At 39.6% G+C, this 263,165-nt stretch overlaps 2 protein-coding genes, 1 long non-coding RNA gene and 1 pseudogene across 14 annotated transcripts; 2 read left to right on the top strand and 2 right to left on the bottom strand.

The window, feature by feature from the left end:
- The first annotated feature begins 48,906 nt into the window (after positions 1 to 48,906).
- LOC143670142 (nucleosome assembly protein 1-like 4 pseudogene) lies at positions 48,907 to 50,202 on the top strand (annotated as a pseudogene).
- Positions 50,203 to 60,971: 10,769 nt separating this feature from the next.
- LOC143671620 (uncharacterized) lies at positions 60,972 to 70,262 on the bottom strand. The gene is made up of 3 exons (XR_013169615.1): positions 70,118 to 70,262; positions 68,130 to 68,278; positions 60,972 to 61,078 (listed from the first exon to the last, which is right to left on the bottom strand). It is a non-coding gene; the product is annotated as an uncharacterized LOC143671620 (long non-coding RNA).
- A 43,831-nt stretch (positions 70,263 to 114,093) lies between these two features.
- FHL1 (four and a half LIM domains 1) lies at positions 114,094 to 173,489 on the top strand. 5 transcript variants are annotated; one of them, XM_077144771.1, is made up of 8 exons: positions 114,094 to 114,212; positions 133,610 to 133,689; positions 168,534 to 168,715; positions 169,171 to 169,345; positions 169,996 to 170,165; positions 170,537 to 170,723; positions 171,344 to 171,543; positions 171,919 to 173,489. In XM_077144771.1, the coding sequence occupies exons 3-8, from the start codon at positions 168,560 to 168,562 to the stop codon at positions 172,000 to 172,002; spliced, it is 972 nt and encodes a 323-aa protein (XP_077000886.1). In that variant the 5' UTR covers positions 114,094 to 114,212; positions 133,610 to 133,689; positions 168,534 to 168,559; the 3' UTR covers positions 172,003 to 173,489. The 5 variants fall into 5 exon arrangements, with proteins under 5 accessions (XP_077000886.1, XP_077000885.1, XP_077000890.1 ...); XM_077144770.1 differs by lacking the exons at positions 114,094 to 114,212; positions 133,610 to 133,689 and adding an exon at positions 160,677 to 160,808; XM_077144772.1 differs by lacking the exons at positions 114,094 to 114,212; positions 133,610 to 133,689 and adding an exon at positions 165,503 to 165,623.
- A 5,371-nt stretch (positions 173,490 to 178,860) lies between these two features.
- On the bottom strand, positions 178,861 to 261,037 carry MAP7D3 (MAP7 domain containing 3). Of its 8 annotated transcripts, XM_077144767.1 has the most exons (21): positions 260,931 to 261,030; positions 249,317 to 249,351; positions 248,951 to 249,123; positions 228,562 to 228,660; positions 228,387 to 228,470; positions 226,644 to 226,807; positions 223,000 to 223,114; positions 222,280 to 222,381; positions 212,381 to 212,482; positions 209,601 to 209,726; positions 202,431 to 203,170; positions 201,728 to 201,858; positions 201,215 to 201,465; positions 199,402 to 199,537; positions 198,005 to 198,140; positions 196,709 to 196,813; positions 190,876 to 190,929; positions 188,020 to 188,119; positions 186,751 to 186,943; positions 179,655 to 179,935; positions 178,861 to 179,024 (listed from the first exon to the last, which is right to left on the bottom strand). In XM_077144767.1, exons 3-20 carry the CDS (start codon positions 248,985 to 248,987, stop codon positions 179,665 to 179,667), a joined length of 2,946 nt encoding a protein of 981 aa, XP_077000882.1. In that variant the 5' UTR covers positions 248,988 to 249,123; positions 249,317 to 249,351; positions 260,931 to 261,030; the 3' UTR covers positions 178,861 to 179,024; positions 179,655 to 179,664. The 8 variants fall into 8 exon arrangements, with proteins under 8 accessions (XP_077000882.1, XP_077000881.1, XP_077000876.1 ...); XM_077144766.1 differs by lacking the exon at positions 249,317 to 249,351 and having other exon boundaries at positions 260,931 to 261,037; XM_077144761.1 differs by lacking the exons at positions 248,951 to 249,123; positions 249,317 to 249,351; positions 260,931 to 261,030 and adding an exon at positions 235,006 to 235,126.
- Between the last annotated feature and the right edge of the window lie 2,128 nt (positions 261,038 to 263,165).

The raw sequence follows: 263,165 nt of genomic DNA, 5'->3' as shown, positions 1-263,165 counted from the left end.
CGAAGTTACTTCAGTTAAGGTGTGGCCCAGCTCAATTAGGATGGGTCTTAATCCTATTACTGGATGCCTTTCAGAGTAGGCGACAGAGAGAAGGCCACAGGGAGCAGACAAAAACTGGGGATGAATGGAACCCACAAGAAATAGAAGACACCATGTGCATTGATATGTGATGGAAAAGCCAAGGTACCCCCAAAGATTTCTGACCTGTCAGAAGATGTTGATTCTTGGAGGAAGCAAGTCTTCTAACTTCTGAAACTGTGAACCAATAAATTCCTATTGTTAAGTAAACCCATTTTTTCATATTTGTTTTAGCTAAAACAGTGCCCAAAGGAAAGCTGAAGGCCTCAAACCAGTCACCAGAGGTGCTGCAGAGAAAGGATGCTGCTCAAGCCATATTTACTATACCACAAGCTTCTTCATTACCACATATGTCCTTTATTCATACATTGATCTGGTTCCATCGGGCCCCATTGGGTAGGAATTAGGCCTTCTGTTTTATGTGCAGCACCACACAGGGACTACTCTCTTTGACCAGAAGACAGGAAACACATTTAATCATCTCCAACAATATATGAAATAGAAAGTGAGTGGGATTTTTGGGTGTTTGATTTTATATTTTGAGCTTAGTATCTGTTCTGTTAGTGCTTAATAACCAGGTGGCATGAATCCTCCAAGAGTCAAGTCCCACAGGACTTCCATCAATCAGACCACATTTGAAGGAACTTGTGCTCTGTTCATAAAAAGTCTGGCATCACTGGTCCTTGATTGCTGTCCAAACTGGCATGGCTCTCCACCAAAGAGAGGGTTGGGGGAGGGATTTGAGCTCTTTAGCTTGCAGTTTTAAAAAAAGAAAGGGAGTGGCGTCCGAAATGTTTGTTTAAAACTCAGAACCTCAATTTTGAGCAAGGGAAGAGGTAGATTGGCAATGGCTGCATTTAGGTTCACTTCTTAGTATTCACAGGCGTGAAAAGCTCTATTTAGTAGGTTGGACATATTCCTGTGGGCAGATCTTCTTGAGATGGAATGATGAGCTCTGTTCTTGCTGTTGGTGTGACAGGGGTAGGGATTGGGGGGGGGGTTGGGGTAGAACGATGGCAGTTAGAGGCAGGGCAGTGATGGAATGCAGGTACTTTTTTGCCAATATTTCTCTTCTCTGCCCTCCAGAAAAGCTGAGACTATTCAAAAGTGTCATTAGACATCTTGGCAGCTCAGTCCTGTCCTGGGCCCTGGCACTAGCCAGTGGTATACTGGTTTTCATGAGTGTTCATGTGACATCTGTGTCCTGGGCCTTATCTGTCACTGATCAACCTGTCTCCACTACCCACGAAAAGTTCTGAGAAGTCTCCTGTTTTACTTTGTTAAAGCTGCTGGAATGCAATATACGAGAAGTAGGTTGGCTTTTATAAAGGGGATTTATTAAGTTACAAGCTTATAGTTCTAAGGCCATAAAAATGTTCAACTAACGCATCCAGAGAAAGATACCTTGACTTAAGAAAGGCTGATCTGAGAAGGCATGTGGCTGGTGTCTCTGGTCCTTTGGCTACTGGTTTCAAACAGCTTCTTTGGGAGGCATTTGTTTTCTGCATCCCCAGACGACTCTGCCTGTGTCAGCTCTGAGCTTTTTCCAAAAATGGGTCCTTCTTAAGAGACTCTAGTAAGTGACTGATCTTGAATGGGAAGAGACACCTTTCCATGGAAACCACTTAATCAAAAGGTCCTACCCACAGTTGGATGGGTCAAATCTCCATGGAAACAACTTGATCAAAAAGATCCCATCCACAATTAGGTAAGTCACATCTCCATGGAAACAACCTAATCAAAAAGTCACACCCTAAACAATATTGAATCAAGGTTAAAGAACATGGCGTTTCTGGGGTACACAATAGTTGCAAACTGGCACACCCCCCTTTGCCAGCCCCTCCCTTCAGCTGCCTTGGAGGGCTGCTTATTCTTCTTCCCATATCAAGGGTCTGCCCCATTCATAGATTAGTAAAAACAGCTCTACCCAGTAGTGTTCCCCTTCCATGAGTGCCACTGGCAATTCATGCTGAAAGAATGAAGGCCACAGCCCTTAAGAAAGAATTGATGACCCATCTAAGGCTCCAGCTGAGGCTTCACTTGTTCCTCACTTATTTTACCATTTCCATTTGAGGTCTGCTGCTCTTCTCTGAAGGTAAGATTAGATTGACCCATTCATTCATTCATTCAAGTCATCCAACATGTATTTATTGAACACTGACCATGTGCCAAGCCTTCACCTAAGTGCTGTGTTATAATGGGGCAACACTAGACAAGGTCTCTGTTCTCATAGAGTGTACATTCCCACTGGGCTAAAGATATAAGATAAACAAACAAACAACAACAACAACAAAACACCAGAAATGCGACAATTATCCAGTGCAGAGAGTGAAAGTTGGGTGATGTGAGTGACTGGGCAGATAGCTCAAATAGCTGAGATCTGAAGGATGAGTGGCCAAATTTTTAAAGAGGGTAAGGGACGTCCCGAGTTTAAGGATGAACTGGCACAAAGGATCTCCTGTGAGCAAAACACTAGAGATTCGGAGGAGAACAAAAGAAAAGAGATGCCTGCCCTCTAGAGCTTATAATCTAGATGGGGAGACAGCTAGGCAGTTACATTGCAATGAGATTAACACCATGGCAGGAGTATACTGAGAACTCTGGAAACACTGAGCAAGGGCCGCAAAGGCTGAGCATTACAGAAGGCTTCCTGGAGGAAGTAGCACTTAAGCTGAGGCATGAAGGATGATGTTTCAGTGTGCTAAAGCTGCTGGAATGCAATATACTAGAAATGGACTGGCTTTCAACAATGGAAATTTATTAACTTACAATTTACAGTTCTTAGGCTGTGAAAATGCCCGACTCAAGGCATCAACAGGACAATACCTGGACTGTGAAGAAAAGCTGCTAGCACCTGAAACACCTCTGTCACATGGGAAGGCACATGGCTGGCATCTGCTGGTCCTTTGCTTCTGGGCTTCATTGTTTTCAGCTTCTGGTTTCAGTGGCCTTCTCTCTAAGCTTCTTTGTGTCCTCTCTTAGCTTTCTCCAGGGCTTTTCTCTAAGCTCTCTGGGCTTTTTCTGTCTTTTATCCTCTCAAAAAGGACTCCAGTAAAAAGGATTAAGACCCACCTTGAATTGGGTGGCTCACATCTCAATTGAAATAACCTAATCAAAAAGTCCCACCTACAATAGGTCTGCGTACACAGGAATGGATCAGAAAACATGGCCTTTTCTGGGGTACATAACAGCTTCAAACCAACACAGATGGGTAGAAGTTAACCAAGTCAATAGGGTGAAAGTGAAGTGGGAAGAAGAGTGCTCCCTTCCAAGCAGAGGGTACAACCTATGGGAACTGCCAGTATGCACAGTGCATAAGCATATTGGAAAGTACCAAGAGAAGTTCAGAGTTGGAGGGAAAGGGATCATGGGAGGCAAGATTGGAGGGGTAAGCATGGACATGTTATGGTTTGGGGATTCCGATTTTGACAGCAATAAAGGAACTATTAGTGGTAAGTAGGGGAGATACACAATCCAATTTATGTTTTGAAAAGATCATTGTTCTGGCAGTGGTGGAGAAAGGGACTATAAAGATGCAAGATTGAAGGCATGAATATTGTTAGAAGATGAGTATAGTCTTCTGGGTGAGAGATGATGTTGGTGTGGAACAGGGTAGTAAGTGCAGATGAAGAGAAGTAGATAGAATCATGAAATATTTATGATATACTGAAAGGACTTGGTGAGGGATTGGTATATGGGAGTGAGTAAAGAAGAAGGAGGTGTCAATGATGCCTTCTAGGTTTGGGGCCTGAGCAACTGGATATATGCTGGTACCATTTAAAGACATGAGGGAGAAACAAGGGTATGTCAGCTTGAAAGGCTGTACATACCCTAGAAAAGCCATGTTTTAATCCTAATCCCATTTGGTAACTGCATCCATTTCTTCTAATCCCTATTCAATACTGCACGTTTAAAATTTTCATTGGATTATCTCCATAGAGATGTGACTCCCTCAAGAGTGGGTGTTAAACTGGATTAGGTGGAGATGTATCTCCACCCATTCCAGGTGGGTCTTGATCACTTTACTGGAATCCTATAAAAGAGGAAACATTTTGAAGAAAAAGGGAGATTCAGAGAGAGCAGAGAAGAATAACAGAGCCATGAGAAAGCCACAACAGAGAGCACCACAGTAACACGAAGCAAAGAGTCCACCAGCCAGTGACTTTTGGAGATGAAGAAGGAAAATGCCTCCCGGGGAGCTAGAGAGGAATCTAGCAGATGATGCTGTGTTCACCATGTGCCCTTCCAGCCAAGAGAGAAACCCTGACCATGTTTGCCATGTGCCTTTCCACTTGAGACAGAAACCTTGAACTTCATTGGCCTTCTTGAACCAAGGCATCTCTCCCTGAATACCTTAGATTGGACATTTATATAGAGTCGCTTTAATTGGGACATTTTCTTGGCCTTAGAACTTTAAACTAGTAAATTACCCCTTTTAAAAGCCATTCCATTTCTGATATATTGCATTCCAGTAGCTAGCAAGCTAGAACAGAGGGGTAAAGGATTTGGTGAGGGAATGGAGGCAAGATGAAGAGCTCCTTCCTGCATCTTTTGAGTCTATGGAGATGTCCAGTAGGCAGGTGAAAATACAGATGTCTGAATACTGGAGAAAGTTCTGGCCTAGAAAGAGCTCTCTCTCAGTAGATAGGTGGGAGTTGTGAGAGTTGAGGCCATGAGAATGGAGATGTAATGCCAAAGGAAACAGGCAGAAACAGTGAAGGGGAGAAAAGGAGAAGACCAAGGACTGAGCCTAGAGGCCCTTATCACCACAGTTAGAGGTTGAGTACAAAAGGAGTAGCCAGTGAGATAGGAGAAAACCCAAGGGTGCATCTTGGAAGAGAATAAAGTATTTCAGGGAGGAGGGAGAGATCAGTATGTCTAATGCAACTGCTGAGTACTGAGACAGAGACAATGGAATGACTGTTGAATTTGGTACAGGAGATTATCTGTGTCCTTGACAATAGTTGCTTGAGCAAAGACGAGGGGTTATGGAAGCCTGGCTGGAGCCAGGGGAGATAAGAATGGGAGGCAACAAGATAGAGAGAGAGCCCTAAGGAACTCCAATTTTTGCAGTCCAAGATCGTACTGCTTTTCCACTGCTGCAGGGTTTTTTTGTTTGTTTGTTTTATTTGTTTTGCTAAGAACTGAGATGAAATAAATCCTCATTGGGTTGTGCAAGGCAGGCCACTCAGTGGGCATCTTAGTTTGCCTGGCTGCAATGACAAATACTACATACTGGTTGACTTTGCAACAGGAATTTATTGTCTTATGATTTCAGAGGTTGGACATCCCAAAACAGGCATCAGCAAGACGATACTTTTTTCTCTTAAGTCTGTAGCACTCTGGTGCTGGCTTGCTGCAATTTTGGGGGTTCCTTGGCTTGCATCTCTGCCTCCTGTTACATGGGGATCTCTGCCTTATGTCTGCTCTTCCAAGTTCCACTAACTACAGGCTTCTGGCTCCTCTCTCTGTGGCTTTCTCTCTATAAGACTTCCAGTAATATGAATAAAGGCCTACTCTGATTTAGGTGGGCCATATCTAAATAGGATCTTACAAGACCTTATTCACAAATGAGTCCACACCTTAACTGATAATACATCTTCAAAGGATCCTATGTACAAATGAGTTCGTACCTTGGGAACACAGACTAAGATTAAGAACATGGTTTTGTTGGGGTATATAATTCAACCTACCATAGGTGAGTTCTGTGTTCATTCAACATGTAACCCCTAACCCTTTCCTGAAAGAAAGAAAACACTTTATTTAAACTGAACCAGGCCCTCTGCACTTCACAAAATCCTGCCCTCTTCACAGAGCCTCTCATCAACAGGCTCACACTTTCCTAAATAATTTCAGTTCATCCAACATTTCATAGTTCTCATAAAGGGTCTTCCTTTAAGCTAAGGACACAACACACATGTGATAAAACTCTTTCATACTTTTTTTTTCTATCTTTTTTTTTAACTGCATGCACTGTTTTACTACATCCACTGTTATGGGTTCTGAAAATGGAGCATTGTAGACGGTTTATGTTCTTATAAACATAAACTTATGCAGTTTATGTTCTAGATCTAGTAGAAGAAGTGGACAGCAAGGAAGAAAACATGTGAAAGAAAGAAAACAAACACGATATATTCAGATAGTGATGAGTGCCTTAAAGAAAATAAAATAGGGTAATAGGATGAACAATGAATGGAAGGGGGGGGCTTCTTTAACCAGGATGGTCAGAGAAGATCCCACTGAAGGGGAGATGTGGACTCTCTGTAGAGCTGCACTGGTCTCTTTCTTCCCAATAGCAGCAATAGCTGCTGCCATCACAACCATAACGTCTTTTGCTAATGCCACCATCATTTCTTCAACACAAATGAACAAGATCCTTTCACCTCTGGCTCCTCAGTTCCTTGATTTCCCTCCAGTGATCTTGTCCTCTTCCACCTCAGTCACTCACTTCCATGATCATACCCTGTTCTAGTTTGCTAGCTGCCAGAATGCAATATACCAGAAACGGAATGGCTTTTTAAAAGGGGAATTTAATAGGTTGCTAGTTTATAGTTCTCTGGCTGAGAAAATGTCCCAGTTAAAGCAAGTCTATAGAAATGTCCAATCTAAGGCATCCAGAGAAAGATACCTTGATTCAAGAAGGCCAATGAAGTTCAGGGTTTCTCTCTCAAGTGGAAAGGCACACGGCGAACATAGTCAGAGTTTCTCTCTCATCTGGAAAGGCACATGGTGAACACGGTCAGGGTTCTTCTCTCATCTGGAAGGGCATGTGTTGGTCTGAATCTGTGCTAGACCCCAGAAAAGCCATGCCCTTTGATCCTCATTCAATATTGCTGGGTGGGAGCATTTTGATTGTTTCCATGAAGATGTGACTCACTCAATTGTGGGTGATAACTTTTGATTAGATGATTTCCATGGAGGTGTGTCTCCACCCACTGAAGGTGGAGTTACTTGCTGGAATCCTTTAAAAGAGGAAACATTTTGGAGAGAGTCCCTTTTTTGGTAAAGCCACGTGAAAGCCAGAAGACACCACCATGTTCACCATGTGCCCTTCCAGCTGAGAGAGAAATGCTGAACGTCATCGGCCTTCTGGAACCAAGGTATCTTTCCCTGGATACCTTAGATTGGACCTTTCTATAGACTTGTTTTAATTGGGACATTTTCTCAGCCTTAGAACTGTAAACTAGCAACTTATTAAATTCCCCTTGTTAAAAGCCATTCCGTTCCTGGTATATTGCATTCCGGCAGCTAGCAAACTAGAACAGGGCACATGGCAAACATGGCATCTTCTGCTAGCTTCTTCTCCTGGCTTTCTGTTTCATGAAGCTCCCCAGGAGCCATTTTCCTTCTTCATCTCCAAAGGTCACTGGCTGGTGGACTCTGCTTCTCGTGGTGCTGCAGCATTCTCTGCTTTCTCTGAATCTCTTTTCTCCAAAATGTTTCCTCTTTTATAGGACTTCAGAAACTAATCAAGACCCACCCAAATGGGTGAAAACATGTTGTCACCTAATCCAGTTTAACAACCACTCTTGATTTGGTCATATCTCCAGGGAGATGATCTGATTACATACAGTATTGAATAGGGATTATTCTGCCTTTATGAAATGGGATTTTGATTAAAATATGGTTTTTCTAGGGTCCATACAGCCTTTCAAACCAGTACGTACCTTACATCTGGTTTGACCCATATTTCTACCAAAAGTTTCAATCGCTCATTAATTTTGATATTAAGCATTCCAGTCTTGGACTAGCATCTCCCGTATATTTAGTTCACTCCCACTTGTGACTCCAACAATCTTTTGACTCCATGGGACTTGCAATCCATTGATTCTACCGCTTTTTCTCTGTCCCTTACTCCTTTAATGTCCTCTCTCCCCTCCTTACTGAGCTGACATTCAATGCTAAATCCTTGTATACCCTTGTTTTAGTTTGCTAGATGTTGGAATGCAATGTACCAGAAACAAAATTGCTTTTAAAAAGGGGAATTCAATAAGTTGCTAGTTTACAGTTCTAAGGCTGAGGAAATGTCCCAATTAAAACAAGGCTATAAAAATGTCCAAATTAAGGCATCCATGGAAAGATACCTTGGTTCAAGAAGGCTGATGAAGTTCAAGGTCTCTCTCTCCACTGAAAAGGCATTTGGTGAACATGGTGATGTCTACTAGCTTCCTCTCCAGGCCTCTTGCTTCATGAAGCTCCCCAGGGGTGTTCTCCCTTTTCATCTCCAAAGGTCGCCGGCTGGTGGACTCTGTAGGACCCTTGTCCTTCTGTCATGGTTCTGTGGCTCTCTCCAAAATATCTCTTCTTTTATAGGATTCCAGTAAATTAATCAAGACCCACATAGAGTGGGTGGAGACATGTCTCTATCTAATCAAGTTTAATACCTACAATTGATTGAGTCACATCTCCATGGAGATAACACAATCAAGTTTCCAATCTATAGTATTGAATAGGGATTAGAAGAAACCATTGCTTCCACAAGATTGATTAGGATTAAAACATAGCTTTTCTAGTGTACATAGATCCATTCAAATCAGCACATTCCACCCTCTGGACCTTAAAATAACATGTTTTTTCCATATACAAAATACATTCATTCAAAAAAACATACATTCATTCCATAACAATATCAGAGAACCTTAAACTATTCCAATAACATTACAAACGCAATACAAGGTTAAAACCAGTACCAAGTCAGTTACAGGCATGGTCTGTCCTAAAGCAAGGTTCTCCTGTAGCTCTGGACCTGTAAAAATTCAAAACAAATTATTTGCTACCAATATACAAAGGAGGAACAGTCATAGGATATATATACCCATTTCCATAGGAGGAAATTGGAAGGAACCCAGGGGTCACTGGACCCAAGCGGTTTTGAAAACCTGCAGTGCAAAGGCCATTAGTTTCAAAGTCTGAAAGTCATTTATTTTCAGGGATTTAGAAAGCACAGTCCTACCCTTTCCAAGTGCCCATGCAGTGGCTTGCCTCTCTTTGAATGCAACCTTGGGAGACACTGGAGAGACCATCTTTTTCTCTACTCCACCCTCTCCAAACATCGGGGCTGCACCTGGGCTCTCTGCCATTTCCAGGGCACATGCTCAATCTCTCCATGTGGTAGCAGCCAGGCCTTCCCCAATCCCCAAGGAATGTGCTCCACCCTCTTCAAGGCCTGATGGGGCACAACTCTTCCACTGCAATGATGTAGAAGGCACACCCTCTGCCTTTGGGGCAAAGTCACCCTCTCCAAGTACTTGGGTGGGTCTGCTCTCCTGGTCCGAGGCTTCTTGACTTCAGACTCCAGCCTCAATGGTTTTGCCTCTGAAGTTATTTTTCCTCCAATGTGTCCCATCTCTGTTGCTCTCAGTTCTGACTGGCAGTTGTTCTCTTTATATGGATCCTACAATACTCTTATTGGCTTTCTATGCACTGGGGTCAGATCATGCCCATCAGATCAGGAGTTTCCACAAATCCTTCCTGGATAATTCCATGTCCAATCCTGGCTTTCTCTGGAATGGCTGACTGTTTCCACTTGGTCAAATCCTCATGTGGGGCACTATCCTCTGGGGTCTCCCTTCCTGGAAGCCCAGAATTTTCCAGAATATCAATTTCTGGCTTCTTTGTACCGAAGAGTTCAGTTCTCAGCTTATCTCTTTCCTGTTGCATTTCACTATAAGCTGTGAGGAGAAACCAGGCTGCACTTTGCACATTCAATTTGGAAATCTCTAAATCTGCTAAGTACCCAAGTACATGGCTTTTAAAATCTGCCTTCCAGCCAAAGCCACTAGTCAATTTTGCCAGATTCTCTGCCATTTTAAAACAAGTATTGCCTTCCTTCCAGTTTACAATAACATATGCCTCATCTCTGTCCAAAGCCCTATAAGGAATTTAGAGTCCACATTTCTACCAACAGTTTCTTCAAAGCACACTAGGCCTTCTCTATCAAGCTCCTCACAACTCTGCCAGAATCTTCCCCTTATCCATTAAAAAAACCCTCCCAACATGTTTGGTGTTTGCAAACTGCAGCAGCACCCCACTTCCCCGGTACCAAAATCTGTTCCAGTTTGTTAACTGCCAGAATGCAGCACACCAGAAATGGAATTGCTTTTAAAAAGCAGAATTCAGTAAGTTCCTAGTTCATAGTTCTAAAACTGAGAATTGTCCCAATTATAGCAAGGCTTTAAAAATGTCCAAATTAATGGAGTCACTTCTCCATGGAGATAACCTGATCAAGTTTCCAATCTACAGTACTGAATAGGGATTAGGAGAAACTGTTGCTCCCACAAGATTGATTGGGATTGAAACATGGCTTTTCTAGGGTACATAAATCTTTTCAAACAGGCACAACCCTGTATACTCAAATCTCGCCTATCCTCCAACTTCCTGCCCTTCTGAGATCTTTACACTAGCTTGGTAAAACCCCAAATCTAGTTAGTTCAACTCTCTCTGCACTGCACCTGCAGCCAAACTGTAGCTGGAAGAAAATAAAACACCATGATGACTGTTCTCACTTTAAATTCATGACCACTAACCACAAGTGGCTCCTTAGAGTTGCCTGGCAGTCAAACTATTTCCTTAGGCTTTCACTGTACAGCTGCCCTTGAAGACTATGTTACATCTACTTCTCTTCCCTCAAACTTCCAACACCTCCTCCCCCATCTTCCCTCTCAGCAGTTGGTCTTATTTTCTATTTCATTGAGAGAATAGAAGTGATCAGAAGATTGAGACAACTTCCCAAAGCTCCCACAACCAAATATATTACAATGGAAGAAATGTCTGGCTCCTATGTAAGGATGACTTTTCCACTTGTTCACTAGAGTCTCACCCCCCCCATTTGCTCAAGGACATGGCTATAACAGCTTTCCCCTCTCTTTTCTTTTTATTTATTTATTTATTTATTTATTTATTTTACATGGGCAGGCACTGGGAATCGAACCCGGGTCCTCTGGCGTAGCAGGCAAGCATTCTTGCCTGCTGAGCCGCCGTGGCCCACCCCCCACCTCTCTTCTGAATCTTTCATTTTTCCTGCTCTACTAGATCATTCCCATCCGTGAACAAACATGTTTCTTGACCCCACTTCTTTCCCTGGAAACTGCTCCATTTTGCTCTTTCCTTTTACAGTAAAACTCCTTAAAACAGTTATTTATACTCATTTCCTCCAGATTCTTTCCTCCCATTCTTCCTCTCTCAATATCTCTCTACTGCTCACTCTCATTAATGTATCATTTATGACAAAGATGCAGAATAATGGTCAGCAAGGACAGCAAAGAATTCTGGAGGGCAGTGGAAATGGAAACTTTACACAGTTAAGACCAAAAGAGTCCTCCCTTGAGCAGTGGATAAATTCCAGGGTCCAAGAGGAGTAGAAAAATATCAGAATAAAACATCCTGTCTTGAGAAGTCCTTAGAAGTATAATTTTACAAAACTTATGACTTTCTAAGATGTATAATAAGAATTCTAGTTGTACCAGAAAAAAATTTCTAAACACCATGGGTACTAGTATAAGGCAATATATTTAGACTGTTCTATTAAATAGAGATAGATAGATAGATAGATAGATAGATAGATAGATAGATAGATAGATGATAGAATGATATGTAAATGTGGCAAATGGTAAGAGTTGGTGGATCTGGGTGTCTCGATGGGGTGTATGTTGGAGTTCTCTGTATGAGTTTGTTTTACTTTTGCAACAGTCCTGTAAAGTTTGAAAAAGTTTCTACCGTTACTTTTGTTTGTTTGTTTATGTACCTTGGGGTTTTGTAAGAAAATTTTTAAGTGTAGAAGACTACAGAAAATAATATCACAGATACCAATTGTTTTAGTTTGTAAGCTTCTGGAATGCAGTATACCAGAAATGGAATGGCTTTTTTAAAAAAAAGGAATTTATTAAGTTGTGAGCTTTCAGTTCTAAGGCTGAGAAAATGTAAAAATTAGGGCTAGGCTATAAAAATGTCCAAACTAAGGCAATCCAGGGAAAGATACCTTGGCTCAAGAAGGCCAATGACATTCCAGGATTTCTCTCTGATATGGCTAATTTTTATTATGGAGAATTTCAAACATATATAAAGTAGAAATAATAGTGTTATCTACCCCATATACTGATTAACCAACTTCCACAATTGTCATGGCCAATGATTTTTTTATCCATTTTCCTCATCCATTCCCCTCCAAAACTATTTTGAAGCACATCTCATACATTATACCATTTTAACCATGCCATAATTCAGTATCTCTAAAATATAAGGACTCTTTTAAAAAACATAATACCAAAACAAAGCATGCAAATATAAGAATCATTGGTGTCCCTGAAGGAGAAGAGAGGAGTAAAGGGCTAGGAAGAGTAGTTGAGGATATAATGGGGTAAAACTTCCCAACATTCATAAGGGACATAAATATGCAAGCCAAAGAATCCCAACAAACCCCAAACACAATAAATCCAAATAGGCCTTCCCCAAGACACATACGAATCAGTCTGTCACATGTTGAAGAGGAGCAGAAAATCCTGAAAGTGGCAAGAAAAAAACAATCTACTACATACAACAGAAACCAAATAAGACTGAGTTCAGACAACTCAACTAGCACCCTGGAGGTGAGAAAGCAGTGGTATGTGTTCTAGTTTGCTAGCTTCCAGAATGCAACACACCAGAGATGGATTGGCTTTTAATAAAAGGGGGTTTATTTTGTTAGTTCTTCAGAGGCAAGGCAGCTAACTTTCCACTGAGGTTCTTTCTTATGTGGAAGGCACAGGATGGTCTCTGCTGATGTTCTCTCCAGGCCCCTGGGTTCCAACAACTTTCCCCGGGGTGACTTCTTTCTGCATCTCCAAAGGCCTGGGCTGAGCTGCAAGTGCTGAGATGAGGAATGCTGAGCTGCTAGGCTGTGCTACTTTGCGCTCTCTCATTTAAGCACCAGCCAATTAAGTCAAACGTCACTCATTGCAGCAGACACGCCTCCTAGCCAACTGCAGATGTAATTAGCAACAGATGAGGTTCAGGTACCATTGGCTTATGTCCGCAGCAACAAGACTAGGTATGTTCACCTGGCCAAGTTGACAACTGAATCTAACTAACACAGTATGATATGTTCAAGGTCTTGAAAGAGAAAGACTTCCAGCCAAGAATTCTGTATCCAGCCAAATTGAGGGAGTGATTGAAGTTTTCACACACATTAAATTCCTGAAACAATTTATCAACAAGAGACCAGCCCTACAAGAAATACCAAAAGGAGTTCTGCCAGCTGAAAAAAAAAAAGACAGGAGAAGGAGGTCTGGAGGAGGGCACAGAATTGAAAAGTACCATTAAGGGAAATTTAAATAATACAAAGAAAAAGAAGGAAAAGAATATATAGATCTGACAAATAAAATAAAAAGATAAGATGGTGGAATCAAGAAACGCCTTTTCCATAATAACTTTGAATGTTAATAGACTAAACTTACCAATTAAAAGATACAGATTGGCAGAATGGATTAAGAAACATAATTCATCTGTATGCTGCTTACAAGAGACTCATCTTAGACACAAGGATACAAACAGATGGAAAATGAAAGGATGGAAAAAGATTTTCCATGCAAGTTGCAACCAAAAGAAAGCAGGAGTAGCTATACTAATATCAGACAAAATAGACTTTAAATGTAAAGACATCATAACAAACAAAGGACACTATATACTAATTAAAGGGCCAATTCACCAAGAAGATATAATAATCACAAATGTTTATGCTCTGAATCAAGGAATTCCAAAGTACATGAGACAGACATGGGCAAAACTGAAGGGAGTGATAGATGTTTCAACGATAATAGTAGGAGACTTCAATACACCACTCTCCTTTATAGATAGAACAACCAGACAAAAGATCAATCAGGTCTCTTCTCAAGTAAATAGAGAAGTTAAATAACTTGATAAATGAATTAGACCTAACAAACATATATAGGTCATTGCACCCAAAAGTACAAGGATATACATCCTTCTGTAGCGCTCATGGAACATTCTCCAGGATAGACCATATACTGGGACACAAAACAGGTTTCTACAAATTTTAAAATATTGAAATTATTTAAAGCATTTTCTCTGATCACAATGGGATGAAGCTGGATCTCAATAAACACCAAAGAATGAGAACATTCAAAAATATATGGAGATTAAATAACACACTCTTAAACAATGAGTGACTCAAAGAAGAAATTGCTAAAGAAATCAGGAGCTATCTGGAGACAAATGAAAATGAGAATACAACTGATCAGAACTTATGGGATGTGGCAAAGGCTGTGCTGAGATGGAATTGTATTGCCCTAAATACCTATATTAAAAAACAAGAAAGAGCAAATGTCGAGGACTTAACAGCATACCTGGAGGAACTCGAGAAAGAATAGGAAACTAGCCCCAAAGCAAATAGAAGAAGAGAAATAACAAAGATTAAAGCAGAGACAAATGAATGGGAGGACAAAATAGCAAAATAGAAAGAATCAGTAAAACCGAAAGTTGATTCTTTGAGAAACAATAAAATTGATGGGCCACTAGTAAGACTGACAAAGAAAAAAAGAGAGAGGATGCAAATAAGCAAAATCAGAAATGAGAAGGGGTGCATTGCCACAGACCCTGAAGAAATAAAATAAAACATAAGAGGATACTATGCACAACTAACACCAACAAATTAGACAACTTATATGAAACGGACAAATTCCTGGAGACACACAAACTAGCTACAGTGACTCAGGAAGAAACAGAAGATCTCAACAAACAAATCTCAAGTAAAGAGAGTTAATCAGTCATCAGAAATCTTCCTACAAAGAAAAGCCCAGGGCCAGCTGCCTTCACAGGGGAATTTTTTCAAACATTCCATTAAAAAAAAAAAAAACTAACACCAATCCTGCTCAAATTTTTCCAGAAAATTGAGGAAAAAGGAACTCTACCTAACTCATTTTATGACGCTAATATCATTTTGCTACTAAAACCAGGTAAAGATGCTATAAGAAAGGAAATCTACAGGCCAATCTCCCTAATGAACATAGATGCAAAAATTCTCAATGAAATATTAACAAATCGACTCCAACAACACAGTGAAAGAATTATACACCATGACCAAGTGGGTTCATACCAGGACTACAAGGATGGTTCAACACAGAAAACAGCACATTAACAAATCTAAAGGGAAAAATCATATGGTCATCTCAATCGATGCTGAAAAAACATTTGACAAAATTCAGCATCCTTTTCTCATAAAAAAAACACTCCAAAACATAGGAATCAAAGGTAACTACCTCAATATGATAAAGGGAATATATGAAAAACCGATAGCCAGCATCACACTCAATGGAGAGAGACTGAAAGCTTTCCCCCTAAATTGGGAATGAGACAAGGATGGCCACTGTCACCACTATTATTCAACATTGTGCTAGAAGCTCTAGCTAGAGCAATCAGGCAGGACAAAGAAATAAAAGGCATCCAAATTGGAAAGGAAGAAGTAAAAACTGTCATTATTTGCAGATGATATGATATTATACTTTGAAGATCCTGAGAAATCTACAGCAAAGTTACTTTTGCTAATAAACAAATTTAGCAAGGTGGCAGGATATAAAATTAATGTGCAAAAATCAGTAACATTTCTAGACACAAGCAATGACCTAGCTGAGGAGTCAATTAAGGGAAAAATTCCATTCAAAAGAGCAACTTAAAAGAATTCAGTACTTAGGAATGAACTTAAGTAGGGATTTAAAGGACTTGTACACAGAAAACTACATAACATTGCTAAAGAAATCAAAGGAGATCTAAATAGGTGGAAAGATATTCCCTGTTCATGGATAGGAAGGCTAAATATAGTTAAGATGTCAATTCTACCCAAATTAATCTACAGATTCAACACAGTGCCAATCAAAATTCCAACAACTTACTTTGAAGATTGGGAAAGAGCTAATTACCAAGTTCATCTGGAAGGGAAGGAGAACTCAAATAGCTAAAAGCATCCTCAAAAAGGAGGACAAAGTGGGAGAATGAATACCCCCTGACTTTAAAACCTATTACAAAGTCACAGTGGTCAAAACAGCATGGTACTGGCACAAAAATAGAAGCACTGACCAATGGAATAGGAATTGAGAGAGCATAAAAAGACCATCAAATCTATAGTCAACTGATTTTGACAAGGCCTCCAAATCCTCTGAACTGGGACAAAATAGTCTTTTCAATAATTGGGCATAGAAGAACTGGATATCAATAGCCAAGAGAATGAAAGAAGACCCCTATCTTACGCCCTATACAAAATTTAACTCAAAGTGGATCAAACACCTAAATATAAGAACTACCAACATAAAGTTTCTAGAAGAAAATGTAAGGAAGCATCTTCAAGACCTAGTAATAGGAGGTAGCTTCCTAAACTTTACACCCAAAGCACAAGCAACAGAAGAAAAAATAGATAAATGGGAAGTCCTCAAAATCAAATGCTTCTGCACCTCAAAAGACTTCGTCAAAAAGCTGAAGAGGCAGCCAACTCAATGGGAGAAAATATTTGGAAATCACATAGGGAAAGGTTTGACTTCTAGTATATACAAAGAAATCATACAACTCAACAACAAAAGAACAAACAACCCAATTATAATATGGGCTAAAGATATGAACAGCATTTTTCTGAAGAGCAAATACAGATGGCTCAATTGCATCTGAAGAGATGCTCATTTTCACTGGCTATAAGGGAAATGCAGATCAAGACTACAATGAGATGCCACCTCACACCTATAAGAATAGCTGCTATTAAACAAACAGGAAACTATAAATGTTGGAGAGGATGTGGAGAAACTGGGACACTTATGCACTGCTGGTGGAAATGCATAATGGTGCAGTCACAATGGAAGACTGTTTGGTGATTCCTTAGGAAACTAAATATCAAGTTGCCCTATGACCCAGCAATAGCACTACTTGGTATATACCCAGAAGAGCTGAAAGCAATGACACAAACAGACATTTGCACACTGATGTTCATAGTAGCATTATTCAAGATCGCCAAAAGATGGAGACAAACCCAATGCCCATCAAGAGATGAGTGGGTCAACAAAATGTGGTATATACATACGATGGAATATTATGCAGCAGTAAGACAAAATGATGTCCTGAAGCACATGACAAGATGGATGAGCCTTGAGACATAATGCTGACTGAAATTAGTCAGACACAAAAGGATAGATATTGTATGATTCCACTTTTATGACCAGCATAAAGATATAATCAGACTCTTACAATTCAGAATATAGGGGACTTACAGAGACAAAGAAGCTAGAGATGGTGAACTGTTAGCTAATGAAGTTGAACTCCAATGTAAGGGAATAGATAGGAGTGAGGTGGCTCTGTAGTGGGTCTATAAATGATATTACCATATTGATGATGAACAAGATTGAAAGGGGTTGTATAGACCTATGTGTCCCACTGATTAACACTAGAAATATGAATTAGTTCTTGCAAGAATTACTTCAAAGATATGATTCTTGTATAAAGAGTGTTTAAGTCCAGGATACAGGGGGGGAAACTGCTATTGTATGTGTGGTAGTTAGATTCAGTTGTCAACTTGGCCAAGTGAAAGTACCTAGTTCTGTTGCTGTGGACATGAGCTAACGGTACGTGAACCTCATTTGTTGCTCATTACATCTGCAGTCGGCTAAGAGGCATGCCTGCTGTAATGAATGATGTTTGATTTAATTTGCTGGTGCTTAAATGAGAAAGCTCAATGTAGTACAGCCAAGCAGCTCAGCATACCTCATCTCAGCTCTCACAGCTCAGCCCTCGCAGCTCAGCTAAGGACTTTGGAGATGCAGAAAGGAATTACCCCAGGGAAAGTTGTTGGAACCCAGAGGCCTGGAGAGAAGGCCAGCAGAGATCACCGTGTGCCTTCCTTCATAAGAAAGGACCTCAGTTGAAAGTTAGCTGCTTTTCCTCTGAAGAACCAATGAAATAAATTTCCTTTTATTAAAAGCCAATCCATCTCTGGTGTGTTGCATTTTGGCAGCTAGCAAACTAGAACAGCATGCTAGGAGCTATGTTCAAAAGGAAACCATCAGCACTACCACAGCAACAGTAGATGTAAATAATGGGGGGAGAGGGACAAGATTTAAGAGTAGGTTTAGATTTCCTATTTGGTGAGGTTGTGTTTACTGGTTTTCTTCCTCCTGGGAACAACAAAATTATCTAAAATTGAGATTGTTGATAGACTGTGGACTTTGGGCCCTATACATGATGCACTGACAGAGAAACAGATTGGTGAATGATGGTGTATACTTATGAACAATGGTTATGCTTCTACAAAAAGGAACAAAATCATGAGGCATGCAACTATGTGAATGAACATGTGGGACATTTGGTGGGACAAAATAAGCCAGAAAGAAAAGAACAAGAATGGTATGGTCACCTTTAGAAAATGCTTATAAGGAAACAGGGGCCTAGATTGTAAGCTTTTAGAGCAGACAAATTAAATCTGGAGTGGTGATTATTATTTCTGGATTTTGAGAGACTGTTATATATATATATAAAACCTGATAGTTAGAGGTAAGAACCTAGCTTAACAGGGTGGGGTTAAAGTGATTCAGAACACAGGGGTAAGGAAGACAGTGTCTATATTTTAGAGCCACACATACTCTTTGAGATCAATGGAAGAAAGATTTATTTGGTCTGAAACTGAAATTTTCTGTAGTCCATAATATAATTCGACCTATGTGTATAGCTATATATTTGAACAATTGAAACACAGGGAGCACAGAATAAGAAAGAGGTCCTTTAATCCTGTATAGATTATTATAATGCCTAGAAACATTCTAGAGTATATTAAGCAGATAATCAAAAATTATTGGCAAAGTCCACTGAGGAATGGGAGGGAAATATGGAACTATTAAACCTTACCATCAGAGAATCTCCTGATACTGTGTCAAACTTTAAGGACACCAAATTAATAGGCCACGCCCTCGATCAAAAGGCTTACTCTTGTGAAGCTTATGTAGGTATCAGAGAAGATTACACTACCTGTAGGTATGCCTAAAAGTTACCTCTGGAGGACTTCTTTTGTTGCTCAGACATGGCCTCATTCTCTCTAAGCCCAACTCTGCAGGAGAAGTCATTGCCCTCTCCCCTAGGCGGGACATGACATTAGAGATGAAAATCTCCCTGGCAACATGGGAGATGACTCCCAAGGATGAGCCTCCCTGGCACCGTGGCATTAACAATGCCATCCTGACCAAAAGGGGGAAAAAGTGTAACAAACAAGGTATCAGTGGCTGAGAGAGTTCAAATAGGGTTGAGAGGCTACTCTGGAGGCTATTCTTACACAAGGTTCAGTTAGATATTGCTACCTATCATAGTTTGCCAAACCCCAACTACAACCATTCCTGTCAATCCTAAAGAACACCTAGGGCAATATATAAGATTCTGCAAGGTTTCTAAGCACTAGAGTAACTTTCCAGAAACCTACAACCTCCAGATGGGTCCCCGGTCCAAATAAGTCCTGAAACCTAGCCCAGCCTCTCTAGAATATCAGATAGTTCCTTCTCCCTACCCCATATTAGTGGCAGACCCTTCCAATATGGAAAATTTCAGAATTGCCATAGCCCAAACACCCCTAAAGGTGATGGTGGAGTTATACAGAGAAGATAGGATTTTACAAATGAACATGAATGCTGAATCATCAAATTGATATCTCTTTTAGTCTCCAGTATTTTAGAGCAGCTAGAAGTAAAAAACTGAACTTGTGAAATTGTAACCCATGTCAAAGTCTGAAATATGTTCTACAGCTAATTGTGGTGTTGTGCTTTGAAATTTATGGCTTTTTTGTATATGTTATTTTTCACAAAAAAAATAGAAGAAAAAAAACCAAAACATAATACCATTATTACACCTAAAAATTAATAATAAGTCCTTAATATCTAGACAGTGTTCAAATTTCCAGCTTTCTCATAATATCATTACTCTTTTCAATGTTTGACTGAATTAAGATCCAATTGAATTCAGCATATTGTAATTGATTGATATGCCTCTCTTAATCTGTAGGTTCTCTCTCCTTATCTTTTTTCCCTTAAAATGTATTTATTGGAAAAAACATATCATTTATCCTCCAGAATTTCCCAACCACCTGGAGTGGTAAGTAATCCTTGTAGTGTCATTTACCATATTCCTCCGTCCCCTGTATTACCTATCTCCTGTATTGGTAGTTGAATCTGAAAGCCTGATCAGATTTGAGTTTGCTTTTTTTATTTTTTTGGCAAGACCGCTTCATAGGTGGCGTTGTGTACTTCCATTAGGTAGCACATAATTGCGATAATGTTTCTTTGTGTGATCATAGAAATTGTTGATGCTCAATGCATAAATGCATTAGGGGTTGCAAAGTAGTGATATAAGAATCCTCTTGTTTCATCTCATTAGCTGAAATGCTTCTATAAATAGAAATGGTTTTGTCTTAGTTTCCCAGATGCTAAACCCCAACCATACAATGGTTTGGCGTAAACAATGGGAATTTACTGACCCATGGTTTTGAGGCTTGGAGAAGTCAAAATTGAGGCATCGGTTGTGCAATGCCTTCTACCCAAAGATTGATATTGTGGGGCTGGTTGCCTACGATCCTTGCGTCCTTGGCTTTTCTGTCACATGACAATGCTCAGGGCAATATCTTCTCCTTTCTCTTCCAGGTTCCATTGACTTTCAGCTACTGCTTATTCACATGGATTTCTCTTTATAAAGCTCCAAGTGATAGGATTAATGCTTAACCTAATTCATTGGGCCCTAATTTAAAATAACATCTTTAAAAGGTCCTATTTACAATGGGTTCACACCTCTGGCAATGAATTAAGACTAAGTACATTATTTCTTTCTGGGGTACATAATTCAACCTACCCTACATCCCCTCATCTAATATATGATTTTTTAGTGGTAAGTTCCTATAGAAAGGCAGGAGAGAGGCTTAATTCTTTTTATGTACCAGGTTTTAAAATAATGAGTTGGTAACCTAGCATCCTCCAACAGTGACCAATTTTCCCCCATTTTCATTTCAGGCTTTCACCCCCAACATTCTCCCTAAATGGCCCTTGTTAAAGTCATCAGTGATCTTCATGATGCTAAATCCAATGATATATCCTCCATCCTCAACTTGAAGTCTCAGCAGTACTTGGAACAGTTGATCACTCCTTCCTGTTGAAACATTGTTTTTCACTTTCCATCCAGAAAATCCACTCTTCTAATATTCTTCCCCTCTCACTGACCACTCCTTCCCAATTTCCTTTGTTGATTTCTCCTCTTTTCCTTGACATTATAAAATATATACATATAGTTCGCATACTTTAAAATGTCAAGTGTAAACTTCAGGTAATTTTAGTATATTCATGGAGTTGTGCAACCATCATCAGAATCTAATTTCAGAACATTTTCATCACCCCAAGTAACCCCATACCCATTAATAGTCACTTCCCACCACCACCCTCTCCCTCTACCCTGGAAACCACAAATCTACTTTCTGTCTCTATGGATTTCCCTATTGTTCTCCCTGACTTACTAATATTGGAGTTCTCCACGTCTCAATTTCTTTTCCTCTTTATCCTTTATACTCACTCCTTCGTGATCTCACCCTGTTCTGTAGATTTATATACAAACCATACACTGATAACACCAACCCGAACCTGTCCCCTGAACTCTAGACTTAAATATCCAACTGCCTACTCAACTTATCCATGAGGATTTATAATAGGCATCTAAAACTTTAGGTGTTCAAAACTCACCTGCTGGTCCCCTAAAACCTGCTCTGCCCTGCCTTTAGAGTCTTCACCTCAGTTGGTGGCAACCCCATCCTTCCAGTTGCACAAGCTCTAAAACTGAGAGTCTATCTCCCATACCCTACAGTATCTGGTCATGTCTCATGACCTCCAATGCCATTAACCCTTCCAAGCCACTGTCATCTCACCTTGTTTTTCAATGATCTCCCTGCTACCACTCTTGTCCCTTCCATAGCTTGTTTTCAACTTAGCAGAAAGTGATTTTTTTTTTTTTTTTTTTTTGGTGCATGGGCCAGGAATTGAACCTGGGTCTGCCACATGGCAGGCAAGCATTCTACCACTGAACCACCCATACACCCCCAGAGAGTCATTTTTTAAAAGCTAAGTCAGGGAATGATGATGCTAGTTAAAACAATAGCAGTTACATGTAAGGCACTTGCTAAATTCCAGGCACTAGAAGGCTTTATGTGATCTGGCCCCCATTACTTCTCTGACCTTATTTCCTACTATTCTCCCTGTTGCTGGTACCACTCTACACTGGCCTTCCTGCTATTCCTTGAACGTCTGAAGCATACTTCTACTTCAAAGCTTTTGAGTTGCTATTTCCCCCACCTGAAACTCTTTTCCCTTAGATCCCCTCCTGGCTCATGTCTCACTCATTCACTGCATCCAGGTCTTTTTGCTCACAGATAACCACCCTATCTAAAATTGCAATCTCACACTCAACCCCAGAACTCCCTACTCTTCCTTCCTGGTGTATTCGTCTCCATAGAAATGAACACTTTCTGACAAACTACATGCTATACTTCTTTATTTGGTTTGTTGTTCCCACTCAGGAGGATATAAGATAAGCAGAGAAATTTTGGTTACTTTATTTATTGCTCTTATTCCCAGCACCTAGAACAGTGTTTGGTAGACAGATGTTCAATAAATATTTGTTAAATGATTGAATAATATTACCAGGTCACACTTCATATCATGGTATTACTTATCATAACAATCCTATGAAGTCTTATTATTCCTGTTTTCCAGATGAGGAAACTGGATGTACTGGTGTGAAACTATTATGTACTCCAGAAAAGCCCATGTTCTTTTAATCTGACCTTGTAAGGGTAGACCTGTTGTTGGGTGGGACCTTTTGATTAGGTTGTTTCCATGGAGATGTGACCCTGCCCATTCAATGTGGGTCTCAATCCACTTACTGGAGTCTTATAAGAGGGGGACCGTTCAGAGAAAATACAAAGGCTTGGAGAGTGGACACAGAGGGCAAAGAGATGAAACCAAGAGACATAGATGTTTGGAGATGCAGAAGGAGCTGAGAGAGCCGTTTGAGGCCGGAAGCCAGGAAAGGAGGACAGCAACCTCACCATGTGCTTTCCCACATCACGGAGAAATCCTGGATGTGATCAGCCTTTCTGGAAAGAAGGTATCCTGTTGTTGGTGCCTTAATTTGGACACTATCATGGCCTTAGAATTGAAACTTGTAACTTAATAAATCCCCTTGATAAAACCCAATCATTTCTGGGATATTACATTCCAGCTTTAGCAAACCAGAACACTGAAGATTAAGTGAATTGCCCAAACTCACAAAGCTGGTAAGTGCTAGAACTCCAAATCAAGCTTCTGCAGGGTCAGTTTTGCTGCTCATGCCTTGCCTTCAGTTTCCTTGCCTCAAGAGTATTATTTTATGGTTATGTCCAGATTCTCAATGCAAACAGGCAAATGGGACCAAAACAATGACATTTGCATTTTAGAAGTTGTCCAAAAGTAGGCTGTGATTTGTGGAGTGATTTTTCTTTACTGTTTTCTTTACTGTTTTTGCATTTTTGGAGGAATAGTTACAAAAGACAAACTTGGTCGTGCTCAAGCTCCAGAGTTAAGGGAACTGACATATGCATCAGTGAAAAAGAACGATGTGATGTGAGTAAGAGAAGAATTATTTTCTGAAGTGAAAAATTGTGTTTGGCAGAGGCAATTTATCATGTCATATAGTCACTGAAATTATCTCCTTGTTGCCTTCCAACTGATCTGAAGCTTTGCTTCAGTGGATTCCTTAAGGTTAAACACATTGAATATGCTTGGTTTTGGCTTTTTTTGTTTACGTAACTTTTGTGCCACTTCAGTAAGACAAAGCATTTTTCCCTTTATTTAAAATTTTTTTTATCATATAGCTGTACATTTGTCATCACAAATGGCTTTTATTCTTTTTTGTGAAAAATAGCATATATACAAAAAAGCAGTAAATCTCAAAGTAAATCGCAACAATTAGTTGTAGAACAGATTTCAGGGTTTGGTATGGGTTAAAATTCCACGATTCTAAGTTTTTACTTCTAGCTGCTCTAAGATACTGGAGACAAAAAGAGATATCAATTTAATGATTCAGCATTCATGCGCATTTGTTATACCTTGCCTTCTCTGTATATCTCCACCATCAGCTTTGATCTTTCTCCCACTCTTTAGGGATATTTGGGCTATGCCCAGTCTAACTTGTTATGTTGAAAGGGGCTGTCAATAATATGGGATGGGGGATGAAACTAGTTGATGTTCTGGAGAAGCTGGCCCCTCTGCATTTCAGGACTTATCTGGTCCGGGGATTCATCTGGAGGTTGTAGTTTTCTGGAATGTTACCCTACTGCATGGAGCCTTTGTAGAACCTTATATATTGCCCTAGGTGTTCTTTAGGATTGGCAGGAATGGTTTTGGTTGGGGGCTGGCAAGTTATGACCGGTAGCAATGTCTAACTGAAGCATGCGTAAGACTGACCTCCAGAGTAGCCTCTCAACTCTATTTGAACTCTCTCCGCCACTGATACCTTATTTGTTACACTTCTAAGACAAAGGGTTTTAATAACTTTACATATTCTATAGATAGGTACAGTCTTTTTGTGACAATATTTTTTATTTTAATATTTTTATTTTAAAAACTTAACACACAAACATATATTCTTAACATAAAAACATGCCATACATGGTGTACAATCGATGGTTCACAATATCATCACTTAGTTGTATATTCATCACCAAGATCATTTTTGAACATTTGCATCACTCCAGCAAAAGAAATACAAAGAAAAAGGAAAAAACTCATACATACCATACCCCTCACCCCTCCCTCTCATTGGCTACTAGTGTTTTCATCTACCCAATTTATTTTACCCTTTGTCCCCCCTATAACTTATTTATTTATTTTAATCCACATTGTTTAGTCATCTGTCCACATCCTGGATAAAAGGATCATCAGACACAAGGGATTCACTATCACATAGTTATATTGTAAAAGCTATAAAGTTATACAGTCTTCTTCAAGAATCTAGGCTACTGGAGCACAGTGCAACAGTTTCAGGTACTTCCTTCTACCCACTCCAATACAGCATAAACTGAAAAGGCATATCTATCTAATGCATAAGAATATCCTCCAGGATAACCTCTCCACTCTGTTTGAAATCTCTCAGCCACTGAAACTTTATTTTGTCTCATTTCTCTCTTCCCCCTTTTGGTCAAGAAGTCTTTCTCGATCTCTTGATGCCAGGTCCTGGCTTATCCCAGGCTTTCTGTCCCCTGTTGCCAGGAAAATTTCCACCCCGGGAGTCATGTCCCATGTAGTGGGGGAAGGCGGTGAGTTGTGACAATATTTTTGCAGCCATATAATAAGGTTAGTATTGCATTCTGAACAGGGTCAGATTGCCCAAAACAAGACGACATAACCCTTAATATTTGAATGATAAAACTAAACACAGTTAAAGCAAAAACACTTTTATTGTGAATATAAATATTTCATGGGCTTCAGTTTTGGTGGGGCAAGGGTTATGAAGCTTAGGAAGATTTTTTAAAAAGCTGATAATAAGGTGCTTTTTACAGTGCCTGTGAAAGGCAAGATTTTTAAATGAGTGGCCCAACAAATAGACTGGAAAGTATAGGTAGCATTTGCAACTGGTCTCTCTCTCTCTCTGTCTCACTCTCTCTCTCTCTCTCTCTCTCTCTCTCTCTCTCTCTCTCTCTCTCTCTCAGATATAACCATTGCTGTTCTTCATTTAACAAAGGCTCTCAGGGAAGTTGCAACAAACTTACCTTCCAATTCTGGTCCATTTCTAGTTTAAAATGCTTATTTCTTTGCCTTCACAGGCATCTCCACTGACCACTTTTCATATCGCAAATGGATACTAATGGTTGAACCCATAGGTATTAGCATGTTATTTTTTTCAATACCTTTAAGATTACAACTTCCTCCCCTTGGTGGAATTCTTTGCTCCTTCATATCTGGAATAGAATCAAGTAGGAGTCCTCTTATCACTATTTAGCCTATGGACATTCAGTGACTGCTTAAACTCTTTTATTTTTTTAATTTTTTAAAAAAATACCAACATATAAACAAGAACATATTTTCCATATGATCATTCCATTCTTGGTATATAATCAATTACTCACAATATCATCACATAGTTGTGTATTCATCATCATGATCATTTCTTAGGACATTTGTATCAATTCAGAAAAAGAAATAAAAAAGGAAAAAGAAAAAACTCATACATACCATACCCCTTACCCCTCCCTCTCATTGACTGCTAGTATTTCCATCTACTCAATATATTTTAGCATTCGTTTCTCCTATTATTCCACACCCCTTACCACTCCCTTTCATTGATCACTAGCATTTCAATCTACTAAATTTATTTTAATATTTGTTCCCCCTATTATTTATTTTTATTCCATATGTTCTACTCGTCTTTTGACAAGGTAGGTAAAAGGAGCATCAGACACAAGGTTTTCACAATCACACAGTCACATTGTGAAGCTATATCATTATACAATCATCTTCAAGAAATATGTGACTGCATAAACTCTTGACGCAAAGGCCAGCTCTCTTCCTTATGCATGGCCTGGGGCATTAGAAGGTTCTTTCTTAATACAGAATCCAAATCTGCTTCACCATCACGTCTACCTGTAGGTCTTAGCTCTAGCCTCTGGAGTGAACAGATAAGGCTACTCCCTCTTCCATGTGCCAGCCCTTCCAGTATTAAAGTAAAACAAACTTCCATGTCCCTCCTTAGCTTTTTCTCTGAAGCTCTTGCCTATATGGCAAGGTTACTTTTTTTATTACCACCTTACCCCTCAGCCTGTGGATGCTCTTAAATTTGTCAACAACTTTTGAAGAGTGCTGCATCTGTTCTCTGAACCTAAGTCCAGTCACAAAGAAAGCAAGTCCATTAGACTTTCTGTCATCATCAAATAATTTTTTCTTGATTAGATATGTATTTCCAAGGCTTTATCTTCTCTTCCTATTTTTGTGCTTTCTACAACCCCATTCTGTCTTATGTGATAGAATTAGATTCTAAGAGATGTGAAAATGATGGGCTGGAACCAACAAGGTGAAACACAACAGACACTTTTCACCTGTTAAAGCAGCTTAAATTACATGCACTGTTAAAATTTCTATGTCACATGGTTGACTCATGCAGAGTTTGTAGTCAACTAAAGACCTCAAATCTTTCTCCATTCTGCCAAATCAGGTTTTTCTTCATGTTCTACTTTAAAATGGTTAGACATTAAAGTTCATCTTGTCAATTTCAATCCATCCTTCCAGCCTGTCTGTATCCTTTCATTGCATTTAAAAATTTTACATTTAGATACAACACATAAAGTACACAGGTCTTAAATGTACAGCTATATATATACGTGTGTGTGCATGCACGAATGTATATAATACTGTAACCACCATCCAGATCAAGAAACAGAATATTACAGCACTTTTGAAGACTCCTGTATTAGTTGGGGTTCTCTAGAGAAACAGAATCAACAGGGAACACTTACAAATATAAAATTTATAACAGTGTCTCACGTGACTGCGGGAACCCAGAGTCCAAAATCTACAGGGCAGGCTGTGAAGCCAACGATTCCGATGGAGGGTCTGGACGAACTCCACAGAAGAGGCTCACCAGCCAAAGCAGGAAGAGACTGTCTCTTCTGAATCTTCCTTAAACGGCTTCCAGTGATCAGATTAAGCATCGCTCATTGCAGAAGATACTCCCCTTTGGCTGATTACAAATGGAATCAGCTGTGAATGCAGCTGAAGTGATCATGATCTAATTCCATGAAATGTCCTCATTGCAACAGACAGGCCAGCACTTGCCCAACCAGACAAACAGGTACCACCACTTGGCCAAGTTGACTCATGAACCTGACCATGACAACTCCTTCATGTCCCTTTCCAGTTGGTAACTCCAAGGTAACCATTATCATTATTTCTAATGTTGTAGATTAGTTTTGTTTATTTTTGAACTTCATATAAATGGAATCATGCAGGATGTACTTTTTCATCACTGGCTTTTGTTTGCTCATCATTATGTCTGTAAGACTTATCCATACTATTGCAGATATCAGTGGTTTGTTCTTTTATATTGCTTACTAGTATTTCATTGAATTGCAAGTACAACAATTCATTGAGCCATTTTCTTATTGATGTATATTTGGGTTGTTTTCAATTTCAGGATAATATAAACATTTCTGTCAAGAACATACTTATATGTGTATTTTTGTGTATACAGAACATACTTATGTGTGTATTATATGTGTATATTTGTGTATACACCTGGAAGGACACTTCCTGGGTCATTGAGTATATTTAGCTTCAGTTTTAAAAAGCGATAGTGCAGCTAGAAGGAAAAATCTGAGAGGAACGCAAGGTGGCCCATGACAAACTCTGGGATCTGTCCTGTAACTACTTGTTGAAGAGTGCATTGAAAGCTATTGCTTTTTTTATTTCCTTGCTTTGTATGTATGTTATATTATACAATAAAAGAGTTTTAAAAAAGTGATAGTGACAATTTACATTCCATGCTAGGCAGTTTTATATGTCAACTTATCTAGGCTACAGTCCCCAGTTATTCAATCAAATACTAATATAGTATTTGTTGCTGTGAAGGTATTTTGTAAATGTGACTAGAATAAAACATCAGTTGATTTTAAATAAGGGAAATTACTCTAAATAATTCTGGGAGGGCCTAACATAATGAGTTGAAAGGCCTTAAGAGTAAAATCGAGGCTTCCCTGGAGAAGAGGAAATTCTGCCTGTGGACAGCAATTTCAGCTCATGCCCAAGAATTCCAGCCTGTCCTTCCTGGCTGCCTACTCTTCAGATTTTGGACTTGCCTAGCTAGCCGTACAATCATGTAAACCAATTTCTTGCAATAAATCTCCTACTGGTTATTCTTCTCTGGTTGAACACTGACAAACAAATTTTGTTACCAGGAGTAAGGTGCTGCAGAAACAAACATATAATATGTAGTTGTGGGTTGGAACTGGATAATGGGTATAAGGCAGGAAGATTTTTGAGGAGATTGATAGAAAAACCATGAATTGCCTTGAATGGGACTGTTGATAAAAATATTGATGTTATGGCAGGGGAAGCTTTATTTCCTTGTTGACCTCATACATCTAAATAATATGATTATTAATGTCATTCAGGGAAATCCAGAATTACATTGATAACTTTGGGCTGGGATATGCTACCAACATACAATTTTTTTCTCACAGTTGAGGAGTGATGACTGAATATATTATGAGTGGAAAAAATTAGACGTGATCACTTTGCCAGTTTATCTGAAACTTTTCAATTATGATACCCAATTTGAATGACTAGCTGTATTTCACGCAAGATAATTACCAGTAGTGGAAATAAATAGTATAGCAATGAAAAAAAAAAGATTCTCTTTTCTGCTGCTCTCATGTGTTATATCCCAGTGGCCTAAGCTCTCTACTTTTAAAGAGTTAAATTTTGTATTGTGTGTACAGTACGGCTTTCAGGAGAAAGGAACCCTCCTTGATGTCTGGAAAGGCACTACATGTGTTTGGTAGCTTTATAGCCTCTGGTTATTGGCTGCAGCTTTGTTCTTTGAGAGTCCTACAGTCCCACTTTATCCTATGGGTGCTCAGGACACCTTTGAAATGGAATGATGGACACAGCAAAGTTCATATCTTTGTGTGAGATGTTTAAATCACAGACAGAGTTTAGGAAACATATAGCTTAAAGGAAGAAAGCACTTTATTAGAAATGCCCAATTTTTTCAAACTGAATAAAATCTACATGTGAAAACTTCAAAAAAAAATATTGATGTTAAGGATGCTCCCAGCTAAGCCTCAGGAGAAAGTAAAGGAGCATGATAGGGAAGGCATGTATCATCGTAGAAAAAATATACACCATCAGAAACAAAATGTTGGTAGGCCATTTTACCCTCCCCATTTTTCAAAGATAAATAAAAATGGAATTCTAAAGCACAATTAAGTAATCCATAAGAAGGCAGAAAAAGAGACACAGAGGTAAAACAAGTAATAAAATGGCAAACTTAGTTATTAACGTATCACTAATTATATTAAATGTAAATGGTCTTATACCAATTAAAAGAAGGAGGGTGGCAGAGTGAATTAAAAAGCATGACCCAACTATATGCTCTGTACAAGAAACATACTTCAAACATAATTACATAGCTAAACTGAAAATAAAAGGACAAGAAAAGACATATCATGCAATCATTAATAAGAAAAATGCTAGAGTGGCTGTATTAATATCATAGAAAGTAGACTTCAGACCAAAACCAAAATTTACCAGGGAAAACAGAGAAATTGCGTGATGATAAAAGGATCAATTCCCCAAGAAGACATAGTGATACTACAGGTGTATTTCTCAAACAACAGAACTTCAAAATACATGAACAAAACTGATACAACTGAAAAGTAGAAAATCAACAATTATAGTTGGGGATTCCAACACCCCACTCTCAGCACTGATAAAACAATCAGACAGAAAACCAGCAAGCTATAGAAGAACTCAACAACCCCATCAACTAACAGACTGTAATCAACATTTATAGAACACTCTACCCAACGAAAGCAGAATACACATATTTTTCAAGTGCCCTAGGAATATTCACCAAGATAGACTATATCCCTAGCCATAAAATAAACCTCAAAAATTTTTAAAGAATTGAAATTATTCAGTACGGTCTTTGACCACATGGAATCAAACTAGAAACCAACAACAGAAAGATAACAGGAAATTCCAAACACTTGGAAACTAAACAACATACTTGTAAATAATTCATGGGTGAAAGAGTGAGTCTCAAGGGAAGTGAAATAATACATTGAACTGGGTGAAAATGAAAGTACAACATATCAACATTTGAGGGACACAGGGTGGGCCATGGTGACTCAGTAGGCAGAGTTCTCGCCTGCCATACCGGAGACCCGGGTTCGAGTCCTGGTGACTGCCCATGGAGAAAAAAAAAAATTGAGGGACACAGCTGAAGCAGTGCTGAAGAAATTTATAGCACTAAATCCATATATTAGAAAACAGGGAAAGACTCAGATCAATAATAAAAGCTCCTAGTTCAAGAAACTAGAAAAAGGAGTCAAAGAAACCCTAAGTAAGCATAGAGTAGGAAACAATAAAGAACAGAAATCATTGGAATTAAAAATAGGAAAACAATAGAGAAAAGCAACAAAAACAGAGAGCTAGTTCTATGAAAAGATTGATAAACTTGACAAATCTCTAGCAAGACTGACAAAGAAAAAAAGAGTGAAGATGCCAATCACCAATAGAAATGAAGAAGACCCCGTAGACATCAAAACGGTAATAAGGGAACACTTCAAAGAATTCTACATAAATTTTACCTAGATGAAATGGATTGATTCCTCAAAAACCACAACCACCACGTCTTAGCCAATATGAAGTAGATAATTTTAATAACAATTAAGAAAATTGAATTAATAATTTTAAAGCATCCAAAAAAGAAATGCCCAGGCCTAGATGCCTTTGCAGGAGAATTCTACCAAATGTTTAAAGAAGAATTAACATCTATTCTACACACTCTCTTCCAGAAAAATAGAATACTTTCTGATTTGTTTTAAGAAGGTAATACTTGCTAGCTGATACCTGATACTCAAACCAGACAGACAGTACACGTGTCTCTGTGTGTGTGCACACACACACTATGAAACAATGCTACTTATGATAGACACAGAAATCTTTTGCAAACTATTAGTAAATTTAATCCAATAATGTATGAAAAGAATCATACAACACGAGTAAGTGTGATTTAATCAGCAAGGCTGATTCAACATTTGAAAATCAATCAGAGTAATTCACCATATCAATAATCTAAAGAAGAAAAATCACATGATCAGATCAATTGACACAGTAAATGTATTTGACAAAATCCAACACTCATTCATGGTAAAAACTCTCAGAAAAATAGGAAGAGGGTAAATTCCTCAACTTGATAACAATCATCTACAACAACCCACAGCTAACATCATCATTAAATGGCTAAAGACTGAATGCTCTCCTTTAAGATTGGGAAAAAGGCAAGGATGTCCACTGTCACCACTCTTATTCAGTATAGTACTGGAAGGGCTAGTCAACACATCCTTCCAGTCAAACACATCAAAGACATCCAACACATCAAAGCAGGAAAAAAAGAAATAAAATACACAGAGATCAGAAAAGAAGAAATAGAACTGACTTGTTTGCCTTCACTAATGACTTTGCAATAAAGGCATTTAATCCTTGATTTGGTATGACCAACAAACCTAACTAGCTATATTGATCCACATTAAGCCATTGCCTCTCATTTTTATCTTAACATGAATTCCTTTTCCATGTTAGATCAGATATGGAGTAGGATCCATAGGCAACAAAGAGAAGGATTGGGAATTTTGATTAGGAGGAGCAAGGGTATATGGGGCCACAGAAATGGGAAAAGTCTGGATTATGAGCCTATCAGGGCACTGGGGGAACAATAGCAGCCCAGGGATAGGGTGGGAAGAATGCTTGGCAGGGAGTCAGCAGAGCTCATTTTTCATCTCAGCTCTGTCAGTTGGGTGAATTACTTGACTTCACTGAGTCTCGATTTTATCATCTGTCATTAACATGGTCAAATATCACAGATGCCCTGTGGGCTGAATAAAGCCAGCAGATATGTTTTGTTTGGATCGCTCAGGGTTAGGAAAGTTTTTATTTCAACACCTTTAGGCAAGATATGCACTCTGCAGATCAACATGGGCCACAGGCCTGCTCTGTTCCTCCCACAGGCTATTTAACTCATTTAAGCTTAACTGCCAGCTCCTGAAGGCATTTTGGTTTTGGAAGACCGTGGCTCCTCCACTCTGTTTCCTGAAGAGAAGCTCAACCCTAGTATTCTACAGCGATTTTCTTTGCAGAGTAAACTTAAGTCTACCCTAGCAGACTGGTAAAGTGGAAGGTGCCTGGGACTAGGAGTGAGAAGGCCTGCCTCTGACACACACAGCTCTGCCATGTCAAGCAAGTCAACTAACTTCCCTGACTTGGTTTGCATAATTTTTCTTTAATTTTTTTATTGATAAAACTTAATGTGCAAACATACAAACATTCTTAGCATACAAATATTCCATATATAGTATAAGATCAATGGCTCACAAAATCATCACATAGTTGTGTATTCATCACCATGATCATTTTTTGGGACATATGCATCACTCCAGAAAAAGAAATAAAAAAGAAAAAACTCATACATACATATCCCTTGTTCTAGTTTGCTAGCTGCCAGAATGCAATATACCAGAAATGGAATGGCTTTTAAAAAGGGGAATTTAATAAGTTGTTTGTTTATAGTTCAAAGGCCGAGAAAATGTCCCAATTAAAACAAGTCTACAGAACTATCCAATCTAAGGCATCCAGCGAAAGATACCTTGATTCAAGAAGGTTGATGAAGTTCAGGGTTTCTCTCTCAAGTGAGGAGGCACATGGTGAACACGGCATCATCTCCTGTCTCCTGGCTTCCTGTTTCATGAAGCTCCTCTGGAGACGTTTTTCTTTCTTCATCTCCAAAGGTTGCTGGCTGGTAGACTCTGCTTCTTGTGGCTATGTCATTCTGCTCTCTCAGAATCTCTTGCTTTTGTCAAAATGTTTCCTCTTTGATAGGATTCCAGTAAACAAATCAAGACCCTCCTGGAATGGGTGGAGACACGTCTCCACCTAATCCAGTTTAACAACCACTCTTGATTGAGTCAAATCTCCAGGGTGATAATCTAATTAAAGTTTCAAGCATACAGTACTGAATAGAGATTAGAAGAAATGGTGGCTTTACAAAATGGGATTAGGATTAAAACATGCCTTTTTGGGGGTGCACACATCCTTTTAAACTGGCACACCCTTTGCCCCTCCCTCTCACTGACTATTAGTGTTTCCATCTACCCAATTTATTGTAACCTTTGTTCCCCCTATTATTCGTTTATCTTTTATCCATATTTTTTACTCATCTGTCCATATCCTAGATAAGAGAAGCCTCAGACACAAGGCTTTCACAATCACACAGTCACATTGTAAAAGCTATATCATTATACAATCATCTTCAAGAAGCATGGCTATTGGAACACAGCTCCACAGTTTCAGGTACTTCCCTCTAGCCACTGACACTTTATTTTGTCTCATTTCTCTTTCCCCTTTTGGTCAAGAAGGTTTTCTTAATTCCTTGATGTCAGGTCTCAGCTCATCCTAGGATCTCTGTCCCACGTTGCCAGGGAGATTTACACCCCCTGGGAGTCATGTCCCACATAAGGGAGAGGCCAGTGAGTTCATTTATAATGTCAGCTTAGAGAGAGAGGCCACATCTGGGCAACAAAAGAGATTATCTGGGAGTGACGCTTAGGCTTAATTTTCAGTAGGATTAGCCTATCCATTGCCAGAATAAATTTCATAGGGGCGAACCCCATGAATGAGGGCTTGGCCTATTGATTTGGTTGTCCCCAGTGCTTGTGAGAATATCAGAAATTCTCCAAATGGGGAAGTTGAATATTTACCCCTTCTCACCATTCCCCTCAGGGGGCTACCATTGATAAATCTTTTGAACACCACTTGTTTTAGTTTGTTAAAGCTGAAAATTTTCAATATACCAGAAATGGGCTGGCTTTTACAATGGGTATTTATTGACTTAAAAGCTTACAGTTCTGAGACCTTGAAAACATCCAAATGAAGGCATATTTATTAACTTAAAAGTTTACAGTTCTGAGACCTTGAAAATATGCAAATGAAGGCATCAACATGTGATGCTTTCTCCCTGAAGACAAGCTACTAGTGATCAAGGGTTCCTCTGCCGGTTTCATTGCTTTCAGGTTGTGGCTGCCTCTCTCTGAGCTTCTCTGGCTTTTCTATCTCTGCTTCTCTCAATTTCATATCTTATAAAGGACCCCAGTAAGATGCTGAAGACACCTGGGGCATGCCTCAAGTGAGATAATCTAATCAAAGTGTCTCAGGGGTCGTGCAATGGTAGCTCAGTGGCAGAATGCTTGCCTGCCATGCCAGGGATCCAGGTCTGATTCCCGGTGCCTGCCCATGTGAAAAAAAAAAAGGTCCCACAGAAGTGGATTCGCTTTAAGAACATGATCTTCTCTGGAGTATATGCAGCTTCAAGTCATCACATCGCCCCAATGGCTGTCTGGAATAAGAGACAATAACACAATTGTCTGAATACAAACTTGTTAAATATACTCTATAATAACTCAGTGCAAGGATTTACACATACCTAGTTTGACTTTGTTTTCCATGTCTACTTGGCTGGATCTGAGGCATTTGGGAGGGACTAGGATTGGAGAGAAACGTTGGGACCTGAATGCAGCTGGAATGATCATGATAAGACTAAATCTCTCAATTTCATGTCCCCAATTATCACTTCTTATTCAGAATGTGGGTTCATTAGAGTCCAAGTCCTATCTTGGGCGCTGTGGCATTAAGTTCTTGGTATTTCTTAAACTTCTAAGTTTTAAGCTGTATACCTTGGACTCTTCTACCATTCGTGCTCTGAAAATGTTTCATCTCACCCAAAGCAGCTTTGACATTATTCAATACTGTTGGGCTTTTTTAAAAAAAAACTATGGGGATACATCATGTGCAGCAGAAATGGCAAAAGCTTTGTAGTCAGACAGATATGGGTCCTAGTCCTTCCTGTACCACCTATTAGCAAATTGTTAAGTTGTAGTCATTGCTTCTGTACAACTATGTTAACACCATCTCCCTTGCAGGGTTATTGTGGGCACTAGAGATAATGAGCCTTCAGTGCCTGACACCACCAAGGGGGTGCAAAACAACACCAGCTCTTGAGACTCACTAAATGGTGGGTGTTGAACAGAAGAGAAGCTCCCTATCTTCCTGGGTTTATTTTTGAAGGCAGTCGTGCCCCAAGGCTCAGCAACACCTCCCACCCCTCTCCTTGCTCCCATTGTTCCAGCCATTCTGGCTTCCATGCTGTTCCTCTCCCTTGTTCAGCACACCCCGCTCTCACAGCGTTTGCACTCGCTGGTCCCTCTGTCTGGAACACTCTCCAGTTATTGGTATGGCTTATTTCCTTACTTCATTCAGATCTCTGCCAAAATGGACCATCTTATCCAAGAGGGCCTTCCTCTCACCCTAAACAGCACATCTCCCTATTCCTCTCTATCATCTTTCCCTCCTTTATTTTCATTTGAAGCCTTTATCAACACATGGCATATGTATGTAATGCATTATGGGTCATCCTCCATTAGCAAGTAAGCTCCAAATGAGCAGGGACTTTGTCTGTTTTGTTCCCTGTGCCTAGAGCAATAGGTGATCAATAAACTTTGTTGAATGATGAGTTCACAGTCTAGCTGAAGAGAAAAGTAAACATTCGATTACAGTATAGTGTGATCAGGGCTATGATGTGTTAATATGGGGGTATTATGGGGCCTGTAGTCTGGGTGGGAATGGAGTAAGGTAAGAATTACTAAGGAAGGCTTCTTGGAGAAAGTCATATCTGAATTGAATCTTGCAGAATGAAAAAGCATTTCAAGGCTTAGATGATGGGGAGATAAAAGTGTTGGAGGGGATGGTGCAACGGAGGCTCAGTGGGCAGAGTTCTCCCCTGCCATGCTGGAGACTCAGGCTCGATTCCCGGTGCCTGCGCATGAGAAAAAAAAAGTGTTGGAGGATCATAGACCAAAGATTTCAGAAATTTCAGTTTGTTCAGTGTGACAGAAAAGAACAAAGGAAAGAAGAGAAGAAGGAGGGAGGGAAAGGAGGGGGCGGGAAGGAAATAGAAGGTGAAAAAGACCAGAACAGGGGTTTACAATTAAGCACCAAGGAATGCTCAGGTACACAATTAAAATGCTCAGTGTGTTAAATGGACATTTGCACACCAATGTTTATAGCAGCATTATTTACAATTGCCAAGATATAGAAACAGCCCAAATGTCCATCGACAGACAAGCGGCTAAACAAACTGTGCTTTATACATACGATGGAATATTATGCAGCTGTAAGACAGAATAAAGTTATGAAGCATGTAACAACATGGATGGACCTTAAGGACATTATGCTGAGTGAGATGAGCCAGAAACAAAAGGACAAATACTGTATGGTCTCACTGATATGAACTGACATTAGTGAATAAACTTGGAGAATTTCAGTTAAGAACAGAAGTCATGAGGAGAAAGAAATAGGGTAGATACTGGGTCATTGGAGCTGGAGGGATACAGATTGTGCAACAGGACTGATTGTAAAAATTCAGAAATGGATGGCACAATAGATAACGTTAGAACACTGAATGAAGCTGAATGTGAGAATGATAGAACGAGGAGGGCTGGGGGCACAAATGAAATCAGAAAGAAAGATAGACAATAAAGACTGAGATGGTATAATCTAGGAATGCCTAGAGTGTATAACGAGAGTGACTAAATGTACAAATTTTAAAATGTTTTGCATGAGGAAGAACAAAGGAATGTCAATAATGCAGGGTCTTGAAAATAGATGGTAATTAATATTTTAAAACTTTAACTTACGTGTGAGAATAAAGCAAAAAATGTTTATTTGGTACCAAATTTATATTTTGACTAGTGCACTTCCTAATATAACTTATGTGGACAGCTTAACTGAATGCCAAAATACTTGGAACCTTGATTAGGGCATGAGATTCTTAGGTTTGCCCACAGTAATGCTCTGATAAATCCCAGGGTGATTTAAACTGAACAAAAAAATATTTGCAAAGTCCCCTTGGGGAAATGGTGAGAAAAGGAGAAAATTCATCTTCCCCAAGTGGAGAATTCTTCGTATTCTCACAGGCAGTGGAGAAAACCAAAGCAATAGGCTGAGCTCTCAATCTTGGGGGTTGTTCGTAAGAAACTTAACCCCGCAAAGGATAGGTCAAGCCTACTTAAATTTAGGCCCAAGAGTCACCCCCAAGAGAACCTCTTCTGTTGCTCAGATGTGGCCTCTTTCTCTCAGCCAACAGGGCAAGCAAACTCACCGCCCTCCCCCTCTCTATGTGGGACATGACTCCCAGGGGTGTGGACCTTCCTGGCAACGTGGGACAGAAATCCTAGGATGAGTGCGACTCAAGATCAAGGGATTGAGAAAACTTTCTTGACCAAAAGGGGGAAGAGTGAAATGAGACAAAATAAAGTGTCAATGGCTGAGAGATTCCAAACAGAGTCAAAAAGTTATCCTGGAGGTTATTCTTACACATTAGATAAATATCACCTGCTTAGTTAAGGTGTAATGGAGAGGCTGGAGGAAATTGCCTGAAAATGTAGAGCTGTGTTCCAGTAGCCATGTTTCTTGATGATGATTGTATAATGATATAGCTTTGGCAATGTGACTGTGTGATTGTGAAAATCTTCTGTCTGATGCTCCTTTTATCTACCTTATCGACAGATGAGTAGAACATATGGAATAAAAGTAAATAATAGGGGAAACAAATTTTAAAATAAATTTGGCAGATTGAAATGCTAGTGATCAATGAGAGGGAGGGGTAAGGGGCATGGTATATATGAGTTGTTTTCTGTTTTCTTTTTATTTCTTTATCTGAATTGATGCAAATGTTCTAAGAAATGATCATGATTATGAATAGACAGCTATGTGATGATTTTTTGAGTTACTGATTATATAACAAGAATGGAATGATCATATGGTAAGAATGTTTCTGTTTGTATGTGGTTATGTTTCATAAAATAAAAAATGATTATAGTGAAGAATACACAACTATGTCATGATATCGTGACCCGTTGATTGTATACCATGTATGGACTGTGTGTTAGTGAGGATTTGTCAATAAAAATATTTTTTTTAAATGCATATGTTCAAATTCGTGGTAGCAATATTTCCAGGGTCCAGTGGAAACACACAGGGAAGAGGTTCTCTCTGTGTGAAGGGGACAAGAGCTGTGGAGGAAAAGGAAAGGCTTAGGAAAGAGCCCTGCAAGGCTGGTAGAGGCCTGATAGAAGAAGCAATGACACACCTTCACTCCAGCCCTCCCACAGGGACGTGCTCTTCCACAGCTCTGTATTTTTGCAGGTCTTGTCATTGCTTCTTTTTTTTTTTTTAACATTTTTCTATTGTGAAAAAATAATAAATACACCAAAAAGCAATAAATTTCCATATATTTTAAACAAGTAGTTATACAACAGATTTTGAAGTTTGGTATGGGTTACAGTTCCACGATTTTTCATTTTTTCTTCTAGCTGCTTCAAGACACATACAAGACACTGGGGACCAACAGAAATATCAATATAATGATTCAGCAGTCATATTCATGTTAAATCCTATCTTTATGCTCTTCCTCCTTTTTTATTTTTTGTGAAAAATAACATATATGCAGAAAAGCAATAAATTTCAAAGCACTCATCCACACTTGTTAAACCCTACGTTTTCTGCATAACTCCACTGTGGTCATGGGTCTGAATTTTATTCTAAGAACAGGAATAAAATTATAAAGTCACTGTGGGGTGTGGGTGGAGGATGTTTCTAAATCAATCATTTCTATCTTTTCTATGAAGAATTGATTGAAAGTGAGATCAAGCCTGAAGGCAGAGAAACCACGTAGAAGATTGCTAGAAGTATCAGGTAAGAGATGAGATGGAGGCCTGGACCAGCGGTGTGTGTATCACCTGGGAGCTTGCTAAGATATGCCAAATCACAGGCCCTACCACACAACTGCTGAATAAGAAACTGCATTATAATAATGATTTAATATGGTGATTCATGACCATATTAAAGTTTAAGTGTTGTCCAAGACTAAAGTGGGGGAGCAGAAGGAGGGTAAGGAGAGATGTTAAGGAAAGACTGATTAGATTTAGCATCAAATTTAGTAATCCTTTAAAAAATGACCCAATTTATCCATCTGCTACAGGTCCATTTTGTTGGAATTAGAGCGCCAACTGTTCACTCACTCTCCTGGGCTAGGTTCACCCAGCAGCTGAGAAGCTGGCCTTCTTTTTGAGTATGAAGCCCTCTGTAGACAGAAAGTTGATTTCTTTTCAGGAGCCCCAGCAGATGGTGTCTCACGTGGCTCAAAATCAATAAGATGTAAAATAAAACAGTGTAGGATAACGGCACATAGTTTTTGTTTTTGCCAAAGCAGATTTAGACTCCAGCTGTTTCAATTATTTCTTTAAGTCTCTTCAAAGACTACAGTTGACTTTCATTTAAAAGCACTAGAGGGGAGGGAGGAATTGAATTACCTTGAGAAGTTTTGCAAAGTGAAACTTGATCTCTTCATTCTAGTTGCAAAGGACAAATGGTACCCTCGCTCTCATTGTGGATACACATCTTAAAACCAAAACAGGAGTTTGTGGGTTTCCATAACTCCTGTTTAAAATATGTAGAATGGTGGGTGGGTTGATTTGTCGCATCATTACATACCAGAGGATCCAGAGAAGAATCTCTCCCCGTCAATAATAATTCCCATATGCCAGTTTTAGAAGGATACTGACTTCATCCATGAGTCAATATGTTTATTCCTATTAGATTGAAATGACAGTTACTTCAGCTGCTGATCCCTTGTTTCCTTGCCCTTTGAAAACTCCAGGGAAAGCTGTCAACTGAAGGAAAAGAGCTCTTGCCATTAGACCATGGCAGACACAGTGGAAAAGCATGGGGGCTTCTTACTGAGTGATTTAATGTTGGGGGGAAAGACATCAGACACTTATTCAGCAGATGTTTGTTGAATGCTTACCAAGTTCAAGACATTGTGCTGAAAGAGTTTTTCATTGCAAGCAATAGAAAGCAACTCTGGTTGACCGGAGGAGAAAAGGAATTTACTGGAAGGAATAAGGTAGCAAACTGAATTTTGGGGAGGGCCAGTGAATCAGGCTTGGGAAACAACCAGAGACTGAGTCCAGATTAAACTTACCCACAGAAACAGACTGATTAGGGGCCTCTGCCACCCCTCTGGGTGCTGAATGCTGACACTGGCCCCGCCAGCACTACTCATGGATACCATGCTTGTAAACACTGCCAGTGAACACGTGATGCCATAGCTGCCACCATCAGAATGAATTCTAAACTGACCCTTGCTTTTTTGCAACACTGGCTCCAGATTCAAAGTCCTGGACAGAAGTTCTAGATAGGGTGAGCCTAGGTCACACACCCTTGCCTGGGTTGCCAACAGTCATGGAAAGTGAGGGTCTGGCCTTTTCAATTTCCTCAGTGGAAGACAAGCCCTACCTCCCACTATGGCTCACACAATGGGAGATTCTCCATCATACCCTCTCCCTAAGTGATCTCACCAGCCCCTGGATTTAAATATATGACATAAAATAATGGCTCCCAAATTTCTACCTCTAGCCAAACATCTTTACTGAGCTCCAGACTCATGTCTACATGCCTATATGACATCTCTACTTAGATGTCTAATACACAACTCAAAGTTATCACAGCTGACAGCATATTGTCTATTCCCCCATTTCTAACTCTATAAGCCTTCATCTCCCTCAGACTTTCCTCCCTCAGTGAACAGAATCATGAATCTCTCAAGCCCAGATCCTAGGAATTGTGCTCAATTCCTCTCTTTCCCTCATGCCACACATCCAATCCATAGGAAGGAACGTCCTGTGACTTCTACCTCCAAAATGTATCTCAAATCTGGCCTCTTCTTACCACCTCCAACACAACCACCATAGACCAAGGCATCAGCATCTTATTGCTCACAGCTGCTACCTGTGCCATTCAGGGCACGAGCTGGAAACAGATGGCACACTCAAAGAATTTAACTAAAGAAAGTTCAATGGCAAGACTACTTACGAAGATGTGAGTAAGGTTATGGAAATAATCAAAAGAGGGTGAAGCACCAGGACCAGGAACAAACCACAAGAATGGTAGCTGTAGAAACACAGTGAGGGCCAGGTTGAGGAAGGAAGGAGGGAGGGGGAATGGTAAAGTGTACCTGACTTCTCTCTCTCATCCCACTTTCTGATCTCCTACTGAAGTCTCGCATTGGCTAAGCTCAGCCAGAAACCAGCACACAGAGGGGCCTAGGAGATGCTATCTATAGGGGTCAGTCTTCAGGGGTGAAGAAGGACAGAGGCTGTAACACAGTCAGAGGTAAGGGACGTAAGGGGAATAACCAACACACCTTCTGACTGGTCCTCACCCCCCAAATCTATTCTCCTTAGAAAAACCATTAAAATGTAAATCAAGTCATACCTATAATGACTTGATTCATGCCTTGAAACTCCTCCAATGGCTTCTCATTATACTCCTAACAAAATCCAAGCTCCCCATCATGGCCTATAATGGCCCTAAGTGATCTGGTGCTGGGTTATTTTGCTGATATCATTTCCTACCACTTTTCCTTTCCTGCTAAGTTTCAGGCACATCCCAGCTCATTCCTATCTTAGATTCCTTGCATTTGTTATTTCCTCGGTCTGGAACAGTGTTCCCTCAGCTAACTGCATGGCTTGCTGATTACCTTATCTAAAATTGTTCCTCGTCCAGCCACTGTCACTGAACTTATTTTATTTTCTTCATGGTGTCAAAGAATGTTGAGACTGTCACTCAATATCTACTTTCCCATTGAGATGCCTATTTAATCATCCAAGAAGTGATGTCAATTAAGTAGCTGTATATATGAAATCTTTATGTTGGTGTTGTTTTAAGCTTTTTTTAATATTTGAAATGGGTTTTAATTTATATACAATAAAAATTCATACATTTTTAGCATGGTGCAATGGTGGCTCAGTGGCAGAGTTCTATTTTTTTTTTTTGTATATTCATCACCATGATCATTTCTTAGAACATTTGCATCGATTCAGAAAAAGAAATAAAAAGAAAAAAAAATCATACATACCATACCCCTTACCCCTCCCTCTCATTGGTTGCTAATATTTCCATCTACCCAATATATTTTAGCCTTTGTTTCCCCTATTTTTTTCTATACCCCTTACCACTCCCTTTCATTGATCATTAGCATTTCAATCTACTAAATTTATTTTAACATTCATTCCCCCTATTATTTATTTATTTTTAATCCATGTGTTTTACTCATCTGTCCATACCATAGATAAGAGGAGCATCAGACACAAGGTTTTCACAATCACACAGTCACACTGCAACACTATATCATTTTACAATCATCTTCAAGAAACATGGCTACTGGAACACAGCTCTACATTTTCAGGCACTTCCCTCCAGCCTCTACAATATACCTTAACTAAAAAGGTGATATCTATATAATGCATAAGAATAACATCCAGGATAATCTCTCGACTCTGTTTGACATTTCTTAGCCACTGACACTTTATTTTGTCTCATTTGTCTCTTCCCTCTTTCGGTCAAGAAGATTTTCTCAATCCCTTGATGCTGAGTCCCAGCTCATTCTAGGATTTCTGTCCCACGTTGCCAGGAAGGTTTACACCCCTGGGAGTCATGTCCCATGTAGAGATGGGGAGGGCAGTGAGTTTGCTTGTCATGTTGGTTGAGAGAGAGAAGCCACATCTGAGCAACAAAAGAGGTTCTCTGGGGGTAACACTTAGGCCTAATTTTAAGTAGGCATAGCCTATCCTTTGTAGGGATAAATTTCATATGAACAAACCCCAAGACTGAGGGTTCAGCCTATTGCTTTGGTTGTCCCCACTGCTTGTGAGAATATCAAGAATTCTCCACATGGGGAAGTTGAATTATTCCCCTTTGTCATGTTAGAAGAGTTCTTGCCTGCCATGCTGGAGACCCAGGTTTGATTCCCAGTGCCTGCCCGTGCCAAAAAAAAATCATACATTTTAAATGTTCAGCTCAATGAGTTTAGATAATTATATATTCTTGTGAGTACAACACTCTAATCAAATCATAGGCATTTCCATCACTACAGAAAATTCTTTCATGGCCTTTTGCAGGTGATCACCCTCCCCAACTCACTAATCTGATTTCTGCCCCACAGATTAGTTTTATTTGTTCTTGAACTTCATATAAGTGGAATCATATGGTATATTCTCTTGTGTCTGGCTTCTTTTGTTCAACATAATATTTTTGAAATTCACACATGTTATTGCATATATGTCATTTGTTCCTTTTACTGGTGAGAATATTCCATTATATGAACTTACCACAATTTGTTTACCTATCCTCCTCTTGATGTATGTTTTGGTGTCCTCCCCACCCTGGTTGTTGACTATATACATAAGGTTGCTATGAGTATTATTATATGAATCTGTTCACGGACATATGCTTACATTTATCTTGGATCCATATCTAGGTGTAGAATTGTTGAGTCAAAGGGGAGAGATATGTTTAACTTTATAAGGAACTGCTGAACACTTTTCCAAGGTGGCCATACCGTTTTATAGCTCCTGTGTGAGATTCCCCATTGATTCACATCCTTGTCAATGTTTTATGCTATCAGTCTTTTTTATTTTGGTCATTCTAGAAGGTGTGAAATGGTATTTCATTGCAGTTTTAGTTTACATTTCCGTGATGACTAATAATGTTAGACCCTTTTCATGTGCTAGTTGGTCCTTTATACAACCTTTTAAAAGTATCTATTTAAGCTTTTTGTCCATTTTTCTATTGAAATGTTTGTCTTTTGTCCTTTGCAGTTATATGTATTGTGAATATTTTTCCCAGTCTATAGTTTGACCGTTCATTTTTTAATGTTGTCTTTTGATGAGGAGAAAATTTTAGTTTTGATGATGTCTGATTTATCATTTTTTTCTTTTATAGTCAGTGTTTTTGTGTGTGTGTGTGTCTTGTTTAAACCATTGCCTTTCCCCAGATCATGAAGATAGTCTCATATGTATAGGTCTAGAAGCTTTATAATTTTTGCTTTTACTTTTAGGCATATATTCCATCTCAAACTGATTTTTAAGTAAACAGTGAAGTAAGTGATCAAGGTTCATTTTTTTCCCCACAAGAATATCTAGTTATTCCAATCACCATTTGTTGAAAAGTTGCCCTTTCCCCCATTGAATTTTCTTTACGCTTTTGTTAGAAATTGATAGATCATGTATGTGTAGGTTTATCTCTGGATACTCTATCCAGTTCCATTTATCTGTCTATCTTTAGGTCAATATCACATATAACTTTAGAATAAATATTGAGTTCAGATAACGTGAGCTCTCTACCATTTTTTTTTCCATATTGTTTTCTCTAACTCCTTGCATTTCCAGATAAGTTTTAGATTCAGCTTGTCAATTACTACAAAAGAAATTTTCCGGTATTATAAATGGAACTGCTTTGAATCCATAGATCTATCTGGGGGGAAGTGACATCCTAACAGTAATGATTCTTCTAGTCTATCAACATGATATTTTTCTCCATTTATTAAGATTTTCTCTAATTTTATAGCAGTATATTTTCTTTTTATTTTTGGGTCTAGAGCTCTTGAACATCTTTCATTAGATTCTGTTCTGGGAATTTGAGGCTTTAAAAGGATGCAATTTTATTGAGTTATATTCACAAACCATATAATAATCCAAAGTGTACAATCAATGGTTCAAAGTGTCATCATATACTTGTGCATTCATCACTACAATCAATTTTTGAACATTTTCATTACTCAAAAAAATACAGGTAAGTGTAAAAATAAAAATGAAAAAGAACACACAAAACATACCATGCCCCTTGTCTCCCCCATTATTTATTTATTTTTGTCCTTATTTTTTTACTGATCTGTCCATGCATTGGATAAAGGGGGTGTCAGCCACAAGTTTTTCACAATCACACGGTCACACTGTAAAAGCTGTATAGTTATACAATTTTCTTCAAGAATCAAAGCTACTTGAATAGAGTTCAACAGCTTCAGTTTCTAGCTATTCTAATTCACTAAAACTAAAAAGAAATATCTATATAAGGCATGAGAATGACCTCTAGACTCTATTCTCTCAGACACTGAAACTTCATTTTGTTTCATTTTTCTTCCGCCTTTTGATCAAAAAGCCTTTCTCAATCTCATGACGCTGGGTCCAGGCTCATCCCTGGGTGCCATTTCCCACATTTCCAGGGATATTTACAACCCTGGGAGTCATGTCCCATATAGGGGGTAAGGCAGTAAGTTTACATGCTGAGTTGGCTTTGAGAAAGAGGCCACATCTGAGTAACAAACAAGGTTGTCTGTGGATGACTCTTAGGCATAATTATAAGTGGCTTAGCTTCTCCTTTGCAGGAATACGTTCCATAAGGGCAAGCCCCAAGATTGAGGGCACAGCCTATTAAATTGGTAGTCCCCAATGCTTGTGAGTAAATCTGGAATTCCCCAGGTGGGGGAGTTTAATATTTCCACATTTTTCCCCAGTCCCTCAAGGGAGCTTTGCAAATACTTTTTTATTTTCTGCCCAAATCACTCTGGTATGGGGTCATCAAACAAATCTGTGTGAACCAACAAGATCTCACTTCTTATTCAAGGTTCTGTATTATTATAGCATTCAAATAAACTGATCATACAAATCAAATTAGATAGTGTGCTACAGAAAATATGAATTTTGCATCAAATAAACATCTCTTCCTTTGGTCTCACACAGAAGTTGAAATTTTAAAACTATCATCCTTTTCCCTATAGTCTAATTTACCTTAGTCCTATTGAGATCTGCTTCTTTCATATCTCTAATTGAAGGCTGATCTCTTTTTCAGCTTCTTAAACAGTTGTGGTATGGAGTAATGCTGACTTTCATAGCTGCAGCACTCTAGCTCTGAGTCTCAGGTGTCACAGAGATACCCAAAGTTCCAGGGACCAATCAGGTTATACACAAATTGCTCAGCATCTCAGAATTTAGAAATAACCCTTACAACTCTGGAATAGATGTGACTGCTGTAAAAGCTAACAGTCTAGGATAATTTATGCTCTTAGATTCAATAAGGCTTTCCCTGATAATCTATGACCTTAGATTCAATTTTCAGTTTGCACATTGTACTCAGTCCATATTTGTGGGCATGATAATGTTTGTCTTTTCATTTCTGGCTTATTTCACTCAACATACTTTCCATTTGAGGGGAGTTGATGCTATCATAAATGGTATTGTAAGTTACACTTTTCATTTCTCAATATTCATTGCTAATATACAGAAATACAATTAATTTTGTGTATCTGCTTTGTATCCCATGACCTTGATAAATTCGCTTATTAGCTCTAGTAGATTTCTGTAGAAATTAAATTGCCATTTTAAAACCTATATTCTTTCCAGCAACGTTAGCAAACTAATACACTTGTCTTATTGCATCAAGTACAATGTTGAATAAGTGATGTTACCAACCCCAACCAAAACCGTTCTTGCCAATCCTAAAGAATACCTAGAGCATTATATAAGATTCTACAAAGTTTCCATGCACTAAGGTAACTTTCCAGAAATCTACAACCTCCTGATAGGTCAATGGACCAGATAAGTTCTAAAATGCAGAGGAACCAGTCTTTCCAGAACATCAACTAATTCCGTCCTCCTATTCCATATTATCGACAGCCCCTTTCAACATAAAAAATTAGAATGGGCATAGCTCAAATACCCCTAAAGAGTGAAAGATCAAAGGTGATGGTGGAGTTATACAAAGAAGGTAAATTTAACAAATGAGTATGAGTGCTGTATCATTATATTGATACTTCTTTTAGTCTTCAGTACCTTAGGGCAGCTAGAAGTAAAAACCTAAAATTGTGGAATTGCAACCTATACCAAACTCTGAAATCTGTTCTACAACTAATTGTTGCACTGTGCTTTGAAAAATATTGCTTTTTTGTATGTATGTTATTTTTCACAAAAAGAAAAAAGTCGATTGTGATGATAAATGCATAGTTATATGAAAAACAAAAGAAAAAAGAACAAATGAGTATGATTGCTGAATCATTATATTGATATTTCTTTTTGTCTCCCATTTCTTAGAGCAGCTAGAAGTAAAAACCTAAAATTGTTTAATTGTAAACCATACTGTTCTAGTTTGCAAGCTGCCAGAATGTGGTATACCAGAAACAGAACGGCTTTTTAAAAGGGGGATTTATTAAGTTGTGAGTTTACAGTTCTAAGGCTATGAAAATGTCCAAATTAAGGCATCAACAAGAGGTTACCTTCAATCAAGATGGGCCAATGAAGTTCAAGGTTTCTCCCTTAACTGGAAAGATACATGGTGAGCATAGCAATGTGCTATGCTTCTCTCCAGGCTTCTTGTTTCATGAAGCACCTCCAGGGGCATTTTCCTTCTTCATCTCCAAAGGTCTTTGGCTGTGTGGGCTCTAGTGGCTCTTTGCAAAATGGTGCCCTCTTAAAGGGCTCCAGAAGCAACCCCAACTTGAATGGGCACAGACACAACTCCACAGAAACCATCTAATCAAAAGTTACCACCCACAATTGGGTGGGTCATTTCTCCGTGGATAATCAAAAAGTTCCCACCCAGGGCGGGCCATGGTGGCTCAGCAGGCAAGAATGCTCGCCTACCATGCCAGAGGACCCGGGTTCGATTCCTGGTGCCTGTCCATGTTAAAAAAAAAAAAAAGTTCCCACCCAGCAATAATGAAGAAAGATTAAAGGACATGGCTTTTCTGGGGTATATGACAGATTCAAACTGGTACACATACCGAGCTCTGAAATCTGTTCTACGCCAATTGCTGCAATGTGCCTCGAAATTTACTGCTTTTTTGTATATATGTTATTTTTCACACACAAAAAAACTCGATTATGATGACATGCACAGCTATATGATTATATTGTGAACTATTGATTTTACACTTTGGGTGGTTACACAGTATGTGAATATAATATATATATCAATAAAAGATTTTTAAAAATAAAAAAATAAAGAAAAATGAGTCATGTTACCAATTCTGGGGAAAAGTGCTCAATATTTCACCATTAAGTATGATGATACATGGGTCTTTAAAAGAATACTCTGGGCCGCCACTGCCGCAGGAGGCGTGAGGGGATAAAACCTTTCAGATGGTAGATAACAGTTTTTCAGATGGAGTTCCTTCAGATTCCTTGGAAGCTGCTAAAAATGCAAGTAATAAAGAAAAACTCACAGATCAGGTGATGCAGAACCCTCAAGTTTTGGCAGCTTTACAAGAACAACTTGAAAATGTCTCTCACACTCCTTCAAGCTATATTGAAACTTTACCTAAAGCAGTAAAAAGAAGAATTAATGCATTGAAACAACTTCAGGTGAAATGTGCTCATATAGAAGTCAAGTTTTATGAAGAAGTTCATGATTTGGAAAGAAATTATGCAGCACTATACCAGCCTCTTTTTGACAAGAGAAGGGAGTTCATCATGGATGATGTTGAGCCAACAGATGCTGAATCTGAGTGGCACAGTGAAAATGAAGAAGAGGACAAATTGTCTGGAGACATGAGAAATAAATTAGTTATAGCCGAAAAAGAAGCAACAACCGCAGAAGAACCAAATCCCAAAGGAATTCCTGAGTTCTGGTTTACCATCTTTAGAAATGTAGATATGCTAAGTGAATTAGTACAGGAATATGATGAACCAATCTTGAAACACCTTCAGGATATTAAGGTGAAATTTTCAGATCCTGGACAGCCTATGTCTTTTGTGTTCGAGTTCCACTTTGAACCCAATGACTACCAATTGAGTCCTGACTAAAACCTACAAGATGAAGTCAGAACCAGATGCGGCTGATCCCTTTTCCTTCGAGGGCCCTGAGATAGTGGACTGTGATGGATGGACTATTGACTGGAAAAAACGTCACAGTTAAAACAATCAAGAAAAAACAGAAACATAAGGGTCGAGGCACTGTTCGAACAATCACTAAACAAGTACCCAATGATTCCTTTTTCAACTTCTTCAGTCCCCTAAAAGCATCTGGGGATGGAGAATCACTGGATGAAGATTCAGAATTCACATTAGCATCTGACTTTGAAATTGGCCACTTCTCCCGTGAGGGGATTGTCCCACGCGCAGAGCTTTACTTTACCAGAGGGGCCATAGAAGATGCCGACAATTTTGAAGAAGGCGAGGAAGGAGAAGAAGAGGAATTAGAAGGTGATGAGCAGGGAGGAGAGGAGGAAGAGACTGAAATAAACCCCAAGCAGAAGGAGCCCAGCCAGCCGGCCGAGTGCAAGCAGCAGTGAGCCGCACCCCTGCGGGGCCGTCTGTCGGGATGCGGACACGGCACAGTTGTATCGCAGTGCCCACCTGCCTTGCTTCCAAGTGCATGATTTTCACTTTCACTTTCCCTTTTTCCTTATTATTTTGCTTACCTTGTACAGTGGCAACTTATACGCATTTCAGAAATAAGAGGTTTAGTTCCAGTGCCCTCTGCAGCCTAGGGTACCCTGCACTACTCAGTGAACTTTGCCCTTAGGGAGGGCCCCAGAGAGAGACCACAAGGGGGGGGGCGGGGGGATGGGCTCAGCCGAGGGGTAGGTCGCAGGTGATGTGGTCCCACCATTTCTGCCATTGGACTTAATACTTCCCTTTCTTTCGAAGAAACCCGTGCCCTTCAGTTTTAGCCACTTGAACCTGTTTCTGTGAAAGCTGCTCTGGCTGCTGCACTTGCGTCCTCTCAGCAAGGCCTTGGAGAGCCAAGTTGTGTTCTCCTTCGTGTGGTTTTCTTTAGTTTTATTTTCCTAGGGGTGGGGGTGGGGATCGTGGCACACACCGACGCAGAGGCGGTAGTTCTAGTGGTTCATTGACATATTTATTTGTTCATTCGTGGTCGGGAGGACTTTGCACTTAGGCCATTGCTCACCCTCCCAGTCCTGAACCTGTGCTGTGACTGGAGACCTGGTGTCTGAGCCGGGCAGAGGCAGCCACCAGGTGCAGCCGGGGTTCCGCAGGGAAGGAGCTGCTGCCCCTGCCACGGCTCCCGGAGGCAGGGCTTGCTCTCATGACACTCAGGCGATGTCCGCTGTTGAAGAGTCCAGAGCTTGTAGCTAGAGAAGCAAGATCTGTGGGTTGTCTGCAGTTTAGCAGATGAGGCTGCGGGACTGGGGTTGGAAAGGTAATGAGTCACTTCCGAGTTGTGCTTTCTCAGAAGCTCCTGTTCCTTGACCCCACCGCTCACTTTGTGTGGAGTGTCCAGAAGCCTGTGTCTGCAGCCTCGGCCTTGGCAGTGTGGGGCTCACTTAGGGCATGCACTAGCAGCGCTGGCAGCAGTGACCCCAGTTCGTGGAGAGTGCTTGGCCTTCCCTCAGGAAATGGTGTTCTCGGCGTGGACAGACTAGTTGGAATATTCTATTAAAGTTGTGGGACATGAACCAGGAAAAAAAAAAAAAAGAATACTCTGGCTGTTTTGTAAAAAAGCAAAGGCTAGTGATAGAAATTTGAGAGTCATCATTACATGGTGTTATGGTTAGGTTCATGTGTCAGCTTGGCCAGGTGATGTTGCCCAGTTGTCTGGTCAAGCAAGCACTGGCCAAACTATTACTGCAAGGACATTTCATGGGATGTTCATCTAATCAGCTGAAGGCTTTAAAAGAGAAGTCAGAAGAGAGAATCACTCTCTCCTCTTGAGTTGGCCAGCCTCTCCTGGAGGATTCATGGAAGACCTTCATCGGAGTTGTCAGCTCATGGCCTGACCCATGGGATTGGGACTCATGTATCCACACAGTTGCATGAGACACTTTTATAAAATCTCATATTTACAGATATATCCTGTTGTTTCTGTTTCCGTAGAGAACATTGACTAATACAGCTTGGTACCAGGAGTGGTTTTTGAGAAACAGAATCATAAAAATGTGTCTTTGTAACTGCCTTTCTATGTCTGTTATGTAGAGACACTAATGACTCTTATTCTAGTAACCAAGATGGCACTGACAGTCCATGGTATGAGTTGGCAATACATATATACAAAATATCACCAGTTGATTCTCCTAATCACACTCTTATATGAGGCAAGCTCTGGCTGACAGTGTTTTGACACCTTAACAGAGTTTTGTGGAGTTAAGAGGTATAACAATGTTGGCTGTTTTTTCTTAGATGTGCTCGATACAGTTATAAGAGAAAGGGATGAGCTAAAGGCTTCACATTTGCAACTTAAATGCCATATAAAACATGTGAAAGTATCTATGTGTGCCCTGAAAGAAAATCTTATTTCTTGTGATCGCAGATTTGAGATCTCCAAAAACCAGACACAGAACCTCGTTATGCAAGTAGTAAATTTATAACATAAACTAAATTGTCAAGCTTGCAGGAAAAGAATGGGATCCTGAAACTTGGAATGGGGACATATGGGTTGATAATAATGGCAGGGGGACATGGAATCCCTGGATTCTGCTGAGTCTTCACTAGATAGAACTGTAATGGCCTGTCCTGAGTGAATGGCTGCCCACTTCCAATCTGCCTGGAAGAAACAGCTTTCTGACCTCAAGTTTGCCCTAAGGAGTCTGCCATCCAACATCTACCTAAAGAGATTAACCCTTCAGTGCTTGTTAAACCTATAACCAACACCCCTGGAGAAACAACCCTTCCTCTTCTGTCTGGGCATATTAATCCTGTTTCACCAAAAGGAAACTGCAATGGAATGCCCTGAGGTAATTGACTTGAAAGACACTTCTAATTCTTTTTGTGACCCATTCTTACCACCCCTCTTTTCTTCAAGAACTATAACTAGACTAAAATCCCAACAGTTCCTGAAAGGTGAGGTACGAAGTGTAACCCATGAGGAGGTACACTATACTCCAAAAGAGCTGCATGAGTTTTCCAGTTTATATAGACATAAATCAGGGGAATATGTGTGGGAATCAATACTAAGTGTGTGGGAGGAAAATAAAGTTGGATCAGGCTGAATATTGATATAGGCCCATTAAGCAGAAATTTTGTATTCAAAGTTATATCTCAAGGGGCTAGAAATGGCATTAACCGTTTGGTTGGGTGGTCCGCTGAAAGAATGGATCAAAAGGTAGCCAATCTGGGAGATCCATGCATTGGGGTGGCTTTCCAGGGCCTGCAGCATCTGCATGCGTCCCTGGACAGGACAGGTCCTGGAAAGCAGGGTGGGGGAGCGGGCTCTCTGGGGCATCAACTGGTTCCATCTCCCAACCCGTGCTGTCAACAGCCCTTTCCAATGTGGAGAAGTTGGAGTGGGCATGGCCCAGGTGCCCCTACAGGGTGGGAGGAGTATCAGGGATGATGGTAGATTTGTGTGGGGGTGGGAGTAGGGTTTGGCAAATGAGTATGAGTGCTTAATCATTATACTGATGTTTCTTTTGGTCTCTAGTACCTTGGAGCAGCTAGAGGTGAAAGCCTGAAATTGTGGAATTGTGGCCCATGCCAGACCCTGGAGTCTGTTCTACAGATAGTTGCTGTGATATACTTTGAGGTTTGTTGTTTTTGTGTGTGTTGTTGTTCAGAAAAAATTTTAAAAAAAGAAAAGATAGAGTATAACAGAGAAGATAGAATTTAACAAATGAATATGAGTGCTGAATCATTATATTGATATTTCTTTTGGTCTCCAGTGTCTTGGAGCAGCTAGAAATAAAAAATGAAACTGTAGTCCATATCAAACTTTAAATCTGTTCTACAACTACTTGTTAAAATGTACTTGGAAATGTATGCTTTTTTTTGTATATATGTTATATTTCACAATAAAAAGAATGTTTTAAAAAAGGGAGAAAGAAAAAAAGGTGGCCGACATTACTTGAGGTTGAAATGCCAGAACTGTCTTAATATAATGTAGAGGCAGGGGGTTCCAAACGCTTAGGGAGATGGGAATGTTGGAGTGGATTTAATGTGGAAGACCTGCTCACACGTCCCAGGAATGTCCAGAGGACACACCTTTTATGAGACTTTGAGGAATAAATTTGTGAGACTAGCTCCCCTGAAGAGCTCTGTAGTCTCCCTTCACTGTAGGTCAGATATTACCGTGGGAACTGCTGGGTCACTGAGCTGGAATCCTTTAACACAATGGGGACAATCAGATACCGAGTTGACAGAAGCAATGTGGCAACAGTTAATCACCATGGACAAGGTGATCGTGGCCACCATAATGGACAGCAGACTCTAAGCAGCAGTCAAAATAATCTGACTTGCAGAGACTTATGGTATTGGCTAGTAGATCGTGGGATACCTAGAAGTAAAGCAGATGGGCAGTCTACTAAATTCTTGTTTGAGCTATATAACCAGAAGAGTTCTAGGTCAAGTGAACAAAAGTCTAACTTGAATTACAAAAACAGAGAGTCATGTCCCCTTAATCAATTCCCACACCTGAGACAATTTATAGACCCAGAGCCCCTTGAATGAGGGGAGGGCCAAGTGCTCTTGAGAAAGGGTCCTATTACACTCCCCAAAATTTATACTGTTAATCTTCCTCCCAGCCTTCCCCAAGGAGCCCTACGGCCTTTTACCAGGGTAACTGTGCATTTGGGAGAAGGAAATGATCAGATATTTTGTAGATTACTAGACACTGGCTCAGAAGTGACTTATCCCAGGAGATCCAAAAAAATCACTGGTCCACTAGTCAGAGTAAGGGCTTATGGAGGTCAGTTGATCGATGGAGTTTTAGCTCAGGTTCACCTCACAGTAGGTTCAGTGGATCCTGGGACCCATTCTGTGGTAATTGCCCCAGTTCCAGAATGCATAATTGAAATTAACATACTCAGCAACTGGCAGAATACTCACACTGGTTCTCTGGCTCATGGAGTGGGGGCTGTTATGCTAGGAAAAGCCAAGTGAAACCCGCTAGAACTGCCCCTACCATGCAAAATAGTAAATCAGAAGCGATACCGGATTCCTGGAGTGATTGCAGAGATTAGTGCCACTCTTAGGCACTTGAAGGATGCAGGGGTGGTGATTCCTACCACAGCCCAATACAACTCTCCTAGTTGGCCTGTGCAGACAGCAGATGGGTCTTGGAGGATGACAGTAGATTTTTGTAAACTTACGCAAGTGGTGACTCCAATTGCAGCTTCTGTTCCAGATGTGGTATCATTGCTTGAGCAAATCAACACATCCCCTCATACCTGGCATGCAGCTATTGATCTGGCAAATGCTTTTTTTCTCAATAGCTATTAGTAAGAACCATCAGAAACAGTTTGCATTCAGCTGACAAAGCCAGCAGTATAGCTTCACTGTCTTACTCAGGGGTATATCAACTTTCCAGCCCCAAGTCATAATCTCATTTGCAGGGAACTTGATTGTTTCTCCTTCCCACAAGACATCATACTGTTCCATCATATTGATGATATCATGTTGATTGGACCTAGTGAGCAAGATGTAGCAACTACTCTACACTTATTGATAAGGCATTTGTGTTTAAGGGGATGGGAGATAAATCCAACAAATATACAGGGGCCTTCCACCTCAGTGAAATTTCTAAGTGTCCAGTGGTGTGGGATATCTCAGGTGAAGGATAAGCTGTTGCATCCAGCCCCTTCTATGATCAAAGAAGAGGCACAATGCCTAGTTGGCCTCTTTGGATTTTTTTTTTTTAATTTTGTAATTCCCGCTGGGAACTCTTTGGACTTTGGAGACACAATATTTCTCTTTTGGGTGTGCTACTCCATCCTGTTTACTGAAGGTCCAGAAAAGCTGCTAGTTTTGAGTGGGGACCTGAACAAGAGGAGTCTCAGTGACAGGTCCAGGCTGCTGTATAAGCTGCTCTGCCACTTAGACCATATGATCCAGCAGATCCAATGGTGCTCTAAGTGTCAGTGGCAAATAGAGATGCTGTCTGGAGCTTTTGGCAGGCCCCTATAGGAGAATAAGAATGAAGATCCTTAGGATTTTGGAGTAAGGCCTTACCATTCTCTGCAGATAACTACTCACCTTTTGAGAGACAGCTTTTGGCTTGCTATTGGGCTTTAGTAGAGACTGAACACTTAACCATGGGCCACCAAGTTGCCTTAAGACCTGAGTTGGCTATAATGAGCTGGGTGTTGTCTTACCCACCAAGCCATAAAGTTGGGAATGCACAACTTTAATACATAACATGGAAATGGTATAGAAGAGACAGAGCTCAAGCAGGTCCTGATGGCACAAGTAAGTTCCATGAGGAAGTGGCCCCAATGTTGATGGACCCTACTCCTGCCACATTACCTTCTTTTTCACAGCCCACAGCTATGACCTCTTGGGGAGTTCCTTACAGTCAGTTGACTGAGGAAAACAAAAGTCAGGCCTGGTGTATGGATGGGTCTGCATGATATGCTGGTACAACCCAAAAGTGGAAGCTACAGCACTGCAACCCCTTTCTGGGATGTCTCTTAGAGGAAATCTTCCCAGTGGGCAGAAATTTGAGCAGTGGTTCTGGTTGTTGATTTTGCTTGAAAGGAGAATTGCCCAGATGTGTGTTTATATACTGACTCATGGGCTGTTGTAAATGGTTTGGCTGGATGGCCAGGGAATTGGAAGGAGCATAATTGAGAGATTGGTGATAAAGAAGTCTGGGGAAGAAGTATGTGGATAGACCTTTCTGAGTGGGAAAAAAACATGAAGATATTTGTGTTTCATGTGAATGCTCACCAGAGCATGACTTCTGCAGAGGAAGATTTAATAATCAAGTGGATAAGATGATCTGTTCTGTGAATACCCATCAGCCTCTTTCCCCAGACATTCCTGTCACTGCCCAATGGGCTCATGAACAAAATGGTCATGGTGGTAGGTTATGCATGGGCTCAGCAACATGGACTTCCACTCACCAAGGCCGACCAGGCTATGGCCACTGCTGAGTGCCCAACCTGTCAACAGCAGAGACCCACACTAAATCCCTGATATGGCACCATTCCTCAAGATGATCAGCCTGCTACCTGGTGACAGGTTGATTACATTGGACCACTTCCATTATGAAAGGGGCAGTGATTTGTTCTCACAGAGATATGGTTTTGCCTTCCCTTCATACAAGACTTCCACCAAAACTGCCAAAATTTAATGAATACCTTAATCACCATCATGGTATTCTACACAGCATTGCTTCTGATCAAGGAACCTACTTCACAGCAAATGAAGCAGAAGAATGGGCACATGTTTATGAAATTCTTTGGTCTTACCACGTTCCCCATCATCCAGAGGCAGTTGGGTTGATAGAACAGTGGAATGGCCTTTTTAAGATTCAATTACAGTGCCAACTATGTGGCAATACCTTGTAGGGCTGGGGCAGTGTTCTCCAGGAGGACATGTATGCTCTGAATCAGCATCCACTGTATGGTGCTGTTTCTCCCATAGCAAGGATTCACAGGTCCAGGAATCAAGAGGTGGAAATGGGAGTGGCACCACTCACCATCACCCCTAGTGATCCACTAGAAAAATCTTTGCTTCCTGTCTCTGAAACCTTAAGCCCTCCTGGTCTACAGGTCTTAGTTTCAAAAGGAGGAGTGTTCCTTCCAGGAGACACAACAATGATTCCGTTGAACTGAAGGTAAGACTGCGCACCTGGCCATTTTGGGCTTCTCATACCTCTGAATCAGCAACCAAGGAAGGGGATTATTGTAATGGCTCGGGTGATGGATCCTGACTATCAAGGGGAAACAGGACTGCAACTACACAATGGAGGTAAAGAGTTTTCCTGGAATACAGGAAATCCCCTAGGCGTCTCTTAGTACTACCATGCCCTGTGATTGCAGTCAGTGGAAAAGTGCAACAACCCAATTCAGGCAAGACTATCAATGACCCAGAAACTTCACGAATGAAGCTTTGGGCCAACCCACCAGGCAAAGAACCATGGCCAGCTCAGGTGCTTGCTGAGGGTAAAGGGAACATGGAATGCGTTATGGAAGAAGGTAGTGATAAATATGAACTATAACCATGTGACCACTTAGAGAAATGAGGACTGTGATGGTATGTATATTTCTTCCTTGCTTTGTTATGAGAATGTTTGTATTTGTACATAAAATGCATGTCTTTGTTTTCTTCTCTATCTTATTCCCTTATAATATGACATAGTTGTATTTTTCATGTTGTACTATTTATGTTATAAATATCAAATTTAAGAGTGGATGTTACCCAAGGACTTGCAGTCTGTTCTGGAGAGATTTGTGCATTTCTGTTTGTAGGCAGGGCAGTTGAGTACTGATAGGCAAAAACGTGTCTATTAATGTGTTTTATTTAGAGATTAAGTATGGTTTAAGGTGGTGTATAGCTGCCAAATTGACAAGGAGTGGATTGTGATGGTTAAGTTCATGTGTCAACTTGGCCAGGTAATGGTGCTCAGTTGTGCAGGTCCAGCAAGCACTGGCCTAATCATTTCTGCAAAGACATTTCATGGATAGTTAATAAACCAGAAGCCTAGTTTATTAAATCATCAGCATGTTGATTGCATCCATAGCTGATTACATCTGCAGTCAGCCAAGGGGAATGTCTTCCACATTTAGTGATGTTTAATCTAATCAACTGAAGGCTTTAAAGGAGAACTGAGAAGAGAGAATCACTCTCTCCACTTGAGCCAGCTAGCTTCTCCTGGGGGATTCATGGAAGACCTTCACCAGAGCTGTCAGCTCATGGCCTGCCCCATAGAATTTGGACTTGTGCATCCCCACAGTTGTGTGACACTTTCATAAAATCTCATATTTACAGATATCTCCTGTTGGTTCTGTTTTCCTAGAAAACCCTGAGTAATACATATGAATAGTAATTAAATCATGAGTCCCGAGAAATATCAACATTTAGAGATTGGGTAATAACCAGAACATAAGAATAAGTTGATATCACAAATGGAAAAATATGAAAGTGGCACCAGGAGACCAGAAATAGTAATAGATAATATTTATTTATAATTTATAATAGATAATAATAGATAAAATGCCAAACACTTTTAGTATATTATTTATTCTTTGCATCAATAGAGGAAGAGGTGGTTCCAGCATATGATACTGAAGGAGAAGCTTAAGAAAAGCCAAGATGTGGCATGTCACAGAAACCAAGAAAAGAGATTATCCTGAGAGAGAATGACTGATTTTTGGATATTGCTGAGGGGATATATAAGATGAGACCTGAAGAGTGTTCCTTCAATTACTGGTATGGAAGTTGGCTGCCTTATCAGGAACAGTTCCAGTCTAAGGTCTGGAAGATAGATTGCAATGGGTTGAGGAGTGAATGGGAGATGAGGAGGAAGAGACAGTATAAGTAGATGATTCTTTGGAGAAGTTAGGCTGTGAAGGAGGAAAGAATAAAGAGAATCGAGTTGATTGGGCTGTGGGATCAAGGGAGGGATGGTCATGCCCCCGTTGTTTCAGCCACACTGTCCTTCTCACAGTTCTTCCATACTTGCCTTTGTCCATACTGGTCTTTCCACATGCAAAGTTCTACCTACATTCTTCTCCACCTGATAAAGTCTTATTCATCCTTTAAGACCCATCCCAAATGTCCTCTCCTCTGTGAGTTCTTTTGCTAACAATCAAGGTAAAGTGAGCCACTTCCTCCACTGTGTCTCTAAGCACCATGTATATGCTTCTATTAGAACCCTCAGCACGCTACTTATAATGTAATTGTTACATTTGTGGTCTGTCTCCCCTACTGAACAATAACTCCTTCCAGAGCAGAAGTCAAGTCTTACTCATTTTTGCTCATTACTTTATTTAAAAATCCCCTGGCACTGTGGGATCAACGATGTGATTTTGACCAAAAGGGAGAAAAGAAGTGGAACAAATAAGGTATCAGTGTCTGAGAGAGTTCAAAGAGAGTTGAGAGGCTACTCTGGAGGTCACTTTTATTCAAGCTTCAATTAGACAGTGCCCCCTACCTTAACTTGCCAACCCCCAACCAAAACCATTCCAACCAATCCTAAAGAACATCTAGGGCAATATATAAGATTCTACAAAGGTTCCGTGCACTAGGATAACTCTCCAAAACCTTCAACCTCCAAATGGGTCCCTGGACCAGATAAGTCCTGAAATGCAGAGGGGCCAGCCCTTCCAGAGCATCAACTAGTTCCACCCCTCATCCCTTATTATCAACAGCCCTTTCAAACATGGAAAAGTTAGAATGGGCATAGCCCAGATACCCCTAGAGAGTGGGAGAAAGATCAAAGGTGATAGTGTTGTACAGAGAAGGTAGCGTTTAACAAATGAGTATGATTGCTGAGTCATTATATAGACATTTTTTTAATCTCCAGTATTTTGGAGCAGCTAGAGGTAAGAACCTGAAATTGTGGGATTGTGACCCATACCAGACTCTGAAATCTATTCTAGAACTAATTGTTGCGATATGCTTTGCAGTGTATTGCTTTTTTGTATATATGTTATTTTTCACAAAAAAAGAGGAAAAAAGTCGATTGTGATGATGAATAACGCACTGTATATGACGGTATTGTGAACGATTGTACACTTTGGATGATTACATGGTATTTGAATATATAATATATATCTATAAAAAAAGAAAAAATTGCCCATTGGAAATGGGTACTGGTTACACAGGTGTGGTCAGGTTATGAAAATTCACTGAGCTGTACACTTATATTAACTAAAAGATTTTCTAATATACAAAAAATAATAAACATTTTCCCACCCTAATGTCTTCAGGTTAAAATTCATTTACTGAGCAACTGCTAATGTTCCCAGCATTGTACTAGGTTCCTAGATGATCCCAGCAATCCTTTTGTGGTCTCCCTGTCCTTCTCTAACTCTTAGTCTATGCTGGCTGGAGTCTGGAGAGATCATAAGCGCATCTCACTCCAGGACGGTGGAGCCCAAAACTGTCAAATCCTTGCCTGGCTCCGAAGCATAAATTTACAAGAGGGTGAAAAATGCTGGATAAGCAAAAAAGATGAATTTATAAATCTTTTGGACTGCATTTATACTTCTGTTATATACTTCTGGAAAAATAGCAATGCCTTGTGCAATAATATCGTCATATTTCACATTCTGTTTATGAGAGCTCTTATCTATACTTTCCTGTTTATCCAGATGTTATTAACCAACAATCAGAAAATGGATAAACTGATCTCTGGACCAGTGTAATGGAATGTTCTACTTAATTTTCTGAAGTTCAAAATAAATTTTTCATATGTTTCTCCAAAAATAAAAAAGCAAATGTCTTATTTCTTCATTTAGAGTATTGGAGTGGATTGTTCGTACCTAATCTGCGTTTTGCAATCTGAAATGGGGTTTGAATTCCTGGACTCCTTTCGTATTTCCAGACTTCAATTGAGTGAGATGAACACACTACAATGGTAGTATTCTGTAAACAGAGAAAAGCAACCCATATTAAGCAATTAGAATCAGAATATGGCTTGTGTAACATTACAGTTTGGAAGTCTAGTCCTAGGTCAATGGCTGACAAGCTCAATTGCTCAACTTCTTCAGTCTTGAGGCTCTCCATTGTATAAAGTGAAATTAATACTATAGTCTTTAAGATTAGTAAGTAGAAAGAATATGCTAACAAATTGTAGAAATTTTTGCCAGGAAAAAGTGTGATTACACAATGAATTGCATCACCTGAAAGAAAGATAATTTTGTCCTCCGATTACAAAAACTCCTTAGATTTTTTTTGCCTTTATAAGGACATAGGGTATTGTACAGATAAAATGGGTGAATTCTAAGATGTGTAAATGATACCTCAATAAAGTCATTTAAAAATAAAAATCCAGCGTAGGTTCATGGGCTCAGTGTCCTCAATCCACTAGAACCCTCAAGAGAAATTTCTCTCAGGCTTTTATGCCAGGGAAGTTGCACTTATCCTGATCAAAGCCACTTTTTCTTTCATGGGCAGGCACCGGGAATTGAACCCGGGTCTGCAGCATAGCAGGCTAGTTAGTATTCTGCCACTGAGCCACTGTTGCACCACCTCAAAGCCACTTTTAATGTACAGTAAATATTAACTTGGCCTTGTTTCTTCTTCCCTTTGGCTGCTAGGAATCCCAGAACCAGAATTGTGATCAATCTGCAGCATTTTGGCATACGATTTTAACTTTACATTCAGTTTCATTTTATTATCCTACCCATATTGGTCATGATTTTTATATATTGAGTATTTCTATCCTGTTATATCACATGGATTATGTGACCCACTTCACACTCTCTTTGGAAGTAGCAAGATGTAATATATTAATCGACTCTTTTATTCACTTATTTGACTAACAGAGGAAGGCAGTGTGAACGTAACAATTAATACTCTGTGTTGGAAACACTATACCATTTTCCCTGTTAATCATTTTAGAGAAAGTGATGTGAGAATGGAACAGGGTCCCCTTCCTAACTGTAAGAATCTTCAAGAATGGACCTGCATGTAACTATTCTATTCAAATATTCACTTGAATCCCTCTGAAATACTTAAGGTCAAAGTTCATTTATTCTGCTTTCAGACATTTCTCCCTGATACTCTGTACCCATCTTCCCAAAGAGAGTTTACAGAGAAAAACCATTGTAGAATAGAAGACCAAGGAACAGTAGACTGTAAACAACTTTGTAATTTTCTCAGTACACTTAGAATAAGAATCCCACTTCTCACATAGGCTGGAGGGCGCAACAGGAGCAATCCCTTTTCTATATCTCCATCCTCATTTGCTTCTATTCTCCCTCTTGTTCACTAGGCCATGCTGGAAATGTGCAGCATTTTCCCATCTTAGAGAGTTTAGACTTTCTGTTCCCAACCACCTGGAATGCTCTTTCCCCAGCCCTTAGTTTCTTACCCATGAGGCCTCCCTGAAATAGCACCTCCTGCGGTAGGCCTTTTCTGATCACCCTTTGTTTGTTTCTTTCATCATAACATGCCATTAGATTATTTATTTGTCGACTTGGGTTTATTGTTGTGGTGGTGGCATTCTTTTTTTTTTTACTTTTTATCTTAAAATAGTTTCAAACATACAGGACAGTAACAAAAATAATACAAACCCCATACACAGCACTCCTACATTTGGATAGCCACTGTGCTGGTTTGCAAGCGGCTGGAATGCAATATACCAGAACTGGAAAAGCCTTTAAAAAGGGAAATTTAATAAATTACAAGTTTATAGTTCTAAGGAAGTGAAAGTGCACCAATTAAGGCACCAATAAGAGGTCACCTTCACTCAACAAAGCTAATGGGTCAGGAACACCTCTGTCAGCTGGGAAGTTACATGCTGGCATCTGCTGGTCCTTTGCTCCTGGGCTCCATTGCTTTCAGCCTCTGTTCCTGTGGGGGCTCCTCACTTTACTTCTCCAGGGCTGGCTTTCATTTCTTGGCTTCCCTTGGTTCTCTTCAGGTTCTGGCTTCTTAACATCTCATGGCGATGTCTGCTGGGCTCCAAGCATCTCCAAACATCCGTGTCTCAGTTCTCCAAGCGTTGACATCTGTATCAGCTCTGCTTTGAAGTGTCTATTGGCTCTGTCATTTCTGGCTTTCTCTAAAATGTTTCCTCTTTTAAAGTATTCCAGTAAACTAATCAAGACCCACCTGGAATGGGTGGAGTCACATCTCCATGTACACAAAAGATCACATCCACAGTGGGGTATGTCATATCTCAGTGGACATAATCTAATCAAAAGTTACTGCCCTACAATATTGAATTAGGATTAAAAGAAACAGCTTCCTCCACAAGATTGAGTCAGGATTAAAACATGGTTTTTCTGTGGTACATAATATTTTCAAACCAGGACACCTACCTCCTAGATACTCTGATCCACAAATTTTAACTTTTTGCCACATTTGCCATATCATTCTATCTATCCATTTATCCATCCATCCATTCACTTATCAATCCATTTTCTGAACACCTGAATATAGGTTGTATGATCATGCTCCTTCAACACTTAATACTGCCAGGTACCTTTCCTAAGAACAAGGATATTCACTTATGTAACCAACTTAAGTATAGTTATCAAGTTCAAGAAATTTAACATTGACATAAAGCATACAGTCTACATTCCAATTTTTTCATATGTCCAAATAACGTCCTTTAGAACCTTTTTCCTCCCTTGCTAAAACCCATCTGAGGTCATGTATTGCATTTAACTGTCATTGTCTCTTTAGTTTCTCTTTCTTTTATTCAACTGTGGGAACATATATACAACATAAATTTCCCATTTCAACCACTTCCAATCACCATTCAGTGGGATTCATCACATTCACAATATTGCAATACCTTTACCACCTTTGATTGCTGAAACTTTCCTATTTCCCCAAACAAAAATACACTTATTAAACAGTTAACTCCCAATTTTCCCTGCCCCCACCCCTGGCAACCAGTACTCTAATTTCTCTCTCTATGGGCTCACATATTCTTTGATATTTTCTTTATAGATCCATGGGTCTTAAATTTAACATCCTAAATCAATAAGAATCTCCTTTTATTTAATAACCAATTCAACTTTAAAAATATGCACAAAGTGTATTCCTATAACCCTCCATCCCCCCTCTTTATGTAATTCTTGTCACATCACATTTTTATAAATGAGTCCAAAACCACTGGTTTATTGTGCATTTGCCTTTTAGATCCTGTAGGAAGTAAAACGTAGAGCTACAAACACAAAATACAATAGTGCTGGCATTAATGTGTCATTGCCCTTACCAGAGATCTTTATTTATTTATGTGGCTTTGATCCGTTGCCTATTGCCTTTTCCTTCCAACCTGCAGAACTCTCTTTAGCATCTCTTGAGGGGCAGGTTTAGTGTTGATGAACTCCCTTGGCTTTTGTTTTTCTGGGAATGTCTTAATGTCTCCCTTATTTTTTAAAAATATTTTTATTGACACATCTTCACACACATACAGTCCATAATGGTGTACAATCAATGGCGCACAATATCATCACATAGTCGTGTATTCATTACCGTGATCATTTTAAGAATATTTGCATCACTCAAGAAAAAGAAATAAAAAGAAAAAACCTCCCAGTGCCTGCCCATGACAAAAAATAAGAAAAACTCATACATCCCATACCGCTTACTCCTCCCTCTCATTGACCATTGTATTTCAACCTACCTAATTTATTTTACCTCTTATCCCCCATTATTTATTTATTTGTTATCCATATAGTTTTACTCATTTGTCCATACCCTGGATAAAAGGAGCACCAGACACAAGCTTTTCACAATCACAGAGACACATTATAAAAGATGTATCATCATAAAATCATCTCAAGGATCAAGGCTACTGGAACACAGCTCAACAGTTTCAGTTACCTCCCTCCAGTCACTTCAATACACCATTAACTAAAAAGGGTTATCTACATAGTGCATAGGAATAACCTCCAGGCAAATCTGTGGACTTTGTTTCAAATCTCTCAGCCACTGAAACTTTATTTTGTCTCATTTCTCTCTTCCCCCTTTTGGTTGAGAATACTTTCTCAATTCCGTGATGCTGGGTCCCACCAAATCCTGGGATTTCTGTTCCACATTGCCAGGGAGTTTTATATTCCTGGGTGTCATGTCCCATGTAGAAGGGAGGGCAGTGATTCCACCTGCTGAGTTGATTTAGAGAGAGAAGCCACATCTGAGCAACAAAAGAGGTTCTCTGGGGTTGCTGCTAAGGCATAGTTATAAGTAGATTTAGCTTCTCCTTTGCAGGAATGTTTCATAGGAGCAAACCCTAAGATCGAGGGCTCAGTCTATTGATTTGGTTGTCCCCACTGTGTGCAAGAGTATCAGAAATTCTCCAAAAGGGAAAGTTGAATATTTACTCCTTTCTCCCCAAGCACCCCAAGGAGACTTTGCAAATACTTCTTTATTCACTGCCCAAATTACTCTGGGATGTTTGGGGCATCACACTAACCTGGACAAACCAACAAGCTCTCATCCCCAATTCAAGATTCCATGTACTTATGGTGTTCAACCAAACTGACTATACAAGTTAAACTAAGTAATGTGCTACCCAAAATATAAATTTTGCAACAAATAAACATCTCACCCTTTGGGCTCACGTAGAACTTGAAATTTTAAAATATGGATGATGTCATCCTTTACCCAGTCTTCTGATATACCTTAGTCCTATCCAGATCAGCTTCATTCACCTCTTTACTTGATGTCTGATCACTTTCAACTTTTTAAACAGTTCCTGTATCGGGTACTGCTGACTTTCATAGCTTCAGAGCTCTAACTCTGAGTCTCAGGTGTCACATAAACACTTGATGTTTCTGGGAAAGACCAGGTTATATACAAACAGCTCAGTATCTCGGAGTTTAGAATTAACAGTTACACCTCTTGTATATAGGTGACTGCTGTAAGAGCTTACAATCTAGAACACTTTGCAATAAGCCCCAACATGATAACCCATGCTCTCCCCTTTAGTTCCCTGAATTTTTAAGTTATAGTTAGTCCATATGATTGAGGCATGATAATATTTGTCTTTGTTCTTGACATTTCATTCAACATACAGCTCTTAAGAGTCATTCATTTAGTTGCATGTTTCACAACTTCTTGTGGCCGTTCAGTAGTTCATTGCATGCATTCACCATAGTTCCCCCTTCCATTTCTCAGTCGTTGTACTCTTAGGCCAGCTCCTTTCATTGTGGATCAGGAATACTGCTGCCAGAAACACCAGTGTGCAAATATCCATTCCTGTTCCCACCCTCAGTTCCTCCAGGTATATACTGAGCAATGGGGCTTCAGGATTGTATGACAAACCCATCCTTAGCCTCTTGTGAAACCACCACACAGCCCCTCCAAGGGCCTGTACCTCTCATTTCCCTACCGACAGTGAATAGGTACATCTCTTTCTCCACATTTTCTCCAGTGCTTGTATCGCTCTGTTCATTTTAAAACAGTTTTATTCTTAGATCATACAGTCCAACCTGAGTAAATAGATATGCCTTCACCACCATAATCTATATGAAGACATTTCCTTTTCCATACCCCTCCCCCATATCCTCTGCTTATTGACATTTAGTTTTTATGCCTTTGTTACATTTAGTGGAAGCATATTACAATGTTACTTTCGACTATAGACCCTAGCTTGCAATTGACTGCATTTCTTCCTGTATGCCATCTCATTTTCAGCACCTTGCAATGTTGACATTCATTTTTTCTCCCTCAAGCAAAAACATTCTCATATTTGTACATTTAATCGCCATCACTGTTCACGCTAGGCATTCCTAAATTATACTGTCCCGGTCTTTATCTTCTATTTCTCCTTCTGGTGTCATAGGTGCCCTCAGCCCTTCTCTCTCAATCATACTCACATTGATAAGCACAACTTTTGAATGGCATCATAGGAATGTTGAAGTGCATAAGTAAACATTGAGAAGATTAGAAAAGTATTTGTGTTACTTAGCAGCTGCAATGTTGAGAAACATATTTTATTCCTTGTGTGACAGCACAAAAGCCTTTCATTTTCCAGCATTCTCCCAACTATTAATTTTAAAAGCCTTTTTCCATGTTACCAAAGTAGCAATGAAATCAAACCATGTAATACAGGCTACATTGACCACCTAAAATTCCAGTGATTAACAGGAATTAACAGGGTTAACTGCTACAAGTTGGAGTGGACTGGGTGGTCCCATATTTTGAAGGAATACTCTTTGAGGTGGAACAGCTGCTGAAGGTATAGTGGTGTGCACCTGGCTGGAGATATGGGGAGGGACATACGGAGACTAAGTCAAGTGTCCACTTTACACAGAACTTCCACTGAGATGCTTCTTGTCTTCTTTTTCTGCATCTGGCTTCTTGCTTTGGTAACTTATCTTCATACAGTTAATCAGTATTTCTTTTATTATGGATACCATATTGTATAATATTAAATATTTAGACCCTACCCTTAAATGTCTAGGGAGTGTAACCACTATGTATGGATGTGTTATTTTGTCTATAACCTACCTAGTAATTGCTGAGATGGCGGGGTTTATATGGAATCTAGCCTTGCTTGTGTCCTTTACCATGGAACTTTGACTTAAAAGTTTAATCTTCAGAGTTCCAAAAGGATTCAGGAAGCAGGCTTGTGGACTAAATTTATGTTCAGTTATTTTCAACTACTGGGTAACTAATACCTTGCTTGCATTTTCTAATGTGTTGATGCAGAATGCCTTTGGCACTGGTTATAGACAGTTGTATAAGTTGCTACAATACTTCTTGGGTAATTAGCCCCTTGAACTATTGCTTTCTCAAATTCCAAGTAAGCCTGTGGCAATTCTGTTCAAAGTCCTGATATTAAGGCTCTTTGCTTGAAAATATTCAGATCACAACTTTCAACTATATGTATTTCATTAATGTCCATTTCCTAAAAAAAAAAAAAGGAGAATGGAATCATAGAAGCCCCCCCCCGCCCCAAAGCTCTTAGATTAAATAAAACTAGCCCCGTCCACCTTCTCCTCTAACCCTTTACCTGGGAATACGCGCGTCAGTGTTCCAGATATTGTCTGTGCTCCTGACGTGAGGTATCACCTTATTTTCCGTAAGATTAAGTGGGTTTCACTGTATTTTGTCTTCTTGTAAAGGAGAGGCAAGAATGATGTGGCTGTTATTTGTTGCCATCTAAGGAAGAATTCATTTTACAAATAAATGAATACTCATTCATTCGCTTGACAAATATTTATCAAGCTCCCACTAGGTGTCAGGGACTGTGCTAGGTTCTGGGGATACAGCAGTGAACAAAATAGTCAAAGTCCCTACTCTGAAGGAGATTATATTCTAATGAGACTCCTAACTAACTAACTCCTAAGATGTCTCCATAAATATGGATGGAATTGTTTGATTCTTTTTGAAGCACCTATAACTAATAAAACAGTTGATACTATTCAGGTTCGGGTTGTTTTTTTTTTTTAGGACGCTTGACTAACCTAGTTCAGACCCTCATTAGCTCTTATCCAGACTATTGCACCATCTTTCTTATTAAGTTTCTGCCCTGTCCCAGGTCAACCTTCACAGCACATCCAGAGTTGGATTTCTTCTTATTTTTTTATAATTGGGCAATAAAAGTACGTATTAATTAATATATTAATAGTATTAAAAAATCATTCAGTAGCATAAGTCATGCAATGGAAAACCACGATGCACTCCCACCCTCTAATTCTGATCGGCAGAAGTAACCACTTACTTTTAGCTATTTCTTCTAGTAGATGCCACCACTATTCTTTACTATAATTTTATTGATACTTCTGGATTCATCAGTTTCACACATCATCTATTGACTTCTTGTTATGGTGGAAGAGCACTAAATAGATCGAGATTTAACAATCTTCTGCTCTTCTCTTCCCAGTATAGTTGTATTATTTTAATTTTATTTTAAAATAAAATAATAGTGGTTTACACTATTACAACTCTATTAGCATCATTTATTGTAGAGCCCAGTAATACACTATAATTGTTTTTCCTTTCTTGTAATATAATTTTTCCTGGGATTTCTAATTACCTTTTCTTTTGTTCTGTTTTCTCTTGCCTTATCTTTGATCCATCTATCCTAAATTCTTTATAACTTCTCCATAATATTATTCTACCACATCCTGTTTGTTCTCATCTTGTCCTACTATCTTCCTGCTCCAGTCTAAACTGGCTGCTCTTTAGACGTGCTGCACAGTTGCATGCTTAGACTTCCCCATGCCACCCTCCTGAATTGGATCCAGTTTCCTGAATCCTATGTTTTGTCCAGTCTTGTTTTGCTGCCTCATTTTGCTTGTACATATCTTCCAATAGTTGTCTAAGAGAAAAAATTTCTGACTCATTGCATGTCCAAATTCATCACCCCTTGCACATCCTTGACCTCACATTTGATTAGTATTTTAGCTGGAAATTGGATTCTAGGTTGAAAATTATTCTCCTTCAGATTTTTAATGGCATTGCCTGTAATCTACATCTAGTGGTGCTCCTGAGAAGCTTGATTTTGTTCTGATTCTCCTTTTTATTATAAGCGACTGGCTTTCTGAAAGGTTTTAGGATCGCCTCCTAATCCCTGTTTCAGCTTCTTCTGTGTCTGGTGCCTTTAAATCAAGGATCTCTTCTGGGCGATTTTTTTTTTTTCAGATCTCTTGCTTTGGGGATGATTTGCGTGGTCATTGTGTGACTAAAGCATAGTTTTGATCATGTCACTCTCCTCCTCAAAAACTTTCATGGTCCTCTCTTACCTAGAGAGGGAAGTCTAAACTCTTTAGCATGGCATTCAATGCCCTCCAGGATCTGGCCTAACCTGCCTTAGGAGGTTACTACACTACGGTCCTTCCATCCAGGCCAAATAAGTACTTGACATTTCCTAACCTCAAAAGGTGATTTTCATTTCCCAGTCATTGTTCCTACTGTGCATTGCTATCCCCAGTTGTGCTCTCACCACCCCTCCACACACACACACACAGCGGGAATGCCTTTCTCATTGAGCCATACCTGTCAAAATCCCATCATTCTTCAAAGTCCCAAATGACATCTCCATTAAGAAAAGCTCTTTCCATCATCGTAACATCTGGTACCTCTTTGGGGGCAGTCTTCATCTCCTCCCATGTGTTGTTGGCATTAGTGCACTAGTACTGTAAGCTCTTTGAGATGATAGTGATATAAAATTTAGTTTTGGGGCTCTAACAGCACCTAGCATATTGCATGGCATATAGTAGGTACTCAAGGTTTGTGAAAGTGATAGAAATTTATCATTTTTTTGTAAATTTAGAAGAATGCCATGACATTTTTAACAGCTTTATTGAGAGATAATTCACATACCAGACAACTCAACCATTTCAAATGTACATAGAGTTCAGTGGCTTTTCCCATATACACCAGCTGGTGCCACAATCACTACAATCAATTTTAGGGCATTTTCATCACTCCAAAAAGTAATTCCATACCCATTAGCAGACACTTTCTATTTTCTCCAAATCCTTTTTGTGCCTATAGATTTGCCAATTCTGGACACTTCATATAAGCACAACCCCATAATACATAATCTTTTGTAGTGGCTTTGTTCATTTAGCATAATGTTTCCTAGGTTAATCCATGCTGTAGCATCTATCAGTACTTCTTTTCTTTTTATGGAATAATATTAGCCATAAAATAATATGGCTCCATTCGTCAATTAATGGCTTATCAAATATTTGCCAATTATGATTAATGCTGCAATGAACACTTGTGTACAAGTTTTTGTGTGGGCATATGTTTCCAATTTGTGTGGGAATATACTTAGGAATAGAATAACTGGGGCATATGGTTAACTCTGTGTTTAATATTTAACTCTACATTAACATTTCCTTAAACTTTTTTTATTGTGAAATATAACATAAATACAAAAAAGCGATAAATTTCCAAGTACATTTTAACAAGTAGTTATAGAATAAATTTGAAAGTTTGGTATGGGTTACAGTTCTACAATTTTTCATTTTTTCTTCCAGTTGCTCCAAGACACTGGAGACCAACAGAAATATCAATATAATGATTCAGCAGTCATACTCATTTTTAAAATCCTATCTCCTCTATTATACTCTCCCATCTCCTCTTTTTTCTTTTTTTGATAAATAACATATATACAAAAAAGCAATAAATTTCAATGTACAACAATTCATTGTAGAACAGATTTCAATACCTTCTCTGTATAACTCCACCATCACCTTCGACTTTTCTCCCACTCTTTAGGGGTTTTAGGGCTATGCCCATTCTAACTTTTTCATGTTGGAATGGGCTGTAGATAATATGAAATAGGGGAATAGAACTAGTTGATGTCCTGGAGAGGCTTGGCCCTGTGCATTTCAGGACTTATCTGGTCCAGGGACCCATCTGGAGGTTGTAGGTTTCTGGAAAGTTGCCCTAGTGCATGGAAACTTTGTAGAACCTTATATAATGTCTTAGGTGTTCTTTAGGATTGCCAGGGATGGTTTTGATTGGGGTTTGGCAGTTATGATAGGTAGCAATGTCTAACTGAGGCTTGTATAAGAGTAGCCTCCAGAGTAGCCTCTTGACTCTAATTGAACTTTCTCAACCACTGATACCTTATTTGTTACACTTCTTTCCCCCTTTTTGGTAAGGATGGCATTGTTGGTCCTACAGTGCCAGGGCCAGGCTCATCTCTTAGAGTTCTCTCCCACACCGCAAGGGAGACTTTCACTCCTGGATGTCATGTCCCAAGGGGGGAAGGCAATGGTTTCACTTGCAGAGTTGGGCTTAGAGAGAGAGAGGTCACATGTGAGCCACAAAAGAGGTCCTCTAGAGGTAACTCTTAGGCATACCTATAGATAAGCTAAGCTTCTCCACTATATACATAAGCTTTACAAGAGCAAGCCTCAAGATCAAGGGCTTGGCCTATTAATTTGGGTGTTCCTAATGCTTGACACAGTACCCGGGGTTTCCCCAGGGGTGAAGTTTAATAGTTTCATGTTTTTTGTCCCATCTCTTAAGGGACTTTGCCAATACTTTTTGATTATCTGCGTAACATACTCTGGGATGTATCCACCCATTATTAAGCCGTACAGGATTAAAGGCTTTCATTCTTTTTCTGGGGCCCCTGTGTTTGGATTGTTTGACTAATTTGTCCAGACAGGTTGAGTTGGATTATGTGCTACAGAAAATTTAAGTTCTGGACAAAATAAGCCTTTCTTCCTTTGGTCTCAAAGAGTAGGTGAAGTTTTAAAATATAGACAATGTTTTTCCTTACCTCTGTATTCTGAATTACCTTAATCCCGACCTGATGGTTTCGTTTTTTTAAAAATATATATTTTTACTGTAAACACTTAACATACCAACATATAAACATTCTTGACATACAAACATTCCATACATGGTATACAGTCAAAGGCTCACAATCACATATTGTGTTTTCATTACTGTGATCATTTGTCTGAACATTTGCATCACTCAATTGGTTTCATTCTTATCTCTAAATACCTGGTTTTACATATAAAACAGCCTCTCAAAATCCAGAAATAACAATTACCATTCCGGACTAAATGTGACTGCTATAAGAGCTTCCAATCTAGGCCCAGTTTTCTTATAAGTATTTTCTAGATGAGATCATACAATATTTGCTCTTTTGTTTCTGGCAACTCTAAATTAACATTTTGAGGAACTGCCAAAGTTTCTCAATGCAACTGTACCATTGAAAAATTCTACCAGCAATGTATAAAGGTCCCAATTTCTCTAAATCCTTGTCAACACTTGTTATTATCTGTCATTTTGATTATAACCATTCTAGTAGGTGTGAAGTGGTTCCTCATTGTGATTTTAATTTGCATTTCCCGGTGACCAATGAAGTTAAATATCTTCTAGACACAAGTACCTTCTCAGAAATATGATTTGCAAATGTTTTCTCCCATTCTGTGGGTTGTCTTTTCACTTTTTTGATGGCATCCTAAGAAAAACAAAAGTTTTTAGTTTTGATGAAGTTCAATATCTATTTTTCTTCGGTTTCTTGTCCTTTTCTGTCATAACTAAGAAGGCTTTGCCTAATTCAAGGTCACCAAGATTTAGTCCTATATTTTCTTATAAGAATTTTTTTAAATTTTGCACTAAATAAACATTTCTCCCTGTAGTCTCATACAGAAGTGGAAGTTTTAAAATATGAATGGCTAGCTATTTTCAACACCCTGCAACACTGATATTCCTTTGTTCTTCCTCATACAAAAAAAAATTTAATTTTTACAATTTAATCACCATCATCGTACACGCTAAGCATTCCTAAAGTATACTGTCTCAGTCTCCTATAAGAATTTTACAGTTTCCGCTTTTAAATACAAATCTTTGATCCATGTTGAGTTAATTCTTGTATTTTATGCATGATAAAATTGCAATTTAATTTTTTACTTGTGGATACTTCATTGTTGCAGCACCATGTATTGAAAAGGCTATTCTTTCACCATTGAATTTTCTTGGCACCCTTGTTGAAAATCAGTTGACCATAAATGTAAGGGTTTATTTCTGGACTCAACTCTATTCAATTGATCTATATATCTGTCCTTATGCCAGCACCACACTCTTTTAGTTACTGTAGCTTTGTAGTAAGTTTCCAAATCTAGAAACTCTGTTCTTATTTTTCGAGATTGTTTTGGCTATTATAGATCCCTTAAATTTGAAGATCAGCTTGTGAGTTTCTGCAAAAGCGAGCTGGGATTTTTAGGATTGTGATAGGTATTGTGTTGAATCAGTAAGTCAATGGGGGCAGTAATTCTTCACAATATTAAGTCCTCTAATATAAGAATACAGGATGTCATTCATTTATTTATATCCTTTTAAATTTCTTTCAACAATGATTTTTAGTTTTTAGAGTACAAGGTTTGCACCTCTTTTTAAAAATTTATTCTTACTCTTTTTAAAATCTTTTATTCTATTTTATTTTTATGCTATTATAAATAGAATTGTTTTCTTAATTTCATTTTCCCAGACTCTAACTATAATCTTTCAAATAAAAGTTAAGAGATCACCATTCTCTAAGTTTATACCAAAGATTGTTAATATTCTTAGGTTATTTTTTTTTCAGGGTCCCAAACTTTTACAATGGCCCACGCAGTAATAAAGCTTAAAAAGTTATCCCATTAACATGTTTTGGTAATGTGGAAACAATTCACCTCACTAATGGATTTAACATGATCATAAAAAATTCCAAGCCAACCCCACCCTATCTGCAAAAAAGTTAATGCGAAACTGCTTACTATGGTTTTTCCAGGAACCTGTCTGATGATAATGAAAATATTTAATATGCTTTTTGGGTGAGTGGGTATTTCTATAGTTACAGTTCTTTCTCTAAAAGACACAGAGTTTCTGGGTGCGGTGTTAATCTCTCCCTTTCTTTAAAGAACCAAGGATAAGACCCAATTGGATTGGAATGTTTCTGAAGGACCAAGATCAGAACTCTGTTAATATTCTGGATGAATTTTGGCTTTTGCACTATATATATATTCACACCAAGTCCCTCACTTGGAGAAGTTGGTCCCTTCACCTCTTCTCCATCCTGGCTTTAAAATCACCTCCCTTTAGACTGGTGGTTATCCTTGCTTTACAGTTAATTGAATAGTGAAGAACTTTCTCAGAAAATCGAATATATTGGTCAGAACTCAAGCATCCAGGGAATATTAATTTATTTTAGTTGAAACCCTATTTTCTTTTGATCTTAAAAAGGGTTTCTATGCCAATCAGGGTTTTTAAATATATACTGAGGTTTTGTGTCAACTTTTAAAAAAGAAATTTCATAGACTCAAGGCATTTGAGAAGTTGGACAGAACCTTAAAAGTCAGGGCTGAGGTCCAAGAGCCAAGTTCAGCCTGTAGACATGTTTTATTTGGCCCCTACGATATTTTAAAACTATTTAAATTTGTTGCCAACATTTAAAAATCAGACAGTTTCACATAAAAATCTGGATTTCTGGAGTTTCTTGGAAAATTGGGTAAATCTGGCCATCTCGGGCCCAAAGTGCAGCGTGGCTCATATTGGAGGCATGAGTGCTCCAGTTTGCTAAGGTTCGTCTCTGGTCTACTTCCTTCAGTTGCTTGATCTGTTTTGCCCCAGGAGGCCTTTGAGTCTGTGATTCCTGAGCTAGTGCAATCCCCTCCCGGGATTTTGAGGCTGAGGATTGGAGAAATCGCTACTACACAAAATAAGTCACAGCTGATTAGTGCTCAATATCCAAATGTCTTTTGACTCAAGTGCCAAGCATATTCTTTATAAACAGATGAAGTTAGGGAAGGGCTGATTATTCTAAATTTTTTAAGTATTATTTTTTGTTTGACTGGCATCCCTGTTGATATCTTTAGGCTTTCAAAATATAATTAACTGGTAGAGGAATTAAGGGAGCCACAGCTAAATAAAGACCATTACATCTAAATCAATAAAATGTGTTCTGAAATATCAGGTTTTACCTGGGATATTTATCCCAGTTCAGGTCTGAACTCCTTTATAAAAATTTTGTTTTCTTTTCTCTCCCCTTCTTGGATTTGTTTATATGCTCATGTTACAAACAAGTTAGTACTTATTAATTCATTCAATAAATAATTATTTGAGTACTTACTCGGTGCTGGGTGCTATTCTAGGTAGTTGGGGTAGCACAAGGAGCAAAAGATGCAAAGAAGTCCATGGGAAAAAGAGATAAGTAAACGATAAACAAGATCAGTTCTTATGGTTATAGGTATGAAGTATAAAAAGAGGATCATATGGTAGTGACCTAGAAGTATTTGTTACTTTAGGTAAGGTGGTTGGTGGAACCAACCTGACTATAAGTCACCTCCTGACTATAAGGAGTTAGCCATATGAGGATGTGGTGGAAGATTGTTCTGGGAAAAGGGAAAAGCAAATACAAAGGCCCCAAAGTGAAAGCAAGTTTAGTTTGTTCAATGAAGGGAAAGGCCAGAGTGACAGGAGCATGGGGAGAGAGAGGAGAAGACTGGCAGAACTACAAGGCTTTTTAAGCCATGTCAGGAGGTTTGAATTTTATTCTGCTTTAAAGGCCTTTGGAGGTTTTGCCATTATATTTTTTCTGTCTTACACTGCAGAAAGTGCTGGGCATATTGTAGTAACTGCATAAATACTTACTAATTCGTTTACCAATCAATTGCTGGGACAATCCTCTGGAAGCAGGCTGTCACTAGGAGGGCCGAGTATGGCAGGACCCAGGAATGCCCCATGTGCAAAAGATAATTTTCCTAGAATAAAACAAGGAGAAGGGAAGCAAGTTCATGGTCTTCTCTAGTCTTTACTTCTTGCGTGGTGTCATGAGAATGCTGCAAATACTTCTATGGAGCAGACAGCAGGTCTGCAACTCAGTATATCAAATGAAAAACGCAGAGTTGTAATTGGATTTCAACAGTATCCAACCTCTTGGGTATGAAAGATAGAAACAGGAGAGGCAGTGACCAGGTGGTGTTCCAGTGTTTGGCCATGGACACAGCTCTTGTATTCTGGCCATTGGTGGTCAGGGTCGGGGAGTGTGAAGGAGGAAGGCAGTGGGGGGGGTTGCTTAATTTCACCTGTTAAGGCAGATGCCTACTAATAGTTGTCCTACTGATGATTACTAAATGTTATCTTGAGTAGAAAATGAAGGTGCTCTCTCTGCTGAGAACTTTCTGGCTGCGCTCTCTCCTAGAGTTCTGAATCTTCCATTCATTGGCTTATAAAAAGAGGCAGAGACAATGTTCATAGCAACATTATTCACTGTTGCCAAAAGGTGGGAACAACCCCACTGTCCATCAACTGATGGATGGATAAATACAATGTAGTATATACATATGATGGAATATTTTTCAGCCAATAAAAGGGAATGAAGTTCGGATATATGCTGTGATGTGGATAAGCCTTGAAGACATCATATTGGATGAAATAAAGCAGATTCAAAAACACAAATATTGTATAATTCCACTTACGTGAAATACCCAGAATAGGGGAATTCATAGAGACAAACAATTGATTAAAGGATACCAAGGGCTGAGGGAGGGAGGAACTGGGAACTGTTTTGCTTAATGAATACAGAGTTTCTTTTTGGAGTGATGAAAATTTTTGTCATAGATGGTGAGAGGTAGCACAATATTATGAATGTGATTAAAGCCACTGTGGTAGTTAGAGTCAGTTGTCAACTTGGTCAGGTGAACATGCCTAGATCTATTACTGTGGACATGAGGTGTTTGAACCTCATCTGTTGCTCATTACGTCTGCAGTCGGTTAAGAGGCGTGTCTGCTGCAACGAATGATGTTTGATTTAATTGGCTGGTGCTTAAATGAGAGAGCTCTATGTAGCACAGCCCAAGCAGCTCAGCATACGTCATCTCAGCACTCGCAGCTCAGCCCAGGCCTTTGGAGATGCAGAAAGGAATCATCTTAGGGAAAGTTGTTGGAACCCAGAGGCCTGGTGATGAGGCCAGCAGAGATTGCCCTGTCCCTTCTCATGTGAGAAAGAACCTCAGATGAAAGTTAGCTGCCTTTCCTCTGAAGAACTAATGAAATAAATCCCCCTTTATTAAAAGCCAATCTGTCTCTGGTGTGTTGCATTCCAGTAGCTAGCAGACTAGAACAGATTTGGTACCTGAGAAGTGGGGTGCTGCTGCAGTTTGCAAATACCAGATATATTGGAACAGTTTTATGGCTGGCTAAGGGGAAGATTTTGGAGGAACTGTGAAGAGAATGATGGAGAAGTACTGGAGTGCTTGAAGAGACTGTTGGTGTAAACAGAACCACTGCCAATCTGGACAAAGGGGGACACAAAAGGGATAAATTGGAGTTTACAGAGTGAGAACCATGGAAGCTCTGGTCTGCAGCCAAGAAACCTTGGCCAGGAGAGTGGACCCACCCATACACATGGAGAGGGTGAGGTTGCCAAGGACAGAGGATGAGTCTCCCATCTTGTTGCAGTGGAAGAGTTGTGCCGCCTCAGACCTTTGAAAAGGTACAGCATGCTCCTTGGGGACTGGGGAGAGCCTAGCTGCCACCAGATGGAGGGGTTCAGCGTGTGCCCCAGAAATGGCAGAGAGCCCAGGTGTGGCCCCAATGCCTGGAGAGAGTGGAGCTGAGAAAAAGGTGGTCTCCTCAATGTTCCCTGAGGTTGATTTGGAAAGAGGTGGGCCACTGAATAGGCCCTTGGAAAGGGTGGGACTGCCACTTTCTAAAGCTGAAGGATAAATGACTTTTAGACTTTGAAAGCCAATGGTGTTTGCCCTGCAGGTTTTCCTTCCAATTTCTCCCTATGGATCCTGTGACTGTCCTCCTTTGCATATTGCACCAAATAACTTGTTTTGAGATTCATAGGTCCACAGTTAGAAGAGAATTTTTGCACCTTAATATTGTTTAAGGTGATGCATGTAGTTGCCAAGTTGACATGGGGTTGACATGTGGTAGTTAGATTCAGGTGTCAACTTGGCCAGGTGAAGGTGCCTAGCTCTATTGCTGTGGACATGAGTCAATGGCATGTGAACCTCATCTATTGCTGATTACATCTACAGTCAGCTAGGAGTGTGCCTGCTACAATGAATGATGTTTGATTTAATTGGGTAGATGCTTAAATGAGAGAGCTCAACGTAGCACAGCCCAAGCAGCTCAGCATACCTCATCTCAGCACTCACAGCTCGGCCTAGGCCTTTGGAGATGCAAAAAGAAATCACCCCGGGGAAAGTTGTTGGAACCCAGAGGCCTGAAGAGAAGGCCAGCAGAGATCACCCTGTGCCTTCCCACATAAGAAAGAACCTCAGTGGAAAGTTAGCTGTCTTTCCTCTGAAGAACTAACAAAATAAATTCCCTTTTATTAAAAGTCAATCTGTCTCAGCTGGCAAACTAGAACAGCCACTGAACAGTATACTTAAATGGTTAAAATGGCAAATTTTATGTTATATATATATTTTACAACAATAAAATAAGTGGTGGGGAAAAGGGAATTTCACCAGTCTATGGTCAAAAATTCCCCCCAAACAATGATATGAGCCACTGAAAAGTCACAATCCAATGTCTCTAACAAAATGCATATGCAGTGGTCAGGAACACATATATGAAAAGAAGTCTGTCTATTCAAACATATTGGAGTCAGAGTGCCTGGGCTGAAATACCTTCTACCCCTCTTAACAACTGTGTGACCTTTGGCATGTTGATTAACCCATCTGAGCCTTAAGTTTCTTCATCTGTAAAACAGAGGTAATATAGTACCTCCTTCACAGAATTGCTGTAATAGTGGAATGAGATCATCCATGTAAAGCATTTAAAACAATTCCAGGCACATAGTGGCCAACAAATGTTAGCTACTGTTATTTATTTCTTTGTTCCTGCCTTGTTAAAAACCAAACAAACAGAATTATATCTTTTTATATATGCATTGAATTCGCAGCAATAAACTGTTTTATCTAGGCTAAGAGATTTTTCTTGGTGGGGGGGGGGAAGCAGAGAAGAAAAAATTATTCCTGAAACTGATGGTAATTTCATTCGGTATGTTCTGCTTCCTAGCTATCTACATAAAGAGTTTAATAGAGTAGCACCTCTTACCCCATTCCCAAAGAAATGCCTAACCTCTACTGCTCTTCACCAAAAATGGCTCTCAGTACTAAATCATTCCAGGCTGGAAAACATGTCAAGGATTCATTTGCCTCCATTTTTGTTCACTATTGCCAAAACCATTCCTCAGTAAACAACATGAATTATCTAGCTCTTTAGAATTCAACTGCTCTTAGCATTCAGCTGGCTCCAAGCAGGACTTTATCCCAGGCCAAGAGGAGCTGTGCATATTTGTACCATGAACATATATGGTAGAAGTCTGCATGTGGCTCTCTGGACTAAGAAAATAATTACATTAAATAACTTTAGCTCAAACAGAACAAACCTCCACAGCCTAAACTGGCTTTTCCTCAGTAGTTCTCTCCAGCCTTTCTGAGTTCCCATAATTCTAAGAGGGGAACATTAGCCTATGATGTGCTTGAACTCCTTAAAAGAAATGTTTTCCTGTTATCAGTGGATTTCAGTTCTGAAGTAACAGAAAAAATGGTTGAATATTACATTTAAATATTCTATGTATGTGCTTTTGTTTTGAATTGCTTTTCCTGTAACTTTATTGTTTGTGATTAAACTGTAAATAATGGAAACATTAATAGGTGAAAAGAAATTTTTAATTAACTTACTTTTATCAGAAACCATGGCCACAGTTATATTTAGCAACTGAATTCATAGAGAAAGCTACTGCAAAATTAGTCAGCACATAGCCTGCTAAATATCAACGAGCCTCAGCATTGAACCAGGGACTGAAAATGCATCTTATTTTAGCATTTCCAGAGGAGGATAAAAAAAATGTGAAACACAACAATCAGGACAAATGTCACGCACAGCCTAAGTACACATTCAGCAGAGGAGAAATGCTAGGAGGGTGGCACATAAGTGAGAGATCTCCATGGAAGCCAGAATTCATCATCACAAGTGAATTCTTTAAAATAATTTCGCATAAAAAAACCTGAGGCTTCCATCTACACGAGGAGTTATTGAATAGGTGGCAGGATTTTTTTTTCTAGAAGCAGTTGCACATTGTCTACTTTAGCACTTAAGGACTCAAGGGTATCATCAGAGCAATTGAAGGGAAGGATTAAAGGAATAAAAGAAAAGCATTCTTTTGGAAATGAGCTTTTATTTTCTATAGAACAGAATCTTTTGAGAGTGCACATCCAGCTAGAAGTGGGGGGAGGGGAAAGTGGGCAAGACAGACACCCCTTTAAGTTAGCCTAGCAATTCTAATATGCTTTAAAGGTTTGATTGTCTTATGAAGGTGAATTGCACATTTTTAATAAACAAAGCAAAAGGAGAAAGAATCTTGAGCTTTGACTAGCTTGATAATTTCTTTAATTTGCTTTGGTATCCAAAGAACCTGACCTGTGCTTGGCACATAATAGGTCCCAAAAATTATTTGTTGGATAAATGAATGAAAATTTCCACGTCAAGATGTTGAAGTGAGCATATACATAGTTCTCCCCATTCTGCTTCAAACACATAGGAAAGATCTATAAAGTCTCCAAAAAAAATCTATTTGGAAATACATAACCATCAAATGTGAGAGGAAAATTGGCATGGACCAAAACAGAGAGAGAAACTACAGTGGTAAACCACGAGTAGTTGGGTCCAGGGCCTCAAGCCCAATGGGGAATGGGGCCAAACAAGCCTCAGTGTGTGGTCGAGGCCTGGAACCAGGGTCGCAGTGAGAAGCCAGGACCTAAGACCACACTTTCTGCCTGGAAGCAGTGGCAGAAAGAGCTCTGCCTGCCCACTAGGGTTGGATCAGGATCCCCCACTAGCCTGAAACCACAACTGAAGCAGAGAATTCCAACATGAGACCTCTGCTTGGAACTGTCCCATGTGGGTATGGGGCAGGAAGAAGCTTGGAGGCGAGCTGCTGGCAACATAAGGAACCATGACTGAGGCAACTGAGAAACCAACCGCACAGGAACGGGCAAACAGAAGAGAAGCACCACAGAAGACTAGTTCCCAAACAAACTATAAAACTTACGATGAAGTTGAGCACTATGAAAAGTGGTCAGTAGATGCAATAACTGAGGAAATGGAGAGAACAGACCAATCTAAAAAGGACTTTCTAGTAAACATGTTTAAAATCCTCAAAGACTGTATTGTGTTAAATGAAAAGGAAAAGCTGCAAAATACTATATATAGCATGCTACCTTTTGCGTAAGAAATAAGGGGAAATACGTTTCTGCAAATATCTGCAAAACATATTTTGCTGAAAGGATAAGCCAGAAATCAAGGAAATTGGTGGATGAGAATGGAATGTAAGGGATAGGGATTATTTTTTTTTTCGGTATATTTTTGTCTTTAGATCACATCAATATCTTACAAATTCAAAAAGAAAGTTAAATCAACAAGGATGTACAAAATGAAAATTCAATACAAACAGAAGTAAATTAACCTAAGTACATATCACATTAAAAACAGCAGTATAAAACGAACGAGTTGAATAACTTTTGACATATTTTTACTGTAGACCCTCTGTGGGATATACTATACAGATAAAAACAACAGCAAAGAAATCTTGAGCATTTGAAGTAGCAATTCTTAAGCTATTTTGTATGTATTATGGAACTGAGCAAATGAGTAAATACACTAATGTAGCAGGGAGTCAGGGTTCTCACTGTGGGAAAAGAAAGGGATAAATTATGTTGGGGGAAGGAAAAGAAGAATCATGTGCTGTTGGATTGGAATATAGCTATAAATATGAGCTCATGATTTAAAAAGCATGGTGGCCTCTCTATTGACGTCAACTCCGCAGTTGAACCCACTGCCCTCCCCACTATGTGGGACATGACGCCCAGGGTTGTAAATCTTTCTGGCCACGTGGGACAGGACTCCCAGGATGAGCCAGGACCTGGCGTCATGAGATTGGGAAAGTATTCTTGACCAAAAGGGGGAAAAGAGAAATGAGACAAAATAAAGTGTCAGTGGTTGAGACATTTCAAACAAGGTTGAGAGGTTATCCTGGAGGTTATTCTTACGTATTATGATTGATATCCCTTTTTAGTTTATGGTGTATTGGAGTGGCTGGAGGGAAGTACCTGAAACTGTTGAGCTGTGTTTCAGTAGCCTTGATTCTTAAAGATGGTTGTATAATGATATAGATTTTACAATGTGACTGTGTGCTTGTGAAAACCTTTTGTCTAATGCTCCTTTTATCCAGGGTATGGACAAATAAGTAAAAAAATAAAGACAAAAATATATATATAAAAGGGGGGATGGAGTGTTTGGGATGTTTTGGGTGTTCTTTTTTACTTTTCTTTTTATTTTTATTTTTACTTTTATTGTTTTGGGAGTAATGAAAATGTTCAAAAATTGATTGTGATGATAAATGTACAACTATACAATGATATTATGAACCATTGATTGTATACTTTAGATGATTATATGATATGTGAATATAACTCAATAAAATTGCATTTAAAAATGTATATCTGACTACTAAAAAGGTCTAGAAGCAATGAAAGTACATGTAGTAGATTGAGGTGTATACTCCCCCCCCCAATAAAGTATTCTTAATCTTAATCCACATTTTTGTGGGTGAATTTGTTGTAAATAGGACCTTTGAAGATGTTACTTTTAGTGAAGATGTGACCAAACTGAAGGAAGGCAGGTCTTAATCCAGAATTATTGGAGGATTTACAAAGGGACCCTGGTAGCCAGAGAAGTGAGAAAGGAGTAGACATACCTATGTTACAGAGGGAAGAAATTTAAGCCAAGGAGCCCCCAGGATGTTGCAAGCCAGCACTAGAGTGCTACTGACCTCAGAAGAAAGCAAGCCTTTTTGTCTTTGAAAATATGAGACAATAAATCCTCATCTCTTAAGACAACCCATGGTGTGGAATTTGTAATAGCAGCCTGGTAAAATAAGACACCCTACTAGCAATGAGATTACCGCACCCATATCTTGTATTCTAAATACCACATACTCCTCATTTCGGTGGGAGCAGATGCTGGAACGGAGCTTGAAGTGCAAGAAGTTTACAGGGATCAAGAATGTATAAGGATGAGGGAGAAATCAGAATCAAGATGAGAAAGAAGTTAAAATGTGTTACAGGCCCGACAAAGGACAAAGCTTAGTCAACCCAGCAGGGCAGTCTGGGTTTCCCACATTGGGATGAAAAGGCCAGGCCTTTATACCCCTGCCTTGCTTAGTCACTGGATATGGGCTGCCCTTGCAGAAGCCATTCTGCAGCTGAGACAGACCCTGAACAGGCTAATACCTGAAGGCTGTCACTGACTGCACTCACCACAACTTGGCAGCCAGTCCTTACTTGAAGGGAAATCTGGGCAGCACATCTTCGTATCTACCACTCTTCTCCACTAAAATGATCTACATCTCCTGAGAGAAGTGGCTGATGTCAGGTCTAGGGCAAGGAAAGAACAAAGTGAGCCTGGAATTTCTTGTTACAACAGAAAACAAGGAAATGCTAAAAAAAAAATTGGTAGACTCACGTAAATAAAAATCCTGTGAACTCCTGGTTCACAGGAACCAACTGGAAGGAGCTCCCACTAGACCAATTTTTGATAATTTGAGCATCAAAATGAATAAAGTCAGGAATGGATTGTAATATATTGAATAATAATATATTGAACCCATAAGTCTATATAGATACTGGAAAGAACATCTCAAAAAAAGGTGGAGGGAGAAGGGAAAGCTCTTCTTTATAAAATTCCAAATCATAAATACAGAGGGAATGACAGAAGTTGAAAATCACCTTTTTTTTTTTTTTGGCTTTTAAAAGAGGGAATTTATTAAGTTGCAAATTTGCAGTTGTAAGGCCATGAAAATATCCCAATTAAAGCAAGTCTATAAAAATGTCCAAATTAAGGCACCAACAAGAAGGTAGCCGAGGCTACCTTCACTCAAGAAAGGCTGATGAAGTTCAGGGTCTCTCTCTCAACTGGAAAGGCACATGACGAACATGGCGACACCTGCTAGCTTTCTCTGCAGGTTTCTTGCTTCTCCAGGAGGCGTTTTCCCTCTTCATCTCCAAAGGTCATTGACTGGTGAACTCTTTGCTCTGTTGCTCTCATCATTCTGTCATCACTCTCTGCTCTCTCAGACTCTCAAGCCTTTTCCAAAATGCTTCCTCTTTTAAAAAAGTCCAGTAAAGTAATCAAGACCCACCTGGAATGGGTAGTCACATCTCCCTCTACTCAAAAGGTCATACCCACAATTGGGTAAGTCACATTTCCATGGAGATAACCTAATCAAGTTTCCAATTTACATTATTGAATAGGGATTAAGAGAAATGGTTGCTCCCACAAGACTGATTAGGATTAAAACACGACTTTTCTCGAGTACATAAATCCTTTCAAACCACGCATGTGGTTTCCAAATATTTTCTCCTATTGTGTAAGTTGTCATTTTACTTTCATAATAAAGTCCTTGGAGGAACAAAAGTTTTAATTCTGATGAGGTCCCATTTATCTATTTTTCTCTTATTGCTTGTGCTTTGTGTATAAACTCTAAGAATCCATAGTCTAACACAAGGTCTTGAAAATACTTCCTTAAGTTTTCTTTTAGGCGCTTGATCGTTCTAGCTCTTACCTTAGGGTCTTTGATTCACTTTTAGTTGATTTTTTTATATGATGTGAGGAAGAGGTCCTCCTTTATTTTGGAAATGGGGATCCAGTTTTCCCAGCACCATTTATTGAAAAAACTATTCTTTCCCAGTTGAGTCGTCTTTGCAACCTTTTAAAAAATCAGCTGACTAAATGTGAGGGTTGATTTCTGAGCCCTCAATTTTATTCCACTGTTCTATATGTCTGTCCTTGTGCCAGTACCATTTGTTTTTTTCGTTTGTTTGTTTGGTTTTTTTTTAATTGTAATTTTATTGAGATATATTCACACACCATACAATACATTCAAAGTATACAATCAGTGGTTCACAGTATCATAGTTGTGTATTTATCACCATGATCATTTAAGAAACATTTACATTACTGCAGAAAAAATAAACTGAATAAAGAAACCCCCAAACATCCCATACCCCTTACTCCTCTCTCTTATTGACCACTAGTATTGCTGTCTACCCAATTTTAACACTTACAATAGAGGTAGGTTAACTACGACAATGTAGTATTAGTGTAGTGTAGTTCCACTAATATTTATCTGTGGAATAAAACAAAACATCCATAAATAGACCCATACAAACACAGGCAACTGATTTTTTCTTCTTTTCATAGTATAGTTATACAATCATTATCAAAGACCAGGGCTACTGGATTAGTTATATATCCTCCCTCTCATTTGATCTTTTTAATTTTTTTTATTTTAATTTTTTTATTGTATAGTATAACATATATACAAAGCAAAGAAATAAAAAAGCAATAGTTTTCAAAGCACTCTTCAAGAAGTGGTTACAGTATAGATCCCAGAGTTTGTCGTGGGCTACCAAACCACCCTCTCATATTTTTCCTTCTAGCTGTTCCAGAATATAGGAGGCTAGAGTGCTTACATTTTTTTACCATCACAATTGACTTTTTACCTTCTTTTTTTTTTTGAAAAATAACATATATACAAAAAAGCTATAAATTTCAAAGCACGGCACCACAATTACTTATAGAATATATTTCACAGTTTGGCATGGGTTACAATTTCACACCTAAAATGGTTTTTACTTCTAGCTGCTCTAAAGTACTGGAGACTAAAAGAGATATAAATTTAATGATTCAGCATTCATATTCATTTGTTAAATCCTATCTTCACTGTATAACTCCATCATCATCTTTGATCTTTCCATCCCTTTCTTTAGGGGTAGCACCATTCGTTTTGATTACCATGGCTGCTTAATAAGTTTAAGATTGGGAAGTGTGAGTCCTCCAACTTCATTCTTATTTTACAAGGGGGCTTTAGCTATTTGGGGCCCCTTGCCCTTCCATATAAATTTTATGAAGGGCTTTTCCATTTCTTCAGTAAAAGTGGTTGTAATTTTGGTTGGGATTGCATTGAATCTATAAATTGCTTTGAGTAGTATTGGCATCTTAATGATATTTAGCCTTCCAATCCATGAACATGGAGTGTCCTTCAATTTATTTATGTTTTCTTTGATTTCTCTTTGAAATGTATAGTGGTTTTATGTGTACAAGTCTTTTAACTCCTTGATTTTACTTATTCTTTAGATATTTGATTCTTTTAGTTTCTATTGAGAATATAATTTTTCTTGATTTCTTCTTACTATTTTTCATTCTTGGTATAGAAACATTACTGATTTTGGGGTGTTGATCTTGTACCCTGCCGCTTTGCTGAACTTGTTTATTAGCTCTAGGAGCTTTTTGTGTATTTTTCAGGATTTTTTGTATATAGGATCATATCATAGGCAAGTAGGAAAATTTTACTTCTTCTTTTCAAATTGGATGCTGTTTATTTCCTTTTCTTGCCCAACTGCATTGGCAAGAATGTCCAGTACAATATTGAATGATTGTGGTGACCGTGGGCATCCTTGTCTTTTTCTTAATCTTAGAGCATAAGCTTTCAGTCTTTCACCATTAAGTGAGATTTTCATATACACCCTTTATCATGTTGAGGAATTTTCCTTCTATTCTTAATGTTCTAAGTGTTTTCATGAGAAAAGGTGCTGTATTTTGACAAATGCCTTTTCTATATCAATTGAGATGATCACGTGTTCTTTCCCTTCATTCTGTTAATGTGGCATATTGCATTAACTGATTTTCCTATGTTGTCCCAACCTTGCATACCGGGGATAAATTCCACTTGGTCATGGTGCTTAATTCTTTTTCATATACTGTTGGATTTGGCTTGCCAGTATTTTTTGTTGTTGTTGTTGAAGTTGTTTGTATCTATATTCATAAGAGATACTGGTCTGTAGTTTTCTTTTCTTGTGGTATCTTCATCTGCCTTTGGTATGAGGGTTGTGCTGGCCTCATAGAATGATTAGGGTGTGCTCCCTATTCTTTAATTTTTGGAAGAGTTTGAGCAGAATTGGATTTAAATTTTCTTGGAATGGTTGGTAGAATTCCCCTGTGAATCCAGCTGAAACTGTGCTTTTCTTTGTTGGGAGGTTTTTGATTACTTAATCTCTTTACTAGTAATTGGTTTGTTTGGATTGTCTGTTTCTTTTTCAGTCAGTGTAAGTAATTGTGTTTCTAAGAATTTGCCCATTTCATCTAGGTTATCTATTTTATTGGTATTTTATTGTTCATAGAACCTTCTTATAGTTCCTTTCATTTCAGCCAGGCTTGTTAGTAATGTTTCCCTTTTAATCTGTGATTTTCATTATTTGTATCCTCTCTCTAATTTTCTTTGCCAGTCTAACTAAAGGTTTCTCAATTTATTGATCTCTTCAAAACACCAACTTTTAGTTTTGTCGATTCTCTACATTGATTTTTTTTCTATTTCATTTATCTCCATTCTTATCTTTGTTATTTCCTTCCTTATACTCACTTTAGATTTACTTTCCTCTTCTTTCTCTACTTCTTCTTGTTTTGAAGTTAGGTCTCTGATTTGAAGTATTTCTTCTTTTTTTAATGTAAGCATTTTGGAACTATAAATTTCCTTCTCAGCACTGCTTTCATTACATCCCATAACATTAGTAAGATGTATTTTCATTGTCATTTGCCTCAAGATATTTCCTAATTTTCCTTCTGATTTCCTCTTTAACCCATTGATTGCTTAAGAATATGATGTTTAATGTTCACATATTTGTGAATTTTCCATTTCTCCCTTTGTTATTGATTTATAGCTTCATTCCATTGCAGTTGGAGAAGATATGTTTTAGGATTTCAATTCTTTTTAATTTATTGAGACTCGTCTTATGACCTAACACATGGTCTATCCTGGAGAATGATCCATGTGCACTTGAGAAGAACATGTATTCTGTTTTCATTAGGAATGATGTTCTATATATGTCTATTAGGTCTAGTTGGTTTAGTATATCATTCAAATCCTGTATTTCCTTATTGATCTTCTGGCTAGATGTTCTATCCATTTTTGAGAGTGATATGTTAACATCTCACATTATTAATGAAGAATGGTCAATTTCTTCCTTCAAATCTGTCAGTATTTGCTTCATACATTTTGGGGCTCTTGTTTTAAGTGCACATATATTTATAATTGTTTTATCTCCCTGTTGAATTGTCCCCTTCATCAGTATATCCTTGTCCCTCATAACTGTTCTCTACTTAAAATCTATTTTATCCAATATTGTATAGTTACTCACATATGTATAGTTCCTACTTGCATGGTATATTTTTTCCATCCTTTCAACTGCAACCTACTTATATCTTTGAATTTGAAGTGAGTCTCTTACAGAAAGCATATAGTGGGTTATGTTTTTTAAATCCATTCTCTTCCATGGGGAATGTGCTCCACCCTCTCTGAAGCTTGAGATGACAGCATTCTTACTGAAAAAAAAAAAGGAGTGGAAGGCCTGCTCTCTGGAAATTCTGCAGCAAAATCACCGTCTCCACATGCATGGGTGGGTCCACTCTCCTGGCCTGAGGTTTCTAAGATCCAGACCTTAGCTGCCATGGTTTTTCCCTTGAAGTCATTTTTCCTTTAATCTGTCCATTTTCTGACCTTGTTAGTCCAGGCTGGCAGTGGATCCATTTGTACAGATCTTACAAAAAGTTATCAGTTTATCATGCAGTATTCAGGGGTCCCAACCTACTAGACAATAGGACCTTCCACAAATCCTTTCTGGATACTCCGTTTCCAATCTTGGCTTGTCCTGACATGGCTAAACTGGTTAAATTCTCACATCAGGCTCTGTTCTCTGGGGACTCACCTTCCAGAAACTCAAAATTTTCCAAGGCATCCATTTCTAGTTTCTTTGTACCCAGGAGTTCATTTCTCAGCTTATCCCTTTCCTCTCACATTTTACTGTAAGCTGTAAGGAGACGCCAGGCTGCATTTGCCACACTTAATTTGGAAATCTGTTCTGCTAAGTATCCCAGCTCATCACTTTCTAATTCTCCCATTCATCTAACACCAGTACCGAATTTTGCCAAATTCTCTGCCACCTTTTTATTTTGGCATGGGCAGACTCCAGGAATTGAACCTAGGTCTCCGGCATGGCAGGCAGGAATTCTGCAACTGAGCCACCATTGCACCTCTGCCACTTTTAAACAAGGATCACCTTCCTTCCAGTTTGCAATTACACATTCATCATTTCTATCTAAGGCCTTGTGTCAGTTTTTAAGCTGCCAAAATGTGATATATCAGAACTGGAATGGCCTTTAAAAAGGGGAATTTAAAAAGTTACAAGGTAACAGTTCAAGCCTCTAACAATGTCCAAACTAAACATCCAGGGAAAGATACTTTAATTCAAGAAAGGCTGATGCATCTAGAACACCTCTGACAGCAGGAAGGCATGCTCGACCCTTGCCCCTGGGCTCCATTACTTTCAGCCTCTCTTCCTGTGGGGGTTTCTCACTGTGCTTCTCCAGAGATGGCATTCATCTCTTGGCTTCCCTTGGCTGTCTTCAGGTTCTGGTTTTTAATGTCTCATGATAGTATCAACTGGGCTCTAAACATCTCCAAACCTCTGAGTCTCTGTTCCTCCAAGTATCAGCATCTGTATCAGCTCTGTTCTGATGTTTCTGTTGGATCTTTCATTTCTGCCACTTCTGTCATCTCTGACTTCCTCTAAAATGTTTCTTCTTTTAAAGGATTCTAGTAAACTAATCAAACCCCACCTGGTATGGGTGGAGTCACATCTCCATCTAATCAAAGGTCATGCCCACAATTGGGTGCGTCACATCTCTGTGGAGGTGGAGATAATCTAATAAAAAATTCCAACCTCTAGTATTGAATCAAGATTAAAAGAAGTGGCCTCCCTCACAAGATTGAGTCAGGATTAAAACATGGCTTTTCTGGGATACATAATATATTCAAACCACACAGGTTTCATTGGAAGTAGCTTTTTTAAAAGACTCCAATAAAGGAGTAAGACCCCTGTGACTTGGGTGGGTCACATTTCCATAGAAACCCTCTAATCAAAAGTCCCACCCATAACAGGTCTGCCGCCACAAGAATGGATTAAAAGAACATAGTCTTTTCTTAGGTACATAACAGATTCAAACCAGTACAACTTTCCTCTGTCATTTTGCTATTTTGCTTTTGTAAATCTTGTACCTTTTTAATCCCTCATTTCCATTAAGACCTACTTTATATTTATTTGCTTTTCTGTTTTGTGCCATATTGAGTACCTTCTCATTTCCATACGGATATGTTTTCATCTGTTTCCCTTGTGGTTGCCATGGGGTTAAAATGTAACATGCTAAATATATAACAATCATATTTGGTTTGATACCAACTCAACTTCAATAGCATGCAAATGTCCTTTTCCTATACCCTTCTGTCCCCCCACCATTTCTTTTGTACTTGTTACCACTTATATCTTTGTACATTGTATGCACAAAACATAGATTTATCATTACTTTTATGCATTTGCATTTTAGCACCTTTAGGAAGTAAAAAGTGGATTTACATACAAAACAAGGCAATACAATACTGGCATTTATAATTACCCAAATGATTATCTTTACCGGAGGTATTTATTTCTTTATTCTGCTTCTGACAACTGTCCAGTGTCCTTTCTTTCAGTCTGAAGAACCTCCTTTAGCACTGCTTGTTGGGCAGGTCTAGTGGTGATGAACTCCTTCAGTTTTGGTTTATCTGAGAATATTTTAATCTCACCTTCATTTTTGAAAGAGAGTCTCATCAAAGACAAGATTCCTGTCTGGCAGTTGTTTTCCATCAACTCTTTAATTATGTCAACCCCATGCCTTCTTGCCTGAATGGTTTCTGATGAGAAATTGGAATGCAATCTCCTTTGCATATAGCGTATTGCTTTTTCTCTTGCAACTTTCAGAACTTTCTCCTTGTCTTTTGCATTTGATAGTGTAATCAATATATGACGGGGTGTATTTTTCTTCATATTTATCCTATATGGTGTTCTCTGAGCTTCTTGGATGTGCATATTCACATCTTTTGCTAATTTGGGGAAGTTCTCTATCATTATTATTATTTTTTTTTACTATTTCTTCTGTCCCTTTCTCATTTTCTTTTCCTTCTGGGACTCTCATAATGTGTATATTGGTACATTTGATAGTGTCCTAAAGACCTCTTAGGCAATTTTTGCTTTTAGTATTTCTGTTTTTTCCTTCTGCTCTTCAGCTTGACTCATTTCCAGTGTCTTGTTTTCAAGTTCACTGTTTCTTTCTTCTGCCAGCTGCAGTCTGATCTTGAAACCCTCCTCGACATTTTGTCATTTCAGTTACTGTGGTCTTCAGCTCCAGTTGTCTTGCTTGGTTTCTTTTTAAAACGTCTATCTTTTTACTAAGACTCTCATATTATTCATTCATTGTTTCCCTTTCTTTACTAGACAGAAAGTCAGTGTATTAGTTTCCTAATGCTGCTGGGAAGCAGTATACCAGAAAAGGAGTGACTTTAAAAAAAAATTTAATAAGTTACAAGTTTACGGTCATAGTGCCAAGAAAACATTCAAATTAAGGCACCAGCAAGACATTACCTTCACTCAAGAAAGGCCGATGCTATCTGGAACACCTCTGTCAGCTGGAAAGGCATGTGGCTGGCATCTGCTGGTCCTGGTCCTGGTTCTGTTGCTCCCAGCTTCTGATTCCAGTGGTTTCCTCTCTCAGCATCTGTGGGCCTTCATTGAGCTCCTCTGGGACACAACTGTGGGTTCTGGCTTGCTTAGCATGTCATGGAAAGGCACATGTCAATTTCTGCTGGGCTCTGTTTGGGTCTAGGCATCTCTCTGTTGGCACTCCAAGTGTCTCCAAACATCCATGTTTCACGTTGGCTCTGTCGGCTCCATCACTTCTGTTCTGAGCTTTCTCCAAAATGCTTCCCTTTTTAAAGGACAACAGTACACTAATCAAGATCTACTTTGAATGGGTGGAGTCATATCTGCATCCAACCAAAATGCCACACCCACAATTTGGTGTGCCACATCTTTGTGGAGATAATCTAAAGTTTTTGCCCTACAATTTGCCCTACAATATTGAATCAGGATTAAAAGAAATGGCTGTCCCTATAAGATAGGATCAGGATTAAAATGTGGCTTTTCTGGGGTACATAAGAGATTCAACCTGGCACAGTCAGATAATAAAATGTGGGACTGTATAATACAGTGAACAATGTTGCCGACGATGGCCTGTGGTTAATAGCACAAATATAACAATGTTTTTTCATGAATTATAAGAAATGTATGACAGTATTACAAAGTTTTAATAAGAAGTTTGTATATGGGAAACATACAGCTAATGTAAGATATGGACTATAGTTAGCAGCAAAATTTTACTATTCTTTCAGCAATGTAACAAAAGTACCACACCAATGAAAGTGTCAATAATCAGGGGGGATTATGGGAACATTATATCTTTTTACATGACTTTTCTATAAGCCTATAACTTCTCTAATGAAAAAAAAAATGATTTTTTAAATTATGCTAAGTTAAAGAAATGAGACATAAAGTACTACATATTGTATGATTACATTGATATAAAATGCAAATATAAATGAATTCATAGAGACATAATTACATTAGTGCTTATGTAGGGATGAGGAAGGATAGAGGGATTGAGAGTGACTTCTGAGTGGTATGGGATTTTTCTTTTAGGGGTAATGAAAATGTTGTAAAATTTATTGTGGTGATGAATGCACAATTCTGTAATTATACTAAAAGCCATTGATTGCACACACTGGACGGCTAGTATAGCATGTGAATATATCTCAATAAAACTGCTTTGAAAAAACAACAAAAAGAAAGTGATCACAACCATATTTCATTCTAGTAGTAAAGTAGTATTTATTCACACGTGATTGAAAAAATTGTCATGTCTCTAAAAGACACATACCCAGTCTTTTTTGTTGGTATGTTTAAATAATTTTTTTAATTTTATAAAATATTTAAGTTATTTTGCGCAAATACATACCAAGAATAGTTTGAGCCAGAAGGCTTTTTTTTTCTTACACATAGGGTGTTACGGTGACAGGAAAGTTAAAATAATTTTCACTTATGTACATAATTATGTTTCAGATAATATGATAGAGTAATCAAAAGGAGACCTGCAAGCATAACAATATATTAGGACAATACAGACTTCCAGGAAGATTCCCGAATAGAGTAGCTCAAGATTAGCCTTGCTCCACAGAAAAATTAGGGAAGGGACAGGAGAGCAACTAAGGCAGTGATTTGGGAGTGCGGCTGACCTGGGAGAGACTTCTGCACCTCATAGGGCACTCTGGTTGCAGAAGCCAAGGAACTGAGAGGCAGAAAGCTGGAGCCTGGCATGGAGATGCAGAGCCCATGGGAGTGCACAGATGGGAGCCAGGGACTAGGAAGTATGGCAGGCCATGATCCTTGGGCACGCTACCCTCACCAGCATAGCCCCATAACTGGTGACTCACCCCACACCCCACGCACCTGAACCCTGTCACCCGCTCCCATTCCCCATGCTCCAGGCGTCCCCACAACACTAGTCCCCAGTGCCCATACCTGCCCCACAACCCCACCCCAAGTGCAACCCAACCACCTCACCTGCACCCCTCCCGAGCACTACCTCCCCTTCCACATTCCCTGCAGGCTGTTGTCAGTGCATAAAGGCTGTGTGCACGAACCTCCATATCCAAGCTATGCCTGTCCCCCTGCCCATAGTGTTGTACAGCCTTACCCCGCCCCCCACAAGCTCTGCACATCAGTTTACAGCAGTCCTAGGCCCACGCATGTGCGTGGGCCTCCAACTCATCATTCAGCTCTGGGAACTGCACTTTACAGCAGTCCTAGAACTGCACATGTGCCTGGCCCTCAGCCACACTTCCCAGCTCTGCAAAAGTACTGACCTGTGCATCCAGGCCACATCTGCCCCCAATCTACAAAGGCATAATGCTGACCTGCTGCCACAGCTCTACACATGCACACAAAGGGCCCCGTTCCTTAGACCAGCACACTCCAGGGTTATGACCCCCAGAGCGCTGCACTGCACAGCTACATCCTCCCTGGCCACTAGGCACCCACGTTCACAAGCATCAGCATAACATCTCCAACCTGCGCCCATACCTGCCCCCAAACAAATCACCATATTGAGTGCCCACCCTGTGCCCTGCTCCTTGCTGTACAACCATCCTGCAAATGCAAGGCCTTAGACTACTGAAAGAAATCAACTCCAAAAGTAAATCAATCAACATATTTTACATGCCATGAACACAGCAGAAGGTTACTAAGCATATCACAATGCAGACAGATATAGCCCTGCCTAATGGCCAAATTAAAACACCAGAGGAGACACAGATGTTGGAACAACTAATCAAAGATGTTCATATAACTGTACTTAATAAAATAAGTGGACGGAAAATGACATAAAGGAGATCAAGAAGACAGTAGGAGAGCATAAAGAGGAATTTGAAAGAATAAATAGAAAAATAATGGAAATCACAGAGATTAAAGACTCTGCTGACCAAATAAAGAACATACTAGAGGCACACAACACCAGATTGGAAGAGACAAAAGAAAGAATAAGTGATATAGAGGACAGGATAGTTGACTTCGAAGACTCAAAACAGCAAATGGCAAAAAAGATGGAAAAAAAATTGAATGAGATCTCAGGGAAATGATAGACAAAACAAAGCACACAAATATAAGAATCATTGGTGTCCCAGAAGAAGAAGAGAGGAGTAAAGGGCTAGGAAGAGTAGTTGAGGATATACTGGGGGAAAACTTCTAAACCCTCATAAAGGAAATAAATATACAAGTCAAAGAAGCCCAAACAACTCCAACAGAATAAATTCAAATAGGCTTTCCCCAAGGGACATACTAATCTCTCTGTCAAATGTTGAAGAGAAGCAGAAAATCCTTAAAGTGGCAAGAGAAAAACAATCTACTACACACAAGGGAAACCAAATAAGACTGAGTTCAGACAACTCAACTAGCACCCTGGAGGTGAGAAGGCAGTGGAATGATATATTCAAGACCCTGAGAGAGAAAGAGTTCCAGCCAAGAATTCTATACCCAGCCAAATTGTACTTCAAAATTTAGGGAGAGATTAAAGTTTTCACAGACAAAGAAGTCCTGAAAGAATTTGTCAACAAGAGACTGGCCCTACAAGAAATATTAAAAGGAGTTCCACTGGCTGGAAAAAAAAAAAAAGACAGCAGAGGGAGGTCTGGATGAGGGCACAGAATTGAAAAGTACCACTAAGGGTAATTTAAAGAATACAAAGAGAAAAGGGAAAAGAATATATAGATCTGACAAATAAAAAAGATAAGATGGTAGAATCAAGAAATGCCTTTTCGGTAATAACTTTGAATGTTAACAGATGAAACTTAGCAATTAAAAGATACAGATTGGCAGAATGGATTAAGAAACATAATCCAGCTATGTGCTGCTTACAAGAGACTCATCTTAGACACAAGAATACAAACAGATTGAAAGTAAAAGGATGAAAAAAGATTTTCCACACAAGTTGTAACAAAAAGAAAGCAGGAGTAGCTATACTAATATCAGACAAAATAGATTTTAAATATAAAGACATCATAAGAGACAAAGAGGGACACTATATACTAATTAAAGGGCCAACTGACCAAGAAGATATAACAATCATTAATGTTTATGCTCCCAGTCAAGGAGCTCCAAAGTACATGAGACAGACATTGGCAAAACTGAAAGGAGTGATAGATGTTTCAACAATAATAGTAGGAGATTTCAATACCCCACTCTCCTCTATAGATAGAACAACCAAACAGAAGATCAATAAGGAAATAGAGAAGATAAATAACTTGATAAATAAATTAGACCTAACAGACATATATAGGTCACTGCACCCCAAAGCACAAGATATATATTTTCTTCTCTAGTGCTCATGGCACATTCTCCAGGATAGATCATATGCTGGGGCACAAAACAGGTCTTTATAAATTTAAAAACACTGAAAATATTCAAAGCACTTTCTCTGATCACAGTGGGATGATGCTGGATCTAAATAAGCACCAAAGAATGAGAACATTCACAGATATATGGAGATTAAATAACAGATTCTTAAACAACCAGTGGACCAAAGAAGAAATTGCTAGAGAAATCAGTAGGTATCTGAACATGAATGAAAATGAGAATACAACTTATCAGAACTTATAGGATTTGCAAATGCTGTGCTGAGAGGGAATTGTATTGCCCTAAATGCCTATATTAAAAAACTAGAAAAAGCAAAATCGAGGACTTAACAGCACACCTGGAGGAACTCAAGAAGGAACAGCAAACTAACCCCAAATCAAATAGAAGAAGAGAAATAACAAACATGAAAGCAGAGATAAATGAATGGGAGTACAAAAAACAGTGGAAAGTATCAATAAAACCAAAAGTTGGTTCTTGGAGAAAATCAATGAAATTGGTGGGCCACTAGTGAGATTGACAAAGAAAAAAAAAGAAAGGATGCACATAAACAAAATCAGAAATGAGAAGGGGTGCATTATCACAGACCCTGAAGAAATAAAAGAAATCATAAGGGGATACTATGAACAACTATATGTCAACAAACTAGACAACTCAGATGAAATGGACAAGTTCCTGGAGGAATATAAACAAGGTACTCTGACTCAGGAAGAAACAGAAGATCTCAACAAACTGATCTCAAGTAAAGAGATTCAATCAGTCATCAGAAATCTTCCTACAGAGAAAAGCCTAGGGCCATATGACTTCACAGGGGAATTTTATCAAACATTCCAAAAAGAATTAACACCAATCCTAATCAAAGTTTTCCAAAATATTGAGGAAAAAGGAACTCTACCTATCTTATTATATGAAGCTAATAGGATTTTAATACCAAAACCGGGTAAAGGTGCTACAAGATAGGAAAACTACAGGCCAATTTCCCTAATGAACATCGATGCAAAAATTCTCAATAAAATATTAGCAAATCGAATCCAACAACACATTAAGAGAATTATACACCATGGCCAAGTGTGAGTTTATACCAGGAATGCAAGGATGGTTCAATGCAAGAAAATCAATTAATGTAATACAGCACATTAACTGATCAAAAGGGAAAAATCACATGATCATCTTGCTTGATGCTGAAAAGGCATTTGAAAAAAATTCAGCATCCTTTCTGATAAAACACTCCAAAACACAGAAATCAAAGGTAACTACCTCAATATGATAAAGGGAATATATAAAAAAAACTGATAGCCAGCATTATACTCAATGGAGAGAGATTGAAAGCTTTCCCCCTAAGATCAGGAACAAGACAAAGCCCACTGTCACCACTGTTATTCAACATTGTGCTAGAAGTTCTAGCTAGAGCAATCAGGCAGGACAAAGGAATAAAGGCATCCAAATTGGAAAGGAAGAAGTAAAACTATCATTATTTGCATATGATATGATACTATACTTGGAAAATCCTGAGAATCTACAACAAAGTTACTTGAGCCAATAAATAAATTCAGAAGGGGGGCAGGATATAAAATTAATGTGCAAAAAATCAGTAACATTTCTATACACAAGCAATGACCTACCTGAGGAGTCAATTAAGGAAAAAATTCCATCCAAAATAGCAACTAAAATAATCAAGTAGTTAGGACTGAACTTGAATAGGGATGTAAAGGACTTGTACAGAGAAAACTACATAACATTGCTAAAAGAAATCAAAGGAGTTCTAAGTAGGTGGGAAGATGTTCCTTGTTCATGGATAGGAAGGCTAAATATAGTTAAGATGTCAATTCTCCCCAAATTGATCTACAGATTCAACACAGTACCAATCAAAATTCCAGCAAACTGCTTTGAAGATTTGGAAAAGCTAATTACCAAATTCATCTGGAAGGGAAAGAGACCCCGAATAGCTAAAAGCATCCTAAAAAAGAAGAATGAAGTGGCAGGATTAACACTCCCTGACTTAAAACCTATTATAAAGCCACAGTGGTCAAAACAGCATGGGACTGGCAGAAAGAAAGAAGCATTGACCAATGGAATCAAATCAAGAGTGCAGAAATAGACCACCAAATCTATGGTCAACTGATTTTTGACAAGGCCCCCAAATCCTCTGAACTGGGACAAAATAGTTTTTTCAATAATTGGGCATGGAAGAACTGAATATCAATAGCCAAAAGAATAAAATAGGACCCCTATCTTTTTAAAATTTATTTATTAATTTAAAAAATTTAAGAAATGAAATAAACATTAACATAGATAATCAGTAATTCAAAATATCATCACTTAGTTGCATATTCATCATTTCTTAGAACATTTGCATCCACTCAGAAAGAGAAATAAAAGACAATAGAAAAAGAAATAAAATGAAAACAGAAAAAAAAATTATACCTACCATACCCCTCACCCCTCGCTTTCACTGATCACTAGCATTTCAAACTAAATTTATTTTAACATTTTCTCCCCTATTATTTATTTTTATTCCATATGTTCTACTCATTTGAGACAAGGTAGATAAAAGGAGCATCAGACACAAGGTTTTCACAATCACACAGTCACATTGTGAAAGCTATATCATTATTCAATCATCTTCAAAAACATGGCTACTGGAACACAGCTCTACATTTTCAGGCAGTTCCCTCCAGCCTCTCCATTACATCTTGAATAATAAGGTGATATCTACTCAATGCGTAAGAATAACCTCCAGGATAACCTCTCTTCTCTGTTTGGAATCTCTCAGCCATTGACACTTTGTCTCATTTCACTCTTTCCCCTTTTGGTCAAGAAGGTTTTCTCAATCCCTTGATGCTGAGTCTCAGCTCATTCTAGGATTTCTGTCCCAAGTTGCCAGGAAGGTCCACATCCCTGGAAGTCATGTCCCACATAGACAGGGGGAGGGTGGTGAGATTGCTTGTTGTGTTGGCTGGAGAGAGATGCCACATCTGAGCAACAAAAGAGGCTCTCTTGGGGGTGACTCTTAGGCCTAAATTTTAAGTAGGCTTGACCTGTCCTTTGTGGGCTTAAGTTTCATATGAACAAACCCCAAGACTGGGGGCTCAGCCTATAGCTTTGGTTGTCTACACTGCTTGTGAGACTATCAAGAATTCAACTTGGGGAAGTTGAATTTCTCCCCATTCTCATCATTCCCCGAAGGGGGCTTTGCAAATACTTTTCCACTCACTGATTGAATCACTCTGGGATTCATCAGGGCATCACGCTGGGCAAACCAACAAAATCTCATGTCCTACCTGAGATTCTAAGTACTTATGGTGTTCAATCAAACTATCTACATAAGTTATATTAGGAAATGCACTAGTCAAAATATAAATTTTGTACCAAATAAGCATTTTTTGCTTTAGTCTCACACATAAGGTAACATTTTAAAGAGGACCCCTATCTTACAACCTACACAAAAATTAACACAAAGTGGATCAAACACCTAAATATAAGAACTAGCACCATAAAGCTTCTAGAAGAAAATGTAGGGGGGCAGACAATGGTGGCTCAGTGGGATAGTTCTTGTATGCTGTGTCAGAGAACTGGGTTTGATTCCCAATGCCTACCCAGGCAAAATAAATAAATAAATAAAAAGAAAAAGTATGGAAACATCTTCAAGACCTAGTAATAGGAGGTAGCTTCCTAAACTTTACACCCAAAGCACAAGCAACAAAAGAAAAAAATAGATAAATGGGAACTCTTCAAAATCCAATGCTTCTGTATCTCAAAAGACTTTGTCAAAAAGGTGATGAGGCAGCCAACTCAATGAGAGAATATATTTGGAAATCACATATCAGACAAACGTTTGATTTCCTGTATATACAAAGAAATCTTACAACTCAACAACAAAAGAACAAACAAACCAATTATAAAATAGGCTAAAGATATGAACAGGCAGTTTCTGAAGAGTAAATACAGATGACCCAAAAGCACATGAAGAGATGCTCATTTTCATTGGCTATAAGGGAAATGCAGATGAAGACCACAATGAGATACCACCTCACACCTATAAGAATGGCTGCTATTAAACAAACAGGAAACTATAAATATTGGAGAGGATGTGGAGAAACTAGAACACTTATGCACTGCTGGTGGGACTGTATAATGATGCAGCCACTATGGAAGACTGTTTGGCAGTTCCTTAGAAAACTAAATATTGAGTTGTCCTATGACCGAGCATTAGCACTACTTGGTATGTACCCAGAAGAGCTGAAAGCAATGACACAGACATTAGCACACCGATGTTCATAGCAGCATTATTCACAATCGTCAAAAGATGGAATCAAACCAAATGCCCCTCAACAGATGAATGGGTCAAGAAAATGTGGTGTATACATACGATGGAATATTATGCAGCAGTAAGACAAAATGATGTCCTGAAGCACATGACAAGATGGAGGAGCCTCGAGGACATAATGCCAAGTGAAATTAGCTAGAAACAAAAGAACAAATACTGTATGATTCCACTTTTATGATCAGCATAATGATATACTTAGTCTTATAATACAGAATATGGGGGACTTAGAGATACATAGAAGCTAGAGATGGGTGAACCGTTAGCTAATAGGGTTGAACTCCAATGTAAGGAAATAGATAGGAGTAAAGGTGGTTCTCTTGTGTGTCTATAAGTAATATTGCCAAATTGAAGATGAACAAGATTGAAAGGGGTTATATAGGCCTACGTGTCCCACTGATTCACACTAGAAATAGGAATTAGTCCTCACAAGAATTGCTTCAAAGATATGATTCATGTACAAAGAGTGTTTAAGTCCAGGGTCTGAGGGGAGAACTGCTATTTCATGCTTTGGGCTATGTTCAAAAGGAAACCATCAGCAGTACCACAGCAACAGCAGAGGTGAATAATGGGGGAAGGGACAAGAGTTAAGGGAGGTTTACATTTCCTATTTGGTGAGGGTGTGTTTATTGGTTTTCTTCCTCTTGGGAACTATGAAATTATCTAAAATTGAGAATGTTGATGGACTGTGGACTTTGGGCCCTCTACATGATGCCAAATGAATGCAGGTGGCTGAAGGATGCACTGCTGGAGAAGTAGAATGGCGAATGATGGTGCATACTTACGAATGAAGGTTGTGTGGCTACGAAAAGGAACAAAGTCATGAGGCATGCAACAATGTGAGTGAACATGTGGGGCATTTGGTGAGACAAAATATGCCAGAAACAGAAGAACAAGAATGGTATGGTCCTCTTTAGAAAATGCTTATAAGAAAACAGGGGCCTAGATTGTAAGCTTTTAGAGCAGACACATTAAGTCCAGAGTGGTGATTATTATTTCTGGATTTTGAGAGGCTGTTTTATCTGGAACTGAAATTTTCTGTAGTGCGTAATCTAATTCAACCTATCTGTATAGGTCATTGGAACAATTGAAACAGAGGGAGTATGCAACAAGAAAGAGGTCCTTTAATCCTGTATAGATTATTGTAATGCCTGGATACATTCTAGAGTATATTAAGCAGATAATCAAAAAAGTATTGGCAAAGTCCCCTGAGGGATGGGAGAAAAATATGGAACTATTAAACCTTACCATCAGGAAATCCCCTGATACAGTGTCAAACTTTAAGGATACCCAAATCAATAAGCCATGCCCTCGATCATGAGGCTTACTCTTGTGAAGCTTTTGTAGGTAGCAGAGAAGCTTAGACTACCTATAGGCATGCCCAAGAGTTACTTCTGGAGGACCTCTGTTGTTGCTCAGATGTGGCCCCAGTCTCTCTAAGTCCAACTCTGCAAGTGAAATCTTTGCCCTCCCCCTGTGTGGATGTGGATGTGACATGACATCCAGTGGTGAAAGTCTCCCTGGTGACATGGAAGATGACTCCTAGGGGATGAATCTAGACCTGGTACCATGGGATCAACAATTCCATCCTGACCAAAAGGGGGAAAAGAAGTGTAATTAATAAAGTATCAGTGGCAGAGAGTAAGTTCAAATAGAGTTGAGAGGCTACTCTGGAGGTTGCTCTTACACAAGCTTCAGATAGACCTTGCTACCTATCATAACCTGCCAACCCCCAACCAGGACCATTCCAGTCAATCTTAAAGAATACCTAGGGCAATATATAAGATTCTACAAGGGTTCCAGGCACGAGAGTAACTTTCCAGAAACCTACAACCTCCAGGTGGGTCTCTGGTCCAGATAAGTCCTGAAACCTAGCCCACCCTCTCCAGAACATCAGATAGTTCCATCTCCCTACCCCATATCAGTGACAGACCCTTCTAATATCAAAAATTTAGAATTTCCATAGCCCAAACAACCCCAAAGAGAGGTATGGAAAGATCAAAGATGATGGTGAAGTTATACGTAGAAGATAGGACTTAACAAATGAATATGAATTCTCAATCATTAAATTGATATCTCTTTTAGCCTCCATTATTTTGGAGCAGCTAGAAGTAAAAAGCTAAAATTGTGAAATTGTAACCTGTGTCAAAGTCTGAAATATGTTCTACAACTAATAGTGGTGCCGTGCTTTGAAATTTATCGCTTTTTTGTATATATGATATTTCTCACAAAAAAGAAGGAAAAAAGTTTACTGTGATGATAAAAAAGAAAAAAAAAACTTAGGTGGCATGTCAGAACAGTTCAGACTAGAAAGGACATTCATGGTTTCACTTAATTTAAACCAGCCCTAGATAGGACAAAGTATAAGTCTTCTCATTTGCTTTTTCAGTGGGGCAGCACATCATATAATTTAGAACAGGTAGGGTGCCTTGCTTAAATACAAATAGCATTTAATGTATTATTATGTGGGGGAATTTTAGATAAAACTGTAACTCTGTCAAATTTTGGTTGTATCTTCTGCTTTAATATTAAATAGCTCACTATTTAAATATATATATATATTAGGACAAAATTCGCTAGGAGAAATGGAGTGGAGATCATTTAAGGAGAAAAAAGTATGATGTAAAATTTCCAACCATTACAGATTTTAACCATGCATTGTTCTTGTTGTTGTGGTTTGCATGGGCAGGCACTGGGAATTGAACCTGGGTCTCCGGCATGGCAGGTGAGGACTCTGCCACTGAACCACCGTGGCCCGCCCTAATCGTGCATTTTTTATAAATGGTGGATGGTAGGTATGAAACTTCAATCATATTTACATTCAACTAGAATGATTCAAAAAAGTGATACAGCCATTTTATTTTTAAATAATAATCATTATCATATTCCAGAAATAATTTCCTTCATAATTCTTTAAACATTGGCTGAAAAATTTTAGATACCAATGTTAAAATATGTGAGGGGGTACACTAGTTTTCAAAATTATTTTAGGGAGCATATGAGCAAAAAAATTTGACGGCATCTGAGTTTATAACATGGCCAAGCTTGGACTTGAACCCATGTCTGCAGGATTCTAAAACTGTATGACACTGCCTCTGGAGACAAAGAAATATGTGAATGTTAGTCTTAATTAAACTCTATTCAGTTAAGAAATCATTTATTGGCTGTTTAATATGAACAAGTTCCTGTCTCAGTGCTACTGGGCATTGTTTTGGTTTATTAAACCTGCTGGAATGCAATATACCAGAAAAAATTGAGTTTTTCAAAGGGGATTTATTAGGTTACAAACTTACAGTTCTAAGTCCATGAATATGCCCAAATTAAGGCACCAAGAGTAATATACCTTCTCTGAGAAAAGGCCACTGACATCTCGGGTTCTTCTGTCACATGGAAAGCTCATGGCAACTGCTTATCCTTCTCTACAAAATGTCTCTGCATATTTCTCGCTTAGCTTCTCCTTTTCTCTTTCTAAACTCTCCTGGTTCTGAGCATTGTCTCCTTTTTTGATGACTCAAGCAAGGGGATTAAGACCCACCTTCAATGAACTGGGTCACATCTCCATGGAAATTACCTAAGCAAAAGTTCCCATTCACAACAGGTCTGCACCCACAAGAATGGATTAAAGGAACATGGCATTTTCTGGAGTGCAGGACAAATTCAAGCCAGCACATTCCACCCTGTGAAACCCCGAAAGACTTGTTCTTTCCATATGCAAAATATATTCATTCCATCACAATTTCGCAAACCCTTAAATCATTTCAGTAACAGTAAATAAGTACAAAGTCTTATCAAAATCAGTTATAGGTATGGTTTGTCCTAAGGCAAAATTCCCCTCCAGCTGTGGACCTGTGAAACTTGGAAGAAGTTATCTGTTTCCAAAATACAAAGGAGGGGCAGTATAGGGTAAACATTACTATTTTCAAAGGGAGAAATTGGAAGGAAAACAGGGGTCAAAGCTCCCAGACAGTTCTGAGAACCTTCAGGGGAAACTCTATTAGATTTCAAAATATGAGAGTCATCTACAGAAAGATGTTTTATCCTTGGGGGTTGAGAGAGAGACAGTCCCACACTCTCCAAGGGCTTATACAGTGGCCCTGCTCTCTCCAATCACTGGGGTGAGGGTTCTAACATTTGTAAGCATTAGGGAGACTGCCTTGTTCTTGGCCCCACCCTCCTCAAGCATCTGGATTGCACCCAGGCTCTCTGCCATCTCCAGGGCACTTTGTCAACCCATTCAGAACAGTGGGGTAGTAGCTAGGCTTTCCCCAACCCCTGGAGAATGTGTTCCACCCTCTCTGAGGCCTGGGGCATTCTTACTGAATAATTGGGTGGCCAAGCTCCCCTCAATTTTCCAGGCATCTGAGAGCCCTGAGGTGTTAACACTCTTCCTGAACAACAGGGCAGAAGGCTCTACAACCTCCCAGGAAAACTCACCCTTTACAATTGTATGGGTGGGTCTGCTCTCCTGGCCTGGGGTTGCTCAGCTCCAGACCTTAGCTTCCATAGATTTGCTCTTGAAGTCATTTTTCCTTCAATCTGTCCCTTTTTGACCAAGCTGGCAGCGGTTCCATTCATATAGATCTCACAATAAACTTATTGGTTTTGTATGCAGTATACAGGGGTCCAAACCACCAGAAAATAGACCTTCCACAAATCCTTTCTGGATAAGTCTATTTCCAATCTTGGCTTGTTCTGCCATGGATGGTTAAATTCTCACATCAGGCTCTATTCTCTGGAGACTTGCCTTCCATAAACTCAGAATTTCCCAAGCCATCTATTTCTGGTTTCTGTGTATCCAAGAGTTCCCTTTCCTCTTGCTTTTTACTATAAGCTTCAAAGACAAGTCAGGCTGCATTTTTCACATTTAATTCAGAAATCTCTTTAGCTATGAAAGTTCATTGCCTTCAAATTCTCCCATCCATCCAACATCAGTACTCAATTTCACTATATTCGCTGCCACTTTAAAACGAAGGGCACCTTCCTTCCAGTTTGCAATAACACATGTATCATTTCTGTCTAAAGCCTCATCAAAAGTATCTTTAAAGTCCATGTTTTTACCAACAGTCTTCAAAGCAATCTTTTTTTTTTTTTTCGCATGGCCAGGCTCCAGAAATTGAACCCGGGTCTCCAACATGGCAGGTGAGAATTCTGTCATTGTTTTCAAAGCAATCTATGTCTTGCCTATCAAGTGCCTCATGATTCTTCCAGAAACTTCCCCTTATCCATTTATAAAGCCATTCTAGCTTTTTGGTATCTCCAAATCACAGCACCCTACTTCTCTGGTACTGAAATCTGTTTCAGTATGCTAAAGCTGCCAGAATGCAATGTACCAGAAAATGATTGGCTTTTACAAAGGGGATTTTATTAGGTTACAAATTTACAGTTCTATGGCTATCAATATGTCCAAATTAAGGCATCAAGAGTAAGATACTGTGCTGGTTTGAAAGTATTATGTACAAAAGGTTGGCATCTTTTGATTGGATTATTTGCATGGAGATGTGACATGCCTAATTGTAGCTTTAACTTTTGATTAGATGGAGATGTGACTCCACCTATTCCTGGTGAGACTTGATTAGTTTACTGGAATCCTTTAAAAGAGAAAACACTTTGGAGAGAGAGTCAAAAACGACAGAGCCAACAAAAATGACAGAAGCCTCAGAGCCAACAGAGAGATGTAGATGCTTGAAGAACAGTTGCTTCAGAGGACAGAGACACGGATGTCTAGAGTTGCTGGAGCCCAGCGGACTGTCGCTGTGAGATGTTAAGCAAGCCAGAACCTGGAGAGAGCCAATGGAAGCCAAGAAATGAAAGCCAGCCCCAGAGAAACAAAGTGAGGAGACCCCACAGGAACAGAGGCTGAAAGCAAGGGAACCTAGCCACAAGGGACCAGCAGATGCCAGCCACATGACTTCCCAGATGATAGAGATGTTCTAGACCCACCAGCCTTTCTTGAGTGATGGTAACCTCTTGTTGGTGCCTTAATTTGGACACTTTCACTTCCTTAGAATTGCAAACTTGATACGTATTAAATTTCTCTTTATCAAAGCCATTCCAGTTCTGGTATATCACATTACAGCAGCTTGCAAACTAACACAGATACCTTCTCTGAGGAAAGGCTACTGGCATCTAGGGTTCCTTTCTCACATGGGAAGGCACATGGTGATGCCTGCTGGTCCTTCTCTCCATGCTTCTGGGATTTTCTCTCTTAGCTTCTCCCAGAGCATTTTCTTTCTCTAAACTCTCTCAGCTCTGAAGTCTCTCCAAAAATGTCTCTCTCTTAAAGAAGTCCAGCAGAGGGATTACTTGAATGGGCTGGGTCACATCTCCATGGAAACAACCTAATCAAAAGGACTCACCCACAACAGGTCTACACCTACAGGAATGGATTAAAAGAACATGGCATTTTCTTGGGGTACATAACAGTTTCAAACCATCACAGGTGTATAATGGTAACTAACACATCCTTACCTTCAAGGAACTGAAAATTATATAGGAGACATAAGCTGTCTTCACAACATATTTACTAGAAGACTAAATGTAATAAGGGTAAGAGATGCTTATGAAAAGTGCTATGAGAGGAAGGAGAGAATACTTTTAGCTGGAGTATCAGAGGACAGCTTGAGCAGATTATGGCATTAGACAGATTTCTCTCTCTCTCTCTCTCTCTCTCTCTCTTTTTTTTTTTTTTTTGCATGGGCAGGCACTGGGAATCGAATCCAGGTCTCCAGCATGGCAGGCAAGAACTCTGTCTGCTAAGCCACTGTGGCCTGCCCGAAAGGTCTCTTTTAAATGGGTAGAATTTAAACTATGGGAGGAGAGGTGAGTGAGAGAATGTTAGGGAGAATTCACTCGTTCACTCATTTATTCAAGTTTAATAAATGGGCCTTTAAAACTATCCCGATTGGAGCATTCCTATAAACCCTAAAGAATACCCAGGGCTCTATCTGAGACTCTATAAAAGTTTCACTGACTAAATTTATATTTCAGAAACCTAAAACCTCCAGATGGTTCCTAAGCCAGATAAGCTCTGAAACCCAGAGGTACAGTCTCTTTAAGAGCATCAACTAGTTGTATCCGCTTACCCCATAATGTCAACACCCCTTTCAACATGAAGAAGTTAAAATGGTCATTGCCCAAACATCCCTAAAGATTGGGGGAAGGATCAAAGGAGAATGAGGAGTTACAACAGAGAAGTTAGGATTTAACAACTGAGTATGACTGCTGAATCATTATATTGATATTTCTTTTTAGTCTCCAGTGTCTTACTGCATCTAGAAGGAAATACCTGAAATTATGGAACTGTAACACATAGCATACTTTGAAATTTGTACTATAACTTTGTTAAAAGTACTTGGAAATGTATCATTTTTTCTCTAAATGTTATGTTTCACAATAAAAAATGTTTAAAAAACAAAAAATGGTGCTAAATATACTCAAAGAGATAAGGGAAAACATGGACAAAGAATTGAAGGAAATCAGAAACACAATAGATAAACACAAAGAATGTCAATGAGGTGATGAAAATAATGAAAAAGAACCAAAAAAAAAAAAATATCCTGGTTGGAATAAACAAATTCTAAAAAAGATTTGGAGACAAAAAATAAATAAATAATAGGGGAGGTGGGGGGATGGGATGTTTTGCGTGTTCTTTTTCACTTTTATTTTTACTTTTATTCTTATTTTTACTTTTCGGAGTAATGAAAATGTTCAAATACTGATTGTGATGATGACTGCACAGCTATAGGAAGATACTGTGAACCACTGATTGTACAATTTGGATGATTATATGGTATGCTGGTTTGAAAGGATTATGTACCTAGAAGAGTCATGTTTTAATCCTGATCCAATCTTGTGGGAGTAACTATTTTTTTTACTCTCTATTCAATGATGTAGGTTGGAATCTTTTGATTATCTCCATAGAGATGTGACACACCCAATTGTGGGTATTAACTTTTTGATAGATGGAGATGTGACTCCACCCATTCCAGGTGGGTCTTGATTAGTTTACTGGAATTCTAAAAAGAGGAGGCATTTTGGAGAGAGGAACGGAGCCACAAGAATCATGAGAGCCCACGCAACCAGAGACTTTTGTAGATGAAGAAGGAAAACACCCCTGGGTGAGCTTCATGAGACAAGAAGCCTGGAGAGAAAGCTAGAAGATGTTACCATGTTTGCCATGGGCCTTTCCAGTTGAGAGAGAAACCCTGAATGTCATCAGCCTTCTTGAATCAACATATCTTTCCCTGGATGCCTTAGATTGGACACTTCTATAGCCTTGCTTTAATTTGGACAGTTTTACAGTCTTACAACTGTAAACTATATTGAGAGGCTTTACAAAAAAGAAAAAGAACTGTAAACTAGCAATTTAATAACTTCCCCTTTTTAAAAGCCATTCTGTTTTTGGTATTTCACATTCTGGCAGCTAGCAAACTGGAATATATGGTATGTGAATATATAGTATATCTCAATAAAATTGCATTAAAAAACACTTGGGAGACAACTAGGATATTCTGTATCCTGATTGAATACTTGCTGATATTAAGGAATTTTAGTTAACTTATTTTAGGGATGATAATGATATTTCACTTACATTTTTTTAAAAAAAGAGTCTTTAAGTTATAGCAGCATATTCTGAAGAGTTTCTGGACGGAATGATATAATGCCTTGGGTTTGCTTTAAAATACTTCAGTGCATGATGAGAGGAATGGGTGGCGGGAATACACATGAACCAAGTTTGGTTTTGTGTTAACTGTTGAAACTGGGTGTTGGGGACATTGTAGCTAATCATATTATTTTCTCTATTTTATATATGTCTGAAGTTTACTATAATAAAATAGTAACAAAGGAAATAATAATTTAGTGCCTATAATAAAATAGTAACAAAGGAAATAATAATTTAGTGCCTATCATGTTCCAAGAAACTGGAGGTATAAACAGGAAAGATTTATTACTGTTCTCAAGGAGGCTATGATCTGGTGGGGGAAATAGACACACAAAATCATCTGATATACAAACAATTGCCTGTGTATTCACAGTATGAATCAGGTGACATGGGACCGAATAATTCTGCCTGAGTTGGTCAGGCATGACTTCAAAGAGAAGGTGAGGTTTGACTCTTTCAGAAGAACTTTTAGGGCTTGGGGGTCTAATAGAGGTGAAGAAGAAGGAGTCAAAGACAAATGAAGTTTTATCTTGGGCATTTGGGTAGGGAGCATGCCATTAACAGAAGCAGGGAATATAGGAAGAGAAAAGGACAGGGTGGGAATAAGGAAGGGGGAGTTCAGCTTTGGGCCTACTGAGGTTTAAATACCTGTGAGATGCAGAGATGTCCAAGAAGTTGAGGCTGTGTTCCAGGCAGAAGGAAATGTCATAACAAAAGCTTAGAGATGGGCTGTGCAGAACGTGTTTCAAGATCTTCCTAGGGCCCAGGGTGGGAAGAGGTGGGAGATAAGGCAGCCTGAGGAGGTAGATGTGCTGAAAAAGGCCTTATGTTGGGAGTTGTGTTGGGCTCCACTGCTGCCGGGACGTTTGATGATCACGAAATGGAGCAACCATCCTTAGGTTTGAGGCCCCTTGTAGAAGGAGACATTCAATGCTTAGGAACAGGGTTCTATTGAGAGAGAAAAGCCATTGAGATGAAGGTCATCACAGCACCTTCATGGTGCTCACCTCACTTTGGATGACTGTAGGATGAAAGTCATTTGGATTTGGATTGTGTGCTCTGAAGCTACACTGTTTGGTTTTATAGCCTGGCCAAAGTTGCTCAAACTCTTTGAAACTTGGTTTCCTCATCTGCAAAATGGAGATAATAATAGTATCTAATGTGAGAGCAAATAAAATGATGCACATAATAGCTTAGATTTATTAGTCCTAATGGTACTTTTTGAGAAGGCAAAAGGCTTGATTATTTCACGTGGGCCGATAAATGCTCCATATTTCCTTCCAAATTGTTGTAAATTCCTTGGAAATGAAAGACCCATCTCCTCATGTCTATGACCTTGGTCAAACAAACAAAAATGAAAAAGTCAGATCTGAGTTCATGTCATCTGATTTTAGTCTATTTAATTTCTCTTTGCTTCTTAACACTGAAAGGATTACCAAAATGTAGCACAGAAGTTCGCAGTTTGGTCAACCCCTTTCCTTTAGTCCATTTTCTTTATTCTGCAACACAAGTCACAGTCCCCTACATGCTTTAAATGGAACAGTATGTTTCCATGACCCACAAAAGTTGTGTCCAAATCCAAGGAGACAAAGCGTTAGGAACATTCAGGGCTGGCACTGGGTGCAGATGAAGCAAGATCGAGTGGGAGATCGTGCAGCATGGCTTGCACTTAGCAACATTGTAAATGTTTGCAGAAGGGAGGAAAGGAGGAAAGAAGTGGGGGAGGTAAAAAGGAAAGAAATTGGCAGGTAGAAGGAGGAAAAGAAAGAAGGAAGGAGGAGGGAAAGTAGGAACAAAGAGGAAGAAAAAAAGGCCTAGAAGGAATGAACCACAACTAACATTGATTGAGTGCCAAAAGGTGGCCAGAAAGTTCCCTAGAAGAGGGCCCTTTGCTAGCACCTTCCATCTTAGGTGCCTCTAGGCTGTTTGGTTTGGATTCCGGGCAGGCTTATATTCCGTGGGCGCTGTGCTGGAGTGGGGCAGATCTGCTTTCTTGTATTTGAGCAAGTGCGAAAAGTGTTGGCAATCAAACCCACTACACCTTACTAGTCGGGGAACCTCGCTTCCCATCCAGGTGGGCCAAAATTAAGTCTTCTGTGGTTTCAGAATGAGAAAAAGGAAGGTCCACATCCCTGAAGCCAGGGGGAGAGAAGGGGGCTTTTCAGGGGTTATGCTGCTGGTTCTCTTGTAAAAGAGGACACCTGCCAGTTTCATGTCTAAGGGTAAAGAAGAGTCATCAGACCCTGCTTGATCTATACCTCTGGAAACCCCTCTCCCCATCAGCATCTGCACCCATGTTTTGCCCTACAGTGGAGAGCGCCTTTCCACCCATCAAGAGCCAATCCTCCCCATGGACTCCAGCTCTCATTCCACCTGGCCTTAGCAGGGACTTAACTCTTTTAGTAAGCCCTTCTCTCCCCTGCATCACGGATACCATTCCACTGTTCACAAACCTGCTCTCATCTCTTAAAATGAAAAGGGAGAATGAAACTTTCCTTTGTCCCTCCAGTTTCATTCTATTACTGTTCCTCTTCACACTGAACTTTCTCAAAAGAGTTGTCTACCCTAGGCTGTCTTTACTTCATCAACTCCAATTCCCTCTTCAACCCGGTTGCATCAAATCCTTCCACTTCCCTCCACCGGCACCATCCTAATCTAAACTACCATTGGCTTTGGTCAGGGCTATTTCAAAAGCCTCCTCTTAACTAGTCTCCCTGTTTCGACTCTTACTTCCCTCTGAACCATTGTCTAGACAGTAGCCAAGGTGGTCTCTGAGAAATATAAGTCAGATATGGAATACTATTCAGCAATAAAAAGAGCAAACTATTGATATGCGCAACAACCTTGGATGACTCTCAAGGGAATTCAGCTGAGTGAAAAAAGCCAATCCTGAAAGATTACATACCGTATGATTCCACTTCTTCAACATTCTACAACAGACAAAATTATAGAAATGGAGGACAGATTAGTGGTTGCCAATGACTGGGAACTGAAGATGGCAGTAGCTATAAAAGGGGCAACAGTAACGATGACCTTTTAATGATGGAACTGTTTTGTATCCTGACTGTGGCGGTGGATAAGTGAATTTACAGACATAATAATACTGTACAGAGCGAAATCCAAACATACACATACGACTGAATACAAGTATAACTGAGGAAACCTGAATATTGATGGATTGTACCGATAATATCCTACTTGTGAACTTGGACTATAGTTTTGCATTGGGGAACCTGGGTAAAGGGTACACCAGATCTCTCTGTATTATTTCTTACAAACACATGCAAATCTACAATTACTCCAAAAAGAAAAATGTTGTTAAAAATATATACAAATCAGATTATGCCATGCCCCCCACCCCCACCCCGTGTAAAGCCATTCAGTGGCTCCCCACTGACTCTGGAATAAAATGGAAACTCCTGCCCAGGAACTACAATGCTGCTGACGATCTGGTCACTGCCAACGTGGGCAACCTTATAATATGCTGCTCTCCCCAAATCTCCTGGCACCAGTCACAATCACCACGGTTTAGTTCCAAGGCATCAAGGGTTGCCTCCTTCTTCCAGCTTCCGTACCTCTGTTCCCTCTTTCTGGAAGCTTTTTCTCTTGCTCTTCATATGGTTGCTTCTTTCATAACTATCAGGGCCCAGCTAAATGCCATCTCCTCCTTTCCTAACCATGCCAATTTGCAACTTCTTTTCCTGCACAGGCCTTATCCAAGATTTAATTATTTCCTCACTTGGTTATTGTCTGTCCCAACCCCCAGCTCCCAGTCAGGGTGGACAGCGGCTGCATGACTGCGCCTTATCTCCAACACCTGGCACAGTGCTTGACAAACGGTGAGGACTCAGTCAACTGAATGTTGAGCGAATGAATGAGTCGCCACAGGCCATTTTGCCATCAGTGCTTTCTGAGTGAGGTAAAGCCCTCTGGGTCACGGCATTGGGCTTATGGATGGAGCCCCCTCCGCTCCCTCCAGCTTATTACTTAGGTAAGGGGTCGCCAGCGTATCCTGCGGCGCCACTCGCAACACCGGGTTGCGCAATCCCGAGTCGAGGACGGGGGCGACTCGGACCCAGGCGGCTCTGCAGGAAGAGCGCAGGTTAGCCGAGGCCCCTGGTGAGCTGAGCTCAACTCTCTTTGTTGCTCCCACCCCCACCACCCCCCGCCCTCGCCGCGACTGCCCGCAGTGACTCGTGATTCCCCGGAAGCCTCGAAGGCCCGTTGCCGTACGCGACGCCCCCAGCCCGCCCCTCTTCTCCGCTTTCAGGCCCGAGGCGGCCCTCCAGGGGAGCGCTCGCCACCGCCTCCCCGCAGCCACCTTCCCCGCGTGCCCGCGCCTCGCAGACGGCGGGGCTGCTCCCTAGGAGTGGACACGCGGCCTCGCGGGGTGCGTGCGGCCCTGCCCTCGCCCCCGCCCCCCTGCCCCCTGGCCGACTACCCCCCACCGCGGCCGCGGGAGAGCAGAGAGCCCCGGCTGCGCGCGCCCCGCCCCGGGCCAGCCGCGCCCGCCCCCGCGCGCGCGCTCACCCCCGCCACCTCCCCCGCGCGCGCGCCCCTCCCGCGCCCTACATCCACCACCCGGCGAGGGGGCTCAGTCCGCAGCCGCCGCGCCGCCGCCTCGGCTTCGGTGCAGGCAGCGGCCGCCGGCCAGACAGCTGCGCGGAGGAGCATCCCCAAGCAGTAAGCCCTCTTTCTCTCCGCGTGTGCGTGCGTGAGTGCCTCCCGCCTGCCCGGTCCCGCGTCCCGGGGGAGCGGCTGCCCTCGTGCCCCGCCGCGGCGCGGGAGGGGAGCCAGAGCTGCCGGGCTGCTCCTCAACAGCCCCGGCTGCCCGGCCTCCCCGGGCTGGGTACCTGCGGCCTCGGGCCTTGGCTGCCTGGCCGGGGGTGGGGGTGGGGGGCCGCACTGTGTCGGCGCGGTGCGGGTTGAGGGACTGTGCGGTCCCCTCGGGTGCGTGCCTCGGCCTCCGCCCGGCTTTCTCCCCTGGGGTGGTGGTGGGCGGTGGAGATGGGAAGCCACTGAGGAGGGAGTGGGGTTGGAGGTGGGGGGGTGGGAACGAAATGGGGGCTCTCCCCGCCTTTCCTCCGTGGGAATGGTGGGTGGGGGCGAGTATGGGGTGGGTGAAGGGGGAGGCTTGATTTTTCTCAACAAGGAAGGCGGGCAGTGGGGGTGGGGCGAGGTGGGGCGAGGTGGGGGCACCTTTTGGTTTTCTCCACACGGAGGGCGGGGGCTGGTGGAGAGTGGGTGGAGGTGAAGTGGGGAGGGGGCTCCCCTTGGCTTTTCTCTTCAGGGATGGCGGGGACTGGGGAGGATGTGAGTTGGGGGGGCTCGCCTTGGTCCTCTCAGTGGGGATAGGAGGCAGGGGAGGGGGACTCGCCTTGCTTTTCTATACCGAGATGCTGGGGGGGTGTTGGAGGAGTGTGGGGGGGTGCAAGTGGGAAGGGCCCTCTGAGCGGCTCTCTATGGGGATGGAGGGGGGATGGAGTTGGCAAGTAGGGGTGGGGAGAGTGGGGGATTTCAGCTTCCGCGGGGAGCCAAGGGAAGCAAGAGGAAGGTTCCATCGCAGGGGTTGAGCCTTAGAACGTGGGTTTTCAAAAGTACAGGGTGTGACCTTTCCGTCTCAAAAAGCGTGAAATCCCTACAAGGTGCAGTCTGTTGTAGGCTCCAGGAGAGAGGATTTTGCTTTCGAAGTTTCCCTTTCTCTTCCATTCCTCACGGCCTTTTCCCAGTCATTTAGGACTAGATAGAGGTTTGAAAGTCAGCAAGGCTAAGGACAAGGCTGTGTGGTTCGTGTTCAGTGCTATATTATTTTCTGCCTTTGGGAATGTGCGGGTTTCTCAGGTTTTGTTTTGATTGCCCTTTACAATAAAAACCCTGTACTAGGGAGACCCCTTGGGAAAAGAAGAGGTTTATTAAGGGAACTCCAGGTTTGGTTTTTGAATTTCCAGAAGGGCAAGAGAGAAGTCATTGTAGCATTTTGCTTGGCTTTCAGAAGGGTAGAAATAGTAGAATAAACGTACATCTTTGCTGGAATTTCCCTATATTCATTTAAATTATTCCACTGGGATTATCTGAGCCCCCTTTGATTTGAATTTGGAATGGATCCAGTTTTGCTAATTGGAGCCATCGTTTCGTAATTGCCCGTGATTCTTCTCTGGGTTATCAAATCTATGACAAGCCTATAGAACAGCAGGAATAATTTTTTTTTCGTCATCTTGATTGACAGTGTTAATGTAAGTTTTATGTTGTTCTTTTGGAAATGTGAATTTGCAGAATAGGACAAGTTTAAATTATGGGTCCCTTGGAATTTTGCAAAACCTTTCCCTCCCCAGCTCTCCAGACACGGATGGTCCCCATTCTTGATGCTGAAACCTTCCTTGCAAGGGCTTCTGGGATGGTAGCTTTGCCTTTGGAAAATCATGCTCATGTTTGTTTAAGAAGAATACATATTAAAAAGGCATTGACTTTAATGTGGCGAGGCTATAGTGCTTTCCCATTTTGGTTACATAAGGTTCCAATCTAGTCTTTACCTTCAGTCCTTAAAAATGCTTATTTAACATTTTTAGGAGCAAATATAATCTTTATGCAACAGGAAATTGGTCAGATTGTTAGGCCATGATTTGAGCAAACCACTCACAATAAGTACCTAGTCTTAAGAGGACTGTATAGATTCTGTAACCATATATGGTTTTTGAAATTCCAACTTACCATTTCCATATTTAATTTTTGGAGAAGGAAAATATTTTGTTTCAACCAAATCTAGATTTTTGAGTGACACTTTAGCAAAGTTTTTGTGTTTGTGGTTTAAATTGGTAAACTTCCTATAGAATACCAGTGCTGTGGAGTTAATTTAATATATATTAAACTAATGGACCACTTAAATAAGATAATTAAATACAAACAAGTGTCTGTAGTTAACAGTAAGATTGTAATATTCTTTCAGTAATTATAACAAAGGAAATATACAAGAACTAAATGTCAATTAGAGGAGGATGTAGGGGAAGGGTATGGGAGTTCTTTTCCTTTCTTTTCTTCTTTCTTTTTGGAAGAAATGGAAATGTTTCCATATAGATTGTGGTGATGAATGCATAACTATGTGCTATCGATTGTATACTTAGGATGGATTGTATGTATATGAATAAAACTGCTTAAAAAAGAAAAAAAATAAGATAATTATTCATTTAATGAAAGTGTTAAACTGGAAATGGTTAAGTGAAAATAGAAATTTTTTTGGTCTCCAAAATTGACTCAGAAGTACTTATTTCCATTATTGTATGTACCATTTTTATGTTAATATGATATGCTTGGGGGACAATCTGAAAATAGTATTTTTATAATACAGTTCAAGCCTGATTTTTTCCCCCTCTCTCTCCCTCTCAGGAGTGCAAAGTTGAGAGTGGTAAAATCTTTTACAGAGACACGTGTTGTTTGATAGTAAATATTAAGTTTCTCTCTATACAAAAGGAATAAATGGAGTCATTTACCTGGTTTTTTGAGAACCTGTTGTTTGTCCTGTGGGACTAGAAGTAAAAAGATGAAGACATTTTAGAAACTAATGAAAGAATGATGAAATATCTTCCTAAATATTCTTCAGGATTTTGTGAATATCCATTTGGAAAATATTTTGTAAGTCAAGCCTCTGTGTGAGAAACTGACCCTCCCCTAGAAAGTTTGACACTGAAAAAATAACAGTTTGTTGAATGAATAGCAGTTAATCTTCTGAGACTGATCCCTGTTTTCCTGCTCTCCACCTCTGGGATCCATTCTTCCCAACACTCCTTCCTTGGCTTTTATAACCTTGGGGGAGTGGAACAAATGTGCTTGCTTGAACTTTAGGCCTTATCTCTTTGCTTGCTTTCCCTAACTTTTGCCTGAAATTTTTTTTTTGGTAATTGAACTTTCCAGTTGTTTGCATTTGGGGTAAAAGGAAGTAGACTGTAATTATTTTCCTTTAAGCCTTTGAAAGATTTTTTTTCTTTCAGCTCCTGTTGGACGAGAGCACAGAAAGGTTTTTGTTATTCTTTTTGTCAATAGAGTACTTAATTAAGCAGAATATATGACCATTCATTTATTTAGCAAACATTTTCTGCCTTACCTCCTCTGTTGGAAACTCTGTGCTAAGTATGGAGGTACACAGTGGATTAAAAAATGGTTTCCACCTAGTCATTTAAATGAAAAATAGACATTGAATTTCTTGTGAATAATCTCAAGAGTTGTCCAGCGTCTCTTGGACATTAACATTGTATTTTATGTAAGTGAAACACGCTTCAACCACGCAAACAATGGAGTTGTTTCTTTCCAGTGGATTAGTCACTTCATAAATTCTATCTCACCTTCCCAGCTAAGGCATACTTTTTTTTTCATTTTTTTGTAATAACGTGGTTTCTCAGTCATCTTTTTTTTTTTTTGAAGATAAATTTTATGCAACATCAAGAGCACATAGATTTCTTGATGTTTTAACTTGGCTTTAGTATCACTGCATAAAGTGAAAAGTGGATAGCCAGCATCCCTTCCTGTGATGTAGAGCAACTTCTGATTCCAGATTGGGCAAAAAAAAAAATTTAATTTTCTGTGGTCAAGTTTGAATTATGGTTAATAATGGATGCTGGAAACCCAGAAGAGTGGGATAATACTGAATAGTATCTCGAATAAACCTTTGGCCTTCTGTAGCGTTACCCCACGAGATCGTGGCAGTTTTGCCTCTCAGAGGACATTTATCAAGGTCTGGAGACAGTTTTGGTTATCACAACTAGGGGTGGGGTGGGGAGGGATGGGGCGGCGCACTACTGGCATCTAGTGGGTAGAGGCCAGGAATGCTGCTGATCATCCTCCAGTGCACAGGTCAACCCCCCAGAATAAAGAATCATCCAGCCTCAAATGTCATTAAGTGCTGAGGTTGATGTAATTAACTTCTGGAGGGTAGAGAACAATAACAGTGTCTTGCTGTGACTCTCAGGAGTTGACTGTGCTCACTTTACTAGTCTTCAGCGGCTAGTTCCTATACACTGACTTAACTAATTGGAAGAATAATAACAGTTAACCTTTTAGGTACTCTGCATCAGAGGCTTATCTCCATTATGTAGTCTCTTCATTTTATAAGTAAGGCACCAGGCTCAGAGAGGTAAAAACTTGTCCTAGCTTTCCCCACTGGCAAAGGGTGGAAGTAGAAATCAAAATTAAGATTGTTTTACTCCTCCAAAGCTCACGGTTTTGACCACAACATCATACGTTTTCTCTTGCAGCATGCTCCATTCAAAAACCTGCTTTGAAAAATGACAAATTATGACATTTCCTGTGTACCATTGAGCTTGCTTGAGGATAATTAAAACCATGACTTGAATTTGATCATACTTGGGGAAAGTGACAAGGAGTAAGGGTGATAGGAGACCCAACATGAATTGAATACCCATTACAATTTCAGAAAGTAGCTATTCGAATTTATACCCATGTTCTAATTTGATTCTCATAGCAGCTCTGCAAAGTAGGTCTAATGAGAAGAACCAGAGAGGTTAGCTGAGTAAGTTGTCTAAGATTGCACAATTAATAAGCAGCAGAGTTGGGATTCATGTTCCACGATGAAGCCAGTCTCCTTGCTGCTTGCTCTAAAGGTTGGGAATTGGGATTGAAGGGGATGAGCTGGAGAGAAGAGAGTAACTAGTTCTGGATGAAAAATAATTTCAGAAATAGCTGTAGTAAACAGTGGACTATCTGTATGCAGAAAATGGAGAGGTGAATTGTACCTTCGTCGGATGGTGAGAATTGAATTCGGCATGGCATTTGTTCTAGAGATCTACCCAGATCAAGACTGATTGGAATTTTGGATAACTTCACTTTCTGTCGTATCCGAATTTTTCAAACAGTGGTTTGATAACCGTGAAACTGGAAATTACCTAATTATGTTTAAATCCTTTCAGTAGCTCACTTTCTGCTTTTCTTAGGACTGTTGCATAGAACTTGGTAATGACGGCATTTGGTCTTCTCATCTTTTTCCGCAATTTAAACATTTGTGTTTGCGATGGAAGTTGTCTTATAATAAACGTCATCAGATTCATGCTTGTGCTTTCCATATGGGGGTGTGTGTTTTGTTTTGACAGCTAAATATTTATTTTAACTTTTGATGTGTTGTGTTGGAGAACATAAAAAGAGGAAAAATAAAAAAACAGCTCAATAGCAATCATATTTAGTCTGGCAAGCATTTTGTGTGTGTGTGTGTGTGTGTGTGTGTGTGTGTGTGTGTGTGTGTGGGCATAAGAAGGACCTCATGTTTCATTTCATTTACTTTAAATTGCAAAGGAATTTTAACCATGATTTCCAAGGGCCAGGATGCTGGGGAAAAAAATGTTACTTAAATAAAATGCATGTTTCGATTTCCACATAGGACATTGAACCATAGATTCTGATTACAATAATATGTCCTTATCAGTGGCTAAGGAAGTTCAAATAGAATCAAGAGGCTGTCTTGGAGGTTACTCTGATGCAAGCTTCAGCTAGATATTGCTAATTGCCATGGTTTGCCAAACCCCAACTTACATTATTCTTGTTAGCCCTAAAGAACACCCAGGGCTCTATCTGAGATTCTACAAAAATTCCATGCACAGAGATTACTATTCAGAAACCTACAACCTCCAGATGGTTCCTAAGCCAGAGAAATCCTGAAATGCTAAGGGCCCAGCCTCTTCAGAACATCAACTAGTTCCACCCTCCTATTATTAACAGCCCCTTCCAACAGGAAAAAGTTAGAATGGAGAGAGCCCAAATACCCGTAAATATTGGGAGAAAGATCAAAGGAGAAGGAGAAGTTATACCAGAGAAGATAGGATTTAACAAATGACTATGGCTGCTGATTCATTATATTGTTATTTCTTTTGGTTTAGTCTCCTGTGTCTTGGAGCACCTATGAGGAAAAACTTGAATTTTTGGAACTGTAACCCATACCAAAATCTGAAATCTGTTCTGTAACTACTTGTTAAACAATGTGCTCTGAAATTGCTTTTTTATATATATATTTCATAATAAAAAATATTTTTTAAAAAGTAAATCAAATAATAGTATTTTTCCCCTTAAAACACTAAAATGCTTCCCCCTTCTTGCAGAGTAAAAGTCACAGTCTTTAAAAATAATAATAATAAGGTCTTGATTGTGACAATAGCAATCAGCCACTCATGTAATCAACCACTGTGTGTAGACATGCATGGTGTCCCCTCTGATTTATCCCTCCTCTCTATTGATTTTCGAGTAGATTTGAGATCTGCTAAGACTTGCAAAGCACAATAATCTATTCAAAAATAGAATTTTTTGAAAAGAATGGCACTTTTGTGGTTGGAAAATTTATAAAATACCAAGAAGCCTAAAGAAGAAAAATCAGTCATAATCCACCACCCAGAAACAAATGATACTATTTTGAATTTCTTTAATGTGCGATAATTGTTTGGACCGTGAGCTCAAGTCCATTGCAAATTCTCCAACTTACAGATGTAGTCTAAATGATAGTTTACAAACTTTACCAAAAGATTTTCTGCATTTTGCTGGATCTCTGGATAGAAGTCATGATCATAATGACTGAAATGGGAGAGGCCAGCTGTAATGGTTCACACATCCCCCCCATTTCATTTTACAGATGAGGAAACTGAGGCTCAGTGAGGTTAAGCCTCTGGTCCAACGTCATACGGCATGTTTGTCGGAGTTCCAGTCTGAATCTTTAGGTCTTCTCCATATGGTAACTATTTTCTAATGAAAAACTCTTCCCAGAGTCAAGAACTTTCTGGTGGCCTGTCCCTCCAAATAACAAGCTTTTATGGTAAAAAAAAAAATTAACCATATACTAAAGCATATCGAAAGGTCAATATTTCCTAATTTCAGAAAATGATGGAAACATTTTTGAACCATACAGGCAGCTTTATGTATTATTTACTTTATTCAAACGGAACATTAGTGATGGGGAAGCTGTTGCATCAACATCTGACCCTGGTTTGCTTTCCCCTGTCCCCTGGGACAAGAACCAAGAGGTGGTATGTATAATGACAGAAAAATTTTTTAAATGGCTTTAGGAGTCTTTAGGGCTGGTAGCCTGAAAGACCACATTGCTTCATGAAAGTATTTTTGTATGTGTCCTTTTTAGAATTAAATAGGGTTGAAATTGTGGGAAGGAGACGTTAAAGACTGTATCTGATAGGAAGTTAAAAAATTGAAGCAAATGGTGGCCGTATGGCTTCATTTAAATACACATGTATGTGTGTATACGCGCGCGCGCGCACACACACACACACACAGGATTGTTATTTTAATCTGGCACTATTCAAAATTAAGTTCTTTAGCCTTTCTCTCTTTCTTTCCCTGCCCCTCTTCATTTCTTTGTGTAGCTGTGTGATTCACTCTTTGTGTCTCCCTTGCATGCATGTTTTTAGGGAGGGTCCGTTTGACTCTGCCCACTTTGCTTTTCCCCAGCTCTCACGGCATCCACAACCCTCTATCACATTTATCCACAATTGCATCTTTCTATTATCAGTTGCCTTTGCCGGTTTTGGAATTACCCCAATGTGGACTGGGCTAGGTCCGTTTTTCATCTTAGGATGGGCAGGGAAGCTGATCTCCAGGGCAGGTATGGGGTGAGAAGAGCTGATATGGCCCTACACAGAAATGCCATCGACAGAATAGAATTAAACAAAATACCTACAGAGACGTCAGTCGGCTTCATATACATGTAAACCTGTGAACACAGTATTATCCCTTCTGGGCAGCCAGGGCCCCAGCAAATACTAAAGCCACTTGAAAATAATGAGTATGGATGCTCATTGCCAAGGGCTTACTATGTGAACAAATGAGAAAATTGTACCCTTGCCTAGGGGTGTGTTTTTAAGTCGTTTTTTGCTACTGCTCCTCATTATTGCCTGCTAATGAATATGTGCGTTGTCAGTAAGAGGCCAGCTCTTCCCAGCTTCCTGTAGTACGCTGTATATTTTTCTTCTAAAAATGGATTTTCCTCCACTGAGATTTCCCTGTATCTCATTCTTTAACTACTGTGAATAAATTACACAGATAGAAGACGTATGTGTTCTTTTCTTAGTGCAGTGAAACTTAGGAAAAAGAATGATCAACAAATAAGAATGATCAACAGTAAGTCTTTGTTGGCAGTATTTTACTTCCTGTAGAATTTGTATTTTATTTACCCACATAGAAACTCTCTGGGTGTTATACATATTCTAAGGCATAAAATTGGTCTACAGACATCCTAATCACAAGAATTTATAGTATCCACAGGTTTTTAAATTTACTTTTGAATACTCGGAAATGATAGCCGGGAAAGCCAGGAATGCAGAGGTTTTGTTGTCAAGGTTGTTTTGAAAGGGACAGTACAAAACTAAATGTCTATACTTGATTAATTAATAAGTCTTCTCATTCTCTTTCAATTTTCAAGTATGGATAAGGCTGCTTGACTCCTGTCAAATTTGAAATGTGTGATTTATTCAGAGACATTAAGGGTTGGTTTGTCAGTGAACCTCTGCCAATTCTGGTTTTACACATAATTCTTATTTAAAAAGCTGATTGCTCTCCATATTTGCCTATAGACGTAATCCCTCATTTACGCATGCGTCTGGCCAGGTGGACTGAACTAACAGGTTTCCACTGAGGTTTCTCAGAGAATAAAGTGCAAACAGACACATGCACACACAGACACACACACAAATTATATCGTACAAAAATTTTACATCATTAAGCCATAGTAGTGCATTTAGACATTTGAATTAACAAAATTTATGTTTTTCAACAGTTTCTAAGGACTACCTGTAAATGATTGTAGTTTCAAACACTTAAAAGGGTAAAATTGATTAAATTTCTCAGCCTAAAAGCTTTTTAGAAACTAAAGAGGTACATTTTGTTTTTTGTTTTTTACTTTTTTTTATTGTGTAACATATATGCAAAGCATAGAAAGAAAAAAGCAGTAGTTTTCAAAGCACTTTTCAACAAGCAGTTACAGGACAGATCCCAGAGTTTGTTGTGGGCTACTATACCATCATCTCAGAGTTTTCCTTCTAGCTGCTCCAGAATATAGGAGGCTAGAAGGAATAAATATTTTTTTTATCATTACAATTGACTTTTTTTATTTCTGAAAAATAACATATATACAAAAAAGCAATAAATTTCAAAGCACAGCACAACAATTGTAGAACAGATTTCAGAGTTTGGTAGGGGTTATGGTTCCACCATTTTAGGTTTTTCCTTCTAGTTGCTCTAAGGTACTGGAGACTGAAAGAAATATCAGTATAATGATTCAGCACTCATACGCATTTGTTAAACCCTACCTTCTCTGTATAACTCCACCATCACCTTTGATCCTTCTCCAACTCTTTAGGGGTATTTGGGCTATGCCCATGCTAACTTTTTCATGTTGGAAGGGCTGTCAATAATAAGGGGTGGTAGGGAGATGGAACTAGCTGATGTTCTGAAGAGGCTGACCCCTCTAGGTTTCAGGACTTACCTGGTCCAGGACCCATCTGTAAGTTGTAGGTTTTGGAGAAATACCCTATTGCTTGGAACCTTTGTAGAATCTTATAAAATGCCCTAGGTGTTCTTTAGGATTGGCTGGAATGGTTTTGGTTGGGGTTTGGCAAGAGAACCACTTTTTAAACTTAGATTTGAAAATTTGTGAATGTATCTGTATCCAAAGACAAAATTTATATGTGAAACACAATTTCTTTCTCTACTTTCTTGTCATTTTTTTCAATTAGAGAAGTTGTAGGTTTACAGAAAAATCATGTATAAAATACAGTTCCTACATACTACCCAACATCTTGCATTAGTGTGGTACATTTGTTAACATTGATGAAAGAACATTTTTATCATTGTACTATTAACCAGAGTTAATGATTTACATTAGGATTCCGTGTTGTGCAATCCTGTGGGGTTTTTTTCTTTTTTTTTTTTTGTATACTGTATGGCAGGGTCCCATTTCATTATTTTTCCATCTGAGTATCCCGTTATGCAGCACCATGTGTTTGGTTGATTGGTTGGTTTTATTTGTTTTTTGGGGAAGTGTATGGACCGGGAAGTGAACCCGGGTCTCTCGCATGGCGGGTGAGAAGTCTATCCCTGAACTCCCCTTGCACCCCTAATCCTATGAATTTTTAAAACAATTTTATTCTAGTAACATATATGTAACCTAAAATTTCCCTCCTCTACTTTTAAGATAAAATCATATCAATTTACTAGAACCGTTTCCTGCTTGCCTAAAGATGAATACTTAAAAATTTTGCCTGCAAATAAACTACAGCATACTTATTAAATGAACTCATTACTTACTTGGATCAAAGGAAAATTACAGCCAAGAAAAGAAATAGTTCTGATAAAACGGAGAAGCAGTATATGTTCTTCTGAAATAGTTACAATGAGATGTCAAATCTTCCAAGAACAGAAAAATAAAATAACCTGAACTTTGTACTTATTCATCAAGTAAAAATAAAAGATTGTAACTGAATATTTGGCACTTATATCTGTACCTCTAGCTGTTGTGTGTGTATGTATGTATATGCTAATTACATAGGAATAACCCTTGAGCCTTCTGAAAGATTTGACACAGGTTTTAAAGGGAATTTTCTGGGCACAGGAGTACCATCTTTGTGTGCTAAATGCTAAATATTACTTTCTCATTGATACATTCAGTTGAATGAATAATTGCTAGGCAATTTAAGGTATTGAGTATTGCGATGCAATTTTTTGGGTATAATCTTGGAGGCTGTTTTTCTTACTTTTCATTTTGTGGTCATATAATTTTTTCAGACTCCTTTCAAGTCTGAAGGCATATTGGAGGTTTAGGAGTTATGAAAGACTATTTTTCTGATGAAGTTGAATATATTTGCAGAACTGTGTTATGACATTCTTTGAAACCATGAAGCATTAAAAATAAATGCATGATTTATGGTATAATAGTCATAAGAAACTTCTTTTTACAAGGCTAAAGCGGTTAAAATTACCTTGAGGTAAGGCTGTTGTTACTCAGAATGTCCTGTGAAGGTATTTAAAACCCTCTTTTTATGTTTGGGTTTTAGAAATGCAAAGAAGATATCAGGTATTTTTTACTAACTTATAAGTTAAGGCTCAATGTTTGTTTTTAAGTGCTTGTAAAATATGAGCAGCATTTCTTCCTTGAGTGATATAACTTACATGTTAGGGCCCTAAAAAAGTGGAAGGAGGAGCTCCTTAGAGAGCTGTCAGATACTGCTAAACACCGTATCTGATTGCACAGTAGTTGTCCATGGACAGGTCAGTGTGAGCATTGGACTGGCATTTTCCTTGTCTGCTGTCACCTGGAGTAGCATTCCATCTTTGGGGTAGAGCAGAGCGCCCGACTTGACTAGTTCCCTGCCCCACAACCCAATGAGCCCTTTGTGCTCCTTGTATTTGTGCTGTTGACAAGCCACAGTGACTGTTGGAGAGCTCATGCCAATTCCTTGAGCCAATATCCAGGTCAGAGTTTGATTGCTTTGGACCAAAGGCCATTATATGGCTTGGAGAAATATAGACTGAACCCCAGAACTCCATGTAGTTGCTCACTCTGGCCAACTCCACAGTAAACCCAAGTGAAATGATTACATTTTTGAAGATACCATTGTACATGGTTCCTGTCTATTGGAGCTGGGTAATTGTGAAGAGCAACTACAAGTATGTATTGGTATTCTGAGTTGGCTGGGAAAACAGGACATTCTATGGTAGGAGGTGGTAAATTAACTGGGGTTGGGAGATCAGATCTGAGAGGGATATTGCAGTTGAGAAGCAGATGATGTGGTGATGTTGAAGTCACTGGAGGATGTGGCTCTTCGGGGAGCATTTCCATCTGGGTCTGTGCTAAGACCCAGGTGAAGAACTTCATGACAGTGATCTGAAACACATCCTAATAAAGACAGGAGTTGGCTTTAGAGTTCACCTCTAACTGAGCAAACTTTTTTTTGTATATTGGAAGTAATCGATATATGGATCTGTTCTCTGTAATCATTGTCACACTAATTCGGTTGCCAAGACAATCTGTTGCTTGATGCCTGTGGCAAAACCTAATGTTGGCACAACCCAAGCGTTCCTTTTAGTTCCCTTTGCCATGGAGACCAAGTGCTGCCACTGAATTGATTTTGCAGCAATTCTGCCATTGTAAAGATGGCAAAAGAAACTGTCTGACCAGATCATAACGTGTTTGTTTCACAGATACAGACAGGCTAACCCAGTCATGTGGCATAGTACCTTTCCAGAGGCTTCCAGTTATGCTACCTGGCTAGTGCACCTCTCACACCCTGCTGCTCACCCAACTGCTTCTTGCTACCCTCTGGCCCCTGTCAGTCTCACACCACCACCCCCACATTTCCTCTTCACACTGAACGCAAGTACTTTGGAATTTTCCATTCAGGAATAAAGAAGGACCTCAGCACACAAAATTTGGGAGGACCCCTGGCCTAAATATTCAAACTACCAGAGTGATGTGCTTTCTTATTCTCTACCTGCCAGACGTTTATTGCTGCTGGGGTTTGTTAGGTATAAAATCAGGCTCCCGGTACTTTGTAAACATTTTCTGAAGTACAGCTTGGAAAGTTGAATTTTATCACCTTATAAATGGAGTTGTTGTTCCTGCCATTTTTAAAACGCCCATAAATTTTTTATTTGCTTATTATTGTCCCTGTAGCAGATAATGTCAGCATTCATGCTGACATGTGCAGTTTACTTTATGGTGAACTGAATGGTGCAGGGCTACCCAATTGCCAAAGCAAAAGGTAGCGTGGTTCACAGAGTGCCACACCCAGCTTATCAAAAGTGGGGGAATGAGTACTTCATAAAATGAGATCAACAGATTGAGTGCTTGGTCTATGTGACAAGCACTTGCATAGACTTGCTAGATGCTGTGGGGACCTTTTTTAGGGGGGATGGTGCATGGTCTTGGAATCGAACCTGGGTCTCCTGCATGGAAGGCGAGCATTCTACCACTGAACCACCTGTGCACCGTTTTTTTGTTGTTGTTGTTGTTGTTTTTTGTAAGTATGATTTCTTCAGCCAGGAACATCCATTTTAATTGGAGAAGCTTTTAGAGATGCATTAAGGATGTGGTAGAAAGAAGTATGGAACTGGGTAGGGTTTGGGGTAGTTAGGAGGTTTCAATTCTTGCAGGAGTTCTGCCCCTAATCATCTGATCCCTTGGGCAAGTTACTTCTCCTCTCATCCCAATTCTAGTTTTTTATAAAAATAGACTTGGGCTGGATCATTTCTAAGATGTTCTGTGGGTTGGTTCATAAACAAATATATAAAACAGTTAAATAACAGTACAAGACAATAATAGAAGAGATTCTAGAAGATGGCACATTCTTTTTTGCCAAACAAATTGTATAATTTCTATTTTATGTGTATAGTGTATATATTCATATTATATTCTATTTATAGTTACAGCATTACACTAATTACTACTGTAGATGAATGTTTCTCAGAGTGGTGTCCGTGGACCAGCAGCATCAGTATCACCTGGGAGGTTGCTAGGAATGCAGATTCTTGGGCCCTACCCCAGACCTACTGAATCAGAAACGCTGAGGGTGGGGTCCAGAAATCTGTTTTAACAAGCCCTTCCCTTCTCCACACCCCTCAAGGAATTCTGATGCACACTAAACTTTAAGAACTACCGGCTGTAGGAATTTTGGGCCAGAGGTTTTCAACTTTGGCTGCTTATTCTATGAGTCTGGGGGAATTTTTGAAAATCACGAATCAGAAAGGCCAGGCCACAGCTCATACCAGTTACACCCGAATCTCTTTGCTGGGGGCGGGTCTCCCAAGCATCGCTAGTTGCCATGGTTCCCCAGGAGCAGCCAAGTTTGAGAATCAGCCAAGGCCAGAGTTGAGTATGGAGGAAAGACAAAAGTGGATTAGGGGATGATTGTAAAGCCTAAAGTTTCATGCCGAGAAATTTGCCCTTTATTTCCAGGGGTGGACGGTTTTAGGGTAAAGGCAGGGATATATTCAAGTTGGTGTATTTGAAAGATTATTCTGTTAGCTGTGTGATGAAGAGAGTTGGTGAAGTAGCCTAAGTGTGAGGAACCATCGGTTGAATTAGGATTATTGAAATGAGATTTGAAGGAAGAAAAAATATGACCCCACTTTTGCAGGAAAAATGGGCAAGATTTGATGACTGTGGGGCTGACGGCAGAATTAGGATGTCTTTAGCTTATGAGTTTCTCTCAGACTTCTGGAAGGGACAGTTTAAGAGATGTTACTCATCCTTTGTCCCTCTCATTGCTTTGATTATGGGGTGTCTAACTCTTGGGGGTTCTCCACAGAGAATTATATAAAAGTACACCACCTAAAAAAAAAAAAAAGCTGACCATGGTCATCATAGCAGGGGAAACAAACCCTGTTTTTCTTCAGCAAAAATACTTGGAGTTATGGGAAACTTGTAAACTTGGCAATGACACATTCAAGCATATCAGTCAATTAAGTGAATTATTTTATCATTTGTTTTATTTGGGAGCTGCTGTGTAATTAGTCATCGAAAGGACATCAATCTCCTTATTTTTAAAACAGAACAAAAATACCATTGAACATTAGGGCAAAGGACAAGAATTTCAGGGTTTTACCTTTTGGCTTTAGCAAATATTTGCTGCTCCATTATTCTTGCTGGATTTCGCCATTTAATTTGCTGTTTTTTTCTTTCTTTGTACTTTGTTCCCATTTGTTCGTACTGCCTGATAGTTTTTAGCTTCCTCTGTTCTGTTTTTGATACCTTTTTTACTGTAAGTGTCCTTAATGTTTTAATACTTCAGTCAAAAATAAATGTATTTTTAAGTTTTATCCCCCCCCATGACCAGTTCTTTAAATTTGCATCCAGAAATGGTCTATTGAAAGAGCTCTCTTCTACCTTTTGTTAATTTATAGGTTGGCCAAATTTAGAAAGGAAAATATCCTTTATTTACTACTTTAGAAACATGTAAAAGAAAATTCAGTATTTTAAAGGGTTATATATATTCCACTACTCTAACTTTGGAAAAACAAACACTAAAAACTTGTGCACTCTTTCGTTTTCTGAAGGAGCTGCAAAAATTGGGGGGAAAATCTAGACTAATCACAACTTTTAAAATATGGTATGTCTAGTAGAGCCCTCCAAAAAAATATATACTATCTTCTTGCAAACTGGATAAAAGTAAAACCCATATTTTTCCAAGCGGTGAAGAATCTTATGATTATATCACATAAAAATAAATGTAGAGACTTGGTGGAATAAATTATCTTCCAGATATCGTATAGAATAAATATCATCGTATATACTGTTTGGGATATACTCGATGCTAAATCTGAATATAAGCATGCAAAACTAGATTTTTATTATATTTCTATAGCTGGTAATAACCTTTTTGCTTTTGTTTTATTTATTAATATATCGTTAAAGATCTGAGTCTGTTGAAGCCCTTGATTATGTTGAAATTGTTAAAAATGAGGTATCCTAGGCAGACCACGGTGGCTCAGCAGGCAGAGTTCTCGCCTGCCATGCCAGAGACCCGGTTCAATTCCTGGTGCCTGCCCATGGGGGGGCAGGGAGGCATCCTTCATTTGAACCATTTATTTCCAATAAATTATTTTGCTTAATGAGAGCCAATTTATCAGATCTTCTGCTAAAGGAAATGAGCCAGTGGCTCCATCCTATTTGTATTTATGATCACATTTTATGGTAATGTGTAAAAAGTGTTTTTAATGGTATAAATGCCAGTTTCTGAGTATCACAGTAGCCCGAGCGTTTGGATAAAAGTAGGTAAATGAGAAGTCTTAGCAGCCGGCTACCATCACAAGTGGGCCTAATTATAATTAGGGAGCTATTTGGCGGTCACCGCTCTGATTTTTTTAGGTGGGAGAGAATGTTCTGAAGGACATGATTAAAGAACGGTTACCATGACAATCACATTCAGAGAATTTAAAGGAGACAATGAATCTGTCGGGATCATCCATTTTGATTGATTCAGCTGGTCCTTCAGGTTTGCTCAAATAGCTGTTGTTTCTGGATTTTAGTTTTCCACATTGTTTCTGGGTTTTAGTTTTCCACATAATTCATCCAGTTGAGATCGTTTAAGCTTAGCTGTCAACAGTGTCCATGTCCACAATTCTATTGTCAAACCTGAAGGAAAGTAATTGTTTATGTTAAAGATCATGCAAAAATAACTCCTGGCTTCTTCTAGAATAATATAAATGCTTTTTCTAATTTCACTTATTAATTTTGCCAGGGTGGGAAAAGAGTTACATTTATTTTAAGGCATGCCTGACCTGAAAGTGTTTGGGTTTTCTTTCTGATTACTTTGTTGTCATCACATTTTACCCAGTGTGTTTTGGCTGCTCTTCTCTTTTTTATTCTTTGACTTGCATGGTGTTGTCAACACAATTTGTATTCTGTATGGTCAGAGCCATAGTTACCTGCTGCTGATTTAAGTGAAGGACACACAAATATACCTCCCGTTACTTCCCTCTTTACAACTCCAGCTAATGTTAGGTGGGACACACTAGTACAACTGGGAAAGTGAAGCAGAGATCCAAATACCATTGAAATCTCGCTGTAAATTTTGAGTGTGCACTCGTTCTTGATGGTGAAACCATGAACTGTGGACCAGACTACTTTAACAGGGGCCTGATTGGACCCCAGGAGGAGAATTTTGCCTCCTCAGCCTTTGGACCTTTCTCCCTTTTGACCCCACCCCCAGAGGGTATCAGGAAGCATGAAATGCAAGGACTCTCCTCTGCAAAGGCATAGCTGGGGTCCAGGTGTGGTTACTAGACCAGAGTCAAACTCTCTGCCTCTTCCCCACACGGAGCGCTGCAAACTCTGAACTTGGTGTGGCAAGGGGTAACATCCAGATAGAAGTCAGGGAAGGCATTGGGAGAGCTGGAATCTTAGGAAGGAAGCTATTCTGGTTCTTCAGGTAGAGAGCCATTGTCCTTCAAGTAGAACTTGTATCCATTTCCAGGAAAAATCAATTCCAGAACGGAGAGTAAAATCAAATAGTATATAAAGCAAGCATATAACGACTAGAGTGTTCAGGTTTGATGGTTTAAGTTGGCTTGAATCTAAAGAGTATATTTTGTGCTAAGCATTGGTGGCAGCATATGAAATTATGATCCAGGTTTGCTACCTTTTTTGTCTTCAATAAAAAGGTTTTTTTTTTTTTTTGAAACTTTAGCTTGGCATGTGTATTCAAAAGGCTTTGCTTCAGCTGTTATAATAATAGTAATAATCCAATTTTAATATTCAGTGAGTATTTGTTAGTACTGAGCACTAAGTGCTTTACATGCATTTATCTGACACCTTGCAGCAAATCTCTGAGGGTAAGTTAGCATTCTGAGGCTCAGAGTTATTGCACAGTTGATCATGAGATGGAGCCAGTATTTGAACCCAGGTAGTGTGACTTTGGCATTCTCGCCCTTCCCAGCTGACCTATGGCTATATTCATTCTTGCTGCAGCTGCATGAAAGGGTGTGGCACCTTCTTGAAAGAGTAAGTCCCATATAAGTGGAATGTGGATGGTGGGAGATGTGACTGAGCAAAGCCTTTGTATATACATGCCACGCCAATACTGGGTGATAGAAAAGAGATGAGAGAATCTGTCTCTGCCATCAAGAAACTTGGCACCAGGAAACTTCAGGTCCTGTTGGACAAACAAGATCTATGTGCATGAAACAAATAATATATGTTGGTATGGTAGAATATGAAAATACTGTCTCTACTTAACTACAGGTTGGAAAAAGCCCTAGAAAGGTGTTCCTTTGAATCGAGTCCCTTTCAGACATGCACTTTGGAATGCCAGCTCCTCACAATTAGCCCACAACTGCTTTCCTCTGGGTTTTGGACCTAACAGGCAAGAGCCCTGTCCCTATAGTCAATAGACTTGCCCAGTTTGATTTTTTAAGCATTGTCTTCAACTATGACAACTGTCATAGTTGTCATTAAGCTCTCTAAACAGATGAAACCATTAGACGATTGAACTAACTGGACCGGCTGTTTATTTTCCAGGACATTAACATTTTTCATCTGTAACCATCGCCTGTTTGATCATCAGCCTAGAAACAGTTGACCTGGTGGATTACAGGTCTAGTAACAAGCCCTGATTGGCGTATACTTGCCCTGTTTCATTTGACAGAAATGGCAGGCTGTGGGGATAGAACAGTAAACCAAACAGACAGACCCCCCTCCTCGCAGGGAGCTGTCTTTTCCTCAGATTTTGTTTGCTTGTGTACATTTCACAGTTGATAGAAAAGTGCATTTGGTGTGAGCTTGAGGATTTCACACTTTGGGGGGGGTGGGGTGTAACAGGATGAGCATGGTTCCTTTCTCCTTGACTCTAGCCAGTCCTTTCTGAATAATGGGAGGAGGGCTGCGATGGGTTCATGCCTGCAGGAAGGCCATTTATGCGCATGTCATGTGTACTGTATTTGTGTCAGGGGTGCGAAGAGCATAGGGCACACCTGTTTCCTAGCAATGCATTGCACTGGGGTGAACCTTCCCCGCTAGCCTGCGTCCTAATCCTGTTGTTCATTGGAGATGACTTCGGCAGTCACACGGCACCTCGTCTCCATGACAACACCTCTAAATATTCCTCTGGTGACTTGTGCTCTACATTCTGTCTGGATCTGAGCCCTCCTGTGGCAAAATATTCTAAAGATGTTAAAACCAAAAAAAAAAAAAAAAGGCTCAACTAATAAATCTATTCTAAACGACTGAGTCATTTGTTTTGATTACCCGGGTGATTGCCAAATGTTAATTTAAAACTGAAATAGGCCATGAGCTCACTCCCCTAACAATGCTGAGTGTTTGAGCTAATACAGCTTGATAATGAGGGAGCCAGATCCACTGCCAGTGCTAATGTTATATGATAAACAGACATTTGGAGAAATATGCAGAACATCTTGGCAGCTTTCCTTTAACGTTAAGGGTTGTAAACACAAAGTAGAATGTGTTACCATGAGCCATTTCAAAGGAAGTTGACTTTTTTGGTTGTGTTTTTTTTTTTTTTTTTTTTTTTTAAATTACTGCCTTTTCTTCTGAAAAGGTAACTTTGCCTCTTGATTCTCGTTTTTTCCTAACTTAGGCACATTGGAAATTGCTCTCAACGATAGCTGTATCCAGCCCTTGCAGAATACATCCTGTTCTCCACACATCTAGTGTAAGGTAAGTTTTACTAATTGCCACAGATTCTTAGACTGTTCTCCAATCTTTCAGTGTGTGATGTGTTAGGGTCACCATCATACAAAGACCTTTTTGTGCATAGTATATTCAAGAGGGTTTATTTTAATTGACCCAACCAATACCACTGTTTACCCTAAATATTAGCTCTCTGGGAATGCCTTTTCAAAGGAGGAATCTCACTTGTTTTTAACTTGGAGGCATGAACAGTGGATGTTCAAGGCACAATGGAGCTGTTAGAAAGGTCTGCTTTAAAATAAAGCTCTACATGGACAGTAGGGAGCAGGAAAGCTGCATGGAGCAAATACTGGGATCAGAGGGAAGAGGCTCCTGCTCACAACTGTGAGAAGGTTGGGTTGAGTCAACAAGTCGGGAATCTTTCTGCTGCCGGGTGAAAGGAGCCAAAAAGGGGCTGCCACTGTAAAATCTGGTGATAGGAAAGCCTGAGAACGCTTTCATTGGGTTCTTTTAACGTAGGCCAGCAACATTTAACATTTCATTCTGATTTGTACTAAAGTTCAGAGCTGTATCATTGTGAGCATCCAGCTTGACCAGACCTCTTTTTTGTGTGTGTGTGTGGGCAGGGACCAGACCTCTTTTAACATATCTTGGACGGGCATCCTCTGCCCTCTTCTTTTACCCATGGTTGCTTAATTATACTCTGTGATGATCCATGGTTACTCATTTCTCTTGTTGAGACGGGACATTTGCTTTTGAAAATAATGAAAGGAAGGGCATCTAAATGATGGTTCTTCTAGGCACAGTGTTAGAATAGTTCCTACTTTCCTTGCCCCAGTTTCCATGACTTCAGAAACAAGGATATGACATTTACCAGCACTGTACGGGTCAGGAGCTCCAATATCATTTGGCTGAAAGGTTGCTGGTGGTGTTGCCTTCATATTCTTGGCCTCCACCCCTCACTTTACACTTGCATTGAGTTGAGGTACTTTTATTTCAATTAGGGTAGATGGCCACTAGGTGGCAGTAGTTGCCTTTGTTACATCTACTTGCAGAATTTATTTCATGGATTTAAAATAGATAATAACTCAAATTGTTAAATATATTCAATCTTAAAGAGTAAAATAAATAAAAACCTATATAATACATTTTTTGGAATGCTTTGATCTCAGTTTCATCAATTACAGCAGTAGTCAGAAGTCCATCCCAGGGGTCTGGGGCTTTCAGTTAGCCTGGTGGAAAGAACTTCAGCAGATTCAGATGCCAGAGATGGAATCATTTTCCGGGTCTCAATCCTGTCATAGACAGGGTTACCTAAGACGGTTTCTTTCAAACTTTTTTTTTTTTTGATGGTATAAATCTATCTTTGAACAAAATCTGAGGTCTAACCCCAGGAGAGAAAACAAAAGCATAGCTGCTTTGGCTGAAGTAGGAGGCTCTGACTGAGGTTTTTCCTCCTCTGAGGAGAAAGCAGAGTACTCTGTAGAGCATAGATTTCTGCTCTCAGCCCTTTCAGAACTCTTATTTTTCTTTTTCCATGCCACAGAAACAAAGACTGGATTTTTAAAGGAGATATAAAGAAGGATATAACATCCTCCTGTCAGCTGAGTTGAAGTGATGGTTAAATGAAACTTGAAATTCCCATGCAGTAATCGTCACACATCAATCTGCAACTTTGATGAACTTCATCAGTAGAAAAGTTCGATAGAAACTGTGGGTGTGAGACTGTACTCTTAAAAGGGAATATTTTAATTGAAGTTTTTCAAACACGTATTTTTGAAGTGGTTTTATGATAGCAAAAATACTCCAATGACATCTCTTTTTTGACCAGCACTTAGTGTCTTTGAGTTTTCTTTTAGTTGAATCTGTTTTGCAGGTGATATAAACAGAATCTGTTAAATTCTGTTTTGTGAAGAGTTGTATAGGATTTATGTAAAACTGCTCCACAGTCAAAGATGTAGTTGCATCTTGTGGCCTCTCTTCCTTTCTTTTATTCATCCATTCTATCACCCCTACTGTGTGCCAAGCCAGGAATACAGTGGTGAGCAAAACAAAAGCAGTAAATACTTTTTAGGTCTGACATTTTTCAAGTGTGGGACATCCCCAGATTATTTTCTCTTTTGCAGATGAGGAAACTGGAAATTGATTTTGCTTTTGTAGTAGTTTGCCCAATATTGAATGGGTCAGTATGAATTCAGGGGTACAATTCAGTGTCCCTGTCTCTAGTCTGCTATTTGAGTCTGATTTATGCCACCTCCATATAAGCATGTGAAAATAATAAAGTATGAGATAATTGCTGAGGATGCAGCTGTACCTGGGACCCAACTGCCCCCCAAATGAAAACAAATGTAAAGTATGTATTTCACACTTTATTTTTTTTTTAAAAAAAGCTTGTTTGGAATAATTGAACAGTTTAGGAAAATAGACTTTCAGCTTCCACATGAGGATATTTTGTTTTTCAGATGATAAGGCGTACCGTTTTATGTTCAGCACAGCATTTGTCATAGATAAAGTTTATAATTCAAACACTTGAAATTATTCCACTTGGCTGCCTTTTAGTTATGCGATTATTTGGAACAGAAACTTGAACACAGCATAATTCTTAACTTATACATGAGCAGGCTAAATACGAGCACTTTATGTATTTCTACCATGGTAGTGACAATATTATTCATTTTGAACATGTATTTCACATCTAGGATATATTTGTATCAGTGACATATGGTCATTTTCATTATTGATTTGGCAGCCATTTAATATTCATAAAACACAAATTTTTTAAATACAGCAACCCAGTGATTTAATTTGTTCCATGTATATTGGTGTGACCTCTCTTCTTGGTACATTAGCAGTAAGCATGAAAATCAGCACAGATGGGTTGCACAGGCTTAAAGAATTTGGAAATCATCCGTTGAGAGCCAAGGCCTCCAACCGGTGGGCTGGATTTGGCACACCGAGGTGTTCTTTAAAAATTTTGAGTGAATTGCCAGCATTTCAAAATGGAGAGATTTCACATTTGAAAAAAATCCAGATTTTCAGCTTCTCTTGAAATAGCAGAAGATCTGGCAACACAAGACTGGAGCCAAATAGCTGCCACAGCTTTAGATGAAACATGAACTCTGAAGTTTGCCACGGTCTGCACTGGCCTCTGTTGTCTCTTCGACACTGAGGGCAGCGGTCTGTTGCCGTTATGTTTCATTCATTTAGAAGACCTGCTTGACACTTGTAGGCATGTGAGTTTTCAACCCCAGGTCTAGATGAAATCGAGGCTGCAAACCAGGAGCCATCCTTTCTCTCAAAAAAAAAATCAGCTTGCTAATTTTCAGGAACATTTTCAATGACATTCATTTTGGGGGAGATGCATTGAAGGGTTGAAGATAAACATTTGAGGAGTAGAATTCCTTCTGATGGTACATGATTGAGAGAAGGATTATCAGCCAAGTACTGGTGGTTTTATTTTATTCCGGAAGTGTCCTGTGGTCTCCCTTAAGGCTTCTCAAACTTTAATATACTGATCTGATATAGGACCTGAGATTCTGCATTTCCAACAAACAGGTCTGAGAACCTGCTGTTGCAGGTCTGAGAACTTACTTCACTTTTGAGTAGCAAGGGGACTCTATCCTAAAGCAATCTAAGAAAAATCAGTCAGACACTGATTTCTGCATCTTTTCTTTGCCCTGAGGCCAGGGTCTTTTGGCTTGAGTCTTCATAGAAAAATCTGAGCTTACTTTTGGTTGTAGCAGGATGGGTTAAAGTCAGTTATTTTAAATGCAACATAGCAGATGTAGAGGAGAAATCTAACTTCTATGCAAAAACTTGCTTTCAATTAAGTGCTTCTAGAACAAATGTTAAAACTCAGTAATCGTGAAGTAGGGATTAAAACTTTTAATTATTATTAAAGGAAAATGTTTTTATGGGGCTCTTTTGGGAAACTTATAAATAAAACCACACAAAATAGGATGATTGTCAAATTCCTGGATATATGATAACTTTGTATGTAATAAAATGATAGGAAAAAAGTAAAAAAGCAAGAGACCAACAGATTTAAATCTATAAAGTTCTACAATGAGAATGCATAATTAAAACGAAAAAGAAAACATACCAAAGAAAATTGTGGCACGTATGACAAGGAAATTCATTCCTATATATGCACAGATTATAGAAATGGCATGCACAACACCTTGCATGGGGCAGATGCTTCAAAACTGTGGGCTGAATTTAACAGTTGATAAATGTGTACAAACATTGACATTTTATCACAAAATAAGTAAACATGTGGAAAAGTGTCCAGCTCACTGGTGTGCAAAGACACGCACGTTCAAATATCAGGGTACATTTTTTGCCTATTAAATCAACAACCCCCAAAACCCCTATGATGCTAAATAGTTACCTTAAAGCTGGTATATGCTTGCCTTGAAACTCATATACATTTACTCATAACTGGTAACTTTTTAAGTTGGAACAAAGTCTTTGGGGAAAGTTATTTGGTAATATATAGCAAAGGTCGTAAGGATCGGTACTCTTTGGTCAAGTAGTCTTACTTTGGGAAAAGTGTTCTAAGAAACAAATTTGTTCTAAGAAAAAAAAAAGCTGTATGTTATAAGTATTCATCACAGTGTTATTTGTAAGGACAAGAAAAGAAACAATTTAAATGTCCAACATTAGAGAAATGGTTCATTTATTCGTTCAACAAATATTATGATTATGTAAATTACGGTACGTCTATGCAGTGGAATTCCATGAATCTTAAATATTATAATTTTGATATATATCGTATAGCAAATTGATACAGCCTTGCTGAAAAACCTAGGGTACAAAATTGTATATATGCTGTGATTATAACCATGTAAAGTGATATGTACATATGGACAAGAACTAGAAGGCGCATGGACAAATGTAAGTAGCACTTTATTTTTTTCATGTCATTGTGATGTTGTTTGCACATTGTGCCTGGAATAGGTGCTAGCTTTGAGGTTGACAACCTTCAGCTTTTACCTAGTTAAATAAAGTCCATATAGTAAGCAGCCGTATTCTCGTTTATCTTGAGTACGGTGGGTGTTTTTTAGTAAATAACTGAAACGTGATGATGACTTCTTCCCAGAGCCTGAACGTGGAGTTGTGATGATATAGTTCCCTCCTGCTTGCTTTGTCCTATCATCCTGAGCCCCCATTTCTCTTTCTTCTTTGGTTTTCTGTGGTTGGTTGGTAAATAGACATCTTGGTGTCCTACGTGACAAAGTGTAAATGTTTGTTTCAGGGCTTTTAATTAATGTTGTAGCAGTGACAGGGAATGAATCTTCATGTCTAAAGGTCCAGTACAGACTTAAGCAGAATCACAGTGGAGCTGTAATTGAAGGGCAATGTCCGTCTCATCTTGCTGTTTCATTTAAGATACGCAATAAAAACTCACTTTCATGTTATGAGCCGTTTTACTGGGTGCCCCCTCCTCTCTGGTTGTATTCCCTGTTTCAAATATACTTGTTTCCCTGCTGCAAGTATACTTCTCTCTTTTAATTAGGTCAGTTGCTTCATGTCTGTTTTTCTTTTTTGACATGGTTTCCTCTGGCTTTAGCACCACATATTTTCCCCATATGTCATTGCCTCTAGAGCTTCGTGTTGCAATCGTTTTTCAAGGGGAGCAGAGAGCACATTTCTAAGAGGGGCAGCTCTTGAATCTTTTGCCTGCTCTTTGCCTGGAGGGGCTTTCATATTTCTTTTGGGCCTAGTTCTGTTTGGTTTTGTAGTCTTCGCAGTCAGTTATGTTTGGACTAAAAGATACTTAAGTAAAAATAATGGTAAGTCAGAGATACGTCTGGCAAAGGTGCAGCACATTTGTTAAGGTTACTGGTTTATTTATCTCCCATGTCTCTATGGCAACTAAGTCCGGGTCTGGGATTTAATGGTCTTAATTTTGACCTCTTGTATATCTCTTAACTGTTCCCAGCATCTGATATAGAAGAAATTCGTTTGCACTTTAGGAGAGAAAAGGGGTCCTAATATACAGCACTTGTGAAGGGAGCTAAGAAGTCTTTTATATAAACACTCAAACACCCAACGTTACTAATGTTCCAAGGAAATAATTTTCTTTTCAGTCAAATCAAGTATTGTTTAGTCAATACAAATGAACTGTCTGTGAGGACTTGTTGTAAGAGAACTTGTTGAAAGGATATTATTGATTCAATGGGAACACTGACTGACCTTTACAATTTTTATTTTTAAAATATCCCCTTTATCCATTAGAGGACCATAAATTTGCATGCTCAAAACCATGTTTCATTGTTCAAATGTGTTGAACTTGTGCCTTGTTAGTCCACAATCAGGGTTGGGTTTGACAAGGATTCCCATGGAAGAAGTCAAAGTTTGGACATTGAGATCCAAATCTAGTGTTCTGTTGAGCTCTTTAGAACTTTTTATCCTTTCCCACAGTGAGCTTTGAGGCTCGTAAGGATGTCCCAGTTTTAGAAAATTTAATAATTTATCCAAAATAAAGGCAGATCTGTCCTCAAGTTCAGATTAAGTCCAATAGGAACTTGTGAACACTTAATATTTTCATGGAGCTTTTTTAACATTATCAAGCTCAATGGGTATGGAAGTTGATTTAAATTTTTCACTACCATCAGCTCTTCTATTAATAGGACAAAGACTTGAGAAGCCAACAACAGATGCTCAGTTGTAAAAACGATCCATACTTGTGAGATGAATGTTGGATGCTCATTAATTTCTAGACTGGAAACCTTGGCTTACACTTCTTTTATCTGTGAACTTAGAAAACTTACTAGGTTAAGGTTATTGCTAAATCATATACATTTTATTGTCATCGATTCAGTAAGTACAGCTGAGGTCAAAGCTTTTTACGGGAATAAAAAAGCTAAGGCCTGAAACCCTTATTAATTCTTGAACAGAATAACACTTTCCTCATCATCACTATCATCATCATTCTTATATCAACCTTTTATCACATTTCAAAAGCCCAGTGTGGAGCTCTGTGCTTATGGTCATTACAATTTATGTATTTCATTGTTTAATTTTTACTATTTCACTATTGTTTATAAACAACTGAAGGAATCGAATCAATTTAAATTTAAAAAATATGAAATGTTTAAATGCATCTAGGAGAGTTCTACTATCCTGTAAGCCAGGTTAGCTTTACATTATGTGTAGCATCTCTTGTTGAAGGATATCCAATTATTGGGTTAGCAACTAGTTTCTAGTTACTTCTTTATAGAAGTAGAAAAACAATAGTCCTTAGATTGTAATTTGTGATCTTTGAGAGTTGATGGACTGCTTTCCTAAGCCATTGTATGTGATATGACCATTTTTACTTAAGATGTTCCATGGGTTTCTTCCTGAAAACCAGTGGAGCTTTTCTGTGGATTCCAATGGGGGTTGTGTGTCAGCGCATGCGAGTTGAGGGGATTTGTAATCCATAGTGGTAGTGTCTTTTTGCTCATGAAAGGGCTTTATATGCTGACTGCTTGTAAAAGATGAGCTCCATCCTTAACATTAGGTTTGAACTTGGAAAAACATACAACACGCTCCAATATTTTGTGTCCGCTACTTATGTCCCTAGCTGTGCCCTCTGTATTCTCAATCCTCATAGACTTTACATAGTATTTTGCTTTGACTCATTGAGTCCTCTCATGGGTGTTTTCCATTGTTTTATTGGGAAAGCCTAAAGCACAAAGAGAGTCAAGGATTTGGTTCGGATTGCTGTCTTAAATTGTACCCTGTGTTCTTCAGAGTACTGGAAACTCTTGAGAGCAAGAATAATGATCTGTTTTCTATTGTGTCCTGCATATCATATACTGTTTAGTACCAGAGACATAGTAGGCATTTAATAGAGAGATACAAGTAATCAAATGAAAGGTATTTTATTAACCAATACTGTTCACAGGGCAATCTCAGGATCTTTTGTGGCTCCCTGTTTCCCTAATATCAGTATTCCTCCCATCATTTGAGGGTTATACCAAGTGGAACAGTCCCTCCTACCTTGTACTGAATGTATTATATCATCTTTTGCAGCATTTTATTATGAAATTTTTAAAACAGAAAAGTCAAAAGATTATACAATGAACTCATCCCCGCCACCTTGGACTCACTTGAACAGACTTCCTTTTTAATTTAAATATCTAAGTTATTGTTTGTTATGATATCTATAGCAATGTTTTTCTATCAGTTTTCACCCCCATCCCTTCCCTACCTTGGACTCACTTGTGAAGACTTGAGAAATGTCCTAGTATACTCCTGCGTGTAATTCTTGTTTATTTGCTGGCCTGGGGGAAACAGGATGCATTTACTTTTTACAAAAAGCCAATTAGAATACACTTCACTGAAATACTTTACCACCCATCCATCCATCCATTGATGTTATTTTTTTAGATGCATTTCAAAGTAAGCCGCAGACATCAGTACACTATACCCCTAAACACTGCAGCGTAGTTATTATTACATCATTTAAAATTTGATATTCTTACAGCTGATACCAGATTTGATGAGATCCTGACATTTATTTTGGTGTTGGATAAGAAGATGGTGGTAACTTAAATTGAAAAATGCCCCGTTTTCAGACTAAGGGGTTTCTGTTTGTAATTACTAGCTACATGTACAAATGCTTACATGTCAACACTGCCCCCCTCACATTGCAAGGTCACATTATTTTTATGTTTGAAATTTTGTGGGTTAGCCTAGGAAGTACAGCAGAGAGTGTTGTTTACATGAATGAAATGGGAGAATTAGGGTTGAAGATAGTGGGGCCAAATTCTAGAGTTTTATATCATAAAAGTAGTGATGGGAAAAGAAATTCAGATACCATTTTCTTATATGAAGTCCAGAGAAGGTTGAGTGGCTGTTTATATTACCTAAAGGTCATAGCTTTAATAAACATTGGAGTACAAGTCAAGAGTTCTTCTGGTCTCTTGGTTTTTGTATTATATTCTGTGGAAATGTTTCACGGATTTCATCAACATTTGAAATAGATTTTTTAAGTGTCTTGAACTATTTTTTTTTAAAAAAAACCTAATAAAAACAACAGGCACCCACAACTGTGTTTTGTAGTAAATTTTAACCGACTAGAGAACACTTACTAGGTTGACTTTAAAGATAAGTAAAGGTTAAAAAAAAATAAGTAGGGCGGGCCGCGGTGGCTCAGCGGGCAAGAGTGCTTGCCTGCCATGCCGGAGGACCCCGGTTCGATTCCCGGCCCCAGCCCATGTAAAAAACAAACAAACAAACAAAAACTAATAAAATATTATTTAAAAAAAAAAAAATAAGTAGAGGTGATTAATGTCAACGTAAAAGTAAAATTTTGAATTGCATTTATGCATCATCCATCAAAGCTGGGGCAACATTTCGGTTGTGGGAATACAGACCACAGCTCTACAGTGAGGCCATTGCACTAAAGCCATGGGTGTTAAAGCACTGACCTGTGGAAGCTAGCATTACATTTTGGTTTCCAGTTACCATGAGCCACTTATCCATCTGTTATATTTAGACTTTTTTCCTTTAGGAATCTGGAAACAGATGAGTATATGCTTTAAACTTGAAACGACCATAAAAGGGGTACGGTGGTTAAGAGGCTGGAGGCTGGCACCAGGGACAGCGAGGCTACAATGTCGTCCTTCAGATGGGGCTGTGTGAATGGATTAGGGAACTGTCAGAGAGGTCTCACTCTCACCCCATAGCCCAGGCTGCTGAATGCAGATCTGAAAATGCATGCCTGCAATATTGCAGTTCATTATGAGATTTTTTTTGAGGGGGTGGGGGGGACCTCTTTGATTATTCCTGGCAAACCATGAGATGGTTTGACAGATTTCTTTCATTCGGAGGCTATGCTCACTTGGATCTCTTTATTCCAGATTCTACCACACTTTGTGTCCGTGGTCTTAGATGCCAGTACCTGCTGGTATGTTGTAGCAGTTATTCTTTAAGTTTCTGCTTAGCTATAGTCTATCCTATTTTTCCCTGATGTTATTAGGAAAATTTTTAAGTCGAAACAATTTTACAGTGAAGAACCCTATACCCATCATCTCGAGTCCACCATTAACGTTTTGCTCTACTTGGTTTAGTACATATCTACCATCTAACCATCCCTGTATTCCTCCATCAATGCATTTTAGTTTGGGATACATTTCAAAGTAAATGTAGTAGATTTCGCCAATTATTTTCATATGTTTTATACCTTGGAATTTGGCTTCTTGAACATTTTATATCATACCTATATTGGCACACACTTCTGTGAAAGGAGTTGTAAAATAAATGCCCCAGTTTAGTCTGGTAGAAAAATTCAGGAGGCTTATTTAAAAAGTTACAGGTTTTCTGGAATTCTGACATGGAGTTGGAAAAAAATACGGGCTTATTTTTTTGAGGAAACAATTGGAAAAGGCATTTATTTGATGGCAGGAGAGAACCAAAGAGAGCAGATTGATCTGTCATATAAATAGTTCTGATAGTGTAAAAAATAAAGGCTCATACAAGGTTTGAATATAAAGCTATAGCATAAATACACACAAACAGGTAGGAAATGATGCTCCCTGGATAGCTTCCCTTTCCCTGGCCATCACCACTCTTTATTGTTTGTTTTTGTGTTTTATGGGTTTATTTTTTAATCTGAACTTTTCTCTGACTCAACCAATGCTGGCCCCTAATAAAGACGGGGTACACTTGTGAATTTTATTTTCATCGTTGGGACAGGACCCAAAGGACTTCCAGTTTTTATAGAGAGGCAGGATCATCTTTAAAAGTGTTAGAAGAAACATCACTCCAAGAAAATCTATTTGGAAGGCATAAGAGCAGCTAGCTGATGTCAAGGTGTTAATTCAAAAGGACTCTTACTTCAATTCCACCAGTGAGAAGGGGATAGAGATGAAAGATTTTGGTTGCACGACTTCTCCCCCTCTTCATGTAGCAAGCACACCCTGCGTTCTTGCAAAGCTGTGTTGTTGCTCTCTTTATTCCCAGTCTCCAGAATTGTGGCCAGACACTCTCCCTTGGCCCAGGGGGTTGGCTGGGTGTGTTTCCTTCTGGAAGTCTTCACTAGCACTCCCGACTTTGCTGGCAGGAGATCCTCTGAAACCATTTCCAAGCAATTTTTTCCCACTCCCCACAGGGGCTAATCCTGTAGTTTCTACTTCAGTTACAGCTGCTGTCACTTGGGTACAAACAAATCTCTGCTATGTTCCCAACCTGGACCTTCCAAGAAAATTTAATGTATAAGAACCCAAAGTCAAGACAGAAAAATCTTTGGGGCAGGTGTGAGATGTGGGGTATGGGTAGGGAACTTGGTGACTGGATGGGATTTTGAATTTGACATGTAGAACATGAATTTTTTTGGAAAAAAAAATCATGTATAGGGAATTGTGAAGTGTTTCGCAAGCCCCTCAGACAGACACATTACCTCTTAAAAGCCGCAAAAAGCCCTTGGCTTGATAAAATCATGTAGTTTGGTCTCAGGAGAGATTATTATGTGGCAGAGTTTTTTATTCCTCTACCATTGACTTGCTGTTTGATCTTAGGCTATGACTGGCTTGTTCCTTGGTTGTTTCATAATCACAGATAATGAAACTGGCTTACTGTAGAAAACGTAATAGTTGAATTTAAGGCCGTGTCTAGTTTCTGTCATAGCCCAAGTCCATGAATTTTTAAATTAACATGTATTAACAATGAGCTTTCAAGTCCAATTTAATTTTATTTGGAAAAATAAGTTGTTTGGTGTCTGAATAGTTTATGTTCTACTGTTAATATGTGCAGCACATGCCTAAATTATATTTCCACAATGGAGTTTGGAAGATTAGTTTTATTACTGCAAGACCTGTGCTTAAAATACATCAAAATTGATTAGAAAATGCAATTATTGCTGGTAGGAAGGGGGGAAGTTTTCTAGATTTATGATTAGGACAGGTGACAGTGCTTGGGCTTCTATTCTTAGTTTGACCTCACCCCCCCCTTAAGCCTGACACTTAATCTTTTGACTGTTTCGGTTTATCCATCTATAGCACCTGTATTCTTATTTCATGAAAACAGTACCTGGTTTATATTTGATAGCCTTTAAGGACTCGGGATAAAAGGTGACATGCAGGTTCAAATGACTCTGTAGAAATTATTTGTACGTTTGAATGATAATCTTGACAAATTATCAATTACTACATTTAGAAACTTACAGCTCTGGAGGGAATTGATATTTGATATTGTTGTCCTGTGTGTTCTAAGTTACCATCATAACAGGAGGAAAATATAAACCCTGTCCTGGCTTGGTGATGAAGGGATTAACTCACTTCTTCAAGTTGTTACTAAATCTCCTCTAGCCCTTTAAACAACAGAAATAAAAAGCACTCTGTTTTATTTGATTTGTTTTACGAAATAATAGTCTTCTACCTAACCTTAGTTTTAAATTTTTCTTTACTCGATGGCTTTCCAAGTGCTTTTCTTTGTAAAGAATGAAGGATAATCCATGTCACTTACTTAAAGCGACTAAAAATACACTCAACAAATATGCAAAGGACTATGCTTTTGATTTTTAGATCAAAGCAAAGAACCAAGATTATGTGGAGCTTGGTTATTATACATTGGTTCCCAGCTACATGTGCCTGTGCAAAGAATTACAAATTAACTACATATCAAGAGGATTAAATAGCTAGTCCCTAAATAAAACTAAAATACCCATATGACTATTTCCTGAATTCTATATCCTTGAAAGTTTGGGCTAATGTGACAGATGGAGGCTCTCATCACAGAAATGGCCAGTCTTTTCATGATGATCCGTTTTATAGTATATGATGATGAACGTTTTTATTAGAATGTGAAAATTAAGTTGACTTGAAAAATTAGAAGACTTTGTACCTACTTCAGTACAAAGTCTAATATACATATTTTACAGATGTATTATTTTTATATTGCTTTTTAATTATACAGTACTTGTACACGTATTATTTAATTTTGTTCTGAAAACAATTCTACAGGGAAAGCAGGACAGGTATTATTAACCATTAGCTCTGTTTTACAGATGAGGAAGAAAAATGAACTTGGCTAGAAAACCAACATACCAGAGATTATACCAGGGTTTTTTGATTCCAAGTCCAGTGCTCTTTCCTCGAGCTATAAAATGATAAATGCAACAAAACATTCACTGTTCTTTTCATTAGATGAAAGCTTATAATTAATTTAACTTTTATACTATTATCTCAACATCGATTTTTACAAAGCAAACTTTTAATTTTTTGAATTTAATTATTTTTATTTTTCTGACATGGGCAGGCTCTGGGAATCGAACCCGGGTCTCTGGCACAGCAAACAAGAATTCTGCCACTGAGCCACTGGTGCACCACCCTTAATTGGTTTTGAACTTGCTAAAAATGTCTTGAAATGAAATATCCTGTTTCACAACTCTGGAATCAAGCTCTTCTCTGTATGATTAACTGATGCAGTTTGTTCATTTATATGGACTTTAGCATTTATTTGTGCTATTAAATGAGTCAACAGTTTGGAGTGGATTAAAATTACTTGGGCTTTGTAATGTTTCAGATACTCCTGGTTTGCCACACTGAATGGCCACCACACCATGGCTAGGAACCCATTTGAACATCTAACGAAAGTAGTTGATATCCATACTTGGAAAATGGTTTGCATATATTAGGCTGATTTATAAGCATCAGCGCCTTTTTCTGAAATCCAAAGAATTCATTTTGTAAATGTGCACCATGAGCTTGCAGTGGAGATGCTGACAAGCATTTCTTTTTCTTGTTTATCGAAAAAGGGAGGTACAATCTAAGTTAGTTTGAAACCAGTGACTGATAGCCATGGAACACGGGTCACCTGGCTTCATTTAGCTATGTGGCCTTTAAAAAAGCAAGTGCCCATTTCAGAAAAGACTGGTCTTTCAGGCTACAGACATCATGCCCCTCTTCTGCTTTAAAGAAAAACAGCAACAACAGTTACGGGGTTAATTTAAAACTCCGACACCGATATGGCTGAAAAATCCCTGATAAAATTATGTAACGAATAAGTATGGTGTTTTGTTTTCCCGACTTGTAGTTTTAAGGTCAGGCCTGTGACTCAGAGAGCTGTGCAGTTGGATGGTGAACATGCTGCCAGTCTAATGGCCCAGAAGGGCTTGTGCCCAGCTCACATTGCGCCACTCTAATCCCCATCTGAGAAACCACCTTTTTTTTTCTAAATAGATAAAGAAAACAGCATGATAGGAACATTTGAAGGTCAGATGCCATACGTACTTTACAACTTTTCCAGCCTAAAGACTTGATGCGTACTGAAGTTCCCCCTTCACTTTGAGAATATATCATGGCGTAGCACTGCAGGAACATGTGTGTACATTGTCAGCATAAGTGCTTTGCTCAGTTGATTGCTTTGAATTCATTGGCGAGGCATCGTGGTTTGGTGCAAAGAGCACTAGACTTGGAATCAAAAGCCACTTCCTCCCTGGGTGGCTTATTAGCTTATTAAGATAGTTGGCATGGAATGTCCACATGGCACCTTCTCTGCATGGACAGAAACTTCCATTTCGGTAAGCTTTGGTGGGTGCTGCTTGATCCACTTGAGACCCTTTTGTACTCTTCCTTTTTCTCTCTCCCTTTCCTTGTAAATCCCATTCTGTCAGTGCGGCTGACCTCTTTTGCGTGTTAGAAGAAGGCAAACTGACTAAATGAACTTATGACTTGTTTTAGTTGGTTCATTTCATCTTTTTTAAAAATCTGTGTATTTCTTGCAGGACTGTAATAAATGGAAGACCGAAGAGAGAACTAAAGTGACTGTCAATAAGGGACTGATTAAATAAATTGTGGTGTATCTACATAGTTGAATACTATGTAGTTGTTAAAAAGTGGAAGTTCCTTGTATACTGACATGGAAATTTCTCTAAAATACATTAAGTAGAATAAGAAAGTGTAGGAGAGTATGTACAGTAAGCCACCATTTATGTTTAAAAAAGGGGCAGGGAGAAAAAATAAATAGAGATACCTATTTGTTTTATGTGCCCAGTATCTCTGGGAGAATAAAGAAGACACTGGTATTATTGGCTACCATTGGAGAGGGGGAAGTTGGTGGGCTAGGGATTTTTCACTATATACTCTTTTGTACCTTTCAAAAATACATATTTAAATATAAAGTAAACCCATGCAGAACCTTGCACGTGAGCCTTCATAGCAGCGTTAGTCATATGAGTCCCAAAGTGGAAACAACCCAAATGTCCCTCAGTGCATATGAATGAATAAACAGAATGTAGTCTTACCCATACAATGGTATGTTATTCCGCCATGAAAAGGAATGACATTCTGATACATGCTAGAACATGGATGAACCTAGGAAACATTATGCTAGGTGCAAGAAGCTAGACTCGGAAAAGACCATATATTGTACAATTCCATTTATCTGAAATGTCCAGAAGAGGCAAATCCTTAGAGGCAGAAAGTAGGTTAGTGGTTGCCAGGGGCTGGGAGGAAAGGTGGGGTGGGGAATGACTGCTGACAGGTACAGGGTTAATTTGGGGATGATGAAAATGTTCTTTAGTTAAGTAATGGTGTTGGTTGCAGTATCTTACGGATATCCTAAAAACCCTGGAATTGTGCACTTTTTAAAGGAGTGAATTTTATGGTATGTGAATTATAGCTCAATAATAAAAGGAAACAAAATGCAGCTTGAATCATGAACAGCAAACTGCAAGAATCACGTATGAACCAATGAAGAAGTTTTTAAATTTTCCACCTAAGAAATATCTCCATTCTAAAATATTTTACGTATTACCCTCAATCAGACCAGAGGACTTCAACTACTTTCTCTCACACACATCATTGATCTTCTCGTTTTTAGGAGAATATTGCTTATCCAGATCAAGTCCTGATTGATAGAATTTGGGGCAAAATGACTAAGTAAAGGGTTTTTTATTCCATGGGATTGAGGTATTGTGGCTGTATGCTTTCCTCCATCCCTGCCACAAGAGAAGCCATTGCTTAGGTCACGAGAGTTTTCAGCTGAGACTCAGAGAAGCTTTTGCACCAATCTGCCCTTATTCTCCTCACATTGATCCCAGAGCTCTCCCTGCTCCTACACTGCCTCCCTAGGCCTATGACATGTCCCTGTTCCTTCCCTGGTGTTCTCCTGGGTAGAGCTGGCGATCACAGGGTCTACAGAGCCCTTCCTGATAGGAGTTCTGGTATGAGATCAATTGACCCGACAGTATAGCTTCTCCTCATGTACTGGGTCGTTTTGGATTGTTGTTCAGCAGAACAAGTGCCATCATAGCATCTGGCCTGTCCCACAGGTTGGTCAGATAATAGTCTTCTCAGCTCCAGCTGCTTTAACCTGAAGTCATCTTGGGTTGAGAGTGTGGGGTTGACCACAGTGTGTCTCTAGTCGAGAGTGGGGATGATAAGACATATTTCCATTTTGTTGCCCTTGAGACTTTAGGCATTGCTGTAGTCACCCAAGCTGTATTCATCTCATCTCACCTGAGCTGCTAAGTCCTTCTTATAAGTGGCCCAATAAGATAGGGTCTTTCGAGATAGTAGTTTATAGAAGGTGGTGGGGTGCCAGGAAGAGAGAGTTGTAGCTTAATGGGTGAAGAGTTTCTGCTTGAGGTGATGAAAAGGACAGGGTAACGGATATCCATGATGGTAGTGCAATATTGTGAAAGTAGCTAATACCACTGAATTGTGCATTTGAGTGTGGTTAAATTGGGAAATTGTGAGATGTATATTTGTCACTACAATAAAAAGCTTAAATTAGGATCTTCGTTCAGAATCAACTCACATAATCCACCATTTTTGCTCTGGAGCTACCATTCCTGATGGTAGGTAGCCTCTTCATTGTGGGTCTTCAGAAGCCAACTTAAGCTCAGAGATGGGAGCCAAGGATGGGCCTGCCTTATTCATAAGTGATCATGAAAGCAAAACTTATTAATTGTGTTGAAAAGTCTGTTAACTCTAACCAGAAAAAGATCTAACCATCCATTGGGCCAACGAGGCCCTTACTTGGTAGGAGGGATGTGGAGAAGGCCCTTCCCCAGCCTGGGACGGAGCAGGTGACCTAGACCTTTTGGGTCTTTCATATTTACTGAGCTACGGAAAAGAGCAGAGCTGTATTCTCCTTAGGTCTTCATCGTCACCTCCTTATCAGTGTTGAATATACAGCTCTCCCCTCCAGGCTGTCCTTCTGGCAGAGACAAATTCCTCTAAGTTCCCAGGACGTTTAGATTTGCTCTCTGGTGCCCAAAGCATTCTCAGGCCCATGGTCCTTAAAGCTGGGCTCTTGGCCAAGATCCTGAGTTCTTATCTCTTTCCCACATACTTTTACATCCCTCCTGAACTGGTGAATTTGAAGATGAATTCCTCTTTTGAAGGAATATGCTGCTTGGGACATCTACATTTTTACATGTAGTTGAATAAATAATAATATATAGGGCTAACTATGTGCCAGCCACGGTTCTAAATGTTACTGTGGTGGTATGAAGCTGTATGTACCCCAGAAAAACAGGTTCTTAAGTTTACTCCTTTCCTATGGGTGTGGCCCACCTCAATCAAGATGAGTCTTAATCCTCCTATTGGAGTCCTGTATAAATGAAATGAAATTCGGAAAGCTGCAGGAAGCAAGAAGCTGAAATCAGTGGAATCTGGAAGGGAAGGGAGAGACCAGGAGATACCACCATGTGCCTTGCCATATGACAGAGGAGCCAGGGATTGCCAGAAGCCAGCCCTAGAATGCCAGTCTTCTGGAAGAAAGCATCACCTTGATCATACCTCGATTTGGACTTTTTCTCATCCTTAAACTGTGAGTAGATAAATTCTCATTGTTTCAGTCAACTCATTTCATGATATTTGCTTGAGCAGCCTAGAAAACTAAAATAGTCACAAATATTTACTACTTTTTTCTCACAACAGCTCTGTTAGGTAGGTGCTGTTACTCTCCCCATTTTACAGATGAGTAAATTGAGTCACGGAAATTAATTGAATCTTGTGGAATGTCAGCCAGTAAGCGGTGGAGGCAGGATTTAAATCTAGACATTCTGACTCCATAATCCATACTCTTAAACACTACATGGTATTCCCTTGAAACTTTATAAAATAGATATAGCCATATGCAACTCAGTGCAAATTCCATATTATTTGCCCCTGATCCAACAATGTTAATTAATTGTCCAACCAGTCTTATATAAAATTCAGCCATGAACTTCTGTCATGGAAGCCTTCAAAATAATTATGGTCTAGTCTAAACCATTTTATCTGAATTTCTTTGAGGGCAACAGAATAATCGCCATCACTCTTTGTTCAGTTTTCTGTACATTAGACGATCCAGTCTTAGCTTACACCAAGGATGTACTTCACATATTTGTTCCTTTTGATTAACCCACCGGTTGAAATTGAACCAGGAGGGTTGGGAGTTGAGGCAGATGTGATGTAATCTTTCCGGGTCCGTGACCTTTGGTCTCCTGCTGCTCTAGCTGCAGGTCCTCCTTCTCACATTCTGTTTGCTAGACTTTGTGTTCCTGTCATTCCATTTCATGCACTTGCTATCTGGCATGGGGAACTTAGTACTTGATTTCAGGAGTTTTGTAGTCACTTGAGTGTCGGCTGTTTCAGATAGACTCTCTGTTCCTCCATTTGACCTGGTCCTTGTCTCTCTTTACGGTCTATCTCAGCCGAATTTGTGGTCCCTTTGTCTAGACTCATGAGAATGTTTCATCTACAAATCACCCCATTGTTCCTGAACCTCAAGATCTGGGACCCAGACACCTAGACCCTGCTGATGACTATGAAGAATCCTGGCACCATGTATCCCATTTGCCATAAACCACATTCCCCAAGTTTTTTTTTTTTTATTAATTTTAAAAAAATTAACTAACACAACATTTAGAAATCATTCCATTCTACATATGCAATCAGTAATTCTTAATATTACATAGATGTATGATCATCATTTCTTAGTACATTTGCATCGATTTAGAAAAAGAAATAGCAAGACAACAGAAAAAAATAAAATGATAATATAGGGAAAAAATAAAAATAAAAAATATATATTAAAAAACAAAACAAAAAAACTATAGCTCAGATGCAGCTTCATTCAGTGTTTCAACATAATTACATTACAATTAGGTAGTATTGTGCTGTCCATTTTTGAGTTTTTGTATCTAGTCCTGTGGCACAGTGTGTATCCCTTCAGCTCCAATTACCCATTATCCTACCCTGTTTCTAACTCCTGATGGTCTCTGTTACCAATGACATATTCCAAGTTTATTCTCTAATGTCGGTTCACATCAGTGGGACCATACAGTATTTGTCCTTTAGTTTTTGGCTAGTCTCACTCAGCATAATGTTCTCTAGGTCCATCCATGTTATTAGATGCTTCCATTCCCCAAGTTTTACAGCATCATGAGTAAAGATCCCTTGCTAGGAGCAGCTTATACGGTTACAGGAGCAGTGCCTTGAAAGTTGGGACACTCGCATTCTCGACCTGGAGCTGCTATTAACAGTAAAGCAAGTCATTTCTTCATCTCTGGCCCTCAGTTTTCCCATCTGCAAATTGGGGTAGTTGGACTAGATGGCATCTAAGATCATTTCCAGCTCTAGAATTACGTACTCTTTATGAAAATGGAAACACCCACAGTCCCGGCCTATTTTATTTTTGGGTCCTCCAAGCATCTGCAACTTTTGGAAGTACCTATGCTGTCCTTCATTATACACAGACAAAGAAACAAGGAGATCAAGCTACTGTTGGGGGCAGTAATCTAGTGGCAGACCACATACCAACAAGATCACACTGTTCTTCACTCTGGTTCTGCTGCTGTGTTTTCACATGCCAGAACCTCTCCTTGTGCAACACAACAGCTCTTTGCACAGAGAATTATTTGGGTCTGCTCTCTCAGACATGAAACACTGTGGGTCACCACCTTCCATGGTCCACCTGTAAGTTCTCCTACATCAAATGCAATTGCAACACTGCTCGGACAGACAAATAATGCATCTTGGGGAAACATAGTAGTGAGGACTTTGTGATGCTTTCACCTTGGCGCTTTTAGGCCTCTAGATATCCGGATTGCCCCTGCTGTCAAAGCAGTCAACCCTATGGCCTAATAAAATACAGAGTTCCAGAGTGACATACAAATCACTGCTTGGTCACTTTGCTCTTACCACACTCACAGTCTCATCTCCATATGCCATGTTAAGTTCAGATGTTCTACTGAACCAAACCCCATACAGGCTGCTTATGATTGTTTGTTAACTTTTACCCTGATTTCTGGGGCTGTCCCGTGTGTGGGTTTTGAAGACATCAGTGCATAATAAGGTAATGGATTAATTACCAGTCCTTTGGTAAACAAAGATAGAGCCTGTGCTACTAACCTTGATATTTCACACCAGGAGACAGGACTTATTGTGAATGATACCACTGATCAAGGCAGTGGCCTTAGTTACCAAGCATTAAGAAGAAAGGTATAGACGAAAGTTCATTTACTTGGCCGTTCTTTCCTCTTATGGATATTAATCGGCTGGGTAAATTATAGAATAGGGTCACGGAATGCTTAGCCCTCAAGCATCTATCAGAGGCTTGAGATGTCCATAACAGGTGGGGTTGGTGAATGCCAGGATTAGCATGATTGAAAGGTTTTTTTGAGTCATGGCACATGGCAACATGGAAATAAAACAGATATATCACAAGTGGGTGGTAGAAATAGACTGGAAGAGAATTTTAACACCTAAAATATGAGAAAGATTTATCCCTACCAGCGTCTCCATTTCATGAAACATGCATTTTCACTGGAGCTGAGATTTTGTATTTGTATTATGTATTATATTTCCTTCTAAAACCTTCTGATTTCTGTTTCTTTTCTTCTATTACTTTCCCTTGCATTGTCTCTTTAAAGTGCCACTTTAAAAAAAAAAATAGGAGTGTAGTCACATTAGAGAAAGGGGCAGACTTTGGGGGCCAGAGACGTTAATTGTTACTAATCATGGAATGGCATTTCCAAAAATCAAATGTCAGAGTCCGTAGCGCATGGTTAAATTCTTAATCTGTGAGTGAATATTATAAGGAGAACTTCTAAGCTTACCTGGTCAATTGTGAAAATGAACATGTTTTCAGTGGAGTTACTATTTTCAGGGTGCTTTGCTCTTTTCAGGGTCTTATAGTTCCAGTATCTTATCTCATTTGGAACAGGGTCCCCCCTTTTTCATAGCCACCTTTTCCTTTGCTCTGCAATCCAGAGACCCTCTGGGAAAGAAGTCCAGGTTTATTTTCATTGGAATTTAGCATGATGAACTCACTACTCGTGGATTTGGGGGTGCTTCCCCATGTTATTGTTTAAATTTGTATGCCACGAATTGTGACATTTAAGCAGTGACTTTGCACAATTTGACTTGTCAGGAGGAAAAAGTACACTTCCCACCCTAAAGATTGACAGGAACATGAGATGGTTGAAGTTGTACTGGACTTTTTCTGGCAAGAGCACTTAGGACTAGAAATACTCTGGAGTGCTCAACATTGAATCACATCATATCATAGTGCATGACTAGGTGCCTTAATCTTGCAGTTGGAGTCAGTAGAAATTGTTGGCTGAGGGACTAGTAGCCCAACAAAATGATATTGAGAGAAAACTTGCAGCATATTAATTTATTAGTAATAGGCCTGAGGAGAAGAAGAATACTCTAAAAAAAATGAAGTTGAAATCGCTGATAAATCCACAAGACCCCAGATTGTTCTCATCCTTTTGTCTCTAGCCATGACTAATGGCCAGTAATCATCTCAGTAAGATTTCAACCATTTGGAAATTTCTTCAGTGAAAGAAAACTGTAACAAAGGGGGAGAAGGGCGACCAGAAGCCAAGCTGTGTACGAGGAACTCCTGAGATGTGGGCCAAGTGGGTCACTGAATTTGCTGTGTTTGAGTCTTAGGTTGCGCCACTTTGAATTTTTGAAGTCTGATCCTCCCAGTGGTGGTTTTGAGATAAAGAGTCGAGGATTGCATTGTATGATGAGAATCTCCACCAGTATAATTTCACTGCAACCTTACTGTTATCCCTGTTTCTCTCTCTGCTTGACAATTCAGGTTCCATTAAAGGTGGGGCATGGGAGTTAGTTATCGATGTATCAGAAGAACTTCATTATAAAGCCACAAATGAAGGTCCATATTCCCTACACCAGCTCTGCCTCCCAAATTCCCCATTATTTTCCTGGTCAGCCAGAATAAAAATCTCGGGACTCTTCAGCTCCTTCTTCTCCTATCCATCTAATCAGCCCTAGCATATCTGATGAAATTCCCTTCTAAGCTGCCTTCTTGCTTCCAGACTCTCCTCCTCCATACACCCTTCTTGTCCTTGCTTGCTTGCATTAGTCTTATCGCATTCTTCCCATGTGCTGATTTCACAAAGGCCCTCCGTGCACAGTCTTTCCCTTCCTTTCTAGCTGCTTCTTTATCCTATGTTTCTACCCCAACTAGACTGCATGCTGCTCTGTGAGCAGACCTATGTTCTTCTCCATACCTTGTTCTTAGAATGCCCACTGTCCCCCTTCTGTATGTTTTAAGTCTTAACCCATTGTTAAGGACCGGATCAAATGCCATCACATCCATGAAGTCTTTTCTGAACCCCCAAACTTGATATGATCTCTCCCTCTGATAAATTTAAATATATATTTTTTATTGATAAATCTTCACAAACATACATTCCATACATGGTATACAATCAGGGGCTCACAGCATCATCACATAGTTGTGTATTCATCACTATGATCATTTTTAGAACATTTGTATCACTCAAGAAAAAGAAATTAAAAAAAGAAGACCATACATCCCATACCCCTTACCTCTCCCTCTCATTGACCACTAGTATTGCAATCTACCCAATGTTTTGTACCCCTTATCCCCCCTATTATTTATGTTTTATCCATATTTTTTTACTCATCTGTCTATACCCTGGATAAAAGGAGCATCACACACAAGGTTTTTACAATCACATATTCACATTGTAAAAGCTATATCTTTATACAGTCATCTTCAAAAATCAAGGCTACTGGAACACAGCTCTACATTTTCAGGCATTTCCCTCCAGCCTCTCCATTACTTCTTAACTAACAAGGTGATATCTACTTAATGCGTAAGAATAACCTCCAGGATAACCTCTCGACTCTGTTTGAAATCTCTCAGCCACTGAAACTTTATTTTGTCTCATTCCTCTCTTCCCCCTTTTGGTCAAGAAGACTCTATCAATCCCATGATGCCTGTCCTGGTGAATCCTAGGAGTTCTGTCTCACACTGCTAGGGAGATTTACACCCCTGGGAACCATGTCCCACGTAGAGGAGGATGGCAGTGAGTTCACTTGCCATGTGGGTTTAAAGAGAGAGAGGCCACAACTGAGCAACAAAAGAGGTTCTCCGGAAGTGATTCTTTGGCCTAATTTTTTTTAATTAATTTTTAAATTTCTTTTAAAAAAACAACAGCAAACAGATGCACACACAAACGTTATTAACTTATGATCATTCTGTTCTACATTTATAATCAGTAATTCACAGTATCACCACATAGTTGCATATTCATCATCATGATAATTTCTTAGAACATTTGCATCGATTCAGAAAAAGAAAACAGAAAAAAATTCATACATACCATACCCTTTACACCTCCCTTTCATTGATCACTAGCATTTCAATCTAAATTTATTTTAACATTTGTTCCTCCTATTATTTATTTTTATTCCATATGTTTTACTCGTCTGTTGATTAGGTAGATAAAAGGAACATCAGACACAAGGTTTTCAAAATCACACAGTCATATTGTGAAAGCTATATCATTATACAATCATCTTCAAGAAACATGGCTAGTGGAACACAGCTCTACATTTTCAGGCAGTTCCCTCCACCCTCTTCATTACATCTTGAATAACAAGGTGATGTCTATTTAATGCGTAAGAATAACCTCCAGGATAACCTCTGGACTCTGTCTGGAATCTCTCAGCCATTGACACTTTATTTTGTCTCATTTCACTCTTCCCCCTTTTCGTCGAGAAGGTTTTCTCAGTTCCTTGATGCTGAGTCCCAGCTCATTCTAAGATTTCTGTCCCACGTTGCCAGGAAGGTCCACACCCCTGGGAGTCATGTCCCACGTAGTCCGGGGGAGGGTAGTGAGTTTGCTTGTCTTACGCCTAATTTTAAGTAGGCTTAGCCTATCCTTTGCAAGAATAAGTTTCATAGGGGTGAACCCCAAGATCCTCCCTCTAATAAATCTTGACCACTCTCTATATCAATCAGCTTTAAAGGAAGCACTGTGCCTTATTCTTTGTGACCAGCAAAATATCTTCCACACAGTAGATCATCTTTGTTCAATAAATGTTTGTCATCTAAAAGAAATAAATGGGTGGGGTGCCCTCATCTTCAGGGGGACCCCAAATATCTGCCACTGCAGAGTATTCAGACAGCAAGAATGTGTAGATAAACTCTGAAGTAAATGGGAACTTAGAGTTTTGGATGCTTAGCACTCACTAAAAATCATGATTATGCTAGGGTGTAAGGGCCTTAGAAAGCCTGAAATGGGGTCTTCAAACACAGAAGAGAATTATTCATCAAACACCAGCCAGCTCCCAGCAATAGTATATAAAAGTGCTTTGCAAACAGTACGGTGATTATTAAGGATATTATTAAATATCAGGCTGTTAATGTGTAACGAAGTTGGCTCTGATGTTAATGAAACCAGTGACTGTTCAGGTTTTTACTATCAACTAAATAGCCACTGACATTTCTGAACCACTGATCCAAGTCAGGACAAGAGTTATCAACTGTTCTGACTAAGAAATTGTTTTTAAAGTTGCAAAGGCAACAACACAAAGGCTTGTGGTCGTTGACTCATTAATAGCCCAGAAAGTAATTCTCTGGTAGCAGCGTTTCAGAGACTTTATCTGCTACCTTTACAGGGTTTACCCATAGTCTACGGTTGCTACTGCACTTGCTAAAAGAAAACACATCCTGATGCATAACTGGAAAGTAGAATTGACTACTTAAAAGAAAGTAACTTGGCACACTAAGCTTATTGTTCATGGTGAGCTACAGCGGGGGCATTTAAAAATACCTTGACTCTGCCTAAAAATAAACCTCACTAAAATCTAAAACGTAGGGTTCATGAAGGTTAATCATCTAATAAAATAAGAGCATTTCCACTAGGTGAAAAGTTTAAGTTTATTTTCAGGGTGTGGTATTGGTAAAACTGGCCAATCTCCCTGCTGTAATTTAACCAGCCTGGATAAGAGACTAGTAAAACTTTGGGGGAGTGGGCGGTGGGAGGGAACAACCGTGCCACTTCCCTTCTTTTCCCAGGCTTACTTTTTGACCTCAACGTGTAAGAACTTTGCCTGGAGCGTCTTGACTTTTATTGTCAGGTCGCTCTCCAGCTGACCAGGAGTTACCGACAACTTCGATAACTTCAGCTCTCTTTTAGAATAACTTTTCAGGAAACCTTTGAAGTGCCTGAGATTTATGCGCGTCCTTCACACATTTATTCCTGAAGTACTTATGATTCACCTACTGTAGGGCTGTGGGAAGACCCAGACAGGTAAAACCCAGCCTCAGCCCTCAGCTGGGGAGGTAGGGAAGATTATAAATAGGGCCAAAGCAGTGACATGCGCTATTAAACAAAACACAGTGTCTGTAAAAGGGGGTTGAGTCCAGGGTCTGTCCCGGAGTGAAGGGATTCGCCACCTTCCTCGAAGCTCAGCCACCAGAGCTACTTTCAGGATTTTAGGTGGGACTCTGCTTGGCCAAATGAACAGTTTTGCTTCTCTGAAGTCATTTTTTCAGCAGATTACGGAGGACCTCCTGGTTGTGGGGCAATATTTCCAGTGAATGCCCCCCACCAAACCCCTGCCCTCGTGGACCGGAGAGGAGAATCGGACAATGAGCAAGAGAAAAAAGTGCAGTTCTCTGTTCAGTTAGATTATCCTCCGTACTGTGGGGAATATCAAGTTGGGGGGGGGGGGGGTGCCAGAGAGAGTGTGTGGTGAGTTGAAATAGGCTGGGCAAAGAAGGCGCCATTGAAAAAGGGATTTGGGGCAAAGCTTTGGAGGAGGTAGAGGAGCAGCCACGACATGCTCTGGGCTGAGGGAAACAGTATTGGGATCCCAAGGCTGGGCGGCATGTGTGGAGAGTGCAGGGGACAGCAAGGATGCCCATGAGGTTGCAGCAAAAGAAACTAGGGCAAGGGAGGCAGGGGTGAGGCCAGAGAAGCCACGGAGGTGGGGAATGGGAGATGAGTGGCATGAAGGGACTTTATCATAAGGATATCCTAAGGACTTTGGCTTCTCTGGAACTGGTTCTTGATGACCAGTTTCCAGCCAGCTGATGGCTTGTCGAGCTGTTACAATATGTGAGGTTGCCGGGCCATTTTCATTTCCATTCATATAATCAGTTTCATTGTTCCTGACAGTGAGAAGGAGGAGGTTTTGTTTGTGGGACAAAGCATTGTCACTGTGTCTAAGGCAGGTGCGATGCAGGCCTTCTAGTCTGTTCCATTCTGTTCAATTCTGTCAGATGCGCAGGAGATTTTAGGGTGGCTAGAACTGCTCCCCTTTTCAAGAGGGGCTCTCTGGCACATGCCAAGAGGGATATAGAGTTAAGCATCTGCAATGCCCTCAGTCTCTATATTCATAATGTCGAATCCCCTTTAAATATGCTGGTAACAAGAATCTTTTTAGTTACTTTTTTTTCTAATTAACAACACAAAAGTGAATTATTTATAGGGCCAAATGCAAGCTCTTTAGGCATATAAAGTGGAATAATAAGGTTGGCTCGGTGTTAGGCTATGCCAGAGCCGAGTCCAAATTTTATTCCAGTACAGGGATGGCTTTTTATGTGGCCTCTCTGACTCTGGAGCTAATTTGGATGCTGAGTAGCCCTGCAGGTATTTATATGTAGTGTTTGGTATTTTTACTGGGTCCTATTCTTCTCCCTTGGATCACCTAAAATGGTTAAGAATTTTCTAGTGGGATTAAGGTTGTACTCTCCCGGGAGGGGTGGGACATCTGCTCTCGGTTATTTTTGTGTTAGCCGCTGCCCCTTAAATGTATGTTCACGAATGAGCCAGAGCCTTATCAGCTGGGGTGGAGAGAAGACTGGTCAGGTGCTGCTCCTGAGTGAACTTGGTCTCTGAGCAATGGCTTCCCATAGACACTCAGGTAAAAACATCAATATTCTTTGCCTTAAACCAAGCACAACTCTTTTAGGGCAGTGAATGCACCATTTGGCTTAAAGGTAATTTGGGCTTAAATGATTTTCGTCTTGTCTGAACAGTAAATAAGGCACAGCTTGTCTCTGTTTTGTCTTTACCTTCCAGTGCTATTTTGAAGACAGACGACTCCTCTTATTCAAGCAAACTTAGCAACTTCAGTGGTTTTTTTTAAAAAAGTATATAAGCCTCTTAATATGTGTTTTACCTTTTTCAGGACGTCTTACGAAGCTATAAGAGATAGTGTGAAGAGAGAAGGTTTGGGGGGTTAGGAATTTGGGGTTATTTATAAAACACGACCCTTCATCTTGACATTGCTTTAGATCTAATTTAAGTTGTTTGGAAGAGTTGAATAGAACATGGAGGTGGCAGGGGGGAATGTTTATATCTCAGTGTCCGTAACTTATGACTTGCTGCATCTTCCCGAAGAAACAGCTACGGACCCTGCAATAGGAGAAGTTTGTTATTGGTTGTTCTCAGAAAGAGAAGGCGACGTTTCGAACGTCCTAGGTCACGTCACCATGGGTCTTCCCCTTGTTTAGTAACCTGACTTGAAGAGAGCCCTCTGGCCATAGACAAGAAGTCCCTGGAAGAGGGGGCCGGAAGAGGGGGAGTTTTCCGGGAAAGCCCAGTTCTCTTGAAGTCAGCCTGCTGCCTGTCTCTCCCCAAAGCAGGAATGTTGCCGTTGCTTTGTTGCCTTCTGCCTGAGCAACGGTTCCCTTCCTTTGAACTGGGCAAGGATGACAAGTTCAGTAGAAACCAAGCCCTTCGTCCCTTCCCGAAGTTTTCACATCAAAGGGCAAAGTAAGCATTAGGAGGGTGGGGTGGGGCAGCATTTTGGACATGTTATTTTTGAAAATTGGTGATTGCCTGCCAATTTTTCAACTCTTTGGGAAATGGCTCTTTTTGGTGGGTCAAAGCAAGGAGGCTGCAGTGGAATTCTCCACTTGAGTTGCATTCATGTGCAAGATCTTCGTTGTTCCCAGGTGTTCCAAAGCTGGCTGGGTTTTTTTCACCCCTCCCCACTCCCCCAAGAAGCTGCTTTACAAGCAGTGCTGCATGCCTGAGATTGTGGTTATCAGCCAACTTACACATTCTCGGGGTGTAGGCAAACTGTTCAGCTGGACCATTTGTTCTAATGTACCTTGAGTGCATGATACATAGTGGAGCACCTCCCCACTTTATTTACTAAGTGGCAGAATAGGAAAATATAGTTAAAAGGTGACATATTTATAGCACATGCAATCCTGGGTTTTAAATTGCACCAAGTCCTCATGTTATTCCTGCTTATATAAATCTAGAGGCTGTAACTTAGCTGCATTAGACAAATAATTTATACCGTGTACATGCTTTTTTTAAATCAGGAAATGTCTGTTTGTATTGCATTAAGTGCATAGGTCCACGAAAGCAGACAAGAGAGGAAGAAAATCACCCGAAGAAAATCAGTGTTGCCCTGAAGTGGGCTTTCTATGGACAAAATACAAACTCAGATAATTGGATCGAAATCTATTTTTTCTCATCCATCCACATACTGAGAGAAAAATTCAAGAATAAACCTTTATACTTTTATTATGGAACACTGCCGATCTGCAAAATTATGGAAATTCAATTTCTTTGCCTTTTGGCCTTTGAAGTTGAGGAATGGGGTTGGGGGGGGGAATAAGATCGTTTGCCATATTCATCCAGTCATTAGTTCCCTTTACCAGTGCTGCCCAGTGGGGTCACACACCTGTCTGTCTTTTCTCAGGGCGAGGATGGAAAATGCAAGGTCGGGGTGAGAGGGCAGTAATCTAACCAGATCAGCTTCCTAAAATAACTGAAAACATGGTCGTCAGAAGATCTGGTCAAGGGTGAAACTGAAAGTTTTGTACTTGTAATGACCACCAAATGACCACCTGTCACTTCAGCACAACTAGAGAAACAAAAAACACATGTTCTCTTGCTTCTGGGTCCCAGGGGCCTTTTCTTCCCATGTGAAAGACAGAACATTTTGCATCTATACTATGCGTGTGCAACATTAAGAAAAGTTTCATATGCGGATAACATAGTACTAGAATAGATCCTGGCCTGGTAGAAGTTCAGTTGGTATGTGATTTCTAGTTTCACTATCTATATCCAGCTGTCCTGATAGCAGCTAAAATCTGAAACAGTGTTACTTATGTATATCAGTAACGTAGAAGAGATGTATGGTTTGCTTGTGTGGTTGGTTTTTTTGCTCAGTGCAATGTACAAGTGAACTTGCTGATAACACTGAATCATTTTGCACATGTTCTGTTTTTAAGGGAAAAAACACTTTCAGATTTTCTCTGAAATTCTGTGGGAGACTACTCTTCAGCCGTGACGCATGAACTCCACCTCATTGCAGCTATTTAGGTGTTATTCCCAAATGTCTGACGACACCTCCAGGTGCATTAGGCTGTCTACTACACAAGTGTCCTATTCATCAGCTAATGCTTCGTTCCATTTGTTGAATGTTCTCAGGAAAGCAGTATACCCCTTCTTTAGTAGCCAATGTTTATACATGGAGTGACTAATGTACTGGTATGTTGGACTTAGCAATTAACAGATTAGAAAGAATCTGAAACTTTTTTTTTTCCATTTGGGTTGCTGTTCATTGTTTACAGTGTACATTATAGCACTGAGAGAAAGCACATAGTTAGAAAAATACCACCCTAGACATACTATTCACATTTTCCTGAAATATTCTTATTTTGAGCTACTTGGGCAAGAGGGAAGAAAACTGAACATTTGCAAGCAATACATGAGAAACGTACACATAAAAGCACAAGGAAGACTTACTAAATACAACTTGAATTTTCTCTGATGAGAGGTTTATGGTGAAAAGCAACAAAAACAACAAAAAACGTTGCAATGTTATATTACTCCTATGTGTACGTGATTAAGTTGAGGGCCAGAACTTTTTATTGAGATACTGAGGATGATTTAAGCATCACTTAGTATGCTGGATGTTGCTCAGGAATTTTCTGAAAGGAAAAGCTTGTTTATTAAGTGAGGAATGATGTGTCTTTTGCAGCAGACATAGAGAGAAAGTCAGGCTACCATCTTAGAATAAATAATATAAATGTGATCACCCAGTCACACTTCTAACTGTATTCTAACTTACTAAGTTTATAAAGGATGGTAGGTTAGGTTCACATGAGCTGTCCCTGATTTTCTAAAACAGAAATCTTTGTTACAAACGGTATTGAATAAAAGAAGCTATAGAAGCCTAATGGTGGTGACTTCTTTTTACCTGTCAATCAACCGGCTCTGAGTGTATTTGTAGAATTTTCTGTGATAGAGAAACTTCTCTACTGTGTACAGATGAGGGCCACTAGGTGACTTAAAATGAGTTAGAGAGCTGCCTCAGGGCAGACATAGCTTCCACAAAGACAGGCAGTGAAGGGAAGTAGCCTTGTAATTACACTTATCCACTGTTTTGTTTCATGATTGATGACGTGCCCTCTTCCAGATAACAGCAACAGGTCAACGCAGACATATCTGGGAGTTTGGGAAGGTTAAAAGGCTTCATATTTCAGGGACTTAGAAATTGCTAAGGGATAAAGCAATTATTATTCCCTAAAAGACAAATGCCTAACTATATGTAATTCAGTAAAATTAAAGAGAGCCTAAGAGAAGAGGCAAAATGCTACTGTCATTTTTTCTCTATCCTTTTATTATTTCTAACAGAAGGAAACAGAGGAAAGTGCCAAGATTTTCTCTCTGCATGAAATCAAGGCCTAAACGTGGCTCATACTCTTTATCAAGCAAAGCCTACAAATCAGGATATTTGCTGTCTTTCAGGAACCTCTTAACCTCTGCCCTTCTCAGCTTTCTCATTTATGAACCATTTTCTTAGAGTTGTTAACCTCTTCAAAAATAAGTGGTAGCAAAATATTTTTGGTCTTGTGCACAAGCATCCGTATTTTATGCCTGGTATTGCCATGGTAACCATGTGTTCAGTAAGAATGTGTTACTCCAGCCTCATCCTAAGCACACCGCGTGAAGGTTTGAAATAGTTTTGGACTAAAGAATCAACAAAGTTAGAAAAACAGGAGGTGAGCTTATGCACAGTTGCCCAGAGTTCCACTTAATTAGATTTATTGCAAAAAAAAAAGTATTAAAGTTCATGAAATTGACATAGACATTGTTAACATGGTTTAAGTATTTCCAGCCTGTTTACTTATTAGGCAATGAAGCCAATGTTCCTAGAAGTGCTATTTTATCTTGACAAATAAGTGTTTCCACATACCCAAGAAAGGCTTAAGTCATCTGTCGAAATCAATTCTAAAGGAATATGCCCTTTTGAAATTTGTTTCTCCATCTGAATGCAGACTCTTTAAAGAGTTTGAGTGGACAGTGCTGGGGAATGTAAGATGAGCCCCAATTTTTTAGACCACAGGAAAATAATTAATAAAATTGCCTAAAGTTAGGGTTTGAGAATACCAAGGGCTGGGATTCATCTTGGTGGTGCCATTAACTGGGTGTGGGGGGTGTCAGTTCATTCAATTTTCCTTTTCCTTGATTTAAGACCATGCACTATAGGATACAGTGGTGACTCAAGTTCACCGGCTGCAATACCTCAATACTTTGCTATTTCCCTGCTCATTGGTGAGCTGTGGATTATGTCATCATCTGGATGCCTAGAAACCGTGAGCGATTTGTGTTCTAGAACTCTGAGAGTAACCAGGGAAGTACTTGGCATTGGTCATATTAACAGTCCTGAGAGTATGCAGTAGTTCATTGGGAAAGAAAGACTTGGCAGGTAAGATCTCTCTAGTACTAGGAACCGTAGTCTAGTTTTCCTTCTCTCTGAACCCCCTAAATAGCTATATATAGAATTAGCTACATTTTCTAGGTTTTTCCTTTTATAGTACGTTATCTCTATGTTTACCTTAAAACTAGGACCTAAACATACCCGGCGGTGGGACTCTTTTTTGGTGGGACACTAGGTGGTGCTTTAATAAAACAATGTTTGGAATCAGGTTCTTCTTTGAGGAAGACATCGAAAGACAGTGATAATAAAAGGAGCAAGTTCAAAGTTTTATCCTAAGTAGTGACCTTGGTGAGAGAGAATAAGGATTTTCAAATATGGTCCAAGAACACAGTCTCTCTGATGGGCTAAACCAGCCGTGTGGTTATTAGCCATGCAGGAAACCAGTGTTGTCTAATCTTACAAAATCTGTTTTCCTGCCAAATGGCATTTAGGAACCACTGATAATTTAATTTCCTTGGCACTTACTGTTACTGGACATTTATTTAGTTTCCCCACCTATCTCTTAACAGGAAAGTTGATCTTTGTTTAGTGCCCTATTTCAAGGTGGAAAGTTTAAGACAAGGTTTTTATGTGACCAGGGAAAGAACGATAAGAATGGATTGAGGCACTGCTATTTCTTAGGCTCTTGTGTGTATATATGCATACCTTGATTCATAGACTTAAAATTAATAAAAGTTATTTCTTTGTTTTTAAAAAAAGAATGGATTGAGGAGAGCGAGTTTCAACATTTCATCTCGGTGATGGGTACTTTGTAATATATACACAGAGACTGATAAAGGCTCTTTAAAAAGCTGCCTTAAATAAACAGTACATAGTTCAAGGAGATAGAACCTGGTTACATTGTGCCTCTCCTTTTTGGCTCCTAACCCAATCATACAAGGGAACAGCAAGGGTTTTCTTTTTAGGGAAAAGTGCCAGGAGTCGTCATTCTCTGGGCTTGATAAATCTCTTAACTGTGACACAGCTGTCCCAAGCAACTGTCCTTGCGCAAGAATGTCACTCATTTGCTCCATTTGTCAGTTCTCTGGGGTGCGGTGGGGTGGGGGGTGTCTGTCTGTGTGTCGGTGCGAGGCACAGGGAGCTCTGGCTGTTCCAGAACACTGGGTTGTCTGTGGCCTAATCGTCTTATTTGGAAGCTGACTTCAGAAGTTGACATGGTTCTGAGTGAGAGTTCAAGGGGCCTTTGCTAAAGGCTGGTTCTGAGATGCAGGGTGTGGTTTCCTTGGCTCCCTCGCTGCTATTTGGTTGCCGATGGCAACGGGATCCAAACAACTTGGACATGTGTTTGTATAAAAAAACCTGGGAATGGAACCCCATGTGGGAGTTTGGGACTGTTCAGTTAGTGGAAGCGCTGCGGTGAGTACTGGGCAACTGCTCATTTCTCTTCCCTCATTCTTTCTCTCTAAATTAACACTCTGGATGTTTGCTAGCACGAGAACCCTGTTTGTGGATAGCTAGGGGAAATAGTCTCAATCTTATTTCTGAGCAAATGAAATGATTGCTATCTATTTACCCATGAGTAAGTTTCTTTTTCAGAGGGTGGAAGGGAGAGGAACAAATTAGCATGTTTAAAGCTGTCGAGAGCTAATTGCAGCTCACATTTGGTACCTTTCTGTGGAGGCAGGATTCAGTAGGTATTGATTTGGCAGGGGTGGGGGGTATAGAGTGCTTTAACAATGGTCTCCAAGGCCTTTTGTCTGTGGTCACAGCCCAGCATGGGTGGGGGTGCTAAGGGGCATGGGGGGGGGGGAGGTAGGGGAGTTGTCCTGTGAAGGGAAGGGATTCTTGGAATCCTATCCTGCTTTTTAAAGACAACCCTCTCCCATTACACTTTAAAATTACAAATTTTAAAACTGCACACATCCCCAATAGTAATGCTTCTGTGAACATATATATTGATCTTCTTTTGCATGAGCAAAGAGGGATTTGTTTTTGGTCTGAAACCCAAACTGTACATTATCGTGACCAGTAAATTCAGTTGCAAAAATGGCCAGTAGCAGTTGAGAAGGTCGGTTTCATAAATCCTTTGTGGCGAATCCTTTTTGAGCCTCAAAGATCAGTTAAGCTCTCTTGGAAAAACTCTCTGGGATCTATTCAGGAATTAAAAGCGCTTTTTTTGGGGGGGGGGGTGGCCAGTTTGAAAGTCAGTTGCAACATTTTAAACAAATTAGGAAGGATTGCTTATGTGCCTAGCCTAGTATAGTTCAGTCTGCAGTAGGTTTTTGTTAAAATGGATTGAATTTTGTGGATGTGAGGGAATTGAGTCCTCGGGAGGTACTAACCCCCCCCCACACACAGACATACACAAGTTCCTGAGGAAGAGCTGGAAGGTGGCAGGAAGGCTTCTGACTCCTCAGCTGGTGTGGGACCCTGAAAGCAGAGGGGTGGAGCCCCCCCTCCTCCTCCCCAAGCCTGCCTGCTCTGAGTAGCCTGTGAACGGGGAGCCTGTGGCTCCCCCCAGGAACTGCCTCTGCCCTCTGGCCGTCCTTGCAATCCTAGTCCCCCACCTCTCTATCCTGAGTCTTCCCTTCTCACTTTCCTGACACACCCTTCCACTCCTGCAAATCCCTGCTCAAAGCGACTGCACTGCCCAGAATCCCCGTCTCGTGTAACCAGCCAACACAGGCTCTGCTCCCCGTGTGCTCCCCAGTGGCCTCTGAGAATCAGCAAAGCAGTATATGCGAGTGGGGATTCCTCCAACCCCAAGGACTCATTGGCCATCGGCCTGTGGGGAGCTCACCTCAGGGGGCTCTTCCCTACCTGGAATCCGGGTGAAGCGCCTGTCTTCCTGGTGCCTGCAGACTCCACAGCTTCAGGACCGTCTTCCCAGACACACGTAGAACGGCCCTCTGCTGCCTCAGTTGGTCATTGCCTTCTACCTGCTTCCCCCCACCCCAGGTCCGTCCAGCTATAAGGTGGGTACCATGGCGGACAGGATGGACTGCCACTACTGCAGGGACCCCTTGCAGGGGAAGAAGTACGTGCAGAAGGACGGCCACCACTGCTGCCTGAAGTGCTTTGACAAGTTCTGCGCCAACACCTGTGCAGAGTGCCGCAAGCCCATTGGCGCTGATTCCAAGGTAAAACCATTGCCAGACGGGCCAGAGGTCGGGAGGGGGTGAGGAGTGTAGTTCGCCGGCAGCTGTAACTGCCGCCCACCCTTAGTATTTCTCCTCATCACTGTAGCCTCCCCGTGGAAGGCAGGACAGGCAGTGGCGTGCAGGGGAGGAAAAGAGGCCCGGTGACAGGGTACAGTTGCCATCAACTCCCCACGTCTTTAGTCTCACTAGAGAAGCCACGGAGGGCCATTTCCAGCTCTTTTTGGGCATATTCTTAAGGCTTTCAGGAATTCCACATTCTTCTTCCCCCGCTCAGCACCCCTCACAAGAAAACTCCTCCCCAGGCCATCCCGGGTATAATATGGGGGCCACACAGCCCTGGGTAGTGAGCCCCAGGCCGGGCAGTTTAGGTGGGAGGGTTGCAGCACCCCCAAGGAGTAACTCGCAGCGCTTGTTGTGTTTTGCTCGCTTTTCAGGAGGTGCACTACAAGAACCGCTACTGGCACGACACCTGCTTCCGCTGTGCCAAGTGCCTCCACCCTCTGGCCAATGAGACCTTCGTCGCCAAGGAGAACAAAATTCTGTGCAACAAGTGCGTCACTCGGGAGGACAACCCCAAGTGCAAAGGGTGCTTCAAGCCGATTGTGGCAGGTACTGCACACGCTCACCCATCCCCGGGGCTGGGGAGCAGGCCCCGAGGGCAGGGCTGACGCGGGCTGGCTTCCCATGATGGGGCTAATGTTGCCGTTAGCTGCTTTTAGATTTTAGCATATATATGTACACATATATAGACATGTATATATGCGTACACATAGATGCTCGCACACACGCACACACTCGGAAACTAAAGAACACTGGAGAGAACTGTCTGTGGCAAGAGAAGGAAGTGAAAAGTAGGTAGCACTTTCTCATTTGGGGAGAGTAAGTGATCAAAGCATGCTTCCTCCTTAAGGTATCTCTTACTCGCGGTTCTGTAATTCTGGGTCAGGAAGTGTCCCCTGTTGCATCTCTACGTCCGCGAAGGGCATGGAGGGTGGGGGTGGGGGAAGAGTGGAGATTCAGGCATCTAATCCCGACATCAGGAAGCTGGGGTCCCCTCCCACGACAGAAGCCTGGGTTGGCACGAGCATGAGGACATGAGGGACAGTCCCCCCACGGGCAGGAGCCTGGGAAGCTTGAGGCCAGTAACTGCAGGGACTGCATTCCCTCAACTCCGGAGGGTCCAGGGGCGGGGAGCTGAGAGGATGCAGCCCCCTGCAGAGCGCTGTCAGTGGGGCTATCCACTTGCTTCCCCCCTGCAGGAGATCAAAACGTGGAGTACAAGGGGACCGTCTGGCACAAAGACTGCTTCACCTGCAGCCACTGCAAGCAAGTCATCGGGACTGGAAGCTTCTTCCCGAAAGGGGAGGACTTCTACTGCGTGACTTGCCACGAGTCCAAATTCGCCAAGCACTGCGTGAAGTGCAACAAGGTACATTGTCCAGGGAGTTCCGCGTTCACGCTTGTTTCTAGAAGCCTTTGACAGTTTGCAGAGCACTTGCACACACACTATCCCATTCCGTCCTCACGGCAGCCCTGTGACGTGGGCCTTATTATGCTCATTTGACAGAGGAGGAGACCGCTGCATTAGATAGCAGTGCTCTGGGTCAGACCCAGGCATGCGTGAGCCTCGGTGTCTTCGTCTGGAAATTGGGGATAATAATAGCACCTGCCTCCCATGGTCGCCGTGGCGATTAAATGAGATACTGTATACCAAAGCGCCCAGCATAGTGCCTGGCACGCAGTAGGCATTCAACCAAATGGTTGTTGAATCTGAATCCGGTGCTACACTCCCTGGTCTAGGCCATCACCTCTGGAGGAATCACTTACCAGGATCAGCCCTGGCATGGCGAGTGCTTTGTGTGTGTTACCTGCTCTAAGAAGCTGGCTGGGCAGCGTTTCACCGCTGTGGAGGACCAGTATTACTGCGTGGATTGCTACAAGAACTTTGTGGCCAAGAAGTGTGCTGGATGCAAGAACCCCATCACTGGTAGGCTAAAGAGTCCTTGCTAAGTCTGCCAGGCTAGTAGGTTTTGCGCATGGTAACCATCTATCATTTTCCTATGTCGTCGGTTTCATAGCCACAAAGGCCCCAAAGAACGCCCTTCTTCCCCTGCCATCGGGGTCCCAAAGGCCCCCAAATAGTTTGGATTCGCCCCCAGGCCAGGTTTAGCTTTCGCAATACAGAACACCTCCTGACTACTGCTGACTTAATGGTGCCGGGACTTCACAAGCCTGAGACCCACCGGGCCACAGGCAGGCGCTGCGTGGGGGAGGGGAGAGGAGGGGAAGGGAGGGGAGGGAGGGAGGGGGTGGGGGTGAAGGCAGGAGAGGAGGGGGGTGGGGGGAGGGAGGGGCCGACAAGGGGAGGGGGAGGGGGACCGGGAGGCCTGGAGAGAGATAACCTGGGATTCTAATACCCCCTAGATGAAGCATAGTTCAGAGTTGCCTGTTGGCAGTTGGTTGCGATCAGAAGCAAAGCTTAATCACTTCATCCCTCATCTCGCGGCCGCGATCCAAGTGCCCTGGGCCCTTCCCCCCGCCTCCAATTTTCCCATCTCCCCGGGGAGCCTTGAAATGTACATTTGAGAAGACTTTTGCCATCCTCAGGGAAAAGGACTGTGTCAAGAGTGAGCCACCCAGTCTCTAAAGCTAGGAAGCCCCCAGTGTGCCACGGGAAACGCTTGCCTCTCACCCTGTTTCCCAGCGCCAACATCCGGGGCAGGCATCCGGGTGGAGAGAGAACTTGTCCCTCGTGGGTGGTTGTTCTTTATAGAAAAAATCGAAGCTTAGCAGCTCCTCGAGGCCCGGTAAGTGCACACCCCACCAATAGCCCAAGTTTGCCTCCTGGTGGCCACTTTGATGCCATGGCCTTAATCAAAGAAACTGGTTATGCTGGGAGGTCGGTGCGCGTCTTTAAAATCAGGGAAGCCCCGGGCCGAGCCCTGGCATCTTCGCAGGGCCTGGGCAGTACTGGACCTTGAGCGCCTAGCAGGGTAGCCGTGGCATGGGTGCGGCGCGTGGTGGAGAGGGGTGGGCCCGGGAGCCCAGCAGACGCTGGGCTCTGCCTGCTTGTTGGCTCCGCGGATGGGTCAAGTCGTCATGTGATCGCTCGGAACCGCAGCTTCTCCTCACCTGTATTCATGCAGCCATCTTCTCTTCTGTTTTCTTTTGTTTTTAAACAGGGTTTGGTAAAGGCTCCAGTGTGGTGGCCTATGAAGGACAATCCTGGCACGACTACTGCTTCCACTGCAAAAAATGCTCCGTGAACCTGGCCAACAAGCGCTTTGTTTTCCATCAGGAGCAAGTGTATTGCCCCGATTGTGCCAAAAAGCTGTAAATTGACAGGGGCTCCTGTCCTGTAAAATGGAATTTGAGTCTTGTTCTTTGTGTCCTCTCTCTCTGCCCTACACCATCCATAGGGAAAGAGCGGTATTTCACTTTCTCAAAGTCTGCTCCTTCTGTCTTTGCTCCCATTTTACAGTATTATTCAGAGAAGGGCACACAGTGGTCATCTTAGGATTTAGCCAAAAATTCTGCAGCCAACTTAATTTCTCTCCAGCTGCACTTAAAAAACAAAAACTTAGATAGGTTGACTCTTCTGCATGTTTATCATAGAGCAGAACAGCGCTAACCATTTAGCCACTTAGTGATGTAAGCAAGAAGCATAAGCGATATCCCCCCCATATGCAAACACACACACTGTGGTTTTCATGGCTCAGCCGAGCCCCATGGTGTCATCACATACGTAGTCACGCAACACACAAGAGTTGTAGCGGCTGCTTCAACTTGGCTGTTCGCCCTATTCTGTGAGCAGAAAAAGAACTTAACCGAAATGCATGGTTGAACTTCCTCATCAAGACTATTATCTGCCTTCTGTTCTTTTGTGCTTTCAAATGACTAATAGGAATTTCCCAAAAATTAACGTTTGAACTTAGCTGTTGATTCTAAACTGACCTTGTTCTGTACTGATGTTTGATTTCCCTGTGTGGTATGTCCTCTGAGTGTTCCGACTTGTAAAAGCGTGGAACATGCAGGTGATTCGGGAAAGGGTAGGTGGAGCTGAGAAAACGAGCCTGCTTCAGATGGACGCCGTCACAGCGAATCCTTTTGGAAGCCTAATGAAACTAACCCTGCTGTCCTTTTCTTTTTTCTTCTTTTTTAATTAATAGTTTTCTTTTGTTTTGTTTTAATTCATAGTTTGAGTTTTGAAACTTGCATGAGAAGATTTTTGTTTGGGCCCCCTCAAAACCGAGATTCCCCCCACAGAAGTAACCGGAAAATTCTCTAGAGGGGTAGCTGAGCAGACGCCAGAGCTCTCATAGACTGGGACATAACATGTCAAAGCAGCGACCGAGCTGACTCCCTTGTAACATAGTAGATGTTTGCTCTTTGTTCCCGTGTTAAGGAGGACCGCGGAGTCCCTTCGCTTGTGATTCCTAGGGGTTTTCTTCAGTAGCTTAGCTGGATATCTAGGGGAGTGGGGAAGGCCACCATCCTCACAGGTAGAACCGGATTTCCACCTACTGCTTACGTGAAATGCAGGATCACCTGCTTACTGTATTCTACATGGTTATATTACATAGTATAACGAGAACAGTATCAACAGTAATTGTGTAATGACAATACATATTAACATTCTTATTAGGAGTGGTTAGAGAAGCTGACGCCTCATTTCTACATTTTGTCCTTAGCTATTGTCATCTAACGTTTCAGTGTATCCTTAACAGAAATAAAGCAGCATATAAATAAAGAACTTTGCCTCCCGCCTTTGCTTTAATTCCACCCGATGGTACCATGATAAGGTGATACACCTGATACAGAAAGCCGAATGAATGACTTTTTTCCCCCAAATGAAGGACTTTTGTCTCTTTAAGGATAGGCTCAGTTCGAAGCAATTGCATGGAATAGAGGAATCATAAAATAAAAACAAACCTCTAACATCACTTTGATGCAGTAAAAAGACACTTTGACCCCCGGAGAGCATTTCCCAGGTTTTCACATCCCTTAAAAATGACATGGTTTTACTTGGCCAGGATGATGGAGGGAAGTGTGTGGCAGGGAAGGAATCCCAGGCAAAATGTGTCATTGAGAAATAACGGTCCCTATTTTGTTCGGCGTTGCTCATTGCTCCTCTCTGATGATCCTTCTACCCGTGCCCCCTGGAGTTCCGGATCCATGTTAACACAGCTCTATCTTCAACTACTACCATTCCTCTGCCACCCTGCCTTAATGAGAACCCCGCTCCTGGTGCTCTCGCTTATTTGGACCAAGGCTGTTCCTTTTGGACCCTTTACTTGCATTAGGCACACGGAGTCAGGGCAAGATGTGTGCAGAGGAGGGAGTCCCTGGGGGGCTGCTTCTCCACTGTCACGTCCACTAGTGTAATCCTTTCACCTCTGAGGCTCAGGTTTCAGGTCAGCCAAGCCACCCTACGTGGTCATTTCTGGCTGGCATAAGAGGTCTGATGAGGTGGGCGTCTTGCACTCATCCTCAGGCTGGAACGTTCTATGAGCCATAAGGGCACCTAGTCAAAGTACATTTTGGCTAAAGGCAGAGTAGGAAGCCTCTTGCCAAAGATAATGAAAACGAAGGGCAAAACCTCCTTGGTGCTGACATTTACCATCTTTGAAGGGAATCAAAATCTGTGAACAAGAAACCATCTTTAAGAATCTGTAACATCCCCCTTGTGTGTGTGTGTGTGTGTGTGTGTGTGTACCTTTTTAGTTAAATAAGCAATTAAAATCCTTAAAATGATGAAAAATGCTTCTCTAGTTGTCTTCTGGGGCTCAGGGAGGCAGGGATAGGCTGGGGAATTGAAAGGAGCTGCCCGCTCTGATCCCAGTGGGAGCAGGCCGAGTTCCCTGCAACGAAGAGAAGGCTCAGAGGGAATGAGCCTGGGGTGGACAGGTAGCCATCCCAGTTCCCCGAGGACTTGGACATCTGGCCTATGGTCTTTGTGCCCCAAATTCACATGGAGGATGTCCTCAGTGGCTGACTCCTTGACAACATCCACCTCTGCTTGCTGCACTTCAGCTATATCCAGGACCTTTTTCTCATCCAGCCTGAGCCCTCCCTGTAGCCACATGTTCCTTTCCTTCCCCACTCCTAATTATTCTCACTGCACACGCCCACTGACTGCTCTAATTTCTTCTCTCGGCCCCTTCCTACACTTACTTCCCTCTAGGGTCTATGCGTTATCACTTCAAGCCTTCTTTGCATCCCCTTGGTCCTGTTACCTCTTTGCCCTTCCATCCCACTTGGCCTGCATAACCCCAGCTCACACCAGGGCCAAAGAACTCTGTGGGGAAAAACCATACGCCATCAACCCGCATCCTCCCACATGAACTCCAACTAGGCCCTCATCACTGCCTAAAAATCCGGGTATCACCTCGCTACCACTTTGTCCATATTTCCAACAGATCACCTCACCACCTTCGTTGTGGACACAATCGAGTCTGTCTCCAGACTCCCTTCAGAGTCTGTCTCCAGCTATTGCTTGCCTTGTGATACACATAGTTGAGCCTCTTGAGAAAAGCACCTTATATCCATTATATCCACATTTCCTTACCAAGCCCTTTTCGGTCTGACACATCACAATGAGGAAACGACATTGCTAAGGCGCTTGTGCTTGTGGAATATGATATTTTGCGTGATAACCATAAGGCTCAGAAAGAAGGGGAAGTTTCTCATGGTCAAATTTTAAGTAGAGAAATATTTCCTCCCTCATAATTAAGAGGCGCAGCTCAGAGTATCAAGAGTCTATCTACGTGTGGGTTAACAGTGTGAGCCCAGATTCCAGCCCTGGCTCTGCCACTTTCTAGTTATGAGCCCTTGGGGCAAGTTACTTCATCTCTGTGAGCTTCTTTCCTCACCTGTAGAATGAGAATTATCATTCCTACCCTGCAGAATCACATGAAAATTACTGGGTGACTGACACCCAACGAAAGTACTCAGTAAATATTAAATTTTATTTCTAGTACCAAAAACAGTGCTCCAATATCTGTTACCTACTATGCAAGCCAGAAAAAAAAAAGGCCATTTCCACTCCCAAAGTAGGGTGCTTGCTTTAAGATCAGATCTGGATTTGCAACTTAGCTCTGCCTCTACTTGTGTGACCTGGAACCCAGTGTCAGCTCATCTTGATGTCCTCATAGGTAAAAAGGAATACCTGTACCTCACAGGGTTGTTTTGAGGATTTAAAATGAAGCCTCTAAGTACCTGGTATACAGCACTCAGTTATCACAGCATGGTTGGGGAGGTTAAAACAAATGGCCAGAAGCTATCTGGCAGTGTCACAACTGGATAGGTGGAAAGGGAGACCAAAGGCAAGGAGGCCTTTCTGGGGCCTGCTTTAACAAATCAGGCCGGCAGAGGGCGAGGGGCACTAAAAGGGACACAGTAAATTGACCCTTGATAAGATAAACTGTAGACAGTCAGCCTCCAAGCTTTTGCTTCTTGGCCACTGGCTGCTCTGTTTCGTGCCTCCAGACTCTCCAGCTCTCGCCACGATGAGGTAGTGGCATTTGAGAATTGTGGTGTCTCAGATGTAAAGGGCTTGCAGACAGGTGGTATAAGTCCCCTCGTTAGAAAGATAAGGAGCAACGCTCAGAGAGGGGAAATGACAAGCTCAAGTCCCATGGCAAGGTAACAACAGTCACAGCTAGGGCTCATATTCCTGTCTAGTACTCTTTACAGTATTCCTCCTTTATATTTGTGGTCTCTGGGACTGGAGTTGTTAAAAAGCTTCATTCCACCGCGTCCAAGAAGAGATAGGTATAAAAAAATGTGTCAACCTACAGGATTCATTGAACCCTAGGTGCTCTCTCAGGGCATATGACACCAAAAGGCTATTCACAGAAGTGTGTGTGTGTGTAAAGGTAGGACACTTGAGGGGACTATTGTGTTCCCATAATAGGTTAAAGGATACCAGCTCAGGGAAAGAAGGGATCAGGTCAGTATACATCAGCTTGGAGCTGTAAACTGGGTGCTTTGACTGTTTTCCAGGTCATGTGTATCATCAAAGAATATTCTGGTTTGACTATTGCAACAGAGAAGGACCTGGTGCCAGACAGGGTAGATGAGAGCTTCCAGCTCAGATGCAGAACATGAAAGGGGTACCTTTAATAGTCCAGTTTGTGTTGATTCCAATGTACAAAACAGAGAATGCCAAATGGGAAACGGCTGCCACCTTTGTCGTCAGCACCAGATCCCAAAGATCAGGGATAAACAGGAACCCCACTTTATTAACATTTACTGGCAGATCAGAACATTGTTATCCAACTCACAATAACAGTCATGTCACGAAGAAATGTGGATATAAAACAGCAAAATAAAAGCATAAGCACACATTCATGCTTTCAAAAGCAAAGGTTTGTTTTCCTCATCTGTGGCAAGTATTAAATGTGAGGTTTTAAAGGGGCTAGGGGGAGGGGGAAATGGGGAACAATGGCTTCAAGGGTACAGGGTCTCCATTTCAGGTAATGAAAATGTTCTGGAATGAGTTAGTGGTGATGGATGTACTCAACTGTACACTTTAAAATGGTGAATTTTATGTTACATGACTTTTACTGCAATAATAAAAGATAATTTAATAATAGGTGCCAACTACAAGTCAGAGCCATCAACAGGAAAAGTAACAAGCATTAAAATTGTTGCAGGAAGAAAACCAGCATTTGGAAATTAACATCTAAAAGTCCCAGAAGTGGAGCTCTGCCAAATCATCAACTAGCTGGAAGAAGGAAATCAGATGTGATTATTCTTGACTGAGCTTACTGGTTACATGCATTCACAGTTTGGTTAATAAGCATCACCTTTAGACCACCACCAGTAAAATTTTGCTATGATAATGGAAAGAAAACTTGTTTTAGCTGCAAAGTTTATTTCACACAACACAAACAGTTTTGACATATGACATTTGTGTAGAAAAATATCAGAAACTCATTGGTTAGGATGATTGTCTCTGCCTTCCATACACAAAAGAGCTATGACAATTTTTAAGCCTAAGGCACTGCTCTAATCTATAACAAAGGTACAGTACTCTGACAAGCAAAGAATCGGGGAATCAGAAAACAGTTAGCTCCCTTATCTAATCCAAGGCTGGTGGATAGAAAGAAACCCCTGCCCTTTCACCTCTATTTGCAATTCAACACCGAAAACTCAACAGAATGAGGGCAATTAATTTGCATTCATGTTTTAGCCAATGACTTAAAACAGGATTTGATAAAGTGATCTCAGCGAAACATATATCAATTGTGTGTGTGTGTTTGTGTGTGTTTGTAACATCTACCACAGGCTGAAGAATAACGCTGCTGCTATACTCATTTGCACCCACTGGATGAGAAAGGCAAGCAAATACTGGTTACATATCCTAAGCCTGAGTACATACCGCAGCACAGGACTGGAAAGCCTAAGCATTAACAGATTACAGAGTTCTAGAGGAATGAAATACACCTCACGAGACAACAGCCAAATACTGCTTTATGTACACAATAAAAATAAAGACATGTTTTTGTAGATAAACCCCAATGTGTAATTCAAAAGGAAATTCTGACGAAAGCATGAAAAATGAGAACTGTTTCAAGACTCTACTTTCTAGGACTCCCGGCATTAGAGGCGCACTAGTGCCTGGGCACTCATTGACACCTACCATGTCGGAGTGGAAATGAAAAAGAAAAAGAAAAAGGAAAAAATACATAAAATGGTAAGATACAATTTCCTTTGTGGTGCAACCTACAGTATTTTTATATTAGGAATCATCTGACAAAGCAAGTCCCTTGGATAAGCCAGGATATTCTCCACAAAATCAAATAGGAGTTTTTGATTGTTAAATTAATTGTTAAACAGAATAAACATTATTTTAAGATTTAAAAAATGTACTGAAAGCAAATTATTCTTTGATAGGGATTCTTTTGGAATCTTGATAGTTAACATTTGGTAAAAATATCCTTGATTTACATTCACTCAGGTATACAACTTGGCAGGAAAACACAAGAACGAAAGACAATGGAGATTGTTAAAGGAAAGCAAAGATGACATTTTACTGAAACCTCAGAACTTCTGCTCTGATGCAAGAGAACAAAGTGGTATCAACAAAAACAAGAATGTCTTTCTAAGATATGTTGAAGTGACTTTTTGATGTTTTCCTTTATTTTCTCCATGTCCTTGTCTTTACTGGGTTTCTATTAGATACACATTATTAATTAGTGTGGGGGCCAAGGCCTGGGAGTTGAGATCCCGAGTGGAAGGTAGATGAATTAATCTCCCAGGCTGTAGGCGATTCACATTATTTCTGACCAGAGGGAAAAAGAAGAAAAAAGTACAATTAGTAAAGGAAATGCTGATGGCACAGCAACCTGCCCTTTCCCTTTGAAGTGCACCCAAGGACACTTGGCAGGCCCCCCTGGACAGTCACTGACACGGGTACTGTTATGTCACACACACGTTCCCGATCCCCAATGGGGCCCAAAGCTGCCTCTCTTCCTTTCAAAGAGAGCTTCTCAAGGAAAGAGAAACAAATGCCTTTTGGTTTTGTAAACACAAGTTGAGAGACTAAGGCTGAACACATCACTACCCCTCTGCCCTAAATGAGTACCTACATGCTGGTCAGACAGATAGTGGGTCAAGAATTCAGAAGAATCTTTGATACAAAATGACGGAATAGTCCTTTGGGGAAAAGAGCCTATTTAAAAAAATACGTCTGGCAGGAATGGGGGGATATAAAAACTAGAATCAAGTTATCTACACCCTCAACACTAGCTTAATGGAAAACTCTTCTACATCATTACTTTAGACCCAATACCTTCTTTGCTGTCTGCTCTGAAGTCACATGATACAAAGATTGCTGTGGAACAGAGGGAAGCGGAGGAGGGTTGAAGGCCAATGGCCTGCGAAGCAAAATGAAGACGGGATGAGACCTTACCCAACTGAGCTCAAAGAGGGTTTCTTCTCTCATCCTCATGAGATGTTTGGGGATTCTGGTGACACTTTCCGGCATCTGAATCGCTCTGTTGGTGGTTTTCTGAAGGGGAACCATCAGGAGTTGATGGAAGCGGCTCTGCACAGCCTAAGATGTCAGTGATTTTACCACAGATCCACTCCTCTGTACTACCATTTAAACTCTCTGAAGGTCCGTCTGAGCTGTCATCCTTGCACATGTTCATGTTGTCAGTGTTCTGGTTCACCTTTTTTTGGACTGGTGGCCTGGAAAGAGAAGTTTCAGTTAAAATTGTTGATTATATGAACAACCAACTTTGACTCAAGAAGAAATAGATGACCTCAACAAACCAATCACAAGTAAAGAAACTGAATCAGTCATTAAAAAGCTTCCCAAAAAGAAAAGTCCAGGACCAAATGGCTTCACAGGTGAATTCTACCAAACATTCCAGAAAGAATTAGTACCAATCCTGCTCAGACTCTTCAAAAAAATTGAAGAGGAGGGAAAGCTACCTAATTCATTCTATGAAGCCAACAACACTCTCATACCAAAACCAGCCAAAGATATTACAAAAAATGAAAAATACACACCAATCTCTCTAATGAATATAGATGCAAAAATCCTCAACAAAATTCTAGCAATCGAATCCAGCAACACATTAAAAGAATTATACATCATGACCAAGTAGGATACATCCCAGGTATGCAAGGATGGTTCAACATAAGAAAATCAATTAGTATAATACACCATATCAACAAATCAAAGCAGAAAAATCACATGATCATCTCCATTGATGCAGAGAAGGCATTTGACAAAATTCAACATTCTTTCCTGTTGAAAACACTTCAAAGGATAGGACTACAAGGGAACTTCCTTAAAATGATAAAGGGAATATATGAAAAACCCACAGCTAATACCGTCCTCAATGGGGAAAAACTGAAAACTATTCCCCTAAGATCAGGAACAAGACAAGGATGTCCACTATTACCACTGTTATTCAACATTGTGTTGGAAGTTCTAGCCAGAGCAATTAGACAAGAAAAAGAAATAAAAGGCATCAAAACTGGAAAGGAAGTAAAACTCTCAGTGTTTGCAGATGATATGATACTACATGTAGAAAACTCTGAAAAATCCACAGCAAAACTACTAGAGCTAATAAAAGAGTACAGCAAAGTGGCAGGTTACAAGATCAACACTCAAAAATCTGTAGTGTTTCTATACACTAGTAATGAACAATCTGAGGGGGAAATCAAGAAACGAATTCCATTTACAATTGCAACTAAAAGAATAAAATACTTAGGAATAACTTTAACTAAAGAGACAGAAGACCTATACAAAGAAAACTACAAAAAATTGTTAAAAGAAATCACAGAAGACCTAAATAGATGGAAGGGCATACCGTGTTCATGGATTGGAAGACTAAATTCAGTTAAGATGTCAATTCTACCTAAATTGATTTACAGATTCAACGCAATACCAATCAAAATCCCAACAACTTACTTTTCAGAAAAAGAAAAACCAATAAGCAAATTTATCTGGAAGGGCAGGGTGCCCCGAATTGCTAAAAGTATCTTGAGGAAAAAAAAAACAAAGCCGGAGGTCTCATGCTGCCTGACTTTAAGGCATATTATTAAGCCACAATGCTCAAAACAGCATGGTACTGGAATAAAGATAGATATATTGACCAATGGAATTGAATACAGTGTTCAGATATAGATCCTCACATCTATGGATCTTTGATAAGGCAGTCAAGCCAACGCACCTGGGACGGAACAGTCTCTTCAATAAATGGTGACTAGAAAACTGGATATCCACATGCAAAAGAATGAAAGAGGAACCATATCTCACACCCTATACAAAAGTTAACTCAAAATGGATCAAAGACCTAAACATTAGATCTAAGACCATAAAACTGTTAGAAGAAAATGTAGGGAAATATCTTATAAATCTTATACTTAGAGGCAGTTTTATAGACCTTACACCCAAAGCAAGAGCACTGAAGAAAAAAAAAAAGAAATGGGAACTCCTCAAAATTAAACACTTTTGCGCATCAAAGAACTTCATCAAGAAAGTAAAAAGACAGCCTACACAATGCGAGACAATATTTGAAAACTACATATCAGATAAAGGTCTAGTGTCCAGAATTTATAAAGAGATTGCTCAACTCAACCACAAAAAAGACAGCCAACACAATTACAAAATGGGCAAAAGACTTGAAGAGACACTTCTCAGAAGAGGAAATACAAATGGCCAAAAGGCACATGAAGAGATGCTCAACTTCCCTGGCTATTAGAGAAATGCAAATCAAAACCACAATGAACAGCCTTTGCTGTTCAACAGTGTGAAGACGAGCTTGGTAGCAGAGGGGCTTGGAGGCAGTGCAGGATGACCTGAGTGAGGCAGGGGTTGCTGAAAGACTGCAACAAGTGGTGCCCGAACAGGGACCATTCATCACTTCACAGGGACCGGCTGGCTCGGTTCCTTGTGAACATTCAGCCCTGCTCAGGGATCTGGCCTGGCTCCCTGGAACATTCAGTGAAGGTTATTCGAGGCCTTCACCACTGCGGAACCAAAAGGTAGGTTCACAAAACCTTTGGATACCAACTCGATTGATCAAATGGCAGTCATGAGTGGAAAGGAAGATCCTTTCCATCTACTGATGCAAGGAGCCTCTCCTCCCACATGAGGTCAGCTGAAAAAACTTACTCGACAAGGAGGAAACCTTGTGGTATCATCAGGACAAACTCTTAATCCTTCTACTTTACTTCTGGTCATGCTTGCTGTTGTATTCTGCCAGTCCTCCACTGCTGGCAGCGAAGGAAACAGCAACAAAAATTAACTGCTTTGATGACTACTGCTCTCTCTCATGTACGAGCTCAAGAAGAATAAATGGCAAAGGAGGATCATGCATGGCCAGTTTCCAAAGCTGGTTTCCAAATTGCTGTTTTTTGAGGATTTAAGTTGCCATCACATGCAAATGAACTTGCTATCACATGACCTTAATAAGAAACAGCTGAGATTTGCACTCTAGCTGGGAGGACTGGCTATCCTCCCAGAAAGAGGTGTACTTTCACTAAACATATCTGGGTCCCAGGAAGTTCCTCTTGGTCCCTAGCCAGTTCCCAGAGGACCCAAATGGGCCCAGTCATGTGAGTAGATTGGGAAGATAAGAAATCACATCATTTTTTGACTACTATAGGCTTATGTTTGGGACTGTTTATACTCTTTCTTTTCCTCCTCAGCTGTGCCTAACTACAAATGTTCAAAGTCATCTGCATATAAGAAATCAACCTTGTAATTGTGAAAATTATTTTCTATTCACTTGTTTTCAAGCATTTATGTTGCAGGAAAATGAGATTCTTTTAACAGCAAGAGAAAAAAAAAAGAGGAATGCTGTTGGTGCAGATGTCAGGATCCTAACAATCCTATCTAAAACCACAAAATTTCAATGGATTGTTTGATAAGGCTTTGACCTCCTCCTCTAAATAAACTATAGCTCTTGACTGGTAGCCAATGACGGGTAAGACCCTTACTTCAGAGCCTAAGGGCAACATAAGACAGGCACAGTCAATGAGCAAAGCCAATGATTCTTGCAGAACTCTTGGCTCCCCTCCGAAATCAAAGTCAGAGAGCTTGACTGGTAGCCAATGAAGGGTAAGACCCTTACTTCAGAGCCTAAAGGCAACCTAAGACAGGCACAGTCACCCTGGCTTATAAAATAAAAAAGGGGGAAACGTAGGAGCCAAAGGGTTAACAGAAAACCTGCAGAATTTATCGGGAGTGACTGGCTTCAAATTGGCCTTGAGGTCTGCTGCAAACAGCAAGCTCCCAGCTGTGAGCCTTATCTGGGGATGAAGGGGAGGAACAAGGTATGCAAACAGACTTGCTTTGTTCCTACTTTCACACATGAAGTTTGGAATGTTCCCTTTTGCTACCCAGATATCCAGGAGGCTAGATTGAAAATAATCAGCAAAAAAGCTATGAGAAATGATATAAAATAAAGCAGCTGGAGCTCTTCGGGGCTGCAGTCATCTTGTCTGTCAAAAAAACAAAACAAAAAACAAACAAACAAAAAAAAACCACAATGAGATATTATCTCACCCCCACCAGAATGGCCATCAATAAAACAGAAAATGCCAAGTGCTGAAGAGGATGTGGATAAAGAGGCACACTTAACCACTGTTCGTGGGAATGTCAAATGGTACACCACTGTGGAAGGCAGTTTGGCGGTTCCTCAAAAAGCTAAATAATAGTATTGCCATATGACCCCGCAATACCATTGCTAGGTATCTACTCAGAGAACATGAGGGGAAGGACACAAATGGACATTTGCACACCAATGTTTAGAGCAGCATTATTTACAACTGCAAAGAGATGGAAACAGCCAAAATGTCCATCAACAGACTGGTGGCTAAACAAACTGTGGTATAAACATACAATTGAATATTATGCAGCTTTAAGACAGAATAAAGTTGTGAAGTATGTAACAATATGGACAGACCTTGAGGACATTAGCCAGAAACAAAAGGACAAATACAATATGGTCTCACTGATATAAACTGACCTTAGTGAATAAACTTGGAATATTTCATTGGTAACAGAGATCATCAGGAGATAAATATAGGGTAAGATATTGGGTAATTGGAGCTGAAGGTATACAGATTGTGCAACAGGACTGAATGTAAAAACTCAGAAATGGACAGCACAATACTACCTAACTGTAATACAATTATGTTAAAACGCTGAAAGAAGCTGAATGTGAGAATGATACAGGGAGGAGGGTTGGGGGCATAAAAGAAATCAGAAAGAAACATAGATGATAAAGACTGAGATGGTATAATCTAGGAATGCCTAGAGTGTATAATGATAATGACTAAATGTACACATTTAAAAAATGTTTTTGCATGAGGAAAAACAAAGGAATGTCATTATTGCAGGGTGCTGAAAATCGACGGTAATATTTTAAAGTTTCAACTTATGTGTGAGACTAAGGCAAAAAATGTTTGTTACAAAATTTATATTTTTGACTAGTGCATTTCCTAATATAACTTATGTAGATAGCTTGATTGAACACCATAAGTTCTTAGAATCTTGGGTAGGACATTGATGGTTTGTCCAGAGTGATGCCCCAATGAATCCCAGAGTGATTTGATCAGTGAGTGGAAAACTATTTGCAAAGTCCCCTTCGGCAAATGGTGAGAACAGGGAGAAATTCAACTTCCCCAAGTTGAATTCTTGATATTCTCACAAGCAGTGGACAACCGAAACTAAAGCCTGAGCCGCCAGTCTTGGGGTTTGTTCATATGAAACTTAACCCCACAAAGGGTAGGTCAAGTCTACTTACAATTTAGGCGTAAGAGTCACCCTTAAGGGAACCCCTTTTGTTACTCAGATGTAGCCTCTCTCTTCAGCCAACACAAGAAGCAAACTCACCAATCTCCTCCTGTCTATGTGGGACATGACTCCCAGGGGATGGACCTTCCTGGCAATGTGGGACAGAGATCCTAGAGTGAGCTGAAACTCAGCATCATGGGATTGAGAAAAACCCTAGAATGAGCTGATACTCAGCATCAAGGAATTGAGAAAACCTGCTCGATCAAAAGGGGGAAGAATGAAATGAGACAAAGTGTCAATGGCTGAGAGATTCCAAACAGAGTCGAGAGGTTATCCTGGAGGTTATTCTTATGCATTAAGTAGACATCACCTTGTTATCCAAGAGGAAATGGAGAAGCTGGAAGGAACTACCTAAAAATGTAGAGCTGTGTTCCAGTAGCCATGTTTCTTGAAGATGATTGTATAATGATATAGCTTTCACGATGTGACTGTGTGATTGTGAAAACCTTGTGTCTGATGCTCCTTTTATCTACCTTGTCAACAGAAGAGTAGAACATATGGAATAAAAATAAATAATAGGGGGAACAAAGGTTAAAATAAATTTAGTTTGAAATGCTAGTGATCAATCAAAGGGAGGGGTAAGGGGTATGGTATGTATAATTTTTTTTTCTGTTTTCGTTTTATTTCTTTTTCTGAATAGATGCAAATGTTCCAAGAAATGATCATGATGATGAATATGCAACTATTTGATGATATTGTGAATTACTGATTATAGATGTAGAACGGAATGATCAAAAAAGGAATGTTTGCGTTTATATGGTGGGTTTTTTTTGGTATTTAAAAAAATAAAATAAAATAAATTTAACAATAAAAAAATTATTGATTATCCCCAAACCAAGACTTTGCCCTGAAAGAAGCTCTAGCCTTTAATTAACTTATAAGAAACACCATGGAATTAAATGAACTTTCAGATTTATACAATGGGGAAGACTGGAATGGACCCAAAAGATGACCAAATACGCTGGTTTTGAAATTGTGGCCTATAAAGTCCTAGGGTTCCAAGGAGACATCAAGGGGCAGGACCCATCCAGCATGCAGGACTCCAGAAATCCTGCTGAACAAGGACACGGCCAATAAGATATAGCCAGAAAACTAATGTAGGTTTTTCTAGCTCCAGTGCTCTTTCCCCACCATCACTGTGCCTCTTAGCAGAATCTTGTTTCCATGGCCTTGAAAAGTTCATGTCTTTTCAGGCAATTGCCCGAGTAGTACTTCTTCCCAAGAAACTGTTTCCACTCTCCCTATTTATGAGCTAGGTGATTTAGGCTGATTGACATAACCTTTGTTCTTTAATTTCCCTATAAGTAAAATAAGGATATTAATAGCCGGCTCATAGAGTTGCAATGAGAATTAGAACAGGAATGTTAAGATGCCTGGCATTCAACAGTCACTCAGTGAATGCTGTCATCTTCTCTTTTTTTAAAAAAATAGAGAGCAAAAGCACAGCTTTGGAGTTAGATGTATCTGGGTTTGAATTTGGGCTCAGGACCTTGGGCAAATAAGGCCCTTAGTCTCTCTGCTCTGCAGTTTCTTCACCTGTAAAAATGAAAGTGATTCTCACTTAGCAAGGTTGTTTGGAGGACTGTCTCTGTAAGTCAAGAGTTTGACATAGTGTTTGGTACAAATTAAGAGAAAATAAATATTATCTTTTAGTTAATCAAAGTCCACAAAGTTTATCGTAACTCACCTGGTACCCTTTGCTTGAGTTAAAGGGTCCCTCGCATTTTTGTGCTTGAAGATTTTTATGTCACCATTGACAAATGCTTTGGTCTCTTTGTTTGCAGCTGCTTCTAAATAAACCAACTTGGGAGGTTGTTTCTTGGCTGTGGTTCTAGTTAATGTCTTGATTTTCACAGGTAAGTTGATACCATTTACAAATGCTAGGACAAAAAATAGGGGGAACAAGATTAAAACCAGAGTTTCAACCACAAAAACAAGAAAAGAGGTAACTGCTGGCTGTGCTCCAGAGAATGTGTGGGGTAGGGTAGGGGGTGGGATGGGGTGGAAGTGGGTGAGGGAGAGATGCTGTCTTAAGATGGGGAGAGCCATGCAGTAGCACTACTGGCCCCCAAGCTGCCTGTTTTCTTGGCCATTGCCCAACATGGACACTCATCCTGCCCTCCAAGCACAAAAGGGCTACCTTTAAAGAACTGGTCCTCTTACTTACCCTACCCTATGATCATCCACTTAACAAATGCTGACCCTTATTTTAGGCTCACCTCAAATGCGGTCTTCTATGCTAAGCTTTCCTCATCTCACCAAGGCAGACCCAGGTGCTCCGACTGCTATGTCCTCACTGAATTTTGGCCAGGCCCTGACATCTTGTGCTAGTATAACTGCCTGAGTCTAGGTCTGTCGCCTTAGTGGCTATGGTTCCTTGAAGCTGAAGGACCTAACAGAGTTAGCAGAGTGCCTGACTTTTGTGTTCAATATTTGCTTGCAGGATAAATGGATGGATGCATACTGTTTTTTCAAAGCCAATTACTGCTACTATAAAGAGGTTCCTGCTCATAAGGAAATGAACAACTTTTAGAGGGCAGTCATAGCCATAGCAAGACATGATTTTTCTTAATGAGGAAGAGAGTGGAATTCCACTTATACTCAATTATGGATGACTTGCTAGGCCCTGAGCTATGAAATACTAACAATCCTCATATTCAAAGGAGAAAAAGTTGTCATTTACAGTCTATCAGCACAACCTGTAAAATGCTAACAGCAGGCGCTCACATTTATTGAGTGTACTATGTGCCAGGTGCTGTTCTTAGCATTACACAGATTCTCATGCCTACTTTGTGAGGGGGACAAAGTAGGGGAACCTAATGCCCCCCTACTTAGCACGGAGAGGGTAAGTAACTTGCCTAAAGCCACACAGCTTAGTAGTAGAGAAGCCTAGATATGAACCTAGGCAGCCTAGCTCCTCAATGGTGACTAACAGAACTTAAAAAAGCAAGCAAACCTCCTGGTGTCATTTCATCAGAAGATTCATCAGTCTCGGTCTCACCCTCATCATCTGCCTCGTCCTCCTCATACGTATCATTTTCTGATGTCTCTGTGGTCTACAATAAAAAAAAAATTGTGGATAGAACAATACGACCTAACAATTATACCATAATGTTAGAACACTGAATGAAGCTGAATGTGACACTGATAGAGGGAGGAGGCCTGGGGGCACAAATGAAATCAGAAGGAAAGACAGACAATAAAGACTGAGATGGTATAATCTAGGAATGCCTAGAGTGTATAATCACAGTGACTAAATGTACAAATTTTAAAATGCTTTGTATGAGGAAGAACAAAGGAATGTCAATAATGCAGGGTGTTGAAAATAAATGGTAATTCATATTTTAAAACTTTAACCTATGTGTGAGAGTAAAGTAAAAAATGCTTATTTGGTACAAAATTTATGTTTTGACTAGTGCATTTCCTAATATAACTTATGTGGAAAGCTTAATTGAACACCATAAGTACATGGAACCTTGAGTAAGGCATGAGATTTTGTAGGTTTGTCCACACTGATGCCCTGATAAATCCCAGAGTGATTTAAACAGTGAATAAAAAAGTATTTGCAAAGTCCCCTTAGGGGAATGGTGAGAAAACGGGAAAATTCAACTTCCCCAAGTTGAATTCTTGATATTCTCACAAGCAGTGTGGACAACCAAAGCTATAGGCTGAGCCCCCAGTCTTGGGGTTTGTTCATATGCAACTTAACCCCAGAAAGGGTGGGTCAAGCCTACTTAAAATTAGGCCTAAGAGTCACCCCCAAGAGAATCTCTTCTGTTACTCAGATGTAGCCTCTCTCTCAGCCAACACAACAAGCAAACTCACTGCCATCCCCCTCTCTATGTGGGACATGACTCCCAGGGATGTGGACCTTCCTGGCAACATGGGACAGAAACCTAGAATGAGCTGGGACTCAGTACTAAGGGATGAAGAAACCTTCTCGACCAAAAGGGGGAAGAGCAAAATGAGACAAAATAAAGTACCAATGGCTGAGCGATTCCAAACAGCGTTGAGAGGTTATCTTGGAGGTTATTCTTACGCATTAAATAGATATCACCTGTTTAGTTAAGGTGTAACAGAGAGGCTGGAGGGAACTGCCTGAAAACGTAGAGCTGTGCTCCAGTAGCCATGTTTCTTGAAGATGAATGCATAATGATATAGCTTTCACAATGTTACTGTGTGGTTGTGAAAACCTTGTGTCTAATACTCCTTTTATCTACCTTATTGACAGATGAATAGAACATATGGATTAAAAATAAATAAATAATAGGGGAAACAAATATTTAAACAAATTTAGCAGATTGAAATGCTAGAGATCAACAAAGGGGGGGTTAAGGGGTATGGTATGTATGAGTTTTTTTCTGTTTTCTTTTTACTTCTTTTTCTGAATTGATGAAAATGTTCTGAGAAGTGACCATGATGATGAATATACAACCATGTGATGATTTTGTGAGTTACTGATTATATAATAAGAATGGAATGATCATATGGGAAGAATGTTTGTGTTTGTATGTTTCATGAAAAAAATGATTATGGTGAAGAACACACAACTATGTCATTACATTGTGAGCCACTGATTGTATACTATGTATGGACTATATGTTTGTAAAGATTTGCCAATAAAAATATATTTTTAAAAATTTTTGATTAAATCTGATATGCAATCACCATGGTTTAGTTATTTGAAAGAAGATGGGTTTCAAGGCTGGACTGATTGCTTATGTTCTCATTTTAACTACAAAACCTCTTTAACGGACCCCAAGGATCCAGAGGACAGGGAAAGGTGGAACTAGCTGTATCTTTCAGTTAGAGACAGAGCCTTGACAACTGAGTATTCTCCTGAGCTGGAGCCAAGGGATAGCTCCTTTGGTTTGGCATTTGTTCTCTTTGCTGCTTGTGATGAAACTTCCCAGGCCAATGAGTGGCTGATCATTTGAGATGGTATCCCTAGCACTTTTCAGAAATGACATTTCTAATCCAACTTCTCACATTACTTAATATGAATGATGATAACTGGGCAACTGTAAATTTTGAAGCAGAGAATGTCAAAAAAGACAATATGGAGGAAATAATCCTGAATGCATGCAACCCATCAAAAGACATGATGTTGTTTAAGCAAATATTTATGAAACACAACAAAAAAGCCCTAAGCATATAAGAAAAGTATGGCAAAATTTGAATTTATTAAGTTTAAGATCCTCTATTCATCAATACACATTAAGAGAGTAAAAAGAAAACTACAATGAGGGGGAGATAGTTGCCACACACATATATATATCCAAAGGACTCACAACAAGAGTAGGTAAAAGCCAACAAGAAAAAGGCAAGTGACCAAACAGAAAAATTGGCAAAGGACTTGAGAAGGTACTCCACTAAGTGGTTATCCAGATGGCCAATAAACATATGAAAAGGCATTTGACTTCATCAGACATCAGAAAATATTGATAACATTAAAATTAAGAACTTCTGTTTAGCAGAAAACAACACTGAAAAAAATAAAAAATGAGCCAGAAACTGGGAGACGAAAGCTGCAAGACATCAAATTGAAAAAGTAGCAGCATCTAGAACATTTAAAGAATCACAAACAAGTAAAACACAGATTAATCCAGGCAAAGGAATTAAGCATTTCACACAAGAGAATACGTGAAAGCTAACTAAGCATGTGAAAACATGCTCAACCTTTCTTATAAGCAGGGAAATGCAAATGGGATACTAAGTTCATTACTACCAGAATGGCAAAAATATAAAAGTTAGCAAGAATGCGAAGCAACAGGAATTCTCATGCACCACTGGGAAGAACAAGCAGACTTACTTTGGAAACATTTGTATTTGCCTTTCTTGTCCTCTTCATAATCTCTTCTATTCGCTATTTAAAGGAAAATAAAAATTCAAATATGAAAATACGGATTAAATACAAAACAGTGGGCTAAGATGGCAGGGTTAACAATGTGCACATTTTAGTTCATCCTCCAGAACAACTACTAAATAACCAGAAACAGTACAGAACAGCTCCTGGGTTCACATCAGTGACCAGACACACAGCGTACCCCACTCTGGACCAGCTGGACTGGCTGCGATCCCCCACAGAACCATGAGTTCCCAAAGCTGCGGCAGCCAGCACTCCTCCGCCACAGGCTGCTTCCCAGAGGGGAAAGGAAAGGAACTTTACCAGCAGCAAGGACTTAGCCCAACCAAACGCCAATTGTGGAATTAATTAATGAATTCTGACTACTAAAAATAGGTCCCCAGCTTAGGTGAACCTGGTCAAAGCGGAGGTTGCTCATTTTTGCCATGGTGCCAAGGGGGCAGGGCTGCCAGAAAAAGGGAAAAAAAAAAAAGAAGGAAATAGAGGTTTGTGTGGCTGTGTTTCTACAAAGGCTTGAGTGCCTTTGGATATAGCAGCAGGACTTCTCAGGCTGCAAATGCCCCAGGCATAGGCAGAAGTGAGCTCTTTGGGGGCTTGTCTGGAGCCTGTGCCTTCCCCAGGGGAGGGGTGAAGCTCAACTCAGGTGGAATCCCTCACTCAAGGAATTCAGACATCAGGGCTTGGTAATTTGAAGCCATTAAAACCAGCCTACAACCTCTCCCCTGTCTCCACCATGCCCCCAGCAGGGAGAGTCCACCAAAGTTAAAGGTACTGCATCATCTTACCCTGGTGAGACCTGCAGGCAGACAAGCGCCACCTACTGGGAGGCATAAGAAAAACAGAGTCCAGAGACTTCACAAGAAAGTCTTTCAACTGGCTGGGTCTCACCCTCAGGGAAAACCAACGCAGGTGACTCTTTCCTCCTGATAGGAGGCCAGTTTGGTCTGGGAAAATCCGGGTGGGGTCTACAATATCTAAGTAGACCCTTGTAAGGGTGGGAGAGAAAAGGCACCATACAAGTAGGGTAAGAAACAAGAAAACACTTGGAATATGTCATTGGTAACAGAGTCCAGCAGGAGTTAGAAACAGGGTAAGATAATGGGTAATTGGAGCTGAAGGGATACAGACTGTGCAGCAGGACTAGATACAAAAACTCTAAAATGGACAACACAATAAAACCTAATTGTAAAATAATCATGTTAAAACACTGAATGAAGCTGCATCTGAGCTATAGGTTTTTTTTGTTGTTGTTGTTGTTGTTTTGTTTTTGTCTGTCTGGTTGTTTTTTTTGTTTTTACTATTATTATTACTTTTATTTTTTTTCTCTATATTAACATTCTATATCTTTTTCTGTTGTGTTGCTAGTTCTTCTAAACCGATGCAAATGTACTAAGAAACGATCATGCATCTATGTGATGATGTTAAGAATTACTGATTGCATATGTAGAATGGTATGATTTCTAAATGTTGGGTTAATTTCTTTTTTCCATTAATTAATAAAAAAATAATAAATAAAAAAATTGATTAAAAAAAAAAGAAACAAGAAAACAAGAACTTAAAAATTCTCCTCTGTTAAACAAAACTTAAGCTAGAGGTCCAGAAAAAGTTGAACTGAATGTCAACGAACAGATAGACAACAAATTCATCCAGCAAGAAAACCCTAGGTAAAATAAGTGAAAAGCAATCTCCAGACTAAACTAATAAAGGTAATTAAATGCCTACACACCAGCAAAAAAATAACAAATCACACTAGGAAAATTGAAGATATGGCCCAGTCAAAGAAACAAACCAATAGTTCAAATGAGATACAGGAGCTGAAACAATTAATTCAGAATATACGAACAGACATGGAAAACCTCATCAAAAACCAAATCAATGAATTGAGGGAGGATATAAAGAAGGCAAGGAATGAACAAAAAGAAGAAACTGAAAGCCTGAAAAAACAAATCACAGAACTTATGGGAATAAAAGGCAAGGTAGAAGAGATGAAAAAAACAATGGAAACCTACAGTGGTAGATTTCGAGAGACAGAACATAGGATTAGTGAACTGGAGGACAGAACATCTGACATCCGGCAAGAAAAAGAAAATATACGGAAAAAAAATGGAAAAATATGAGCAGGGACTCAGTGAATTGAAAGACAATATGAAGCGCATGAATATACATGTTGTGGGTATCCCAGAAGGAGAAGAGAAGAGAAAAGGAGGAGAAAAACTAATGGAGGAAATTATCACTGAAAATTTCCCAACTCTTATGAAAGACTTAAAATTACAGGTCCAAGAAGTGCAGCATACCCCAAAGAGAATAGATCCAAACAGACATACTCCAAGACATTTACTAATCAGAATGTCAGAGGTCAAAGAGAAAGACAGAATCTTGAAAGCAGCAAGAGAAAAGCAATCCATCACATACAAAGGAAGCCCAATAAGACTATGCGTAGATCTTTCGGCAGAAACCATGGAGGCAAGAAGACAGTGGGATGATATATTTAAATTATTAAAAGAGAAAAACTGCCAACCAAGAATTCTATATCCAGCAAAATTGTCCTTCAAAAATGAGGGAGAAATTAAAACAGTTTCAGACAAAAAATCACTGAGAGAATTTGTGACCAAGAGACCAGCTCTGCAAGAAATATTAAAGGGAGCACTAGACACAGATACGAAAAGACAGAAGTGAGAGGTGTGGAGAAAAGTGTAGAAAGGAAGACTATGAGTAAAGGTAAAGAGAAGGAAAATTAGATATGACATATAGAATCCAAAAGGCAAAACGGTAAAAGAAAAGTACTACCCATGCAGTAATAACACTGAATGTTAATGGATTAAACTCCCAAATCAAAAGACATAAACTGGCAGAGTAGATTAAAAAACAGGTCCCATCTAGATGCTGTCACGACTCAAAGGACATGAGGGCAAGGACACAAACGGACAATTGCACACCAATGTTTATAGCAGCATTATATACAATTACCAAGGGATGAAAACAGCCAAAATGTCCATCAACGAATGGGTGGCAAAACAAACTGGCATATATATACATACGATGTAATATTATGCAGCTGTAAGACAGAATAAAGTTATGAAGTATGCAACAACATGGATGGACCTTGAGGACATTATGCTGAGTGAGATTAGCCAAAAACAAAGGACAAATACTGTATGGTCTCACTGATATGAACTCACATTAGTGAATAAACTTGGAATATTTCGTTGGTAGCAGAGACCATCAGGAGATAGAAACAGTGTAAGATATTGGGTAATTGTAACCGAAGGGATACAGATTGTGCAAGAGGACTGAATACAAAAACTCAAATGCACAGCACAATACTATCTAACTGTAATACAATTATGTTAAAACACTGAATGAAGCTGAATGTAAGAATGATAGAGGGAGGAGGGCTGGGGGCATAAATGAAATCACAAAGAAAGATAGATGATAAAGATTGCGATGGTATAACTAGGAATGCCTAGAGTGTATAACAATAGTGACTAAATGTACAAATTTAAAAAATGTTTTTGCATGAGGAAGAACAAAGGAATGTCATTACTGCAGGGTGCTGAAAATAGATGGCAATTAATATTTTAAAATTTCAACTTATGTGTGAGACAAAAGCAAAAAATGTTTATTTGGTACAAAATTTATATTTTGACTAGTGTATTTCCTAATATAACTTATGTAGATAGTTAGTTGAATACCTTAAGTACATGGAACTTTGTATAGGACATGAGATTTTGTTGGTTTGTCCAGAGTGATGCCCTGATGAACCCCAGAGTGATCTGATCAGTGAGTGGAAAAGTATTTGCAAAGTCCCCTTTGGGGAATGGTGAGAACGGGGGAAAATTCAACCTCCCCAAGTTGAATTCTTGATATTCTCACAAGCAGTGTGGACCACCAAAGCTATAGGCTGAGCTCACCAAGTCTTGGGGTTTGTTCATATGAAACTTAACCCCACAAAGGATAGGTCAAGCTTACTTAAAATTAGGCCTAAGAGTCACCCCCAAGAGAACCTCTTTTGTTGCTTAGATGTGGCCTCTCTCTCCAGCCAACACAACAAGCAAACTCACCACCCTCCCCCTGTCTACGTGGGACATGACTCCCAGGGGTGTGGACCTTCCTGGCAACGTGGAACAGAATCTGAGAATGAGCCGGGACTCAGCATCAGGGGATTGACAAAAACCCTAGAATGAGCTGAGACTCAGCATCGAGGGATTGAGAAAATCCTCTCGACCAAAAGGGGGAAGAGTGAAATGAGACAAAGTGGCAATGGCTGAGAGATTCCAAACAGAGTTGAGAGGTTATCCTGTAGGTTATTGTTACGCATTAAGCAGACATCACCTTTTAGTCAAGATGTAACAGAGAGGCTGGAGGGAACTGCCTGAAATTGTAGAGCTTTGTTCCAGCACCCATGTTTCTTGATGATGACTGTATAATGATATAGCTTTCACAATGTGACTGGGTGATCGTGAAAACCTTCTGTCTGATGCTTCTTTTATCTACCTTGTTAAAGAAGAATAGAACATACAGAATAAAAATAAATAGTAGGGGGAACAAATGTTAAAATAAATTTAGTTTGAAATGCTAGTGATCAACAAAAGTGAGGGATTAAGCGGTATGATATGTATATATATTTTTCTGGTTTTGTTTTATTTTTGTTTTCTTTTTATTTCTTTTTCTGAATTGATGCAAATGTTCTAAGAAATGATCATGATGATGAATATACAACTATGTGATGATATTGTGAATTACTGATTATATATGTAGAACAGAATAATCATATGTTAAGAATGTTTGTGTTTCTTTCTTGTGATGTTTTTTTAATTTAAAAATTAATTTAAAAAAAAAAAGAAAAAAAATACAAAACAGTGGTCCTGAAGAAGATGACTATTTCCATTTTACAAAAGTGGGCAACATTAGTGATTGGTCTAGAACCACAAGCGTAACCAACAAAAGCCCATCTGGCATCAGTTGGGTTCCTTCTTACAATTCTAATTTCATAGTAATCTATAAAATGCCTAAATGACAACTTTTCACTCCTCCTTTTGCAGATTCAGAAATCTATTACTCAGATCAAGCACATATTACAAATCAATTAGAGCTCTGAACATAACCTAACATGACTAAAGCAATACTAAACGGAAGCAATGAACCCCAATGACGCTGCCAGAGATTTTGCTACTAGAAACACAAATCACACAGGAGACAGAGGAACAATGAGTTCTAGGGAGGGATAAGAATTCCCTTACCAGTGTGTGCCTTCTCCCTGATGGTGAGAACTACAGCTCCTTGGCCTTCTCAGGATGACAGAAGCCCTTCAGCACCTCAGCCAGGTGGAGGGCCTACCTTGCTCCCAGATGTGCCACATTTGAGTTGCACAAGTGATGCCCCATGAACAAATACACTGCACCTTGGTCTCACAGAGAAGTCTGTACCTACCTCTTCTTCCCACTCAGCTGCTGCCATTTTCAACCCAGTGGAGAAGAAACTTTTGCCAACCCCCTCTATGGCTCAAGGAGTTACGTTCAAAGGAGCTTTGCTCCCAGAAGTTTGATGCATTGAGGCACTGTTTTAATGGCCACCAACGGTCCGTTAGGGAGAGGCACAGTCATTAAAGAAGAGATCTTCTGTTTATGGAAGGTGAGATCCTTGGACGAGGGAGAGAATTTACTGGGAGAATCACCAGGGATGAGTATGAAACTTATGATCCACAAAAGCATGCTTTGATATCATGTGCCCAACACTGTTTGGAACAAAGAATCAAGCCCCAACAACAAAGAAGGAGTACCTTTTTCCGTTCCAAACGCTCCTGCAAATTTTGCATCATAATTCTTTCATGTTCCTTCCTCCGTCTATCAGCTTCCTCCTGAGCTTTAATTCTGGTATCCCCTTTCTAGGAAATTTGTATAAAAAATATCATTTAATTTCCAAATCTCTGAATAACACTGGAGGATACTAGTTTAAAAAGTTAAAACAGTAAAGTACTATACAGCCTAACGAAAGAATATAACCTTGTAAGAGTTCCTACATACACGACATTCATGCATGATCGGTTTTCAAACCAGCTTTAGAATACACAAAATGAGGCTAAATATTATGTAGAGGATTTAGAAGGCATGTTATTCTCTTCCAGGGTCTCAGGGTGATCATTACAAATATAAGACCACTATATTTGAAAAGTGTTCAAGGAGCTTGATGTGTACACCCTACTCCCAAATGCTTAGAAGACTGAACAGATAGACACAGTCAGATAACTAGATAAAATAATAAGGTAAAGGTGGCAAAATGTTAAAAAGATGGTGGATCTGGGTATCTGGGAGGGGGGTATGGTGGAGATTTCCTTATGGGTTTAGAATTATTTTTGCAGCTGTTCTTAAAGTTTGACATCATTTCAAAATAAAAATAAGAAGTGTGATTATGTACCTATCCCTTAACATAGCAACAGAAGCCAAAATTCTTAAATTTATGAAACACTCAGACGATTCTCAAAGGTACCATCTCAAGGAATGCACATATGTACAATCATTCATACAACATGTAGCCAATTTTGATAAAGGACTCACTAAAACCAGGAATATAAATTGGGCTATGTGAATTCAAACTGAGTTCTCAAGGTGGGGACATATTTACCTGGTGATTTGAATCTAGATGGATAAGACATTCTTATTGCTGAATTTAAGTATTTTAAACTTTTAGAGGTATTCATGTTATCTTCTTATCTATTAGGAAAGGAACATGAGGTGCAGTTGCGTTGCGTATGTAGAACTGGGAAAACTGACACAGGATGTGCAGTCCATGCAAGCAATTTGGATTATCTGAAACCAGACTACAATACAATTTATGCAAAAAAGCTAAAGGACTACTACTGTTTTCTGTTTTTGTTTTACTTGGATAATATTCTAAGATTTTTCCAAGGGTAGCTGGGAATTATGTGCAGTGGTATTGACTAGAGTGTAATATAAAAATGTAGTCAGAGAATGCTGCATCTACTCATCTTTCTTGGAGAAACAAATTTTTTCTTTAGGTTTCAACTGAATTTTATAATCCGATTCTTATCCCCTGATTACATGTAGAGCCAGCAAACCTGCAGCAGCACTCCCCGTTCTTCATCCTGACTCCCTTTCTTCTTTTTAATGTCCTTTTGTTGTTGCTCATCTTCTAATCTTGAGAATTCTTTTTCTTGCCCTTCATCTGCCTTCTCTGTCACATCTTTCATTCTTCTAATGGAGAAAATTTAAATAAGTCTTCGAATTTACTCTGACTTTGGTCTTTACCTAAACTACACAATCTGCAGTAATATGTGCATTAACTGCTTGTGTTTGACTATCCAAATCATATTTTATACCAGATGCACTACACTTTCTGAGTTGTTACTACCAAGAACTTAGATAATTTCTTCACTTTCAAATGGGGAAAACTAGCCCTTGGTTATAGAAAAAGACATTTAAAATATAGGTACAACCATTCCTTCCTAATCGTTTCAGAACATGGGACCTTTCAGAGGCCTTATTTATATGTGGTCACAACCAAGTTCACAATGGGATGGGAGGAAAATTTAGAGATGGGTATGGTTGTAACCTGGATGAGGAAAGCCCAGTCCACAATGACCAGTATTCAGTGCTTTCAAAACGCTAAAGAAGCTCTGTTTACACAAAACAATGAATAATATTCATCAACCGCTCAGTTTTTTTTTTTTGTTATTCACAATATCCCCTCCTCCTCCTTTCTCCCAACTCTACATAAAGTATAAGGAAAGTATTTAATTGTATTTCAAAGAACACTTAATACTTTTAAAATAAGTCAGTACTGTAGTTATTCCTCATAGGTAGTGGACAGAGGGTGAAAAATAAACTGGACCTCAAGCTCAGGGATCAAGAAACCTTTAGACTGAGTTAGAATGCACACAACTATACATGAGATTTGCAGCCCTCGGGAAATCATTCCAGCAGTGACTCATCCGACTGGTTAGATTTGGGTGTCACAAAGGTCATTCAAAAGCACCCAAAGTAAAACATGAATAAATGTAATTTCCAGTTTTACAAATTATAGTGACAAAATTTTTGACAATAAAGGAAAGGGCTGAGACCAGTGAACACAGTCTTGTATGACTCAATTTGTACAACTGAGAGACCGCAGCAGTTTTATATCACACCTTAATGGTACCATTGTCCTCTTTGCTAAGCCATTCACAAGGGCTTAAAATGCTTTCTGTACTCGCTTAGGCAGCAATAAATCATATTTGAGCCACAATGAAGAGTCAATTACTATTTGAAAATGTCTAATATATATAACTTGAGAGTAAAAAAATTTTTTGGGGGGGGGGGGGGCGAGGAGGAATACATGGTCCGGGTATTGAACCCGGGCCTCCTGCATGGAAGGCGAGCATTCTACCACTGAACCACCCGTGCACCCTGACAGTAAATTTTTGACTTTCAAAATATGTGAAAATTTATAGTATAGAAAGGAGGATTTTGTACTGACCTTAGCTCCACTTCTTTTTTCATTCTTTCTTCTTCCTCTTTTTCTCGCTGTATACGAGCAAGGCGTCGTTTTTCTGCCAAAATTTTTGTTGCTTCCTCGGCATTCATTGTTCCTGTCATGGTTTTATTAACGGATTCTGGTTTATAATGAACATGTGAAACAATTAGTTTAGGGAACTTATTGCCTCTCAGTTCAAAAAAGAGGTCCAAGGCAACCATAAACATTACAAAACAACAAAAAAATATGTGCATTGCCTAAAATTCATAAATAACAAGTGTGGTGGTCTGAAACTGTATGTACCCGAGAAAACTATGTTCTTAAAGCTATTCCATTCCTGTGGGTGTAGAGCTATTACAGGTAGGACCTTTGGATGAAGGCTATGTCAGTTAAGGAATGGCCCAGGGTGGGTCTTAATAACTCTTACCAGAGTTCTTTGTAAATGGGATGAATACAGAAAGAGAAAGCCAAAGAAGTAAGAAGCCGAAAGCAAGAAAACGTGGAAAAGAAGGAAGAGACCAGCAGACGATGCCACATGCTTTGCCATGTGACAGAGGAGTCAAGGATCGCCGACAGCTGGCCTTCAGGAAGAAAGCATCATCTTCATAATGCCTTGCTTGATTTGGACATTTTCAAGGCTTCAAAACTGTAAGCTTGTAAGCTAATAAATTCCCATTGTTAAAAGCCAACCCATTTTATATAGGTATCTGCTTTCTGCAGCAAAGTAAACTAAAACAATAAGTAAAATTATGAGTGATCCTATAACAGGTTTTTTTCAAAACCCTCCCTCCCAACAACAGAAGTAACATTTTTTAAAAAATAATTATTGTTCCAAAAAGAATAATATACTTCTACTTTGTTTTTAGCTGATCTAGGTGAATAAACTGACTCTATGGGAAAAGACTAAGATATAATGAATACAGAGGAAGACAAGTTTATGCTAGGTCCAAATGGAGCATAAAGATCTTAAATGTTAACTAAACAAAGATACATCCTGGTACATACAATTTGAGATTTGTGCATCATTTTTGCTAATTGGTAATAGCATATTTTTATAATTTGGTTGACTATAAAGTGACTCACTGCACTTAACCAAAAAATTCAAGACTGTCAGTAAAATAAGATGAACACATGGAGGCATGTTAGGAAAGTAATATAGTCTATGTGACTAATTTCTTTACTTTAAATGAATCATATATGGAAATGAGAATTTTCAGACATGTCAGGAGTGAATAGTTGTTAATATAAAACGACTGTTTTTATTACTAAGGGAGTCATTGTGGAATTCCTTCAAAAAGCCAAATTCCTTAGTGTATTTAAAATTAAGTACTGTCCATGGTTATTAAGAATGCATGTAACAGACAAAATAGCAATACACAACTTTCAAGAACCCAGATCCTGTACAAACCAGTGTATACCACATCTTAGTCTACACGGGGACACTTACCTACATCTTCAAGGATGGAAAATAGGGGCCATTTATACAGTCAGTCAGTATCAGAGCTGGAAGGGACTGGAGGGATCACCCAGTCCAATCCTCTCATTCAAATGATATTTTTAACAATGGTTCCATAAATGGATTTTCCAAAAGAACAAGGGGGTGAGGGTGAGTAAGAAAGAAGCTCCGTCAAGAACAAGTAGGCAGAATATACATTCCAGTGTGCCACTAATTTGTTAAATTCTCTTTATCAAAAAGAAAGATCACTCCTTAAAATTTCTTTAAATTGTGAAATAAAATGAAGCTATTTCCAAACCATGCTGGCTACCTTAAGATTTCCTGTGTTATCAAACTAAACTCCCTCGTGAAAGAACTCACCTTCAGGTATCTTAGGACCAAGAGTCGAAGTTTCCTTCTCCAAGGTAGGTGATGGCATATTGTTTTGGCTCATAGCCTCACATTTGTAAGAAGCTTTAGAAATCACCTCTCTTCTCTTTTTGAGAGTATTTAAGGCACTTGGTGCAAACAGAGTACGTTGGACAGGTACTACTTTGCAGGAAAGAGAAGTTGCTGATTGTTTTGATATGACAGGTGAAGGTGATGGGGGGCAGTTCTTTTGGATTTGCCTGCTGGGAAAAATTAATTGTTAATGGAGAAAGTCCGATATCATTTTGTAATAAATAAGTGCTAATTAATTTTCAGTGTACAGCTTCACAAAATATAATGCCTCAATAGTATGAGTTAATGATATCATAATCTGGAAATTTTTATGATAGGCAAAAGAAAGTCCATTTTTAATTTCTTCCCTTCACATTTATGTTATCACACACATGTATTATCTCAGTAGGAAATAACACCATGAAATTAATCCTGGTAAAACAAGCTACTTACGTAGCATTAATGGGAGAGGGTGGACGCCATCCACGTGTAGGAGACGATGACCATCTATAACATGGTATGGATGATGATGACAGGCGCTTCTTGGTAACAGGGTTTGAAGGCTGCTTGACCATATCTGATTTCTGAAGAGAGCAAATATAAGGAATCACTAACACTGATTTCACTGCACTTGCTTTTTGTTTTCAAGAGAATAAATAACATGAGTTCTGAATAAAATATGAGTTCCCTTTAAACTCCCAATTATCCTTTAATACATGAGAATTTTGTTTACTGCATCTTAGAATTAAACAGAGATGTACTTGCCAGACTAGTAATTCATATTTTAGTTTCGATCAGGTAACAGCAATAACTTATTTTGAAGAAATCTTCTATTTCAAAACCTAATTTTATTGGATTTGAAACACTTTTCAAAAAGTTCTTCAGAGTTTAGAGGCATAGTTCGTATAAAATATTACATTTACATTTTCTCCCACCTACAAAAAAATTGACTTATATTTCAGGCTTTGAAGATTTTAGAGAATTCTAAATTATTAGTTTTAAAGAGATATCCTAGTTTCTTAATTTTATTGCAGAATACTATAATAAGTTGGTTATGCTGTGAAATCTGATCTATCATGATCTATACTACTAAATATACATATTTAATAGACAAATTGGCAAGAGAAGGTACTTAAACCTGTGGAGAGTCTCTTACTTTTGCCTCAGGGGACATTTCCAGGATCTCCTTGGGGGAGGCTTCCATGTTCACCTTGGGACACAACTCCACGCTCACCTCAGGAGGTGCCTTTGCATTCTCTTTGGGGGCTGTTTCCACACTCACTTCAGGGAAAATTTCGATGCTCACCTGAGGGGATGTTTCCACGCTCACCTCAGGGGACGTTTCCACGCTCACCTCAGGGGACGTTTCCACGCTCACCTCAGGGGACGTTTCCACGCTCACCTCAGGGGACGTTTCCACGCTCACCTCAGGGGATATTTCCATGCTCCCCTCAGGGGACGTTTCCATGCTCAAATCAGGGAACGTTTCCAGACTCGCCTCAGGGGAATTGTCAACACTCCCCACAGGGCATGTTTCTGAGCTTTCCACAAGGTATGTTTCCAGGCTTGCCTCGGGGGATGAGTCCACACTCGCCTCAGGGTTTGTTTCTGTGCTTGCCTCAGGGTTTGTTTCTGTGCTTGCCTCGGGGTTTGTTTCTGTGCTCGCCCCTGGGGATGTTTCTGTGCTCTCTTCGGGGGAAGTTTCCAGGCTTGCATCTGGGGATGTGTCCATACTCACCTCAGGAAGCATCTCTACCTGCTCCTGGGGAGGCATTTCTGTTTGTACCTGGGGAGGTATTTTCATTGTTGACTGTGGAAGCATGACAGTAATCTTCAATTCATCATTACTATGGCAACGCAAGGGTATCCTTAAAGGCTGGAGCAAATTATTGATGCCTGTAGGTGGATGAGGATAGAGGGTGAAATTCCATAAAATGAGAAATTTCACGAGCCAAAATGCACTAGGTACCCACTAAACTAATGGAAACAAAAGAAAGAGAGAGTGCATTGATTAGGAAAACAAAGAGGTTACACACAACATGGGAAGTGTTCTGTGAAATGGATCACGACACAGGACAGAACCAGTACCAGTCAACACTTCAGAAACAACACCGCCACCAGAGTCACTACGAAAGCAATAGTGCATTCCAGATGAAAAGAAGATGCTTCTCCAACGTCGATATTTGGAAAAAGCCATTTCTACTTTATTTGCATTGTATCTCAGAATCACCTTCATAGAAAATCACAAGCTCTTGTTCACTTTCTAAAAGAAGTGGAAACATCTTGACCAGGCTTCAGAGATCATACCATTACAGGTGATTATGTAAAAGACTCTGCATCTGATTCTTTTGGAATATAATGTAAGGAAGATAATTTCCTCGCCAATTCTAAAAATTATAATTAGGCATTTGTCAGAGCGGGTGGCTCTCCAAGGTTCCTTCCAGCTTTAACAAACTAAATACTTTTTGCCTACAAAATGGACAAAGACAGGAAAATGGTAATATTCAGTGTCAGCTAAGAGGGAAGAAAATGATAATGTCAATCTTGGGAATCAGGCAACTCCATAAACTGCTGGTTGGAGCATAAACCTGTATATTCTTCCTGGGGGACATTTTGGCATTATGTAACAAAAGCCATTTAAAAAGCACATACCCTTTGTCTTAGCAACTCTGCTTCTATGTATCTAACCTTAGTAAAAACATCAGGTAAATATATAAAAATGTATTAGAAGGCTGCTTACTTATAGCATTGTGTATAAAACCGAAACCATTGAAAATATAATTCAAATATTCAAAAGACAATTTGTATTCTACTACAGCAGTCATTGAGAGAAATAATATGACTATTTGGACATGGAAAATGCCATGTATTGAGTTTAAATAAAGCAAGCTATGATCCAATTTTTGGAAAAATATGTATGACCTGCAAAGAAAAATATTATCATTGGGTGTTGGAATAATAGGTGATGACATTTAAAAATTAAACCATCACATTATTTCACACCAACAGTTTGTGCTACAGAAAAGCTAACAGAACCCTAAATAAAATAACTAGATTTCTACTAGCTATAGGTACTTTAAGGCAAAATATTGAGCTTTTTGATGGGGAGTAATATATTAAATTAGAATGAAAGTAATTAAAAATATTTTACATTACAAACAACCCAATCACAAAATGGGCAAAAGACTTGAACAGACACGTCTCAGAAGAGGAAATACAAATGGCCAAAAGACACATGAAAAGATGCTCAACTTCCAGAATGCCCATTATCAGTAAAACAGAAAACAACAAGTGCTGAAGAGGATGTGGAGAAAGAGGCACACTTATCCACTGTTGGTGGGAATGTAAAATGTACAATCGCTGTGGAAGGCAGTGTGGCAGTTCCTCAAGAAGCCAAGTATAGAACTGCCATATGATCTGGCAATACCGTTTCTAGGTATCTATTCAGAGGACAATGAGGGCAAGGACACAAATGGACATTTGCACACCAATGTTTATAGCAGCATTATTTATAATTGCCAAGAGATGGAAACAGCCCAAATGTCCATCAACAGATCAGTGGCTAAACAAGCTGTGGTATATTCATACAATGGGATATTATGCAGCTCTAAGACAGAATGAAGTCATGAAGCATATAACAACATGGATGGACCTTGAGGACATTATGCTGAGTGAGATTAGCCAGAAAAAAATGGACAAATACTGTATGGTCTCACTGATATGAACTAACATTAATGAATGAACTTAGAGAATTTCAGTAAAGAACAGAGGCCATCAGGAGATAGAAATACAGTAGATATTGGGGAACTGGAGCTGAAGGGATACAGATTGTGCAACAGGATTGTAAAAATTTAGAAATGATAGTACTATACTTCCTAATTGTAGCACAGTAATGTTAGTACACTGCATGAAGCTGAATGTGAGAATGACAGAAGGAGGAAGGCTGGGGGCACAAAAGAAACCAGAAGGAAAGACAGGCAATAAAGACTGAGATGGCATAATCTAGGAGTGCCTAGAGTGTACAATGATGGTAACTAAATGTACAAATTAAAAAATATTTTTGCATGAAGAACAAAGGAAGGCCAATATTGCAGGGTGTTGAAAACAGATGGTAATTCATATTTTAAAAACTTTAATTTATGTATGAGACTAAAGCAAAAATGTTTATTTGGTGCAAAATTATATTTTGATTTGTGCATTTCCTAATATAACTTATATGGTCAGTTTAATTGAACACTGTAAGTACATGGAACCTTGAATAGGGCATGAGATTTTGTAGGTTTGTCCAGAGGGATGCCCTGATAAATCCTAGAGTGATGCCCTGATAAATCCCAGAGTAATTTGAACAGTGAATAAAAAAGTATTTGCAAAGTCCCTTTGGGGGAATGACGAGAAAGGTAGAAAATTCAACTTCCCCATCTGGAGAACTCCTGATATTCTCACAAGCAGCAGGGACAAACAAAGCAATAGGCCAAGCCCTCAATCTTGGGGTTTGTTCCTATGAAACTTATCCCCACAAAGGATAGTCTAAGCCTACTTAAAATAAGGCCTAAGAGTCACCCCCAGAAAACCTCTTTTGTTGCTCAGATGTGGCCTAGCTCTCACCCAACATGGCAAGCAAACTCACTGCTCTCCCTCGCTCTATGTGGGACATGACTCCCAGGGGTATAAACCTTCCTGGCAACGTGCTACAGAAATCCTAGAATGAGCTGGGACTCAGCATCAAGGGATTGAGAAAACCTTCTCAACCAAAAAGGGAAAGAGTGAAATGAAACAAAGTGTCAATGGCTGAGAGATTCCAAAGAGAGTCTAGAGGTTATCCCGGAGGTTATTCTTATGCATTAAACAGATATCACCTTGTTAGTCAAGATGTAATGGAAAGGCTCGAGGGAACTGCCTGAAAATGTAGAGCTATGTTCCAATAGCCATGTTTCTTGAAGATGACTGTATAATGATATAGCTTTCACAATATGACCGTGTGATTGTGAAAACCTTGTGTCTGATGCTCTTTTTATTTATTAAAAAAAAATTAACACATTTAGAAATCATTCCATTCTACATATGCAATCAGTGATTCTTAATATCATCACATAGATGTATGATCATCATTTCTTAGTACATTTTCATCTGATGCTCTTTTTATCTACCTTGTCAACAGACAGGTAGAACATATGGAATAAAAATAAATAATAGGGGCAACAAATGTTAAAATAAATTTAGTAGATTGAAATGCTAGTGATCAATGAAAGGGAGGGGAAAGGGGTATGGTATATATAAATTTTTTTTCTGTTTTCGTTTTATTTCTTTGTCTGAATAGATGCAAATGTTCCAAGAAATGATCATGATGATGAATATGCAACTATGTGATAATACTGTGAACTACTGATTACATATGTAGAAGGGAATGATCAAAATAGGAATGTTTGCATTTGGTGTTTTTTGGTATTTAAAAAAATAAAATTAAAAAAAAAGAATTATGCGTTGCAAAAAAAAAAAAAGTGTCAGTGGCTGAGAGATTTCAAACAGAGTTGGGAGGTTATCCTGGGGGTTATTCTTACACATTATATAGAGATCCCCTTTTTAGATTAAGGTGTTTTAGGCTAGAGGGAAGTGCCTGAAACCGTACAGCTGTGTTCCAGTGGCCACATTTCTTGAAGATGATTATATAATGATATAGCTTTCGCAATGTGACTTTTGATTGTGAAAAAAATAAATTGAGAAAAGGAAAAGATGAAAACCTTTGTCATAAAATCTGAAAATGAAATATATAATGCATAAATTTATAGAAAGCATACAATTTCCAAAATTATAATAGGTTAATTTAAAGTGTTAATGATCCTACAATACAGAAAAATGAACATGTTATTTAAATCAAGGCTCACAGTAAAAATTCTTACGCAAACCAGTATATTTCTACCAAATTTTTTAGGAAGATAATCACTGCTCTCTGACTACTGAAGAGAATAAAAAAGGACTCAGAAACTCATGTTATGAAGTCAAACGAACCATGATACCAATATCGGATAAAAATATCACATGAATTTAGAAGCAAGTATCTTTAAATGTATTAGAAAAATAAATCCAGCACTGCATAAAGAGATAATAAATCATAGTGTATTTGGGTTTATTTCAGAAATGTAAGGTGATTTAACATTAAAAACTTAATCCATATAAAAACATCCTTTTACCATCAATTTTCAGATGGTAATTAATATTTTAAAATTTCAACTTATATGTGAGATGTGTGAGATGAAAGCAAAAAATGTTTATTTCGTACAAAAAAACCACCCTTTTAATTTATACAATAGAATAAAAGAGAATAATTATACGATGATCTCGTTACGTGTGTAGAAATGATTTGGTAAAATGCAATATCCATTCATGATATTTTAAAACATTAAAAAATTTTAATAATTATAGATTCAAAGCAATTTGCAAAAGTAGTAGAGAGGTCTCATTTACCTCTCATGCAGTTTTTCCCAGTGGTTACTTTTTACATCACTGTGGTATAATCTCAAAAGGAGAAAATTAATATTAGTATAATATCTGGATATAGTTCTATACATCTTATCACCTGTAGATTTATGTAACAATCAATGCACAACTACTTTATCATTACAAAGATTTCCCTCATGCTACCTTTTTATAGCCATGTCCTCTGCCCACCATCCCTGGTCACCATCCTTGATCACCATGAATTTGTTCTCATCTCTATAATTTTGTCATTTTGATAATGTTATATAAATAGAATCATACAGTGCATGATTTTAGACATTGGCTTACTTCGCTTAACATAATATACCTGACATCCTCCCAACTTGTTGCACTTATCAGTATATGTTCCTTTGACTTGCTGAGTATTATTCCATGGTATGAATGTACTAAAATTTGTTTAATCATTGAATGACATTTTGATTGTTTCCAATTTTTGGCTATTACACATAAAGCAGCTATGAAAATACATGTACAGCTTTTCGTGTGAACAAAAGTTTGCAATTCTCTGGGATAAATGCTAAAGCACGGGTCATATGCTAATTTCATGTTCCATTTTATAAGACACTACAGAATTATTTTCCAGGGTAGCTATCCGTTTTACATTCCTACCAGCAATGTACAAGTGATCTAGTTCCTTTACATCCTCACCAGCATTTGATCTTGCCCCTATTTTCTACATGTTTTAGCTATTCTAATAAGTGTGTAGCCATATCTTATTGTGGTTTTAACTTCTCTAATGGCCAGCGATGCATGTATTTGTTTTCCATTTATCTTTCTTGTTTAAATGTATTTTCATGTCTTTTGGTCATTTTCTAATTTATTTTTTTATCTGTTGAATTTCAAATATTCTTTGTATATTCTGATACAATAGATAAAGGTAGGTATTTTAGGTATTGTCAGATAGGTAACAAAGTATTTTCTTCCTGTCAGTAGCTTGTCTCTTCAACCTTTTGACAGGGTCTTTTTTTTTCAGAGCAAAAGTTTTAATTTTGATGAAATAAAATTCATCAATTTTTCTAAATTGAAAAATTAAATAAGTAAATAAAACATCTCATATTAGATTGTGGCAGAAAATGATAGAAAATAATCTGACATATAAGTAACTGAACATAAACAAAATTCGGAATCAGAACCACAAGAAGGCAAGCTGTACCACAAGAATGTCTGTGATGACATTTTGATTCATTTTACTAATCACAATGAATAATGACCATAACATTTTTGTCAGAAGCAAACGGGGTAGGATATACTCTGAAAAGGTAAAGTGGAATAGATAATGAAGAGCAAAAAAATGACAGGAGCAATGCATTAGGAGCTTTCCATTATCAGTAACTTCTTGTTACCCACAGGCACATTAACTCTGTATATAATCTGTAAGTGAGAAAGTCCATATAAACATGAAGATTTGTTTTATTTTATTAACAATCTTTATTTACCTAATTAAAAGCTGAAGGACAGTTCAATGTCATTCTTCCATATTGTAGGAAAAGAGGAGTACAGAGTAGGAAACTTTCTCCCTTGATATTATTTAAGTGTTTCTATACTTTTCAAATCCAGGAGTTTTTACATTTCTGGGACACGGCATTTAAATACAGGTCAAGTAACCCATAGCTTCAAAATCTAGCAACTACCAAAGTTAGCTATCGCATCCTATAAATTACCTATTACCCAGATAACTACACTACCATGATGGAAGTCATAAAATAAACGCGCAACATAAAAGGCTAGGGAAAATCACTAACTTCTAACTATTGATTCAAAGTAATTTTTGTGCCTAAATGCAACAAGTTAAATGATAACACTTTCAGGATTTTTACCAAATGCCTCTTACCTGAAAAATCTTTTCCAGGGGTGGATAGCGAAGCAGCACTCTTGCTCCTAGCAAGTGATGCTTTTGTTGGGATGAGTAGACGATTGATTAAATTGGTCTCCTGAGGACTCACGTACGTGCGACGGACTAAATGATTAGAACAAATAAAAAAGGATTCAATCTGAGGTCTCACAGATAAATGCAAAGCAAGAAAGAGCAACATGAACTGCTGCAAATGATAGCTTTCCAAGCTTATAAATAGAGACAATGAGAGAACCACATAATACAACAGGATTGAACACTGCCATGTGGTCGATGTATCTGTCCTTTACTTAAGAGGTTTCTACCTGCAAGGTTAAGGAAGAGATTGCCTGAATAAAGGTGACAAGGACATAGCATACTGCATTATCCCAAAATGAAGCAATCTGGGTAATATATTTAACAGATCCATACCTCACTGCATGGATTCTCTATGGAGGAAATCACATAAAGAGAAAATGTAGTACATGACACGTTTAAAACTGATTTTGAATTTCTGTGATTCAGTATTATTTTACACAAATTCCTACAGATTTATATGCCACTGATGATTATACTTGTCAAATTCACTGCCTAAAGTTCCAAGGGATTGATGAAATTCATTTGTTAAAAGTGAGTTTTGCCCCTAGAAGGAGCTGAGACTCAGCATCAGGGGATTGAGAAAACTTTCTTGACCAAAAGGGGAAAGAATGAAATGAGACAAAATAAGTGTCAATGGCTAAAGAGATTCCATACAGAGTCAAGAGGTTAACCTGGAGGTTACTCTTACATGTTAAATAGATATCACCTTGTTAGTCAAGATGTAGTGGAGATGAACACCATAAGTACACGGAACCTTGAGCAGGAAATGAGATTTTGTGGGTTTGTCCTGAGTTATGCCCTGATAAATCTCAGTGTGATCTGAACAGTGAATAAAAAAGTATTTGCAAAGTCCCCTTCGGGGAATGGTGAGAGAGGGGAAAAATTCAACTTCCCCAAGTTGAATTCTTGATATTCTCACAAGCAGTGTGGACAACCAAAGCTATAGGCTGAGCCCTCAGTCTTGGGGTTTGTTCATATGAAACAACCCCACAAAGGATAGGTCAAGCCTACTTAAAATTAGGCCTGAGAGTCACCCACAAGAGAACCTCTTTTGATGCTTAGATGTGGCCTCTCTCTCCAGCCAACACAACAAGCAAACTCACCACCCTCCCCCTGTCTACGTGGGACATGACTCCCAGGGGTATCGACCTTCCTGACAATGTGGGACAGAAATCCTAGAATGAGCTCAGACTCAGCATCAAGGAACTGAGAAAAATCCCCCTAGAATGAGCTGAGACTCAGCATCAAGGGATTGAGAAAATCTTTTCGACCAAAACGGGGAAGAGTGAAATGAGACACTGTCAATGGCTGAGAGATTCCAGAGTCAAGAGGTTATCCTGGAGGTTATTCTTACGCATTAAGGAGATATCACCTTGCTATTCAAGATGTAATGGAGAGGCTGAAGGGAACTGCCTGAAAATGTAGAACTGTGTCCCATGTTTCTTGAAGATAATTGTGTAATAATATAGCTTTCACAATGTGACTATGTGATTGTGAAAACCTTGGTTCTGATGCTGCTTTTATCTGCCTTGTCAACAGACGAGTAGAACATATGGAATAAAAATAAATAATAGGGAGAACAAATGTCAAAAAAATTTAGTTTGAAACGCTAGTTAGTGATCAATGGAAGGAAGGCGTAAGGGGTATGGTATATATGAATTTTTTTGTTTTCTTTTTATTTCTTTTTCTGAATAGATACAAGTGCTCCAAGAAATGATCATGATGAGGAATATGCAACTATGTGATGATACTGTGAATTACTGATTATATATGCAGAACGGAATGATCAAAATAAGAAAGCTTGCATTAAAAAAAAGTGAGTTTTGTCTTAAATACCATCCTCCAGTAAACGTTATTGTTGATAAAAGAATTCCTGTAACAATAGCATTTGTTGTAATAGGATTTGACCCGAATCAACTAAGTTGAGAGTATATTAAAATGCTTCTTTATTTAAAGTATTTTCTTTTGAACTTCAGCCCCTTGCCCCCTGCCATGAAACTGCCCTTTTAAACAAGTTTGTTGCTTCCTTTTTATAAACCAAACTGTTGTTTGCATAAGACTCTTTTTTTTTTTTTTTTACATGGACAGGCACCGGGAATCGAACCCGGGTCCTCGGGCATGGCAGGCAAGCACTCTTATCTGCTAAACCACCATGGCCTGCCCTGCATAAGACTCTTAACAACCCTGTTTGAAAGGGCAATGTTGGGGTCAGGGGGAGGTGGTGTTCAAAAGTAAATACATTAAATAAAGATGCACTTTATTAATAAATCTGAAATTTTGTGTGCTATAATTAGCAGTGCAAAGAAGCCCAAACAGCAAAGCTTTGGAAGTTGAAAATGTGGCCAGTAACTTAGAACTCCTAAATGTAAACTGATGAAAAGTAAACAAGAAATACTTAAGTGCTCCTCCAGTCCAAATCTAACTATATTAACATTATGTGATTTACTCCCTCAGGTTCATTACAGACCCCTTGCTCAGATTATGTCTCAATATAAATACCTCATCTAGAAACAGACTTTTCTGATTTTATGTAATGAACATGATACCAAAGCCCGTTTTTTAGTTAAAGAAGGGATATTTTGGCTTCCAATTGTAGGAGTGACTTTTCAAGCAACTCAATCTTGCCATAAACATACCTCTTTTAAACCCCCATGTAAGATTTGTATTTAGAAATGACTAACCAGGTGGCTTTTCTTCTTTCTCCTTTTGTTCCAGCTCAATACTTGAATGCAGCTTACCGTCTTTTCTATTCAGAGATGAGCTTCTCTTCTTTTCTATTTTTTCTAAAGATGAAGTACAAAGGAACATCATTTTTCACAAACTAAATGTTATTTCAGGAGTGAACCACTCCTTTTCTTAGTATTTTTTTATCATCTCTACCCTTGCTTGTACGAATTTGTTTAATCTCAGATTTTATGCAGAGACTCTCCATACTCAGTAATGTAATAATTGCCTCATTTCAGCGGGCAACATACTATAACTTTAAGCAAGTTATTTCACAAAGTATTTTCCACACCTACCTTCTTGTATTAAAAACGAGTAAAGCAATCAATCATTTGAAATGTTACTTGGGATTGCTCCTTCAGTGCAGTTTAATTATTACCTTGAAAGTTATCTCCTGCCCCTTCTCTTTGTATGTCTCATTAATATGATAAGTAGACATATTAATGAAGCATACTAGTGTTTGCTCATTGTTCTTTAACCTCATTACTCTTTAAGTTACCTAAAATAAAATTATTTAGAAAACGTTAAAAATTAAAGGGGAAAAAATACAATATCAAAGTTCCCAATTTAGGAATATACAAACCTTTAGTTTTAAATACAATTCATGATGCCTACTACTAAAATAATATATATGTCAGTTATAAGCAGTATTACATGTTGGCTAAGAATAGTGAGGACAGTCTATCTAAAGAATACTTTCTCTCTTGGAAATTAAATTACATATTGGCATAGCAGCATTATTTACAAATACCAAGAGATGGAAACAGCCAAAACATCCATCAATAGATGGGTGGCTAAACAAACTGTGGTATGTACATGGAGTGGAATATTATGCAGCTGTAAGACAGAATAAAGTTATGAAGTATGTAACAACATGGATGGACCTTAAGGACATTATGCTGAGTGAGATTAGCCAGAAACAAAAGGACAGATACTGTATGGGCTCACTGATATGAACTGACATTAGTGAATAAACTTGGAGAATTTCGTTGGTAACAGAGAAAGACCATCAGGAGATAGAAATAGGGTAAGATATTACATAATTGGAACTGAAGGGATATGGATTGTGCAAGAGAACTGAATGTAAAAATTCAGAAATGGACAGCACAATACTACCTAACTGCAACACAATTATGTTAAAACACTGAATGAAGCTGAATGTGAGAATGATAGAGGGAAGAGCGCTGGGGGCACAAATGAAATAAGAAAGAAAGATAGATGATAAAGATTGAGATGGTATAATCTAGGATTGCCTAGAGTGTATAATGACAGTGACTAAATGTACAAATTTAAAAAATGTTTTTGCATGAGGAGGAACAAAGGATTGTCATTACTGCAGGGTGCTAAAAACAGATGGTTATTAATATTTTAAAATTTCAACTTACGTGTGAGACTAAAGCAAAAAATGTTTATTTGGTACAAAATTTATATTTTGACTAGTGCATTTCCTAATATAACTTATATAGATAGCTTGGTTGAGCAACATAAGTACATGGAACCTTGGGTAGGACATGAGATTTTGTTGGTTTGTCCAGAGTGATGCACCGATGAGTCCCAGAGTGATTTGATCAGTGAGCGGAAAAGTATTTGCAAAGTCCCCTTTGGGGAATGGTGAGAACAGGGGAAAATTCAACCTCCCCAAGTTGAATTCTTGATATCCTCACAGGCGGTATGGACAGCTAGAGCTGTAGGCTGGGCCCCCAATCTTAGGGTTTGCTCATATGAAACTTAACCCCAAAAAGGATAGGTCAAGCCTGCTTGGAATTAGGCCTAAGAGTCACCCCCAAGAGGACCTCTTTTGTTGCTCAGATGTGGCCTCTCTCTCCAGCCAACATGACGAGCAGTCTCACCACCCTCCCCCTCTCTGCGTGGAACATGACTCCCAGGGGTGTGGACCTTCCTGGCAACGTGGGACACAGATCCTGGAATGAGCTGAGATTCAGCATCAAGGGACTGAGAAAAACCCTAGAATGAGCTGAGAATTAACATCAAGGGATTGAGAGAACCTTCTCGACCAAAGGGAGAAGAATGAAATGAGACAAAGTGTCAATGGCTGAGAGATTCCAAACAGAGTAGAGAGGTTATCCTGGAGGTTATTCTTATGCATTAAGTAGATATCACCTTATTGTTCAAGATGTAGCGGAGAGACTGGAGGGAACTGCCTGAAAATATAGAGCTGTGTTCCAGTAGCCATGTTTCTTGATGATGACTGAACAATGATATAGCTTTCACAATGAGACTCTGTGAATGTGAAAACCTTGTGTTTGATGCTCCTTTTAGCTACTATATCAACAGAAGAGTAGAACATATGGAATAAAAATAAATAATAGGGGGAACAAATTTTAAAATAAATTCAGTTTGAAATAGTGGTAAATGAAAGTGAGGGGTAAGGGGTATGATACATATAGTTTTTTTTTTACTCTATTATCATTTTATTTCTTTCTGTTGTCTTTTTATTTCTTTTTCTAAATCGATGCAAATGTACTAAGAAATGATGAATATGCAACTATGTGATGATATTAAGAATTACTGATTATATATGTACAATGGAATGATTTCCAAATGTTTTGTTTTTTTTTTAATTAATAAAAAAACTGATATAGGGAATATATGAGAAACCCACAGCTAATATCGTCCTCAATGGGGAAAAATTGAAAACTTTCCCCCTAAAGATCAGGAACAAGACAAGGATGTCCACTATTACCACTGATATTCAACATTGTATTGGAAGTTCTAGCCAGAGCAATTAGACAAGAAAAAGAAATACAAGGCATCAAAATTGGAAAGGAAGAAGTAAAACTATCACTGTTTGCAGATGATATGATACTATATGTAGAAAACCCTGAAAAATCCACAGCAAAACTACTAGAGCTAAGAAATGAGTACAGCAAAGTGGCAGGTTACAAAATCAACATTCAAAAATCTGTAGTGTTTCTATACACTAGCAATGAACAATCTGAGGGGGAAATCAAGAAACGAATTCCATTTACAATTGCAACTAAAAGAATAAAATACTTAGGAATAAATTTAACTAAAGAGACAAAAGACCTTGTGCTGGTTTGAAAGGAAGTATGCCCCCTAAGAAAAGCCATGTTTTAATATGGATCCCATTTCTTAAAGGTAGAATAGTCTCTATTCAATGCTGTGTATTTGGGACTATGATGGGATCATCTCCCTGGTTGATGAGATTTAGTTAAGAATGGTTGTTAAACTGGATTAGGGGATGACATGTCTCCACCCATCTGAGTGGGTCTTGATTAGTTTCTGAAGTCCTATAAAAGAGGAAACATTTTGGAGAATGAGAGACTCAGAGAGACTCAGAGAGAGCAGAGAATGCTGCAGCACCACGAAGCAGAGAGTCCACCAGCCAGCGACCTTTGGAGATGAAGAAGGAAAACGCCTCCCGGGGAGCTTCATGAAACAGGAAGCCAGGAGACAAAGCTAGCAGATGATACCGTATTCGCCATGTGCCTGTCCAGCCAAGAGAGGAGCCCTGACTGCGTTCATCATGTGCCTTTCCAGATGAGAGAGAAACCCTGAACTTCATCGGCCTTCTTGAACCAAGGTATCTTTCCCTGGATGCCTTTGATTGGACTTTTCTATAGACTTGTTTTAATTCTCGGCCTTAGAACTGTAAACTAGCAACTCATTAAATTCCCCTTGTTAAAAGCCATTCCGTTTCTGGTATATTGCATTCCAGCAGCTAGCAAACTAGAACAGACCTATACAAAGAGAACTACAAGAAACTGTTAAAAGGGCGGGCCGCGGTGGCTCAGCGGGCAAAGTGCTTGCCTGCTATGCCGGAGGACCTCGGTTCGATTCCCGGCCCCAGCCCATGTAACAAAAACGGAGAAACAGAATACAATAAAACAAGAAAATGTTTAAAAATGTTTCCCTTTCTTCCTTCCTTCCTTCCTTCTATCCTTCCTTCCTTCTCTCTGTCTTTCCTTAAAAAAAAAAAAAAAAAAAAGAAACTGTTAAAAGAAATCACAGAAGACCTAAATAGATGGAAGGGCATACCATGTTCATGGATTGGAAGACTAAATATAGTTAAGATGTCAATTCTACCTAAATTGATTTACAGATTTAACGCAATACCAATCAAAATCCCAACAACTTACTTTTCAGAAATAGAAAAACCAATAAGCAAATTTATCTGGAAGGGCAGGGTGCCCTGAATTGCTAAAAGTATCTTGAGGAAAAAAAACGATGCTGGAGGTCTCACACTGCCTGACTTTAAGGCATATTATGAAGCCACAGTGGTCAAAACAGCATGGTACTGGCATAAAGATAGATGTGTTGACCAGTGGAATAGAATAGAGTGTTCAGACATAGACCCTCTCATCTATGGACATTTGATCTTTGATAAGGAGGTCAAGCCAACTCACCTGGGACAGAAAAGTCTGTTCAATAAATGGTGCCTAGAGAACTGGATATCCATATGCAAAAGAATGAAAGAAGACCCGTATCTCACACCCTATACAAAAGTTAACTCAAAATGTATCAAAGATCCAAACATCAGGTCTAAGACCATAAAACAGTTAGAGGAAAATGTAGGGAAATACCTTATAAATCTTATAATTGGAGGCAGTTTTATAGACCTTACACCTAAAGCAAGAGCACTGAAGAAAGAAAGAAAGAAATGGGAACTCCTCAAAATTAAACACTTCTGTGCATCAAAGAACTTCATCAAGAAAGTAAAATGACAGCCTACACAATTGGAGACAATATTTGGAAACGACACATCAAATAAAGGTCTAGTATCCAGAATTTATAAAGAGATTGTTCAACTCAAGAACAAAAAGACAGCCAACCCAATTACAAAATGGGAAAAAGGCTTGAACAGACACTTCTCAGAAGAGGAAATACAAATGGCCAAAAGGCACATGAAGAGATGCTCAACATCCCTGGCCATTAGAGAAATGCAAATCAAAACCACAATGAGATATCATCTCACACCCACCAGAATGGCCATTATCAACAAAACAGAAAATGACAAGTGCTGGAGAGGATGTGGAGAAAGACGCACACTTACTCACTGTTGGTGGGAGTGTCAAATGGTGCAACCATTGTGGAATGCAGTTTGGCTGTTCCTCAAAAAGCTGAATATAGAATTGCCACATGACCCAGCAATACCATTGCTAGGTATCTACTCAGAGGACATAAGGGCAAAGACACAAACGGACATTTGCACACCAATGTTTAGAGCAGCATTATTTACAATTGCAAGGAGATGGAAACAAACAAAATGTCCATCAACAGAAGAGTGGCTAAACAAACTGTGGTATATACATATGATGGAATATTATGCAGCTTTAAAACAGAATAAAGTTATAAAGTATGTAACAACATGGATGGACCTTGAGAACATTATGCTGAGTGAGACTAGCCAAAAACTAAAGGACAAATACTGTACGGTTTCATTGATATGAACTGACATTAGTGAATAAACTTGGAATATTCCGTTGGTAACAGAGACCATCAGGAGACAGAAATAGGGTAAGATAGTGGGTAATTGGAGCCGAAGGGATACAGACTGTGCAATAGGACTGGATACAAAAACTCAGAAATGGACAGCACAATACTACCTAACTGTACTGTAATTATGTTAAAACACTGAATGAAGCTGCATGTGAGAATGATAGAGGGAGGAGGGCTGGGGACATAAATGAAATCAGAAAGAAAGATAGATGTTAAAGATTGAGATGGTATAATCTAGGAATGCCTAGAGTGTATAATAATAGTGAAATGTACAAGGTACAATTTTAAAAATGTTTTTGCATGAGGAAGAACAAAGGAATGTCATTATTGCAGGGTACTGAAAATAGATGGCAATTAATATTTTAAAATGTCACCTTCTGTGTAAGACCAAAGCAAAAAATGTTTATTAGTTACAAAATTTATATTTTGACTAGTACATTTCCTAATATAACTTATGTAGATAGTTTGATTGAACACCGTAAGTACTTGGAATCTCAGGTAGGACATGAGATTTTGCTGGTTTGTCCAGAGTGATGCCCCGATGAATCCCAGAGTGATTCAATCAGTGAGTGGAAAAGTCTCTGCACAGCCCCCTTTGGGGAGCGGTGAGAACAGGGAGAAATTCAGCTTCCCCGAGTTGAATTCTTGAATTCTCACAAGCAGTGTGGACAACCAAAGCTATAGGCTGAGCCCCCAGTCTTGGGGTTTGTTCATATGAAACTTAACCCCGCAAAGGACAGGTCAAGTCTACCTAAAATTTAGGCCTAAGAGTCACCCTTAAGAGAGCCTCTTTTGTTGTTCAGATGTGGCCCCTCTCTCCAGCCAATATGACGAGCAGTCTCACCACCCTACCCCTCTCTATGTGGGACATGACTCCCAGGGGTGTGGACCTTCCTGGCAACGTGGGACAGAGATCTTGGAATGAATGGAGACTCAACATCATGGGATTGAGAAAAACCCTAGTATGAGCTGACACTTAGCATCAAGGGATTGAGAAAACCTTCTCAACCAAAAGGGGGAAGAGGGAAATGAGACAAAGTGTCAATGGCTGAGAGATTCCAAACAGAGTCGAGAGGTTATCCTGGAGGTTATTCTTATGCATTAAGTAGATATCACCTTGTTATTCAAGATGGAATGGAGAGGCTGGAGGGAATTGCCTGAAAATGTAGAGCTGTGTTCCAGTAGCCATGTTTCTTGATGATGATTGAACAATGATATAGCTTTCACAATGAGACTCTGTGAATGTGAAAACCTTATGTCTGATGCTCCTTTTAGCTACTATATCAACAGAAAAGTAGAACATATGGAATAAAAATAAATAATAGGGGGAACAGATGTTAAAATAAATTCAGTTTGAAATAGTGGTAGATGAAGGCGAGGTGTAAGGGGTATGGTACGTATAGTTTTTTTTTTCTCTGTTGTCATTTTGTTTCTTTTTCCGTTGTCTTTTTATTTCTTTTTCTGAATTGATGCAAATGTACTAAGAAATGATGAATGTGCAACTATGTGGTGATATTGGGAATTGCTGATTATATATGTAGAATGGAATGATTTCTAAATGTTTTGTTAATTTTTTTTTAATTAATAAAAAAAAAGATGTAATAGAGAGGCTGGAGGGAACTGCCTGAAAATGTAGAGCTGTGTTCCAGTAGCCATGTTTCTTGAGGATGATTGAATAATGATACAGCTGTCACAATGTGAATGTGTGATTGTGAAAACCTTGTGTCTGATGCTCCTTTTATCTACCTTGTGAACAAAGGAGTAGAACATATGGAATAAAAATAAATAATTGGGGGAACAAATGCTAAAATAAATTTAGTTTAAATGCTAGTGATCAATGAAAGCGAGGGGTAAGGGGTATGGTAGGTATAATTTTTTTTTTCTTTCCTGTGTTCGTTTTATTTCTTTTTCTATTGTCTTTTTATTCCTTTTTCTGAATTAATGCAAATGTTCTAAGAAATGATGAATATGCAACTAAGTGATGATACTGTGAATTACTGATTATGTATGTTGTTTTATTTCGTTTTATTTTTTTAATTGACAAATAAAAAAATTTTAAAAATCAAATATATTATGGGAAAAAATAAAAATCTCTTTCTCATCAACCACTTGTACAATTAGCATTTAATATATTACAGCAAAAAAAAAGTTTTACTGTACTGGAATTTTATAGTAATCAGCATCGCTTAAAAAAAGTCAAGACACCTAATCATGAGAAAAATATTTTTTCTCATCCAAACTATAATTTTGCATCTTTTAATTAAGAACGCATAAAAGTGGCATTTCTTGTTTTTTAATGGCTAAGTTTGTGGGAATGAAGTGGACTTGCTTGCTGAGTCTTTTTTCCTGCCAAGATCACTTCTACAAACTTAACCCCCAAAGGATAGGTCAAGCCTACTTAAAATCAAGCCTAAGAGTCACCCCCAAGAGAACCCCTTTTGTTGTTCAGATGTGCCCTCTCTCTCCAGCCAACACAACAAGCAAACTCACCACCCTCCCCCATCTACGTGGGACATGACTCCCAGGGAGGTGGACCTTTCCTTTCTGGCAACATGGGACAGAAATCCTAGAACGAGCCGAGACTCAGCATCAAGGGATTGAGAAAAACCCTAGAATGAGTTGAGAGTCAGCATCAAGGGAGACTCAGCATCAAGGGGTGGAGAAGGTTTTCTCAATCCCTTGATGCTGACTCTCAACTCATTCTAGGGTTTTTCTCAATCCCTTGATGCTGAGTCTCGGCTCGTTCTAGGATTTCTGTCCCATGTTGCCAGAAAGGAAAGGTCCACCTCCCTGGGAGTCATGTCCCACGTAGATGGGGGAGGGTGGTGAGTTTGCTTGTTGTGTTGGCTGGAGAGAGAGGGCACATCTGAACAACAAAGATTGAAATGAGACAAAATAGTGTTAATGGCTTAGAGATTCCAAGCAGAGTGGAGAGGTTATCCTGGAGGTTATTCTTATGCATTAAATAGATATCACCTTGCTATTCAAGATGTAATGGAGAGGCTGGAGGGAACTGCCTGAACATGTAGAGCTGTGTTCCAATAGCCATGTTTCTTGAAGATGATTGTGTAATGATACAGCTTTCACAATGTGACCGTGTGATTGTGAAAACCTTGTGTCTGATGCTCCTTTTATCTATCTTATCAACAGACGAGTAAAACATATGGAATAAAAATAAATAATAGGGGGAACAGATGTTAAAATAAATTTAGACTGAAATGCTAGTGGATCAATGAAAGGGAGGGGTAAGGGGTATGGTATGTACGAATTTTTTTCTGTTGTCTTTTTATTTCTTTTTCTGAATAGATGCAAATGTTTGCGTTTTTTGGTATTTAAAAAAATTTTTTTAATTAAAAAAAAGGATCACTTCTACATTTCCTCAAGAAAAAGGAATTTTTTGATTGATGGGTATGACTGTCTAATTCACTTGTATCATTGGGTATCATCATACCCAATGATACAATATATCATTGTATAGTGTACAATGATACCCAATGATACTAGTGGGTATCATTGTACACTATAAGCTGTAAATAGTAATTGACATACACTCAGGTATAGAGGTTTTTTTTTTAATAGGGAACACTGATTAAAGGGACAAACACCTGGAAAAAAAAGGCATTGAAGTTCTGGTAGTAGGTAACTTTGTTTTACTGAAAACAACACCGCATTACTATTACTCAGAGTTCTGAGGTGGTTGTTGGAAATACTTTTATCATCAAAAACAATCATTTTATTTGTTTTGGGGAGAACATGGTCATATCAGTGAAAGGTACAATTTAAATATAATGCACCTATCAAATATGACCAAAATATAAACCATCAAAAAAGCATGGGGAAGTAGAAAACACTGAATTTCTTAGAGTCTTATCTATAAAACAAGGAAGGTACTTAACCTGCCTATCAATATCACAAGATTGCTGAAGTAACAAATGTGATATACATAAAACAGATTAAACCATCAATTGCTATATGTCTACTATTTTTCTTAAATGAGGTAATATTACTGGAAACTGAATGACTAGTTTAACCAGACCCCAGAAAAAAAATTTTATTCACAGGTTGGACAGAGCGGAAATGAATTTTTCAATAAAATTGTTGCGCCATTTAATAATAATGTCTTCTGCCCAAAACACGCTTCAGTTGGAGCTGAGTCCAACAAACTCATCTGGTATGATTAATATAAAAATCACAAAATAAAGACTTATATTGGTGAAAAATACAAAAAAATGATGATCTCTCTACTGTAAAATAATGTTCTGAAATAAATCTCCATGTTCTTCCATCTACAGAATAAATGGTACTATAAAAAACATACACAGAGAACTGAATTTATTAGATTGAAAATTAGTAGAATACGGAAATAACTACTTACTCTTAATAGAATTTTGAAGACCTGAAGAAGATGAAGACATCTGTTTATTGAAAGCAGAATTCTCTTGTTCAAGTTTTTCAGTTGATATGGAACGTTTATTGGCTGAGAAAAGAGAACATTTACTGTAATCGTTTTAAAAGAAGAAAGAATCATTAGCTAAAACAAAGTTGGTTTTCATGCAGTTTTAGAGAGGATAGACATGGATTAATTAATTAGATATACAATGTTCACTTTCAGGCATTCCTCCCAAACTGTATATATTTAAATTACTTTTCATGAAGCTGTATAGAATTATGCTCCATACAGAAAATTTTACAGTGAAATCAATAGTAAACAAGGCAGACTTAGTCTATTTATTTAATTTTTTGCGTTGGCAGGCACCAGGACATGAACCAGACTTAGTTTATTTTTAAAACATGTATTGGATAAGCTACGTAAAGCTTATTAATCACTATTAATCATTTTTAATACTGATTACAAGTTTAAATAAGATTTTTTGATAAACTGAATTAAATAAAATACATCATTAAAATTAATTTCTCCTGTTTCCTTTACAATCTCACAACACAGATTTAAATATAAACTCACTACGCACTTCTCAAGACATTACTAAGTAGCGTCTTTGTTTAGAATAGTTTAAAATCTTGCAGTAAATGCAACATTATACTGACAGACAATATTTAAATATGAACATTAATATTTAGCAGTTAGATAAATTACCAGATTTGTTCTCAGAACTCAGTGTGGCAGAGCCTTCCCATGACCACCTTTTTTGACGATGATCAGCACGGTTGCTCCGTTCCAAAGTACGGTAAAGTACGGCTTTGAATCGCTCCTACATTAAAAAAAAAAAAAAAGGTCAACATAATTTTACAATTTCATTATATTGGTTAGTATAATTTTGAGCTGTGATTTATAAAATAACCCCACCACCAAATCTTGCTTTTTTTGCTTCAGGTCAACTTTACAAATAATTGGAGACGACTCAGGTATTGAGATCAATGCTTCACCTGAAGGAGTTTTTAATTTTATGGACCCAGAATTCAGGAACTGATGTTTCCCTCCTTGCTTATATCATTAGGAAATTTAGAGCCAAATCTGTAGTCTATTTTTAGCAATGTACAAAGATTGTGCATGCTAACCATATCTTATGCTTTAGTATTTTTTCCTAACCTTAATTTTCCCCTCTCTTGGGTTCCCTCAACCATTCATCGTATCTGCTGGTGTGGTATGCATTTTTTAGTCACTTTAAATTCTTTGTGGAATAAAACAGGAACAAAAATCAACCAACACACTTATAAGCAAAATAAAATCTATGCCAAAGTCATCTGTTATAGTCACATTTGTATCATCTTTAATTTTGATGTTAATTGATTAAAAAAACTTAAAAAAAACAGCCAACATGCTTGTCTCGACCTCAACTTCAATTTAAAATGATCAGGAAAACAGCTCTATAGACGTAAATGTGACACTAGCAAAATAATTCTACTTCCAAAAATGAGTTGCCCAGTTTTCTTTTCTCAGCTATTTCTCATCCCTGTGCTAAACATAACCATGGACTACATTCAGGCAAGCAAATTAACTTCAAGGTCAGGAAACTTTCTATTCTTCCTTAACATCACCATCATTACAAAGGCCCCATTATTTGTCTGAGGGCAAAAACACACTAGGGAAATGGAGAATAATCCCTATCATCTGAGGAGAAAAGCAACTGCAATTCTTAAAATGAGATTTACCTAAACCCTGAAACTATAATAAAGATGAAAACTAGAGATTAATTTTGCATTGTTAATACATTTCTGATTCTTAAGAATTCTGCCCCACCGCTTTCAACTGCACTGCCCTTCTGTGCTCTTTCAGGTTCCTTTTTTGCATGCTTAAAACACTCTGATGTCCATGCTCACCCCTCCTTAGCACCACCAAATTTGACTTTTGTTCACAGTATTCTCTTTGTGCCACCTACTTACTTAGAGTGCCCATTTTTCCTGCTTTCTCTGGGAGGCTCCCACATTAGATCTCTGTGGTTGACTCTTTTGCCTTTTTTGCCTCATCTTTCTGCCTCTTTTCCTGCCATGTCTCTGGCTCCCTTTTTGTCTATACTGTCACTGTGTTGTGTTCTCTTCTTTTCCCCATGTTTTCCCTGTCTGATTCCTCTCTGAGCTAGTTTTTCTCTCAGTCCTTGGGACAGTCTCTTCCCCCACCTGACACAAAGATTTACTTTCTTTGGTTCTTTAACTGTCCTTAATTCATAGTCTCTATGAATTCTTTTTGCCACAGATAAGTGAACTAGGAACATGTTTCCGGGAGGAAGAAGAAAGTGACAAAAATTCTGAGTGAAGTTCAACCAGAGAATGGAAAATGAAAAACAGTATAACGAACAGAAAAATATTCAGAAAAGACCAGAAAGAGGTAGAGAGCCATGAATGAGGGTAAATCACACTGAACGGTCCTAGAATAAGATGAGGCACATGCAAGAGCAACTGTGTGCACAAGTGAAGAAAAGTGAGCACCACAGAGAATGGCACAGAGAAATTTCACAGGGAAAAATGGAAGCAAAGAAAATTGTGAAAATTTGTGCAACAGAGAAAAAGCGAGGAAGATGAAAACACACATATACTGAGAGAACAATAGCACGGTCCAAAGATGAGGAGAGAAAAAACAAAGGGAAGCTAAGACAAAGAAAGCAGAAGGAAAAGTGGACACAGAGGCAGGAAAAGGCCAGAATTAGAAAACCAGAGACAGACTGACAAAGACTTATTTAGGGACCAATGAAAGCCACTAGAATAGAGAGACAGTGAGAATGTCAGCAAGAAAGAGAATGGCATCAGAGTGAACAAGCCAGACATTGCAGAAAGCATCAAGTCTACTCAGACTCAGTAGTGGAATGACCCAAGAGAGAAAAACTTGATGTCACAGTGGTAGAATTCAAACAGAATGAGACAGGTAGTCAGATGCCTGGTATAAACAACAAAAGACAAACGGATTGAAGAGCGACAGAAGGGACAAAGGAAGAGCATGACAAAGCCACTGACTTACACTAAAAGAGTGCCAAATACACCACAAAAGTCCAGAAAGGAAAAGAGTGGCAGAGCCAGAAAAACAACAGAGAGAATGAAAGGGAGAGAATACTGGCTATGAACCACTGAAGCAGATGGTCCCAGTTGAGGGGAGAGGGAATGTGAAGAAAGAACACAAGGGACAGAGTATGAGTGCACATGAGAGCCAGAGGAAAATGTAAAGGAGAGCGAGTGCTCTGATTTGGCCGGTGAGTCAAACATAATTATATGAGTTGTGACAAATAAGACTGTGATAGTCAAATGGAGGCGTATATGGCCAGATAATGGGGCCAGCCCATATTCAATAGGCAATGGGACAATACTGAATGCTTTTATATAGTACAGAGCTGCTCAGAACATACCTCAAGCTACAGGTACTCCATGCGTTATGACCTGAGGCTCAACAAGGCTCTGTTTCTGAATCTGCCAGAATAGCAGGTCTAAATTCCTGGGGTCTTATTAAGACAGGGATGAAAGCTTCTAATGTTGAGAGGAAGAAGGAAGAAAGAATTGGGAGAGTCCAATTCCACAGGTTGGACTGGTAAAGGCAGAGGAGGGCTGTGCCGGTTTGAAAGGATGTATGTACCCTAGAAAAACCATGTTTTAATCCTAATGCCATTTTGAAAAGGCAGCCATTTCTTCTAATCCCTATTCAGCACTGTATGTTTGAAACTTTACTTAGATTATCTCCCTGGAGATGTGACTCAATCAAGAGTGGTGGTTAAACTGGATTAGGTGGAGACGTGTCTCCACCCATTCCAGGTGGGTCTTGATTAGTTTACTGGAATCCTTTTATAGGATTGGAGAAAGCAGGAGATTCAGAAAGAGCAGAGCAGAATGACACAGCCACGAGAAGCAGAGAATCCACCAGCCAGCAACCTTTGGAGATGAAGAAGGAAAACGCCTCCCGGGGAGCTTCATGAAACAGGAAGCCAGGAGAGAAAGCAGCAGATGATGCTGTGTTCACCAAGTGCCCTTCCAGATGAGAGAGAAACTATGACTGTGTTCCCCATGTGCCTTTCCATTTGAGAAAGAAACCCTGAACTTCATCAGCCTTCTTGAACCAAGGTATCTTTCCCTGGATGCCTTCGATTGGACATTTCTAGAGACTTGCTTTAATTGGGACATTTTCATGGCCTTAGAACTGTATATTGTAACTTATATTAAATTACCCTTTTTAAAAGCCATTCCATTTCTGCTATATTGCCTTCTGGCAGCTAACAAAACAGAAGAAGGGCTAAGAATAAAATATTCCGAATCAAGGCCAAACAGTGTATCATATGATTAACTGGCTATAAAATGACGTACCCTTTCTTCTTCTAACTTTTGTTTTCTTTTTTCTTCTGCAGATGCCCTCCGCTGTTCATCTCTTTCCTTTTGTTCTCGTAGCTTTCGCTGCTTTTCTTCCATTTGTTTTTCATATTGGAGCTTGGACTTTCTTTCTTTTTCAAGTAACTGCATTTCTTTATTAGCTGAAATATTCCAAATACATTTTCAATATATAAAAGCCAAGAAAATGTTTGCATTTTCCACATTAGAAGGAAAAAGCTAATATATCTCATTTTTCTTCTCAAAATAACATGAGGTGTAGTAATAACTAAAGACTTATTATATAAACAGAGATGGCCACTAAAGAGCCATTTTCATTGGGAGTTCATTTAACTCCAAAGAACTGGAATCACTTAGATGACTCTCAACCTGCCCAAAATAAAATCCCAAATGGATAAAGAAGTTTTCTTTCACTGCTGAATTTGAGCTGAAGTTAAACCCTACCATATTAACATGCTATACACTACCGTAAGAATTTCATAAAAGCACATAGCCAGAACATATGTTTAATTTCCTTCTAATAGGAAACTTCTTTAAAAGTTTTCATCTATACAGACCATCTTAAGCATATCAGTTTTACATTACTGGGCTTAATCGTATACCACATTATAGAATAGCATGTTTTCTTATATTCAAGTTTTCCCTCACTAAAGCCTGGAGAGTATCTATGTAGTTGTAAAAGACTCCTATAGAAAAACAGGAAGAAACAGCTGCTCCATCAAAACAGAGATCATTTATATTCCATTTAGATGAAGCCAAGCACTAATTTTGACAGTGGATTTAGAAGACCAAAGAAGATAAATAGTTGTAAAGGATTCTTTCAAGTGGTACAAAGATTACCCTTTTAGATCCTAATTTATATGAAGCTACACTTTATTAAGTAAGCAGAACAATCAGTAAAAAAGACACTAAATTTAAGATTCTTAGCAACTTCATTTTCACTTTTTAAAATAATTTTTACTGACATCTCATTCTGCTTGTTTTTGTACATATTAAAATTTTGATAGCTTAGCTTTCAGAAAATTAAAGCTTATAACAAAAACCACTCTTTCAAAAATTAAGTAATTTAATTCAATTATTTTTCATTACCCTTCTTAACCTGATCTAGTATAAGTATTCACTGCAATATCATTTATAATATAATTGCAATCTATTGTGGTGGTTTGGAGTTATGTACCCCAGAAAAAAATGTTCTTAAACTTAATTAACTCCTGTGGTGTGGACCCCTATAAATAAGATCCCTTTAAGATGTTACTTCAGTTAAGGTTTGACCCAACTCAATCAGGAGAGGTCTTAATCCTATTACTGAGGTCCCTTATAAGCAGAATTAAATTCAGACACGGAAAGAGAAAGTCAGAGGGAGCAACCAGAAGCTGTAAGTCAGCAGAACCCAGAAGAGAAGGGTGATGTCAGGAGAGGCCACCATGTGAACCGCCCCGCCATGTGACAGAGAAGCACAGGACCAAGGATCACCAACAGCCAGGCCCAGAACACCAGACTTTGGGAAGAGAACATTGCCTTGATGATGCCTTGATTTGGACTTCCCCTAGCCTCAAAACTGTAAGCCAATAAATTCCTATTGCATGATATTTACTTGAGCAGCCAAGGAAAACTAAAACATCTATCACATAAAACAGATTTGGAAAAGTATATAAAATGGCCTCGGAATCGTATAATCTTAACAAAATTCATTTTGATTTTTTAAAAATGTTTCAAATATACCATCTTGCAGACGTTTGGTTTCTTCTCTTCGTTCTTTTGCTAGCCTTTGTTTTATATCATTTTTAAGCACAGATCCATCAATCACTAAAAAAAAAAGAATATAGACATTAATAAGATATCAAATTTTAAAGATATGACACTCTGACATCTATCTCAAGCATTACAATATTTATACCTGGTTTAAATGTCGATCTTATATTTGAAGATTGGGATAAGGTAGAATTAATGCCACTTTGATTACGTCTCTCTTCAGCAATTGCATTAGCTGCAGCAACTAAAATACAGGGAGATAAAGGAAAGAGATCAGGGGTTAGAGATTAAGAATACAAACAGCAAATACAAGGGTCGGGAAACCACAACCATTTGTATCTTTGATGACAAAGGATAGGATCACTGAAGTTATAGTGTTTTCTACAAAGTAAAATGATGTCTGATTAATCTGGATTAATAGCCAAGAAATACTGGGTACCTATGACTTTCGACAAATAATTTTACAAAGAATTAAAGGTGCTTACTGTGGATGTGCAAGGGTACTGGGGACATAAAGATAATTAAAATTGTTTGTGGCAACGGCAGCATGATAAGCTTGTGGATGATTAGAAGCTAATGGTTATCAGCTATCAAAATGCCTCAGAGAAGACATTTTGCCAAGTACTAGAAAAACTGAGCTTGCAAGGAATTGGAAAAAAATGTTTCACTATGAATGGGGCATTTAGAAAACAAACAGGAAAGTATGGATCTGAATCTGGATACGAAAATGCCAATGGTGAGATCCCTCAGACATTGGGCCTAATATTATGAAGCCCATTTATAAACTAAGCAGATCAGGGGCTTTCTACCCTGGTTGTAACACATCAGAGTCACCTAAGACACTTAAAAAAACAGCACTGTGCCTGAGACCCTTCGACAACTCTATTCTGATACCCAGTGAAGGTGAAGAACTACTCATCTAGAAGGACTGGCCAATAAATATTATTCTAGGCAGAAAAATACTAAGCAAACAAATATAAATTATACAAAGTGCTACCATGACTTGTGTAAACAGGTGGAAAAGTGGTAAAGGAACTTCAATAAGGGTTAAGTATAAGATTAGGAGAGCACAATGTGAGGGAAAGTAATAAAAACTAAAACCATCGGGCAATACAGGTAAGTAGGGGGGATTCTCTGAATCCTTTAATTCCATGTTTGGCTGTGTCTACATGGGCTCAGACACATGCCCCCTAAATACTGGGCCACCTTCAGGAAGTGTATAGAGAACAACACTGAAAACCCTTGTATAAAAATCACAGGATATACACTCCTTTGAGACTGCATACAATTCTGGTTTATATACACATTGAGAAAATTTTAACAGCTGGGAGGATGGGCAACTAAAATAATTAAGGAAGTAGAATGAATGAACTCTGATACGTTACTTTGCCGTGGAGGAAAAAGATCTGGGAGTCATTTTACAGTATAACCTTCAAGGTGACCTCATAAGTGCTGCCAGAGAGATGATCATTTCAAAAGAGAAGCTTTTTGTTTTTGTTTGTTTGTTTGTTTTACCCCAGAGACCTAGCAGCTCAGACAATCCATGACTACTTAACTAAATTTGAAGATAATCCATGACCTAGGTATATTTAAATTTCTCAACTTCCTAATAACTGAACTACTGGCAATTTTGTGGACCACAATTGTCTTCTGAATTTTAGCACTGGCATACCAAGAAAAATTCTTAAATAGGGTCTAGAAATTAATTAAGCCCTCCCATGTACCTCTGCTGGCAACCTTTCTACTTGAGTACAGAGAAAATAAAGTACCTTGTAGTATCATTTTTGCACATTCCGTTCTCCCTTAAGAACAGCCCATATTTTGAAACAATTCAGCTGACCGTAAAAACAATTTCTTTCAAAATGTACGATTTGACCAGATTCGTTAAAGAGCATATTAAACAGAAGTAACATTAGAAGTAGCTGTGGTGGGAATAACGAACGGAATCACAGAAAGGTTAATATGGTAATAATACCAAATCTGATTTTTTTTAGACCTTTACACTCAAATTCCTGCTGGCAGGAAATACATTTACTAAAAGGACAGTCTTTAAAAATTATCTAAAATGTCTGGCCAATGGGAGAAAGCCTTTACATCTGGGCTTAACAAGAGCGAACATTCAATTAGCATCATTGTGAGGGAATATACTTAACATTCACTTAAAAGGAACAGCAAGGCACAGTAAATACACCAGAGTTTTGAATATTTCTATGTCCATATCTTTCTGTAGTTCTTACACTAATGGTAAGCCCCAAATTCAAGTAACAGTTGCCTTTTGCCTGTAGAATAAGGAAATGTGTACAGTTTATTAATAAATTTGCATTATGAATCTTTATATACAGTATGTTCCTAAAAAGTGCGACAAGGCATACTACGGTACTTCATTTCACCGTTTATGAAGTACTTTCTATTTATATTACCTTACTTTTCACAACAATTCTATAAAGTGGACATTACTTCCCCATTCTTTTTTCAGATGAGTAAACTGAAGGTAAACCTAAGTTTCTCAGATCACATAAGTATTAAGTGGTGAAGACAGAACTTGATTCAATTATAGATTTAAAAATTGGGGGTGCGAGGGTAATTCAGTGGTAGAATTCTTGCCTGCCATGTGGGAGATTCGGGCTCAATTCCCAGCCTAGGCACTCTCCCCACCTCCACCAAATAAAAGACTCAACAAATGGTGCTGAAGTAACGGGAGTCACATGGAAAAAGAATGAAATGTGACCACCACCACACAGCATGCAAAAGAAAAAGGTAACTTTACTTTTAACTATTACATTAATTTTCAAGAACCAATTGTATAAAAACTACATTAATGTTTCCATGATTTAGTACCTTATTCCCATCACAGCTGCTTCTAAGGTTACTTCTGTTTAAAAATACCAGGAAGAAGGAATTAGGACCTAAATGTATAAAACTGACGAATACATAAATTGAGCAATAAATAAAATTGATTATAAAATAAATGAAAAATATGATTTTGGCTTAAAACGTACTTCTATGCAGTTTTAAAATACAGCAATGGAGAGATCGTCAAAATAACAGATCTACCATTTATAATTAAAGTTTGTTTTAAAAAATAAAAAGACACTATTATGCTGTGGCTAAGAAAGGTCTAAGTTTAGAGAAAATTTGTAGAAGCCATAATAAAAAGAAAACCATTCTCCTATCAGGGGAACAATGACAAACTTTTGGGTGAGGATTCCTTCCCTAATCATCTTGGTTATTTAGGCCCATAAAGGTGTCAGAATGAAACAAGCCAAAACAGTTAAACTCCACTAGGATGAACCCAGGAGTTAAAACTAAAGAAAGCGTTCTAAATATCAGCAAAAAAAAAAAAAATATATATATATATATATATATATATATATATATACTAATAGATTTTTAAAAGATATCATTAAATGTTGAGGCCTTTTTGGGACAAAAAGCATTTTAGCTCTTTAGTGACTTTAATATAGCAGAAGATTTCTGCTTCTCTCCTTTCTTGGCCCTTCTCTACAAAACACACACACACACACACACACACACACACAGAGTCAGTGGCAGTAAGGTTCTGCTCTACTAGGGCAAACTAAATGAAGGAAGAACACTTCTCCATGACAACTAGTTCAAGCATGGTAATAATCTTCCCAAGGCTTCACTTAAGAACAATCACCTCAAAGTGCTTTATCCATGCGATGTCAATGATAAATACTCATCACAATACTTATTCAGCAATTCTAAATTACCCACCACAGCTGTTGCTCTTGAAATCACCCGCAGAGCTCAACATAAAATTTGTAGCCCCATCACTTCATGACCTTTGTTCCCCAAGATGCTTTCTTGAGCACTAATTAGGAATATTAGATCACATAAACTAGTATTTTTATTAGGAAGCAAAGGGGATGGGTTACAAAAAGTACTGAAAGGTTTTTGTTTTGTTTTTTAATTAAAAGGACTATGTTTTTTGCAGAGAACACGGTACCATGAAATCAATTTTATAGATCAACAGATGTAGGACTACTCACTGCTATCTGGATAACAGAATAAAAAAACAGCAATTGCCACAAACTCCTATCTTGAGTTTCCACTGGGGGTAACCAACAAAGTCCCCTCTGGGGAGTAAAGCAGAATAGCTGACCCTCCCCCACAGCTGCTGGCCCTGCCCTTGATCCACCCTCCAAAGCTGAGTAACTGGGAGTGGTGTGGTCCCAGGCAGATCCATTCCACCCATGCCAAGGATCACTCTTCATGGCGACAGGACAGTCGGCACATCATTAGGTCAGGCAGAGGGGAGAGAAAGTATTAAGAAAAAAGTTAACAGGAAACCAAAGTAAGAAATCTGCCACCAGGGAACTACAAAACTAAAGCAGATATTCACACAATGTTGCCGAAGACAGCCAAAGTCATAGGGCGGAAAGAGACTTCCAGAAGACATCAAGTCCAATTCAAAAACAGCATGTCTTAAAGAAAATGGAAATTAAAGAGAACTTCCTGCCATTTAGAGCAGTTTACAATGGGATGGCTGCTTGGAAACATATTAAGCGCCCCATTATACTACACATCCACGTTATACAAGTTGCCCAAAATTTTATAGATAATCCAGCTCTTGATCTCAGCTGCTTTTTCGGTATTTGTAGAAAATAAAAGTATTCTTCGGAATAATGTATTCTAAACTCAGAAATCATGTGATTTTAGAAAAACAAAAAAGAGAAAGGTGATAGTGGCAAAGCTTCTTATGCTCAACCAGTTGAAATATTCAAGCAAGTTTCCATTTTCATTTTATATAAAAAAATAAACATCTGTTCTGGTAAAATAAGGTGAGCTTAGCACTGTGCTATGTGCAGAAAACATAACTCAATAAATGTATATGTATACAATGTATGTAGACACAATTTCTATTGATGATATTCTCTACTGTGCCTAAATAGGTTATTTGTTCAGGACAGTGTTTTCAGTCTTGCAGCCAGGCGCTCAGCAGGAGATGAAATTGGCTTATTAGCAAAAACATTTTATTGTTTCTTTGTTTCCTTCAGGAAAATGCTGAGCCCAGGAGGCAACTCTAGTCGAGCTGGTTCTCCCTTAGTCTAACTGTGATGTTTCAATTCCTAGTATGAAAAGGGTAGCAAGGACGCATACCAAGGTTCTGGGTTAATCCTTTTTTGGCATGCTTTCATTTTGGTGTGTGAAATAGTGTGAATTCAAGCAACAGTTTTGTATATAATTTTCAAATACTTTCCAACATTCAATATTCAAATGATTTTAGGGTTAACCAGACCATAGCTCCTTCAACATATTTGGAAAATGCTGGTTACATTAAACTACTGAAATAAATCAGTTATCGGAGAGCCGTCGGTGTCAATTAGGAACAAAACAATCTTGATTTATTGCAAACTTACACTCTAAGTGGACCAGAATCATAAGCAAAAAGTGAGAAAAGAAAAACTCTTCTCACTATAGACACGATGGATGTATATCTGTTTCTGGCATTCTCTGGGGACTTGCTTCAAGGTGCTAAGTAATGTAACTCTTCTTTCAGCCAGGTCTAAATCACTTTTTTAAATTACATACGAAACCCCGCCTCAGGATTTCAATAAAATCGTTTTATTCAAGCTCACATTAGAGGCAACTAGCCTGAGAGCTCGCTAAAGAGCAACCAAGCAAACTCGCGGGGTGCGATCTCACTCAGGTAGTCCAGCGGTCTCCCTTGACTAAGGAACACGCTGCCAGATCTTATAAAAGTAACGGTTTTAGAAGGAGGAAAAAGCTTTTTGGCGATGGGACCAGTTTAGGAGGAAGCACTCTAAAGTGCTAATTCTCGTTCCGTTCAGCCTAGGGATTGCACTATGTCCCACGGAAGGTGACATCTTGTCGAAGTCATGTGCTACAGCAGACAAATCAGGAGGAGCAGCGAGCCAAGTTTCATCCCAACTTCCCAAGAACCAAATCCCGACAGCTCATCCCTTACTGGCCCTTGCCCAGCAGGGTGCGGGATGGGAGCCCTTGAGAGAGGAGGGATTTCAGGAACGAAAGAGCATTAAAGCACGAACGCCTTGGACTATGGGAACTCAGAACTATGCCCGCCAGGAAGGGCTTCCCCTGCAGCGGAGGCGGTCCCCCCGCGCGGGGCACCGGGGTCTGGGCGGGCGCCCGCACATCCTGGCCAGCCGCGTAGTCGTTCGCGGCGGTGGCGCGTAGGTTCTCCGCTCCCCAACACCACGAGGGGCTCGGGACACCGTCCGTGGCGCTGCGCCGGGATTCCACGGTGCACCCCCGAGTCCCCCACCCCCACCCACCGGCAGCACCCGTTAGTTCTCTCGCACCCCGCCCGCGAGAGTTCCGCCGCTGGCCGCGCCGGCGGACTGTTTCCCGTCCTGCCCCCCCGCCCGGAACGACTCCCGAGTCCCGGGTCCCGTTCCTCCTCGGACGTTCCGGGACGAGGGGTGGGGGTGAGGGGAGGACCGTGAGGCGCGGGACGACTCCGGAGAAAAGTTTTCCGGCGATCGTCACGTCGCTCTTTGGGCTCGGGGGCCGCGGGAACCCCATCTCCCGCGAGGGTCCGACACCACCTCCCATCCCCGTCGGGAGCCACCGGCCTGCTCACCCATCCGTTCCCGCAGTCCCTTCAAGGATGTGCTGCCGCCCGCGCCGGCGCCGTCCGCCATCTTCCAAGCCCAGCTGGGAACCGCTAGTGGCGCTCGGTCCGCAGTGCGCAGGCTCTGGGGCGGCCGGACTCCGGCCGCAGCCCAGGCACTCGGGGGCGGGGCGGGGGGAGCGGGGCGGGGGGAGCGGGGCGGGGGGAGCGGGGCGGGGGGAGCGGGGCGGAGCCCGCGCAGCCTACACCGAATGTTTCAGTGCTTCTCGCTGCTCACCAGTCCTTGACCCGCTGCTCAACTATTGTCTGGTGGGCAGAAACTCACCGATGTTCGGTGCTCTACCCTCCACCCCCATCCTCCGGACTAGCCAATCATCGCCTTGTTTGGCCTTCGCTCCGTTTTTCATCTCATTAAATCCACCTAGCAACACAGTAACATTCCTTCCTGCCGCCATTCCTTCAGTTAACCAGCACCCAGTGCTTTCTGGATGCACTTGCAGCATGAGTTTGCTATTGTTTCAAACACTACAGAAAGAAAGGCCCAAGTTGGGGAAAGAGGCCCAGTGAGGGGAGGGAGGTGGGGAGTAGGTTGCTGTGAGGTGTTGGGGCCCCATCCTAAGTCGACAATTTCTTAAGGTTGTTGCAGAATGAATAAATCATCACACCGTGAGGTCTCAAGGTTGAGTGAAGGGTGCTTTTTGTGGGTCTTCGACGGAAAGGAGGGGACTTAATTGGCATTAATCTCTTCAGATTTGGGAGGAGGCCCTTCGAGGTTGCAAAATGTTTTTCCCAATCCCAAGGCAAAACTTCATTGACCTGATGAACCTCCAAGGAGTAGACATCGCTTCATGGGGCACTTGTGTGGACCACGTGTGGTCACGACCCCGTTAGTGCCGTGTGATACGTGGCTGTAGGGACACAGTGTATGGATGGGGCCCTAGGTATGATGCAGGAAACTGGAAAACGGGGCAGGAGATCACCTGTGGGGTGAGCGCTTTCATAAACCCAGTGTCTCAAACTTGCACACAGGACCTGGAAGTGGAAGAAACTCATAATAGTTTCCGCTTACTGATTCTTTACTGTGTGGCAGGCCCTGTTACTAATCACACTCCCTATATTAACTTAATCTCCCTATTACCTTATGAGGTAGGCACCATTATCACTCTTGTTTTCTAGAAGAGGACATTAAGGCAGAGAGAACTTAAAGAATTTGTACAGTCACACACTTAGTGACAAAACTGGAATTTGAACCCAAAACATCGGACCACACAGTAGCCTTATGTGATACTGTGGCATATTCTACAGGCCTGGCTGCTTCAAAAATTTCAATGCAAGAAAGATAGTTCCAGATCACAAATCATATCATTTATGTGATTAGGATCCTGAAAGCATGAAGATGGAAAAATCAGTAAGGAAAAGAACCTCCCCCAAAGTGGGAAAAAGGCAGGAACAGACCTTTCACGGGAGAGAGAACAGATGGCCAATAAACATACAAAAAAAAAAATGCTCGAACTCTTTAGTAGTCAAGATAATACAAAGGAAAACTCCACAATAACATATCATGTCACACCTACAGAGTTGGCAAACCTTAAAGAGTGGACAGTAAATGTTGGTGAGGATGTAGATCAATACTAATGGGGAAAAAAGAGTTTGGCATTACAGCACTTGATGCCCTGCTCCTAAGTATATACTTAGGATATTTATATACTTAGCCCTGCTCCTAAGTTTATACAGAGGTTGGTGCTTTGCATACCATATCATACCATACCACGATGGTCTCCCTGATATTTATATGAAACTCATATTAGGACACCAGCAAAGCACACACACACACACACAACTTTGATGAACTTATCCAGAACCTCATAAACCAAAAAGAAAAATGCAACATCCAGTTTGCAGTTTCTTGAAAAAAAATGTTGAAACCAAATCTAATAATGAGGCAGCAGTCTGACAAATCAAGACCGTGGCATATTCTACAGGCCTGGCTGCTTCAAAAATTTCAATGCAAGAAAAATAGTTCCAGATCAAAGGAGGCTAAAGAGACCAAATGCAATGCATGATCTTTGATCGGAACCTAGATTGGGGGGGAAAAAACAGCTTCATTTAAAGGGCATTCATTATTAGGACAACTGGTGAAACCTCAATGTGAAATGAATATTAGATAATATTGCATTGAAGGCAATTGTGGTTAAGTAGAAAAACATCTTTTTTTCTTAAGAAATAGATGCTAAGAAATTTCGAGGTGAAGCGTCATAAGGTCTGAGTGGCATGAAATGTCCATTTGCAGCCAAATCTTCCTGTTTTTTATTCTTTTAAATAAACTGGCTATCTGGATTGTAATGTAACATCTCCTATTTTAAAAAATGATGACAACATTAAAACCTTTGACAAACACAGTGCAGGGCAAACAAAATTATCCAGAATCTAATCAGTGTTCAGATTTGAATGATTGTCTCATTTTTTTTATGTTTCTATAAAAATCCAAACAAGTCCATACATTGCATTGGTTGGTATGTCTTTTAGTCTGTAGCTTTCCCCCTCCTTCTCTCTAATGGCTTTGATAGATTTTTGTGCAATTTAGCATTCATTCCTTCAGCAGGTAAATCATTCATTAAACCTCTACCTACCACCTACTCTGTGGCTGTCAGTGTGAAGACAAAAGCAGGGTTTGGAAATCCCATTGATTCTAAGCTAATAATTCAGATCAGGGTACTCAGACATTTTCCTGGGGCAAGAACAGCTCCCTGAGCCCCCCACGAGACAGTCTGTACATTTCCCAGAAAATCACTGGAATGGAAAGCTGCCAGCTTGGGGAGAATGAGTCTATTATTGAGCCAAAACAGACTCACAGCTGGGAAAGAACCCAGGCAGCTCCTCTCCTCTCTTCCCCACATATGGAAAGCATGTGCTCCCCAGCGAGCACAGGAGAACTGGAATCTTGCTCACTTTTTTTCCCCCTACTTGGCTATTTTCTTTTTCCTTAAACTTTACGCCGGCAGGAAAAATAATCAGAAACCTCAGTTCATCATAGGTCTAGGGATGGTCACATTTTTTTTTTCCTATTAAAAGATGAAAAATTAAATTCACATGTGATGGACATTTAGCGAACTGAGCCAGTCTAACAAATTCGCACACAAACTGCCATCACCACAGCACTGTACTGTTTTAAGCTTAGCAGCATGTGATGGTTCTTCCACTCCATCCTGATGTACCTGTCAAATTCATCAATCACGCACACAGTTGAGGCAGCATTCTGCTTTTGCAATTCTGCTCTCATTTCTGACTCTTGCCCTGCTCATTTCTGACTCTTGCCCTGCATCTGTGGCTGCTTGGCTTTGATGCAGGCGATGCCAGACGGGGCACAGGAAAGGGAACAAAGACTGTTTCACTCTAAACAGACCTATTGCCACATCTATTCACATTTTCCTTCCCTTTCCCAAATCTGCTTTTTCTTCCCTCTTAAGTTAAACTTACCTCTGGTCCTGGTCATGTCTCCACTGGTTGATGGCACCCTCCCCAGCTCGGAATTCCTACCACAGCATCACACCCCATATCCACCCTGGCAGCTGGCCTTTCGATGCCCCGCTTCTCTTTGCACTGAGGACCAGGATGATCTTGCTTTCTGATTTCAGTAGGCTACTCTACCAGCTCCTTTTAGGGAGTCCAGGTCTTCCCTAGGGTGGCAGTGGGGGGCCATGGATTTTTGAGGAGAGTGGAAAGAGGTCATCACCACCACTGAGGCATTCCCCTCCAAACTGCGGATTCAGACATACCTCAGAAAGGAAGGCTGTAGTAGCTGTGGCAGCCTGCTTGGAGTAGTACGGAAGTCTTGGATACTTACTGGTAGATCATAAGAGCTGTCATCTATTGAGGACCTACTCAGTGGCAGGCACAAAGCTTTACGTAGACTATTTCATGTAATCATCGTCACAGTCTTATGAGATCACTTCTATCATTATCCCCATTTTACAGAGAAGCAAACAGGCGCAGATCGGTTAACTAAGCTTCCTAAGGAAGGCTAGGAAGTGACAGAGCCAGGATTCAAATCCATGCACCTCTGATTCCAGGGCTCACGCTTCTTCCACTGGGCTTCCCGACTTACCAGTTGATAAGTCCTCAACCACCCTTAATTCCTAACCCATGTCTTCTACTTCTTCATTGATCCACTCCCCACACCCTGGCAACTAAATCTTTTCCAAAGTTGTACTTTCTAGTTGGTAAGTTCTTCCTGTGACTATTTTTCCCAATCTATCTTTCAGTAGAACTACCTCTTAAGTCTTTAATGGAGTTGACTCAAACTACTGAATAAGAAACCATTGGATATGGGTATTTAATATTGTTCTTGCAATGGTGATAAATTTGACTTCTCTCACAAGATAAACTTATGAACCATGTAATAACATGGATGGACCTAGAGAATATTATGCTGAGTGAATCCAGCCAAAAACTAAAGGACAAATACTGTATGGTCCCACTGATGTGAACGGACATTCGAGAATAAACTTGAAATATGTCATTGGTAACAGAGTTCAGCAGGAGTTAGAAACAGGGTAAGACAATGGGTAATTGAAGCTGAAGGGATACAGACTGTGCAACAGGACTAGATACAAAAACTCAAAAATGGACAGCACAATAATACCTAATTGTAAAGTAATCATGTTAAAACACTGAATGAAGCTGCATCTGAGCTATAGGTTTTTGTTTTGTTTTGTGCTGTTTTGTTTTGATTTTACTATTATTACTTTTATTTTTTTCTCTATATTAACATTCTATATCTTTTTCGGTTATGTTGCTAGTTCTTCTAAACCAATGCAAATGTACTAAGAAATGATGATCATGCATCTATGTGATGATGTTAAGAATTAATGATTGCATGTGTAGAATGGTATGATCTCTAAATGTTGGGTTAATTTCTTTTTTTCCGTTAATTAAAAAAAAAAAAAAAAAAGAGAAGGGATAATTGGAGATGAAGGGATACAGACTGTACAACGGGACTGGATATAAAAACTCAGAAATGGACAGCACAATACTACCCAATTGTAATGCAATTATGTTAAAACACTGAATGAAGCTGCATGTGAGGTATAGGTTTTTTGTTTTTGTTTTTTTTGTTTTTTTCTTTCCATTATTGTTTTGATTCTTATTCTGTTGTCTTTTTGTTTCTTTTTCTAAATCGATGCAAATGTACTAAGAAATGATGAATGTGCAACTATGTGATGTTATTAAGAATTACTGATTGTACATGTAGATTGGAATGATTTCTAATTGTTTTGTTAATTCTTTTTTTAATTAATAAAAAAAAAATCAAAAAAAAAAAAAATTTGACTTCTCTCACTCAGCCTTCCTTCTAAAACAGCTCAGCAGAGTCAATTAAAGCCTAGCATTTGGGGCCAATTTCATAATGTATGTGTAGAGGAAAACGTGCTGCATTCATCACAGTTTTTCCTGCGACAAGTATTTGTTGGATGAATGAAAGAGATTACTAAAAGCCTCCACGGTGCTGAAGGAGGAAGAAACAAAAATATTTTGGGTGGCTACCAGGGTGTTGAAAAGGTCTAGACTTAAAATTATTAAAGGGCAAGAAAAGGCCCCCATTTTTTTTTCTTGACTTCAAATAACGTAAAGCAAACATGGCTGTGCCTTCTCATTCTAAACACAGGCCTGTAATATAAGGGAAGCTTCATAGGATGCCAAAAAAAAAAAAAAGCATAAAATATCAAGGAATTCCCATAAAAAAACATTTTGGAATTTCTAATAAAGCTTACAAATTGGTAAAATCCAGATGGGAGAAAATGAGAAGGAAAGAGGAATCAGGACAATCTGTTGAAACGCAGATTGCTAGGCCTCATCCCCAGAGTTTCTGATTCCAATGTCTGGGGTGGGGCTTGAGATGCTGCATGTCTAACCAGTTCTCAGGTGATGTTGATAGACTGGTCCAGGGAAACACTTTGGGAGCCACTGCCATAGTGTATAATAAATATTGCAAATATTCATTTGTTTTCATTCCTTCTTCATTCAACAAATACATACTTGAGGGACTACATTAAATGCTGAGGATACAGAAGTGAATAAGACTTAGGCCTTGCAAACAAGCAGCTCTCTAAACTGTCCGGAACACAGATAAATAACAAAGCAGTTGCAATACAATGTGATGAACGCTGTGGGTCCACTAGGCACTTCTGCTAGGAATTTTCTGTTAGGATGGGGGTGGGGGGAGTGGTGGTGGGATTCCAGGAAGGCTTCCTGGAGTAAGAATCATGGAAACGGAGATAAAGAGGACGCTTATTTTGGCAGTTAAACAGCACAAGTTGGTCAGGAGAGAGGGGGGATAAAATAGTGCAGGTATGACATATATGATTGGAAAGCTGCCGAGAGTGGAAAATGTGGAATGTGGCAATGGATACTTCATTCTGAGTTTCCTTACCAGCGGTTCTCAAAGGTGAGCACAATAGTCTGGAGAGTGTGTTTAAAGAAATAAAGATTTTTGTCAGAGGTGCCTCAAATAATTGATTTGAATAGCTTATCCCTTAACATTCAACGCAGAAGAAGCTGTGGTGAGATGGGCAGTTTCTTGTATTACTGGTGGGAGTGGTACTGATTCGAAAAAGCATTTTGATGGTATGCAAAAAGAGCCTAAAAATGTTCATGCCTATTTGAACCAGTAATCCCACTTCTACAGGAACTATCACAAATATAGACAAAATGTTTGTTGGAACACTAACAAGGATTATGAAAACTGTAATAGTTAAATATGTTACAAATCATCCAAATGATGGAGTACCACACACCTACTAAAATATCTAGGACAATATTAGGTGAAAAAAAGCAAATTATAAAATTATATTTGTATTACAACTACAATTATTTGATTATGTACATTTAAAAAATGAAAGGAGATAGTGATCAATGAAAGGGAGGGGTAAGGGGTATGGTATGTATCTCTTTTTTTTTCTGTTTTCGTTTTATTTCTTTTTCTGTTTTCTTTTTATTTCTTTTTCTGAATTGATACAAATGTTCTAAGAAATGAGCATGATGATGAATATGCAACTATGTGATGATACTGTGAATTACTGATTATATATGTAGAATGGAATGGCCATTAAAAAATAAAATAAAAACAAACAAAACAAAAAAAATGAAACGGCATATTCCAAAAATGTTACCAGTGTCTTCCCAAGATTGTAAGGAGAATGTGTTGTTATTTCCATATTTTCTACAATGAACTGTATTACCTTTATAATTGGACCAGAGAATGGTTCATTCTGATTTAAAGAATCAGGGACTTTTGAGATTCTGAAAAGTAGCTGTTATAAATTCACCCACAATTACAAGAATTAAAACTCCCAACAAGGTTTATAACAATGAGAGATAGCCCACATCATTGTTCTCATTTGTAGAACATACCCTCCTAAAGAAGTGAACTGAACAATGTCTAGTGCAATGTCAAATACAGCTGAGCGCTTAATATTATTACACATTGATGATGATAAATATTACAAATTATAATACAGATCTGGTGTCATGTACATCCTGGATACTTTTTTATTATTCTTGCTAAGAGCAGGCAAATGCTTTGTCCTCGGGTACAGTGAAAGCCAAAGTATTACCACATTACCTTGACGAAACTCAATTGTTTGTCAATAGGCTTAAACAGTTGTGTGGTTGAAAGCCTGCACTGTAAACCTCATAGCTTTTTCATGCCCAGCTCACAGAACTATTGTGAGCATCACAACAAGGAGGCGCATCACACACAGGGATGCCTGATGGCATTTCCTACCACAATTTCCTGTAAGAATCTGATACAACCTGCTACATATATGGTTCTTCTTCTCTGTTCCTCACACAGGACAAGGCAGACACATACATACCTACATCTAAAGCTTAGCTAGTCAGATGAACAAGGGGGAAAGTAAAGATAACCAGGTCAAACACAGGAAGTGAAAAGCAGAAGATTTTGTAGGAAGCTTTGATCAGACATCTCTGCTTGCTATGCAAGGTATTGATTTATGGTAGATCATGTCCCCTCACCCACTCTGAAAGAACCACACTAGGGCCCCCAATTTATCAATGCTGCAAATGCCTGATGCCTCCAAGGTATTAGGAATGGTTTGTAGCTTTGGGTACTGATAGAAACGTGTGGAAGTTGTGCAGATGGAAGGACTCTCATCCATTTTAGGTGTGGCACTTCATTAATCATCAAGTCCTGCCTGGGGCTGCCCTGGTATTCTAAAAAGTCCGATCTTTAAGACTTTGAGACTCAAGCTTTGAAATCACTTTCAATGGTTAAAAATCTGTCCTTAATCTGGCTCTTCATGAGAATTTCCCTTTGCAAAACTCAATTGTTTGTCAATAGGCTTAAACAGTTGTGTAGTTGAAAGCCTGCTCTGTAAACCTCATTGTTTTTTCATGGCGAGCTCACAGATCTATTTAGAGAATGTGTACTTTGAGAGAAAAAAGGGCCCAAGAGGACAAAGAGACCTGTGTGTACACTCTCCAGGCCATTCGGGTCTATTGGAATGCTTACTTGGGCAGCCAAGGGCCGAAGCAGGTTTTATCAGTGGGTGCAGCCAGAGTGAAGGACTCAGGAAAACAGATACAAAACTTCTGAAAGTCAGACTAGCCCAACAGTCAGCCCCTCTAGGCCCTCAAGGAGAGTTTTCAGTGAAGACATTTGGATTAGATGGGTTAGAAGAGAGAAGTGCCGGTTGCCCCTGAGACCTATGGGTAAACACCATAGTTCTGTGTTCTCGAGAAAAGATGCATACCCTTGACTTTTCTTTAGCTTCCAGTTTTTACCGTTGAGGACAGATCACGGAATGTTAGAGCTAGGAAGGCCCTTCACAGCCACATAAGTTTAGTCCTCTCATTCTCCCCCGAGGGAGAGGCTCAGAGAGGGGTGCTGCAGGCAAGTTCCCAGAGCTGGAACTCAGATCTCCTGACAACAAACATGCTATCTCACGCTCTTTTTTGTACACACAAGCGAAAGACTGTCCAAACAATCTTTTGGAAGAAGGAAAATGAGAATTGCTGATCCAGTGCTGGGATCTTTCAAAGAGTTGGAATTGGACCTATATCTTCCCAGTGAAATTTCAAAGGACATGGTAAGGAAATAAATGGAGATGCTGCTAAGTTGTGCAAGGCACAGATGGAAGATTGTTTAGCCGCCATTATTTTTGTGAGCATTCTTATCATTTGGCCCCTACCTGTGGCTCCAGTCATCTTCCACTGCTTCCTCCTTAGGAACATTTTTCTGCAGTAGCTAAACTAGGTACCCCTGCCTCTTGATTCTTCCTCTTCCCCCACCTCATAGAGGCGTGTTTCAAATTCAGGACAGTCTGACCCTAGAGTTCTGGAGCTTTCCATCAGTATGAGAAGCCAGAGCAACAAAAGACCCCTCACACCAGTGCCTGCTACTCCATATGCCGAGGGCTAAATGAGCAGTGAAATCTAATCATCAGTCAAATAAGGTCATGGTGGTGGGAACAGAGTAGATGGCCAAGCACTAACATAGCCTGGGAGGCTTCATGGAAGAGATGGCTCTTACAACTGGGCTTTGTAAGTGGGTGCTATTTATTGGACGGCGAATTCTTTGAGGGCAGATTGTATCGTTTATGTCTCCTCCTGAGAGCTCAGCAGTGAGTGTGTGTTCAATAAGTTTCTGTGGCTGATGATGACATTTATTATTAGGCCTGAGGATAGTTAATTCAACAGAAACATTCCCAGGAAGAACTGTTCAGCGTTTGGGGCCTCAAACCAGTTCGTCTCTCATTTTTCTTTTTCTGTGTGTGCGTGCCAAATTCTGATTCCTTCTGGATGTGTGTATGCTGGGATACTGCAGATGAGGTTGACTTAAGAAGGAGGGTGTGAGAAATAAAGCATTGACTTCCATTTTGCTTCTATAGAAATATTTGGGTAGCCTGCTTGGTGGTGTTTCCATGATGGAAATGACCTGGTGCACGTACTTGACAAGAACATGGAGCACAGTATGGCTGACATATGCTTGTTCCCATCTCCATATGTTTCATTTATATCTTAATCCACAGCCTGCTGGGAGAGAGCTGGGTACACCAGCACTTTGGGGACTGTCACTTGGTCTCCTGCTATTTTCTTAGCCTATGGTATTCACACTTCCTCCACTATGAGCTGGAAATTGGCCTTAGGCCTGTGGCATTGCCGTAGGACTGACGGCAGGAGAAAGACACTTCAAAATGTGAAACAACTACGTTCACATGTGAGTCAGGGATGTGTTTGGTCTATTTATAGAAGGAAGAGATGACATTTGAAGAAAATTGGTTCAGAGGGAAATGCTGCCATTATATAAGCAATCAAAATGTAGCAAGAGACGCATTAGGAGAGTGAAGAAGACCTAATTTGTAAAGCATCAAGATGTGTGGGCAAAAACAACGCAGGTTTAGAGGGTGCAAGGGTAGTTCAGTGGTAGACTTCTCTCCTGCCATGCGGGAGACCTGGGTTCAATTTCCGGGTTGGATTCCCGGGTTCGATTCCTGGCCCATGCACTTCCCAAAAAAACAAACAAACAAAATTCAACAAATGAAGCTGCAATAATGGGATACACTCACTTGAAATAAAAAATAATGAAATGTGGCCCCACCACACAGCATACAAAAAAAAGAGCATGGGTTTTAGAGCCCAGTACGTCTGAGCCTGTCTGCCCGTTCTGCTAGGCCATCTTAAGCCTCAGTTTCCTCTTCTGTAAAATGAGGATAATAACAGTTGCTTAAAATAGTTTTCTTAGTATTCAAATTCGTTGATAGAAAAGATCAGTTATAGTGCCCAAAGTACAGTACAGGCGCAATACAAAATGGTTATTAGTCAGTCATATTAGCAGCTAAATTTTGGAGGGACTTACTACATGCACTGAGTTATGTAGTAACCTTATTCATATTGTCTCACTTATTCTTGAAATGATGCTATGATGTCAGGAGAATTATCGTCTGAAACACCTCATACTGTTAATTATGGCTATATCACACAGCTCAGATGGAAATCAATAATTCTATCTTCCTAATCCTGCCCTACCTTAAAAGTTACAGGAAAGCCTTTTCTCCCTCATTGCTCCCCCACATCTTTCCCTCAAACATCACCATTTTTTGGATGGAGGGTTTGCAATAGATCATCTGGTGATCAGCGATTAAAGAGAGGAAGCGAAGAGAAGCAGCGTTTTGCAACCCAAATGTTGGAAGAGGGGTTTGCAGTCAGAGACAAGAGATCAATTTTTCATACGAAGAATAACAATTGTGTGTAACTAACAAAAAAGGCTTGTGTCGGGGGGTGGGGCGGTGTGTATGGAATTAACACAGGAGACATTCATGTACTTGAAATCATTTTAAACCAGAATACTGGAGCTTCTCAGAATGTCACCAACCTTTGTGTTCCTACCCCCTCCTTCCTTCCCCCACTTCCTTCAGCTGTTGGGGAGGAGAAGGCCTGTTTCAGAAGGGGACAAGGTAGAGTCTATTCCCTAGAGGTGTTGGCAAAGCACGTTATGTCCATGTTCTCTTGAGGAAGCCAGAAGGAGTGAACAAATCTAGTCTAAACAGATGGATTGCATCCGCTAGGATGCTTGAACTCTTCTCTCATCTCTTACAAATGGAAGCGGCATTACTGAAAGATATTGCAAGAAGAGAAAAGCTCTCAAGAATAAGGCAAAAGCCTCAGCAGTTTATGGCTAAGAGAGACGCGCAAGAAAGGTGGGTTTAGAAGTCATGCATTTCAAAAAAAAAAAAAAGAAGTCATGCATTTCACCCTTCTCTGCAGGACAGCTCCTGCTTATTTGTGTTTGTGTGGGGGGAAGTGCCTCCTACACCAGGTTATTTTAATGCTAACTGAAAACAAGTTCTCCTTTGGCTTTGTGGATGCCACAGCATAGAATTTCAACAGTTTGCACTTAAACTATCCAAGGAAGAGTTTCAATTCTTAATGAGTTAGGTTTCCTGTCCCCCTCCCCCACCCCCAGTCCAATCTCTCTGGTCACCAAAATTCACGGAAGTATGAATGACAGTAATAAAATATTTTGAATTGTATATTGCTTGAAAATGGGAAATTCAGTTATACTTTTCCTCCGGTGGCATTCTGTGCCATATTTTTTCAAAATAACACGTGGTAGGAATTCTCAAGAGCACAAGAGGGAGAAAAACTACAATTATGATTTCATTTGATGGCACCAGTACTCAGAATTTTTAGATCTAGAAATTTAAAACTTAGTCAGCTTCCTGTTCATTTTACAAGAGAAGTGACTTAGATGGAATGACTTGTCCAAGGTCATATCGCTAGTAAATGGCAGAGCCATTTTGTTTCAAAGTCCTACTTTCAAAATACTGTTATACAATAGATAACTAATACACATCCACTAAAGTAATAGTTTTAGCTCTCAAAAAAATAAAAATACTGCTATACACAATCCCAATTACAATCCCATATTTGACAAGATGATAAGTCATTATGAGGATTTAAGGAGATAATATTTGTGAAGTGGCATGTACAGTAGCTAAACAAAACTAAATTAAAGTGTTCTACTTCACTGCATATTTTCTTTCCTTTTGTTAATGCCCACATATATTCTAGGTTTACATAGTTGCAATGTTTGTTCCAGTACCACGTTGCAATCTGCTTTTTTTTTCACTTAACACAGCCCACATACTTACCATGCTAATGACTAAATAACCTTCCATCCAATTACCAAGACTCTGCTTTTTTAAGACATTCTACCATTATTGAACATTTGGATTGTTTCCAGTTTTTCATCATTATAAATAGTGCTTCTCGGAATAACCATACGTGGCTTCCCACCCTCCCACACTCTTGGGAATTGTTTTGTTGGGGGTCTCTTCTCAGATTGCTCTCCAGAAAAATATCACCAGTGTACTTTTTGTGTGCCACCCATGATGGGGAGACTATGTTATTAAAAACCAAAACAAATATGGTTGAACTCTTCTCTCTACTGGGCATAGAAAAGGAACTAAAGGATTCTGGGTGGAAACTTTCTTCCCCACCCCTATTTACCCCACCCTTCCACCCTCAGCTGTGTTAGTGCTTTCCTGGCTTTTTTCTAACTTCCCCCTTCTGCACAGACTCTTGGAGCAGAAATGACCATGCTCATAACACAGAACCGGATGAACAACTAGATCTCGGCCCAATCTAACCAAAGAAACATGTGGGAGTGTGAATATCTGAAGCACTTCACTGAAAAAGATGGTGGAGAGTCACTTGTGAGTTTTCAGCAAGGACAAAAGGCTGATAAGAAAAAACTGCCTCTTTACAAAGCAAAGTCTAACTGCAGGGTCTATGTATTTGAATATTTAGCCCTCTGGACTCCAGCTGCCAGTTCAGACCCCTGTCACTTACGAACTGTCAATGATTTACTAATAATAGGTAACATCTTTGAGTATTAAGGCTCTTGGCTTCCACGCATTATCTCATTTGATCCTCACAGCAACCCTTGGAGTCGACACTCTTATTATCCCCATCTTGCAGCTGAGGAAACTGAGGCTTAGAAAGATTAACTTTCCCAAAGTGCCAGAGCCGTGATACAAAGTTCAGGTCTGTATGATTTGAAAGCCTCAGTGCTTACTCTTGTTCTGCCTATCCTACTTTCCTCATTTATAAAACGGGGGCATCTTACCGCTGTACTGACTCCATAGTGCTCTTTTCAAGGATCAAATGAGATAAAAATCACGAAGGTAGGCAATTTGAAAATGTAAGGCATTATTATCCCGTGGATTTAATTTAGCTACAGTAATGCTCCAGGACTTTACCGGCCACAGACTCTGGCCCCCTCCTAAGCTCTCTGGAGGCACTCAGTAGTTTCTGTCCTAAGAATAATTTCTGAGAAGTGGGTCCCTGCTGGTTGTTATGCTGTGGCACCTGCAAGCACAGCACTCCCCCTCCACCACGCGCCATCAAGCTGTAAGGTGAAAAAGTTGAGACCCACCTGTGTTGATACTATTGTGCGGGATGGTTCTGTGCATTGTTCAAAGAAGTCAGATGGATTGTAGACTTGATGTGCAATTCTTGTGCCTAACTCTTCCACCTCGTCTTTGTAGAGAAGTCAATGATGGAGCTGGGAGAGGTAACTGAAGGAACTTCCTCTCCCAGGGATGAAACCTAGAATTAGAGGCATATCACCTTGATATTAGTACCAGAGATTGTTAGCATTGAAAAAGGCCTTAGGCATCCTTGTTGGATGCCAATTTTCCCTTTCTATCTCCCCTTCCTATTATTTCCTGAATATAGCTTTATTTTTCTTGTTAAAGGGACACGCAGAGGGTGGGCCACGGTGGCTCAGCAGAGTTCTTACCTGCATGCCAGAGACCCAGGTTCGATTCCCGGTGCCTTCCCATGCAAAAAGAAACAAACAAAAACATTCAGGGGTACAAGGGTATTTCAGTGATAGAATTCTCGCCAGCCATGCGAGAGACCCAGGTTCAATTCCCGGTCCATGCACTTCCCCCAAAACAAAACAAACAAGCAAAGCAGACAGACAAAAAAACAAACCAAAAGCAAAAATTCAACAAACGGTCCTGCAATAAGGGGATACTCACATGGAAAAATAATGAAATGTGACCCCGCCATACAGCATACAAAAAAAAAAAAGGCATGCATTGTCCTAAGTAGGGAAAAGAGAGAGCATCGTATAGGTTGTGAGTTCTCTCAGTCTGTTATGGGAAATTGTGGTGCAAAATGCCAACAGGCATTCCTTGTTTGTAATGTCTCCTCCCTAGGTTTGTGTGTGTGTGTGTGTTACACCCCTGGCTTTCCTTTACATGCATGATATCATCAAATTCTCATAAAACCCTGTGGGGAACCATTATTTATCCCCATATTACAGATGAGGAACTAGAGGCTCTAAACAACAAAACCCAGCTGTCGCTTTGGTCAAAAAAGTGAAAGTACTGTGCATATTCACCCCCCAAAAGAAGAAAAGGGGAAGAGGTTGGGTCTGAGATTAAAAGACTTGAGCTTTAGCTCCCACACTGCCACTACGTACCCGTGTGACCTTGGGCAAGTCACTTTAGTTCAGTTTCACCCTCTGTAAATCAAAGGGTCATACTCCACTAATGCTACAGTTCTTTCTAGGCTTTGAATTCTATGCCTTTTTTCTGAAATCTGTACAATTATTTGTGATTACTTGTGCTCGGATTAAACAATTAATTGCTCAGAAAAATAATAATAGAAATAAAAATTATCGAGGAGGTGCACGGATGGTTCAATGGTAGAATGCTCACCTTCCACGTGGGAGACCCAGGTTCGATTCCCGGACCATGCACCCCCCCAAAAAAACAAAAAACAAACAAAAAAGAAAAAGTATCGCGATGCCCCCAAATCAAAAGCATATTGATAATAGAGATCATAGAAATGACAACAGAAAGGAAGCGCTTTCTAGTTGGCAAAGCTAAGTGTTGCTGCCACCTAGCGAAGAAAAGCAGTATGGCTTCCATGCAAGGAGACGGAGAAAAATACCAGAAGTCACCCAGCTGACCAGATAATTTATGGGATTTCACTATGCCAAATAATACAAGGGTTGCGTCAGTACTGGTAAGCCCAATAACTGGAAAAAGAGCAACTCTGGGCAGTGTTATAAAGTACACATGATATGCCTTTGGCTTCCATCAACCACAGGCTTATACTGTCTATTTTCCTCTCCCTCTCCCAGTTGGAATTCCAGAATTCTAGAAGCTCTGAGAAGAAAGGGATTATCCTTAAGAGAATTTCTAGGCCAATTGGCAGCATTACATAGAAGAAATGTGATTTATACCAAAGTTACACAGATAGTTAACGTAGGCACGGATGACAGTAAACTGTTTCAGGGATCCCTTAAAATTGACTCAGAATGGGAGAGATTAGATAGTCGCAAAACCACCTTCAGAAGACAGAACGCAGCTGCCGGGTCTGGAGCAAGATTAGGAGAACTAATGAATGATATTAACCTGTTTAAAGGATGCCCCAGTCCTTCTCGGGGAAGAATAGGTGGTCTGGCCGGAAACCTAGAGAAGCTGAAGCAAAGCCTATTGTGGAGATAACCTGAATCTGTTGTAATGCATTTTCAAACAGCAAAAACCTTAATCTCTTAATTATTATACTAAATTACTTTCAACCAACCCCTAGCCCCTACTTGAGAGGATCTACTTCCTCTTGTAATGATTCTTTGTAGTCAACAATTTTAGTAGTAACAATGACGTTAATAATAATGGCTGAGAGTGCCAAGGACATACAGAGTCAGGTGTTTTGCATTAACGCATTTAGGTCTAGCCATGGCCTCATGAGTTAAAAGTATTATGATACACATTTTACAGCTGAGCAAGCTGAGGCTCAGAGAGCAGTTAATCCAAGGTCACACAGCATCCCCTGCCTATCTCAGCTCTTACCTACTGCCCTATACCACCCACCTCCAGCTGTGTGTGTACACTCTGGAGGTGGACATTTATACATATATATATTTTTCGCATGGGTAGGCACTGGGAATCGAACCTGGGTCTTTGGCATGGCAGGCGAGGACATGTATATTTTTAGGAAGGGATATTCCCCTCCTGCCCCTACATAGCCCCTGTTATTAATGAATGTACAGGAAGTAATAGAGCCTCTCCTCAGGGAACTGATCAGCTTGGTTAGCTAGTTGCCTGTAGGGGGAGAGGTTACCTCGGGAAAATATTTTCTCTAATTTAAAAAAATTGCTTGCTGGGCAGGGATGGAGGGAGAAACAGACTGTGGAAGGATAGGTGACTCATTAAGGGGAAGTATTTTTGACTACTCTTTGTTTCAGATTATCAGCGCGATTGCTTCTAACGTGAATGATTAAAGAATAGACTGTGTCCTTAAGTGAATCAAACCCTCCTCTGTCACAAAACACAAAATCCTCTTCTATAATAAACACACAGAATTGTTCATTGAGAGGAATGGACTTCCTTTACTTGTTGTCAATTCATCTGCTTTCTCTTACTAAATTATTAATTAGTGAAGAGGTTCCTTAACAAAAATCAATCTATCCATCTATGTAATAAAAACAGTGATTTTACCCTTGCCCCAAGACGTCACCCCTTTTTTGATTTTTTTTTCTGTTCCCATAGATTAAGGATACATGCTAAGGCTTATAAAACACATTTTATGTTGTCTCTATAGTTTCTTTTTTTAAAGGCAGAGAATAATAAACAAGGGCACTTGCAAAATGTGAACAGGAAATAGTTTAACAAAAGCTAAGAATGCTGTTAAAGAGAAAGGAAGTGAGTTGGGGAGTAAAGGAAGCTTTGTGTTTAGAGGGTCATAGACAGAGAAAAAACCTATTTGGAAAAACAACAACAAAAACCAAGGGTTCGCCTTATAACTAGACTCCATGGATTAAATCTGGACTTCTCAGGCAGAATTTTCAGCTGTTCCCAGAAATAATCCTGAGGTGCAATTAGACCACAAATTCCCCTCCAGGGATTGCAATTGTGTCATATTTATCATCATATTCTCCCATACTGTCTAGCTTAATGCTTGTCATGTGTGGGACTAAATAAATATTTGGTGAGTCAAAATGAACTTTGCGATCACTGCTATGAAGGTTCCAACCTTCAAGAATCAAGTTTTGTGGCTGCTTCTTCAACAGCAAAAAAATGAGAAATTATGGCGACTTCATTTCAGAGTGGAAAGAGAAGATTGCAAAGATAATAAATGTTCTCATCTCACTTAATATGAATCATAACTGTAATAACGTAGCCAGCAGCACATGTGGATTTTCAGTGATTTGTTACAGCTGCCCTACTATTTAGATTTGCTGTACAACTCACTTTAAAACAATTTTTAAATTATTTATTTTTATTTATATATATTATATATTCACATACCATGTAATCATCCAAAGTGTATAATCAGTGGCTCACTATCATCACATAGCTGTGCATTTATCATCACAATTGACTTTTCTTTTCTTTTTTGTGAAAAATAACATAAATACAAAAAAGCAATAAATTTCAAAACACAATGCAACAATTAGTCATAGAACAGATTTCAGAGTTTGGTATGGGTTACAATTCCACAATTTTAGGTATTTATTTCTAGCTGCTCTAAGATACTGGATGCCAAAAGAAATATCAGTATAATGATTCAGCAACCAGACTCATTTTCTGAAATTATTTTTTATTGAATTGTTTTAATTAAAAAAAAAACAGTGAGTATGTGTAAAGTGTGCATGAAAAAAGCGTGTGTGTCAAGTGTGTATGTGTGTGTGTAAAAAAACTGTGGGGAGTGTGTCAAGTGTGTATGCATGTGTCTGTGTGTGTGTGTGTGAATGTGTGCATGTAAACCAGAGAAGCTAGTACTGGGAAGAATTTTTAGAATTAGGACAAGCCTTACTACCAGAAGTCTGTAGTCACTTATGTGGTATTCCCCCAAATACCCTTCATTTCCTCTAGCCTCTCCATGCTTTTCTCCCCAAGCCTGACACTGCTATTAAAATCCTGGGGTAATCTCTCTCCAGCCAACACAACAAGCAAACTCACCACCCTTCCCCTGTCTACGTGGGACATGACTCCCAGGGGTGTGGACCTTCCTGGCAACGTGGGACAGAAATCCTAGAATGAGCTGAGACTCAGCATCAAGGGATTGAGAAAACCTTCTCTACCAAAAGGGGGAAGAGTGAAATGAGACAAAGTGTCAATGGCTGAGAGATTCCAAACAAGTCGAGAGGTTATCCTGGAGGTTCTTCTTCCACATTAAGTAGATATCACCCTGTTATTCAAGATGTAATGGAGAGGCTGGAGGGAACTGCCTGAAAATGTAGAGCTGTGTTCCAGTAGCCATGTTTCTTGAAGATGACTGGATAATGATATAGCTTTCGCGATGTGACTGTGTGATTGTGAAAACCTTGTGTCTGATGCTCCTTTTATCTACCATGTCAACAGACGAGTAGAACATATGGAATAAAAATAAATAATAGGGGGAACAAATGTTAAAATAAATTTAGATTGAAATGCTGGTGGTCAGTGAGGGGGAGGGGTGGGGGGTATGGTATGCATGAGTTTTTTTCTGTCTTCTTTTTATTTCTTTTTCTGAATAGATGCAAATGTTCTAAGAAATGATCATGATGATGAATATGCAACTATATGATGATGTGAATTACTGATTATAGATGTAGAATGAAATGATCAAAATAGGAATGTTTGCATTTATTTGGTGTTGAAATGATCAAAATAGGAATGTTTGCGTTTATTTGGTGTTTTTTTGGTATTTAAAAAAATAAAATTAAAAAAATTAAATAAAAAAAAGAATGTTAAAAAAAATCCTGGGGGTAAAAATTGGTCTCTAAGAAATCTCTGTTAAAATCATTTCTCTGGGAAGGAAGGGATAAGAAACCACCTGAAAACTTGTGAGGGAGCATAATGCTGGCAAATAAGCATGTGAAAAGAGGTTCAACATCATTGGTTATTAGGGAAATGCAAATTAAAACCACAGTGAGATACTACTGCTCACCTATTAGGATGGCTAAGACAGAACAAAATCAAAACCAAAATTGATAATATGAATTGCTGGCAAGGATGCTGAGCTTTTGGAACTCTCATATATTGCTGGTGAGATGGGAAATTTTCAAGGAAATTAGGATGAAAACGCATCGTAATTTGGTCTCATCATCTTGCTAGTGGCTAAAATAAAGTATTATGATAAGTGGGCCCTGACAGCGGCACTAGCTGGCCACATATTACGTGGTGACTAAATCGTTCCAGAGTAAAATGTAAAACCCTGGAGAAAGACTTCAGTTCATGATCTCAGCCGGAAGCCTGGCCTAAAGAGAGATTGTTGGGCAATATTTTGATTCAAACTACATACACACTTCTGGAAACTTAATTTTGACCATTAAGAGAACACCTGTTTGGGCGGGCCACAGTGGCTCAGCAGTCAGAGTTCTCGCCTGCCATGCCGGAGACCTGGGTTCGATTCCCGGTGCCTGCCCATGCAAGAAAAAAAAAAAAAAAGGAGAGAGACAAAACACCTGTACACCTGTTTCCTTTCCATCTTGAGAAATTGATCACTTTCTCTAAAACCCTCCCAGGAAAGGGAAGTTTGTAGAATTAGAAGGGGTACGTGTGTGTGACCTTTTAACTTTTCTCCTTTTGCAGATGGACAAATTGAGACCCACAGGACAGAAATGACAGTAATGCACCTACATTTTGCATTATTAAATTATTAATGTGTCTGAGGTCACAGTGTGATGGAGCCAGGACTGACACGTGAGCCTTCTCATGCTCAGTCTAACTCAGTGCTCCTTCAAATGACTACATTATGCATCATTTCGAATTAGGGCCATCTGCGCTGCACAGGGTTGGTGACTCTTGGAGACCATCTCTTGATAAGAGGATGCAGGTGGTCAGAGGATTTACTGTACCTTTCAAGATCAATACTAATTACTTCCCCTCGTTAATGGCTTCTGCTTTCACTGGGGCAACTCCCTAGTTCTGTCATTTCCCTGACAATTGTAAATTACAATCAAGGCAGCCTCTTATCTCCACCTGACTCAAATCACTCTCCTGCCCTGGGTGCTTTGGGCAGTTTACTAGACAGATATTGCTATGGTTGTATTTGCCTGATAACACGCCAATTTGGTTAATGTAGGTAAACAAACATATGGCCTCAAGCTTTTGTCTCTGGAGGGGAACTGTCTGGAGTTAATTGAAATAGAGAGCATCAAATAGTTTGAATAAATATACATTTTGTCACACAGGGCTAATAAATCAGGCTGAAGAGTAATCGAAAGTGATGACTACTATCTGTAAGCAAGAATCTCTGTTTTTATTATATACCTGAATTGCTCACTTGGAGGTCTTTTTTTTTTTCTTTGCTAGAAAATGGCTGGTGACTGTACAATTAATGGGATTGCCATCTGGTTGATTTCATTTCAGTTAGTTTGGCCAAATACCATCAACCAGAAAACAATCCAACTACCTGTGGTCATTTCAAAAGGTTCTGACAGAATTGAGGACTTTTTCAGCCATGGAAACAGACTTGTTTTTGCATAGTTTTTTTATATTTAGGAACTTGGAAGGCTTTTCTTTCTGTAAATGATTCAATAGTTCCATTCTCTCTCTTAAGAAAAAAAAAATACACCACACAAATCTGTCTGAAGGCTGCAAGTTTATAACACGTCACCTCTTAATTGCATAATTAAATCACTCTGAAAATTGTCTTCCTCTTTACCTCAAGTCCTGTATCGTCCTATGGGTATTCACATCCTCTCCACCTAGAACACTCGGTGACTCCCAGCAACTCCCAGCACTTTCAGGGGCCTGTTCAAGTGAGGGACCCTGAAGATTTCTTGGAGCTTCATTAGCCTTTTTAGCTTCATGATAAATCTACCCCTACAGAGCACCTACAATTAATTTTGCATTATTAAATTATTAATGTGTCTATTTTACTAATATCTTCCTTTTTTAGTACATTAAGTTCTGTGAGAATAGGGAGCATGTCTAATTTCGCTGACCATTAAATCCTTAGTGTGGTGCTTGGAAGAGAACAGGCACTCTGTCAATATTTCTCTGCTTAGCACAGAGTCTGATAGGACTCAGTACTGGGATGAATAAATCAGTTAAAAAGAGTAGGGAGAAATTTTGCCCTTCTCAAACTTTCTGTAGACAGAACGCCAACTCTAAATAACTTATATGAACAAATATATCTTGGCATGCTTATGTGAGAGGGGTAATGGGAAAGGAGGTAAATACCATGTTAGACTGCCCAATACTGGCTTAGATTGGAAGCCAGGGGTACAAACATGAGTGCTGGAGGCTGGGCTTGTCACACCTCAGTGCCTCCCATCACCTGCTAAGCCTCAGGGGTGTTGGGTAGGAGGCTGTGCCCAAGAGCAAAGAGAAAAGGATGCGTACCTTAACATGAAGGATTAACCAGCAGTAGATCAGTCTTCTAAACAAAGCATTACATAAGCATGCTATGTACAAGGAGATAAAGAGAAATTTCATTGAGAAATGGAAATTTTAAAAAGAAAGAAAAGTCTAGAACTTAAAGATGCCATAACTGAAATTAAGAATTAAAACGAGTAGATTTATAGATTTAACAGTGTATTAGACATAGGTGAAAGAGAACTTGTGAGCTAGAAGTTAGGTCAGAAGGAAGTAGTCAGTGACCACTAGAATGAGTTAATAGTAATAACTGCTATTTACTAAAGTTAAGGTTCTATGCACAATACGTTCCTACACATTATCTTATTTATTCCTTCTAGAAAACCTGTGAGAGAGATAGATCATTTCCAGTTTATGCTGTTGAAACTAGGGCTTCAAATTTGTTTGGAACTTAGCAATGCTCCCACAGTGGTTCAAGGCACTCAAAACATGTTCTTTCAGAGTTCAGAGTCAGAGCTCTCTTTTAACTGCTACACTATTCACTGGAAGGAGTGTCTAGAAACATACAGAGCTAACCATGAATGGTGGTCAGAGTAGCTTCCAGGGTGTACTTTGGTCAGTTCCCAGAGAACTGGACAGAAGAGATTTGTTTGCCTATTGGCAGGATCTGGTTTGGGCAATGCCTAGGACTAGAAGTAGAGTGGGACCAGGGAAGGACCAGGCCAATAATTAAAATACATCTAGCACCTAGGAGAGCTCCAGACTTCCTTATTCTCAGTGGGGCAAAGCTGGACTTGTGGTGCTGTTGTTGCTCTTAGCTGCCCAAGGAGCTTCCCCAAGTCAAGGAGTCTATTCAACAATATGACTGGGTGGCATATGCTGCCACTGCTGCTGACAAGTGTGATTGGTGCATTAAGGAGATGGGGGTCAATCTTCTAAGTTGTAGCCCAGTCACCCTTGCCTTCCCCCTGCTCTGAATTCTTGAGCGGTGGGAACAGTAGTGGCAGCTGTGAAAACAAACAACCTCGCTCATCTTGGCATTGAGTTACAGAGCACATCATCGTGATCGAGGGAATAAGTAACATCTGTCTTTTCTGCCCCTTATTTAACTTATTCTATTTATGAAGCCTCTCCATGTCCCCACTCTAACTACTGTAAATGATGCAAAAGAAGCGAGAGAGAGATGGAGACAGAGAGAAAGAGTGGGGGAGAATTAATTTACCACTAGGTGAAATGAAAATGTACTGAAGTGTAATGGAATTTCATTAACTTCGGAAATGATGATGAATGCTGTCCAAATAATTCTTTCTAATGCATAATTCACAGCTGAAAATAGAGCCAAACTCTCCTAAAAAGCACATCCATTTATCCCCCCAAATTAATTTGGCATGCTATTCATGATGGTTGACAGGATAAAAGATCTACTATGAAAGGTAATCATCTATTAAGATTGGGAATCTATGAGTCCTTCTAGCTTAGTAGATGATGGTAGCTGATAACAAGTGACTTCATGAGAGGCAGACACCCACAGTTCTCATTCTCATAATTTGAATCTCCCCAAAGGCATCATTTCAAACATAACCACAGAGAAGTTTGGATGAGCTTCCAGGTCTCCATAGCAACCATGGCCAAATTCATATAAATATCCCCAAAACAAATTTAAATCACTTTTAAAGGGTACAAATGGGGCCATGACAATGCCCAAACCTTCATGACTGGCAATATATATTATACGTATTTATATAGATGCAAATATAATTATGCTAAGAGATTTTAACATTTCTTTCCCATTTTGTATAATCCTGTCTAATTCTACAAAATCTCAGTGACATTTATCACTTAAAATGTCAAGACTGTGTACTTCAAAATAATCTCTTCATAAAATCCAGTGTATGTATTTTGTAGACTCAGGAGAGTGGTAATGGGAGCCAGACCTTTTCAACTTTGGCTCTGACACAAACCCCACCTAGGGTAGGCAGATATAGCGGTCTGTTACAAAGTAGGAGACCAGCCGTTGGCTCGGATGCCACCAATGGGAGTCCTTAGTTGAATATACCACTCAATGCCTTACAATGGGGGCATCATGGTTCTAGCCACTTGAGTCCCTACAGCCGCTGATAGGCCCTTGAGTTGGCATTGTGAATAGTAATGACATGCAAAGCCTCTGTATCCCTATGAAAGTGTTCCCGTGAAAGAGGAGTGCCACATGGGGTGGTGGAGGTGTTGTGTTTGGAGGCACTGACTTCTACGGCCTTTCCTATTACTCCAAATGAACCATCCCAGATGTTGCGTGCTGGAAAGGGAATCAAACACATTGGCTGAAGACAGAGGCTTTTACTAAAGAGGCCAACCATTGGCCCAACTGCCACCAATGGGGGGTTGTTAGCGAGAGAGGTCAATCAACGTCTCACAACGGGGGCATCATGGCGTCACCCTCACATGAGTCCCTTCAGCCAGTGGTAGGCCGTTGAGATGACATTGTGAATGAAATGTCATGGATGGCCTCTGTAGCCCTATGAAACCTTCGCATGGAACAGGAGTGCAGTGTGGAGTGGTGGAAGTGTTTTGTGGGTGTGTGTGTGTTTGTGTGTGTGTGTGTGTGTGTGTGTGTGTGTGTGTGCACTGACGTCTAGGGTCATCCCTATTACACTGATTGGACGAAACCAGCGTCAGGTGTTGTAAAGAGAATCAAACATATTGGCTGAAGATAGAGGCTGTTACTAAGGAGACCAGCCATTGGCCCAGCCGCCACCAGTGGGAACCTTAGTGGGAGAGGTCAGTCAACCCCTCACAGTGGGGGCATCATGGCTCCACCCTCACTTCGGTTTCTCAGCCAGGCGGAGACACCTTGTGGGGAGACGTGTACAGTAATGTCAGGGAATTATGCCTGTAGCTCCATGAAAACCTTCCTGTAGGGTAGGCGTATAGATGTAAACGGGTATTATTAACTATGAGGCCCTTTAAGTATCAATTCCATTTCCTCATCGTCATCTCAAAGTGCACCCACATAGTCTGTCGCTATTCAGTGATGTCATAGACTGCTCACATCATAGTAACTTGATAACCCTTGTTAAAGACACAGCCCTGCCTGTCATCCCAGATTTAGGGATTAACATGCAGTCACACTGAGACACTTAATGTACCCTATTCTCCAACATATTTGTAAAAACATAGTTACGTTTCTCTGTTCTTCGATACATTTGGAATCCGCTGAGTGATTGCAAAGGAGCCTAGTCCAGTCCTTTAGCAATCATTCAGGACCCTGTATAATTTGTTCCTTGTTTTCCCTTCCACACTTACCATTTCCCAGAGTTTCTCCCCACCATCTCTGTTGGACACACTTAACTCAGGCCTCAGTGCAGGTATTGGCATTTTCCGTCTGCCCGAAAGGCTAAACTTCATCTCAACCCATAAAATGCCATTTATCTTTTAAAGTCCAGATTCATTACCCCCTCTGAAGTAGTCTTCTACCTCTTAGTTCAAATACTCCCATTTGCTTTTAGTCTGTTGTCAGAAGTGGAGTTTTGCTTTGCTCTTTTGACTAGGTTAACTGCCTAGTACCTTTATCTCTTTTTCCCATATTTCTTACTTTCTTTCAAACTTATTTAGGTTGCCATATTGGAAGACTCTTTGTAAGCTCTCTCAGGTTGTCTTTGGAGAAAAAAGAATATAGAAATAGATAGATAGATAGATAGATAGATAGATAGATAGATAGATAGATAGATAGATATAGATAGATAATAGATACATAGATTAGAGAAAGAAAGAGAGAGAAATAAAGAGAAGAAAGGGAGGAAGGGAGGGAGGGAGGGAGGAAGGGAGGAAGGGAGGAAGGGAGGAAGGGAGGAAGGGAGGAAGGGAGGAAGGAAGGAAGGAAGGAAGGAAGGAAGGAAGGAAGGAAGAATAAAATAAAATAAAATAGTCCACTTGGGAGAGTTCCACCCTTAAACCCTAATCTGATGACTGCACTCTGCTACTTGTTCCATGTACCCCATACCCTGGATCTCCACTTACCTTGTTCTATTTCTTCTTTTGGCCAAGCCTGCTTCTTCCCATGGGACACAATGGATACCAAATGTCACTGCTCACCTGGTCTGTGGGTGGATGCTGGTACTGCTCTGGATAGCAGGAGCCTTGCCGCAGCAGTGGATTTGCGATGTCTTCCTTCAGGATCTTCATCCAGCAACTGATCTTTCTCAGGGGGTGAGCCCATATTTATACCCTGGCCCCTCCCAGACCTCTCTACTGTATCCTAGCCAACCAACTATGACCTATCCTAAACTGTGGCACAAGTGGACCAAGACAAGTTTATATATATATAAATATATAAAGCTATTTCAATGATTGATCACTTTCTAAGGTGAAAGAAAGATATTCATGTATAAGTACAAACACTGATAAAAGAACTGTTTACCAGAAAATTTTTCCAAGATTCCAGATTTACAAGCCCCTTTCCCCCTTTGTTCTTAAAGGGTCTAAACAGGAATTAGGGATACTGACAGTTACATGGAAATCATTAGAGAGCCATTGCTTATTTCAGTCTTTTATCAGATCCAGTAGCTAAGACATATATCCCTTGTTGAAGATATATTAATAATGCCAAAATGTGTGAAAACCTCAGTTAGTTCTAACTAAACTTAATGGTTCTCCATGCTGTAAAAACTCTTGTATTTTAAAAAATACTCATCGGTTTTTAGTTAGTTACCTAACCTCCTATAAAGTATTGTTCCTTTCTCCTTCACATATAACCATCCATTGCTGCCACTCTCTCAACTCGGCATCCTCCTTTCTTTATCTGAAAAAAGAAAACACTATATTTGCTTACCATTGTCAGAAAACTATCCACACACTGCACATACTTTCTAGAGACTCCCTTGAGTAATCTTGATTTAATTATGTTTGTTAATTGTTCACACTAAAAAGTAAAACTAAAAATTGCCAAATAGCATACACTATCACAGAACTAAATTTACCCTCAAAAATAGAAATTTCTCATAAAAATTAAATCGATTGAGATGACTTAATTAATTGTAGTCACCTAGCCTTACCAACAAAAGGATATTTATGTTATAGTAAGTATATGGCTTTAAAGTACCTTGAAAATAGAGTTTTTTAATCACAACTGAAACACCAATAAAAAAATGGACACATCAAATAACTTTTAGATGCTGTTAACTTCAGGAAATAACTATGATAAAAGTGGAGGGTCATTCAAAACATCAGGAGCCTAGAATCTCATTATAAAATCTTCGATGACTGCTATGCTAAATGAGCAGCCTTAACCATGATACTTGCTCTTGTAAACACTCAGAAAAGAGAAAGCTTAGAGAAACTAAATGAGATTGTTGTTGACTGTCAGAGAGAAGCTGCTAATTTGGAAAAAAGGCACTGGGAAAAAAATTTGAAGGTTCAATGTATAAACACAATGGTTAGCCGCCTTAGGAGGGCAAACTGGTTGTGCTGAATTCTTTAAAATGGAATTTAGCAAAAATTCTTTCAAGATATTATCTGAAACAGTAGAGATAAATTAGTCAAGAAACTGAACCAACACTGTGGAGTAATTTTAGCGGTATTGCTGAGGATGTTTCCAAAACATGTCGTACCTGCTGAGGATATATTCCTGGTAAAGTTAGGTCATGGATGGAAACTAAAGCCTTGAGGTCCCTTTGAACACCTACAAATGGATGGTATACAAATACCTCCTGCAAAGGGGCCATAAATTTGTCTTGTTGTTGCTAGTTTATTTTCAGAGTGGGTTAAAGCTTTTCCTTATCAGAGGGCTCCAAAAAAATCTTGATTTTGCTTTTTCTAACCTGGGCAATTCGAACTTATCTCTCTAGTGACATGGGGAACTCATTTTGCTGGCACTGTTATTAAGGGGCTCTGTAAAATTCTACCTTTTACACAGAAACTTCACTGTCCTTATCATCAATAGTCCTCACAATAAGTAGTAAGAACTAATGGAATTCTTAAACCAGCAAAGCTTTCAGAAACCCTGGAAATTCCTTGGCCTAAAGCAATACCATTAACGTTAATGTCTACAAAGTCAACTCCCTTTGGGACCCCCAGGTTACTTCCTTATGAATTAATAACAGGCCACCCCATGTGTTTGGAAATTTAATCTTTCAGTCCTGTGTTCTTCCCTGTTACAAGCAGATATGATACAATAAATATATTCACCCAATATCTCCACTTTTATCACCAACAGGTACAAGCTACACTTCCCAAATGTCCATCTAAACAAACTCTTCTGATCTGCAACCCGGAGATTTAGACTTCCGGAAAAGACACAGGAGAAAATCTGCTCTTGAGCCTCAATGGAAA

This window comes from Tamandua tetradactyla, chromosome X (assembly GCF_023851605.1).
Source record: "Tamandua tetradactyla isolate mTamTet1 chromosome X, mTamTet1.pri, whole genome shotgun sequence".
In the NCBI taxonomy this organism is placed as follows: domain Eukaryota; kingdom Metazoa; phylum Chordata; class Mammalia; order Pilosa; family Myrmecophagidae; genus Tamandua; species Tamandua tetradactyla.
This window is presented reverse-complemented; position numbering and strand designations above follow the sequence as displayed.

Coding starts and splice junctions, on each gene's coding strand:
- FHL1 (XM_077144770.1), top strand. CDS start 160,787: ATGGCTTCCCATAGACACTCAG. Junction 160,809..168,533: donor GGCTTCCCATAGACACTCAG/GTAAAAACATCA, acceptor CCCCCACCCCAG/GTCCGTCCAGCTATAAGGTG. Junction 171,544..171,918: donor TAGCAGCTCCTCGAGGCCCG/GTAAGTGCACAC, acceptor GTTTTTAAACAG/GGTTTGGTAAAGGCTCCAGT.
- MAP7D3 (XM_077144761.1), bottom strand. CDS start 235,066: ATGGCGGACGGCGCCGGCGCGGGCGGCAGCACATCCTTGAAGGGACTG. Junction 223,115..226,643: donor AAAAGTTAGAAGAAGAAAGG/GTACGTCATTTT, acceptor TTTTTAATGTAG/GAGCGATTCAAAGCCGTACT. Junction 199,538..201,214: donor TGGTCCTAAGATACCTGAAG/GTGAGTTCTTTC, acceptor ATTATAAACCAG/AATCCGTTAATAAAACCATG.